At 36.5% G+C, this 231,451-nt stretch overlaps 9 protein-coding genes and 1 pseudogene across 13 annotated transcripts; 5 read left to right on the forward strand and 5 right to left on the reverse strand.

The window, feature by feature from the left end:
• The first annotated feature begins 29,342 nt into the window (after positions 1-29,342).
• On the forward strand, positions 29,343-59,387 carry LOC117329201 (Bardet-Biedl syndrome 7 protein homolog). The gene is given in 20 exon segments (XM_033887015.1): positions 29,343-29,413; positions 30,313-30,375; positions 31,062-31,124; positions 31,540-31,715; positions 32,058-32,244; positions 32,767-32,839; positions 33,735-33,801; positions 34,294-34,343; positions 35,092-35,222; positions 35,705-35,789; positions 46,063-46,162; positions 47,502-47,694; positions 49,403-49,477; positions 49,709-49,741; positions 49,743-49,912; positions 50,707-50,871; positions 51,165-51,274; positions 57,402-57,505; positions 58,221-58,344; positions 58,966-59,387. Coding segments are annotated over 20 exon segments (2,142 nt in total). The 5' UTR covers positions 29,343-29,374; the 3' UTR covers positions 59,100-59,387.
• A 4,026-nt stretch (positions 59,388-63,413) lies between these two features.
• On the reverse strand, positions 63,414-75,554 carry LOC117329202 (heat shock 70 kDa protein 12A-like). The gene is made up of 6 exons (XM_033887016.1): positions 75,168-75,554; positions 74,747-74,782; positions 70,972-71,390; positions 68,429-68,650; positions 67,264-67,423; positions 63,414-66,891 (listed from the first exon to the last, which is right to left on the reverse strand). The coding sequence occupies exons 3-6, from the start codon at positions 71,359-71,361 to the stop codon at positions 65,831-65,833; spliced, it is 1,833 nt and encodes a 610-aa protein (XP_033742907.1). The 5' UTR covers positions 71,362-71,390; positions 74,747-74,782; positions 75,168-75,554; the 3' UTR covers positions 63,414-65,830.
• Positions 75,555-76,336: 782 nt separating this feature from the next.
• Positions 76,337-81,765, forward strand: LOC117329203 (endo-1,6-beta-D-glucanase neg1-like). Its single transcript, XM_033887017.1, has 3 exons — positions 76,337-76,413; positions 79,373-79,666; positions 80,119-81,765. The coding sequence occupies exons 1-3, from the start codon at positions 76,395-76,397 to the stop codon at positions 81,213-81,215; spliced, it is 1,410 nt and encodes a 469-aa protein (XP_033742908.1). The 5' UTR covers positions 76,337-76,394; the 3' UTR covers positions 81,216-81,765.
• A 1,005-nt stretch (positions 81,766-82,770) lies between these two features.
• Positions 82,771-86,634, reverse strand: LOC117330093 (uncharacterized protein DKFZp434B061-like). The gene is made up of 3 exons (XM_033888312.1): positions 86,478-86,634; positions 83,620-84,081; positions 82,771-83,579 (listed from the first exon to the last, which is right to left on the reverse strand). The coding sequence occupies exons 1-3, from the start codon at positions 86,632-86,634 to the stop codon at positions 82,771-82,773; spliced, it is 1,428 nt and encodes a 475-aa protein (XP_033744203.1).
• Positions 86,635-90,137: 3,503 nt separating this feature from the next.
• LOC117329206 lies at positions 90,138-91,818 on the forward strand (annotated as a pseudogene).
• Positions 91,819-104,607: 12,789 nt separating this feature from the next.
• Positions 104,608-112,644, reverse strand: LOC117329205. 3 transcript variants are annotated; one of them, XM_033887022.1, is made up of 5 exons: positions 112,523-112,644; positions 108,790-109,493; positions 106,112-106,220; positions 105,532-105,683; positions 104,608-105,171 (listed from the first exon to the last, which is right to left on the reverse strand). In XM_033887022.1, the coding sequence occupies exons 2-5, from the start codon at positions 109,255-109,257 to the stop codon at positions 105,013-105,015; spliced, it is 888 nt and encodes a 295-aa protein (XP_033742913.1). In that variant the 5' UTR covers positions 109,258-109,493; positions 112,523-112,644; the 3' UTR covers positions 104,608-105,012. The 3 variants fall into 3 exon arrangements, with proteins under 3 accessions (XP_033742913.1, XP_033742911.1, XP_033742912.1); XM_033887020.1 differs by having other exon boundaries at positions 106,094-106,220; XM_033887021.1 differs by lacking the exon at positions 112,523-112,644 and adding an exon at positions 112,408-112,489 and having other exon boundaries at positions 106,094-106,220.
• On the forward strand, positions 112,010-121,566 carry LOC117329204 (endo-1,6-beta-D-glucanase neg1-like). Its single transcript, XM_033887019.1, has 3 exons — positions 112,010-112,190; positions 119,237-119,527; positions 120,028-121,566. Exons 2-3 carry the CDS (start codon positions 119,257-119,259, stop codon positions 121,122-121,124), a joined length of 1,368 nt encoding a protein of 455 aa, XP_033742910.1. The 5' UTR covers positions 112,010-112,190; positions 119,237-119,256; the 3' UTR covers positions 121,125-121,566.
• A 3,092-nt stretch (positions 121,567-124,658) lies between these two features.
• LOC117329207 (kinesin-like protein KIF3A) lies at positions 124,659-140,489 on the reverse strand. Its single transcript, XM_033887023.1, has 17 exons — positions 140,396-140,489; positions 139,155-139,256; positions 135,499-135,667; positions 134,928-135,072; positions 134,465-134,549; positions 134,027-134,132; positions 133,743-133,882; positions 133,232-133,429; positions 132,830-133,004; positions 132,285-132,386; positions 131,839-132,019; positions 131,088-131,268; positions 130,847-130,957; positions 130,415-130,540; positions 130,123-130,245; positions 129,569-129,711; positions 124,659-127,704 (listed from the first exon to the last, which is right to left on the reverse strand). The coding sequence occupies exons 1-17, from the start codon at positions 140,399-140,401 to the stop codon at positions 127,665-127,667; spliced, it is 2,133 nt and encodes a 710-aa protein (XP_033742914.1). The 5' UTR covers positions 140,402-140,489; the 3' UTR covers positions 124,659-127,664.
• A 67-nt stretch (positions 140,490-140,556) lies between these two features.
• On the forward strand, positions 140,557-145,449 carry LOC117329208 (cytochrome c oxidase assembly factor 5-like). 3 transcript variants are annotated; one of them, XM_033887025.1, is made up of 4 exons: positions 140,557-140,660; positions 141,552-141,712; positions 142,048-142,152; positions 145,001-145,449. In XM_033887025.1, the coding sequence occupies exons 2-4, from the start codon at positions 141,605-141,607 to the stop codon at positions 145,079-145,081; spliced, it is 294 nt and encodes a 97-aa protein (XP_033742916.1). In that variant the 5' UTR covers positions 140,557-140,660; positions 141,552-141,604; the 3' UTR covers positions 145,082-145,449. The 3 variants fall into 3 exon arrangements, with proteins under 3 accessions (XP_033742916.1, XP_033742915.1, XP_033742918.1); XM_033887024.1 differs by having other exon boundaries at positions 140,573-140,660; positions 141,549-141,712; XM_033887027.1 differs by having other exon boundaries at positions 140,582-140,660; positions 141,546-141,712.
• Positions 145,450-146,878: 1,429 nt separating this feature from the next.
• Positions 146,879-231,083, reverse strand: LOC117330094 (transmembrane protein KIAA1109 homolog). The gene is made up of 65 exons (XM_033888313.1): positions 230,625-231,083; positions 227,695-227,838; positions 226,791-226,962; positions 225,815-225,890; positions 225,370-225,560; positions 224,202-224,281; positions 223,334-223,475; positions 222,513-222,669; positions 221,860-222,030; positions 221,426-221,543; positions 220,700-220,855; positions 218,614-218,711; positions 218,054-218,226; positions 217,033-217,342; positions 215,622-215,825; positions 214,528-214,665; positions 212,743-212,919; positions 212,162-212,407; positions 210,190-211,879; positions 209,447-209,564; positions 209,082-209,331; positions 208,156-208,763; positions 207,091-207,621; positions 206,570-206,750; positions 205,040-205,893; positions 202,537-203,921; positions 202,090-202,239; positions 201,530-201,623; positions 201,149-201,361; positions 197,991-198,192; positions 197,603-197,692; positions 195,179-195,439; positions 187,042-187,167; positions 185,325-185,448; positions 184,789-184,862; positions 183,678-183,761; positions 182,210-182,306; positions 181,847-181,920; positions 181,606-181,746; positions 180,884-181,007; positions 180,047-180,193; positions 179,099-179,447; positions 178,528-178,654; positions 177,841-177,935; positions 177,546-177,686; positions 177,058-177,264; positions 176,462-176,659; positions 176,086-176,263; positions 175,381-175,710; positions 174,677-174,776; positions 173,963-174,199; positions 173,539-173,772; positions 172,812-172,988; positions 171,990-172,136; positions 166,256-166,468; positions 164,238-164,487; positions 162,534-162,691; positions 162,057-162,255; positions 160,974-161,197; positions 159,633-159,884; positions 159,167-159,340; positions 158,729-158,914; positions 158,165-158,293; positions 157,361-157,496; positions 146,879-156,895 (listed from the first exon to the last, which is right to left on the reverse strand). Exons 1-65 carry the CDS (start codon positions 230,839-230,841, stop codon positions 156,688-156,690), a joined length of 15,237 nt encoding a protein of 5,078 aa, XP_033744204.1. The 5' UTR covers positions 230,842-231,083; the 3' UTR covers positions 146,879-156,687.
• Between the last annotated feature and the right edge of the window lie 368 nt (positions 231,084-231,451).

The following is a 231,451-nucleotide window of genomic DNA, read 5'->3' on the forward strand; positions in this document are numbered from 1 at the left end:
CTGATAAAGTAAGATTACCACTAAACTAGGATTACCGCTAAGAAACGATTACTGATAAAGTAAGATTACCGCTAAACTAGGATTACCGCTAAGATAGGATTACCGCTAAGATAGGATTACTGATAACGTAAGAAAGCCTCTAAAATAAGATTATCGCTAAAGTAAGATTACCGCTAAGATAGAATTAGTGATAAAGTAAGCTAACCGCTAGGATAGGATTACTGATAAAGTAAGATTACCGCTAAGATAGGATTACTGATAAAGTAAGATTACCGCTAAACTAGGATTACCGCTAACGTAAGAAAGCCTCTAAAATAAGATTATCGCTAAAGTAAGATTACTGCTAAGATAGAATTACTGATAAACTAAGATTACCGCTAAACTAGGATTACCGCTAAGATAGGATTACTGTTAAAGTAAGATTACCGCTAAATTAGGATTACCGCTAACGTAAGAAAGCCTCTAAAATAAGATTATCGCTAAAGTAAGATTACCGCTAAGATAGGATTACTGATAAAGTAAGATTACCGCTAAGATAGGATTACTGATAAAGTAAGATTATATTTAAGATAGGATTACTGATAAAGTAAGATTACCGCTAAGATAGGATTACTGATAAAGTAAGATTACCGCTAGGATAGGATTACCGCTAAGATAGAATAACTGATAAAGTAAGATTACCGCTAAATTAGGATTACCGCTAACGTAAGAAAGCCTCTAAAATAAGATTATCGCTAAAGTAAGATTACCGCTAAGATAGGATTACTGATAAGGTAAGATTACAGCTAGGATAAGATTACTGATAAAGTAAGATTATCGCTAGGATAGGATTACTGATAAAGTAAGATTACCGCTAGGATAGGATTACCGCTAAGATAGAATTACTGATAAAGTAAGATTACCGCTAAATTAGGATTACCGCTAACGTAAGAAAGCCTCTAAAATAAGATTATCGTTAAAGTAAGATTACCGCTAAGATAGGATTACTGATAAGGTAAGATTACAGCTAGGACAGGATTACTGATAAAGTAAGATTATCGCTAGGATAGGATTACTGATAAAGTAAGATTACCGCTAAGATAGGATTACCGCTAAGATAGAATTACTGATAAAGTAAGATTACCGCTAACGTAAGAAAGCCTCTAAAATAAGATTATCACTAAAGTAAAATTACCGTTTAAATATGATTACCGCTAAAATAGCTCTTTATGGTGCCAAGACCTGGCGATCAAACTTTTGTCGGAGTTGGTGAAACGAGAGAAGATTTAATGTTTCCGGGTTAGAAGAAGAAGAAAATTGCATCAGACCTACTATATTCACATTACAAGTATACTGCATGATCACCATGACTAAATGCCTGGTATAATGAAAAGTAACACACGTGTCGGAGTAGAATATGTAACATAAGATGGACAGATCAACTCGGGCATACCGAAATACGCCTAGGTCGCCCAGTATGAGTCAAAGCATTAGAGATATGTAATCAGCATCAGGCCCATTGGATCCTACGAAGGCCGATCCCAGCCGGTCACTTTAAACAATTTTTATAGTAAACGTGCGGTACACATTTAACTACAAAGGAACATAGATATGTTCCATAGTCCAAACCTGGCGGTTCACATTTAACTACAAAGGAACATAGATATGTTCCATAGTCCAAACATGGCGGTTCACATTTTACTACAAAGAAACATAGATATGTTCCATAGTCCAAACCTGGCGGTTCACATTTAACTACAAAGAAACATAGATATGTACCATAGTCCAAACCTGACGGTTCACATTTAACTACAAAGAAGCATAAATATGTACCATAGTCCAAACCTGTCGGTTCACATTTAACTACAAAGAAACATATATATGTACAAATGTCCAAACCTGGCGGTTCACATTCAACTACAAAGAAACATATATGTGTATCATAGCCCAAACCTGGCGGTTCACATTTAACTACAAAGAAACATATATGTGTACCATAGTCCAAACCTGACGGTTCACATTTAACTACAAAGAAACATATATATGTACCATAGTCCAAACCTGGCGGTTCACATTTAACTACAAAGAAACATAAATATTACCATAGTCCAAACCTGGCGGTTCACATTTAACTACAAAGAAACATAAATATGTACCATAGTCCAAACCTGGCGGTTCACATTTAACTACAAAGAAACATAAATATGTACCATAGTCCGAACCTGGCGGTTCACATTTAACTACAAAGAAACATATATGTGTACCATAGCTCAAACCTGTCGGTTCACATTTAACTACAAAGAAACATAAATATGTACCATAGTCCAAATCTGACGGTTCACATTTAACTACAAAGAAACATATATGTGTACCATAGTCCAAACCTGGCGGTTCACATTTAACTACAAAGAAACATATATGTGTACCATAGTCCAAACCTGGCGGTTCACATTTAACTACAAAGAAACATATATATGTACCATAGTCCAAACCTGGCGGTTCACATTTAACTACAAAGAAACATAAATATTACCATAGTCCAAACCTGGCGGTTCACATTTAACTACAAAGGAACATAAATATGTACCATAGTCCGAACCTGGCGGTTCACATTTAATTACAATGGAACATAAATATGTACCATAGTCCAAACCTGGCGGTTCACATTTAACTACAAAGGAACATAGATATGTACCATAAGTCCAAACCTGGCGGTTCACATTTAACTACAAAGGAACATAGATATGTACCATAAAGTCCAAAGCTGGCGGTTCACATTTAACTACAATGGAACATAAATATGTACTACAAAGGAACTTAAATGTTTACCATAGCCCAAACCGACTGGTACAGTTTTACGTATAAAATTAGTTAAAGTGAGAGGACAGTATCTCTCTTTTCATATAATCCCCGTATTGTTACACGTTTACAAAAGCAGTATCAAGTTCACAAGACATCTTAACTTAATCATCTCGTAGGGAACTCTATTGATTGATCATGGCTCAAGACCCTTAACCACTTTATTCAAAATTACGCGCTGCATGTATCGATGTCTCATTTATATTTCATGTTTTGATTTCAAACATGATTAAAAATGCCTTTTTCTAAAAATAACGTTCGATAGAAAACTGAAGAATAGCTGAGAACCCGTTTAACGAAATGTCGCAAAACACAACACGCACATTCGGTGTCAATCCACATTTCTATTTGTTTCGTGGGTGTATTGCCTGCATAATATTACAATGACTGCTTTCGTAAACATTAGGCTATAAAAACAGTGGTGAAGATGTATATGGAGTATCTATCATAATTAAAAAAAAAACAGTGGTGAAGATGTATATGGAGTATCTATCATAATTAAAAACAATCGTGGAAAATGCTATGTTGCATGCAATGTGATAAAGATTGATTTTTTTTTTTTCGGAGGCCATTTTCGTATTTTTCGCTTAGGGAAGAATCCATGACGCATAGCACAATACCAACCCATTCTAGTAAACCTATTTGCCAATATATCCTAACAATAAGTTCAAAACACTTCAGGAATTATTCATTGTATTCATAAATAATACGGAATTGCATTATGCATAATTTCATTTCAATAAACTTGATTACAGAAAGACTGCATTTTTATTTACTACAAAAGAATGACGTATACACTTGCTTAAACTCCGTCGTGAATTTTGATGAATTAATTTGACATTCAAGTAACAAGGAACGTACAAATGTAGATCACGCGCATGTTATACGCCAAGACTTGTGTCGTGATTTCAATTAAAAGAGTTGCTCATATTTAACGAGGACTAAACTGCTTTAAAGGTATATGCTTTCAAAACACCTAGCTCTTTTAATACTAACTAAAGTTTCAGAAAGAGCAGAGAGGATTATTTTAAAATAAATTCAGGGATTCCACATAGGAATAGTAAATATATGCACGGACCTTCATGTGGTGGTTAGGATAAAAAGCATTTAAAGATACCAGGAAATCGGTGTGGATGTAAATGTATGAAGAGTAACCTGGAGATTTTCGCTTTTTATGGCGATATAGGGACCAACGTGAATATTAATGGATTTATGAATGAAATTATTAAAATTCTATAGAAATATGATCAATAAAAATTAGTACGAGAATGTTTTATCAAATGAAGTATTTCCAGTGAAAATTATATGGAAAACGAAAGTAAAGCATATGATACACTTATGCAAAGAAAATGTATGGAACGAGGGAATGAGTGGTGACCGTGGTTTCTTCATATTGTTATTGGTTAATGATAATTTGGATCCTCGCCTATTGCAGAAATTTTAAATAAAAATGTCCTCCAAAAAGGAGAAGTCATATCTCTAGGACATTCAGAGAATAATTAATTGTGCCATAACTGAGGACGAATCAAAATGTATGTATAGCCATACTCGAATGTCAACCATGAGGACCTAACTGTGGTGTGGTTAGATCTTGCGAACATATATAAAACAGTCCCACACAGATTGATAGGGCAGACACTGGACCAGGACCATACCCTAGAGAAGGTGAAAGGCATCATTCGAAGCTATTTTGAAGGAATACAGCTGCGATTCGCTGTAAAAGATTATATGACCTCATGGCAGAAGCTGGAGAAGGGGATTGTGACAGGATGCATAATTTCTGTAGTGCTTTTCGTGATGGTAATGGACATAAGCATTGAAGCAGGGAAGAGGGAGACGAGGGGTCCGCTATCAAGAACAAATATCAGGCAGCCACCGAGTAGAGGATCCATGGATGATCTAATGACCACAGCAACAACTTATGTCCAAGCTAGGTGTATACTGATAGCACGGGAAGGATATTGTATCCTGGGCTAGAATGCAGTTTAAACCCGCTAAATCTAGATGTCTCATCCTGAGAAAATGTGCCGTGTGACGGGACAATTCGGGAAGAAGAGAGTCTATCTAATGTGGGCAACATAATAAAGTGCCTGAGAAAATGGCTTCATAGCAGCTTGAAGGACACCAACAACAGTAAAAAGCTAGAGCAGCAGGTTTGCAAAGGATTGAGGAACATCGACAAGACTGGTCTGCCGGGGAAATTCAAGGCATGGATATTCCAACGTTGTTTATTGCCGCGTCTATCATGGCCGCTGACATTGTACATGATTACTCTGACGACTGTAGAGGGAATCGAAAAAAATACTGGAGGCAAGGGCTAGAGGTTCCTTAGTGCTTTACATCAACCGGACTGTACAGTCGGATATCGAAACTGCAACTCTGAGTATCATCATTGTTCGAAGAATTCAAAACAGGAAAAAGTACGACTAATCATGACATTGATGGTTTCCAGGAATGAGACAGTTGGGCAGGCAGGAGTGGAAGTGAAGACTGGAAAGAAGTGGTCAGCCATTTGGGCAGTCGTGGAGACAGAGAGAAAACTCACATGAGGACATTGTGGGGACAGTGTGTATCGGCGAGGATTAGGCAGAGGACAGTCGCCGAGAGGAGAAAGCAAAAGATAGGAGAGATCAGGCAACAGGAAGAGCAGGAAAGGAAGGTGAAATTAGTGGAAATGGGGGCGTTAAAGGCGCATAGACTACATGGGACACGAACAGAGATGAAGAAGGCATTGGTAGAGATCTGGAGATACACGTCATGTCAGCTTCATTTCATTCTCGGGGCTGTTTCTTCCCAGATGTAGATTGATGGAAGATCATACATGTCACAAATGTAGAAGAATAGAACATATCCTCTCCTCCTGCGAGGTGGCATTGCTACAAGGCCGATACACGTGGAGACATGACCAGTAGTTACAGTGACTTGCTCACATACTTGAGAGGGAAAGGAAGAAAGGATGCGAAACACTGAAGGGGCCAACATTCATCCCTTTCCACCGAGAGGAACACACACCATCGGGAACAGCAAGAAAGACCAACCTAGGGATTCGTGGAGGTTCGGGAGATTGGGAGCTGCGTGTGCTATTGGCAGTAGGAAATTGGTTTTCTCGGACATCTGGAGACAACACTGCGACCAGACATAGTGTTGTTATCACCCAGCAAGAATAAACTGGAGCTGACTGCGCCATTGGAGACGGGGTGTAAATCAGCACATGAAAGGAGAAGCACACGTATGCAGAGCCGACAGAGGAATGTGGCAGAAAAAGCTGGCAGGCGTGGAACTTTCCTGTGGAAGTAGGCTGCAGAGGATCCCTGGCTCAAACATGCTGGAGGATGATCGGTACCCTCAGCATTACTGGAGGAGTAAGGGAAGCTGCAGTTAGAGAGTTGGCAGGAAGCGGTGCTGACATCACGATGTCCGTGGATACGGCGTGGAGATTGTATCTGAAGCCAACGGTCTAAGAGTAGGGACTGGTCATCCCTGACTCACCATCCGGAGAGAGCTCCAGGATAGGGGTTGGAACCCTCGACGATGAATTGACCTGGCAGGTGACGACGATGGTTGAACAGCAATAACAACAGCTGTATTAAGTTACAAGTAGTTTTACAGTGTTACTGTACAGAAGAATTGTAATATCAGTGTCATTAATACATGTGAATTTATGTTTTAATTCATATTTTACACTCTCATTCAGACTTCAAATTAATCTACTGCTGATTGGCGGGACAAAACAGCGTAGGAACTGAATACATCAGAGTTAACCAAACTTCGTTTGTCATCGGTCAATCGTATTTCAAAAATACCTAAGCATACTTTGAAAGATTATTCAGTTTATGTATAGTTTGATTAGAACCACGGCCATGTCCAAAAGAAATGAGGGGCCACGGTGGCCGAGTGGTTAAGGTGTCCCGACACTTTAACCACAGCCTCCACCTCTGGGTTGCGAGTTCGAAACCTACGTAGGCCGGTGGTTTTTCTCCGGGTACTCCGGCTTTCCTCCACCTCCAAACCTGGCACGTCCTTAAATGACCCTGGCTGTTAATAGGACGTTAAACAAAAACAAACCAAACCAAACCAAAAGAAATATTACTGCATTGTACTTTCATTTTTCATAGTATTATGTTATTTAAATATGCATTGTTTGTTTAACTGTACTCGATGTTTTTGACTTATTCACATGTGATAACTAATTTGCCATATCGCCTATTTGATTTTTTTTTATTGATAATCTTATCTATTATTGTAACTCTACTTTATATTGAAAATCGCATTAAAGGAAGAAATAAAGAGAGTAATATAATCGTAATTCCAGTCCTTAAATGCTAGTAACATGTATGCTCACTTCAGATATGCCCTTGGCTACTCATTCTGTGATCAGAATATAGCATCGTGTAACCAACGAACGAGAGATTGGTAGAGACGAGTTAAAACTATGGAGCCTACTGTATGTGATCTTCCCGATTTATTACTACTTTTATATATATTTCACACGCATTATTCCTCCGAATACTGGTACTACAGACCTGAAAACATCCCCATGTTGCTGTATAATAATGCAGGTAGTCAGAGATAGATTATACAAACTTTGTCCTAAGTTGCCTATTCCCTTTTCTCGTCGTTTAGAAGCCCCTATGTTTTATTCGTATATTGTGAAATCCCCGATGAAAGATTGTGACTCAGTCAAAAGATTTGTATCTTAATCTCTTCAGTTGCTTTTGATTCTCCTATACAATAGACTTCCGTTAGTCCGTACACAATGTTTTAATTTGTGTACAATAGACCTTTGTTAATCCGTACACAGTGCTTTGTGTGCATTACAATTGACCTTCGTTAGTCCGTGCACACTGTTTTGTGTGGTGTGCATTACAATTGACCTTCGTTAATCCGTACGCACTGTTTTGTGTACAGTAAGCCTTCGATAGTCCGTAAACACTGTTTTGTGTGCATTACAATGGACATTCGTTAGTCCGTACGCACTGTTTTGTGTGCATTACAATTGACCTTCGTTAATCCGTACGCACTGTTTTGTGTACGGTAGACCTTCGTTAATCCGTAAACACTTTTGTGTACGGTAGACCTTCGTTAATCCGTAAACACTTTTGTGTACGGTAGACCATCGTTAGTCCGTAAACACTGTTTTGTGTACGGTAGACCTTCGTTAATCCGTAAACACTTTTGTGTACGGTAGACCATCGTTAATCCGTAAACACTTTTGTGTACGGTAGACCTTCGTTAGTCCGTAAACACTGTTTTGTACAGTTGGCCTTCTCTGTTGATTTCCGTTCGTCCTTAAATCATTATATTATACAAGGACTGTGGCCCCGTACAATGCACAGATAATTTATTCTGATACCTTATTTTCTAATTCCTTTGTTTATATTCAACGGTAGTTTTCGCCATGGTGTATATCCCAAGATTTGCCGCTACGTTGCTAATCATGTAACGGGAAATCCGAAAGTTGGAAACATTGAAGTCCGTGCTGTGGGGTTTTGTGGTTGTCACAAATCTAGGAAACCATACATGTTGTATATTAATCAAAAACTTTTCTCTGTGTGAGATCCGGAGATGGAAGGATTTAGTTTTACGAAGATGTTTTATCTCAGAAATCTTGCTACACCATTGTTGCCTCCATGATAGATGATCGGGGAACTAGAATTCCTATTCCAATTTGACCTTGGCGTCCAGGAAACGAAATAAGATCATTAATCATTTGTCGATCAATTGTTTTGCTAACCGATATGTCTGATTAAGGATTAAAGTGTTTCGCTTTACATTCAGAATATTGATATTATACTACACTTTCAGTGAAATGATAATAGAAAAAGAAAATTACCATCAAATTCTATCTTTAACATTTTATATAAACTTTATTTCATTCATAATTAAACATTAGCTTTATAGCAATACATAGTACAGTACGAAAGAATACAGCCCGAGTTTCCTCTGGCCCTGACACCATGTGGTGTCAGGCCAGCGGAAACTCGGGCTCGAAAGAATATGAATATTTTTAACATTGAATCTTTGTTTGATTCTGTAATCCTACGGATTTCGTACTCAACAAAACCTGTGTAGAAGTTCCAAACACGACTTCTACTTTATACAAGTCATAATAAAAGAAAATGTTTATTCCGGCTATCGCTAGCTATTCCTAGTTATGCTTATCATCAATTCACCGAAAACTGTTAATTGCCCTCTATAGCAATTAAGGATTCAAGTATAGGGTTGTGTTCCTTTCTCCAAACAAATACAAAATTCAAGGCCTGAGATAAAGAAAGTATACGATTTGGGTTTATTTTGTTTAACTTCCTATTAACAGCCAGGGTCATTTAAGGACGTGCCAGGTTTTTGGTTTCGAAATCGTGACCCTGAGATTGAGAGTCTAGTGATAAAGTGTTGAGATACCTTAACCACTCGGCCAACGCTAACATCTGAAAAAAAGTATACGAATTGAACAAGAAACACCGTTCCAAAAGATGGCACATTTGCTAATAAATAGGGTAAGAGATATAAATTATAATAGCTAGCCAGCATTGATCATCGATGTTATAGTAAATATTTAGTAAAACTATGTACATCAGTATAGCAATGTTATCCTTAAAACTAGATGTGGGCAATGTAAGGTCAGCTGAGGTTCGGGCCAACTTAAACTGTTGTCGAAGTCTTGTGCGTCTGAAATCTTCCATCTGACATCAGTTTTACTCTCGCCTCTGACGCATACCACCTGACGTCATGACGACTGCTGAAAATTACTCGTGTGATTTGGTCTTAAGACATATTTAATGAAGCTCTAAACAGTTCGTGCTTGATTAATTTTAATCTGTGTTAATAACCTCATGTGATCTACAAAAGCCAGATTCAGTTCGAGTCGTGACTCTATTTGGCTATAGGGCACATGACTTTAACACAGAAACAGGCAAAGCCGAGATCCTAAAGGTAAACGTCACCAGATTGACAAAGGATACTGAGACAAGGTATATAACAATAGATAATAGACCAGTAACAAAAAACGACACCGAAATAGAAATGTTTTAAGTAAACACACTTGTTCTACATGAATTTCCACGTTAGTCGCCTCATACAATCCTGTATACATTAGGATATAAAAGGCAAAACGACGGTAGTAGTGTATGAAAATATAATAAATCCTTTTGAAAACTAAACGATTGTCAGAGCATTTTACACGCCATGCTGACAGTTTGGGTAACACTATCATGATTAAATGCGTTTCAACTGGACATGATCTTGATTAACATATTATTCATAGGTCCAATATATTTACATGTATATTATTTTGATTAACAGGTTCGATTCAAATACTATTTCTCAGTTTTCAACACTTAACCCTGCAATCATTATTCTGTTTATCGAATATTTCCACTGTATATGGTTCGGATTAAAAGGATGAAAAATAGAGTAATGGCCTGCCTTTGTATATCACCGGCTCTATAAAAGTCTGTTTAAAATCGCCAGGGAACTCGCGACTTGTAAATGACAGCACAAACCAACCAGAATGAGAGTATTATTGATTTGTGATGAAAGAATCCCTGTAGATATGATTTATTTTTGAAAATTGCCTCGATTTAAGATTATATCACAGACCTTTATGGCCGTCTTGTTGTTACCTATTCGTGTCAGATAATTCTGTATCGGTTTAATAGTTATGGTTTTAAATCGAAAGTCGTGTTCCGATGCTTTGTTCTGATGCTTTTTCCCCCGATTTTGAAATCTGTATTAAGGACGATCTAGGGCGGTCATTGATAAATCGGATGTATCAATGTGTGTAATCCCTACAAATTCCAGGCACGTGCATATTTTGTTTATCTTGTGCAAGTGACACTTTTCGCGCACGTGTATTTGGTGTTACAACACAAGTAAATGTAAGGTGAACATTTTGCACGTGTTTCTTGCTATAAACACTATGGCACGTCCATTTGGTGTCGGAACACTAGACATGTGTATTACATAAGATGGACATCTGGCGTATAATATACATCTGTTACGATAAACATCATGCGCGTAATTCGAGCATTGTGATGAAAAAATATATAGAGAGTGAATTTGAAAAAAAAGTATCATAATACGATACATATGGTTTGCAATAGAGGACTTTTACTTTCATTTTACATTGTTCTATTTCCCCCCACTTAATATTGTGAGAGGGACACTGTGCATGTGGTTTCTAGGTAGCTTATATAAACCTGTATTTAACAAACGTAAGGTAAATAGAGGTTACACAACGAGTGGTTGTTGGATATGGAATTTATTTCACACGAGTAAGTTATTTTTTTAAAGTTACAAAAGACACGAGCTTTAGCGAGTGTTTTTTGCAACTTTTAAAAAATAACTTACGAGTGTGAAATAAATTCCATATCCAACAATTTCGAGTCGTGTGACCTGTTTCTACCACAATAATATCGGTTTGAATCAAAGGGAAACGTGGCCAAGTATAATTTCGCGTATGCAAATAAATTGTACCGGTGACGTCCGGGACCCGGTGATGTGACGTCATTAGATTATTGATGACGTCAATAACAATTGCAGCTTGGGTCAAAGTTCGCCGTGTTAGCCAATCAAAATGCGTACAGAGTTTATACCACGTGTGGTATAAACAGATTGTTAATCAACAGCTGTAATGATTAACTGATGGTCTGAGGGTTGAATAACACGGGGTATTGTGGTAGAAATAGAGGTTACACAACGAGTGGTTGTTGGATATGGAATTTATTTCACACGAGTAAGTTATTTTTTAAAAGTTACAAAAGACACGAGCTTTAGCGAGTGTTTTTTGCAACTTTTAAAAAATAACTTACGAGTGTGAAATAAATTCCATATCCAACAATTTCGAGTCGTGTGACCTGTTTCTACCACAATAATATCGGCTTGAATCAAAGGAAACGTGGCCAAGTATTATTTCGCGTATGCAAATAAAGTGTACCGGTGACGTCCGGAACCCGGTGATGTGACGTCATTAGATTATTGATGACGTCAATAACAATTGCAGCTTGGGTCAAAGTTCACCGTGTTAGCCAATCGAAATGCGTACAGAGTTTATACCACGTGTGGTATAAACAGATTGTTAATCAACGGCTGTAATGATTAACTGATGGTCTGAGAGTTGAATAACACGGGGTATTGTGGTAGAAGTATATTTACACGACACTGCCCTGAGGAAACGTATCTTTTTACGTCATAATTGGTGATAAATCGCACCACCACCTTATGAATGATTTGCATACCAGACTGAGAAAAAAATTAGTTTTTGTTTGTGGGTAGAAACGAGCCGCTCCGTGTTGTCGTGGTTGTCCTTGGACAATGTATCCTAATTTCTCTGGATGGACATCCTGTATATCATTTAGTGAGGTATTCACCAGCTACTACAAGGGGACCCCGCCTCGAAATGGACCTAGCTGTTTACGGGGCGATAAACCCAACAAATATACAAAACAGACAAAACTATCAAAACGCAGCCGAAACATATCTTGTCATATATATTGTCTTGTGGTGCTTACGTCTGCTCTCTCTGATACATTCCAAAGCGGACGTATACTTTGGAATGTTCTCTTTGAAAGGATCAAATTACTGTTGTGATATTTTAGCACATGGCCATTTTTACTTATAGTTAGGAATGACGAAAACACTTTCTTGTAATTCTTGTAGCAAGCTAAGGTATCTTTTGTGGTGAAATCTTAAACTGAGTGGCGTGACACTTCAATTGTCATTTCATTTTATGATTCGAAAAACTTATGTGTATGACATCCCATGAATCAAATATTTGTTATCGGTGCCAGCGATATCCCTCGTCGGTTAAGACGTCCTCACAACAGTCAGGGTCATATGAGGAGGAGTTTTATAAGGGATACCTATAGGGGAAAACAAAGCACAAAAAGACAGCATTGACAAAAGAAACAAAAAAAATCCTGATATAGAATTTTGTCACCTAAATGTTTGCATCACACAAGTACGGTAATATGTAAAAAGCGTGAAAATGATATTGATTTGTTTTATTTCGGCTAGATCAGGCTAGATAGAGACAGGGGCTGAGGTGGCCGAGTGGTTTAAGTGTCCCGACACTTTATCACTAGCCCTCCACCACTGGGTTACGAGATTGAAACCCACGTGGGGCAGTTGCCATGTACTGACTGTAGCTATAGGCCAGTGGGTTTTCTCCGGGTACCCCGGCTTTCCTCCAGCTCCAAAACCTGGCACGTCCCTTGCTGTAAATAGGACGTTAAAGAAAATAAACCAAAACAAAGATTGACAGAAATGTAAATATACAATAATCTGTATATGGTTAGATTTAGATCTGGAGTACATTCTATTCAAATGGATGAAATTCAATTGGAAATTGAACCCAAAATGAAATACATGGAGTAAGTAGTGCTGAAGCAGCACAGCGTGCGAATGTTACGTTCCAGGCTGTTGACTGATTCCATGGTCTCTTACATGTAGTTTCCCTTTAGATGCTCTAAATTAATTCAATCAAGGCGATTAAAAGATGAATGGGTTATATTAAAAAATATGCCAATTGCGTAAAGCGTTCTAGAAATTCTGTCGTCGTTAGCATGCTTTTCTGTTGAAGTAGTGGTATGGAATTTCAACAACGCTATCCCAAAAGGAAATAACTTAGTTACAGCCTCCGCATATCATTGATTTACAACTTGTTTGTAATTCGTGGTATAAGAACTACAGTAACATTACTACATCTGCTGAAGATACTTTAGTGTAGAGAAAACGTCATTCAATTGCGACATCATATTTGAAAGACTTCCATTCTACCAACAAGAAATGATCAATTTCGCATAATTTCACTTAAGAAGTTATTTCCTCTTGTGTAGCCCAGATCGACATTTTTTAATTTAGCACTAGTGTGCACGCTCACGCCATCATGTTATGGCTCTATTCACCAATAGCTAGTCCTGACAGAGGGTTAGGCGGTTGGTCACCAACATGTGTTGAAATCTAAAACCAATTAATGAATCTTCATATATATCTACCTTTTTAAAAGGTTAATCAAAATTTGTTAAGTTTATTTAGTCGTTTCGCTCTCCTAACATCATATAAACTGAGGGATCCAGTATTGCCTTGTTGTCACAAGGAGATTGGCAACATTGCAATAAGAGACTTGTGGCCAAATGTGGAGAGAATATAAGTATAATAATAATCATGGAACTGTAATGCCGGTCTTTAAGAAACGAACAAGGCTAGTGTGTGCCACTTCCTCCCCCTCTTAAAATTGCCCATATTAACATGACATGTAAACCATCACTTGGTATATTGCTCAAGTATTATTAAAAGGCTCTGCCAAAATAGGTCTTCTGCTTGATGACCGGTACGTCAAATTCGATATAGTAACGCGGCCATCTTACCAGAAACGGGTTATATCCCCACCCTTACAAACTGTACTACTATAATCATCCCAGTATAAATTATACACAAATAAGCAAAAACATCATGGTTCCCATCCATTTCATTGCTGCATTTAGTAACAAATTATATATTGTTTACAATTCACAGATACAAACAGCTGAAAGTGACATGGAATCCTGTTTATTTCAGACGAACTTCCTCTTCACTAGAGAGTTCGACGCCCTGGAGTGAGATCACGCTGTGTATTACAATCAATTACGATAACATAAGTCGCCAAGTATATCCTGTCACTTATGATGTGTATTATCGTACAGACGCTTGTATTTGTAAGGGGACACCTAATTGGTGCTCCACTACTGGGCTAATCCAATCAGACACTTTATCTCAAATTGCCTTTCGAGGTGACATGGGAGACAAGCTGTAAGGAATGAAAGGGTGGAGTGAAGAACTTAAGAAAGAGTAGTAGGAACGCGATTCTACAACAACAATCGTCACAGGGACCTGAGATTCAGAATAAAGCCACTTGGACTTAAGGAACAAGTCATAAAACTAAGATTTATGTTCCACCATATTTCTTATCCCTGCCACCAGACCTAAGCTGAGTATTGTAGTTCTGTATGTAGTGGGCGGGATACGTGTCAAGTTTTAATTGTACGGGATTTAACATCCTCGCCATAGTCAGGGTCATACAATTATTGGGACACCAATAAATGAAAACAAATCACAGAAAGAAAGAACAGATTGGAAGGACAAGAGATAGATCCCAAGTCTTATAATAGAGACAGTTAGGTCTCTTCAATGTCTCCTTCAGGAGAAGAAGGTCAAGCGATAGATCCCAAGTCTTATAATAGAGACAGTTAGGTCTCTTAAATGTCTCCTTCAGGAGAAGAAGGACAAGAGATAGATCCCAAGTCTTATAATAGAGACAGTTAGGTCTCTTCAATGTCTCCTTCAGGAGAAGAAGGACAAGAGATAGATCCCAAGTCTTATAATAGAGACAATTAGGTCTCTTAAATGTCTCCTTCAGGAGAAGAAGGACAAGAGATAGATCCCAAGTCTTATAATAGAGACAGTTAGGTCTCTTCAATGTCTCCTTCAGGAGAAGAAGGACAAGAGATAGAGAAGACACGGGAACAGTTCCCTATTATGCAGGGGGTGGGGCACTTTTAATCACCTAATACTGAAGAGAGTAAAACAAAACAAGGGTAAAAAAACAGCAGTCAGAAGAAAAGGATAAACAAGAAAAAAGAACGATTGAGATAAAGTTTACAAGTGCTAAGTGTTACAAAGACAAATTCATATTCGTTATTTGGTTATTCAATGTAGGAAAGAAAATTCCCCCACGCATCTGTAGTCTACTACTGCCATCATACAGAGATATACAAAAGGATATGATTCGCAATATCTCCCATATCTCACAAGCTACAAACAGTGACAAAAAAACACCCTACAAGGGCCCCGCCGCAATGAGTCGCCACTTACGACATTTTTCTCGCTCGTGCAGCTGCATGGTTTGTATGCTGTGGGATACAGTTGGCCTAATAAGTGGCCCTTCCAAGCCCCCTAAACAGAAGATATTGGAAAAACAGTTCCTTATCCTATAAGATTGAGGGTTACAATATGTCGCCAAGCATAACATGTAGTGATGCATATTTTCTACGCAAATCCCGTCGCCCCATCATTTGCTTGTTTTGGAGACAGAGTTCCACGCAAATATGTCCAGTAAAATAGACAAATGGTATTGACCCCGTAAATGAGGTCGCAAATATGTCCAGCAAAATAGACCAATGGTATTAAGTTGCTGTGACAGTTAAAATAATGGAAGCGTCAGTAAATCATAGCCTCGCTAAGACTCCTAAACATACAGCACCATTCCATTACTGAGCATGTCCAGAACTGAAATCAAATGTCGAATTGTATTCATTTTCATCTGACTATATATACGACTATTTAATTGTGTGTGTAAAAAAATATATCCTAGAGGTACTACCAAGGTATCTGTGTGATATAATTATCATAGAGGTACTACCAAGGTATCTGTGTGATATAATTATCATAGAGATACTACCAAGGTATCTGTGTGATATAATTATCCTAGAGGTACTACCAAGGTATCTGTGTGATATAATTATCATAGAGGTACTACCAAGGTATCTGTGTTATATAATTATCCTAGAAGTACTACCAAGGTATCTGTGTTATATAATTATCATAGAGGTACTGCTAAGGTCTCTGTGTTATATAATTATCATACAGGCACTACCAAGGTATCTGTGTGATATAATTATCCTAGAGGTACTACCAAGGTCTCTGTGTGATATAATTATCATAGAGGTACTACCAAGGTCTCTGTGTTGTATAATTATCCTAGAGGTACTACCAAGGTCTCTGTGTGATATAATTATCCTAGAAGTACTACCAAGGTCTCTGTGTTATATAATTATCCTAGAAGTACTACTAAGGTATCTGTGTGATATAATTATCCTAGAAGTACTACCAAGGTCTCTGTGTGATATAATTATCCTAGAAGTACTACCAAGGTATCTGTGTTATATAATTATCATAGAGGTACTACCAAGGTATCTGTGTTATATAATTATCCTAGAAGTACTAACCAGGTCTCTGTGTTATATAATCAGCATAGAGGTACTACCAAGGTATCTGTGTTATATAATTATCATAGAGGTACTACCAAGGTCTCTTAATTATCATAGAAGTACTACCAAGGTATCTGTGTGATATAATCAGCATAGAGGTACTACCAAGGTCTCTTAATTATCATAGAGGTACTACCAAGGTATCTGTGATATATAATTATCCTAGAGGTGCTACCAAGGTATCTGTGTGACATAATTATCCTAGAGGTACTACCTAGGTATCTGTGTTATATAATTATCATAGAGGTATTATCAAGGTATCTGTGTGATATAATTATCCTAGAGGTACTACCAAGGTATCTGTGTTATATAATTATCCTAGAGGTGCTACCAAGGTATCTGTGTGACATAATTATCCTAGAGGTACTACCTAGGTATCTGTGTTATATAATTATCCTAGAGGTACTACCAAGGTATCTGTGTGATATAATTATCCTAGAAGTACTACCAAGGTCTCTGTGTTATATAATTATCCTAGAGGTACTACCAAGGTCTCTGTGTTATATAATTATCCTAGAGGTACTACCAAGGTATCTGTGTGATATAATTATCCTAGAAGTACTACCAAGGTATCTGTGTTATATAATTATCATAGAGGTACTACCAAGGTATCTGTGTGATATAATTATCATAGAGGTACTACCAAGGTATCTGTGTTGTATAATTATCATAGAGGTACTACCAAGGTATCTGTGTGATATAATTATCATAGAGGTACTACCAAGGTCTCTGTGTTATATAATTATCCTAGAGGTACTACCAAGGTATCTGTGTTATATAATTATCATAGAGGTACTACCAAGGTCTCTGTGTTATATAATTATCATAGAGGTACTACCAAGGTCTCTGTGTTATATAATTAGCATAGAGGTACTACCGATGTCTCTGTGTTATATACATTGTAGTTATCCTAGAGGCATTCCTAAAGTCTTTATAATACATATGATTATCCTAGAGGTACTGCCAAGCTTGGTTTAAGATCTATGTGATTTTGTCCAAATTATGAACACAATGAGACAATCCTTTATTTCAAAATTGATACTAGACGAGGTTTTAGTACACAATAAATGTATTTCAGGAAATATTAAATACCAAATATCAGCTCAGCATTCAGTATTTTTATTAGTTCGTCATGTACAAACTTTACGTTTGAAAGTGGAATGTTATTGTCAGAGAGAAAACGATTACTGAGAAAACTCTGCGCTGACATTTCGGATTGCTTGAGGATGCATGCAACACAATCGTCGCCGCTCCACGTAGAAATTATCAACTCATTTTCTCTCGCTACAACGTAATTGTCAGAGAATGCAATTAAAATCGCCTGATTACAGTTCGTAAGGGAAATCCGGCTTGTTCCTGTTTCGATAATTATACTTCCGTTTCTTCCAGAATACCACTACTAAAAGAAGATTTTCCCCTAAATTTGCGAACTCTTCTTAGACAACAAGAATAGTGTATTTGAGCGACTGTAAATCACGTCATTATTCTACCTTCAGACACCTGATATCTATCACGTCATTATTGACGTGAAGTTCTGTTATCATTAACTCATGCGCATGTTCTTACACTTTAAAAGAGACGCTGACTTTTGAAAATGACATTAACTGCAAATTTCTGGGGTTTTTTTGTTTTTTTTGTTTTTTGTTTGCTATGAAATTAGCAAAATATACGACACTCTGATTGATAAAAGAACGTTATTATGCTCGCGCGAGGTTCAGATGATAACAAAGACATTTGCAGATAGGTATTAAGTTTTTAAATTGGACATATGTCATTAAAGAACGTTCTCAAAGTATAAATGTCGATATTATAAGACCTAAGATTCGTAATATTTCTTTTCTTCGTCAGTATAAATGACAGTTTAATGTTGACCTTCGTAAGCCATGCGAGGAAACATTCTTTGTTTATATATTTCAGTTAAAAACAGCCACAAGGACCACATACAGGACGATGCTGATGGAGGATGTCAGGACTTTCTCAGAATCAAGTTTCTTCTGTTTTATGAAAGGAATAACTCCAACCTTTCTCAGACCTTTCCCTGAAACCAAACAATATACACATGTTAATACTGTTCCCAAAACGTCTATTGAAATGTTGCTATATCAACCGTTATATACCTTACAATCAAGTGTCCATGACGTTATATTAATGACACGTTTTGGCTCAGAACCTTCACTGTCACTGCTTGTACTGAGCGGTTCACTTAACGCCACCACACGATAACCGCCGTAAATTGCGCAACACAATGCTGTACCTTTTATTACACCCAGGTCAAATGTTAAACGGCTATTTGTCTTCAAATTATTATTGCATGTATTTTCACTGTAACATTTAATTGCTTTTGCTCCGGTATGTATTTACTAGTTAGTGAGTGTCTAATTATTTGCAAGAACAAATAACAATAAAGGCATTGAAATGTCAAAGTTTAATTACAAAATACAATTTACAATGTATTAAATTCTGAAAATGAATATCAAAATCTTATTAAAATGGTTTCTGTATCAATGTTCGTTATATTAAAACAATGCAACTTTACAAATTCATTAGAAGACGCCAATCTTGACGATAAATCATCAAATACCAAGAGAAAGTCTAACCAATCGCGTGTCTCGTTAATGATAACAATTAGCAAATAGAATTACAAAATTCGTGTCGTGTTAATTCATCATCAATCGTAGATTAACCACGAGCATGATACCCAAGATAATAATGTAGATCTCGTGAAACATATGCCATATAAATTACTGTACGTCCTATAGTTAAATTAGATTAGTTAAAAAACTTGTTTGATTTGTTTTACAAATATACACAGCACTTGCAAATGCATGACCAGAAGAACAAGAAACGTATTAACAATTCCGATATAAATGTGTTGTATCACCAGTAAATAGCGTGGGAGTCTTTAGTAAAAATGTACAATGGTATCCAATAACATGATTAAACGACATCTAGTGGATGTATATACGACGGATACCAAAATTTGCACTTTTTCTACACGAAACACTTAGGTGTATAGTATGTACAACATATGTATATGAATAGACACACAACATGGTAATTCAGAAAAAAAACATCCTCTTGATTTATAATGGTAGCACATGACTTAATGCAATTTTCTTCGTAATGTAAAATTTATGGTAAAAAGTCTTGGCAGAAAATCCATACAAACATGTCCAAACTCAATACGATATGATGCTCTGCATATTATAGCAGTGGTGTACCGGTAAAACTAACGAACTTTCCATTGGAATTACATTTTCCTTCATGAGGGGATTCTGATGGAGTGCAAATTGAATAGAGTACCCAGAAATAATGCATGCCTTATATTTTGTACTGCAGTGTACTGCAATTACTCATCTGAGAAAATACTTAAATGTATCTATTATCTTCCGTATTCGATTAAGTATCCCACCTCTGTGTAGGATTCAGCTGAACAACCTTTAAGCGGTGTCAAGTGCTTGATACAGAGCAATGCCCACTCTCGTCCAAATATTCGACAGAGGCATATTAAACCTGACACTCTGAATGTCGAGTTTAACATTCAGCTCAAAATTTCCTTTCGTTATTTTGCGTATCATACTAAAATGGCATAACGGTTAAAGTTTATTATCTCAAATGTTATCACGAAATATGGTTATTTAAAGTATATATTTAAGGTAACAAAATCTTAAGATATTTGAAATTTCTCTTGAAATGGATAGACACAGTGCTCGAGATGTGTATCTTGGCTGTGATCAAATATGTCATAAAATTTTAGGAACTTGACTCTGATTCCTTACCTGTGGTAGATTCCCGGCACACCGAGTGGGGATATACCAGACTACAATCAAGTCATAAAGGAACCTCAGTGCCACAAGCATTGTTATTGTCTTTTGTTAGTTTATTGCATTGTCAATGAAGAGACAATACAAAAGACTGTCAATGAGTCTGTGTTTATACTACAGTAATAGACACAGCTAGAACACCATCGGGCCTGTGGTCGCTACTGTCAATGTGTCTGTTTATACTACAGTAATAGACACAGCTAGAACACCATCAGGCCTGTGGTCGCTACTGTCAATGTGTCTGTTTATAACTCAGTAATAGACACAGCTAGAACACCATCAGGCCTGTGGTCGCTACTGTCAATGTGTCTGTTTATAACTCAGTAATAGACACAGCTAGAACACCATCAGGCCTGTGGTCGCTACTGTCAATGTGTCTGTTTATAACTCAGTAACAGACACAGCTAGAACACCATCAGGTCTGTGGTCGCTACTGTCAATGTGTCTGTTTATAACTCAGTAATAGACACAGCTAGAACACCATCAGGCCTGTGGTCGCTACTGTCAATGTGTCTGTTTATAACTCAGTAATAGACACAGCTAGAACACCATCAGGCCTGTGATCGCTACTGACAATGTGTCTGTGTTTATACTACAGTAATAGACACAGCTAGAACACCATCAGGCCTGTGGTCGCTACTGTCAATGTGTCTGTGTTTATAACTCAGTAATAGACACAGATAGAACACCATCAGGTCTGTGGTCGCTACTGTCAATGTGTCTGTTTATACTACAGTAATAGACACAGCTAGAACACCATCAGGTCTGTGGTCGCTACTGTCAATGTGTCTGTGTTATACTTCAGTAAGACACACGTACAGCTAGAACACCATCAGGCCTGTGGTCGCTACTGCCAATGTGTCTGTTTATACTTCAGTAATAGACACAGCTAGAACACCATCAGGTCTGTGGTCGCTACTGTCAATGTGTCTGTTTATACTACAGTAATAGACACAGCTAGAACACCATCAGGTCTGTGGTCGCTACTGTCAATGTGTCTGTGTTTATACTTTAGTAATAGACACAGCTAGAACACCATCAGGTCTGTGGTCGCTACTGCCAATGTGTCTGTTTATACTACAGTAATAGACACAGCTAGAACACCATCAGGTCTGTGGTCGCTACTGTCAATGTGTCTGTTTATACTACAGTAATAGACACAGCTAGAACACCATCAGGTCTGTGGTCGCTACTGCCAATGTGTCTGTTTATACTACAGTAATAGACACAGCTAGAACACCATCAGGTCTGTGGTCGCTACTGTCAATGTGTCTGTTTATACTTCAGTAATAGACACAGCTAGAACACCATCAGGTCTGTGATCGCTACTGTCAATGTGTCTGTTATAACTCAGTAATAGACACAGCTAGAACACCATCAGGTCTGTGGTCGCTACTGTCAATGTGTCTGTTTATAACTCAGTAATAGACACAGCTAGAACACCATCAGGCCTGTTGTCGCTACTGTCAATGTGTCTGTGTTTATACTTCAGTAATAGACACAGCTAGAACACCATCAGGTCTGTGGTCGCTACTGTCAATGTGTCTGTGTTTATACTACAGTAATAGACACAGCTAGAACACCATTAGGTCTGTGGTCGCTACTGTCAATGTGTCTGTTTATAACTCAGTAATAGACACAGCTAGAACACCATTAGGCCTGTGGTCGCTACTGTCAATGTGTCTGTTTATACTACAGTAATAGACACAGCTAGAACACCATCAGGTCTGTGGTCGCTACTGTCAATGTGTCTGTTTATACTACAGTAATAGACACAGCTAGAACACCATCAGGTCTGTGGTCGCTACTGTCAATGTGTCTGTGTTTATACTACAGTAATAGACACAGCTAGAACACCATTAGGTCTGTGGTCGCTACTGTCAATGTGTCTGTTTATACTACAGTAATAGACACAGCTAGAACACCATCAGGTCTGTGGTCGCTACTGTCAATGTGTCTGTTTATACTACAGTAATAGACACAGCTAGAACACCATCAGGTCTGTGGTCGCTACTGTCAATGTGTCTGTGTTATACTTCAGTAAGACACACGTACAGCTATAAAACCATCAGGCCTGTGGTCGCTACTATCAATGTGTCTGTTTATACTACAGTAATAGACACAGCTAGAACACCATCAGGTCTGTGGTCGCTACTGTCAATGTGTCTGTTTATAACTCAGTAATAGACACAGCTAGAACACCATCAGGTCTGTGGTCGCTACTGTCAATGTGTCTGTGTTTATACTTCAGTAATAGACACAGCTAGAACACCATCAGGTCTGTGGTCGCTACTGTCAATGTGTCGGTTTATACTACAGTAATAGACACAGCTAGAACACCATCAGGTCTGTGGTCGCTACTGTCAATGTGTCGGTTTATACTACAGTAATAGACACAGCTAGAACACCATCAGGTCTGTGGTCGCTACTGTCAATGTGTCTGTGTTTATACTTCAGTAATAGACACAGCTAGAACACCATCAGGTCTGTGGTCGCTACTGTCAATGTGTCGGTTTATACTACAGTAATAGACACAGCTAGAACACCATCAGGTCTGTGGTCGCTACTGTCAATGTGTCTGTTTATACTTCAGTAATAGACACAGCTAGAACACCATCAGGTCTGTGGTCGCTACTGTCAATGTGTCTGTGTTTATACTACAGAAATAGACACAGCTAAAACACCATCAGGTCTGTGGTCGCTACTGTCAATGTGTCTGTTTATAACTCAGTAATAGACACATCTAGAACACCATCAGGTCTGTGGTCGCTACTGTCAACGTGTCTGTGTTTATACTACAGTAATAGACACATCTAGAACACCATCAGGTCTGTTGTCGCTACACTCAATGTGTCTGTGTTTATACTTCAGTAATAGACACAGCTAGAACACCATTAGGCCTGTGGTCGCTACTGTCAATGTGTCTGTGTTTATACTTTAGTAATAGACACAGCTAGAACACCATCAGGTCTGTTGTCGCTACACTCAATGTGTCTGTGTTTATACTTCAGTAATAGACACAGCTAGAACACCATCAGGTCTGTGGTCGCTACTGTCAATGTGTCGGTTTATACTACAGTAATAGACACAGCTAGAACACCATCAGGTCTGTGGTCGCTACTGTCAATGTGTCTGTTTATACTTCAGTAATAGACACAGCTAGAACACCATCAGGTCTGTGGTCGCTACTGTCAATGTGTCTGTGTTTATACTACAGAAATAGACACAGCTAAAACACCATCAGGTCTGTGGTCGCTACTGTCAATGTGTCTGTTTATAACTCAGTAATAGACACATCTAGAACACCATCAGGTCTGTGGTCGCTACTGTCAACGTGTCTGTGTTTATACTACAGTAATAGACACATCTAGAACACCATCAGGTCTGTTGTCGCTACACTCAATGTGTCTGTGTTTATACTTCAGTAATAGACACAGCTAGAACACCATTAGGCCTGTGGTCGCTACTGTCAATGTGTCTGTGTTTATACTTTAGTAATAGACACATCTAGAACACCATCAGGTCTGTTGTCGCTACACTCAATGTGTCTGTGTTTATACTACAGTAATAGACACAGCTAGAACACCATCAGGTCTGTGGTCGCTACTGTCAATGTGTCTGTGTTATACTTCAGTAAGACACACGTACAGCTAGAACACCATCAGGCCTGTGGTCGCTACTGCCAATGTGTCTGTTTATACTTCAGTAATAGACACAGCTAGAACACCATCAGGTCTGTGGTCGCTACTGTCAATGTGTCTGTTTATACTACAGTAATAGACACAGCTAGAACACCATCAGGTCTGTGGTCGCTACTGTCAATGTGTCTGTGTTTATACTTTAGTAATAGACACAGCTAGAACACCATCAGGTCTGTGGTCGCTACTGCCAATGTGTCTGTTTATACTACAGTAATAGACACAGCTAGAACACCATCAGGTCTGTGGTCGCTACTGTCAATGTGTCTGTTTATACTACAGTAATAGACACAGCTAGAACACCATCAGGTCTGTGGTCGCTACTGCCAATGTGTCTGTTTATACTACAGTAATAGACACAGCTAGAACACCATCAGGTCTGTGGTCGCTACTGTCAATGTGTCTGTTTATACTTCAGTAATAGACACAGCTAGAACACCATCAGGTCTGTGATCGCTACTGTCAATGTGTCTGTTATAACTCAGTAATAGACACAGCTAGAACACCATCAGGTCTGTGGTCGCTACTGTCAATGTGTCTGTTTATAACTCAGTAATAGACACAGCTAGAACACCATCAGGCCTGTTGTCGCTACTGTCAATGTGTCTGTGTTTATACTTCAGTAATAGACACAGCTAGAACACCATCAGGTCTGTGGTCGCTACTGTCAATGTGTCTGTGTTTATACTACAGTAATAGACACAGCTAGAACACCATTAGGTCTGTGGTCGCTACTGTCAATGTGTCTGTTTATAACTCAGTAATAGACACAGCTAGAACACCATTAGGCCTGTGGTCGCTACTGTCAATGTGTCTGTTTATACTACAGTAATAGACACAGCTAGAACACCATCAGGTCTGTGGTCGCTACTGTCAATGTGTCTGTTTATACTACAGTAATAGACACAGCTAGAACACCATCAGGTCTGTGGTCGCTACTGTCAATGTGTCTGTGTTTATACTACAGTAATAGACACAGCTAGAACACCATTAGGTCTGTGGTCGCTACTGTCAATGTGTCTGTTTATACTACAGTAATAGACACAGCTAGAACACCATCAGGTCTGTGGTCGCTACTGTCAATGTGTCTGTTTATACTACAGTAATAGACACAGCTAGAACACCATCAGGTCTGTGGTCGCTACTGTCAATGTGTCTGTGTTATACTTCAGTAAGACACACGTACAGCTATAAAACCATCAGGCCTGTGGTCGCTACTATCAATGTGTCTGTTTATACTACAGTAATAGACACAGCTAGAACACCATCAGGTCTGTGGTCGCTACTGTCAATGTGTCTGTTTATAACTCAGTAATAGACACAGCTAGAACACCATCAGGTCTGTGGTCGCTACTGTCAATGTGTCTGTGTTTATACTTCAGTAATAGACACAGCTAGAACACCATCAGGTCTGTGGTCGCTACTGTCAATGTGTCGGTTTATACTACAGTAATAGACACAGCTAGAACACCATCAGGTCTGTGGTCGCTACTGTCAATGTGTCGGTTTATACTACAGTAATAGACACAGCTAGAACACCATCAGGTCTGTGGTCGCTACTGTCAATGTGTCTGTGTTTATACTTCAGTAATAGACACAGCTAGAACACCATCAGGTCTGTGGTCGCTACTGTCAATGTGTCGGTTTATACTACAGTAATAGACACAGCTAGAACACCATCAGGTCTGTGGTCGCTACTGTCAATGTGTCTGTTTATACTTCAGTAATAGACACAGCTAGAACACCATCAGGTCTGTGGTCGCTACTGTCAATGTGTCTGTGTTTATACTACAGAAATAGACACAGCTAAAACACCATCAGGTCTGTGGTCGCTACTGTCAATGTGTCTGTTTATAACTCAGTAATAGACACATCTAGAACACCATCAGGTCTGTGGTCGCTACTGTCAACGTGTCTGTGTTTATACTACAGTAATAGACACATCTAGAACACCATCAGGTCTGTTGTCGCTACACTCAATGTGTCTGTGTTTATACTTCAGTAATAGACACAGCTAGAACACCATTAGGCCTGTGGTCGCTACTGTCAATGTGTCTGTGTTTATACTTTAGTAATAGACACAGCTAGAACACCATCAGGTCTGTGGTCGCCACTGCCAATGTGTCTGTGTTTATAACTCAGTAATAGACACAGCTAGAACACCATCAGGCCTGTGGTCGCTACTATCAATGTGTCTGTTTATACTACAGTAATAGACACAGCTAGAACACCATCAGGTCTGTGGTCGCTACTGACAATGTGTCTGTGTTTATACTTTAGTAAGACACGTGTACAGCTATTAAACCATCAGGCCTGTGGTCGCTATAAAGAACTGTCAATGCGTCTTCATTTACCCCAAAAAAACCTAGAACACAACCAAGGTTTTCTCTTCTCTGAAGCCATAAAAACTAGTAACTGGTCGCAATGAGGAATAGGTCTTTCGGAGAATATACTATATATGTCTTATTTCACGTATTGAAGACGACGTTGCCAAACAACCAGGGCTTTTGCCGATACAGAGGATGAAAAATGCATCTTTGTGATACTGTAACTGACTACTAGACAATTTCATGCACATGAATAACGGCTGTGTGTGAGATGCTTAATACATGTCAGTGTATATACCAGGTATATGTACGCGCGGGACCATTATACTTGACTGTGTAACACAACGGATTGTGTAAAAATAAATCGAGAGCTAGAAACTGTAGGGCCAAAATGAACTAAACTGCATTACAGCTATAAATCTTTCAAGACTACACTCTTTTTTTCAGAGTGCACTTTGTTAAAAGACCGTAATAGACTAGTCAATTATTTAGATCGATCCTTACACAGGAAAATTCTCAAGAAAAAACCCTATTGTAACGAGAACAAACGGTCTTGTAGATTATCGATGTCACCAGTGTGCATTCCAACTTCTCTCAGTGTGTGGCCCTAAGAAACTGTCACAAGAGTTACGTAAGTTCAAGAAGCGTATTCTATCCTGTCATCCGGGGAGTTCTCTCACACTGTAAAGCCGTGAAAGGTGTATTGTTGAGGAGGAAATTGTATGAACTGTAATGGAAAATAGCATCAGTTTCTGTCACGTGTCAGCTTTCCCTCGGGGATTTGTATCCATTTATATGGAATTCTTAAAACGACTACAATATATATCTATTGCAAGTCTTTTTCATCTGGAGAAAACATCTTGTAAACGAACTTTGTATTTATATGAAATACGCATAATATTCTTGCAAAAACGTAGAATTACGTAGAGCTGTGGTTAAGTACAGGTATTTACTATCTTCGTCTATAACTATGGTGTGTCGTTTGATTTCAAATGCATAAAAGGATTAAGAAAGTCATGAGGACATCTGGTTAAACTTCGTTCATGAATGATACATCACACGATTATGCAACTCGTATATTGAATATGTCAGGCATTATAAGAACTTCTGAAGGGGTAAATTAAGGAACAAGGTGATAGTTGTGAACACCTACACCGTTTTGTTTTGATACGTGCTGTGTAATTGTAAGGGGTCACCGAAGTAAAGTAGGGTAGAAATTTTAATGTATCATAATTTGGCATTGATGACAGAACAAATATATACTCGTAATGACCAAAATAGATATGCTGTATCAATTTTATAGCTTATCTCATTGAAGTTGTGATATTTTAAGACCTTACCGAATGATGACGAATGCTCTTTTGCTCTCAAAATACAATACAAACCTTGACACTGCCCTTTCATTACTACACTTATCTACAGATTCTATGTCAAACATGGAATTGTTTATGTCCATTAATTAGTCGTCGTGTTACTAATTAGAATTAAAGGGTTAGTGTCTGTTTTGGACTCAGGGAAATGAAATTGCAAATGAAGGGCACTGTAAGCAGTGATATCACCTATTCGAATAAGTGATATCACTTTGCAACATGTTACACATGATGGAATTGGGGGGCATACAGTTTTCCAAATTTTATAAGTGATAACACATATTCGAATAGGAATGGGAAGAAATAGTAATAATCGCTAACTTTTTAACGAAGACCTGACCAAAGGGAGACAACCTCCAATTATGACAGTGTCAACAGCCAGGGTCATTTCAAGACGTGCCTGGATTTTATATTGAGGCAAGCCGGAGTACCCGAGATGGAGTGTTGCAAAGTTTGTTAAGATATTGACTGATCTATGTTCACGGCCACAGGAGTCAAATATTAAAATATTTAAATGACTTTCATTTAACTAAGAAGTCCAGGATCATGATATATATTCAGCCAGTAGTCCAAATTAATGGACTGTCTATTTTACAAAAAAAAAGAGAGTTATTCAGCATCTAGATCAACTTCGTTCATGTAGTGCCATTTGGGTCGCTTGTTTGAATGAAAGCTGACACGAAACATATATTTGACAGACAAAAGAAATGAATGCTCAAAAAAGTTGATCTTTCCGTTGAAAACTTACAATTCATCTGCCATCGTTTCTATCCCTATTGAGCAAGGTAATATTGATGTCACTTATGTTGCGTGTCTGAATAACACCGGATTGAGATTCGGGAGGAATATCTGAAGAGCTCTTTTTAACTAAAATAATAAGTAAATCATTTTAATGCTATCTGTGCATATCTTCAGTGGTTTTAGTGCAACACGTGTTTGACAAGATATGTCACAGTGTCACCTCTAAACAGGGAAATTATTCGGGCTTGCATTATTACTTTTGACCATCATGTCGCCAATTTTTGTAATCTCCCGCCAAATTCAGTACACCACTTCCGGTGTACCGAAGCAAAAGAAACATGCAAATATTAGTTTAAATCACCAATTAAAAAAACATTTACATCGAATTAAATTAAAAGAAGCTACACATATTTTAAAAATGACAGTTATGATTTACATCAGTATCATTATGAAATATTTATCTGCCTTCCCCAGTGATTTACTCCGACTGAGGTATACATTCCGATTGAACTTCCGGTGTCGTTCGTTTCGTTTTCCATCAAAGCAGTCAAAATGATGGAATTAAATTTATCACGGGTTGACTACATACAGGTTTGACATTTCAAAGAATTATACGTATATATATTGATGTTACCAAAATGAAAAATGCAATGGAACTCTGACATCGGATGAAATAATACGAAATCCCTGTCTATCCCTTCATCATTAAAATTTTGTGCAAAAGACAAATAAAAAACGATAACGAGTTATCTTGCATGCAAAGCAAGAGAAACATAATTGTGCCGTCCAATCATCAGTATATTAGAAAATCTATGAATATCAACATATATATATGTATAATTGTTATATATAATTCTATATCGGCGTCTGTCGTGTTTAAGTAAATATCAACTTAGCCTGAGTGTCTTCTGGCCCTGACTAATATCAACTGTACTACAGGAGTTTGACGTTCCATAATAAAGAATTACTATCAAATAATCCATATAAAAATACCCAGGGCAATTTGATATTGATTATTTTACAAATATATATTCTTATTCAGGGATAACTCTGGCTCTTAAAACCTATGGAAGATTTTATGAGATTAGCGAAATTCCTATGAGATTTGTCTGTATAAAGAGGTACAATTTTGAATTCTTAATGAGATTTTTTTGAAAAACATGGGTAAAAATCCCCAAATCTCTGCCCAAAGTGATCCCTGCTTATTGATATAACTTCCAAAGCATGACTAACAGAGCTCTATTATTACAAGGATTATTACAGTAACTGGTTATAGGGCCGGGACGATACACCGGTGGATCACAATCACTTTCACTACGATACCAATATCGATCCAAATGCAATTTTACGATACCTATATCGATCGTTGTTTATTTGTTTAATACATAAATGCATTTACTTCGGAAAGATTTGAATTCAAATTAAATGACATCCTGAACGAGTTACCAAAATCTTAAGTTTTATTCAGCTTTGATCTCATTTCTTTCCAGGCTGGAGCCACCTCACAAAAATGCATGTGTCTACTTCCCTCAGTCATGGGCAAAACACAGAAGGTATGTAATAGCTATATTGAGACTGATCACTTTGATATTGAAAAATTTATATTATTAGAACCATATGTATATAGAATAATAGATGCATATATTGAAAAAATATATCATCCTACTAAATTCCTAAAATAAAGTAGCATTCTTAGGTTCAAACAGTTGATGCTATTTTACATGCCTTGTAATGGTTTTGCATAACATAATTATAAGATGATCAGAAGTGTCACTAAGAATGAAAAAAACCCACTTACTCGAACCCACATTATTCAAATTCCCCCTTTGCGTGTTGTTTGCTTGGGTCCGACCAAATCCTTATATTATATAATTTGTAAATGAATCATTGATATCTCAAGCTGCTCTTTGCTGAATGCCTCACATTCCTCAAACTATGGCTCTTGCTTTCATTTTTATAGTATTAAACCATTTATCCAACTCAATGGGGGCCACATACAGGTGTTGCCTCAAGACATCAGATAATTACCTGGGCACATCTAGTCACTATAGTATCTGCTAGGTTATAAAATATAATTATTGTTTGAAGCAAAATTTTTGATAAGTCTTTGTTGTTGGCTGTTTGTTGACATGAATATCAGTCGATGCACAAACAAAAAGGTTTTATTGTATTTTGGCAAAACAGGTTTTAACATACTTAATGATGATGTATTTAATGTGTTTTGTTGTTGCTGTTGTAGGTGGTGATGGGAGACCAGGAAGGCTTATTTCAATGTATAGGAATCAAGAAGGGAGAACCACAGGTACATGTGCATGCTGTAATAAAAAATAACTCTGAGTTGTAGCATTGAAAAATGTAGAAATTTCTAAGTGACTGACTAATGAACGTGTTTCATGAATCTGAGTATAATTGTTTTTGTAAATTTTTATGTTTAGTTACATTTTAAATTTGAGTCCACATGATAAGTAATTTTCTAGTTGAGGGCCCTGGTTTTGACATGCCCAGTATAATCTGTTTTTATGTATTGTTCCTTTTATGAGGAAGTAAATATTTATAAGTATGTGTATCACACTTAACTGCTAATGTGTTATTCCAGATCTGTTGTATATTGTTATGCTGAATTCCAAACATAAACAACATGTACTGTTTGAGATTTATTGTCACACCCAGAAAGAATAGGAATTTTTTTTTCTTAAAGCTTTTATTGTTTCTCGCAGCATGTATTCAAGACGAATGTTTCAAAGAAAATAAATCGGGTAGAATTGGGAGGACCCATTGGTGGCACACGGGAGCGAATTTTTCTTGCCGTTGGTTCTGAGGTCAAAGGATTCACCAAGAAAGGGAAGAATTTTTTAAAGTTTGACACTAACCTGTCAGAACCTATCCAATCCATGTAAGTATAAATTTGCTAAGCAGTTTTAGATTTGTTTTGCCAGTTTTGTCAAAAAGCAGAACCAAAATCAATAATATTTGATTACACATATGTATTTTAACTTTTATCATTGAATACATGTACAATGTTTAATATAACTATATGCCAATGAATGAATATTTTTAGTTTCATTACAATGTTTATACCCTGTATCTATACAGGTTAAAGACCAAAACCTTCCTACTGGAAATTGTAATGTTGTTTAATTTTTTGTGTTTTAAGTACTGTGTACATATATATGATGTTGACATATGTGAACATGCCGTTTTGTCTAATATATTTGTATTCTTTTTTACAATACAGATATGTTGAAGGATCTGAATTGATGACATGTGGAAATTTTGTGTATAACCAATATCATGATTGTAAAGACACAAACTACTTCCTGTCTGGTGATAAGATTTCCGATATTGTATGTCTGCCAATGGACCGTAACCCTGAAATCACCCCTATTCTTGCTTGTCAGGATCGTGTGCTTCGAGTTCTCCAGGTACGTACAGTTGATTTTCCCTACATTTGACATTTGATGTACATTAATCATCTAATCAAATAAGTAGTGTGACCTTGAGGACAAGTAGTGTGACCTTGAGGACAAAGCCACATTGCTTGACACTTGTACCATCGATCTGATGCAATGCAAATACAATAAAATGCCTACCAACTGATCTGCAATTTTTTTTAAGAAGATTAAATTAATACACATGTTTTGTTTTAGCCTTATCATGCTGGGGTAAACATGTTTGTGAAACCTCCCCAAAAACTCTCAGAAAATACCCTGGTAAATTGTATAGTAGACATTTTTCAAGAATTGGTATATTATGATAAAAGTACAAATAAACGAGACAAAGGATAAGAGGGGACATGTATTGGGGACATGATATTTGTTTGTTTAATCAAATACTGAACAGTGTCTACACAGTTACATTCAATGTTCATTATTTATCCTACAAAAGTACAAATTTATATAGATTATAACATCAGTGTTACTATAAAACCTGTATTACATTATCAGGAATCTGAGCTGCTATATGAAGTAGAAGTACCCGGCCCTCCAACAGTGTTACAGCTATATGGTAATTCAGCAGGTAAGTTAACAGTTTGTAGACCTGGAATAAGGGCAGATACCACCAAAGTAATTTCTCTTACAGCGACTGGATCTAGACTATCAAGTTTGTCTCTCTTACAACAACTGGAGCTAGACCATCAAGTAGTTTTTGTTTTACATTTCTCTGTTAGTTACTGCTATCACAGTATATAAAACTGAAAAGTACCCATTCTAAACAGGTACAAGTACATATTGGGAAGTACAATGTAATTAACTTGCAGGCTACTCTTTATGATATACAAAATGTAGCTCTAAATTTCCATTTAGCTAAAATAAAACTCTTATATCCAAACTAAATCTGGGCTACATTTATGTATTGTAATTATTCTCCAAACATGTTGGATCACAAGAGGAAAAATCAAAATAGAAAGGAAATGTCCATAATTTCTATAAAAACAAAATTCCACCAAAACATATGTAACAGAGCGCAGGATTAATTAAATTTAAATCACTGCCTCCGCTAGGGATCGAACCCGGGACCCCTGACTTACTAGTCTTACGCTCAACCGATCGAGCTAAAGAGAAGATCTCTCTAGCCGAACGGTATATTGCGGCTAGTATTTACCAGGGTTACATACTCCCCCTCCAGGAAAGAACTCGTCCTCGAGTTTCCAGGGGTAACAGCGATGCTTTCGCAAGCAGCGATGAGTATCATTCCCGAGTCCCTACATGGGCGCCAATGTAACAGAGCGCAGGATTAATTAAATTTAAATCACTGCCTCCGCTAGGGATCGAACCTGGGACCCCTGGCTTACTAGTCTTACGCTCAACTGATCGAGCTAGATCTCTCTAGCCGAGCGGTATATTGCGGCTAGTATTTACCAGGGTTACACATAGATTGATCTTCATTATTCATATATGTTTTTGTTCCACAGGAGAGGATGGGAATGAGATATTGTATGGAACATCTGATGGCAGAGTAGGACTAGTGCAGATCAGCAAGTCAGTAATGCAAACTTCTCTTTATGAATCCTGGGTATTTCATAGAGAGACACAGAGAAAAATAGAGAGAAATTTAAATATGATTTTGATTTTGGGTTATTTTTTGTTTCCATATGTGATTTAATCATGATTTAAACTTGTGATTTTATAATGTCTGAAAATTGTTTTGATAGATCTTCAGCCCCTTCATTTTTAAACTTTCATGTAAATATATATGACTATTTATTGTTAAACCAATAAACTTATCGTACATGACTTGTAAAATCTAGCAAAATTCATCAGACAGAAAATAAGGTATTCAGAAAATAAGGTATTTGATTGATGTTTATTGCCAGTACATAACTTTACACATAAATCTCAATGACAATTTATAGCAAGTTTAAACCAATGCATAATATGTATAAATATATTGGGAAAAAGTGTTTAATATTTACTCGTTCGTTTGTGTATTCTCTGTAAAAATTTCAACTTATTTTACCTTTTGTTTTCAAGATTGTGTCCATCACACAAGTGGGAATTGCCTAATGAAAAACATAACGGAGGTAGGTTGCAAATAGAATTATATGAACAAGCAATCACAGATCTTAGCATTAGAGTTATCTCCCTTACAAATTATGATTGAGACTTGTATTAAGAGTCCTTTACAATGACATTACATTACAATGATTGTGTTATACCCTTTTGGTTACACACCCTTTCTTTCTGTAATTTGTGATTGAACTATTAGATTGTGTTTATTTTTTGCTGCTAGTACTTATACAATACGGTGGCACAGTGCATTAGCGTGGCACCAATATAAAAATCTTGGACAAATTGCCTGATAAAAAGGCTTTCCACTAATCTCCAAACTATTTTCTGCCTGAAAGCAAAGATCTGTACCCTGTAATACTATATAGGTCTTGGTCTATAGTTTCAGTGTCACTTAACCTTTAATCTATGTCAAAAACACAATTGTGTCATTCCATCTGACCAGCTCAAATATGATAAAAAGAAATAACCTGTATTATTATACAAGTAAACTATTTCTGCCATTCTACTATTTATGTACTACTTTGCCTTCTTTTCAAACTGAGGAGCATGTGCTGTAAATGGGTGTGTGCATAAACCCGACACAATGGCTCTGTCTCATGACAACTTACAAGACTTCCTCACAAGTCTTCTAATTGCTGTTGTATTTTTTGTTATTGTTGAATTGAAAAATATCATTAATAATTAAAAACTTTCTGTGTTAATATACATTACTGTTGATGTCATACTGGATGTTTGGAGTGTATAATTCTCCTGTTGTAGGCGTGATGTGTATGGACAACTTTGACATCACAGCAGATGGTGTCCTCGATCTGTTGTTAGGACGAGATGATGGTCAGGTAGAGGTGTACAGTTACGACGAGTCTGAGGAGCCAGTTCACAGATATAGCCACGTAATTATCACAACTGTATATCAATCTGTGTAAAGTCATTTTAGTCAGTATACATGTCCAGCTGCCACGATGTCAGAGGCAGATAACGGTTTGATTTGTCTTTCCATCATTCCAAATTTACTGCAGTTAGAAGTTTTGCAGAGATTGTCATTAAAAATGATGGGATGCTGATGTTTGCAAGAAAGGATCAAACAGTATTGCTATGTAAATATTGGCTAGATTGCAAAAATTAAATGGGTTTTCTTCCAGCTTTTGACATATTTCATTATCTGGATGTTCATCTATCTAGTTTTCACTCACTTTCTTTATTTTTACCTTATACTGGTTGCCAGATTTCACACCCTCTTTCCAGTCATCTAAACTGAAGGAATTGAGACATAATTAACTTCCATGTATTTTAAGTACTTTTCAATTTTTGCAGTTTTGCAATTTTTCACAATTTAAACAAACTTGTTCCAAGCGATTTATTTCACATTTTACAGACCTGCAGTGAGAGTGTGACGGCCATACAAGCGGGCATCGTAGCTTCAGCAGGGTACGACGAGATTGTCTGTTCTACATATCCGGGTAAGTCATTCTATTTTTGTCCTTTGTTACATGGATTTGTTATCTTAAAGACTGAATTTATTTATATCGATGTGTTTGTGTTTTGTCTGAAATTTTTGACAGAAATTTAAATTTATATACATGTTTCCATTGCTTTGTAAGTTATTTAGCTTGAGTTTACAATGAAAGAAAAAGTTGATTTTTCTATTCAATTACAATGGAAGGCTAGGGATATGTTTGCTTATTCTGTTGATCTAGCGATATGACTTTGTTAGATTTTGTATTTAGTTCTGTAAATGTACTCTAATATGAAATGTATATATCATTTCAACAGTGAACTCATTTTACGATGAGAGATAAGATCTATTGGCTGTTGGATGTATTGACTGGATCTGATTACCATTTTTCTTGACTATTTCTTGACCTTTTAAAGTTATAGAGACATACATCAATATTTGCATGTATTGTAATTGATCAGTGTATCCAGTGGTCAGAATTCCAGGTTATTTGTGCACCTAATTTTTCCATCAAGCATCTTGTGTACAAAGTAATACAAAGCCAAATACATGCATTGTGAAGTGTTTCACCACATGTATTGCACATTGTGATAAAGAACTGTCAGAAGTCGGATTTAAAGGTCACATCTTCACATTTTCACCATTTCAAACCCACATATATCAGGGATTTCTAAACAATATTTTGTAAACTATTTATTGTATTGAAACCAAGTATATAGGTGACATCATGAAATCCTTCTTGAAAGAAAAGTATATTTCCACATGAAGCCTCAGTATTGCCATTGTTTACTAAACAAATTTTTTCATACTTAACGGATCATGAATCAGTTATCAGTTATATATCAGTCATATAAAATCAGAGTTGGGACTATCACTAAATAGAAAATATTGCTTAATTGAAAAAATAAACAAAATGTGTTTGAACTAACATTTTGAACTGAATGGAAGTTTCTTATGCATTTCAAATTTTGACAGATGTTCCTGAATTAATTGATATTTCTCATTGATTTAGAAATCTGTATTTTAATATACAGTAGTATATATATGAAACTCAATAATTATATATATAAATTGTATTGTTTTTGCTTTGACATGTTTTGTATGACACTGTTTTATGTTTGATGTTTGAATCAATTTATTTCGATGGCATATACATAAATTATGTATTATATATATTCCATATGTGATGGTAGACTATGTTGATAGACAGTACTACTGCTGTTGATTTCAGGATGGCTTTTTAGCCTTACCTCCGAACCTCATATCAAGACCGTAGGCCCACAAACTTCCCAGATCCTCACTTCTGAGGGCAGGGATAAGATTATAGGGCTTAGGTAACACAATGTGCACTCTTCCATATACCCTTTTTTACTGATTTTCTTTACAAAAACTGATCAAAACAAAATATTCCAATAAATTATACTTTAAGGGAAAATGGAAATATTGAAAATTATTTTATTTGATTTCAATATGTATGTGAAATTGAGGTATATTTGATCTTAGATGATACATAAAAGTAGGATTCTTTGATTTGTCAATAATATATCTGTTAAATTTAAAAATTCTCAAAAAATGTAATATTTTTAATCATTTATGGTTTTAAAATTTGTTCAAAATTAAATTACTTCTATGTCTGAATTTTTTCCCCCCAAAGAATCCAATCTTCAAAGCGTGGTCTTCATTGGATGATTTTCTTTTGATCTGTGGGTTTTTGACTTTCGTAATTTCTTTTATTTTGTTTTATTTCAATTCTCAACCATGTTTCCACTGTGTTTGGTCACATCTGAGTGTGTTCCTGATTTGAAGCCATATCCACACATCACAACTTTTTTACACATACTAGAGATTTACAATTCTAACAGTTTATGCATGTATTATATATATTTTATTCATAAGATTATGTTTTTCTCTGTTTAATCAGCAAACTTTGCTGGTACAAAATATATCGGGTACTTTGGTTTTTAAATACACAACAAATTTTCTTCAAGAATGATTTGAATATGAAGTACTTTCTTTTGTAAATTATCAGAATATATTGCACATTAATTCCAATGGTGAAAAATTAAAACAATTTGATTATCTTTTAAATCATAAACAGCAAGAATATGTTATCTAAATTCCTAAAAGACAAGTGGATATGGTAATTAACCATTCATAGTTTTTTCTTTAAACTTTTGTTGTCTGTATTTCATGAAGTTGTCATTTGGGGGAATGTCACCATATAATAGATAAAGGCTTATAGTCTACAGGGTAAAGATTGTCACCTGATAATGGATAAAAGTTTGTAGTTTACAGGGAAAAGATTGTCACCTGATAATGATTAAGGTTTATAGTTTACAGGTAAAGATTGTCACCTGATAATGGATAAAGGTTTATAGTTTACAGGGTAAAGATTGTCACCTGATAATGGATAAAAGTTTATAGTTTAAAGGGTAAAGGTTGTCACCTGATAATGGATAAAGATTTATAGTTTACATGTTAAAGAATGTCACCTGATAATGGATAAAGATTTATAGTTTACAGGGTAAAGATTGTCACCTGATAATGGATAAAGGTTTATAGTTTACAGGTAAAGATTGTCACCTGATAATGGATAAAGGTCTATAGTTTACAGGGTAAAGATTGTCACCTGATAATGGATAAAGGTCTATAGTTTACAGGGTAAAGATTGTCACCTGATAATGGATAAAGGTTTATAGTTTACAGGGTAAAGATTGTCACCTGATAATGGATAAAGATTTATAGTTTACAGGGTAAAGATTGTCACCTGATAATGGATAAAGGTTTATAGTTTACAGGGTAAAGATTGTCACCTGATAATAGATAAATGTTTATAGTTTACAGGGTAAAGGTTGTCACCTGATAATGGATAAAGGTTTATAGTTTACAGGGTAAAGATTGTCACCTGATAATGGATAAAGATTTATAGTTTACAGGGTAAAGATTGTCACCTGATAATGGATAAAGGTTTATAGTTTACAGGGTAAAGGTTGTCACCTGATAATGGATAAAGGTTTATAGTTAACAGGGTAAAGATTGTCACCTGATAATGGATAAAGATTTATAGTTTACAGGGTAAAGATTGTCACCTGATAATGGATAAAGATTTATAATTTACATGTTAAAGAATGTCACCTGATAATGGATAAAGGTTTATAGTTTACAGGGTAAAGGTTGTCACCTGATAATGGATAAAGATTTATAATTTACATGTTAAAGAATGTCACCTGATAATGGATAAAGATTTATAGTTTACAGGGTAAAGATTGTCACCTGATAATGGATAAAGATTTATAATTTACATGTTAAAGAATGTCACCTGATAATGGATAAAGGTTTATAGTTTACAGGGTAAAGATTGTCACCTGATAATGATTAAGGTTTATAGTTTACAGGTAAAGATTGTCACCTGATAATGGATAAAGGTTTATAGTTTACAGGTAAAGATCGTCACCTAATAATGGATAAAAGTTAATAGTTTACAGGGTAAAGATTGTCACCTGATAATGGATAAAGGTTTATAGTTTACAGGGTAAAGATTGTCACCATATAATGGATAAATGTTTATAGTTTACAGGTAAAGATTGTCACCTAATAATGGATAAAGTTAATAGTTTACAGGGTAAAGATTGTCACCTGATAATGGATAAAGGTTTATAGTTTACAGGGTAAAGATTGTCACCATATAATGGATAAATGTTTATAGTTTACAGGGTAAAGATTGTCACCTGATAATGGATAAAGGTTTATAGTTTACAGGTAAAGATTGTCACCTGATAATGGATATAGGTTTATAGTTTACAAGGTAAAGATTGCCACCTGATAATGGATATAGGTTTATAGTTTACAGGGTAAAGATTGTCACCTGATAATGGATAAATGTTTATAGTTTACGGGGTAAAGATTGTCACCTGATAATGGATAAAGGTTTATAGTTTACAGGTAAAGATTGTCACCTGATAATAGATAAATGTTTATAGTTTACAGGGTAAAGATTGTCACCTGATAATGGATAAAGGTTTATAGTTTACAGGGTAAAGATTGTCACCTGATAATGGATAAAGGTTTATAGTTTACAGGTAAAGGTTGTCACCTGATAATGGATAAAGGTTTATAGTTTACAGGGTAAAGATTGCCACCTGTTAATGGATAAAGGTCTGTAGTTTACAGGGTAAAGATTGTCACCTGATAATGGATAAATGTTTATAGTTTACAGGGTAAAGATTGTCACCTGATAATGGATAAAGGTTTATAGTTTACAGGGTAAAGATTGTCACCTGTTAATGGATAAATGTTTATAGTTTACAGGGTAAAGATTGTCACCTGATAATGGATAAAGGTTTATAGTTTACAAGGTAATGATTGTCACCTGATAATGGATAAAGGTTTATAGTTTACAGGGTAAAGATTGTCACCTGATAATGGATAAAGGTTTATAGTTTACAGGGTAAAGATTGTCACCTGATAATGGATAAAGGTCTATAGTTTACAGGGTAAAGATTGTCACCTGGTAATGGATAAATGTTTATAGTTTATGGGGTAAAGATTGTCACCTGATAATGGATAAAGGTTTATAGTTTACAGGGTAAAGATTGTCACCTGATAATGGATAAAGATTTATAATTTACATGTTAAAGAATGTCACCTGATAATGGATAAAGACTTTTTTGTACTCACTACTCCCAACCAAGAAAAGAGATACAACTATTGTTGTACAGTACATGTCTTCAAATGACATAAATGTGAATCAAAGAAGTTTGTAATAAAACCCCACTTTAGGTATATTAAATTCGTTATCATTTATAATGGCCATGAACAGGGATATTTTGGCTGTCGTTGTTTTATTCTTTCTCTTACTTTGGTGGTTGAATTTGGAATGTTATATATAGATGTTATACAATTTATATTCAATTTGTTGTTTCTAATTACAATGTTTGATTATTTCTGGGTCTCTTTCAAGGGACATCAGGTTGACATTATATGTTGTGTTATCATACTGTCTTTGTCCTGTTTCAGTGAAACTATTTAAAACACACAATGTCATATCCATTATTTTTGTATATTTGATAATTTAAAAAAAAAATAAAAGACATGAACATGGTATTTACTAACTTATGTTTATACCAAAATATTTCTTAAATATGTACACTGTCAAAATTCTTTTTGACTTAATCATTGTGTTAGATGCGAAATGTTTAATGACAAAAATACTAATTCAGAATTGAAGTTCCCTTTATTTTATATTTGAAAATTTAATGTTATTTAATCAATCATATAACCATTCAAAATTCTTCATGTGTAAAGAGTTTAAAATTGCACACATTTACAGTTTACTGTTAAGTATTACCTGTTGTTTGTCTTAACTAAAATTTTACAACTTCGAAAATATCCCAACAGTGTATGAAATTATATATGAAAATTCCTTAGACAATATGTCTACAGAAAATTGAAATCCCATAGCCCAAGTCATTTTTCCATAAACAAATTTTTTAAAACATTGTTGAAAGTAGCATAACTGTCACGCAAATGCTTGCATCATCCAGTAATAACATGCTGTTATGGGTAAAATAAACTCTATTGTAAGCTCTGATTTCATATGATTATTTGTCAGAAAATAATGGAATGTTGTTTTCATGAATTGTAATGTATGTCAGGGCTCAAACTTTTCATAGCCAATGGGGCCAACACTTTGAAATTTTACATAGACCGACCAGGTTTTCTATAGCCTCGGACCATCGGACCACCTTTACTTTCGAACACTGTCCCAAATAGGTATATGTGAATGTTTAAATCATTAAGACATTCCAAAACTTTTATGATTCTTTTCGTGTTTAATAGCTAGTCCAATGACACATTTCCCCAGTTTGGTATATGTCTGTAGATCTAGTAGATATAGATAAATATAGAGGCCCTTTTATTTTTTTATAACACTAGTACTGTACACATTAACAATTTGCATTTTTTTTTATATTTGTACACATAGAAATAGAAATTATCATGCTCTGCAGCTCACCATGTTGCCAGGCATGAATGGTATAAATACGTAGCTACAGTCACTTACAGTTAATAGATCATGTATAGAATGATTTTGTTAAGGTCATATATGTGCTTCTCCTCTACAGCAAAAAATTTTGAAAATTTGAAAAGAACTTACATGTATTATACCAAATAGAATATGACTGAGAGTTTGGTAGGGAGTGTGGGAGAAAGAGGAGGGAGGGGGGTGAATAGTTGAATTCCAATTAATTGGTGTTTATTTTTTTCCCAATAGATATGTTGAAAGATAATGCTTATCTTGTCCAAAATTCTCAGCAACCTGCACAATTTTCTCTTTCACGATTGACCAAACTGTAACCTGGTCTGGCATGTCTTGCTCTTTAATCATCACCTGGATACATTACTGTACTAGGGGAAATGGTTACTAACTTCTAGGTATTTGGATGAAAAGGGACATCAGCGTCACCATCCTTGAATGTGCTCTCATTTCTTAAATTTATTGACTGGATTAAGGGGTCACAATAACTCAGTCAGTTAGAGCACTTGCCACATAGCCTCAGGTAAAGATCAGAGGTGTGTGGTTCAACACTCCCTACCCCTGTTGGTTGTGTTTCTGGGGGAGCTCAGAAATAGGCTGGTCTGTGATGTCTTGGGGATTGTGTTCTTGTGCAAGACACATTACCGTAATTGTTCAGGACGGCATACAATGTGCCTCCCGTTTGTTGTTCAGTGAGTTAGTCACTAACTACTACAAGGACTAGAAGGAGACCCCGCCTCCAAATGACTGGCTGTTCATAACCTCAGCAAACAAACAAACAGACAGGGATTATAATTGTCTGGCATTTCCTGGATTACACAGACATTTTTGGACCTAGCATAATACTTCATTTAAACTAGAGAAATGAACTAAAGAATCAATCAACAAAATCTGTGTATATTGATTTAATCTTTGAGACAATAATTAACTTAAGCCGTTTCTGCCCATTTTAATTATTTAACAGCATTTTAAAGTATCTATTTCAGTGCTCAGTGATAGGGTAAAACTTTTCTGTGTACATTGCAAAAATGTGCTAAATTATATGATAAATAATAGTGAGTTAGGTTTGATGTTACATAATTCCTTAAAGTGGTGAGAAAGTTGTTGTTGATAGTTTTACACAAAATGTACGAAGTAAATGATATATAGGATCAAATAGAACTTAATGATTTGAATGAGGAACATGATATTTAAGAAGTTGATATTTACCTTTTGCTATCTGATTGTGTCATTTTAATTAACAATTGATTTTGTTGAGGTATACGTAGACAGGTATATACCAAAAAAACAAAACTCCTGAAGGAAGATACTGTATCGTGATTCCTCTCCCGGAGGTAAAATAAGATACTGTTTATTGATTCCGAGACCTCCTGGAGGAAGATACTGTATCTTGATTCCTCTCCTGGAGGTATAATAAGATACTGTTTATTGATTCCGAGACCTCCTGGAGGAAGATACTGTATCTTGATCCCCCTCCAGGAGGAAAATTCTACTTCTTGATTTCTCTCCTGGAGGAAGATACTTATCTAGATTCCCTTCTGGGAGGAAGATACTATATTTTGATCCTCCTGCTGGAGGAAGATACTGTATCTTTATCTCCCACACGGAAGATACTTTTTCTTGATCTATCTCCTGTATTTTGATTCTTTCCTGAAGAAGGATACTGTATCTTATGTCTTAAAGGGAGCATTATGAAAAACAAATATCTTCCCCATACAAATCATGCTAATCCAAATTGACAAGGTTATAACTAATTAGTAAACAGACTTCTGACACCAAACATCATCTGTTTACAGCATCCTACTGAATGTTGTGGTGTGACTTTAGCTCAATGTCTGCAAATGGGTCTTTGTGTCAGTATAACATCTGCCTCTGTGACAACACATCTGTCTGTTTGTCTTTGTCACAATATGTCTGTGACAATATGTCTGTCTTTGTGACTAAATGTTTGCCTTTGTCACATTATATCTGTCTTTGTGACTAAATGTTTACCTTTGTGACAATATGTCTGTCATTGTGACAATATGTCTGTCTTCGTGACTGAATGTCTGTCTTTGTCACAATATGTCTGTCTTTGTGATGAAATGTATGTCGCCGTGACAATATGTCTGTCTTTGTCACAATATGTCTGCTGTCTTTGTGATGAAATGTATGTCACCGTGACAATATGTCTATCTTTGTGACGAAATGTCTGTCGTAGTGACAATATATGTCTTTGTGACTGAATATCTGTCTTTGTCACAATATGTCTGTAGCTATATGTCTGTCTTGGTGAAAAAATATCTGTATTTTTTACACGTGTCCATCTATATACCAGCGCATTTGTGACAATATACCAGCACTGTGTGACAGTATACCAGTACACATGTGAAAGTATACCGGTATATGTGTGACAAAATACCTGTACGCATGTGACAATATACCAGTATACGTGTGTGACAATATACCAGTATACGTGTTACAATGTACCAGTACATGTGTGACAATATACCAGTTTACGTGTGACAATATACCAGTACACGTGTGACAATATACCAGTACACGTGTGACAATATACCAGTACACGTGTGACAATATACCAGTACATGTGTGACAATATACCAGTACACGTGTGACAATATACCAGTATACGTGTTACAATATACCAGTACATGTGTTACAATATACCAGTACATGTGTGACAATATACAAGTATACGTGTTACAATATACCAGTACATGTGTGACAATATACCAGTACATGTGTGACAATATACCAGTACATATGTTACAATATACCAGTACATGTGTGACAATATACCAGTACATATGTTACAATATACCAGTACATGTGTGACAATATACCAGTACACGTGTGACAATATACCAGTACATGTGTGACAATATACCAGTACACGTGTGACAATATACCAGTACATGTGTGACAATACACCAGTACATGTGTGACAATACACCAGTACACGTGTGACAATACACCAGTACATGTGTGACAATATACCAGTACATGAGTGACAATATACCAGTACACGTGTGACAATATACCAGTACACATGTGACAATATACCAGTACATGTGTGACAATATACCAGTACACATGTGACAATATACCAGTACATGTGTGACAATACACCAGTACATGTGTGACAATATACCAGTATACGTGTGACAATATACCAGTACACGTGTGACAATATACCAGTACATGTGTGACAATATACCAGTACATGTGTGACAATATACCAGTACATATGTTACAATATACCAGTACATGTGTTACAATATACCAGCACATGTGTTACAATATACAAGTACACGCGTACGTGTGACAATATACCAGTATATGTGTGACAATATACCAGTACATATGTTACAATATACCAGTACATGTGTGACAATATACCAGTACATGTGTGACAATATACCAGTACATGTGTGACAATATACCAGTACATGTGTGACAATATACCAGTACATATGTTACAATATACCAGTACATGTGTGACAATATACCAGTACATGTGTTACAATATACAAGTACACGTGTGACAATATACCAGTACATGTGTTACAATATACCAGTACATGTGTGACAATATACAAGTACACGTGTGACAATATACCAGTATATGTGTGACAATATACCAGTACATGTGTGACAATATACCAGTACATGTGTGACAATATACCAGTACATGTATAACAGTATACCAGTACATATGTTACAATATACCAGTACATGTGTGACAATATACCAGTACATGTGTGACAATATACCAGTACACATGTGACCATATACCAGTACACGTGTGACAATATACCAGTACATGTGTGACAATATACCAGTACATGAGTGACAATATACCAGTACACATGTTACAATATACCAGTACACATGTGACAATATACCAGTACACATGTGACAATAATTTATACCAGTACATGTGTGACAATATACCAGTACAAATGTTACAATATACCAGTACATGTGTTACAATATACCAGTACATGTGTGACAATATACCAGTACACGTGTGACAATAATTTATACCAGTACATGTGTGACAATATACCAGTACACGTGTGACAATATACCAGTACACGTGTGACAATACACCAGTACATGTGTGACAATATACCAGTACATGTGTGACAATATACCAGTACACATGTGACAATATACCAGTACACGTGTGACAATAATTTATACCAGTACATGTATGCTACTGCTGTATCTCCTGTGACAGGTTGGTTGATAGGTCTGACATCAGAGCATCTGACAAAAGGCATGGGCCCAACTGAAGTTGTTGTCACGGCAGCAGCGACCAACAAAATCTCCAACCTCAAGTAGGTCGTCTCTATGGTAACCAGCGATCACTATGACGATAACAAAAGGATGTACTAATTACTTATAGCATAGTACTTCCTTGACCCATAAACTGAAGATATGTTTATACCATATCATACTTAAAACATAATGTTTTACTATTTCTCTAATTATCACAAAAATTATGAGATCAAAGAAAATAACACATTTTAGTAATTTATTTCAGCAATCACATTATATTTGATGTTATTAATCATACATTTATAAATGACTAAAAATTCACGTAGTGGTTAGAATGCTAACACAATTGTGTACACACTCTAACAAATTTTGTTGATTTTATAATATCTATTTTAATTCTTGTCCATTCATTTTGTATTTTATTTTTAGTTGTGTCAATGACTTCTTTTTTTTCAATTTGAGTAATTAAAAAAAATTCAGCAGTTTTGATTCTTCATATAGAGTAGATTTTGAGATAAGATATGCCTTTTTTGGGCTGACACAACTTTTTCAATTTGTTATGAATTTTTATTTTCAAATATCTACATTCATCTTTTAAGCTCAAAGTTCATTGAGCATATTTGTATCTTTTATCTGAGTGTGATCATGCAGTTTGAATCCTGGGACAGATACATTCTATTTTCTGTTTTAATGATTTTAAAAACATGGAGGATTTAAATATTACAAAAATGAAAAGTTCTGACATGTTGATTTTTTGTGCCTAATGATATTAGTATTATTATATGATATATATATTGAAATCTGATATTCAGGATACAGGATGTTGTTTGTTATCTTTCTCGTCTAGAAAATTAGGTACATATGTATTAGGGTCCTAATATGTCTCTGATTCAATTGACTAATTAAAAAAAGTCAAACATTTAAGATAGAAGAATCTTTAACACCAGCAGGTATATTTAAAGATAAATAATCTATATATATATATGTGTCATCTTTCTCTGTCCAGATATACTTACATTTGTCTCTGAATGGTCAAATATACATGACAATTGTACACTGTACTCTGTTTGTGAAAAATAAGATTGCGGTTTGTGTTCAAAGGAATCCTTGTTAGCATGCCATGAAATTATCTCAAGGTTCATTCTACAGTAACAGACTTTGTTACTTAGATGTCGAAAACATAATTTGTAAATTAAGTTTACCTGTTCTGTGCTGAAACTAAGACTTTGTAACATTTCCTTATGTCAATATTCCATTATTAAATACATTGATTTATTATTTTTATCTTCCTTATAATCTATTTTATGAAATTCATAAATCCTTTATGTGTATATTTATGTTGAAATTGTATCTATATTTATTTAGGACATGTGTAAATATTGTGTTAAATATATTCAGATCCGAGCTGGATACTCTTCAGCAAAAAGTCATGGACGAGCGGGAAAAGTATCAGCAGACAGCCAACAGTCAGACGGCCATATCAGCCATACCTAACTTCAACATCAACGACAAGTTTGTTCTCAATCGGGAGGACGCTAGCTACACTCTTAGTCTGGAGTTACAGATGCCTATTGATAATGTACTCCTTCAGGTACTCATTCTACTTATTGTATAATAAATATCAAATTTAGTGGTAGTTGAAGGGAAATAGAAGGTATTACCGAGGAAATGTTGGCTAAAATATGTTTTTAATTACAAGAAATTATTGACAAACTGACCATATGAATTGGAGTGACAGTCACAACTAGAACTGGAATCCTCTTATATCCTTAACATGCCTTTTTCGGTGAAATTTTTAATGTGATATCATACGTACACTGGTAAATGCTACCTCCTGAGAAAAAGATTTCCAATCAAACATCAGACCTATATTTGAGAACAGTATACAAGAAGTATTCCCCTGTGAGCACTGATACACATGCTAATGTAGTCAGGAGTCGGGTAGGTCTGTGACACCAGGAAAGTGACAGAACAACACAATGAAATAAAAAGGGAGATAACTCCTCTTTTTGTGATAAAGAGAAAATTGAAAATAATGTGTTGTATATTACTGGTATTTTTATTTGCATGGTAAGGTAATGTTTCTATAATCTTCCATATTCTTATATCTATCATAATCTATCGCTGCACGAAAGGTTTTATGATTTCATTCATGACAAAATAGTGTTATTGATAAAAATGTTCAAATTTCCATATTTTGGTGAAATAAAAATGCCCCATAAAAATAAAATTCAGTTCTGACTTGACTAAAATAGGATTATTATCCCTTTAAACTCTAAACATTTGGGCCATTTTTTCATCCTTATTTTGAAATAATTCTCTCTTTTTTCTTTCCTTTTTTTTTTTTTAAATTGCATGTTTTCTCCAAAAAGTCTAGACATTGAGAAAATTAGCATTGAAAGACATAGTAATTTTTTGCAACTAAGGAAATGGTGGTGCAAAGATCATTCATGTCAATTTTCAAGACAATCATTTCATTATCTCCTGACCGTGTAATATCCCCGTAAAGATTATTGTAAAAGACCTCAAAGAAAATCATCAAAAACAAACATTTGATCTTACAAATTCTACAGGGCTTATCACTATACACATCCACTGATCACGAGTTCCATAAGAATATCTGTAGAGCACTCAGTTCTAGCCATTTGAGCTACCTGGCCACCAGGGCTCAGTCCAGTTCCACTAAATATATTCCACCCTCCTTCAGTAAAGTCTTCGACCTCGACGACACACATAAGACCCTATACCACCTCATTGGGTATTTGGTTTGGTGCCAAATGTACCATGGCCAGGAGAGGAAACATGCAACGACCAGACAGGACCTCCGAAATTTAGACAGACACTCTAACCATTTTACCTACCTGGCCACCAGGGCTCAGTCCAGTTCCACTTCATTCCTCCTCCTTCAATAAAGTCTTAGACCTCGACGACACACATAAGACCCTATACCACCTCATTGGGTATTTGGTTTGGTGCCAAATGTAACAGGAGAGGAAACATGCAACGACCAGACAGGACCTACGAACTTTAGACAGACACTCTAACCATTTTACCTACATGGCCAACAGCGCTCAGTCCAGTCCAGTTCTGCTACAATAATGTATTAAAGTCACTTAACTGTCGAGTCAATTGATTCTTCGTCTTCTTTATTTTTCATCATATTCATTATATCTCTTGATGGCAGCAAGGCCTTGCGGTAAATGTCTTTTTTATACTAAATAATTTTATGTAATTATACAGATAAACAAGATTTTAGATTAGTTTTACCTGTATTACTTACTCTTTTGTTTGCGATACAGAGTGATGTGCCCATAGATTTACTTGATGTGGAGAAGAACTCAGCAGTAGTCAGCTACAGTTCCTGTAACCCAGAGGTCAGTAACTGACAGATCCTAATCCAAGTCCTACCATGATATTTAACATTGTCATAGCATATAATTGTTTATACAATGTTACACAGTATTATTATTATATTGGAACCTTGAAGCCTTGAAGGTTCCGCAGTAAAATTATCAACAAAGTTCCAGCAGGCATATTATGATAAAATTTAGAAAAATGGAGAATATTATACAGAAAATCATATTTTTAAACTTCCAAAACTTTAGGATGGTAATTTTCTGCTGGCAACATACCGTTGTCCAAGCGAACACAACACGACTGGAGTTGAAGATACGTTCCATTGAGGGCCAGTATGGAACCCTGCAGGCCTATGTCACACCCCGTGTCCAGCCAAAAACCTGCCAGGTCTGCCAGTATCAGATTAAACCTCTGTCACTGCACCAGCGGACACATGTGTTTGATGACACCAGGTAAAGGAGACTTTTTAAGTTTGATTGGTAGTAAACTAACCTTCAGTTGTGAAGACTGCATTCTATTGGTAAAGAAAGGATGTTGTACTATGTGGGAGTTTGTGTCTCTGGAATTCATCCCTGATATCAGACATTGTAGGGTTATTCAAACACCTTTGTCAGACCTTCAGTAAATATTGAATTCCCAGTATTTAAATGACTTTAATCTGTCTCATAACACACCATCTAAAAATCTGTTTAATCAGCTGTTCTTCTACATATTAATAGTAAAATACTGTCTCATTGAATTGGTGTGGAAAAGTGAACTTAATTGATACAAGATAAAATATAAGCTGATTTATAACATGGTAGTCGATCTGTGATAAGTTGAGGGTTTTTACTGATAATCGGTTCCCATCAGTATTTCAGATAGTCCTGTAATAATATAAAGTCTATGATTGCTCATGACTGACAGTTTGTATGACATACCTAAGTCTATAAGTACTATGCTGTTAACAATACTGCACCATGCACATATCCATATTGTCTTATTAATTAACCTGGAGAATTGATGGGGTCTTCAAGTGTTTCACGAACTTTTACTCATAATTGACAAGAATGTATTGTTAGTTTGATGTTCAAATTAATATCATGAACATGTCATCAAAAGTACAGAGACAATTTAAGACATTTATACCACAAGAACCCTGTTTATCCTGTATGTGGCATTGTATATCCTAATACTTAGTTATTTTCTGGAAAATAAACATTTACATCTGGTTTCTCATCTGTTATTTATCATGTGCGATTTCCAGGCCTCTGAATACCGTCAAGTTGACAGGACAGTTTAGTCTGGCAGAGATGCATTCCTGGGTGTCCTTCTGTCTACCAGAACTCCCCGAGAGAACCCCGCCTGGTGATGTGCTGACCTTCCACTTTGTATCAACATTCCTCGACACCTTACTCGAATGTGAATACAAGTAAGCAATACATATAGTTCTCTACATACCCTAATGAAGAACAGGTTAAAATGGAAAAGAAGAGCTAGTCTAAATAATTTAAGAAAAGCTATAAATTAAGATACTCAGTAGTGAGTTGGTGAAGTGGATATTATACCGACAATTTTTCATCAAGGTGACTGGGATTTGATTCTCTGATCAGACATGAGGGTTTTGCCTGTGTCACATTGTTGCCCCTAGTTTACAGCTGTCCTGTTGACCTGGTTTACACTACTAGAACGCCTGTTTTTACTGATATTTTCTTTTGTTTACAGGAAAGGCCAGGCGGTATTTAAGTCTGACAATATTTCAACAGTTTCAATCCTTAAAGATGTCCTTACCAAGGAGGCAACAAAGAAGAAGATCCGACTGGATATCACATATGGTAATCAGTACAGCTGGGTAGTTAACATGACTGCTCAGTTCAGCTCTATTAGATTTACCGGGGTATATTAATTCTTAAAATTGTCTATTCAAGCACTGAAGAGGGGAAATCCATTGTCCAAGTATGCAACATGCATCATTGGATACTAAGTACATTGATATGCTTCTGTAGATGACAGAATCTTATCAAGACAACTTTAATCCAAACTTTTTTGAAACTTTGTGAGTGTAGTCATCCATGACTGAAGTTGTGAACCTGAACTACTTTTTGGAACCCCCCTATTGTTGTGCCCCTTTCTGATAATTGACAGAATCTTGTCTGGATAACTTCTGCTCCAACAGTTTTCATTCAAACTATCCGATGCTTTATGGGTGAAGTCATCTCTTTACTAAGTTGTATTATGGGTGACGTCATCTCTTTACTAAGTTGTATTACAGGTGACGTCATCTCTTTACTAAGTTGTATTATGGGTGACGTCATCTCTATACTAAGTTGTATTATGGGTGAAGTCATCTCTTTTCTAAGTTGTATTATGGGTGACGTCATCTCTATACTAAGTTGTATTACAGGTGACGTCATCTCTTTACTAAGTTGTATTATGGGTGAAGTCATCTCTTTTCTAAGTTGTATTATGGGTGACGTCATCTCTATACTAAGTTGTATTATGGGTGACGTCATCTCTTTACTAAGTTGTATTACGGGTGACGTCATCTCTGTACTAAGTTGTATTATGGGTGACGTCATCTCTATACTAAGTTGAATTATGGGTGACGTCATCTCTTTACTAAGTTGTATTATGGGTGAAGTCATCTCTTTTCTAAGTTGTATTATGGGTGACGTCATCTCTATACTAAGTTGTATTATGGGTGAAGTCATCTCTTTTCTAAGTTGTATTATGGGTGACGTCATCTCCTTACTAAGTTGTATTATGGGTGACGTCATCTCTAACCTAAGTTGTATTATGGGTGACGTCATCTCTTTACTAAGTTGTATTATGGGTGACGTCATCTCTTTACTAAGTTGTATTATGGGTGACGTCATCTCTATACTAAGTTGTATTATGGGTGACGTCATCTCTATACTAAGTTGTATTATAGGTGACGTCATCTCCTTACTAAGTTGTATTATGGGTGACGTCATCTCTTTACTAAGTTGTATTATGGTTGACGTCATCTCTTTACTAAGTTGTATTATGGTTGACGTCATCTCTTTACTAAGTTGTATAATGGGTGACGTCATCTCTTTACTAAGTTGTATTATGGGTGACGTCATCTCTATACTAAGTTGTATTATGGGTGACGTCATCTCTATACTAAGTTGTATTATGGGTGACGTCATCTCTTTACTAAGTTGTATTACGGGTGACGTCATCTCTATGCTAAGTTGTATTACGGGTGACGTCATCTCTATACTAAGTTGTATTATGGGTGACGTCATCTCTTTACTAAGTTGTATTATGGGTGACGTCATCTCTTTACTAAGTTGTATTATGGGTGACGTCATCTCCTTACTAAGTTGTATTATCGGTGATGTCATCTCTTTACTAAGTTGTATTATGGGTGACGTCATCCCTTTACTAAGTTGTATTATGAGTGACTTCATCTCTTTACTAAGTTGTATTATGGGTGAAATCATCCCTTTACTAAGTTGTATTATGGGTGAAGTCATCCCTTTACTAAGTTGTATTATGGGTGACGTCATCTCGATGTCATCTCCTTACTAAGTTGTATTATGGGTGACGTCATCTCCTTACTAAGTTGTATTATAGGTGACGTCATCTCTATACTAAGTTGTATTATAGGTGACGTCATCTCTTTACTAAGTTGTATTATGGGTGACGTCATCTCTGTACTAAGTTGTATTATGGGTGACGTCATCTCTTTACTAAGTTGTATTATGGGTGAAGTCATCTCTATACTAAGTTGTATTATGGGTGACGTCATCTCTATACTAAATTGTATTATGGGTGATGCATCCCTTTACTAAGTTGTATTATGGGTAACGTCATCTCTTTACTAAGTTGTATTATGGGTGAAGTCAACTCTTTACTAAGTTGTATTATGGGTGACGTCATCTCCTTACTAAGTTGTATTATGGGTGACGTCATCTCTAACCTAAGTTGTATTATGGGTGACGTCATCTCTTTACTAAGTTGTATTATGGGTGACGTCATCTCTATACTAAGTTGTATTATGGGTGACGTCATCTCTATACTAAGTTGTATTATAGGTGACGTCATCTCCTTACTAAGTTGTATTATGGGTGACGTCATCTCTTTACTAAGTTGTATTATGGTTGACGTCATCTCTTTACTAAGTTGTATTATGGTTGACGTCATCTCTTTACTAAGTTGTATAATGGGTGACGTCATCTCTTTACTAAGTTGTATTATGGGTGACGTCATCTCTATACTAAGTTGTATTATGGGTGACGTCATCTCTATACTAAGTTGTATTATGGGTGACGTCATCTCTTTACTAAGTTGTATTACGGGTGACGTCATCTCTATGCTAAGTTGTATTACGGGTGACGTCATCTCTATACTAAGTTGTATTATGGGTGACGTCATCTCTTTACTAAGTTGTATTATGGGTGACGTCATCTCTTTACTAAGTTGTATTATGGGTGACGTCATCTCCTTACTAAGATGTATTATCGGTGATGTCATCTCTTTACTAAGTTGTATTATGGGTGACGTCATCCCTTTACTAAGTTGTATTATGAGTGACTTCATCTCTTTACTAAGTTGTATTATGGGTGAAATCATCCCTTTACTAAGTTGTATTATGGGTGAAGTCATCCCTTTACTAAGTTGTATTATGGGTGACGTCATCTCGATGTCATCTCCTTACTAAGTTGTATTATGGGTGACGTCATCTCCTTACTAAGTTGTATTATAGGTGACGTCATCTCTATACTAAGTTGTATTATAGGTGACGTCATCTCTTTACTAAGTTGTATTATGGGTGACGTCATCTCTGTACTAAGTTGTATTATGGGTGACGTCATCTCTTTACTAAGTTGTATTATGGGTGAAGTCATCTCTATACTAAGTTGTATTATGGGTGACGTCATCTCTATACTAAATTGTATTATGGGTGATGCATCCCTTTACTAAGTTGTATTATGGGTAACGTCATCTCTTTACTAAGTTGTATTATGGGTGAAGTCAACTCTTTACTAAGTTGTATTATGGGTGACGTCATCTCCTTACTAAGTTGTATTATGGGTGACGTCATCTCTAACCTAAGTTGTATTATGGGTGACGTCATCTCTTTACTAAGTTGTATTATGGGTGACGTCATCTCTTTACTAAGTTGTATTATGGGTGACGTCATCTCCTTACTAAGTTGTATTATGGGTGACGTCATCTCTATACTAAGTTGTATTACAGGTGACGTCATCTCCTTACTAAGTTGTATTATGGGTGACGTCATCTCTTTACTAAGTTGTATTATGGGTGACGTCATCTCTTTACTAAGTTGTATTATGGGTGACGTCATCTCTATACTAAGTTGTATTATAGGTGACGTCATCTCTATCCTAAGTTGTATTATGGGTGACGTCATCTCTATACTAAGTTGTATTATAGGTGACGTCATCTCTTTACTAAGTTGTATAATGGGTGACGTCATCTCTTTACTAAGTTGTATTATGGGTGACGTCATCTCTTTACTAAGTTGTATTATGGGTGACGTCATCTCTTTACTAAGTTGTATTATGGGTGAAGTCATCTCTATACTAAGTTGTATTATGGGTGACGTCATCTCTTTACTAAGTTGTATTATGGGTGACGTCATCTCTATTCTAAGTTGTATTATGGGTGACGTCATCCCTTTACTAAGTTGTATTATGAGTGACTTCATCTCTTTACTAAGTTGTATTATGGGTGAAATCATCCCTTTACTAAGTTGTATTATGGGTGAAGTCATCCCTTTACTAAGTTGTATTATGGGTGACGTCATCTCTATACTAAATTGTATTATGGGTGATGCATCCCTTTACTAAGTTGTATTATGGGTGACGTCATCTCTTTACTAAGTTGTATTATGGGTGAAGTCAACTCTTTACTAAGTTGTATTATGGGTGACGTCATCTCTATCCTAAGTTGTATTATGGGTGACGTCATCTCTATACTAAGTTGTATTATAGGTGACGTCATCTCTTTACTAAGTTGTATAATGGGTGACGTCATCTCTTTACTAAGTTGTATTATGGGTGACGTCATCTCTTTACTAAGTTGTATTATGGGTGACGTCATCTCTTTACTAAGTTGTATTATGGGTGAAGTCATCTCTATACTAAGTTGTATTATAGGTGACGTCATCTCTATACTAAGTTGTATTATAGGTGAGGTCATCTCTTTACTAAGTTGTATTATGGGTGACGTCATCTCTGTACTAAGTTGTATTATGGGTGACGTCATCTCTGTACTAAGTTGTATTATGGGTGACGTCGTCTCTTTACTAAGTTGTATTATGGGTTAAGTCATCTCTATACTAAGTTGTATTATGGGTGACGTCATCTCTATACTAAATTGTATTATGGGTGATGCATCCCTTTACTAAGTTGTATTATGGGTGACGTCATCTCTTTACTAAGTTGTATTATGGGTGAAGTCAACTCTTTACTAAGTTGTATTATGGGTGACGTCATCTCTTTACTAAGTTGTATTATGGGTGACGTCATCTCTTTACTAAGTTGTATTATGGGTGACGTCATCTCTTTACTAAGTTGTATTATGGGTGACGTCATCTCTATACTAAGTTGTATTACAGGTGACGTCATCTCCTTACTAAGTTGTATTATGGGTGACGTCATCTCTTTACTAAGTTGTATTATGGGTGATGTCATCTCTTTACTAAGTTGTATTATGGGTGACGTCATCTCTATACTAAGTTGTATTATAGGTGACGTCATCTCTATCCTAAGTTGTATTATGGGTGACGTCATCTCTATACTAAGTTGTATTATAGGTGACGTCATCTCTTTACTAAGTTGTATAATGGGTGACGTCATCTCTTTACTAAGTTGTATTATGGGTGACGTCATCTCTTTACTAAGTTGTATTATGGGTGACGTCATCTCTATACTAAATTGTATTATGGGTGACGTCATCTCTTTACTAAGTTGTATTATGGGTGACGTCATCTCTATACTAAGTTGTATTATGGGTGACGTCTTCTCTATACTAAGTTGTATTATGGGTGACGTCATCTCTTTACTAAGTTGTATTATGGGTGACGTCATCTCTTTACTAAGTTGTATTACGGGTGACGTCATCTCTTTACTAAGTTGTATTATGGGTGACGTCATCTCTATACTAAGTTGTATTATAGGTGACGTCAACTCTTTACTAAGTTGTATTATGGGTGACTTCATCTCTATACTAAGTTGTATTATGGGTGATGTCATCTCTTTACTAAGTTGTATTATGGGTGACGTCATCTCTTTACTAAGTTGTATTATGGGTGACGTCATCTCTATACTAAGTTGTATTATGGGTGACGTCATCTCTTTACTAAGTTGTATTATGGTTGACGTCATCTCTTTACTAAGTTGTATTATGGGTGACGTCATCTCTTTACTAAGTTGTATTATGGTTGACGTCATCTCTTTACAGAGTTGTATTATAGGTGACGTCATCTCTATACTAAGTTGTATTATGGGTGACGTCATCTCTTTACTAAGTTGTATTATGTGTGACGTCATCTCTATACTAAGTTGTATTATGGGTGACGTCATCTCTATACTAAGTTGTATTATGGGTGACGTCATCTCTGTACTAAGTTGTATTATGGGTGAAGTTTATCCCTTTACTAAGTTGTATACCTTGGCATACTTTTCATATCCTATTTTCATGCCCGTTTGTAGACAGAATCTTTCTTGTACAACTCTTCCAAGAGTTTTCATCCAAACTCGCCGAAAATCATATATACTCAGCACACTTGTACACTGAGGTTGTGCAACTTTGTTTACTGTTTTTATTGTCTATTTTCCCCCTTATTGTATGTTTAAAAAAGTGTTGTGGACAGAGTGGGAATTGGGTTGATTGGGAGTGGTGTTTTTCTGTAATTATTATTTATCATTTTGTATTACAATTGGTATTTTGTTTATGTTACAATAGACATTGTGGAGGATTCAGTGCCCTATACACTGAATTTGATTCATCCCAAACTTGAATACCAACTATTACTGGCCAAGAAAGTACAACTCATCGATGCCCTTAAGGTAATAACACAGTAACTTCCTGTTTAGTGAAGAATTCCTTTTTATCTTTTGTTAATTTTCAATTACAAACAACTATTATAATTTTTCCTGCTATGACAATAAAAATAAAAGTTCTATTAATAGGAACCCAAGAAGAACTAAAAACTTAACTGTATCAGACAGATGTAGCTTTAGTGTTAGTTTGAATCTTCGTTAATGGGCTCATTTTGAATTAAGAATTAATTAGAACATGTTGTTTTTGCACTACAATGATTAGTGCATCACTAACCCAGGTATTAGATGGTAATTGTTTCTGATCTTTAATACTGTAGACATTCCTCAGTGAATATACCAGAATAAAATACCCATTAAAGGATTCCACTATATACAGTATAGAATATCTTCAGTTGGACCAATTTTTGCGGGGCCGCAGTGGTCAAGAAGTTTAGGTTTCCTAACACTTCATCACTAGCCCTCCACCTCTGGGATGCGATTTTGAAACCCATGTGGGCAGTTACCTGGTACTGACTATAGGCCGGTGTTTTTTTTTTTTTTGTTACTTCGACTTTCCTCCACCTCCAAAACCTTAAATGACCCTGGCTGTTGATAGGACATTAAACAAAATAAACTAAAACCACTTTCTGCTGATAACACTGATACTAGTAACAAATGCATATTATATTCAATAGAAAGATAATTTATTTCTTTATATATAATTATGTTTATTTGACCACAGGAGCTGCAGGTACATGAAAATGACATGAGTTTCATGTCACCAGAATATCGTCAGATCTTGGAAGATGCTGATGCACTCCAGGCCGAGTACAAGCGACAGCCCTGCCATCTGGAAAGACTGTATGGTATCCTTTTACATTGAGTATAGGGACCTTTTATTGATGAATTTTCATAATAATGTCACAAGATTCTTCAAACTGTGTAATTAGTTTTACCTTATGAATAACTGATGCTGACATTTTGAAGCGTTTTTGTAAGCTTAGTGGCTGTTTGCAAGTCATTTTAACATAGAAGCTGCAAATTCCTAAGGTTTAAGTTCAATCCTGAGCAAAATGTCTCATATTTTGACTGACTGATTATCATTGTACAGGTAATTATAGCTCTGTGTTCTGGTGTAGCTGTATCTGTGACTGTCCTCCCTTAGAGAGCGAACATTTATACAACTAGGTACTACTACTTTAAAATGTGGCAGTAAAGTTATGATTATAATTTTACAAAATATACTGGACACATGGAGCTTTTTAGATCTAATGTGTTGATGTTACTAAAAGAAAGGTACAGTTTTAGACTGAAGTAATGATGATATCAAATCAGGACTCTTGTTAGATCTAATTAAAACATTAATTTTACACTTTATTAACATTTGTTTAATTTTGTACTTTTTAGTTAATCAGGATTATTTGTAGAGTTACCAATATAATACATCATAAACTTGACAGAAAAAATATTTCCTTAACTCTGATTAGGAATGATAACTGATCTTTATATAGACAAGTTCAAGTTCAAAGGTCACAACGTAAAGGGCAAGGTGCCCGCTCTCCTTGAAGTCCTGGACAACTATGACCTTCAGTCCCTGGTGCAGTTTTTTGAGTCGGCATAATGACAAGGATATGTTACAGAGATGTGACTATCATAGATATGTTACAGAGATGTGACTATCATAGATATGTTACAGAGATGTGACTATCATGGATATGTTACAGAGATGTGATTGTCATAGATATGGTACAGAGATGTGACTATCATAGATATGTTACAGAGATGTGACTATCATAGATATGTTACAGAGATGTGACTATCATAGATATGTTACAGAGATGTGACTATCATAGATATGTTACAGAGATGTGACTATCATAGATATGTTACAGAGATGTGACTATCATAGATATGTTACAGAGATGTGACTATCATAGATATGTTACAGAGATGTGACTATCATGGATATGTTACAGAGATGTGACTATCATGGATATGTTACAGAGATGTGATTGTCATAGATATGTTACAGAGATGTGACTATCATGGATATGTTACAGAGATGTGACTATCATAGATATGTTACAGAGATGTGATTATCATGGATATGTTACAGAGATGTGACTATCATGGATATGTTACAGAGATGTGACTATCATGGATATGTTACAGATATGTGATTATCGTAGATATGTTACAGAGATGTGACTATCATGGATATGTTACAAAGATGTGACTATCATGGATATGTTACAGAGATGTGATTATCATAGATATGTTACAGAGATGTGACTATCATAGATATGTTACAGAGATGTGACTATCATAGATATGTTACAGAGATGTGATTATCATGGATATGTTACAGAGATGCTACTATCATGGATATGTTACAGAGATGTGATTATCATAGATATGTTACAGAGATGTGACTATCCTAGATATGTTACAGAGATGTGACTATCATAGATATGTTACAGAGATGTGACTATCGTAGATATGTTACAGAGATGTGACTATCATATATATGTTACAGAGATGTGATTATGAAGGACTTAAAACATTTCACCATTCATATACAGTAGACATGATAAGAAAAATGTGAAATGCTGATCTCTTTGCTGGAGTCACTTTTACCTAAAATCCCATGACATTTCATTTGTGAACACTGTAAATAGTATGATTAAGATTTCATGTAGAGAAAGTGCAATTTTACAAACAATGCCATAATAACTTGGCAATTGTTATGCTAAAATCAAACTTTAGTGTTGAGATCCTTTCAAATCATTATACAGATTTTAGCATACCGGTATATTATGTGGAATGTCTTGAAGAAAAACTCTTATTTATCTATCTAGCAATAAGTGCTGGGGACAAAGCATAATCTTCGATTGAAAGAAGGGTTGGGCTTAGTGTAGAGCAATGAAATAACTTGTATTAGCATTGCAAAATATTTGAGAGTAATTCTACAAGTGGAATTTTAGGTCAAAGAAAATGATCTACTGTAAGAAGATCTGTGATATTTGTTGTGCAGCACCAAGTTTTAATTGTACAACAAATGATAGGATCTGTTTGATTTTTTCAGTCCGTCCAAAACAAAGTTTTTTTTTTAGAGATTTATAATTGTATATGTATGTCTATTTATTGTTTATTTATTATGTGTAAATATATATCTCTAATGGTTGCTATTGCAACAAATTTTAAAGACTACCATCCTTGTGCAACAGAGCTGACCAAAATCAATAGACCTACTTTTTTGATAAACTCGTGATAAAGATTTTCTTGATTCTTGTCAGGATATACTTGATATACAATGATCGACTTTCACTTTAAATCATAACATTGAAAAGTATGTCAGCTTATTACTCAGTATAAATGATGAGAGGTTGTTATGTGATATTGTGGAGTATATATATATATATATGTAAACACCCAGTGTTCCAGTTATATATAGGAAGTTCTCTTATTGTTCTAGAAAGAAGAATTAATTGTTTTACTGTGACTTGTTTGTGGCTATAGGTTATCACCAGTACATATTTGGCTGTACAGTATTTGTACTGCACACAACATTTAGGTATACTTATGCCTCAGCTTTGTAACTAGGTTAGTTTTGTGTCATGTTGAAACACAAGTCTAATATGAATTAATTCTAAGTAGTTTGCATGAATGGATATCTATTACTGATACAGTGTTAAGTTTGTGGATTGATATTCTGAACGGATGAATAAAAGTGGATTAATTGTACCTATTTATTGTGTTGAATGTTTTGTTTCAGTCATATATTTTTGTAAAGAAGTATAACCACTCAAGTTCAAATTGCAAGTTAAGTGTCAACATTGAATTAGATTATTTGATAATTAGTTGCCCAAACATCCAACTTTTGGGAGACTTTGTCAAACACAACAAACACAGGATATTTGATTTCAAGGTCTTGTTAGTTCAGACAATGAACTCTTAATAGAAAAGAAATTGTTACTAAAAACAGTTTGATTTCTGTATAAAGTTTTTTTTGTGTCAACAGGTGTGACTAGATAGATGTAACTAGATACAGACAGGTATGACTAGATATAGAGAGGTGTGACTAGATATAGAGAGGTGCGACTAGATATAGACAGGTGTGACTAGATGTAGAGAAGTGTGACTAGATACAGACTGCTGTGACTAAGATACAGACATATGTGAATAGATATAGACAGGTATGACTAGATATAGACAGGTGTGACTAGATATAGACAGGTGTGACTAAGATACAGACTGCTGTGACTAGATGTAGACAGGTATGACTAGATATAGACAGGTGTGACTAGATACAGACAGGTGTGACTAGATATAGAGAGGTGTGACTAGATATAGAGAGGTGTGACTAGATACAGACAGGTGTGACTAAGATACAGACAGATGTGAATAGATATAGACAGGTATGACTAGATATAGACAGGTGTGACTAAGATACAGACTGCTGTGACTAGATGTAGACAGGTATGACTAGATACAGACAGGTGTGACTAGATACAGACAGGTGTGAATAGATATAGAGAGGTGTGACTAGATACAGACAGGTGTGACTAGATACAGGCAGGTGTGACTAGATACAGGCAGTTGTGACTAGATATAGACAGGTGTGACTAGATATAGACAGGTGTGAATAGATATAGAGAGGTGCGACTAGATATAGACAGGTGTGACTAGATGTAGAGAGGTGTGAATAGATATAGAGAGGTGCGACTAGATATAGACAGGTGCGACTAGATATAGACAGGTGTGACTAGATGTAGACAGGTGTGACTAGATGTAGACAGGTGTGAATAGATATAGAGAGGTGCGACTAGATATAGACAGGTGCGACTAGATATAGACAGGTGTGACTAGATGTAGACAGGTGTGACTAGATACAGACAGGTGTGACTAGATACAGACAGGTGTGAATAGATATAGAGAGGTGTGACTAGATACAGACAGGTGTGACTAGATACAGACAGGTGTGACTAGATACAGGCAGGTGTGACTAGATATAGACAGGTGTGACTAGATGTAGACAGGTGTGAATAGATATAGACAGGTGCGACTAGATATAGACAGGTGCGACTAGATATAGACAGGTGTGACTAGATGTAGACAGGTGTGACTAGATACAGACAGGTGTGACTAGATACAAACAGGTGTGACTAGATACAGACAGGTGTGAATAGATATAGAGAGGTGTGAATAGATACAGACAGGTGTGACTAGATACAGACAGGTGTGACTAGATACAGGCAGGTGTGACTAGATATAGACAGGTGTGACTAGATATAGACAGGTGTGAATAGATATAGAGAGGTGCGACTAGATATAGACAGGTGTGACTAGATGTAGAGAGGTGTGAATAGATATAGAGAGGTGCGACTAGATATAGACAGGTGTGACTAGATGTAGAGAGGTGCGACTAGATATAGACAGGTGTGACTAGATGTAGACAGGTGTGAATAGATACAGGCATGTGTGACTAGATATAGACAGGTGTGACTAGATATAGACAGGTGTGACTAGATGTAGAGAGGTATGACTAGATACAGGCTGGTGTGACTAGATATAGACAGGTGTGAATAGATATAGAGGTGTGAATAGATATAGACAGGTGTGACTAGATACAGACAGGTGTGACTAGATATAGAGAGGTGCGACTAGATAGACAGGTGTGACTAGATACAGACAGGTATGACTATAATCAAAGACTGATGGTAGGCTGCAGACAGATGGTGACTGGATACAGACAGGTGTGACTAGATACACACAGGTGTGACTGGATACAGACAGGTGTGACTAGATACAGACACATGTGCCTAGATACAGACAGGTGTGACTAGATACAGACAGGTGTGCCTAGATACAGGCAGGTGGTACTTCAGGCTATATATTCTTCAATAAAAACAGAAGACAAATAGAAAACAAGTCATTTGTCTGATGATTTAATAGTTTTATTAACAAATAAAATATTGAGATACATTTATTATCAATCACTTAACATCAAGTTTATTCATTTATAAAACCACCATATCAAACCAGTTTTTTGTTCCCATTTTTTTGTTGTCTATTTGGCGAGAGAGGAAAGTGAGAAATCATTAAACATCATTGTCATTATAAATATTGTACAATATTTTGTTAAATGTGCTTCATCCGAAATATATATAATGTACATGTATATGTATGTGAATATAATATATTGTGTTGCTTTCATAAAGTCATCTTCTTCAGAAAAAATCTCTAAAATAGAACTCTTTTTCATGATTAAGTCTGGCACCATGGTATATCTCCTACCCAATTGCCCACCCTGCACACGCAATATGGCATTGGCTTTAGATTTGGTGATCCTTCTGCCAAAATGGATAGAAGATAGAATATTAGTTTTTAACTTGTGTTCGATCCAATTTGTATACCTGTGTTTGAAAATAAAATGAGGATTGCGAGTGATACAAATCCTCTTATGAGCCAAGTACACACTCTGAGATATCCTACAATTAATAAGCAATGAGGCCGATTCATTTAAGGTATTCTCACATTTGATCAGTATATGAAGTGTGATCAAAATTTGTTTAAAAATGAGGTCAACAGAGCAGTAAAAAGAGTTTCTTTAAATAGTAATGATAACTTGTCCTTGACCTTATTGCTCTGGCACCCTGAAGCATGAACTCGTTTGAGATATTCTCAAACTTAATGCTCAATATATGAAGCTTGATTAAAATACATTAATAATGAAGTCACTAGTCTAGAGAGCTGACAAATTTTTCTATAAAAAGTGACAATGACCTTAGCACCCTGAATCACTTTAATTAGAGTCTAACTGACTCAAGGTATTCTCATACTTTACCAACATATAAAGTTTTATCAAAATAATTTAAAGATGAAGTCACTTATAATAAGAGTGCTGACAAAAGGTGAAAAGATTGTATGTACACAAAAACGTACAATGTATGTATAAATGGAACACTATATTTCCTCTTCAACTTCGTTGAACAAAAGGAATGTCATGACCTCCTCCCTGTCTTCATCAACAGGTGATACATGGTTTTATTAACCTGGAAAAAAATTATCGATCAAGGACAAAGTCTGAGGTTGATATTTTTTCAGGTTGATAAAATCATGTTGTGACCGAAATCAAAATGCTATACGGGTAATTGTTTTATTATAAAAGGACTTTTGTTTTTAAATAATTATACAACGAAAGCAAGTAACACCTGTAAAATGAATGGAGCCTGATTGGATTTGTGAAGCATCTGTAAATATTTGATTATGCCTTTAAAATACTTAACAATCAGAAGTAAGCTAGTGCATTAAAATGCATTCCTTACACTTATAATTCTGATGATACTTTAATATATATACTAAATAACAAAGTTATTGCTTGTCATGTTTCAAAAGTGTGCAAAATATTTTACATTGTTGGGACAATACCAAGGGGATGTAATTCATAATTAATATATTTTTAGAAACACTCAGTCAACCAGCATTTTTTAACCAGCTGCCAGTCAATACGACATTTTATTGGGAACCATGTGACACTAATATGATTTTATAATGATATGTTTAAATCAACGAATTTTTGTAATCTTGAAGTTTGGTTTCTGTTGGTTTAAATCTCTAATCAATGTAATGCCAGTCACTATTTGATAATCAATGGTGAAAAATAGATACAATAAAATATCACAGACTAAATAAAACAAGGATCATAATAAAATTACATCCAGATTCAGTATAAATGGTACAACCATCATACACAACAACAAAAACAACTATTCAAATGCCAGAAACTCAACAACTATGAACTGATTCAGTAAAAAGATAAACAGGTTACTTTTAAGTTAGAATAACTACACTTGTATATATGTACACACAATTTTAACGAGTTCTTTTGAAAGAAGACTCCACAATTGTATATCTGACAAATTTCTACATTATAACATGTTTAGATTTTAATTGTGATTTCCTGTGTAGTATAAGTGGGCTACACATTGGTCCAAATTCAGCAGCAGCAGTATTTTCTTTAAGCAATGCAGCTGCAGCATTTTTTGGACACATGATGAACAAATCACATATCCATCATTTAATAAATCAAGTTGTTTGCTCAAAGGATCGAGTCCCGTAAATGTATGGTTAATTGATTGACATTGACAAGGGCCAAGTCTTTGGAAGAACTTTTGCACATGATATATTGGAAAATAATATACTCAGCACATGAAGTTTATTGTCTGTTAAATTGAATGTACTAACCATGCACTTTGTCAGTAATTGGTCATTTTACACTTCTGATTCCAGTCTTAACTTGAACGAGAAACATGCAACAAAGGAGAACTGGAATCTGATATGCAAAACAGTTCATTTCCGTATTGCCTCATTTTCAAGAGTGTCTAGCTTGACTGAAACAGTCTTTTTGCTTGTCTCGTCTCTCCCCTCAAAGACTAACTCTGTTTTGCCGAAGTGCAGACTGACCACCACCTTCCTATCCATGCCACCAGTGGTGTCTGGCATTTCAACAAGCATTTTACCCAAGTAATGACAGCCTGTGGTGTATTTGGGATCTTTCTCATCGGAATAATACATGCAAATGGTCATTCCAGTCATATCGGGCGTCAGAGGATAGACTTCGGTCTCGACAGTCTGACCAACATATACCAGTGTGTCCTTCTCTACAAGCTTGTTGAAGACTTCCTTACAATAATCTGGATGTCTTTTGTCACGCATTTTCTCATCATCAAAGTTTTTTAAGAAGTATCTGCGTACCTCTGTGCCATAGGTGAACCTGCTAATGCGTGCGGAAACAATCCCTGGGTTATGTCCATACAAGACTGCCCCCTTTAGCACTGCTAGTCCACAATCCTGGGGAATGACCACCCGCTTCCCTGTCAGTATTGTTTTCACCGCCTCTTGTATTATTTTACTCTCAGAAAACCCTCCCACCAATATCACATTGTGGACTCCCTGGGTCTCCTCCTTCTTAAATAATTTTACAAAATGTTCCTGTATATTTTTCACAGAAGGCTCAAAAAAATCTTTAACTTTTGACACTGGTATTTTGACCCTACCATTTTTGATAGCCAGTTTTCCTTTTTTTATAGTGTTTTGTAATTTCTTAGCAGATCCGTCTTCAACATATTCATTCAAACCTCCCAGACTTAGTCGAATTCCAATGTCGCTCCCATCTCCATCACCCTTAAGATCACGTTTTTGTTGTTCGATTGCTCTTTCAAGATCTAACTGCTCTGCTTTGCACTCGGCAAAGGCTTCCTTCATCTGGTCTTCACCTACAAGTTGCTCAATGAACTTCCAGAATTCCATATTGACAGTCATTCCTCCCCATGCTTCACCAGAGGCACACAACACCTCCTGGAGAGATCCGTCCGACATCACTTCTCTCACAGTGAAATCTGCAGTCCCACCTGAAATGTACAGCCTAATACTATGACATGTATCACACCATTAATTCTTATTCAACAGATACATTTCCCAATAATTATGTTTTTAGTTAAACATACCACTGTAACACCTGAAGTAAACATTAAAGACCTTTTTAAGAAATGTTTGCATTCAAGGGATTTTCAATATTGTAAGTGTCATGGTCATCATGATCTGGATGACACCTTATGACCTTTTTCTACCATCCCAAGATCAGTCAATATATATACTTTATACCAGACCAGAATTCAATAAAGTCTGAAACAAATTTAAATGTTCAAGACTTTTCTATAAATATATATTCCATGGTCTTTATGTGCCTTGTGACTGACTTTGTGAATGTGTCTTTCACTTACCGCCAAGGTCAGCCACCATATACTTTGTGCCAGGATCATATGAGGTGAGAAAGGCATCGCCTTCATCTCCTGTTTTGCGCTGAACATGGATTTCCTTGCAGTAAACTGAGGCAGCCTCTGGTTCGAGTGCAAACTTCAAGTGTTCATCCTTTATGCCAGCCTTAACCAAAGATATAAAAAATACACATCAGGTAACGAGTCATCAACAGGTCATCAAGAAAAAGAATTATCTTCACCAAGGTCTTCAGAACTTACCATAGATCAATAATTAGTGGTAGGAATCAATTCATAAATAATTAGTTTTTGCTACAGTTCTAAGCAAAAACATGTTCTACACTTGTACATTGTAAATATGATAAGAGCCATATCACAGATGTCACCCAAAGAAATTTGTAATATTACCAGGTAAATGTTTTTAATGGATGTTGCGATGCAGTTCACTGTGCCATATATGTAATAGTAATACAACTACAAAATGAAAATTTAACATTGTACTATCTAGTTTTACAGTGACAGACAGCGTTAACAAAATCAGAAACCTAAAAGGCAATTAGTCTCTCAGATGAGCACTAAGTAGGGTATGTGGTGTACGTTTCATCTCGCTCTGCCGAGGGGGTGGAGCTACAGATTGAGATGTTTCCATTTATACTTCAAGCTCCATGACCCCGAGTGCAGCATCTTTTCAATAATCTTGTGCCCATATATGTTTTGGTAGTAGATCGGGACATTGACTGATCAAGATAACAATGATGGAACATCCAAATAAATATCTAATATACCTATTTTTGTTGATCTTCCTAACCTCTCCAACAAAAACAATGGTTAGTATTTAATGATAAAGAAGGGGTAGGGGCTACCTGTAATATTTTTCCTATAAATACAAACCAAATGCAGCCTGTGCATTAATAAATATTTTCTATATCGATATTGTTGACACCAGAAGGAATCCACATGTAGTTCGTACACCCAACAATATACTGTAAGCACTAATTATATGCTATACTAGTGACTATAAGTTTCAAGCTTTAATGTGACAGCGACTAAGTTTCAAGCTTATATGTGACAGTGATTATAAGTTTCAAGCTTTAATGTGACAGTGATTATAAGTTTCAAGCTTTAATGTGACAGTGACTATAAGTTTCAAGCTTTATTGATATGACAGTACCAGGACAGCAGCCTCTCTCATAAACTGTTTAGCAGTGTTGTCCCAGATAGCAGGCACAGTCAGTACCCAGGTGATGGTGTCATCTGTCGGCTTAATGGCTGCATTCTTCAGTGAATCATGGAGCTTTTTCTTGAAATATTTAATAGACTCTGAAAACACTGTGAGGGCGAGGACTTCCTGATCCTGATCATCTTTTATCTTTGTCTCCCGTGAAAGTTTCACCTAAAAAACATTTTCTGATGTTAAATCTTACTCCTGCAATATTCCTCACATGATTTTCTAACCCTTACAATTGCTGAATTTGGAACACATAATAGAGTATATTGTCCACCAGTTAATCCTTTGACAAAACAATGGCATTGACTTGATTATAGTAAACCTTTTTTTTAAATTTATAACATCTTTTTTCCAAGTTAATTTATGTGTTGCATGATGATTGTTATATTTTATCTTTATCTTTTAGATATCATGAATTTACAGATATGTTTAATTTAAACCTTTCCTTTTCATATCTTTTGAAATGAAAATTCAATGACCAGCCCAGGTATCAAATGACGGAAGGAGCTCTGATGGACATGTACAGATGCTCTAACCAAACGACTACCTGATCACCAATGATAAGACCATGTCCACTTCACCATTTCGAAGCCAGATTCAAACCTATTCTCAAGCCTGATCCCTCAAACCTGGTCCCTCAAACCTACTCCCAAACCTGGTCCCTCAAACCTACTCTCAAATCTGGTCCCTCAAACCTACTCCCAAACCTGGTCCCTCAAACCTACTCTCAAACCTGGTCCCTCAAACCTACTCTCAAATCTGGTCCCTCAAACCTACTCCCAAACCTGGTCCCTCAAACCTACTCTCAAACCTGGTCCCTCAAACCTACTCTCAAATCTGGTCCCTCAAACCTACTCTCAAACCTGGTCCCTCAAACCTACTCTCAAATCTGGTCCCTCATAGTTTTATAGGGATGCTCAAATAAATCAGAAATCAATCACAAATAAATCAAATTATATGTGATCACCTCCATCTAACCCAGTCTAGTGTTGCTTTACTTTTACATTTGTAATGGAATATATCACCACCACGTGGTGCAGCTCCAATGCTTCTGGCATCAGTCACAATTAAGGCAACATCCAGTTCCACTTCCTTTATTTATCCTTTGTTTACATCGACATTGTGGAAGCTTTATTCCTTCTATTCTCTTCTCCTTCTCTAAACCTTCTCTGGCTCTCTCTCATTGACTCCCTTCCTCTCATCTCATCTACCCATCTATAATATATAGATAGTCTAAGGACACTAATTCTACAAAACTAAATCCTCTATTTCTATTAGTTAACTCGATCCTTAGGAGGCGGGGCTAACCTATCCTGAGTGGAATCCTTGATGACCATTTTCCAAGGCCCCAGAATATCTATCAATGAACTAAACTAAATGGAGCCTACATCCACCCCATTGTCCACCACCGTGTGTGGCCTGGTCATCTCATTTGTTAATTGCTTAATCTCTTTTTTTAAACCTTTTTAGTTTCCTTCTTCTTACTTTTCTGATCTAACTGACACACTGTCCCTTTCCCACCTGTCATATATGCCTCAACCAAACTAGAGCCAATCACAAAGTCAAGGATGCTCAATTTGCAGTGATATTTACCCTTTATGAGAATGGGGGTGAGGCTCTTGAAATCGGGAAATTTTGCCTAGTTAAAGGAAAATTTGGAAATATTAACTTAATTCAACTTTTAACACTAATGTATAACATGAAGTAGTTTATCTACTGACCTAGTCTTGATGCACTTTATAGAAGCTGACAGAGCCAGAGGCCCAATATGAGCCTTTACGATCATATGAGTTCAAAATTATTCGGTCTATTTGACCTTTTTGACCCCACCCATCAGCTCCTTGGGATCATTCAGGCCAACAGGGGCAAACCATCAAACTACTATCATCCAAACCTGCTGATTATAACCAAGTTAAATAGGATTCAAGTTATCGTGTGCACATTATTTCTGATGGCAGTAAAATTACAAAGGACCATAACTCTGTACGTTACCGTTGTATTGGACCGATCATCAAACTTATCTGAGATCTTATTGATATATATTAGGCTGCATACACCAAGTTTCATGAAAATCCATTCATATTTACTCAAGTTATCATATGTATAAGGAAAAGTTGATGCATGACAGCCAATGCAATCGGTCAAAATGAGCATACGAATCAGGTGACCTAACAATATGGTCAGTTTTGATGCTTATTACATTGCCATATTTACATGTTTTCCTCATTTTTTAATTGGGAATTTAGGATGAAAAATTACAAAAGCTTAGAAAAGATAATATTACCATTTTGCCATGGTAATCAGGGTAAAAGAAACTACTTATTTGATTGATCGTCCTCTGTCTGGAGACGGGATTGATCGTCCTCTGTCTGGAGACGGGAAGCTGGTTTTGAGCCCTGGTCTTGTCATTGCATTTTCCCTCTCCTACATGCGTACACATTAATAAACATTTTTTGGAAAAACTTAAATTTTACAATAAGAATTACCGGTGGTTTGTGAAGATTCATCTTGAAATGCTTGAAGTAGTGCCAATTAAAGTGGGCATTGCTATCAACCAAATGAGAGTATGCTTCCTCCGCTTCAAACCCAAATGCTTCAAATTTTTCATCCGGTGTCAACAGCAGAATTGTTGGTACTTTCAAGGAAGTAAGTGCAGCTGCATTCTTTGAAATTGATTTGTGACAATGAATGATCATCTTATCTCTTTTATATTCGTGTTTAAAGGAATATGCCACACCAGAGTAGGTTGTTCCAAAATCAATAGCAGCCACCATGTAAGCTAGTGTTGCTTCAGAATTATTCTCTGAGCTGGGTCCAGCATCTTCCATAGTATTGCTATCTTCATCATCAGATGAAACAACTGTATTACTGGCCATTGTTAAGGTACAGCTATGAGAACACCCACCTAAGGAAAATAAACATCCACTTATCATTGGGTTATATATATATTGCCACAATATAAATCATTGTAAATACAGTATTTACTGCTTAAAATGACATATTTGTTTTTGAAATATTTGTGGTTTTCGTTGGTGAACCCTAAATATAATCAATAATGAAAATAAAATTTAACAATTTGTATAATGAATTTGTACCACTATAGATCTTATATTACATATACCGGTAGATTAAAGGGAAAGCTTCATATTATTATTAATATATATTCTACTGTTTTACTGTTTTGCACTCTTGAATGATGGTTGCACTTAAATGACTGATGTTTGTATTTTTGAATGCTTTGGTATATGGTGTTACCTAGAGTTTGTAAGGAAATTAGTCACTGCAATAAATAAGCACTTACTGTCATAAGCATTAACATATACCTATAGGCAAACAAGTACATAGTATACATCCAAAACTTGAGAACATTAGAACTGCAACTACTGTACTTACTAGTCATATATGATATATGCCGGTATACACCTGTATATATATATATACCGTACACATAATGTTGTTTTTCTAAGACTTGGAACATATAAGATTTTTATCCTGTCTGGCAACAAAACTTGTCAAAATATTCATCTAATACCATATTCTAAATAATGGCTAGTTGAACGAGATGGTGTTGAAACAAGAGGCCCAGAGGGCCTGTATCGCTCACCTGGATTTCATGAGATATGAAACAATGATGATTACATTGTAAGTATTTGTCACCGGTACTGCTATGTCAGTATATCATAGGCATTTTATATGGGAACGTGAGATTTTTATGCCAAAAAATACATTAATCCATGAAATGAAATTTACTTTTGGCGCAACCCCATAGGGATGCTACCACACAAATGTGAGTGATATCTATTGCTAAGTTTTAGAAAAGAAGTCGTTTAAACCAATTGACCCCTTTTGGACCCGCCTTCTGCTCCCCAGGGGTCAGTTCCTTTATAAAATTTTGAATCCCTAACCAAAAGGATGCTACCAGTCAAATATGAGCTGTTTCAGAGAAGTTGCTCACATCAATTTAGCCAAATTGACCCCTTTTGTCCAAACCCCTCAGGGCCCTTTGGGGGGGGATGGGGGGGGGGGGGGCAACCCCCAAATTTGTACAATTTTGAATCCCCACCCCATGACAATGCTACCATACAAATGTGAGTGATATCCATTGCTTAGTTTCAGAGGAAAAGTTGTTTATTGCTTAGTTTCAGAGGAAAAGTTGTTTATTGCTTAGTTTCAGAGAAGAAGTTGTTTATATCAATTTAACCAAATTGACCCCTTTTTGCCCCACCCCTAAGTCCCCAAGGGGTCAGCCCCATCATTTGTACAATTTTGAATCCCCATCCAACAGTGATGCTATCAGGCAAATATGAGCAATATCCATTGCTCGGTTTCAGAGAAGAAGTTGTTTACTTCAATATAGCCCAATAGACCACATTCGACCCCGCCCTTCAGGCCCCTGGGGGGTCAGCCCCATCATTAATACACTTTTGAATCCCCACCTAATAGTGATGGTACCAGGCAAATATGAGCAATATCCATTGCTCAGTTTCAGAGAAGAAGTTGTTTACATCAATATAGCCCAATAGACCACATTTGGCCCCGCCCCTCAGGCCCCTGGGGGGTCAGCCCCATCATTTGTACATTTTGAATCCTCACCCCATAGTCATGCTACCAGGCAAATAGGAGCGATATCCATAGCTCGGTTTCAGAGGAGAAGTCGTTTATATCAATATAGCCCAATTGACCACATTTGGCCCCGCCCCTCAGGCCCCTGGGGGTTCAGCCCTATCATTTGTACAATTTTGAATCCCCACCCCATAGTGATGCTACCAGGCAAATATGAGCAATATCCATTGCTCGGTTTCAGAGAAGAAGTCGTTTATATCAATATAGCCCAATTGACCCCTTTTGGCCCCGCCCCTCAGGCCCCTGGGGGCCAGCCCCATCATTTGCACAATTTTGAATCCTCACCCCATAGTGATGCTACCAGGCAAATATGAACGATATCCATTGCTCGGTTTCAGAGAAGAAGTCGTTTATATCAATATAGCCCAATTGACCCCTTTTGGCCCCGCCCCTCAGGCCCCTGGGGGGGGGGGGGGGGGGGGGGGGGGGGGGGGGGGCAGCCCCATCATTTGTACAATTTTGAGTCCTCTACCCATAGGGATGCTTCTGACCAAATTTGATCAAATTCTGATCAGCGGTTATGAAGAAGAAGTCAATTGTTGACGGACGGACTGACGACGGACGGACGACAGACAGACGACGGATGCCACGGTATGGCATAAGCTCACCTTGGTCCTTCGGACCAGGTGAGCTAATAAATACATGTACACATTGGATATACACAAAGCATATACTTACCTAATTATTGATTAAGAATAAACCCTTTTATTTATTAAGTACATTTTTTTATTTCCTCCTTTTTTCTTCATTCATTCAATTTTTCTCCTTTTTTTTTGTAATGAAATACAATTTACAGTTGAGATAAGTGCAACAAATTCCTTATGCAGCACTGTCTATAATGATGTCAACAAGAGACCCAAGGAGCCTGCAATGCTCACCTGGATAAGCCATTCAAAGAAATTACCTCTATTTGCCCTATTAGACCCCTTCCTGCCCGAGGTAGACTAAAGTCAGAGTTTATGCTACATTGTAAATTTGTTCTCAGATCCCTAGAGATGTTTCTAACCAATTTTGTTTTCAAAATCCAATCATTCCTTTATGATAAGTGATTTTTAAGGCTTACCCCTTATCCCTCTATTAGGCCCCTATGCTCTGGACCCAGAGGTCATGCAGAATCACCATTTATGCAGAATGTGTTTCCATTCTCTCAAGGATGTTTCTGACCAAATTTGGTAAAAATCCATTCAGTTGTTCATGACTATAGCGATTAAAGAATTTAACTTACATCTACCCACGAATTTCCCCTATTGAGCCATGGCATAATTTAGCTCACTGGATCTTCAGGAAATTATCAAGATGTAGTTGTACAAGAGATACAAAATGTATATAACAGCATGCAATTTTAGAGTGGGTAGAAAATTCAAACTGAAGAGATACAAGAATGTATACATGTACAAAATGTATAAATCTGACTATATACTATATTGCCAACAATGTTTGAGGTTGAAACGGAGAGAAGTTAATGATAAGGGTATGGTTGGCGCAATAAAAGGGGTGTGGTTGGCACAATAAAAGGGGTGTGGTTGGCACAATAACTGCTCAGCGTCCTGTTATGGAAAGATATTTTTGTAAGTCTTTTGATTTTATTTATTTTTATTTCAATTCTTATATATGTATATATAAATATATATAATATACCTTTTTTATGGATCGCGCACTAATTGTCCTTCAAATCTGAAAGTAACCAAACACGCAGTATTGAAATCCTATGTTATGTACAATGTACACCTGAAACGAAAGTACACTCTACACGGCATTGGGGTATTTCACAATAAAATGTCTACTGCGTCGAAGGCAAATACAATGGCAATCGACAAATAAAAGTTCAAATTCTTATCAGAAGAACATTAATGAATATAATATATTACATTATAAATGCACACCTACAGTACCTATCTGATTAGTTTTCATTATGATTTTGTGGTTTTCTTAAAAGTGTTATGTTACTTAACCAGTCCGTGTAATAATTATTTTATAGACAATGGCTAAACGTCAAGTGATCATTAATCTGATTATGATAGAAAATATACACAGCATGGGCCTAAATAGCCAACGTTACCTGTGAAAACGAGAGTCGTGCAGCTTAGCCTACAGCCTACAGTACGTCCATGGCGGCTGTCTGTAGCATTGCAAAACGTAATCCGGAAAAGGGTCAATCCGGATTTAAAATAAACAAGATTTTAAATCTTTTGATACTTTTCATATTTGCCAATCGCTATAAACTTCATGTATATGAATAAAATAGCAAAAGGTAGACTGAATATGATTTTATTCAAAGAGAGCAGAATGACGATATTAAGAACAGGTAAAGAGTGGCTCTTTAATTCTTTATTTTTTATTCGAGAATTGAATAATAATGAGCAGATATATGCGAAAGCATTTGGTTAGGTCTTCTGGCGTGTATTACAAATCGTATTTGATAATAAATAAAGTTTCAACTTTGTGATGGTACCTCAGTGTTATTTGGAATTTGTATTTTTTTATATATATATATATAAAAGAGCGGTATTCATTGTGATCAAATTATGCCATTTCTCATTTTATATGATGTATTGCAGAGGGGTCCTTAGTAAAATTGTAAAAACTGGCGCCCAATCGTTTATGCATTTGAAGCAAATAAATTATGTTTAAAGAAAAAGTATCATCAAAGAAAACAATCTTCACAAGCATAATTTAACTGAATAAGTATTTAGTCAGAGTAAGATTTTGTGTCATATTTCTTTATAAAACTGATATATTATACAGTACCATGCAAGAAAAGGAAAATTGGAAAGTTCTACAAATAAGAATGTTAGTTTTCAGGGGTTTATTTTGTCTTTAGAGACACTGTTCTAATGCTTCTCTTGACACGTATTGATTTACAATGTCTGTGTCATCGTAGAGGTTTTACAGTGAAAATAATGTTAATATTGTTCTACCACATTTTTTGTTATCTTCACACAAAACTTATATTGTATTACCGTTAATTAATCAATTAATAAATTACTTTTTGATTAAACAATTATATTTAATCTAATTCAAATGGAAGTACGAATGTATGTATTCCTCCTTTGCACGGAAAAAATACTAATACTCCAATAAAAGAAATTCATTTTTGGTTATCAAACCTCATTTTCACCATTTTCTATTCCCTATAGACTTCTGTCTTAGACCTTGACTAGCGGCGATAGTTAGGACTGATAAGAGAACCAGGGAGTCCAATACTCACCCACACACATATACGCCCTCACCTAATTACACATACGATAAAGTTTCGTGAAATTTCCATCGCCCAGTGACAGTGACTATGGCGCAGACCAAGTCAGGTAACACTTGTATATATTAATGAAAACACAAATTATGAGTATAGTTTTTTTGGGTTTTTTTCCCTTCTTTTTGCATTTGGTTGACAGCTTAAATGGTAGGTAGGTTGAAGTAGGTAAGCGCATTATACATGCATGATGCAATATTTCTATCAGAGGGTTTGAACCTCTATTGTTCACTTTTTTCTTCTCTGCTTCTCCGTATGTCTGTTTTCCATGCATTCTGTCTGATATTGAACCAATTCCTCGGGATTCCGTCCCGACATTTCCCTATACTCTTTGTTTGCCTATAAATGTATTCCCCTTTTAATAGCATTTAATATCATATATGATGGACACAGGCTGGAAGCCTATATATACATATCATGTATAATAATACAAAACATTAATCATAAATATAAATACTTCGGCTTTAAAAAGGCTTTAAAAAGGCACACGGCCTTTGTGCCATCTGTTTTTCTCTATATATTGGTCGCCTGTATCTGTAATTGTCCTGCCTTTGGACCCATTCCCTTTTATTCCGACCCCAATTCTACCTGTCTCAGTCATCCCCCGTATTTTCCAAAGCCTCTCTTTTTATCCTTTCACCTCCGACGCTGTGTTAGGTATTGACACCCCAATAGCCCTCAACAAGCTTTTCCTGTTCAACACTTCACAAACCGTTCTCTGTACTATGGTAAAGAGGACAGTGATGGGGAATAATCATTCTACATTATTGACCGAGTTAGACGTGGAATGTTTTGATGTGATTTCCCGGCAGAATAGTTCGTTGGTCGTTCCTAATTCCTAGCATTTGTATTTCCCCAATGTTGTGTCCCCCTTTTTTGTTGTCTATACGTTATGGTCGGGATAGCATATATACTATTGATAAGCATTACAAGAATGAAACAACTTATGGCCCCTTTTCATATTAATTCGGTATTTATGGTGCATGTACACTAGTTCTGCCATAAAATCATATACCTTAAATTAGGATATTTTTGGCACAGGTACTTGTGGACATGATTATGATTTTTTTTTTAATTAAAACGTTACGTTATAAACGAGTAAATTATTGTATTACAATCGCATGCTTAATTCGAAAAGAAAAATATCATACCTTGGCCTTATAAATAAGGTAATAATTTTTTTAATTAAGCATGCGATTGTAATACAATAATTTACTCGTCTATAACATAAAATTTAATTTAAAAACGTCATAATCATGTCCACAAATACCTGTGATTTTTGGCTATGGTTATATTTTGGTTTAGACCAGAGTTGTTCGTTTATGAGATGAGGACGGACCTGGTGATTTTTTGTTTTTGTTTTTTTTGTTTTTTGGACGAACGTTGACAAAGGCTTTCAAGGCCTGTATTAACACCGATAGGTCCGTCAAGATATATGCCTGAAAAATTACATTTAAATACAGACGAATCGGTTTGTCAGCATAAACAAACAGGCCCCAAATTATAACGTCGTCAGTATTAAAATGCCGAATATTCCGGACGCATTGTTTTCCTGCTTGGTAATTTCTAATAAAAAAAAGTAGATAAATAAAAATAGTGATAACATGTGGCGGCCACTGTGTAGAAAGACTTTGTACCCGGTAGTGTAGTAATGTGGCTTGATTTCCGTGACAACAACAGAAGATTTGTATCGGTATGTTCAGTAAGGTAGAGTAAGTTACTCGTGTCTTGATAAAGAGGCAGATTGCCTGGAAAATTCGACAATCTACTTGTCTGTACTGTCGTTATTACTACTTGACAAATTATATGTTTATACATATATATATACATCCCATCCTACTACTGTATAAAGTAGAGTGGGATTTATGTATCTATATATATATATATATACAGTATATATATGGATTATTTGAAACTGGGTACTCGTGGAGTAGTCTTGTACAACCAGTTGCGGACTTTCCTCTTCACTTTGTAGGTCGGTACCATCTCAGGTACAGCATACCCTCTTCACTTTGTAGATCGGTACCATCTCAAGTACAGCAAACTCTATTCACTTTGTAGATCGGTGCTAACTCCTTTGCATAACACTAGTTTCGTATTGTGGTGCAATGCGTTCACGATTTATCCCACCTTTTTCCGGACCGGTTCCCTAGGCCTATATCTCGCATGGTAACTGGTATTGCCTTCAGATGTTGTTCTGCTTCAATTCGCAATCCCCTTCCCTGTACGGATTTGCAACTAATATAACTCCTTTCTTTCCTTTACGGCGTCGTGCCTTATGCTCATATGTTCATTGACCTTTTCTGCTTTCTCTTTGATAACCAACCTCAATTATTGTTCCCTCATTATATGTACTCCGAGCCCTGTTCCGAGCTCCCCGTGTTCATTTATTGCAATTCTTTTTTGTGCAGTGCCGGTCAGCATGTTAAACCAAGCCTTCCCCGTAATCTGTCAGTAAATGCTATTCATCGCTTGTCACTTCACCTCCTGGTGAGGACTACATTGACAGATCACTACATAGGTCATTTTCTGGTTTCGATTGCCGTTTGGTTATCTACAGATGTGGATTTTGTCTATCTCTCCGCTTTCATATACTCAATCATTCGGTACATAAAGTAAAATTGAATCATTCGGACTTTAGTATTATGAAATTTTCTCAGCTGTATCCGTTGAATTCATACTGTGCTTCCTCTGCTTCTATTTTACAATTGCCTGATATATTCGCAGCCCATTTGCTTGGCGTTCACTCATCTTGTCATCTTCTCTGCTAAGTCTCCCATCTGCCATACTGTAACTTGTTTGTCGTATTGAGTTGCCAATCGATTTCCTCATCACTATCCTTAACATAATGAAACGCAATGAGTGGCTTAACTTGTCGCACACGTATCTGGAATATGTTGAAGGGCATGGTGTAATGACTTACTTGTTACTTGACATCGAGCTCTTCGATTCGGCTTTGGAGCCTCTCGGAGCCATTTGGTCGTTCTACCTAATTTGTTTTTCATATTCCACAGCAAGCCTAATCCTCCTGTTGATGTTGTGTATTGGGAAGACAGCATGTCTGTCTGGATCCATGCGCGGATGGCTGACGACAGGGGACCAGAGAAACCTCTTACGTCAGCTCTCCACAATACACGCTAGCACAGGAGGAGGAAGGGGCGTTCATATCAACATTGACAGGACAAGGCGGTACCAGACCATGGAGGGATTTGGTGCGGCACTCACGAGCTCAGCCGCTTATGTCATTCACAACAGCCCCGAATACGATGAAATCGTCAATGAACTATTTAGTCCATATGCTGGAATTGGTATGCATGCGTACTTCTAAGCAATTTACATTTCCTCTGTAAATCAACATAAATGTTTTCATAAAGCTACAACAAATATATATCATCTGTATCTGAAAATATAACAACAGGCAAGCATTGGTTTTGTACTCTACGCTAATTAGTCATCGACTTGGTTCAGATTGTAACAGAAACTCTTGAATGGACTTGAATGAAATTGGCTAACATGATAGTGTACGTTGTATAGTGACACCATTCGTTGCATGATAATGATTGGAATCTTATTTATGACGGTATGATAAAATTTCACCTGAATGATTGAAGCACAGTGCAACTTCACTATCGAGACGAAAAACCTTGACTTTCAGAGAAAGGCATACTGTTCTCTTATAATTAAACACCATTCGTCATCGTTATAAATAACAATTCTTATTCCAGCATTGTTTTAAAGTTATGATCGCATCTAATTGTAGGTATCAGCTACATTCGGTTGCCGATGGGAGCATCCGACATCCAGGCAGAAGCACCTTACACATACGCCGATACTGCCTGGGACTTCAATCTCGACCACTTCAGCATAGACAAGGATCGTCATTTCATTATTCCTGTTATTAAGAAAGCACTCCGGGTTAACCCAAGTTTGAAGATTATGGGAACTCCCTGGACTGCCCCGGCGTGGATGAAAACTAGCAACAGACTTCAGGGTGGTCAACTGAAGAGGGATGCTAACATCAATGACGCTTACGCAAAGTACTTCCTTAAATTCATTCAGGAATATCAGAGGGAGGGCATTAACATAACCGCGGTTACAGTCCAGAACGAACCGCTCAATGGTAACGACCAGTACCCTACCATGGAAATGTCATGGCAACAGGAGAGCGAGTTCGTGAAGCATCACCTCGGTCCCGTATTCCGATCCAACAACATTAAAACAAAGATCCTTCTTTACGACCACAACTGGGACAACACGGATTATGCAAATAATATTCTAGATGATCATGATACAAGTCAGTACGTATCGGGAGTAGCATGGCATTGTTATGGTGGCGACAAGAATGCACCTCTTCAGGTGCATAACAGACACCCAAATGTCGACATGTACTTCTCCGAATGTTCTGGCGGTACTTGGGCTTCTGATTTCAGCGGCAACTTGATGTGGAACGCCGAAACATTATTTATCGCACAGCCTCGCGCGTGGACAAAGACCGTCTTGCTATGGAATCTTGCACTAGACGAGAACCATGGTCCGCACGTGCAGACAAATGGTGGTTGCAAGACATGTAGGGGTGCGCTCACAGTGCAGTCACGCGGGGGTTACACCAAAGAAGTAGAATTCTACCTTATTGGCCATCTCAGCAAGTTCGTCAAACCTGGCGCCGTCCGGATTGACTCCAACACTGGTCAGAACATCAACACTGTTGCTTTCCAGAATTCTGATGGTTCAGTGGCCGTGCTTGTGCAGAATTCTGATTCCAATTCCAAGGATGTAACGGTACAAGTGGACAATGACAACAGTCGATCGTACATTTATAACATGCCTGGTCACGCGATCGCCACATTCCTCCTCTAACCACGTAAATAACTGCCGGTACAAGTACACATATTATATTTGATGTTGCACGTTTTATGAGTAATTCTATAAATTATTATATATGTCATAATTACCATTTGACTATGCAGTTAGATATCGAAGTTACAATTCAACGAGCTATCATAATCACTAATACCCTCAAAGATTTTGAAAATCGAAAATAATAACTTATCTGATCATTGTTTGTAGTGTTGAATCTTCCGATAGCAGCACGAATTATACTGGAGTCGCCGCTGTATGGTAATAAACCCATTGATTATTACATCACAGAGCAGCTATAATGAATATAATTCTAAAATAAACTCATGATACGTCAGCATATTAAGTAGTTAGTTGTTTGAAAACGGATACAAGAAATGACAGAAACAAAACATCAGCGAATGTCTTCTTTTTTTCTTCATCAATCAAATAAAACGATCATCGATGAAAGTGTTGGTACATCATTGCCTTTAATAGTAATGTTACAGCGTCACGGAAGAACTTGAGATGGATATGATTAAATCGCTTCACCCTGTGATCACTTACATTTGATATGAAGTCAGTTTTACTTTTTATTGCATTTTCTCAGATTTCATTACTACTGATGGCACTCCACCAACATTTGTCCATACACGTACCATCAGAGTACTTGACCTTTGGCATCATTTTGGCCTTTACAGCAGCTGTGTATAACTTGGATGCGCAATCGACTAGCTAGATGCAAAATGTAGTGGAATGAAATAAAATGCCTGGTTTCACTGCAATTTTGAAAGTGGTAGACGAATTCTCTTGGAATGTTTAACTACGACCTTTGTTGTTTGAATGACCAGAGTTTCTGCAATTTCATTTTTTATTCCCTCATCATCATTTCAGAAATGTTGGAATCATTGAGTCCTTCTCCCTAACAACGCTGCCTCGCGTATTGCAATCTCGCTTCCATCTTGATGGCATAAGGGAAGATTTTCTCGAAGATTTACCATCTCCGGAGATGTTTCCCAACATTTAATAGAGTCAGAAATTTCTTTCTTTTCTCAACATTTTATAGGCTCAGACATTTCTTTTGGAACGACTTCCGAGTGTTACTATTGTACATTTGATAGAATTATGGCGAATTTCTCTTCAAGTGGTCCTCAATATTTGATGAACCGGAGACTTTTGTCGACTTTCTGCTAGGTATTTCCATACACTCTCCTCGTGAATTGGCTGAGATGTTACATCCAGCTAGAGTGGCTCGGAGATCACATCCAGCTAGAGTGGCTCGGAGATCACACCCTACTGGAGTGGCTCGGAGATCACATCCTTCATGAGTTGCTCGGAGATCACATCCTACTGGAGTGGCTCAGAGATCAAATCCTACTGGTGTGGCTCAGAGATCACATCCTACTGGAGTGGCTCGGAGATCACACCCTACTGGAGTGGCTCAGAGATCAAATCATACTGGTGTGGCTCGGAGATCACACCCTACTGGAGTGGCTCAGAGATCAAATCCTACTGGTGTAGCTCGGAGATCACATCCAGCTAGAGTGGCTCGGAGATCACACCCTACTGGAGTGGCTCAGAGATCAAATCCTACTGGTGTAGCTCGGAGATCACATCCTACTGGTGTGGCTCGGAGATCACACCCTACTGGAGTTGCTCGGAGATCACATCCTGTTGGAGTGGCTCGGAGATCACATCCTACCTGAGTTGCTCGGAGATCACATCCTACTGGTGTGACTCGGAGATCACATCCTACTGGTGTGGCTCGGAGATCACATCCTAGTGGAGTGGCTCGGATATCACATGCTAGTGGAGTGGCTCGGAGATCACATCCTACTAGAGTGGCTCGGAGATCACATCCTACTGAGGTGGCTCGGAGTTCACATCCTACTGAGGTGGCTCGGAGATCACATCCTACTGGAGTGGCTCGGAGATCACATCCTACTGGTGTGGCTCGGAGATCACATCCTACTGGTGTGGCTCGGAGATCACATCCTACTGGTGTGGCTCGGAGATCACATCCTACTGGAGTGGCTCGGATATCACATCCTACTGGTGTGGCTAGGAGATCACAACCTACTGGTGTGGCTCGGAGATCACATCCTACTGGAGTGGCTCGGAGATCACATCCTACTGGAGTGGCTCGGAGATCACATCCTACTGGTGTGACTCGGAGATCACATCCTACTGGTGTGACTCGGAGATCACATCCTGTTGGAGTGGCTCGGAGATCACATCCTACTGGAGTGTCACGGAGATCACATCCTGATGGAGTGGCTCGGAGATCACATCCTACTGGAGTGCCTCGGAGATCACATCCTACTGGAGTGCCTCGGAGATCACATCCTACTGGAGTGGCTCGGATATCACATCCTAGTGGAGTGGCTTGGAGATCACATCCTACTGGGAGTGGCTCAAAGATCACATCCTACTGGTGTGGCTCGGAGATCACATCCTACTGGAGTGGCTCGGAGATCACATCCTACTGGAGTGGCTCGGAGATCACATCCTGATGGATTGGCTCGGATATCACATCCTGCTGGAGTGGTTTGGAGATCACATCCTACTGGTGTGGCTCGGAGATCACATCCTACTGGAGTGGCTCGGAGACCACATCCTGTTGGAGTGGCTCGGAGATGACATCCTACTGGAGTGGCTCGGAGATCACATCCTACTGGAGTGCCTCGGAGATCACATCCTACTGGAGTGCCTCGGATATCACATCCTGATGGAGTGGCTCGGAGATCACATCCTACTGGAGTGGCTAGGATATCACATCCTACTGAAGTGGCTCGGATATCACATGCTAGTGGTGTGGCTCGGAGATCACATCCTAGTGGAGTGGCTCGGATATCACATCCTACTGGAGTGGCTTGGAAATCACATCCTACTGGAGTGGCTCGGAAATAGTGGCTCTTAGATCACATCCTACTGGAGTGGCTTGGAGATCACATCCTACTGAAGTGGCTCGGAGATCACATCCTAGTGGAGTGGCTCGGAGATCACATCCTACTGGTGTGGCTCTTAGATCACATCCTAGTAGAGAGGCTCTTAGATCACATCCTGCTAGGATGCTTCTCTACATTTGACTTATTCTGAGATGGCAGGACTCCCTGACATGCTTCCTCACATTTGAATGATTTTTTTCTAGGATCACTCTGCATTTTACAGCCTGAGTGATGACATCCCTCTTAAGTTTTTGGAATTTCTTAAAATCAGATGCCCTTGAATAAGACTTCCTCTGAGGGATTACTCCATATTTTTAATGAACTATTGAAAATATTTAGAGTTTTTTCCAAATGCCGGAACGCCCCGACTTCTGGTGAGTGGTTACTCCACTCTTGATTGACCTGTAGCAGACATCCTGCCGTGATGTGTCCCAATGTCTGATGGGATTAGAGATGACATCTGTTTCGTGTTTCTTTACATTTGATGGACCGGGAAATATCCCTTTTTATGATGATTTTCCTTCATATTTTCCAAAGCAGAATATCTGAATCATGGAGACTGGCTGTACTGTTGGGTTTCTGCTGAGCACCTTTTGTCTACTGCTCACTAGACATTGCATCATACATCTGAATAGGAGTGCTAGATTTATTCCTTTATTGCAGTCTTCTTTTCATCTTTTATCTTTCTTGAATCCTCTCATGCCAGCGTGTTACAGGTAAACATGTTGTCACCTTGCCTAATACACCAACTTGTTTTCATTCCAATCGATGTTCTTCCAGAATAAACCTCTTTGGACAAGAGATATTGTTTAAGGTAGAGACAAAGATCTATCTAAAAACATTACAAACATGTGAAACAAAAACAAATGTTTGATCATATTTATTAGAAATGAAAGAGCACATTTCAATCTCACATGATGATAACAAATACCAATTTCAATGCTTGAAAAATATGACAAGCAATATATTCAGTAACAATACAATCAATGATGAAGATATCTCTACAGAAGAAATAAAGTGGAAAAAAAATAAAACTATGTAAAATTTTTAGAATGGATGGAATCATTGAATTTGGCAACGAAATAAATAAGAACGTAAAATGCTACAAACTCCTCTCATAAACCAGTGTAGGACAGAGATTACAGTAACTGAGATAGAAATTCACTCCCAGTCTTGTAATTAGCCCTTCATCAATCACTTAGTGTTGATTTCACCTTTTGCTTCTATGCATTGTGATACCAAGACATTATGTATTAATATGCACTGTCATGAGCAAGTTTAACACAAGTGAAACTATCAAAGGTGCTGTTGCAGGAATGCTCTAAAACCGCCCACGAAGGAAATCGATCCTTTACCTAATGCCCGGATAGACATATCCATGGGGCATCTGATAGTACATATGAAAACCTTGTTCCGTTCCGGACATGCCAGAACGAGGCCATTTTGTACCAAAGTCGTAAATACTCACAAGCACACTTTATCAAGTATTTATAAGGTCAAAATGTTATTTGTTTGTAAGGAAAATTGTACTAAAATTACATTTATATATCGGGCAACGTAATCGGATATCGATTGTATGAATCTTTTCGTTAGTTTCTGTGAAATTTGACATCAAACATAAAAAAATGATATATATCTCATAAAGTTGAATGCACGTTTAAACGGCATTTTGTCTAATTCAAACCCCGAGTACTATCGAATTTTGTCGATAGAAAATATCTCCATTCATTTGTGTAATCCATGAAAAAAAATTGCGCTTCAGAATTACTGGATATGTCTCGTTTTTGCAACTTCTATTAGTCAACCCCCCATAAATCTTCATATAGATCAAAGTGCTGAAAGCACTGCATGCTAGTGAAGACATCTCGTCCGGACAAGAAATACGTTGAAATATTATAGGAAACACGATTGGACGAATTCGCCTTCAAGGAAACTATTTGTTTCAAGATTTTTGTCAGGATAATGTTAGTCCCTTTACCAATTTTCCTATCTCCATGACTTTGTTGTACAACTAATGTGCTTTGTTCTTGCTCATTCAGCTCATTATGTATTATTTGTGTATTTAGAACTTAATATCATATATATATGAGTATTATATTCCTTCACAGTTACATTCTAGACACTGTCGATCATTTTTGAAGAGTGGCAATGACCATACGTTGTGTATATCAGAAACATTCAATGTAATATATTCCCTACATTCTGGATTATATGTATTAGCGGGCTATTCACTTCATCAGTGGCATAAACTTGGTTGGTCGAAGTGGTTTTCGAGACTGACTATGGACAAAGACCCCAAGGTAGAAGAGAACACCGGCGATATGATCACACATACCAACAGTCCTCTGACCGGTTGGACACGTACAGTAGTAATTCTGTATTGGTGATTGTTCGGTAACTGAGTACTGGATCCATATGTTGTATTTCGTTTGCGATTTATGACGAGATCGGATTTGACATCGAATCAGGTCAGAAGAGTGCTGGTATGCCATGACTTCATAATCTCCATCTGCTGTCAAATGTTCCGATATGTATCCGGGGGCCAACTTCACCTGGTACGTCCCACATGCCAGAGTTTCTAGATATTCTTGGTCAAAACTCGAGCTGGGCTGCCTCTAGCTTCTGCCATTGGGATTTGGCTCTCCGTGATAGGTCTGGCTCTTTCTCAACACGCTCTGCTAGGATGTTGGACTTGTTTAGAAGTGACTTCATCTCCAGAGCAACTTTTTCATCTTCGGCTGCTTTTGTTGATGAAGGCTGATATATGGGTCCACGTAGCCAATTCAGACATGCCGTGACACTTTTCAGAAGACTTTCGAGATTTTTGATGAAGTAGTTTGATGTGAGTTCAGTTTAAAAAAATCTGAATTGCTTGAAACGAGAGTGATAACTTTCGACCACCCATCTTGTTTTAGTGATACACCTGTCTGTGTTTGCCTCTATACCATCATGTTGACTCTGTCCAGGTTTGAGAAATGTCGGCATGCGAGTCTCGTATCCCTCGTCTGACAGTTTACCAAGAAATGGGCCGACAATGTCTAGAACGTAACCGTTAGGGAACACAATACTCATAAACTTCACATAGTTGCGGTTTTTTTTGACCGCAGTAACTTTTCCGCTGAAACTCATGTTCTTCACTTTTGCCGATATATATATATGTACCATCCAATATTACAGTGACTTTGTTGCCGAAGAATGTTTTTGTGAAAACTGTATTGTGCTCCAACGCTTGCGCCCTAGACACGTGATCCGGACCAAGATGTGTTGGAACTACGGCTTGATTTAGAGCATCTGTAACGATCTGGAAAATTCTGCTGACGCTCGATTTGTGAAGTCGGAAAAGAGAAGCCTACTGAGTGAAAGATATGTCTGTTTTGAGTTTAACCCAAAACAGCAGAAGGGCATTCTTAGATGACAATGCTTTTGTACCAGTAATATGTTCGGAACATGCACCGTGTATTTGATTGAATTGATTACAATCCCAGCCTGTCCAAGCTTGGCAATCTTCATCATCCATGTTGTCGAAGTTTAATACAAGCGGTGACAAGTTATTGGACATGTTCTGTATGATTTTGAGTAAATCGTTGATAACAGCTAGTGACTTGGTGGCTAAGTGATTAACAAGTTTATCCCTCCTCGTCAAAACCGGCTCAATGTCAGGACTGATATCCTTACCAAGAAGATGACTTGAACACACCCTGGAATTCTCAGGCATGTACAGTTTATGTTTGACAAGCAGCTGGTGTCTTGCTTTCTCACTAATGCAGCTAGAACTCGTCATGTTGTAAGTTCGACAAATGCTCCATTTTCTGTTCGAAGAAGGGGCATAGTATAAATCATCTACATAAAGATACCCGTCCAGAGTGTCAGATTCGTCAACAGAATTATCATTGTCTACGGAAGCTTTTTTTCTGTTCCGGTTCATTGGCATTCTCGGATGCAGGACGTTTCTTGAGGTATCTGAGAAAGCATTTTGGACACATCTTTGCTTCTGTTGATTCAGAAAGTATGACACCTTCAGAAAGGAGAACATCTTTCATACAGTCCTGAATTTTTCGCGGATTTCTACTATCGCCAACCTGGTTGCATTTGAACTTAACTTTACATCCCAACCCAACGCAGAAGTTCTCCATTTTCCTATTTGAGACAAAGACAACTTTATTACAGAATAACTTAACTAAATATAATTGTAAAACGTAACAGCAATTATAACAACACGCCGAGCACCATTCGCGGTGAGTAGTCAAAAGACCAAGTGGCAAAGGGAACTTTTGTGCGGCACACCCCAACGGAGGAGAAGCTTTGAAGAAGTACTGAAGACGAAGATGGGCAAGTGAGAAAAATGATGAATCATACGTAATACGGAACTACTATAAGTATGTTAAACATAGTAGAACATAATACATTGCCATGGACATTGTATCAAATCATTTTCAGAATAAATCAATACGTTGTATTATTGTGTACGACAAGGACCACTTGTATCGCCCGTGCATTTTTTCCTCATACATTTTTCAACATTGAATTACTGCCCTTATCCAGTGATTCGGCACGACTTTCTTTTGCTGGTATACAGAGGGATAGTCAAATATGTTTTTAAAACACTAACATCGATAGTACTCGCATATTATCGTGCCGAATTTGCCGCTTGATTTTAAAAATGGTATTTTGAATTTGATGAAAATTTTCGAATTTTGGTTTTCTACGTCATCTTGTACTAAACTCGTTTGTTTTTTCATGGTCAACTGTTTATCATTTTAAACTACAATGTATGTACAATACCTAGTCGTGAGAAAACCTCTCAGTGACAAACATAAATACCACTTATGGGTCTGTGGAAAACACAGGTATGCTTGTAAACGAAAAAGTGAAGTAGATGGCGCTATGGGCGCGCTTATGGGTCAAGTGGAAAATAACATCTTGTTCCATATGTATTTTTCATAGCTTTACTGGAAAATATAGTCGATTTCCAGAAATCGCTGTGGGCGGTTCTGCAACAGCACCTTTCCCAGTATGCCAAAAACACTTTTTTTCTGACAGCATTTAAATTCCTATACCGAGGTATATTTCAGCTGACAAGGAAACTGTCTCACAGCACTACACAGTGCACACCAAATCTAGGTCAAGGGGTTACAGCTTATCTTCTGATAACTACTTCACCTGTTCCAAACAAAAGTTTTATATCTGCATGAGGTCAGTTTTCAGGACTCTACAGACAACTATTCGGGATTTAATACCCAGTAATTTTATGTGAACATTAATGAGTAGAACATGTTTTTTCTAACAATTTGATCACAACCACTTTATGTGTGCATATTGTGACACGATTCAAATGTACATATACCGTTAATTACGCTTTCAAGAGATGTAATTGTTGTAATTATACATGTTTAAATTTCACACCTTACATTAATAATTTCACTTTTCAGTAGCGGAAATCAAACTAAAATCTGAAAGTTTCCATCCAACAAATTATATAAAAACCATATGACTTGAAGTAGACTGGAGATTCAACTATGTATTTTTTATATAATACAAAACATAAAAAAAAATTCACAAATAAATCAAGGAAAATCAAATACATGTACTAAAAAATTAACTATTCCTACACAAAACGTTGATATCTCTCACCCGTATTGTACACCACTTTTCACAGTAAAAACCTGTTTAAATCCAGTAATGTACTAAAGTTTGAGTGTGCCAGTATAAGTCTTTACAGTATTCCATTAACGAGTACTCCTATCTCATAATGATGCATTGCGTCTGATGATTTTTCTATGATAGCAAGAACTTAAAAAAATTTCAAGCTAAGTAATTACTTTCCTGACTAATAGTTTGGACACAGATGATGGAATAAAGATGTATTCTAATGGTAAACATGAAGTGATACACATACGATTGGATGTTTATGGAATTTTAAATTACTCCACAATGCAAAGAATATTAAAGGGAACAACACGAGCTCACATCATAAATACACATACTAATTCCTTCATCAGTTTTCTCTGTGTATTCCGGATCGATTTCTTGACCCTTGTGAAAAACATAAGAGTTATTAAGTAAAGGATTCAAACATGAAATACAAGTACTCTGAGCGCAATGTATATTGTGGGAAAAATAACTAAACCAAGAAAATTTATACACATATCACTAAGTAACACACTTGTTTAGGCTGTACAAATCTGAACGTGAATGAAACAAGAGGTAACACATCTGCTTCTAGTATTAGAAGCAATAAAGTAAACTGACAATTTTGACTCGAAGATAATAAATAATAACAAGACAATGTCACATTAATTAAAACTCCAAAATTCATACACAACCATGGATAACATACCTATGTCAAATATCTGGGGCTGAACATGTTGATATACAACATGTTATCAGTGTAAAATACTCATCTTAACTGCACACATGTAATCAGTATTTTAATGTAAATGTTTTACATATCACTTAAATTGTTAGTTTACGACTCATTTAATTGAAAACAAACGATGGATTTTAAAATTTTGCTTTTTACATATGCTCTTTGTATAATTATTATGCATGAATATGTTGAAGACGGATCTGCTAAGAAATCACAAAACACTATAGAAAAAAAAGGAAAACTGGCTATCAAAAATGGTAGGGTCAAAATACCAGTGTCAAAAGTTAAAGATTTTTTTTTAGCCTTCTGTGAAAAATATACAGGAACATTTTGTAAAATTATTTAAGAAGGAGGAGACCCATGGAGTCCACAATGTGATATTGGTGGGAGGGTTTTCTGAGAGTAAAATAATACAAGAGGCGGTGAAAACAATACTGACAGGGAAGCGGGTGGTCATTCCCCAGGATTGTGGACTAGCAGTGCTAAAGGGGGCAGTCTTGTATGGACATAACCCAGGGATTGTTTCTGCACGCATTAGCAGGTTCACCTATGGCCCAGAAGGTACGCAGATACTTCTTAAAAAACTTTAATGATGAGAAAATGCGTGACAAAAGACATCCAGATTATTGTAAGGAAGTCTTCAACAAGCTTGTAGAGAAGGACACACTGGTATATGTTGGTCAGACTGTCGAGACCGGAAGTCTATCCTATGACGCCCGATATGACTGGAATGACCATTTGCATGTATTATTCCGATGAGAAAGATCCCAAATACACCACAGGCTGTCATTACTTGGGTAAAATGCTTGTTGAAATGCCAGACACCACTGGTGGCATGGATAGGAAGGCGGTGGTCAGTCTGCACTTCGGCAAAACAGAGTTAGTCTTTGAGGGGAGAGACGAGACAAGCAAAAAGACTGTTTCAGTCAAGCTAGACACTCTTGAAAATGAGGCAATACGGAAATGAACTGTTTTGCATATCAGATTCCAGTTCTCCGTTGTTGCATGTTTCTCGTTCAAGTTAAGGACTGGAATCAGAAGTGTAAAATGACCAATTACTGACAAAGTGCATGGTTAGTACATTCAATTTAACAGACAATAAACTACATGTGCTGAGTATATTATTTTCCAACATATCATGTGCAAAAGTTCTTCCAAAGACTTGGCCCTTGTAAATGTCAATAAATGAACCATACATTTACGGGACTTCCTTTGAGCAAACAACTTGATTTATTAAATGATGGATAGGTGATTTGTTCATCATGTGTCCAAAAAATGCTGCAGCTGATGCTTAAAGAAAATACTGCTGTTGCAGGAAATCACAATCAAAATCTAAACATGTTATAATGTAGAAATTTGTCAGATATACAATTGTGAAGAGTTCTTTCAAAAGAACTCGTTAAAATTGTGTGCACATATATAGTTTATTCTAACTTAAAAGTAACCTGTTTATCTTTTTACTGAATCAGTTCATTGTTGTTGAGTTTCTGGCATTAGAATATTTGTTTTTGTTGTTGTGTATGATGGTTGTACCATTTATACTGAATCTGGATGTAATTTTATTAGGATCTTTGTTTTATTTAGTCTGTGATATTTTATTGTTACTATTTTTCACCATTGATTATCAAATAGTGACCGGCATTACATTGATTAGAGATTTAAACCAACAGAAACCAAATTTCAAGATTACAAAAATTCGTTGATTTAAACATATCATTATAAAATCATATAGGTGTCACATGGTTCCCAATAAAATGTCGTATTGACTGGCAGCTGGTTAAAAAATGCTGGTTGACTGGGTGTTTCTAAAATATATTAATTATGAATTACATCCCCTTGGTATTGTCCAACAATATGAAATATTTTGCACACTTTTGAAACATGACAAGCAATAACTTTGATATTTAGTATATTAAAGTATCATCAGAATTATAAGTGTAAGGAATGCATTTTAATGCACTAGCTTACTTCTGATTGTGAAGTGTTTTAAAGGCATAATCAAATATTTACAGATGCTTCACAAATCCAATCAGGCTCCATTCATTTTACATGTGTTACTTGCATTCGTTGTATGATTATTTAAAAACAAAAGTCCTTTTATAATAAAACAATTACCCGTATAGCCTTTTGATTTCGGTCAAAACATGATTTTATCAACCTGAAAAAATATCAACCTCAGACTTTGTCCTTGATCGATAATTTTTTTCCAGGTTAATAAAACCATGTATCACCTATTGATGAAGACAGGGAGGAGGTCATGACATTCCTTTTGTTCAACGAAGTTGAAGAGGAAATATAGTGTTCCATTTGTATATACATACAACGTTTTTGTGTACATACGATCTTTTCACCTTTTGTCAGCACTCTTATTATAAGTGACTTTATCTTTAAATTATTTTGATAAAACTTTATATGTTGGTAAAGTATGAGAATACCTTGAGTCAGTTAGACTCTAATTAAAGTGATTCATGGTGCTAAGGTCATTGTTACCTTTTATAGAAAAAATTGTCAGCTCTCTAGTGACTTCATTATTAATACATTTTAATCAAGCTTCATATATTGATCAAGTTTGAGAAATACCTCAAACGAATTCATGCTTCAGGGTGCTAGAGCAATAAGGTCAAGGACAAGTTATCATTACTATTTAAAGAAACTCTTTTTACTGCTCTGTTGACCTCATTTAAAAAAAAAATTTGATCACACTTCATATACTGATCAAATGTGAGAATACCTTAAATGAATTGGCCTCATTGCTTATTAATTGTAGGATATCTCAGAGGGTGTACTTGGCTCATAAGAGGATTTGTATCACTCGCAATCCTCGTTTTATTTTCAAACACAGGTATACAAATTGGATCGAACACAAGTTAAAAACTAATACTCTATCTTCTATGCATTTTGGCAGAAGGATCACCAAATCTAAAGCCAATGCCATATTGCGTGTGCAGGGTGGGCAATTGGGTAGAGATATAACATGGTGCCAGACTTAATCATGAAAAAGAGTACTATTTTAGAGAATTTTTCTGAAGAAGATGACTTTTATAAAAGCAACACAATATATTATATTCACATACATATACATATACATGTATATATATTTGGGATGAAGCACATTTAACAAAATATTGTACAATATTTATAATGCCAATGATGTTTAATGATTTCTCACTTTCCTCTCTTGCCAAATAAACAACAAAAAAACGGGAACAAAAAACTGGTTTGATATGGTGGTTTTATAAATGAATAAACTTGATGTTAAGTGATTGATAATAAATGTATCTCAATATTTTATTTGTTAATAAAACGTGATTAAATCATCAGACAAATGACTTGTTTTCTATTTGTCTTCTGTTTTTATTTAAGAATATATAGCCTGAAGTACCACCTGTCTGTATCTAGTCACACCTGCCTGTATCTAGGCACACCTGTCTGTATCTAGGCACACCTGTCTGTATCTAGGCACACCTGTCTGTATCTAGTCACACCTGTCTGTATCTAGTCACATCTGTCTGTATCTAGTCACACCTGTCTGTATCTAGTCACACCTGTCTGTATCTAGTCACACCTGTCTGTATCTAGGCACACCTGTCTGTATCCAGTCACCATCTGTCTGCAGCCTACCATCAGTCTTTGATGATAGTCATACCTGTCTATATCTACTCACACCTGTCTGTATCCAGTCACACGTGTCTGTATCTAGTCACACCTATCTGTATCTAGTCATACCTGTCTGGATCCAGTCACCATCTGTCTGAAGCCTACCATCAGTCCATGCTTATAGTCACACCTGTCCATATCTAGTTACACCTGTCTGTATCTAGTCACCCCTGTCTATATCTAGTCACACCTGTCTATATCTAGTCACACCTCTCTGTATCTAGTCACACCTGTCTATATCTAGTCACACCTCTCTGTATCTAGTCACACCTGTCTATATCTAGTCACACCTCTCTGTATCTAGTCACCTGTCTATATCTAGTCACACATGTCTGTATCTAGTCACACATGTCTATCTAGTCACACCTGTCTGTATCTAGTCACACCTCTCTATATATTGTCACACCTCTATATCTAGTTACACCTGTCTGTATCTAGTCACACCTGTCTGTATCTGGTCACACCTGTCTATATCTTGTCACACCTCTCTATATCTATTCACACCTCTATATCTAGTCACACCTGTCTGTATCTAGTCACACTTCTCTATATCTAGTCACACCTGTCTATATCTAGTCACACCTCTATATCTAGTCACACCTGTCTGTATCTAGTTACATTTGTCTTTATCTAGTCACACCTGTTGACACAAAAAAAACTTTATACAGAAATCTTCAGTGTAGAGAAATCAAACTGATTTTAGTAACAAGTTCTTCTGTATTAAGAGTGCATTGTCTGAACTAACAAGACCTTGAAATCAAATATCCTGTGTTTGTTGTGTTTGACAAAGTCTCCCAAAAGTTGGATGTTTGGGCAACTAATTATCAAATGATCTAATTCAATGTTGACACTTAACTTGCAATTTGAACTTGAGTGGTTATACTTCTTTACAAAAATATATGACTGAAACAAAACATTCAACGCAATAAATAGGTACAATTAATCCACTTTTATTCATCCGTTCAGAATATCAATCCACAAACTTAACACTGTATCAGTAATAGATATCCATTCATGCAAACTACTTAGAATTAATTCATATTAGACTTGTGCATTTCAACATGACACAAAACTAATCTAGTTACAAAGCTGAGGCATAAGTATACCTAAATGTTGTGTTGTAAATATGTACTGGTAATAACCTATAGCCACAAACAAGTCACAGTAAAACAATTAATTCTTCTTTCTAGAACAATAAGAGAACTTCCTATATATAACTGGAACACTGGGTGTTTACATATATATACAATGTATATATATACTCCACAATATCACATAACAACCTCTCATCATTTATACTGAGTAATAAGCTGTCATACTTTTCAATGTTATGATTTAAAGTGAAAGTCCTTATGGTGGCCGGTAAGTATGTACTGACAAGAATCAAGAAAATCTTCATCACAAGTTTATCAAAAAAGTAGGTCTATTGATTTTGGTCAGCTCTGTTGCACAAGGATGGTAGTCTTTAAAATTTGTTGCAATAGCAACTATTAGAGATATATATCTACACATAATAAATAAACAATAAATAGACATACATATACAATTATAAATCTCGCAAAAAAACTTTGTTTTGGACGGACTGAAAAAATCAAACAGATCCTATCATTTGTTGTACAATTAAAACTTGGTGCTGCACAACAAATATCACAGATCTTCTTACATTGATCATTTTCTGTGACCTAAAATTCCACTTGTAGAATTTACAAGTTATTTCATTGCTCTACACTAAGCCCAACCCTTCTTTTAATCGAAGATTATGCTTTGTCCCCAGCACTTATTGCTAGATACATAAATAAGGAGTTTATCTTCAAGACATTCCACATAATATACCGATATGCTAAAATCTGTATAATGATTCGAAGGATCTCAACACTAAAGTTTGATTTTAGCATAACAATTGCCAAGTTATTATGGCATTGTTTGTAAAATTGCACTTTCTCTACATGAAATCTTAATCATACTATTTACAGTGTTCACAAATGAAATGTCATGGGATTTTAGGTAAAAGTGACTCCAGCAAAGAGATCAGCATTTCATATTTTTCTTATCATGTCTACTGTATCTGAATGGTGAAGTGTCCATGATAGTCACATCTCTGTAACAACATCTCTGTAACATATATATGATAGTCACATCTCTGAAACATATCCATGATAGTCACATCTCTGTAACAGATCTATGATAGTCACATCTCTGTAACAACATCTCTGTAACATATATATGATAGTCACATCTCTGAAACATATCCATGATAGTCACGTCTCTGTAACAAATCCTTGATAGCCACATCTCTGTAACATATCCATGATAATCACATCTCTGTAACAGATCTATGATAGTCATATCTCTGTAACAGATCTATGATAGTCACATCTCTGTAACATATCTATGATAATCACATCTCTGTAACAGATCTATGATAGTCACATCTCTGTAACATATCCATGATAGTCACATCTCTGTAACATATCCTTGATAATCACATCTCTGTAACATATCCATGACAGTCACATCTCTGTAACATATCCATGATAGTCACATCTCTGTAACATATCTATGATAGTCACATCTCTGTAACATATCCATGATAGTCACATCTCTGTAACATATCTATGATAGTCACATCTCTGTAACATATCCATGATAGTCGCATCTCTGTAACATATCTATGATAGTCACATCTCTGTAACATATCTATGATAGTCACATCTCTGTAACATATCCATGATAGTCGCATCTCTGTAACATATCCATGATAGTCACATCTCTGTAACATATCCATGATAGTCGCATCTCTGTAACATATCTATGATAGTCACATCTCTGTAACATATCTATGATAGTCACATCTCTGTAACATATCCTTGATAGTCACATCTCTGTAACATATCTATGATAGTCACATCTCTGTAACACATCCTTGTCATTATGCCGACTCAAAAAACTGCACCAGGGACTGAAGGTCATAGTTGTCCAGGACTTCAAGGAGAGCGGGCACCTTGCCCTTTACGTTGTGACCTTTGAACTTAAACTTGTCTATGTAAAGATCAGTTATCATTCCTGATAAAAATTAAGGAAATTATTTTTCTATCAAGTTTATGATGCATTATATTGGTAACTCTACAAATAATCCCGATTAACTAAAAAATATGAAATTAAACAAATGTTAATACAGTGTAAATGTTTTACTGAAATTTAACAAGACTCCTGTTTTTATATCATAATTACTTCACTATAAAACTGTACCTTTCACAATTTCTACTTAAATGATTTTTTTTCTTTTACCATCAACACATTAGATTTAAAAAGCTCCGTGTGGCCAGTATATTTTGTAAAATTATAATCTATGATAGTCACATCTCTGTAACATATCTGTGATAGTAACATCTCTGTAACATATCCATAATAGTCACATCTCTGTAACATATCTATGATAGTCACATCTCTGTAACATATCCATGATAGTCACATCTTTGTAACAACATCTCTGTAACATATCCATGATAGTCACATCTCTGTAACATATATATAATAGTCACATCTCTGTAACATATCTATGACAATCACATCTCTGTAACATATCTATGATAGTCACATCTCTGTAACATATCCATGATAGTCACAACTCTGAAACATATCCATGATAGTCACATCTCTGTAACAGATCTATGATAGTCATATCTCTGTAACATATCTATGATAGTCACAACTCTGAAACATATCCATGATAGTCACATCTCTGTAACAACATCTCTGTAACATATCCATGAAAGTCACATCTCTGTAACATATCCATGAAAGTCACATCTCTGTAACATATCCATGACAGTCACATCTCTGTAACATATCAATGATAGTCACATCTCTGTAACATATCCATGATAGTAACATCTCTGTAACATAACCATAATAGTCACATCTCTGTAACATATCTATGATAGTCACATCTCTGTAACATATCCATAATAGTCAAATCTCTGTAACATATCCATGATAGTCAAATCTCTGTAACATATCTATGATAGTCACATCTCTGTAACATATCCATAATAGTCACATCTCTGTAACATATCCATGATAGTCACATCTCTGTAACATATCTATAATAGTCACATCTCTGTAACATATCCATGATAGTCACATCTCTGTAACAACATCTCTGTAACATATCTATGATAGTCACATCTCTGAAACATATCCATGATAGTCACATCTCTGTAACATATCTATGATAGTCACATCTCTGTAACATATCTATGACAATCACATCTCTGTAACATATCCATGATAGTCACATCTCTGTAACATATCCTTGATAGTCACATCACTGTAACATATCTATGATAGTCACATCTCTGTAACATATCCATGATAGTCACATCTCTGTAACATATCCATGATAGTCACATCTCTGTAACATATCCTTGATAGTCACATCACTGTAACATATCTATAATAGTCACATCTCTGTAACATATCTATGATAGTCACATCTCTGTAACATATCTATGATAGTCACATCTCTGTAACATATCTATAATAGTCACATCTCTGTAACATATCCATGATAGTCACATCTCTGTAACATATCTATGATAGTCACATCTCTGTAACATATCCATGATAGTCGCATCTCTGTAACATATCCATGACAGTCACATCTCTGTAACATATCCATGATAGTCACATCTCTGTAACATATCCATGATAGTCACATCTCTGTAACATATCCATGATAGTCGCATCTCTGTAACATATCCATGATAGTCACATCTCTGTAACATATCTATGATAGTCACATCTCTGTAACATATCCATGATAGTCACATCTCTGTAACATATCGTTGATAGTCACATCTCTGTAACATATCCATGACAGTCACATCTCTGTAACATATCTATGATAGTCACATCTCTGTTACATATCCATGATAGTCACATCTCTGTAACATATCCATGATAGTCACATCTCTGTAACATATCCATGATAGTCGCATCTCTGTAACATATCCATGACAGTCACATCTCTGTAACATATCCATGATAGTCACATCTCTGTAACATATCCATGATAGTCACATCTCTGTAACATATCCATGATAGTCGCATCTCTGTAACATATCCATGATAGTCACATCTCTGTAACATATCTATGATAGTCACATCTCTGTAACATATCCATGATAGTCACATCTCTGTAACATATCCATGACAGTCATATCCATGATAGTCATATCTCTGTAACGTATCCATGATAGTCACATCTCTGTAACATATCTATGATAGTCACATCTCTGTAACATATCCATAATAATCACATCTCTGTAACATATCCATGATAGTCACATCTCTGTAACATATCCATGATAGTCACAACTCTGTAACATATCCATGATAGTCACATCTCTGTAACGTATCCATGATAGTCACATCTCTGTAACATATCCTTGATAATCACATCTCTGTAACATATCCATGACAGTCACATCTCTGTAACATATCCATGATAGTCACATCTCTGTAACATATCCATAATAATCACATCTCTGTAACATATCCATGATAGTCACATCTCTGTAACATATCCATGACAGTCACATCTCTGTAACATATCCATGATAGTCACATCTCTGTAACATATCCATGATAGTCACATCTCTGTAACATATCCATAATAATCACATCTCTGTAACATATCCATGATAGTCACATCTCTGTAACATATCCATGATAGTCACATCTCTGTAACATATCTATGACAATCACATCTCTGTAACATATCTATGACAATCACATCTCTGTAACATATCTATGATAGTCAAATCTCTGTAACATATCCTTGATAATCTTAACTCTACAACACATCCTTGTCATCATGCTGACTCAAAAAACTGCACCAGGGACTGAAGGTCATAGTTATCCAGGACTTCAAGGAGAGCGGGCACCTTGCCCTTTACGTTGTGACCTTTGAACTTAAACTTGTCTATGTAAAGATCAGTTATCATTCCTGATAAAAATTAAGGAAATTATTTTTCTGTCAAGTTTATGATGCATTATATTGGTAACTCTCCAAATAATCCTGATTAACTAAAAAATATGAAATTAAACAAATGTTAATACAGTGTAAATGTTTTACTGAAATTTAACAAGACTCCTGTTTTTATATCATAATTACTTCACTATAAAACTGTACCTTTCACAATTTCTACTTAAATGATTTTTTTTTCTTTTACCATCAACACATTAGATTTAAAAAGCTCCGTGTGGCCAGTATATTTTGTAAAATTATAATCATAATTTACTGCCGCATTTTAAAGTAGTAGTACCTAGTTGTATAAATGTTCCCTCTCTAAGGGATGACAGTCACAGATACAGCTACACCAGAACACAGAACTATATTTACCTGTACAATGATAATCAGTCAGTCAAAATATGAGGCATTTTGCTCAGGATTGAACTTAAAACTTAGGAATTTGCAGCTTCTATGTTGAAATGACTTGCAAACAGCCACTAAGCTTACTTTGGTTTGGTTTGTTTTTGTTTAACGTCCTATTAACAGCCGGGGTCATTTAAGGACGTGCCAGGTTTGGAGGTGGAGGAAAGCCGGAGTACCCGGAGAAAAACCACCGGCTTACGGTCAATACCTGGCAACTGCCCCACGTAGGTTTCGAACTCGCAACCCAGAGGTGGAGAGCTAGTGATAAAGTGTCAGGACACAAGTACTATCCCCTAAGTAATACTTCTGTACATTGGACCGTTGGATCTCGTACAAAGTCCGTGTGATTTCTCATCGAGGTGAGCGCATACAGGAACGGAAAATCTTTTAGAAATAACCCCTTGTCTCGGTGTCCGTCTCCATGCTCCCTGTTAGATCTACCTAAAACTTGCAAGTGGTTCGTTTCCTGAAGAATACTATATGGATCCAAGATGGTGGAACTGTGATTCTTGATTTGACATTCAAAGAAAAAAAAAAAAAAAACAGTGAATCTTTATTTGCGAACAAAGTGTATAAATATATTATGGAACTATTCAAGCATTGATACTACATCAGTTATGCTAGTTAAAAAAAAAAAAAGTTGATTTTTATGTTTGAATCTCATGCTTTGTAAAGACGGCTGCCAACTTGGGACCTCACCGTACCTTTTTGATACAACAACTGGTACGAAACAAATAACAGGAATACTCGGTAAGTGTAATGCCAAAAGTTCCCAATGCCGTCAATGATATCAGGATAGGTGAAAATGCAAAGCCAGTATGCAGATGAAGCTATGTTGTGTCTTCACAGAACAATACTAAAAATAAACGTGAAGATGAAGTGTTTTGGTCGCAATCATTTTGGTTTCAATCCTCTATAGAAATCGCAAGGATGTGAACAGGTATGGATAGTTGGCCGATTTGGAGTTGAGCTATTAGATTATTGAATTTAAAGAATTCTTCAATGTTTCCTTAATCAAAGAATTCAGTATTAATTTCAAGCAAGAGGCATGGAAGCGACTATGGCATATCAATAAAAGTAACAATATTTAAAATAACGTACTAGCGTCTTGACTAAAATAGCTTTCTGTATTTCTGGCTTAAATTCAGAAGTGATGACGAAACGGTTTCAAGAAAATCAAAGTTATGAACTGGAAATGAAATTTAGCCGGTATCATCATACTGATTTACTGACATTGTATAAATCCTTCAGCAGTAAAAATCATCAAATATGAGTATATCCTGTAAAATTGTCCTACATAAAATTTGAACAAAGGGCCATAGCCATGTAATTTGTTTGGAGTATTCACATATATACCGTCCTATGTGGCATTTTATTGCCATAAAGATTTATTCATACTGAACGCATTATGTAAAACATGAACTCATTATTAAATGCAAACTCGGAAAAGTTTTTTTTTATGTTGATAAGGAGTTTAATATATACATCTGCATATGCTATGTACACATTCAATGAAATGATAATATATTTGCAACGCATATAGGCTACAATTAATAACACGTATCATTTGGCAAATTTTCGTGATTCAGTAAGTTTCTGAGAATACATTTATTCGATAACTATGCAAATTTAACATTAACACTTAACATATTTAAGCTGACTTGTATTTATTAAAAAAAACGAGGTTGATTCGACGTTTGGAAGGCCACCCCATAAACAAACATTTGATCAATCTTCATACTTCACATAAACAAAACAAACATCATGGCATTCGTTATGGAGTTATCTAGTTAACCTGTATGCATGTTAGTCTCTTAGAATTCTGACCTCTTACTGAAATATCTAAGGGATGTTTTTACTTTGGTTCGGCAACGATCAAAGATGGAGGCATGTTCACACAGAGTGAATTTTAACCGCTGTTATACCAACATTAACTCTCGGTATCTTCTTGAATTTTTGTCAAATAATGTTAGACTATATCAAAATGGTCTCCTATTTTCTCGATTTTTAGTGACGGTTGTGTATATTTAGGCTTCGACATATGATCATCTACAGTAAATTAGTTTTTTTTTCTTTCTTTTTTTTTAAGATAAAGTTAAATCCCAAAAGAGATGAATGTACAATGAAAGTTAAAATTATATAAAAAAAATAATTTGTGAATCAATAACCGAATAAAATATTAATTGCATACATTGTAAAAACAAACGAATTTGAAAATGACAGGTGATTCTGTTGAAACAGATGGGTGTTTTATATACACAAGTATTTATAGAATTTTACACATAGGTAAACAACATATAAAGCAGAAATACAGCAGGTGCCGAAAGCGACATGCTGGGTAACGGCAACACTCGGAAACATCAAGATCACCTGTAAGATTCTAAGATGTTCATATGATGTATACAGTACGTAGTAATTTCATATATATGTTGGATACAATTTGTTTTCTCTAAAACTGCTTCAATTACGACTCGCCAATGATAAAACGTGCAAAAAGTATGGTTTGTCAAAATGATTCTCGAAATGGGCCTAAAAAGGTTGAAAAATATCAAATGAATTATTTAAAAAATCTACATCGCCAACGGCGTGTACAATGCTTCTCACACAATTTCATAAATGGCATACACGTTACAGAACATATGATATAATTCATACCAACCAACAACATCATAAAACGATTCCTTGTAAGACCGAATGTTACCCACAAAATGTGGGGGCGGAGCCTGATGTAATATCTTAAGGAGGTAATTAGATATGCATTCACGCATTTACTTGAATTTTTAAAAACAAATATTTTTAGAAGCTCACACTTTTGAAGGGTCATAGCTTAAAGTATATCTGGTATTGTATGAAATATACAATTATCTTTTCTTGTTCTCAATGGATCATAATTGCTCTTTTATGAAGATATAGTAATATTTAATAAAAGTGTGGTTTGTGGATGTAATATAATTCCTAAAGAATATACATTTTTTTCTGTTTATATACCTCAATACCCTAAACAATAAAACTTTCACATAACCCTGTACTTTCTTACGAGCAGAAGTTACTTATGTGTGTCCATTGTCAGTTCTATTTGATTGTATTCTATTGCATGAAATTATGTCTCTGATACCTTAACAACGATCTGTATATAGACAATCAATAGTTAGCAATCAGCAGACGATATCCATTAATCATACTTCATCATATAACACAAAATAAGCTAGCATGGATCTTTTACTATACACAGAAAAAAATTGATCTGAAAAATTATTAACCTGAATTTTACTTGAAACTGACCTGAAAATTGTCTAAACATCAGGTCAATTTCGCATGAAAAATTCATGTCAAATTCTGGTCAATTTAAACTGAAAATAAAAATGTGAATTATGGCAAAAAGGCTGGTTTGGTTTTTACCTATGTTATCCAGTATCTGTTTGGGAAACGAACTGATATCAGAGTGATATTATGGTACAGATTTATCAGCTTATAGGCTTTTATATTTCTATCATCATTATATAAACCTCTTTGATCATTGTTAATTGTAATAGTATCCAATAATTATTTGTAACAAATTTAAACTGTTACACACAACTTCTGTACGCAACAACTTATATGTATACAGATATATATGTTCACACTGTTAGCTTTATAGGAATCTGTATAAATTGTAAATGTACACGATTAGTGATATGCAGTAAATGATCAATACGTTTTGGATGGCAATAAATGGGGGCATTTAAATAACACCAAATTATTAATTATTAACTAAACTCTTCAGTATACCTGTATACTAGACATAGGTAAAAAAAATACGAAACTCTGATCTAATGTTCTCGCAATTCGCGCATTGTAAAGTAACGGCATAATAAATACAAAATCACAGTTCTACTTTGAATCTAAAAAAGCACTGTGTGCGTGTTATTTACATGTCATTTAAAATGCAACTATATCAAAAACTATAAATGTTAAATTTATCAAAGATTGTATATTATGTGTAATACACCACATGAAAAGTGATTCATACATTCCATTTCAAAATATTTTATTCAATCAAGCATTTGAATTAATTTACATACAATATTTCATAATAGAGATAGATTTTAGATATAAAGTGGATTGGCAACAGGCTAAGCCTATACAGGTCCTTTCCGTACTTCCGTTATAAATATTATAAATAATTTAAGTGGTATAGTTGTATTTCTAATTATTTAACGATATAGTAAAATGGAATGCTTATTATCAATTAATGGAGGAAAAGAAAGATCATAGTTGAGAGGAAAGTTTTGCTTATAATAGAGAAAATAATTTATTGAAGAGAAAGTATAACAGAGAAGAGAAAAGGTCAATAATAACTATATACACAAATAAATAAATAAATAAATAAGTAAAAAATTAATAATAGATTTAATAGTAAATAATATGTCAGTTATTAGTACGTTGATACTGTTGGATAAAGAGGTCCAAATGGCCTGTAGTTAGACGCAGAGTGCAGTCAATCTCGAGTGTCTCAATAACTTGGTCGCCATGTCTCAATATCATATTGTTCAGGTGATCCTCCGGGATATTCCATTTATCAAATACCTTTAAAAGAATACTTATACATTAAAATTCGTATCACAAAACAATTTCTTATTTTTACTGCTCTTCGTTACAGTTGAGATACTGTGTTAAACTGTCAAACTTTTATGATTCTTTACAAAAACTTATATGTTTGACGCCTTCTAAAGATGACGTTAATACAGCAAATTGTACTACTATTATAACTACGTTATTCGGTTTTCGATATATAAATATATAGTCAGTATGCATTAGTCTCAGAGCTTATAGTAACACAATGTACACTTAAGTTAAGACATGCCTGGCTGTAAGAACACATTTTCAGTGTTATAATGATTGTATTGTTATGTTTGGTGATTTATTTTAATATCTATCATGTCTTACCTTTCTTCCAAATTCTCTAGAACGGATAAACTCCGAGACAGGTGTGCCCTTTCTCACTAGGATATGGAGGTTTGATCCACGATAGCATACTTCGACTAATATCATCCCTCTCCTCTGTCTTCCTAACCGATCAATACCACCAAATAGATTCGCTGATATTCAGAAATAAAATAAGATGATAGGTATATGGCACATGGATGGCTTTGTTTAATAATATGAGTATTCGATTTTATAAGTGTTTTGCATGTATGACTTACATTATGATAAACATATTTCTGTCACATTTATTATATATATTTTTATTATATATGTATATGCAATATTTCAATGCATTGCCTGCATGTAAAACGTTCAGGTTATTTTATACATATATCTGAGGTGTGAATTCTGAATTACGTACTTTATATGAATTAATGCGGATAAAGGACATTTCAGAACGAAGTATAAAAGACATTTCAGAACGAATTGATTTGGGGCACTGTATTCAGCATGATTTCAGTACGTTTACTTTTAATTTCACATCAATTATTTCCTAGGGCCTTTCCTTATAAGTTTGTCCTACCCGAACATGCTTCCTCGCCGTTCAAATCTTCCGTAGCATCCCTGTAATCCGTATTCCTCCTCTCACTAACAGCCTCCCTGTTATCCGCACCATTTAAGTTTACCGCACCATCCCTGTTGTCATCTCTCTTAAACGATTACACAAAAGACAGGTCTGATGACGTATTTAGTTACACAACACATGGCGCATAATGATTAAAGAAAAGCATCACACAGCTGTTTCAACCTTCTAGAACTTCTAGAGATGCAGGGACCAAGTATGTGCAATTCCAAAAGAGAAATCATAAACAATTGAAATATGTTGATGCAACTCAATGTCTCCGCACCCCGCTATATTTCCACCCCCACAAAAGCAATATAAACCGTATTAAGCTATGTGGCGGTAATTGAAGCTTGTGAATAAATATCTACATAATTATGGTCGTGCATTTTGCTTAGTAAAAAAAAATACTTGGTATTGGCAAAGAAATGCCTCCCCAACCAGCCCCCGCTAATAATAGTAACAGTGACCTTGTCAAGTGACCTCAAATCCCTTAAATTTGCACTTAATCATTCATATTTTTAAGGTTACAAACCAACTTCAACGTAAATACATGGAGCATCACTGAAAAACGTGCAGGAAATTTTGTGTGGACGGACTGGTAGACAAATAGACAGACGTACGTGGAGGAAACGTATAGTATCCCGGTTGGATTATACATTGTGAAAACATCATGGCCACCCAACCGAGTACAGTTTTCACCTTTATAAACATATTTCGAAGTACAGAACATATATTTTAAACTCGAAGAAAATGCAACACCTTCTTACACTGAACATTAAGCTCAACAGTTTACCGAATACCAATAGGCAGTGTGAGCAAGTCAAACGGTTGGGAAAGTGGTCCTAGTTCATTGCAAAAGGTTAAGAGCAGTTTTACCACTTTTCGACCCCCACAAAAGCCCTTAAAACTTGTTTAATTTTATTTTTTATTCAGTTTTCCAGCAATACAATATACTTATATATATATATGTAAACATAAATGACACAACCGGTTGAATATCGGTAACGTTTTCAAGCCGTGTATCGGCTATCTTCAGGCGATTACTTTTTAACGCTTAGTAACAACATTATGACGCAATACAATCAATAACATAATGGTGAGGTAATAATTACGTTACTGTATTTTAATGTGTAACGACACCCAATTTCTAACCATTGAGTGCCGGTTTGAAAAGTTTAACAAATATTTCTTCCTTGCATATTCGCTTTGTAGCATTATACTCGGGCATCTTGTGAAATGGATATACACGGAATGTTCACTTAGCGGAATTTTACGTGTTTCGGGCGTAAGCATTTGTTGTCTGTGAACGCGGATTCTTTCCGACAGAGCATTTCCCGTTTGTCCGATATAATATTCGCGGCAAGTAGCACAGACAATACAGTAAATTAAATTCTTGCTTTTACAAGTTAAGTCACTGTTTGGTTTTATGGTTTTTCCGTTCTTTATATGCACATGTTCCACATCGTGAATCCCCGCATGCAGACACCATAAATTCCCGTTGTTCTGAAGTATCAAACTTCGCCTTTGTTATATATATATATAGTTCAACTTGATGATGACATTGTGAATCGCTTAAATATGTAAACATAAATGACACATCAAGGCAATCACGTTAGCGATATTTAACCGGAATGGCCTTGTGTCATTTATGTTTACATATATATATATATATATATATATATATGATATGACTGGCTCAAATTTACTGTTTCTAGTGGATAGACATTCTCAAAGACACCATACATCATCTATATAGTTAACGTTATTAATTACTTTATGACCAATTGTGTACAGAATCTTTTCAATATGTTATTATCGACACACACATCCTTACTCGTATATGTTCGCACACAAACAAACACACACTTTCACTCACAATAGAAAAACCTTTAAAGCCTTTAAAACCTTGCTAAAACTATTTAACTATATGATTAAAGTCCAATTATTATCATTGTTGTTGATAATAACATTCTTCAAAAACTTGTCACGGGGACAGAAAAATCCGTGTTCTGTAGTATAACTTAATACTATGCACATGTACTCAATAACAGTCAATGATTGTTATAAGTTGTCCAATCATTGTCTCGTCAAGTATTGATAATATTACCAACTCTAAAAAGTTCCTAAGAAATTTTAATACTTTCTCTCCTATTACTACACTTAATACTCCTATTACACAGGCAGTACTCCTGGACGTGAAATCCACGTGGAATTTTTTTCACATACAATTCACGTGAAGGAATATTGCCTGTGTAGCCTATTACTAATAACAGTATACGAAAACAAAACCAGAAAAATCAGCATGGGATAAACTAGCCTTGGAAATCAGCCATTTTGATAAAACTAGGTTGTACATTAATCGTACTAGAAATGGAAACTCATATAAGATTGATAACATAAATAAAAATATGAATAACTTTCTTTGATGACGCTACAATGCATACGACGACAATAAGCTATGACGTCATAGTTAACTAAATGGAAAATATAGCTATTTTTATTGATAGTGCAAGCATTACTTAGGTCATCTGGTACCAGGGAAATTATTGGGTAACATATATAGAAATAAACAATGGAATGGTATACAAACACACAGTACAGTTGTCTGTGATAAACTCTATTATCTAGGTAATGTTTAGTATAACATTTCTTACCGTTCCTACTTCTGTGGTGTTCCCGACGGGATTACGAACTCGAACACGAATGGCCGTGAAAGGATTGTTTTGGTATTGTAAATCGGCAGGAACGTCGATTTTAAGCCCTTCTCCTGTCTGATAGGCCCATATGAGACGAGGAAACACAGTTTCTCCATCATGTCGTTGAATTTGATTGTTAACATGGAGTCGCGGAGGAAGTTGCACGATATATACATGTACTAGTCTTATATAAGGCACAATACCTCTATCAAGAAATTGTGACAATTTTCTATATTGTTTAATATATTTACTACATGAATGTCCCAGGTAATAACGTAAATATTGGATATTATATTTATTTGATTGAGACATAGTCTTCCTTCGGCTTTTCTTTCTTCTGTTTATTTCCATCAATAACCAAATACATACAATTAACTTCAGCACATGATATGTAGTTATCATTATATATGTTTCTTTACGTTTCATATTATTATTTTTATAGTACAGGTAGGCTAACCTGTTGAATGGCCGTTTCCTTTGAACAGATGCGTTACTATTGCAATCAATTTTCACCTGAACTTGTTTGGTCACTTCATGATTAAGTATATTTACAGCAACATATGTTTTCCTCCAAGAATTCGATATCCAGATATCCTAGAATGTTCGAAGTACTGATTCATCGATCTGATCTGAGCCAGATGAAACAAACACTTTCTGTCTTCCTGAAGGAGAAAAGAAATGGTAGAATTAAAACAGTATTGCAGTATATGTACACGGGTATATTACTGTGAAAATAAACTCGGCCAGTCTGTAAATGGTTAATACTTCCAATACCGCCTATTTACACTATATAGATCAGATTCCATGAACATTTTATCTGAACGGGTTTCAGCCAACGTTGATTTCTACAGGTCTGCCCATGACCAACCATTTACAAACGTGAAATTATGCCATTTCACTCCTGCAATTTATCTCAATATTGTACCTATATTACAATAATGAACTTTCTTTGTTACAACAAATGCGAAACAAGATGAAAACGGGCGAGATGTCTTACTGCGGGAGGAACCGGAGTACCAGGGGGAAACCCACATGGTTGACGTGTTGAAAAGAATAATCGTGATTGAACAATATGGAATCAAAATATTTACGGAACATCAGCAAGGCTTCAGAAAAGGACATCCATGTTTAACGCAATAAATAGAAGTCTTAGACAAGTGGACAGGAAAGCTTAACAAGGAAAACAATTGGGGCACTCTTTATCAAGGTTTCAAAAAAGCATTTGATACGGTCCTTCAATAAAGACTACTGGTTAAACTAGATATTTACGGAATAAGAAGCGACATGAAACACTTTAATACAGGAAACTTCGAATGGACATGGTTGAAATATACCGCACAAGTTATTGACAAGTGTACATGTTGAATAGAAAAGGTCACTCGAAAATAATGGAGAAGAATCCCACAGTAGAATATGATATTTTCCAACGCATAGATAATGCACGGAATACATTGCCTGAAAGGTGATCTCATCCTGGACAGTTACTGAATTTAAACGGAACTTACGTGAGCCAGCAATTAATGGTCATCTAAATAACAATATACACATGTACTTTTGTCTGTTAATAACTGAGTGGCATGTAGTTCATATGATATGGTCGTAATAAACAAATAATTGCTGTAATTGTATGTGTATTATGTGTGTGTGACGTGTGAATGTAAATGAAATTAAGATATACGAATGAGTGGTATCTCTTTGACTGTTGTATTTTATCATTTTCATTTCAAAATTTAAAATCTGTCATTTACGACTCGTCAGTCTATTTCTTTAGCCATCATCGGATTGAATTTATATAGGCTTTGCCTGTTATTCGATCTTATTGACTTTAATCATCTTTGTCGATAAAATTGAAATCAAATAAAACAATATCGTATCACACACTATTTCGAACACTGGAAGAAAGTTTCAACGGTTGAATTTGAGGTAAAAGATGCATGTTTTCAAACTCCACAATTTACTATTTGCTATTTGTCTTAAAAACAACCTTCTAACCATGATCAGAATACCTAATAATATGCCTTCTCGTATGCAGTTCGTGAACTAGGCCTGTCCCGTGTACAGTTTGTGAACTAGACTTGTCTCGTATACAATTTGTGAATACTAGGCCTATCTCGTATACAGTTTGTGAGCACTAGGCCTATCTTGTGTACAGTTTGTGAGCACTAGGCCTTTCTCGTGTACAGGTTGTAAGCACTAGGCCTAACTCGTGTACAGTTTTTGAGCACTAGGACTGTATCATATACAGTTTGTGAGTACTAGGCCTATCTTGTGTACAGTTTGGGAACTAGGCTTATCTCGTGTAGTTTGTCAGCACTAGGCTTGTCTCGTGTACAGTTTGTGAGTACTAGGCCTATCTCGTTTACAGTTTGTGAGTACTAAGCCTATCTTGTGTAAAGGTTGTGAGTACTAGGCCTATCTTGTGTACAGTTTGTGAGCACTAAGCCTATCTTGTGTACAGGTTGTGAGTACTAGGCCTATCTTGTGTACAGTTTGTGAGTACTAGGCCTATCTCGTGTACAGTTTGTGAACTAGGCTTGTCTCGTGTACAGTTTGTGAGCACTAGGCCTATCTCGTTTACAGTTTGTGAGTACTAGGCCTATCACGTGTACAGGTTGTGAGCACTAGGCCTTTCTCGTGTACAGTTTGTGAACTAGGCATGTCTCGTGTACAGTTTGTAAACTAGGCCTATCTGGTGTACAGTTTGAAAAATAGGCCTATCTCGTGTACAATTTGTGAGCACTAAGCCTTTCTTGTATACAGGTTGTGAGCACTATGCCTATCTCGTATACAGTTTGTGAGTACTAGGCATGTCTCGTGTACAGTTTGTGAGTACTAGGCATGTCTCGTGTACAGTTTGTGAGCACTAGGCCTATCTCGTGTACAGTTTGTGAGTACTATGCCTATCTGGTATATCACACTGCTGTTTCACCATTGTTTGTTTTCTAATCCTTATTACATAATATTGTACTAAGATACACGTGTGTATTTGCTCATTCGGGTTTAAGTTAAAGTACAAATGTAAAAAAAAACTTGTACATCAGACCACATACATGTAGACCCATGCAAACTAATCATGTACACTCGGCCATATCTATATGAAAAGAGGTTTAACTTTATTTATATGCACTGACTCCAAAGGATTGATATAACAATGTAATCTTACTGCGCATTTAATTCATATCTTGTGTCCTTACGTCTGCTTACGTATTACTGTTCAATATACACTGATAAATACCTTAGTAGTCATACTCAGACATTGGCTGATTTTTGTGGTACTCATTTTTCATTGGAGTATCTAGCATTTCATGAAGTCAAATGGATTTATAAAGATGACAAATCTACTGGAACCCTTTCTCAAGGTAATGTACTGTCATGTTGTATCCTATACGCCTCTCTGTAAAACATATCTGAATATACAGTACCCCGGTTTGAGTCATACTTCCGTGCCCCCTTTCGTGGTAACTCTACAATACCGACTGTTATACAGGGTTTTGATATAAACAGAACACTCATTTTTCAAGTATATGAAGTTCAATCTAGTACCAACACATAATGATATTGGAGTGAAACTCTTACCACACCATTTTTGGCAATACTCTTCTCTTCCGCAATGGCCACCCTGGTAAAAATAGGTCAAACATGAAATCACAACAAACATACTACAATATATATGATTGTTAGAGTAACTCACCTTAGCAAAGACTAACTGCTACAACATACGGTACTACAGTAATCCAGGATAAAGTCAGGTATATTGTATCTGCGAGTATGAATGCACACCTTGTACATCCCTAGCATGAAATTCATACCCTCATAAAGAATGACCTAGTATAATTACACTTCCGCATTGTTTTTCCAACTTAAAAATATAGTTCCACTTATTCATGTCCAAAACGATTTTTTTTTCACAATATCTCAAATATGCGTTATTAAATAATCATTGTTCCGTATGAAGTGATTGAGTGTTTGATTTCTTTTATTATTTTCCAAAGAGAAACAAAGAAATCCATAAATAAGTTCTGTCATTTTCTTGGAAATTGTTTATCAGTTCTATTTATATTTTATCATATTTATATATATATGTGTGTGTGTGTGTGTGTGTGTGTGTGTGTGTGTGTGCAGTATAGGCATGTCTGCTCTAAATAAAAGATTGTAATACATACGAAGTTAGTTCCTTTTTCGAGTAATATGTAGTTAAAAATATCATTTGACATAAGGTAGTGGAAAGAGGATATTTAGTTGTTTGCCGTTTATTATCAAATATATTTCATAAGTATGACAGGTTTTTACGCGCTCTGGGAAATATTAATAAAAACTGCAATCCGAAGCGGGAACTTTATTTTCATTGCTAATCACTGCAGTGACAATACAAGTTTTATCAGTTTACTAATTTTCTATATTTCACAGGCAAAAATGTTATAAAAGAACATATCTACATTAGACCCATTTGAAGTACATGTACATGTAAATACGATTAACGCCATCCGCTAGTTGACATGCAAAAAGAGATTACCTACAAACAATGGAACAGCCCCAAGCCCTAACAGCCATACCAATAAATAGAGGTTATCTACATACATGATTATCTCCTACACAACAAAGATATTTATCTCCCATTTATAGCCAAACAACAAACAGATTTAACTCTAATCTCTTCTGACACAACATACTGGACCATCACCCATTTCTAAAAACACAACTTATTTATACTCCATTATATTCCATTTCTACCCACTTAACAAATTGATCTATTTTCTCTTCCACACAACAAACAGACTTATCTCTCGTCTCTTCCCACACAACATTCAGGATATCTCCTATTTCTACTCACACAGCATACAAAGTACTAATTATCTCCCATTTCATCCTACACATCATGTAGGATTATCTGTGTCAACTGTCCCATAAATATTAAAACCAATACCCATAATTATTTCAAATTAAAAAAAAATGAAAGCAGAATTGCAAGATAAACCAACTAGAGCTGTCGCCAGGATAGCTGACTAATACCCCCGCAATCTGCACGAGTCAATGGTGAATTGGAACTGTAAATTAGAGGCTAACTAAGATAACCCAGTAATATAGTGATCCGTTGCCATAACAACCATAATTTTGAGAAAAAGAAAGTGGCATGCACATCTACCCATGGTCCTCTATATTTGTGTGAAGTGTCATTGAAATCGGCCCTTCGGATTAGGAGGAGTTGTCCGGACAAACTTAAAGTTAAAGTTCTTATCAGAAAACCTGTTTATAGTGACCAGTTGCCATAGCAACCATAATTTTGAAAACAAAGAAAGTGGCATGCACATCTTCATATGGTCCTCTATATTTGTGTGAAGTTTCATTGAAATCGGCCCTTCGGTTTAGGAGGAGTTGTCCGGACAAACTTAAAGTTATGGTCCTTATCAGAAACCCTGTTTATAGTGACCAGTTGCCATAGCAACCATAATTTTGAAAACAAAGAAAGTGGCATGCACATCTTCATATGGTCCTCTATATTTGTGTGAAGTTTCATTGAAATCGGCCCTTCGGTTTAGGAGGAGTTGTCCGGACAAACTTAAAGTTATGGTCCTTATCAGAAACCCTGTTTATAGTGACCAGTGGAATTGGCCATTTAGTTTAGGAGGAGTTGTCAGGACAAACTTAAAGTCATGGTTCTTATTGGAAAACCTGTTTGTAGTGACCAGCTGCCATAGCAACCAAAATTTTGAGAAACAAAGTGGCATGCACATCTACAGATGATCATTAATATTTGTGTGAAGTTTCATCGGAATTGGCCCATCGGTTTAGGAGGAGTTGTCCGGACAATATGCGTCTACAGACAGACAGACGGACGGACGGACGGACGGACCACCTGATTCCAGTATACCCCCCTAACTTCGTTGCGGAGGTATAACTATACCGTGTAGAAGTAACCATAGTCATAGTGAAATAGGTCTTTCTGAATCAATGAAGTGTTATTTTGTGTATGAAACCAAAACGAGTATAAAATTAAAATAATTCCAAAACTGAGACATTTTTTCCACAAACAGTTATACAATCTGTGTTTTCCTGTACAAACAGTTATATAATCTGTGTATTCCTGTACAAACAGTTATACAATCTGTGTATTCCTGTACAGTTATACAATCTGTGTATTCCTGTACAGTTATACAATCTGTGTATTCCTGTACAAACAGTTATACAATCTGTGTATTCCTGCACAAACAGTTATACAATCTGTGTATTCCTGTACAAACAGTTATACAATCTGTGTATTCCTGTACAAACAGTTATACAATCTGTGTATTCCTGTACAAACAGTTATACAATCTGTGTATTCCTGTGAGTAACATATTCAAAATTCATGTCTGACAGGTTCTATGTAATGCATCAACCTATAACTTTGAACTATTGGAAAGTTAAAGTTAATTAGTATCTTCTTTTCATTACACAAGAAATAAATTATCAAATTCACATTAAGAACTCATAAGAGACTAGTGACAACTAAAACTCAATGATACTATTGTATCCATCCTTGTACAACAGCACTCACTCTTACCAATTCAATTACAGTGTGAAGGCAAGTTATATCCAATACTTAAACCCTTTTCACTTACAACATAGATCCATGAGAGAAGTTCAACAATGTAGTGTGATATTTCACCAACAAATAAACAAGCAATATTTATTTGCCAATCATAACTAAGCAAAATATGCATTGGCCAATCAAATTAAAATACTGCTTAAAATCTTGACAAATTACTAACTAACATGCAATGCATAGGCCATATCTAGTCATCAAAAGGAATTTCTTACGACTGTAAGTTTAGAATGTCAAATTTAATTCCTATAATAATTTTCAACATGGTTATTCTAGTATCCCTTTCATGCGATTTTTGAAAGGGAATCTTGACCTTGCATCCAGATCAAACCTGTCATTTATTTTGCAATTATAGTTACAATCATACAGTCAGCATGCAATCTATACTATAACACACATATCATTAACATAATAAATAGCACAATGTGTATGTTGTTACTGTTGGAATATATACATGGCACAAACATTTCACTACCACCTCATGTACAGCAAACTCTCTTCACTTTGTAGATCGGTGACATCTAATGTACAACAAACTCTCTTCACTTTGTAGGTCGGTGCCACCTCATATACAACAAACTCTCTTCACTTTGTAGATCGGTGACATCTAATGTACAGCAAACTCTCTTCACTTTGTAGATCGGTGACATCTAATGTACAGCAAACTCTCTTCACTTTGTAGATCGGTGCCACCTCATATACAGCAAACTCTCTTCACTTTGTGGATCGACGACATCTGGTGTACAGCAAACTCTTCACTTTGTAGATCGGTGCAACCTCATGTACAGCAAACTCTCTTCACTTTGTAGGTCGGTGCCACCTCATATACAGCAAACTCTTCACTTTGTAGATCGGTGCAACCTCATGTACAGCAAACTCTCTTCACTTTGTAGGTCGGTGCCACCTCATATACAGCAAACTCATTTCACTTTGTAGATCGGTGCCACCTCATATACAGCAAACTCTCTTCACTTTGTAGATCGGTGACATCTGATGTACAGCAAACTCTTCACTTTGTAGATCGGTGCCACCTCATATACAGCAAACTCTCTTCACTTTGTAGGTCGGTGCCACCTCATATACAGCAAACTCATTTCACTTTGTAGATCGGTGCCACCTCCTATACAGCAAACTCTCTTCACTTTGTAGATCGGTGCCACCTCATATACAGCAAACTCTCTTCACTTTGTAGATCGGTGACATCTAATGTACAGCAAACTCTTTTCACTTTGTAGATCGGTGCAACCTCATGTACAGCAAACTCTCTTCACTTTGTAGGTCGGTGCCACCTCATATACAGCAAACTCTCTTCACTTTGTAGGTCGGTGCCACCTCATATACAGCAAACTCTTCACTTTGTAGATCGGTGCAACCTCATGTACAGCAAACTCTCTTCACTTTGTAGATCGGTGACATCTGATGTACAGCAAACTCTCTTCACTTTGTAGATCGGTGCCACCTCATATACAGCAAACTCTCTTCACTTTGTAGATCGGTGACATCTGATGTACAGCAAACTCTCTTCACTTTGTAGATCGGTGCCACCTCATATACAGCAAACTCTCTTCACTTTGTAGATCGGTGACATCTAATGTACAGCAAACTCTTTTCACTTTGTAGATCGGTGACATCTAATGTACAGCAAACTCTCTTGACTTTGTAGGTCGGTGCCACCTCATATACAGCAAACTCCCCACACTTTGTAGATCGGTGACATCTAATGTACAGCAAACTGTCTTCACTTTGTAGATCGGTGCCACCTCATGTACAGCAAACTCTTCACTTTGTAGATCGGTGCCACCTCATATACAGCAAACTCTCTTCACTTTGTAGATCGGTGACATCTAATGTACAGCAAACTCACTTCACTTTGTAGATCGGTGACATCTAATGTACAGCAAACTCTCTTCGCTTTGTAGATCGGTGACATCTAATGTACAGCAAACTCTCTTCGCTTTGTAGATCGGTGACATCTAATGTACAGCAAACTCTCTTCACTTTGTAGATCGGTGCCACCTCATATACAGCAAACTCTCTTCACTTTGTGGATCGACATCTCATGTACATCAAACTCTCTTCACTTTGTGGATCGACATCTCATGTACAGCAAACTCCCCACACTTTGTAGATCGGTGCCACCTCATGTACAGCAAACTCTCTTCACTTTGTAGATCGGTGCCACCTCATATACAGCAAATTCTTCACTTTGTAGATCGACGACATCTAATGTACAGCAAACTCTCTTCACTTTGTAGATCGGTGCCACCTCCTATACAGCAAACTCACTTCACTTTGTAGGTCGGTGCCACCTCATATACAGCAAACTCTCTTCACTTTGTAGATCGGTGACATCTAATGTACAGCAAACTCTCTTCACTTTGTAGATCGGTGACATCTAATGTACAGCAAACTCTCTTCACTTTGTAGATCGGTGACATCTAATGTACAGCAAACTCTCTTCGCTTTGTAGATCGGTGACATCTAATGTACAACAAACTCTCTTCACTTTGTAGATCGGTGCCACCTCATATACAGCAAACTCTCTTCACTTTGTAGATCGGTGACATCTAATGTACAGCAAACTCTCTTCGCTTTGTAGATCGGTGACATCTAATGTACAGCAAACTCTCTTCACTTTGCAGATCGGTGCCACCTCATATACAACAAACTCTCTTCACTTTGCAGATCGGTGCCACCTCATATACAGCAAACTCTCTTCACTTTGTAGATCGGTGACATCTAATGTACAACAAACTCTCTTCACTTTGCAGATCGGTGCCACCTCATGTACAGCAAACTCTCTTCACTTTGTAGATCGTACAACAAACTTTCTTCACTTTGTAGATCTGTGCCATCTCCTTTGCATAACACTAGTTTGGTAATGTGGTTCCATGCGTTTACGATTTCTTGCACCTTTTGTCCAGACCGGTTCCCTATATCTTGCATGGTGAAACTAGTATTGCCTTCAGATGTTGTTCCGCTTCAATTCGCAATCTGCTTCCCTGTACGTATTTGCAACTAATATAACTCTTTTCTTTTCTTTACGGCTTCGTGCCTTATCCTCATATGTTCATTGACCTTTTCTGCTTTCTCTTTGATAACCAACCTCAATTATTGTTCCCTCATTATAATTATGTACGCCGAGCCCTGTTCCGAACTCCCCAGGTTCATTTATTGCAATTTTCTTCTGTTTGGTATGAATCTGATCTGAAAAACTGTTGCGCTGTGCCGGTAAGCATGTTCTAAGTAAAACCAAGCCTTCCCCGTAAACTTTCAGTTAATGCTATTTATGGCTTGTCACTTCACCTCTTGCTGAGGAGTGCATTGATAGATCACAACATCATTTTCTAGTTTCGATTCCTCTTTGGTTATCCATAGATGTGGATTCTGTCTATCTCTCCGCTTTCATATAATCTATCATTCGGTACAAAAAGTAAAATTGAATCATTCGGACTTGGGTAGTAGTATGCCATGTTCTCAGCTGTATCCGTTGTTTTCATACTGTGCTTCCTCTGCTTCTATTTTACAATTGCCCGATATATTCGCAGCCCATTTGCTAGGCGTTCACTCATATTGTTGTCTGCTCTGCTAAGTCTCCCATCCTGTAACTTGATTGTCGTATTGAGTTGCCAGGTGATTTCCTCATCACTATCCTTTACATAACGCAATGAGTGGCTTAACTTGTCGCACACGTATCTGGAATCTGTTGAAGGGCATGGTGTATTGACTAACTTTTTACTTGTCATCGAGCTCTTCTATTCGGTTTTGGAGCCCTTCGGATCCATTTGGTATTCTACCTAACTTTGTTTTCATATTCCACAGCAAGCCTAATTCTCCTGTTGATGTGTATTGGGAAGACAGCATGTCTGTCTGGATCCATGCGCGGATGGTTGACGACAGGGGACCAGAGAAACCTCTTACGTCAGCTCCCCAGAATATACGCTAGCACGGGAGGAGGAAGGGGCGTTCATATCAACATTGACAGGACAAGGCGGTACCAGACCATGGAGGGATTTGGTGCGGCACTCACGAGCTCAGCCGCTTATGTCATTCACAACAGCCCCGAATACGATGAAATCGTCAATGAACTCTTTAGTCCATATGCTGGAATTGGTATGCATGCGTACTTTAAAGCAATCTACATTTCTCTTGTAAATCAACATAAATGTTTTCATAAAGCTACAACAAATATATCCTATTTGTATCTGAAAACATAACAACAGGCCAGCATTGGTTTTGCACTCTACGATAATTAGTCATCGACTTGGTTCAAATTGTAACAGAAATTCTTAAATGGACTTTGACGAATGTCGCTTGACGAAATTGGCTAACATGATAGTGTACGTTGTATAGTGACACCATTCGTTGCATGATAATGATTGGAATCTTATTTATGACGGTATGATAAAATGTCACCTGAATGATTGAAGCACAGTGCAACTTCACTATCGAGAACAAAAACCTTGGCCTTCAGAGAAGGGCATATATACTGTTCTCTTATAAAACACCATTCGTCATCGTTATATCCAGACATTGCTAATGCACGAAAACATTTATTGTGAAAAATTAACAACGTACATTGTTTTTAAAATCATGATCGCATCTAATTGTAGGTATCAGCTACATTCGGTTGCCGATGGGAGCATCCGACATCCAGGCAGAAGCACCTTACACATACGCCGATACTGCCTGGGACTTCAATCTCGACCACTTCAGCATAGACAAGGATCGTCATTTTATTATTCCTGTTATCAAGAAAGCACTCCGGGTTAACCCAAGTTTGAAGATTATGGGAACTCCCTGGACTGCCCCGGCGTGGATGAAAACTAGCAACAGACTTCAGGGCGGTCAACTGAAGAGGGATGCTAACATCAATGACGCTTACGCAAAGTACTTCCTTAAATTCATTCCGGAATATCAGAGGGAGGGCATTAACATAGCCGCGGTTACAGTCCAGAACGAACCGCTCAATGGTAACGACCAGTACCCTACCATGGAAATGTCATGGCAACAGGAGAGCGAGTTCGTGAAGCATCACCTCGGTCCCGTATTCCGATCAAACAACAACAAAACAAAGATCCTTCTTTACGACCACAACTGGGACAACACGGATTATGCAAATAATATTCTAGATGATCATGATACAAGTCAGTACGTATCGGGAGTAGCATGGCATTGTTATGGTGGCGACAAGAACACACCTCTTCAGGTGCATAACAGACACCCAACTGTCGACATGTACTTCTCCGAATGTTCTGGCGGTACTTGGGCTTCTGATTTCAGCGGCAACTTGATGTGGAACGCCGAAACATTATTTATAGCACAGCCTCGCGGGTGGACAAAGACCGTCTTGCTATGGAATCTTGCACTAGACGAGAACCATGGCCCGCATGTGCAGACAAATGGTGGTTGCAAGACATGTAGGGGTGCGCTCACAGTGCAGTCACGCGGGGGATACACCAAGGAAGTAGAATTCTACCTTATTGGCCATCTCAGCAAGTTCGTCAAACCTGGCGCCGTCCGGATTGACTCCAACACTGGTCAGAACATCAACACTGTTGCCTTTCAGAATTCTGATGGTTCAGTGGCCGTGCTTATGCAGAATTCTGACTCCAATTCCAAGGATGTAACGGTACAAGTGGACAATGACAACAGTCGATCGTACATTTATAACATGCCTGGTCACGCGATCGCCACATTCCTTCTCTAACCACGTACATAACTGCCGGTACAAGTACACATATAATATTTGATGTTGCACGTTTTATGAGTAATTCTATAAATTATTATATGCCATAATCACCATTTGACTATGCAGTTAGATATCGAAGTTACAATTCAACGAGCTATCATAATCACTAATACCCTCAAAGATTTTGGAAATCGAAATTAACTTATCTGATCATTGTTTTTAGTGTTGAATCTTCCGATAGCAGCACGAATTATACTGGAGTCGCCGCAGTATGGTAATAAACCCATTGATTATTACATTACAGAGCAGCTATAATGAATATAATTCTAAAATACACATGATACGTCAGCATATTAAGTAGTTAGTTGTTTGAAAACGGATACAAGAGATGACAGAAACAAAAAATCAGCGGATGTCTTCTTTTTTTCTCATCAATCAAATAAAACGATCCTCGATGAAAGTGTTGGTACATCATTGCCTTTAATAATAATGTTACAGCGTCACGGAAGAACTTGAGATGGATATGATTAAATCGCTTCACCCTGTGATCACTTACATTTGATATGAAGTCAGTTTTACTTTTTATTGCATTTTCTCAGATTTCATTACTACTGATGGCACTCCACCAACATTTGTCCATACACGTACCATCAGAGTACTTGACCTTTGGCATCATTTTGGCCTTTACAGCAGCTGTGTATAACTTGGATGCGCAATCGACTAGCTAGATGCAAAATGTAGTGGAATGAAATAAAATGCCTAGTTTCACTGCAATTTTGAAAGTGGTAGACGAATTCTCTTGGAATGTTTAACTACGACCTTTGTTGTTTGAATGACCAGAGTTTCTGCAATTTCATTTTTTATTCCCTCATCATCATTTCAGAAATGTTTGAATCATTGAGTCCTTCTCCCTAACAACGCTGCCTCGCGTATTACAATCTCGCTTCCATCTTGATGGCGTAAGGGAAGATTTTTCCCAACATTTAATAGGGTCAGAATTTTTTTTTCTTTTCTCAACATTTTATAGGCTCAGACATTTCTTTTGGAACGACTTCCGAGTGTTACTATTGTACAGTTGATAGAATTATGGCGAATTTCACTTCAAGTGGTCCACAATATTTGATGAACCGGAGACTTTTTGTCGACTTTCTGCTAGGTATTTCCATACACTGTCCTCGTGAATTGGCTCGGATGTCACATCCAGCTAGAGTGGCTCGGAGATCACATCACGCTGGAGTGGCTCGGAGATCAAATCCTACTGGTGTGGCTCGGAGATCACATCCTACTGGAGTGGCTCGGAGATCACATCACGCTGAAGTGGCTCGGAGATCAAATCCTACTGGAGTGGCTCGGAGATCACATCCTACCTGAGCTGCTCGGAGATCACATCCTACTGGAGTGGCTCGGATATCACATCCTACTGGAGTGGCTCGGATATCACATCCTACCTGAGCTGCTCGGAGATCACATCCTACTGGTGTGGGTCGGAGATCACATCCTACTGGTGTGACTCGGAGATCACATCCTACTGGTGTGGCTCGGAGATCACATCCTACTGGAGTGGCTCGGAGATCACATCCTACCTGAGTTGCTCGGATATCACATCCTAGTGGAGTGGCTCGGAGATCACATCCTACTGGAGTGGCTCGGAGATAATATCCTGCTGAAGTGGCTCGGGGATCACATCCTGATGGAGTGGCTCGGATATCACATCCTACCTGAGCTGCTCGGAGATCACATCCTACTGGTGTGGGTCGGAGATCACATCCTACTGGTGTGACTCGGAGATCACATCCTACTGGTGTGGCTCGGAGATCACATCCTACTGGAGTGACTCGGAGATCACATCCTACCTGAGTTGCTCGGAGATCACAAACCGCTGGAGTGGCTCAAAGATCACATCCTACTGGTGTGGCTCGGAGATCACATCCTACTGGAGTGGCTCGGAGATCATATCCTACTGGAGTGGCTCGGAGATCACATCCTAGTGGAGTGGCTCAGAGATCACATCCCGCTGAAGAGGCTCGGAGATCACATCCTGATGGAGTGGCTCGGAGATCACACCCTACTGGAGTGGCTCGGAGATCACACCCTACTGGAGTGGCTCGGAGATCACATCCTAGTGGAGTGGCTCAGAGATCACATCCCGCTGAAGAGGCTCGGAGATCACATCCTGATGGAGTGGCTCGGAGATCACACCCTACTGGAGTGGCTCGGAGATCACACCCTACTGATGTGGGTCGGAAATCACACCCTACTGGAGTGGCTCGGAGATCACATCCTACTGGAGTGGCTCAGATATCACATCCTACTGGTGTGGCTCGGAGATCACATCCTACCTGAGCTGCTCGGAGATCACATCCTGCTGGAGTGGCTCGGAGATCACATCCTACTTGAGTGGCTAGGAGATCACATCCTACTGGAGTGGCTCAGATATCACATCCTGCTGGAGTGACTCGGATATCACATCCTACTGGAGTGGCTCGGATATCACATCCTAGTGGAGTGGCTCGGAGATCACATCCTACCTGAGCTGCTCGGAGATCACATCCTGCAGGAAGGGCTCGAAGATCACATCCTGCTGGAGTGGCTCAGAGATCACATCCTACTGGAGTGGCTCGGATATCACATCCTGATGGAGTGGCTCGGAGATCACATCCTACTGGAGTGCCTCGGATATCACATCCTGATGGAGTGGCTCGGAGATCACATCCTACTTGAGTGGCTTGGAGATCACATCCTACTGGAGTGGCTCGGAGATCACATCCTAGTAGAGTGGCTCTGAGATCACATCCTGCTAGGATGCTTCTCTACATTTGACTTATTCTGAGATGGCAGGACTCCCTGACATGCTTCCTCACATTTGAATGATTTTTTTCTATGGTCACTCTGCATTTTATAGCCTGAGTGATGATATCCCTCTTAAGTTTTGGGAATTTCTTAAAATCCGATGCCCTTGAATAAGACTTCCTCTGAGGGATTACTCCATATTTTTAATGAACTATTGAAAATATTTAGAGTTTTTTCCAAATGCCGGAACGCCCCGACTTCTGGTGAGTGGTTACTCCACTCTTGATTGACCTGTAGCAGACATCCTGCCGTGATGTGTCCCAATGTCTGATGGTACTAGAGATGACTTCTGTTTGGTATTTCTTTATATTTGATGGACCGGGAAATATCCCTTTTTTATGATGATTTTCCTTCATATTTTCCAAAGCAGAATATCTGAATCATGGAGACTGGCTGTACTGTTGGGTTTCTGCTGAGCACCTTTTGTTTACTGCTCAATAGACATCGTATCATACATCTGAATAGGAGTGCTATATTTATTCCTTTATTGCAGTCTTCTTTTCATCTTTTATCTTTCTTGCATCCTCTCATGCCAGCGTGTTACAGGTAAACATGTTATCACCTTGCCTGATACACTAACTTGTACTCATTCCAATCGATGTTCTTCCAAAATAAACCTCTTTGGACAAGAGATATTGTTTAAGGAAGAGACATAGATCTATCTAAAAACATTAGACATTACAAACATGTGAAACAAAAACAAATGTTTGATCATATTTATTAGAAATGAAACAGCACATTTCAATCTCACATGATGATAACAAATACCAATTTCAATGCTTGAAAAATATGACAAGCAATACATTCAGTAACAATACATTCAATGACGAAGATATCTCTATAGAAGAAATAAAGTGGAAAAAAATAAAACTATGTAAAATTTGTAGAATGGATGGAATCATTGAATTTGGCAACAAAATAAATAAGAACGTAAAATGCTACAAACTCCTCTCATAAACCAGTGTAGGACAGAGATTACAGTAACGGAGATAGAAATTCACTCCCAGTCTTGTAATTAGCCCTTCATCAATCACTTAGTGTTGATTTCACCTTTTGCTTCTATGCATTGTGATACCAAGACATTATGTATTAATATGCACTGTCATGAGCAAGTTTAACACAAGTGAAACTATCAAATTTCCCAGTATGCCAAAAACACTTTTTTTTCTGACAGCATTTAAATTCCTATACCGAGGTATATTTCAACTGACAAGGAAACTGTCTTACAGCACTCCACAGTGCACACCAAATGTAGGTCAAGGGCTCACAGCTTATCTTCTGATAACTACTTAGGTCACCTGTTCCAAGTTTTATATGTGCATGAGGTCAGTTTTCAGGACTCTACAGACAACTATTCGGATTTAATACCCAGTAATTTTATATGAACATTAATGAGTAGAACATGTTTTTTTGAACAATTTGATCACAACCATTTTATGTGTGCATATTGTGACACGATTCAAATGTACATATAACGTTAATTACGCTTTCAAGAGATGTAATTGCTGTAATTATACATGTTTAAATTTCACACCTTAAATTAATAATTTCACTTTTTAGTAGCAGAAATTAAAATAAAATCTGAAAGTTTCCATCCAACAAAATATATAAAAACCATATGACTTGAAGTAGACAGGAGATTCAACTATGTATTTCTGTATATTACAAAACATAAAAAAATTTCACAAATAAATCAAGGAAAATCAAATACATGTACCAAAAAATTAACTATTTGTACACAAAACGTTGAGATCTCTCACCCGTATTGTACACCACTTTTCATAGTAAAATTTTGTTTAAATCCAGTAATGTACTAAAGTTGAAGTGTGCCAGTATAAGTCTTTACAGTATTCTATTAACGAGTACTCCTATCTCATAATGATGCGTTGCGTTTGGTGGTTTTTCTATGTTAGCAGAAACTTAAAAATTGTTCAAGCTAAGTAATTACTTTCCTGACTACTAGTTTGGACACAGATGATGGAATAAAGATGTATTCTAATGGTAAACACGAAGTGATACACATACGATTGGATGTTTATGGAATTTTAAATTACTCCATAATGCTAAGAATATTACAGGGAATAACACGAGCTCACATCACAAGTACACATACTAATTCCTTCATCAGTTTTCTCTGTGTATTCCGGATCGATTTCTTGACCTTTGTGAAAAACATAAGAGTTATTAAGTAAAGGATTCAAACATGAAATACAAGTACTCTGAGCGCAATGTATATTGTGGGGAAAATAACTAAACCAAGAAAATTTATACACATTTATATCACTAAGTAACACACTTGTTTAGGCTGTACAAATCTGAACGTGATTGAAACAAGAGGTAACACATCTGCTTCTTGTATCAGAAGCAATAAAGTAAACTGACAATTTTGACTCGAAGATAATAAATAATAACAAGACAATCTCACATTAATTTAAACTCAAAAATTTATACACAACCATGGATTACATACCTATGTCAAATATCTGGGGCTGAACATGTTGATATACAACATGTTATCAGTATAAAATACTAATCTTAACTGCACACATGTAATCAGTATTTTAATGTAAATGTTTTACATATCACTTAAATTGTTAGTTTACCACTCATTTAATTGAAAACAAACGATGGATTTTAAAATTTTGCTTTTTACATGTGCTCTTTGTATAATCATGTTTTATGTCATAGAAGTGGGTAATATTAAATAACACTGCTATTTACCAATTAATACCCATTGTAAGGATTTATATGTCAGAATTGTTAATACAATGAGTCAGGACTTTTCTTCACCCACTAAACAGGGAAATACAAACTGGATACAATCTCTCTCATGACTCATCCATTCATAAAATCAGTGACAGTGTAATATAAAAGTACAGAAATTGATTGACATTAAGCTACAAGACAATACAAGACATTGTATAATCATTGACAATAAGGTTCAAAATTGACAATGGAACAGTATCCTGTACATTTCCTTTGTTTCTTAAAGTATGCTTTATACAGCTAGAAATCACCATTTAAACATTTTTCTATCGATATGAAATTTTGTAACAAAGTTAGTCAGTTTAGAGATTCAAAGTGATTACAAGTCAAAACAGACATTAAAAGTATTTATATATTTTTTCCAGTAGTAAATATCTTGAACATTTTGAAAATTTAATTTAACAATAAAGTATCATAATGATTGACAATACAGCTGTTGTACATATATTATTATACAAAGCTTATAAGAACTTAAACGATTTTACTTTAATGAGAACAAATTTGGAATAACCCTCTCATAGTCAGTACAAATCTTTGAATGGATCATGCTTTGAGACGATTTGAGAATAATGCTTTTCTGAGTGAAATTAACACTTAAGAGTACACATACTTTTATCTCCAATTGGGGAATCAATAGAAAAAAAATAAAATTGCCTGAAAATTGCTGCGGTATGCTACATTTAAATTTGATTAACTTTTAATAAAATTAAATCTTGCAACATAAAATTCATATCATACTAGTTGATAAATATCCATGAAAAAATGACAACTTCCTGTTAATCACAACGCAAGTTTTGATGATATGACAATAGTGTCTCTCCTCAGTATCTTCTCTGTGTAGACATAAATGCTTCAGCTCACCACCCACTTGAGAACAGTAGAGAAGTGTTGTACAAACATGAATAGTTTTAGTATAAACAACACGACGGCTGCTGTATATAGTCACTGTAATACAGAATCTATACTTGGGTCAGGCTTCTTTCTGAAATACATAATAATAAATACATTTTTAAATATTTAGCTTTATTTAACAGGAAAAATAAATCTTTAATACCAATTCAACGATATTAGCTTTGGTATGAATTCTTTAATAACAAGCATGCAATACAATGTAAATGTCTCCTACCAGCCCCCGCTAAAAATAGTTAGTGACCTTGACCCAAAAACCAAAAAACCTGAAACTGGAATTTAACCTGTAGGTACTCATGCAAAAGTTGCATACCAACTTGAAGCATGGCTGAGAAAAGTGTGGAAAACTGAGTGGACAGACAAACAGATGGACAGACTGACAGATGGACAGACCGATGGGCGGAAAGGAAACTTATAGTCCCCCCGGTTTCACTGTTAGGGAACAAAGGGCATACTGGGTATTGCTTAAGCAAAACATGTTCCCTACCGGCCCCCACTAAAAAATAGTAAGTGACCTTGACCTATAACTACTCATACTGAAACTACATACCAGTAGGGGACTAATTAATGATACACACAACTCAAAGTATTTGTAGGATGATTATACTTGTATTATGTTTGTTGCTGACCTTATTGTTTATCATCCACAAATTACCTGTTAAATGTTACTTTTTTAATCAACAGCGTTTCGTTTTACAAAGCTTCGTAACATACGAACGTTCGTAAATATTTACAAAAAAGTTACACAAAACTTACGAACGTTCGTAAGTGCGCTTCACAAAGGTGTTCGTAACTTTTTTCGTATCATACGTCAAAATTGTACATTCTCCCTGTAAAAATATACCACTCTCTAACTTGGAGGTAAAAAAGGACGACACTTTTGAGGTGAAAATTGTACGCCGGTCCTATTCCCGGGTCACGTACACAGACTAGGAACTTTATTTTATTCTATCAAAACAACTGTATTATTGATAGAAGATCATTTTTTTTTTATAAAATTCCAATTCAATATTGTTTATCATGCGGTAAAACAAACAGTAACAACACAATTTTCAAAGATTTTGCTCAATGTCCATCGATACACCTAATGTTCTTTAAATAGATTTACTATTGGCACAGTCTACGAATATGAGTACAAATAGTTTCATGACAATGTGTATTTTTGCCGGCATCCCTCCTCGACATCCAAAACCCGGTTTCACCTCGAAACAATTGCTCACAAGGCATAATCGTTCTCTTATGCTAATTTGTGATTGAGTACGACAACATTTTCTTTTCAAAAGGGCATGCATGCGCACAATTTTAAATTGTTTTCGTAAGTTACGACAGGGTGGATATCGCGTAAAGTTCCACAAGGTTTTTGTGTAACTTACGAACTTTCGTAAGTTACAAAGTTTTTGTGAAACGCTTAGTAATTCATAAATGTGACTTACCAAAATTTGTAAGTTACGAAGCTTTGTGAAACGATACCCTGGTCTATTTTTAATAGGGGTGGGGTGGGAGACTTTGTGGTATTAAACATGCTTTTAGCTTTTATTGCATTCAGTTTCTCAAGAGTACTCTCCTAATTCTCTGTATTATGACTCCATGAGAACTAGATGAATTGAAGTTAATCCATATTCAAATACCAAAACAGGACAATGCCATATTATATAAACAAATAGATGTATCATAAGAATTGTTGAAATATATTATATATAACATATTCACAAGTGTTTCAATTTTCTTAATTTGTTAAATTAGGGAGATTTCTTAAGGGAATAAAATCTGTCTCTTTTCTTAAGGGAATAAAATCTGTCACTTTTTTGAATGGAATCAAATCTGTCAGTCTTCAAATAGTTTGTAGGATAGTCTGAGTAGTGAGTACTGATAGTCAGTCTACAGACATGTCAACATTAGGATAATAATAGTATGTAATGAGCAACAATAATGCTTACTTCTTTGAGCTCTTGGGTCGGTTGCCAGTCTTTGGTCGCCCAGACTTGGGACGTGATGCCTTTGATGATTTCGGTCTCAAGGCCTGCTCTGCTCCCTCAGCAGTATAAGCAAGGTAAACATTGGATAAGTCTGGCTCCTGGAACTGTAACAACATATTGTGAATACAACAGCTGCTTTTATGAGTTTCTTGTAAAATTGTCTTAGTTCAACAAAATGATACTTACATGTGCCTGACTCTCTGTCCTTCCAAAAAAAAGTAGCAAGACTGTTGAGATCCATGCAATCACAATATCAAGGTTTTTTTTATAAGAAAGTTTCCCTCTTCCCACTTACAATGTTGTGAAAATGAACAGTGAGGTTAAGTTATTTCCATATAGGTTATGCCACTTTAATACTGCACAATTTCACCCTTCCCAGAAGAAATACAATGTTGAATAGTGTTGAATAGTTATACTCTGAATGTTATTTCCATGATGAACTTGTTTCCATGAACAGGATATTCAATTTAAAACTATACATAGTATTCCACAGTACACGATAAACTAATACCTACCCGATCCTTCTCCTTGTCAGGCTGAGGTGTCTGTTTCCTCATGTTGTTACCCGTGTATGCCACACATTTTAACTGCCACTCCCCGATATCATCATTCCAGTGAACATGATCCTCTATCATTTCCTGTAACACAAAAGGACCAAGAAATTGAATAGCTCAACAGAGGTGGGAACAACTAAAATTGCTATAATGTCAAGTCTAAAAGTATGCAGAATAATGGATAGGGAATTGTTTCCAGTTGGAAACTCTCTCCAATGGGATTTATCCCGATAGAAACTAAGAGGACATTTACCTGGTATTCTGCAGGTATAAAGCTGTCAATCAAGGTCATCTGTAACTTGAGTTCTCGGCTCAGTTGACGGACATTTTCTAGTAGGCCCTCCATCTCACGCTGGTGTTCCTGTTGTAAATCTGCAATCTAAAACAGAAATAAAACATTAAAGAAAATTGAAATTTTCAATATCACCAATCTATATGTAAAAAAAATCCTTTTTTTCTGTCACATTGCAGAACAAGATCGAGGAGACAAGTAGGGGTTCTGCTGTATTTGTATTGTTCAGTGTAATATCTTATTAAGCTAATCACTCTGTTCATAACAATGAATCCTAGAATTTGTATCAACCTAACACAAACAAGATAATGGGACAATCACTTAGTTATAAAGTTTATAACTGAAATACATCAAATTCACAATTACGTGTCAACAACATTTATTCAACTTTACCTCAGATTTTGCTTGCATAAGCATCGTCCAAACTTTCTTCAGCTTCTTGGTTTTGCCTATTATTTCTTCTTGCAAGCTGGAATATTTCTCTTCAATATCAAGTCTTTCTTGCTGAAAACAATATGCATATCAATGCATAAGGAAATTGCATGGATGAAGGAGAATGTCATGATAATAAATTGACCACAAAATGTGTTACAATAAACTGATGATTTACAACAATAAACTTTCCGATGCCTACCTCTTTCTCCAGTAGTGCTCTCCTAAGCTCCTCCTCTTTGACCTTGCGCTCCTCCAGTTCCATGGCGCTCTCCTCTAACATCCTCTCCTGTTCCTCTGCCTTCTCTAGCAGATTTTCCCCACCAACAATAATTTTCTTCTCAATGGCCGCCAATTTCTGAGTCAGCTGGTCTTGTTCATCTCTGTTTTACAACAAAACAAATCATATAAATTTAAAAGGAAAGTAATGCAGGAACACAACAGCAAGTTCCTCCATAATTTGTGCTCTTTAGGGGGTCAGTCCCACCATTTGTACAATTTTTAATTCCTACCCTATAACAATGCTACCAGGCAAATATGAGCGATATCCATTGCTTAGTTCAAGAGAATGAGTCGTTTATATTGATTAAGCCAAATTGAACCCTTTTGGCCCCGACCCTCAGCCCCATCATTTTACAATTTTTAATCCCCACCCCATAATGATGCTACCAGTCAAATTTTGTTCAATTGTGATCAGCGGTTATGAGGAAAAAGTCAATTGTTGACGGACGGACGGACAGATGGATGCCTGATGCCACGGTATGGAATAAATGAACTTTAATCTGTTTATTGATAATGAAAATGAAGCAGATAAATTAAAACTGATTTTTTTTTGGCACAGTTTACTGGTATAAAACTCAACCAGTTACAGTGAAAGAAATTCAGAACAACTCAAAATTTACAGATTTTACGATGTAAGGCTGTGACACATACAACCAGACAAAACTACTAACTGGAACTTTTTGAGCTCCGCCTCTTTCACTTCAAGATCCTCCTTTACTTTGTTCCTGTCTTCCTCTGCCATATCTTTCTTCTCCTCCAACATCCGTCGATCTTCCTCAATCTTTGCTTGGATCTCTGCCATCTTTTCCTTGGAAATTTTCTTTTGGCCACCTCCTGCTCCACCACCACCACCTAAAATGAATGTCACAGCAGATTGTAAATGCCAAATCACTGTAAGTTCAATTTTACCTTAAAAGTTCTGATTGCAATAGATGCTTTTCTTTTAAATCTCGATCAGTCATCCACCCAAACATATTCAACGAATGTAAAGTATCATCATATGTAATAATACCTTTAAATGATTAAAACCTAAGTTTCTAAACCATATTTTTTTCAAAATAACATGTTTTTTTCATGTATAATTTTGAAGTAAATCTGAGTACAGAGAGAATAATACCTTTCTTTTTCTTCCCCCTCTTCTTCCTTGTTCCACCTTCTCCGGGCTCACCTTCCTCGCCCGAGGATTCTTCCTCGCTTCCACTACCCTCATAATCTGAACCTGAGTTAATATGTAAAATATGTGATCCACATGTTAACTGCTGTAAATATGCACTTATAAATGCACTTTTTTTCCGGAAATTGACAAGTGAGAAAATCCACTGTGCACTATACGCAGGAATAAACAATCCTTTGCCAGTCAGATGTTTGGAATGTGATTTGAGATTGTTGTTTCCTTCGACAGCAGGATTATGATTTAATACTTGAATATGTAAAGCATCTTGTAAGTAAATATTGAACAAATAATCAAGGAAGTAATTATTTTGATGTTTAATTACTTGAAATTGTAGAGTTTATCTATATTTCGGCATGGATTTATCTTTTTCGAGTCACACATGTTCTGCACACATATGATCTCACATCTTGAGTTTGAAGATTTTTGACATGCATACTACCTATGGTGTCCCTAATTCTAGATTACTTCCACTAAAAGTAAAAGCCTACCTTCTGCCAGTTGTTTGCGGAGCTCTTCAATCTCCTTCTGGAACTGTCTTAGCAAGGCGTCCTTGGGGTCCTCATTGATCTTAGCACTGTTCTTGATGTTCTTGGCACGGTTAGCATAACGCAAAGTGCTTATCGACTCATCATAGTTGTAATCAGCAGGTCCTATATTAGCAACCTGGAATCAAGTAAAAACAGGATTTTTATCACAAATGAAAGTGTCTAAAATAAGGAATTAGCAGGTAATTTGATTACTTGAAGACTTCTACACCAAATTAGCATGTCCATACCAAAAACTAAGATCAATGATTTACTTGTAAAATCTATTTTTACAACTGAGTTGACAACTGATTGAACACTACAATGCAAGAACAGATGACTAAAACCAATAAGAGACATATATACCATAGCTGTTTTGGAGTTGCCACCCAGCGAATCCTGCAGTAGACGTGTAAGTTTGGAGTTTCTGTACGGAATGTGAGTACTTTTTCCGTCCACCAGGGATGAGATGACGTTGCCGAGAGTTGACAGAGACAAATTGATCTTGGTAGCTTCTTTCAGTCGCTGTCCTGTTGCTCCAGTCTTTGCCTGTCGTTCTGATCCCTGTATATAAATCAAGAATACTAATTGCATTAACATATGCTTTGGGGGAGAGGGTCCATACATTTTTCAGACATAAGTTTGCAGCTTCCTATATTAGTAAGAAAATGTAACCAATTTAGAGTTTTGCTTGCAAAATATTTATTTTTGATTTCAATCTCCAATCTAAATCATATGTTACAAGGCAATAATTTAATATCTTGGTATTTTTGCCTACTTCTGCTTTGGACTATTGACTATCTTTTGGCAGTTTAAAATAAATAATATAAGAAAAATTAAGTATCCTTGAACCATTGTAAAAAATGTAATGACTTACAGCCAAATCCACAAGATGAAGTTTACCAGCACGGACGTGCTGCTTGCCATCCAAACCTTTCTCACTGCATTCAATGGTCACAGTAAAGATGGCATGAGACCGGGAGCTGTGTAAATTCATGTTGGTGGCCCCAACTACCCCTAGAAATGTACAATAAAAGACAAGTGTCAAAATTTAATATTTTTGAAAAAATAATTTCCAGCACATAACCAGTTTGATAAATACTTCCAATGGCAGTAGTAAGGAAAACTCTAGTAATTATTAGCCCACTGCTGAACACTTACTGTTCTTGTTGCCAATGGTCATAATTCTGTCCATGTCATCTGCGTTGTTAACCACAAAGTTAGATAGGTCCTTGACATACACTCCAACATCTGGTCTTTCCTTCACCTACACAGGAAGTACAATTTAGCAAGAGAATGTAGTATTCTAATTATTATCATTTTGATATACGACACGTTAAATGCAATTCAAGATAAGTAATTGCACTATCAATAATATACAATATTTCATTAAATTAACCATTGTGAATGAAACAATTAAATAAGTTCTGTTTTAATATGATAATTCTTTAACATGATTTTTTCATCATTTTTGTATATGACTTGTGTCCTAGATTAGCAGGTGTTTTCTCAGATCCAAGAAACTTGTTTATGACCTAGGCAAAAGTCAAAATTTGAGGTCATTAACACAGTAAAAATCCTCTGATAACATATCCCTACCTCTAGTTTTTGATGCTGGTCCTTGCCAAGCAAATCTCGAACTTCTTCATTGTATATTTCCAGGTAAGATACTCTTACCAAGAATCTGTTAAAAAATGACAAAAGTGAGTATGATGATACAACATTACAATTATATATATGTAGTGTAACATTTAAAACGCCTAGACTAGTGCTTAGAGTGAGTGTAAGATAATATCTTACGGAATGTAATAAGATTATAAACCAAAACAAATCACAACATAAAGTAAGAATGCTCTCATGTTGTTATTGGATGTATGAGGGTTGTACCATTACCACCCATTAATAACCCTCAGTCTGATGTTGAACAGTCTACTATATATGTATCACGGTAACCTAACTTGAATGGTAAATATTTGGAAATGTTCCTCCGGCCTCAAATAAAAGCTATCAGCTTCAAGTATAAGACTAACAGAACTGTACACATATAATTATACTAATTTACCTTGTGTCACCTTCTGCTTTAGCTATGTGTCCAAAAATATGTGCGAAGGAATTAGGTATAATTCCTCGCATCTCTGGTACTGTCCGCACGCCTTCCATGGTAAAGGTTTTCCCAGTTCCTGTTTGTCCATACGCAAATATGGTGCCTGAAAGAAAAATGTTGGTTTTACACAATACTGCTACTCCAAGCTTATCATTCACATATACTACAAAGATAATGTCTTCTGTTGGAAGACATCTAAATGTCAGTATAATGAAACCGTGTATTTGTCCAGCATACACTAGAGTTGATGTGTGTGTGGTGGAATTTAAGCTGTAGTTGCATCAAATATTTCAGAAATGGAGTTATTGATTAAGTGATCAGTGCCTTGATCACTAGGACTCATGCTTTTCCTGTATATCTTGTAGTAATTGGACTCACAATATTGTTGGAAATAGTGTTCTGGACTTGCTTGAATAAGTTATCTGAGGATTTAATATTTAATTTTTAAAGGAATTATATACAATGACCAGTTAATTCAAAATGTTTAGCCACTAGAAAAATTTAACAGAGAAGTAAACATGCAATGTACCATTGTAGCCTTCCAGTACACAGTCCACGATCGGCCTAGCTGTCTTATTGTACACGTCCACCTGTTTACAGTTGGGGGCAAACACAGTGTCAAAGGTGAAGGTCTTAGGGGGCTCCCCTTGTGAGGCAGATGGGTTTTTCACAGTCACACATCCCCTGACCTCATCAACCTAAAAAAAAAAGAAAACAAGAAAATTGAGGCATGGAAAATAATGCCAACCCTAACTATCATCTGTATAACAGGTACATTGTGTATATAATATATGTGCATATGAAGTCTAGAATTCACCTTAGAAACTACACACTATTCATTATGAATCTATCTGTACATTTCTACATTGACTTGGTAAATGTTTATTTTTTATGTTAATTTTGAAAGCCACTGATCATGAAAACTGAAACACAAACTTCCATTTTCATACTTGCGAACTGACTCTAGCATGGTTTTGTAGGGATGAAACATTTCATACAAGGGCCCAATGCATGGGCCCGAATCACTCACCTGTAATGCAGTGATCTTTTCATATATGGATCCTGCAGTTATTTGAAAGCATGCTAGAGGGCCAACATAATGTCTCTCTGGACTTTGGCTATTCAGAAGTCATTTAAAGATTTAAGCATACTTGTCCGACGTGACCTTGAATTTGAGTCAGGGTCATTCATTTGAACAAACTTGGTAGCCCTAGGCCTTCACCCCAGCAAGCTACAGACCCAATATCAACTCCCTGGGACTCTTGGTTATTGAGAAGAAGTTGTTTAAAGATTTTAGCCTTTTTGACTCCTGTGACCTTGAATGAAGGTCAAGGTCATTCTTTTGAACAAACTTGGTAGCACTTCACCCCAGCATGCTACAGACCCAATATCAACTGCCTGGGACTCTTGGTTATAGAGAAGAAATTCGTTTAAATATTTCAGCCTTTTTGACCCCTTTGACCTTGAATGAATTCGAAGGTCAAGGTCATTCATTGGAACAAAGTTGGTAGTCCTTCATCCCAGCATGCTACAGACCCAATATCAACTCCCTGGGATTCTTAGTTATTGAGAAGACGTCGTTTAAAGATTTCAGCCTATTCAATCCCTACGACCTTGAATGAAGGTCAAGGTCATTCATTTGAACAAAGTTGGTAGCACTTCACCCCAGCATGCTACAGACCAAATATCAACTCCCTAGGACTCTTGGTTATTAAGCAGAAGTCGTTTAAAGATTTCAGCCTATTTGATCCCCGTGACCTTGAATGAAGGTCAAGGTCATTCATTTGAACAGACTTTGTAGCCCTTCACCCCAGCATGCTACGGACCCAATATCAAGTCCCTGGGTCTTTTGGTTATTGAGAAGAAGTTGTTTATTTTCTTTTAGCATATTTGACCATTGTGACCTTGGTCACACACCCTTGGCCTGTCACTGGTATTGCTATGTCAATATATCATAAGCATTTCATATGGGTACATGTACATTGGTTTTATTGTAATTCTTAAAATGTCGATTAAGCCAAATTGACCAATTTTGACCCCACCCCTCAGGCCCCGAGGGGTTAACCCCAACATTTGTACAATTTTGATTACCCACCCCATAACCATGATACCATACAAATCCATGTAAAGAAAGTGACTTTGAGCGCAACCCCATAGGAATTGCTACCACACAAATGTGAGTGATATCTATTGCTTAAGTTCAGAGAAAACAATTGACCCCCTTTTGACCCTGCCCTCTGCCCCCCGGGGGGTTAGCTCCTTCCTTTATACAATTTTGAATCCCTACCCCAAAAGGATACTAACAGTCAAATATGAGCTATATCCATTAATTAGTTTCAGAGAAGAAGTTGTTTAAACAAATTTACCACTTTTGGCATTGCCCCTCCAGGACCCCGGGGGTACGCCCCACCATTTGAACAAGTTTGAATCCCTACCCCAAAGGGATGTTCACAGCCAAATATGAGGACATCCATTGCTTAGTTTCAGAGAAGAAGTTGTTTATATCAATTTAGCCAAATTGACCCCTTTTGACCCCGCCCCTCAGATCCCCAGTGGTCAGACCCACCATCTGTACAATTTTGAATCCCGACCCCAAGGGGATGCTACCAGTCAAATATGAGCAATATCTATTAATTTCTTTCAGAGAAGAGGTTGTTTTTATCAATTTAGCCAAATTGACCCCTTTTGTCCCCGCCCCTCAGACCCCCAGGGGTCAGGCCCATCATTTGTACAATTTTGAATCCGACCCCAAAGGGATGCTCACTGTCAAATATGAGGGTAATCCATTGCTTAGTTTAAGAAAAGAAGTTGTTTATATCAATTCAGTCAAATTGACTCCGTTTCACCCCGTCCCTCAGCTCCCCGGGGGGTCAGCTCTACCATTTGTACAATTTTGAATCCTGACCCCAATGGGATGCTCACATGCAGTCAAATATGGGCAACATCCATTGCATGGTTTCAGAGGAGAAGTTGTTTATATAATCTAGCCAAATTGACCCCGCCCCTTAGCTGCCAGGGGAGTCAGTCCTGTCGTTTGTACAATTTTGAATCCCTACCCAAAGGGGATGCTACCAGGTGAATATGAGCGATATCCATTGCTTAGTTTCATAGAAGAAGTCATTTATATCAATTTATCCAAATTGACCCCTTTTGGCCCCACCCCTAAGATCCCCGGTGGGTCCGCTCCACCATTTGTACAATTTTGAGTCCATGGCACACCCCATAGGGATGCTTTTGACCAAATTTGGTCAAATTCCGATTGGTGGTTATGAAGAAGAAGTCAATTGTTGACAGACGACGGACGGACGACAGGCGCCACGGTATGGCATAAGCTCACCTTCGGACCAGGTGAGCTAATAACTACATGCATCAAATCTCTGTAATACAAGAGGCCCATAGGGCCTGTATCACTCACCTGGTTGGATTTGACCACACATCAAAATAATGTTCATGTTCATTTCGTTTATACGTAGCTTTATTTGTCAATCTCGAACAATGATATAAATGATTATAGTGTGAGGATCCCAACTGCTTTAAAGAAATAACGAAGTCCAGACTCTCTAAGGGTGTGAAAAGAACTCGGGGATTGTTTTTACAACATGATTGTGTTTAAAGAAACCTTAGGGTGGGGAAAAACCCTTGGGCCTATTTTTACATCAGAATTAATTTTGTTTATCCTTTAACATCCAGCGATGCTATAATGGTTATTGGATGGAGGGTCACAGCAACAATTCATGCAAAATCTGTTCTCCTTTCCCCAAGAATGCTTCTGACCAAATAGGGTTTGAATCCATTCATAATTTTATGACAAGTAGTGATTTAAAGGAATTACCTCTATTTCCACTATTGGGCCCTGCCCCTTCATCAGCCCCTTGGCCTTGGGGATCAGAGTCACCATTTACACAAAATCTTATTCCCTTCTGCCAAGGATGTTTCTGACCAAATTTGGTCAAAATCCAATAAGAACTTTTTGACAAGTAGCAATTTGAAGCATATGTTGATGGATGCCGCGCCATGACATAAGCAACCAAAAACAAGATTTGGTCGCTAGGCCTTTCTGCACTCTCATGATCAGGCTTCAGGTGCCTGAAGAAGCCTGAGGGGACAGAAAGGCCAAACAGCAAAGACTTGTTTTTGTTTTTTGATACATTAACCTTCGCAAGAACAGATAATATATATACTTACATTGACACACATTACACATCCTTGTTTTTCTTCTGTTGCATTCAGGGGCCTACAGCGGACACACACCTGTACATTGTCTGTTTCAGCAGCACTTTTCTTCTCCTACCACAGAAAACAAAGCTATTAAATAACTTTCTACTTACTCCTCTCCAGAAAACTAGGATAAATTCTTGAAAAATAAATCATAGTCTGAGATCAGCTTGCTCATTGTAATTTAAAAACTTGATTGTTTATATTAACAAGTAAACATTTGTTCATTATCATAATAATGTATCACAAGTTAACATATCTAAAATTGTCATTTATTTGTGAATTACAAATATTGACACATATTCGCAGTAATAACCATTACGTTCATTATTCCACTCTCTACAGTAATAATCATTAGGTGCAATATTTTACTCTACACTAATAACCATTGATTAGGTTCATTATTTTACTCTAAACTAATAACCATTAGTTCATTATCTTACTCTACAGTAATAACCATTAAGTTCATTATTTTTTCTACAGTGATATAACCATTAGGTTCCTTATTTTAATCCTCAGTAATAATAAATATATACATTAGGTTAGTTTAGAAAAATTTATGAAGTTTTAGTCAATTTGACTTGTCTGTAAAATTTTGACAATTTGAATGAAATTGACCAATTTTTGCAGGACGGAGGAGTTCCAGACCTCTATGTCAAGGTATATTAGTCTATAATTGGTCTTGGACTTATAAATGTGCTAATTATATAAGCACATATATATATATGGTTATATTAACACAAATTTCTACATTTCATGAATTTTCATTCTCGAAATCATCTACAACATGAACCCCTGTGGCCTGAGGTCTTTCTTGGGTAATACTGGTTTTAAGGGCCACCGACAGATATTGTCAAAATTAATAATTCATAGAAACAGTTTCTAATTTGTAGTGCCATCAATGGCATCATTACCCTGATAACAATTTTTCTTTTACAAATGATGTTTAAGATTACTATCAGTTATTTTAATCTATGCTATTCTCAAACATCTTTTGTTAATGTCTTACTTTTATGGTAAATAAAACTGAAGTGAATTCATTTCAGTTGCACTGCATAACTTGAACACTCAAAAGTCAAACTGGTCCTAAATTTATGCTATCCCTAGTCATTTCCATTCGTTAATTTCATCTATAATTCGATAGGAATTAATTGTATAAAGGTTCTGATGGAAATAACGTTGGTAGCAAACCAGCATTCGTATAAACGTACAGGCATTTTGCAGATTTCTTTATAAAACACTACCGATCTTCCTCTCTGATGTCTTGTTTCATGCTGTCATTCCAAAATATTTGGAATAATACGGGCTTCCTAAAATACGATTATTTGATTGGTCCAAATTATTTTCAATATTCGGTTATTCTCGGACTTCTATATTAATCTTGTTATTGGTTTCTAAACTTCCGAAAAAAGAAAATGGCAGCGCCCAGGGTTCTAGCACGGTAACGACAACACTGATCTCAATCTATTGAATTACGTAAGTCTTAATTTAAACCACTGATGGACAACTGATCATGACGATGTCCTCATGACCTTCTGGTTGTTCGTGCGTCAAAACCAGGGCACCACTCCTTGTTTACTGTTTATATTGACAAATCAAAAGGTAGATTTCCCCGATTTCTACCATGGTACAATCCGACTTAAGCCGTCATAAGTGCTAGTTTAGCTGAATTTACTAGACAAATACCATACCCAGCGTTCATAGTGAATAGCCAGTTTCTAATTAACCATAAGACAGTAGGCCCTTAAACGGTAGACGTTAGAACAACATGTCACTGGTATACCAAGGTCATCGGATTCATCTAAACATACTAGACTAACGTTAATTAACTCGGGAGTTATCAAAACATGATTTGAAAAGTAAGAAAACATTTTTCAAGTGCCTTCACATAAATGATTGGATACACAAATAACTAAATTTTAGCATGCTCATGATCAAGGTCATGCTGTGCTGTCAAAATGTGCACCTATGCAGGGTTTTAATTTTCCTGTAATTTTGTTGTGCAAGGATGCACAGATTTGAAAATAGTGAGTCCTATTTAGAAATTCAGGAGTCCCATAGCATTTTGAAATTGACTAAACCATGGAAAAGCATGACAATTTAAATCAACAGTTATTTCTTCATCGCATGACAGACTTTGGAATATTAATTCATCCCAAGGATGTACAGACTTTTAGTTTGAGAGTCCTTAATTTTTTTTCTGCATCTAAGATGCAGGGAAAAGCCTGCCCATGAATGATTACTTATCTTAAGGCATGTTACTTAAACGTACATGCATGGGTCATCATGTAAAGTGTACAAAAAATAAATACACACATATAATTATTTCATCTTTTATTTACATTATATATGCAATATCTTCAGCAGCAGCAGTCTCAAGCAATCCGCACCCTGATCCGTTGAAAAGGTATTAATGAACTATGTGGCCATTTGGGGAAAGTGATCCAGATTCAAAACCAAAGAAATCATGTGAAAAACAGCGACAACTTTTACAAGACTGCCTACTGATGAGTAAATGTGTAAATCTGGTGAGGCTTATTACATTATAATACTTTCCTGGTCCAAAGATAAATGATACTTTCTATTACCTATAATGTACATATGTAGATGATATTCAACGGTTTCTAGTAGACATAATAGATGTCAGGACTTCAAAATATGATCAGAGAGGATATACAATTGCAAGGTATTGATGAGAACATTAAAGCTCATGGAAATCCAGTGCCAAGTCTCGCATTAACAATGTTTGTGGCTATTAACTTCAGTTATCTACAAGTACAAGTCCCTACTACTCTGAAAAGAAACAAATTGTGATCGACTATTCGATACCTGTATATACAATCACAACTTTATTTATTTACAGGATGGCAATACACCAAAGCAGTGTCTGAAAATGAAGGGTCACCCCAGTGTTCCAGAAAAGTGCTTTCATTATCAACACGACTTATTCCTCTGCAAACGATCAATGGTAAAGCATCATTTACTTCTGTTAGTCAAGGCTGAGACACTACATTTAACTCAATCAACAAATCATTCAGGGACATGTAAAACAGAGCGGTCAACCCACAAGGAGTGGATATGAGCTATCCTAGAAGTTGGTGTTGATTTCGCCAATTAACATGTTATTTACTTCTCCACATCAACAGTTACTCAAGCAGGCCAAACAAAACAAAAGTAGACAATAGTGAGGTCACCTCATCACCATCTTGTATTTCCCTCAGAACTGTATGAACAATGAAGTGACCAAACGGAATGTATATGTATGAAGTTCAAAACACAAATTATTGATTCCTGACTCATTACAGGTTATATCCAAGCAGGAATACTTGCTAAAGAATTTAAATTATATAAACTGTTTCTCAGTGTAAAGTAATATTTATGTAACCCTGGTAAATACAAAATGTACTAGCCACAATATACCGCTAAGCTCGGGAGATCTTCTCTTTAGCTTGATTGGTTGTGCTTAAGATTAGTAAGCCAGAGGTCCTGGGTTCGATCCCTAGCGATGGCAATCTTTAAATATAATTAACCATGTGCTCTGTTATATTTACATACAAGCTTAACAGGTACTATAAATATGTAGGTGTCCACAATTTTTTGTTTGTATGGCGTTGTCTGGCCAGCGTAATTTCATTTGTCTGGCAATCTCCTCCTTCATTTCTTTATTGATCTCTTTTGAACTTGGTGTATATTACGATAAGGATATGAAATAGTCTCCCTAAGAAGAATTTTGATTTGACTTTTTTTTTTCAAAAGTGATTCCCCTTTGTTTATTTCAGTATTCAATTGAGAGATTGCCACCTACATTTATTGACCCTCCCTCCGTCCGTAAACAATTCTTGTTATCGCTAATCCTCAGAAACTACTGAATGGGTCTTTCTCAAATTTCATATGTAGGCTCCACTTGGTACCTAGTTATGCATATTGCATTTTGAGACCAATCGGAAAACAACATGGCCGACAGGCAGCCATCTTGGATTTTGACAATTGAAGATTGTTATCGCTATTTCTGAGAAAGTACTGAAGGGATCTTTCTCAAATTTCATATGTAGGCTCCACTTGGTGCCTAGTTATGCATATTGCATTTTGAGACCAATCGAAAAACAACATGGCCGACAGGCAGCCATCTTGGATTTTGATAATTGAAGTTTGTTATTGCTATTTCTGAGAAAGTACTGAAGGGATCTTTCTCAAATTTCATATGTAGGCTCCCTTTGGTGCCTAGTTATGCATATTACATTTTGAGACCAATCGGAAAACAACATGGCCGACAGGCAGCCATCTTGGATTTTGATAATTGAAGTTTGTTATCGCTATTTCTGAGAAAGTACTAAAGGGATCTTTCTCAAATTTCATATGTAGGCTCCCCTTGTTGCCTAGTTATGCATATTGCATTTTGAGACCAATCGGAAAACAACATGGCCGATAGGCAGCCATCTTGGATTTTGATAATTGAAGTTTGTTATCGCTCTTTCTGAGAAAGAACTGAAGGGATCTTTCTCAAATTTCATATGTAGGTTCCCCTTGGTGCCTAGTTATGCATATTACATTTTGAGACCAATCGGAAAACAACATGGCCGACAGGCAGCCATCTTGGATTTTGACAATTGAAGTTTGTTATCGCTATTTCTGAGAAAGTACTGAAGGGATCTTTCTCAAATTTCATATGTAGATTCCCCTTGGTGCCTAGTTATGCATATTGCATTTTGAGACCTATCAGAAAACAACATGGCCGACAGGCAGCCATCTTGGATTTTGACAATTGAAGTTTGTTATCGCTCTTTATCAGAAATTGCTGAAGGGATCTTTCTGAAATTTCATTTGGAGGTTGCCCTCTGTGCCTAGTTATGCATATTGGATTTTGAGACCAGTCAGAAAACAACCTCCCCAACAGGCAGCCATCTTGTATTTTGACAATTGAAGTTTGTTATCACTATTTTACAGAAGGTACTGAAGGGATCTTTCTCAAATTTCATATGTAGGTTCCCCTTGGTCCCTGGTGTTGCATTTTGGGACCAATCCGAAAACAACAGACAGCCATTATCGCTAAATCTTAAATTTTATATATAGGTTCCCCTTGTTTGAAAAGTACTAGAGAGCTGTTTCTGAATTTACACAGATTAGTAAGACTTAGAGGAAGGGAAAAGTAGAGAAAAGATCAATCTGACATGGAACCTATAAAGATCATTCAATGGTGGGCGCCAAGATCCCTCTGGGATCTCTTGTTAATCATGCCATGTTGTTTTTTCCCCTAAAAAATTATGATTCAAATTTTTGCAAAAGTTATTGCCCTTTGTTTATTTCAGTATTTGTTTCTTGCCTGGAGATTTCCTCATGTATTTCTTTGAACAGGAGAATGAATTAAGAGTCAAGATATCAAGTTATTTTATATGACAATTGCCTCCTACATTTTTCGACCAATCTCAAACTTGTTATATATATTATAATCAGGATATGAAGTTGTGTCTCCCTGAAAAGAATTCCGATTCAACTATTTTTAGCCGAAACATGTCAACACTCCAATAAATCGGACCATTTAATTTATGCACAAATATTTTTTCCAAAAGTTATTGCCGTTTACCTCCCTGTTTCAGAGAGCTTTATTAATCCCAACCCTATGTTATAACAAGACAATTAATTTTATTATTCTATAAATAACTTCATGGGTGCGGACAAAAGTACGAGTAACGTTTTAGATGTTTATTTTTCTATATTAACTCATTTCTGTGACCTTGCCAAAGTGTCATAAATATAGTCTGTATATAAGGATGTGCACAAATTTGTTTGGTTTTATTTTTAGACACTATCTTTTTCAGATTGATATGAGGGCAAGATTTCGAGGAAGGCGTGGTGTAGATTATGACGAAATACATCATGGGCCCAGGAAAGAAGAATGATGGAAAAAGTTGTGTTAATGATTGCTTCAGTCATATAATTGGTGTAACAGGCCTTTGGTATTAATTGTGGAATGATAGTGCCCATATACAGGAATGCAATTTTATGTGGCTCACACAGATGTGTCAAATATTTTGTGACTGAATTGTGAAAAGTAAACGTGTAGAATTTATGAAGTGATGTTGTCAGAGTAAGGTCTTGTCAGATACATTTATTATTTGTGGAGAAACCATTATAGATTATCTTGTCATCACAAATTGTTTTTCGTTTGAAAGCCTGTGTTTTGGTCAAAATAAACCTGAGATGAAAGCTGTTTTTAAATTCATGTGAATAATTATGTCTGTATTTAATTAAAAATATTTTGTAACAATTTAAATGTACTGATTTTATTTTTAGCCCACCATCATCAGATGGTGGGCTATTCAAATCTTCCATCTGTCCGTCCCTCCGTAAACAATTCTCGTTATCGCTATTTCTCAGAAAGGACTATAGGGATCTTTTTTCAAATTTCCCTAGTTGTGCATATTGCATTTTGGTACCGATCGCAGAACAACATGGCCAACAGGCGGCCATCTTGGATTTTGACAATTGAAGATTGTTATAGCTATTTCTCACAAAGCACTGAAGGGATCTTTTTCAAATTTCATATGTAAGTTCCCCTAGGTCCCTAGTTGTGCATATTGCATTTTGGGATCGACAGGAAAACAACATGGCCGAGAGGCGGCCATCTTAGATTTTGACAATTGAAGATTGTTATCGCTATATCTCAGAAAGTACTGAAGGGATCTTTTCCAAGTTTTATATGGAAGTTTCCCTAGGTCCCTAGTTATGCATATTGCATTTTAGGACTGATTTTGACAATTTCAGGTTTCTTCTGCTGCATCGTGTTATATAAAGTTATTAAATGTTTTGAAAGAAGGTAAAGGAAGAGAAAAGATCAGTCTTTCATTTGACTGGATGCCAAGATTTCTCTGGGATCTCGTTTGTATATGACCTTATATTATGGCTCATACTGTATAACATGTAATGTTAATGTGTACTCCCTTTCATGGTTTGGAGCCTTCAAATTATTTTGTGGGTACACCTTTCTTGGTTTAACCCATGCAACAATTTATATTCATGGTTCCATAGCAACAACAAAAGTTTTAAAAAGCTTATTCATAACAAATGTTAATACACACAAGTTTCATTTTGTAACAGTATATTGTGTAGTGGCCATAAAGTGATCTGTCCATCTGTGAACAATACTTAATTGTTTTCACACTATATTATGGATCAATGATGACCTGAGGTAACTACAGGTTTACTTCAGCTAGCCATGAAACAAACTATTGTCAAAATATCCAGAATGTGATGAAATTGTGGTGTGACCTTGAACTGTCAAAATATCCACAATGTGATGTAATTGTGGTGTGACCTTGGGCTGTCAAAGTATCAACACTGCTGTAATTGTGGTATGCAACCTTGGGCTGTCAAAGTATCTACACTGTGATGTAATTGTGGTGTGACCTTGGGCTGTCAAAGTACCCACACTGATGTAATTGTGGTGTTACTTTGGACTGTCAAAGTATCTACACTGTGATGTAATTGTGGTGTGACCTTGGACAGTCAAAATATCAACACTGATGTAATTGTGGTGTGACCTTGGACTGTCAAAGTATCTACACTGTGATGTAACAGTGGTGTGACCTTGGACTGTCAAAGTATCCACACTGTGATGTAACAGTGGTTTGACCTTGGGCTCCAGAATAGCTTACAATTCTATTTGGACTAAATGATGCAAAAACAACACAACACAGTTTGTATGTATGCTCCAGTGTATAAGGATACACTTTCACCTTTAGTGAAAAAATTATGCTGTTTTACATTCGTTCTACGCTCTCTCGATCTTACCACTGAACGCCTAACACCTTAACAAACGATAACAATAGATCCCCCTGATCTGTATGGTGTTCTACACAACAAAAATAGCTTTATCATTCATCAAATGTCATCTTGTCATAAAATTGTAATACAATTTTGAAGAATTTATGATAAATGACATTTTCTTCTGAACACAAGTTTAAACTGATACATGACACCTTATATCATTTACAATTTTAAAGAAGAGTTCAACTTCAAAGTCGTTTTTCTACTTTTGAGTATTTGCCTATATTTATATATACCAGTATGTAAAGTAACAAAGTTTTTGGCTTAGAGTTACTTCCCCTGACAAGTTAAGCATCAGTTTAATATTGTGATATAGCAGTAAACTTACTGTTCATGAAATATAATGCAACTATACATGTACTTTGTTTAGGATAGATTAGTATAGACATTTCCCACGTACTTAAAAGAGACCTTCAATATCTACTTATATAATGTATAAACATCAGTGCTTGGTAACCTTTAGAAATCTGTGAATCCTGAATGGAGTACAGTAAGTTGTACTTCCAAAACAATCATATTAAAACCAACACAGCATAGAAATAAGAAATCAATTCATGAAATCAAAGATGTAGCACATGCATTTTTGAGCAGCAGGTAACAATAATCTCCCAAGCAGTGAAAATATTAAAAAATGTCTCTTTCCATGATGATTACTAAACAATAAGGCTTCTTTCCATCACCATTTTGCATACTGGAACAATTTCAATGATGCATATCTTTACCTGTTAGCATATGAAACCATTTCCCAATTTTGCAGGTGAGGTATTATACCTGCTACTTATTGTAGTATGTATTGTGTTTGGTCTCCTTACTTCCAATGACAGACTATAAGATTTGAAATAAAACTATGATTAAATTGATGCGCAGTCCCTTTACCCAGATTCAAGAAGTGAATATACAAAAAATGTAGGATAACATCTCTCTCAACAACAAAAATAGGCAGTAAATTTATTGTGAAGGGCAATAAAACAATAGTAAAATTATATAAACACAGCCTGACAACATTCAATTACCATTCACCATCTCTTAAAAACTTATCATTACACAATAACAATAGATTAGTAGACTATTTTTGACAGAAAACCTTGGCAACTTTTGTTAACAAAGTTAATTCTTTCTACTGGTAGTATAATTATAAACTTGTTAATTTGAAATGCTATTTGTCTGCCATTGAATTTCTATAAAATGCTTACCATAAATCATGAGAAACATTTCCTCCAAATACTTTCATAATTAATACTGGTACATGTATCAATAACAAATATACCAGCAAAAGTTTTCAGACAAAGTTCCTCAGTATATTTAACGGAAGAATGTTATCTGAGTCGTCTTTACTATAATCAACATTTGTTTAATACGAGAAAGATTTTAGAATTTACCCTGGTAATTAGAGTTCACATAGTTTGATACAACACTGGCTCTAGGTCCAAAATCATATCTTTACTACACATCATACCAATAGAAGTACCATCCATTTCACAATCTTTTATTCTGGGGACTATGAAGCTTAAGTAGAGACAATTACCTATTGTTCATTTTGTCTGTGAGTTAGCATATTTGTATCTCCTTTGTCTCTCTGTGATGACAAATGTATTTTCTATCTATAATCATTTTTTTCTTATCAATTTGATAATCTGTTATTTAATGAAATTTTCATACTTAATCATACTTTACTAAAATCAATAAATAATTTCATTTTCCTGAATTTTGATCTTGGCTAATTTGTCTTATTGCAGACAAAGTAAATCATAACTACAAACTTTTTACCTGTACCAGCTAATTTCGACAGTGTAATTGATTTATCGACTTACCCTGTAAAAAAAAATCATGAAAGTCAATTGGGGAAATGATTTCCCATTCACAACCTTTGGCCACTTGCTTATAAGTGTATAGAACTTGTGAGCAATATTTGGGTACAACCTGAATGTACTCATTTTATAAATTTGGGGAAAAAAAACCTCATTTTGCACTCCTTCAATAAATGTCATGGTTCAACAACATTAACATCATTATCATTACATACTGATTAGAAAACTGTAACATTGAAATGATGAAGTGCAGTCTGTGTAGTCATTAAAAGTTGCAAACACAATAAATAAATTCAAAATAATGTCATATGAAACACAAATTTCATAATTCTACACTGTTACCATGAAACAATACAAATGCGGCAGATTATGTATTGTTTAAATAATGTATTCTCAATTGTTATAATGCCATTTTGCTTTCATCGTTGGTAAAAATTTAAATACAAATGTTGATAATATGTAACTATGATCCTTGGAGATATTAAATTCTTATACATATATATTGACAATCCATATGAACAAACCAGGTTAGGTTTTGCTAATATTCACTATACAGATGTTAAGAACATGTATAAAGTTTTTAGTATCATTCTATAGATGTACCATATTCAACCTAATAAGTGAGCACATCGTCATATTTTTCAGGAAAACATATAAAAAGTTCCTTACCACATTGAATATCATTATAATCTCCAGTCTTTTAACTCGCGATGACAGGTATGTAAAGGTATGTAAATGAAGAAAATAACTTATTTTTTCCACAAGAATTTCACACACAAATTTTCCTCTATGCAGGGTTTTATTATAATTTTTTTTTTTATTATTTTGTGTTAATTTGTAAGCGCACAGTGCACTCATTAGGTTGAACAGAGTTTTGAATAACAACCAAGGATTAAAAGGGATACAAGGCAGAGTAAGTAGACATATCACAGGCAAGTTAAACCCTAGGGAAGTACACCTGCCACATCATTAATGGAGCCCTAATTAATTAATGGGTAATTACCGGTACAGTCACCAAAACATATTATAGCAATCTTCAGGTACACCTTCCATCATCAAAAAGAAATTGCGTGGACCTTGAGCAGGTTGCAATATCTTAAGAATGACTGGACTTTAAAACATCAAAAATTCATTGATAATACAGCGTAAATCTGTTTACTACAGAAATTAGCTATTTTCATTTCATGACAAGAAAAGTATGACGACATTGCTTCAGAACACTTAAAATCAATAAAACCTAGCTTTATTAGACTTCTAGACATTTGGTTTATAAATATACATTGGATCATACAAGATGTTCTACATATAATGAAGTCATTTCAACATCCATGGTAGATAAATCAAATACAATTTGACTCTAACGCCCACCTCATTTACACTGGCTGCTGCTTCAAAACACACTGCTTTAACCCAAACTGCTTCAAAACACATACTGAGAATCATACATGCAACAGTAATTCCAACATTCACATTAATACCCACGCAATACTTTAAACAATATCTCTAATGTTACAATGAGTCTTTCCAATATATATTAACCAGTACATATATTTGTTAGTATAACTCATTCTGCGAAGTTTGGAGTGAACAAAAATGTTGTGATGTGAACAAGTGAACAAAATGATCTATAGGAATAAATATCTAACATACATGTAACATGATCTGTCTCATTAATGGTGTATAGATCTGAAATGAGGAATATTCTCATAAATATGTATTATGAAGAATTATATCATGAATATGTAGTAATATATATTAAGGATTATCGCCAATGTGTACATTTAAGGATTTTCACAAATATGCACTAGGGATTCAAGATATCACATGTAAAGCATGACAAATATTTAATTCATTTAATTACATGGAAATGCTAGAACATCATACAAATTCAATGTCATATGATTAAACATGATAACAAAAATCAATACAATTGAGATGGACATTATGCAATTAAAACCATGAACCAATAAGTATGATATACAATTTAAGTGTGTTTCTCGCACACATACTTGTCAAGCAGATTTCAGACACTTCAAACACATTTAATTTTACAAAATGACAAATTTTACTAATCATGCTCATTTATGTTTCAAACATTGTGTCATAAATAACAGTTCATATCATCCTTCACTTTGTAAATGATGTAAAATATGAATTGACATGAAAACAAATATTTAAGACTTAATATGTTATCTACATTATGAGCCCTGATATAAATATCAGGTACATTATATCCCTGATGTCTACAAGCACACAGTTATTACACATAGTGACATGGAAGGTTGAGGGAAGGAATACATACACATCACCGACAATGTAAGGAATGACAGTGGATTAACAAGAAAATAAATAAATATTCAGATAAAAAATAGAGTTTAACTAATTCCAAGGGGAAGGTTAAAAGTGAGATCATTACATGGGTTGTATATACATGTATACAAATAACTTTGTGATAAGTATTTCAAAATGTGCTGCAATCTAAATTTTGCAGTCACTTGTCCATAGAGTTGGTAAGTACAGTGTAATCACATGTGCAACAATTATAATGTAACAGTCAACAGTTCCCTATCATGACTGTCACATGATTATCACCTGACTGTCACACGATTATCACCCGACTGTCACATGATTATCACCTGACTGTCACAGGATTATCACCTGACGGTCACACGATTATCACATGACTGTCACACGATTATCACATGACTGTCACATGATTATCACCTGACTGTCATACAATTAACCTGACTGTCATACAATTATCACCCGACTGTCACCTGATTATCACCTGACTGTCACACGATTATCACCCGACTGTCACACGATTATCACCCGACTGTCACATGATTATCACCCGACTGTCACATGATTATCACCTGACTGTCACACAATTATCACCCGACTGTCACAGGATTATCACTTGACTGTCACATGATTATCACATGACTGTCACATGATTATCACCTGACTGTCACATGATTATCACCCGACTGTCACACGATTATCACCCTAACTGTCACACGATTATCACCAGACTGTCACACAATTATCACCTGACTGTCACACAATTATCACCTGACTGTCACATGATTATCACATGACTGTCACACGATTATCACCCGACTGTCACACGATTATCACCTGACTGTCGCACGATTATCACCAGACTGTCACAGGATTATCACATGACTGTCACATGATTATCACATGACTGTCACACGATTATCACCCGACTGTCACACGATTATCACCCGACTGTCACACGATTATCACCAGACTGTCACAGGATTATCACCAGACTGTCACACGATTATCACCCGACTGTCACACGATTATCACCCGACTGTCACATGATTATCACTTGACTGTCACATGATCACACAATTATCACCTGACTGTCGCATGATTATCACCCGACTGTCACATGATTATCACCTGACTGTCACACAATCATCACCCGACTGTCACATGATTATCACATGACTGTCACACGATTATCACCCGACTGTCACACAATTATCACTTGACTGTCACAGAACACAGTCTATAACTGGTGACTGTCACATGATTATCACCCAACTGTCAAAGAACCATCTATAACTGATGACTGTCATATGATTATCACCTGACTGTCACATGATTATCACCTGACTGTCACATGATTATCACCTGACTGTCAAAGAACACAGTCTATAAATGCTATATCTCATTGTATCATAAAAAGGTACATCTTAATATATACACATATCTAATATATACATATTGATAATTAATCAAATTAGACAATACATTTGTATGTACAAATTCTTACCATACCTTATACAGGACTACATTCCAATTTATCATATTATACATTCTATATACAAAATGTATGTAATACTGTACAAGTATACATGTCAATATATATATATTATTGACTGTAGAGATACCCAAGCCTCAGTAACCTAAAACCTTTCTTGCCAGCCAGCCTATGTATCTAGACTGAGAGAAAAGAAAAATACTATAATAAGTAATGTGAGTCAACACTATCAACTGTTAATGTTATCTTAGTGCTAGTGTAGAGGGAACGCACTTCGTCCAGGTGGCTATGGTTCGATCCCCGATCAGACATGTAATGGTATGGGTCACCAGTCCAACCTTTGGGAATTCTCCAGCTTTTCCAATTTACAAGAGTGATAAGTATGATTTGAAATAACTTGTTACATAATTGTATAATAGATAAATTGAATACATTACAATGTTCCACTATAAAGCCCTTTACCAATACCTATATACAGTAAGACTATCTGATTGTCTCTATGACAGGCTAGGAGTGTAACAAGACTTTATCTAAGATACTGGATTCTTGTCAATGTATTAGTGCTCCAGTTTATATTTTACACAGGTATATATCCTACTTCTATAGCTAAAGGTACACCATTAACAGACTCGGGTTGATTCCTTCAGAGATGTTAAGAATTAATTATAGTAATGTTAGTTACAACAAGCCTGTTCTAATGGAATTTTGCAACAACAAAAAGACAAAAAACAAAATAAAAAATTAATTCCACATAATGGTAAAATGAATATTGGTTATTGCACTGTTAGCATAATGTTATATCTAACTTTTCCATTCCGACACAAAATTCATAAAATCAATGTGTACACATGTACAGCTTAAATGGGTCACTAATGCATTTAAATACTTTGATTTAACAAGTATACTGAGTATTGCTAAAGCAATATAGGTCCCATACCAGCCCCGGCTAGCTATTATGGTCCTTTACAAGTGTCTGAAGTTTTATAAAAATTCCTCAAGGAATAGTTGCTAGAAAGCTGACAATGATTTTCTAATGACAGTAACGGTGACCTTGACCTTGACCAAACAACAATAAAACTCGAACATGTCTGAGATATTATGTTCTCTTACCCTGGACAGGGATACCCACAATTTTACCCATGTGAGATTTTCTTTTCTCTTACCCTGAACAGGGATATCCACAGTTTTACTGGGGGGAGATTTTCTTATCTCTCCCTAGGGAAAAGACAAGCTACATGTGCTCTTTGAACATGCTCTTTGAAAGTGCTCTTGTCCTCGATAGGGTGACTTCACTATGACCTGACCCGGAATGTTTGAATGTTAACTATCAGTATTATTAACAAAAGAAATGGAAATAAGTATTAATTTTCATAGTTAACGGAGTGTTTGGTGTTCTTTTTGACAAGCTTATCGGAACTGTATTTTGTATGAAATCAACATCGTAAGATGTAAAGCGTCTGCTGCAGCATTATCACTAGAGTCATGCGCCGTCCACGTGTTGTTGTTTACATACGTTTGGATTTGGTTCACACTACGATTGGAAAACATGGTAAGAGAAAAATAATCATTCACCCCTTTTTAGGATGAGATCGGGGCATCTCCACCCTCGGGGGAGAATGTTAAATTTAACAATCTCCCTCCTCGGGCTGAGATCCCCCTATCTCACCCAAAAAGGGGTGAAAGATTCTATTAATCTCACCCAAGGGTTGAGACAAGCTACACATGCTCTTTGCACATTCTCAACAATTGCATGTTCTCGCGTCAACAATACCATGATGTCACGGCGACAATATAATGATGTAACCTCAATCACCTCATGTCAGCATTTTCTTGCATTGATGTGATATCCATTATAGATACATATCAAGCGGGTTACCAGGGTAAGAGAAAATAATCGTTCACCTCCACGAAAGTGAGACACAGGAATTTCAACCCTCGGGTTAAGATACTTAAGCTGCCAAACACTCAACAAGCATCGTGTTTGACAACTTAAGATTCTTCCCCCTCGGTTTGTGATTCCTGGCTCACCCGCATGGGGGTGAACGATTCTATCAGCCCTTTATAATTGTGTAAAGTTTGATCAAAATCCCTCAGGGAAGGAAGCTGCCAGAGCACTGGTAACTTAATTGTTACATCTATACGTACAAAGAGGAAAACTATAGTTCCCTCCCCTTTTCATAATTGATACTTTTTATTTATCTCCACTATCTGAATATCAGGAAAGTGTAATTTTCTGAGGTAATGAGGAGCTCAGCTCAGCTCCCTTTTCACTTAAAATTCCTGTTTCTCAAAGAATTATATATCAGTACTCTGTAAACAACAATTTAAACCTCTTCACATAACACTTTTGTCATGTTGGAGAGTTTTGCCTTTGAATAAATTACAGCATTTATTAATATTTCCCATAAGGGGAATTGGGACTCTGGAATAAGTTCAATGTGACTATATACACAACAAAATAATCTATAGCACAGTAAAATCTGTTAACTGAACACATACTGTAATTACTAAAATCTATTTCTGAGTAAAACTTTATCTCCAGGCAAAACTGATTTTCCTTCTAATCAACAGATTTCTTTTCATATTTGACACTTTTTATTTATTCCCACTATCTAAATATCGAGGAAGTCTAACTTTTTGAAGTAATGAGGAATTCTCAGCTCCCTTTTCACTTAAAATTCTTGTTTCTAAAAGAATTTCATATCACTATTCTGTAAATCAGTATCAGTAATGACATAATTTGCTTTGACCAAAAAATGTTTTTGGGTGGTACCAAATTAGGAGGATTCCAATGTAAACAATGTATCTATAATGCTGGCTACTAAGACTTTTTTGGTTGAATTATATATTGAAGTAATTTCCTGTGATATAATGAATTTCCTTTCCAAAGAGAGTTAAACATTGAGAGTCACTAGGTAAATAATTTTGATACATGGTAAATTTAGTTTGGTTGATCAATTCACCACATATAATTCAAGAGTTCCCAAGAATGCAAGGTCACTACAGAAGTTGAATTATACATTTCTATAATTATGGTCATATAGTTTCTTGTTTTATAAAACCTCCCTTTAAGGTTAAACATAAAGGGAATAAAAATACTGTCAAGAATAAAGATAAATTCATAAACAATATAACGATATAAAGTCTAATGTTAATTAAAAACCAATTAAAGGTGACTCTAACACAGTGAATGTACTTCCACGTCTGAAAATATCTGAGCCCTGACTATAACCATGTCACACCTTTAACTATTGTAAACTACATTGCTAACTTAATGAGCTATAATATATACAGGTAAAATCTATCATCATAAAAGTCTTGTCTAACGCCAACAACTGAATTCTCAATAGCGTCCATCTTATATAGAACAGCTCAGCTCATTAGGGGGATGAGTATTAAAAATTAAAATAAAGTCATGGAGTTTTAGAGTCAGTCAACCATGAGTGATTTAAGTATGAGTTAGATGTGTGGATTTTGACACAGTAACATGGAGTATATATACAATGTGACACACTGCTCTGTGTAGATCACAAGTCTGACAATAAAGATGATGTGTTTTAATAATCATATGGACAACACCAGATAGCATTGATCACTTCTGAATAACCTCTGTTTGTTCATTCTTATTGAATGGAGTATTGAGGATAGGAAATAATTATCTCCTTACTTATACTACTAACTATGGAGGGATAAACATTTGAAGGTGACCTTCACTTTAAATGACCTTCACTTTAAATGACCTTCATTTTAAATGACCTTCATTTTAAATGACCTTCACCTTTTTCACCTTTAAAAAAACCTGCCTTGCCCTATCACATGAGTTAGATGTGTGAACTGTGACACAGAAACACAGTGTATATATACAATTTAACACACTGTTGTGTGTAGATCACTGATAATGTCCATCAAAATATTAGTCTACAGTGTGATGGTGATAACAAATATGCTGACCTAAGAGTTAATGGTCTTCACTTATTGAAGTGTCGAGAAAGGTAACCAGATAATCACTGTATCTGGATATTCCTGGGTCAGTACCCAGTCTTTGTTCCATTCTCTCTGTCTTTCAGAATTGTTAGTCCTCCTCCTCATCCTCCTTTGGTTTTTCCTTAAGGACAAGGATGAGGTTTTGGACAAGGAATGATGTGAGCTTGTCCATGGGGTCAAGGAGTCCACGCTGCATCCATTTAGGGATGGTAACTCTGGCATGAGTGAAGCCCAGCTTCTGTAGAACATAGTCGACTCCCACAGGATCAATCTGCTTACTGGCCCAGTGTAGTAGTCTGTGGGAAAAGTTCAAGTTCAGAGCAAGGTCAAGGTCATAAGACCATCTGGTATCTTCATGGTAACAAATCAATGTTCTATTGCAGCAGATGTTCAGTTTTCTATTGTACACAATGTATTCTGACTTTAATAAATTAAATCTTTTACAATGTCACTCAACAAATAGGCTCTACTCACGGGGAGCTTTCGACCACTATCTGATAGTCCTAACTGTGGTCAGTCAGGGGCTACAGACTAATCTCTGACTTGTTTTACATAGAGGGAATTCGAGATTGGGTTCAATACATAGATATGGCTTTCACTAGAAGGATGTTTTTTTTAATTTGACAACACAACACAGTAAAACATGAAAATTATTCCGTTTATAATTAGACTTGTTGGGCCTGTATAGAATCTCTGACAGAGAGGAGAAATATTCCATTGTATTTTTGTCCTCCTCAACATTCTTTTCTACATACACATACCTGACTGTGGGTTCGACATGCCAGGTATTACATTCAAATTCACGCCAGTCCTGTTTCAGGGCTGTTGTGGGATGGGTTATCCTTTTCTTCTCAGACTCTGGAGATTTGGCAGACTTTGGACCCGAACCATATGTACCTTACGTTTGAAAAAAAAAGCAAATCAGAGATCTATCAGGAACATTTGGATACATGCACTACAATTTCCTTGATACAAGACAGCAAGACAACAACCAGTGACATTTGGAGATGGGAGTCTCCTTGTAGTATCTGATTGCTAGCTTATTGAACATCATCTATGAGGCCAGTTGTAAGCTATACAGAACTTGCTTTAATTATAATCTCAATTTAAATAATAGGTTGTTTTTCAATCCAAATTTTGAAGTATAAACTAGAAATTAGTTTTTATGACATGTGTATCATTTTCCCTTACATAATATAGAAAAAATCATCAAAATATCTTCAACAGTTTAAAAATTATGGCCAGACAAGACATAATTGTAAAATTCACTTATTTGACCTGTGACCTTGAGGTGAAGTTTACAGTGACCTAAAGGCAGTGCACTGCACATCGGCTTTTAATTAGGTGGTGCAACTATCCTCCACGTTTCACCAACATATCTTAACAGTTCAGAAGTCATGGCCCAGACACGAAATTATTTGTAGAAGAATAAGAATCAGAAGGACAAGTACTAATACAATATATTTCCCTTCAGTCAAAGGGGGAACATAATAAACCACAGCCTAACAAACAATAGATAAATGTACTAACTTTATCTGAAGTAGCAACTAATCCATTGTACTCACCTTTGTCCTTCTCTTTGATGTACATGGATACAAGGTCGTGCAGAAAGAGGATGACCTCTGCATCCATGGCAACAAAGATGTGGTCCTCAAACTCTGTGACAAAACTGCAATCCACTTGAGGTTTGGGATCTAAAATAGCATAAATAATTATATACAAATTACCTTTTATTAACCCATAATGCTATTTTCTATCCATTAAAATATTAACCTTCCATTATTTTGATCACACAACCCATATAACCTTCAAAGACTCATTAAACCTTTGAATCTGATGACCTTGACCTTTGACCTTTACTTTTTACCTGAGCGAGTATTTTTGTGAACTGAACACCTTGACTAAGCCAGGAGTTAAAATTTGTTGACAGACAGACAAAATCATTATTAAAAAAATCTGTTTTCATCACTAAAATCAACATCTGTTGGTTGTAATTAGTCTGACCTTTAAACCTTCAATTCCCTTCATAACAAATTATGATTGAAATCAGTAAATGATAACAATGTTTTGTGTGTTCTGATAATGCTTAAATGCTTGAGGTCAGGAAGGATTGACACCAATATGGCTACCTTCTGGTAGTGGCTCAGTTTCCGCCTGTTCGTGGATTGTTTTTAGGTGCATCTGGAGGGACGGGAAAGCGAAGATGATCTCGGTGTCGTGGTTATACTCCTGAGCTTTCCTGCTCCGTGCAGACTTGTAAGGATCTGACTGAGGATCACCACTCTCCCTGGACATCTCAGGAAACGTGTCCAGCCCTATTTGTAATGATTATACAAAATTTCTTTATTTCTCCAATTGTCATCCATGGACAACAAAAATGAAACAAACAAAATGAGAAGCCATCATATAATGCAGGAAATACAGGAAGAATGAATGCTTAAGGACTGATCAGAAATTCCCTGTGAAATTAAACCTTATTCAGGTCTGGCCATTTTCAGTGCTAGCATATGATCACATATATCAGAATATACTGTGGTTGAACTTTGAACTGAAGTGTATTGACTAACCTTTGACCTCAGATGTGGCAAATGCATAGTGGAACCACTGCTGGACACTGGTAAATGTCGGTGGCATGGAGTGGCCACGGCTCAGCTTACAGATGGTGGCCATGTTCCTACTGCGTGTGTGGGCAGTCAGCTCATGACCAATGTAAAATGTTAAGTCTTCCACAACATGAACAGCTGAAATTTTTTTTTTTTTAATCATCAAATCTATTATTATAACCACTTCATGCATAAATCTAAGAAACTAGATTAAACTTAAGCCCTTTCTGAGAATGAATCAAGAATGATTAAACATACATGCATGTGCTCTCACATAGATGGAGATGTAGATAAATAAACATTTGGCCACGATAGTGTTACACTGAAGATGTGTCAAACATCTAAAAGAATTGATTTTTCACAATCTTAACTGAACAATATCAACATTAGACCTTAAAAAAATGTGCATTATTTTTGTCGCAATACTGACCTTGTTCCGGTGTTTTCTGAGCCTCTGTTGCAAAGAAGATATATGGCTCATCCACTGTGAATATAGCCCAGGACTTGGACTTGAAATTGATTCCATGAAAGCAGGCGAGTGACAGGTTGTTTCCACGGAGGGTCATGTTTCCTCCGAGGATGGTGCCTTCCTTTGGTATGACTGTAGGAAGCATACTGAAGCGACAGCCTGATACAAGTTCTAGTGCCTTCTGCCAGTGACGGTGATGTCGGATGTCCCAACCTGATATCACAAAAATCTTCTGTATCTCACATCCCATAATTTATTCAGACACATTTAAACAACAGGTGTACACATTATTCATTCTTTCCCACATTTAAATCATATCTTTTTTTATATAAAAATAAATGGCTCACAGAAAATAACTGCTTAACGAAACAAGAGGCCCATGAGCCTTAACGGTCACCTGAGATTTGAAATATTTCAGTTAATCTAATTGACCTTTTTTGGCCCCGCCCATCAGCCCTTAGGGGTCAGTCAGGGCCAACATGTGTATACCATTAAGCTGTCATCCCATGCTGATAATATTAATAAAGTTAGAATGAATTCCAATAGAAATCAAACAAATCATGGTCAAAAATGTGATCTCCCTATATAAACTATAGTAAAATTTACCCCCTCCCCAGGGGCAAACTTGTGACCCAGGGTCATGAAATTCATAAATTTAGTAAAGCACCATAAGACCTTTCCATCTATGAAGAGTATTTGGTTCTACCTTATTTGGGTATTGAGAAGAAGATTTTTGAAATTTCAGTCAATTTGACCCTTTTTGGCCTTGCCCATCAGCCCCTGGGGGTCAGTCAGGGTCAACATGTGTATACCATCAAACTGTCATCCCATGCCTATAATGTTAACCAAATTAGAATGAATTCCATTACAAATCCAAGAAACAAAAGTCAAAAATGTGATTTCCCTATATAAACTATAGTAAAGTTTACCCTCTCCCCAGGGCAAGGGTGAGACCCCTGGGTCCTGAAATTCACAATTTTGGTAAAGCACCTTAAGACCCTTCCAGCTATGAAGAGTGTTTGATTCCACCATATCTGAGAGTAGAGAAGAAGATTTTTGAAGTTTTAGTCAATTTGACCCTTTTTAGCCCTGCCTCTCAGGCCCCTGGGGGGTGGGGACCATATAATTCACACTTTTGGTTGACCTTTAGCCATAAAAGCTTCCTTCCAAATTTCATTGAATTTGGTTCAGGGGTTTTGAAGAAGGAGTCGAAAATGTAAATTGTTTACAAATGGACGACGCACGTACAACGCACAGCGACGGACAAAAGGCGATTAGAATAGGTCACTTTAGATGACATACTCTCAGCTTCGTCCATTAACTTTCTCCTTTCACTGATTCTGGTCTTGTTGCTTCCCGGGATTGGTCCAAAGGCAGACAACACTCTTTTACTACTGGTGAATTGCATGGTGATGAACTCTTCAATCTTGGCGATCATTTTGATGATGTCTGGTGTGGTGGAACGGGACAGCATTAAATGGAACTGGTCCCAACGCAATTCACCATGGGCAAACAGGAATGCTGGCCTATAGGAAGCAAACATTGAAAGATGTGAACTAAAATTAGGAATGGGTTTTACCCATACAAAGAGTACACACACTTTAGTTGTCATAGAGATATGAAAATGTGGCCACAGACTTCAATGGTCATAGAGATATGATAATGTGGCCACAGACTTCAATGGTCATAGAGATATGATAATGTGGCCACAAACTTCAATGGTCAGAGAGATATGACAATGTGGCCACAAACTTCAATGGTCAGAGAGATATGACAATGTGGCCACAAACTTCAATGGTCAGAGAGATATGATAATGTGGCCACAGACTTCAATGGTCATAGAGATATGATAATGTGGCCACAAACTTCAATGGTCAGAGAGATATGACAATGTGGCCACAAACTTCAATGGTCAGAGAGATATGACAATGTGGCCACAAACTTCAATGGTCAGAGAGATATGACAATGTGGCCACAAACTTCAATGGTCAGAGAGATATGAAAATGTGGCCACAAACTTCAATGGTCAGAGAGATATGACAATGTGGCCACAGACTTCAATGGTCAGAGAGATATGACAATGTGGCCACAGACTTCAATGGTCATAGAGATATGATATGTGGCCATAAACTTCAATGGTCAGAGAGATATGACAATGTGGCCACAGACTTCAATGGTCAGAGAGATATGACAATGTGGCCACAAACTTCAATGGTTAGAGAGATATGACAATGTGGCCACAGACTTCAATGGTCAGAGAGATATGAAACTGTGGCCACAAACTTTAATGGTCAGAGTGATATGAAAATGTGGCCACAAACTTCCATGTTCAGATTGAATGACAATGTGGATTTAGGAGAGGGGGTGATGAGAAAATGATCTCACCGTTTGGTGGCTAGTGGTGTGTCTAGCTCTGTAGTGGTGTCCACATGCCACTCATCACGAAGGGTGGTGTCGAGGGAACTAAGTCGTGCCATCAGTACACTGGTACCCATGTAATCCAGCCTAAGTTCAGTGGCCTCCAGCCCCAGTCCTGCCTTGTGGTTCGGCTCCTTCCCTAGTTCTGGATCCTCATTTACCTCAACTAAACACAACAACAGTGATACAGTGTTTAACATGTGTCAATGTTCAAATATAATGTACTCAAACTAGCCTGTCATGTGACACCCCTGAATGCAATAAAATCTGGATATAACTTAGAGCACAGCTCAATCGATACCCTAACTTCTACTGTATGTCATTTCATTATATTTTTGCTATAATTAGCACTCCTACCCCTGTTCCAGTAAGCATAGACAGACCTAATGTTTCTTTGTTTCCTTCTATTTGGGTATAAAAGTTTGCTGACCATTTCTTACTCACAGAATGCATTGAGGTTGTTGAGGTCAACTGTACCACCAACCACACCTCCTCGGGAGTCAAAGTGAGAACTGTCCATTCCCGCACAGATCTTTAGGTCACGATGGCCACTACTGTCAATAGACAGACGTCCATCTGTCTTGATCTTTTGGGTGGTCCAGCTGTCAAACAATGAACATTATTTAAGTGCTACTGCTGTCAAGGAATTGTAAATTCATTGTGTTTTACTGAAATATGAATACATATAAAGAGAAGTAATTCAAAACAGGAAAACAAACTACTAATAAGTTGATCTATATTTTGAATGCAATAGAGATTGCTCTGAGATATTTCTCATATTTATTCACAGCGACTGTAATTAATGTACTGTAAATCACTTAGATTTTGTGAATATCTTATTTCGCAAACTCACCTCTTCAGACATATTCGCAAATACATGCTTTTGTAAACACTGATCTAGAAATGACTTTTAATTCCCAAATGATGAGCAATTAGAGCCATAGACTTTACAAGATTCCTATATTGGTAACTGATAACTTGGTCATCATCCCAAGGTATTATTTTCGTACAAATAATCGCATAGGATTTTAATTCGCAATTGGCTCTCCTTGCGTATTAATGCGAAAATAAATCCCATGCAAAATATAAGTGATTTACAATAGTGAAAGCCTATAACGTATCATTGATTCAATGATTCTTACATCACCCACGTATCACCCAAGTATCGCCCATGTATCGCCCAAATATCGCCCACGTATCGCCCAAGTATCGCCCAAGTATCACCTAAGTATCACCCACGCATCACCCACGTGTCACCCATGTATCGCCCATGTATCGCCCAAGTATCACCCATGTATCGCCCAAGTATCACCCACGTATCGCCTACGTATCGCCTACGTATCACCCACGTATCACCCACGTATCACCCACGTATCACCCAAGTATCACCCACGTATCACCCACGTATCACCCACGTATCACCCAAGTATCACCCACGTATCACCCACATATCACCCAAGTATCACCCACACAACACCCAAGTATCACCCACGTATCACCACGTATCACCTACGTATCACCTACGTATCACCCAAGTTTCACCCAAGTATCCCCCACGTATCACCCACGTACACGTATCAGCCACGTATCACCCATGTATCACCCACGTATCACCCAAGTATCACTCATGTATCACCTACGTATCACCCAAGTATCACCCACGTATCACCCAAGTATCCCCCACGTATCACCCAAGTATCACCCACGTATCACCCAAGTATCACCCACGTATCACCCATGTATCATCCATGTATCACCCAAGTATCACCCACTTATCACCCGCGTATCACCCACGTATCACCCAAGTATCACCCACGTATCACCCAAGTATCACCCACGTATTACCCAAGTATCATCCATGTATCACCCATGTATCATCCAAGTGTCACCCATGTATCGCCCACACATCACCCATGTATCACCCAAGTATCACCAAAGTATCACCCATGTATCGCCCAAGTATCACCCAATAGTGAAACATGAAACATTGTTGCATGTAAAATGGACGATTTCATTCCCATCACTTAATGGGCAAGAAACGGTTCCAAGAACATCAAAATATTTTTTCCACAAATGTTTCTAAAAGTAATCTAATCATTCAGTTCCATACAGGATCCTGAACATGTGGTGTAGAGTACATGTACTTACATGGTGTTGCCCATTACGTTACTCATGTTGACATTTAAGTCAAGTCTGGACAGGTTGACGGCGAACAGGACAAGGGTTTCCCAGGAACTGAGTGGTTTGGAAGCAACTTGACCTGAAGCATGACGTCGAGACCGAGGCGTCTCTGAGGAGATACTTGACCTTGACTTGACTGCTGTGCGAGAGATTGGTGTGGGAGGTATCTCCAGACCAGTCATCATGTCAGAAGGAGATTGTGGAGCAGACACAGATGCTTTAATCAAACAGGAGAGGAATACAGTGTATAGAAATACATAACTATCTCATAAACAATAAAAAATATCTTTCTGCGAAAAAGGAAATTTCTATGAATACAAATTTTCCAGACTTAATCTACAGCAATACTGCAACAAACATTCCAAAGAATTTTATGATTTTTAATATTTTTTAGTGACAGATTTTACAATTTTTAATTTTGAAAAATGTATTGATGGAGAATAGGCACTTATGATTATAATGTAAATCTTATATCTATAGAAAAGAACAGCAATTTGAATTTAATCATAAACACCAGGTAAATCAATTTATAATTACAGACACCATATATTATATACATTTTAAAAAATGTATTTGATATGATCCTTGATTAAATCATATAAATCTAATAAGGCCTAAAAAAATATTTGTTTCCACAAACATGCCAAAAAAAGGGGGGGCCAAGTCATTTTGGTTATCATAAAGAGAAAGAAGGTTGGTCCAACAAAAACAACCTCCAAGAAGGTAGGCACAAAAACAAGACCAATCAGGTTGGCAGAAACCAAGGTATATTTAGGCTTTAATGCACACATAAAATAGATATGCTCAGTAATGATTTGGTTGTTTGCTGTTAATCAAATATTTTTAGAAAATTAATTTAAAACAAATTTTCAAAATACTTAAAAAATTATGTATCAGGCAGCAAGTTATTTTTCACACAAAAGATTAACACTCATTTTATTGTCACAAAACACAATAGGCAACTGAACAATGCAACACTTTTCTGTTAAATGAATAAGTTTAAAAAGAGGCCACAAATGGACCTTTTGCTTTACTTCTTATTATGATTGGTACCCAAATAAATTAGTCAATTTAGAAACAAATACTCAGGAAATTGATATCTAGTCAACCTCTGGTCACGATTGCCATGTTGGATTTGATAGATGTCAAATAAAAAATAGTTTTTGTAAACAACCAAAATCCTTCTAATTGTCATCATCTGCTTATGTGCACTATTTGTTAAAAATTGTATAAAAAAACTACAGAAAATGTAGCACCACAGTCACAAAAAAGTTAATAATGCATGCATAATTTTTTTATAAAACAATAAAATTCCACAGACTATGCAGAGGAATTAAAATTAGGGTGACTTAATAAAAGGTATAGGTTTCTATCAACCACGAAAAAATGAATCATTAGAAACATATGTTTACTGAATCAGGCAGCATCAAAATCTATAGAGCAAAGTGTTATGCTCTTGATGGAATCTGAAGGCTAAATGAGATTCAGAACAAGATATTTATATTTTATTCAATATGATAAATCATAGTGGGAAGACGAATATTTGCCTGGTGGGGTTTAAGATTTTCCCCTCACATGGTTGTAAGATGAGTTGTATATATTTGCCAACTCTACGTATTTAAGAGACAGACTCCTGAATTTTTCCCCAATTTTAGATACAGTCTATCAATAAAACTTCATGTTAGCCATATTACCATATTTCAATTTATTGTGTTTAAATGCATTTTTTTTGCAGGCTAGAAATTTTGTAATTAATGATATAAATACGCTTGTCACATTTCCAGCAGGGTGGCAAGTACATGTATATGTAAATAGATCATTAACGATACCTTGAATCCGGTGGCATGTCTATGTAACTAGACAATTTACCATACCTTAAGTTTGTTTCCCAAGATACTTTTTATCAAATCATATATTAATACAGTTAATCTGTATTTTAGTAAATGATGTTAGTGTCATGCCCGTCACCTAGCCACTTAGCACACCTCTACGTCCTGACTTGCGGGCAATCTCGTTCTTGAGCTCGGTGCTTATCTGTATTTTGAGCTTGTCCCCTGAGGAGCCTCGCCGATGGTGGGTAAGGACCCGTGGCTCGGACCCCCCCAGGTGTAGCGCGGGTGAGGAGGTGAACAGCTTCGACACAGGACTGCGGGGCAACGAGTCCCCTAGGGAGCTAGCATTGGAAGAGCTATCCCAGTCTGAAATAGCAACACAACGCAAACCAAAAATAAACAGAAAGCAACTGTAGCACAAAAACACAACTGCAGGGGGTGTCCAGTGATAGCATATATATTATAGTATATCAATACTTAGTGATAAAGTATATTATTACTGGTATAACCACACAAGGAACCCATCTTCTGTACATGTTAGAAATAGGAAGTGAAAACTTGTGGATATTGAAAATACAAATACAGAACCATTACTTATCAATGGTATTGCAATTAAGGTGCAGAGAAATTCACTGTTAACATTCAGCTATTCTTAAGTGGACACTTACACTGTAATAGTTAGAAAGTGTTTCGGTATGTTACATGTATTTGTATGCGTATTAGGCGAGTGATATGTGTGTACATCATTCTCTTCATAATGTGTTCATCTAGTTTAGTTTAGTTTGGTTGATTTTGTTTAGCGTCTTATTAACAGCCAGGGTCATTTAAGGGCGCGCCAGGTTATTGAGGTGGAGTTGGGCCGGAGTAAGGCAACTGCCCCACATGGGTTTCGAACTTGTAACCCAAAGATGGAGGACTCATGATAAAATGTTCATATTGTACATTGGGTATTAATTGTGTAATAAGACAAAATGTGCAAGAAAAAAAGAATTGATGAACATTTCTAACAAAACAGAGAGAAAATGCAAATCCATATAATTTTCAAAATGAAACTATGTAATACTATAAAAAGGCTTTCACTGAACATCCCTTGGGAGGGTAACAATCGCACAAATAAATGGGATCAAAATGATCAAATCACAGTCAACTTAAAATAATAAATATGATATGGATGACACCATCAATTAAACTTAAGTCAAGTTGACAATGCTTTGAATGAACTACTATCATATGACCTTTACCACAGATAAATGAGAAACTGTTGAGGAAATAAGCTGGGAAGCAAGCTATTTCAGCTTAAACGCAGACATACCACATGTATTTATATCAATAATTAACAAGAGGCCCATGGGCCTTAACGGTCATCTGACAAACACTTACACTTACAGCAGGGACACACCCCTCAATCCAGCATTATTACCATAAATCATTTATCGCAGCCAGTTATGTTTTAGATCAAATTTGGTTTTTATCCATTTAGCTTGTCCAGGAAGAGCAGCATCATAAAGCAAAATTTTAGCCAAGTTCCCATTTTTGGGGCATGCCCCTCTGTGTCCCAATGGGTCAGACAAGACTCATTTATATCAATTAGGATTGCCTTTCCCCAATGATGTTTCATGCTAAATATAGTTGTAATCAATTAAGGCATTAAGGAGGAATTGCATTTTAAAGAAATGTTTAACCTAAGCGCTCCTTTTGCCCCATCTTTTTTTCCCCAGGGGTCAAACCTGTCTCATTAAAAAATATGATTGCCGTCACCTTATATTTCACATCAAATTAGGTTGTAATCCACCAAAAGGTTAGGGAGGATTAGGATTTAACAGAAAATATTCACCAAAGTTCCCCTTTTGGGGCCCTGCCCCTAAGGCCCCAGGGGTCTCACTAGCCTCGTTTATATAAAATATGACCACCATTCCCAAAGGATGTTTCACACCATATTTCGTATTAATCCACCCAAGGGTTAGAGAGAAGTAGGATTTATAGCAAAAATTCACCAAAGTTCCCCTTTTGGGGCCCCGCCCCTCTGGCCCTAGGGGTCAAACCAGCCTCATTTATATAAAATATGATTGTCCTCCTCCAATGATGTTTCACACCAAATTTGGTAATAATTCACTATGGGGGTTAGGAGGAGTAGTATTGTAAAGCAAAATTTCATCAAAGTTCCCCTTTTGGGGCCCTGCCCTTCTGGCCCCAGGGGCCACACCAGCCTAATTTATATAAAATATGACCACCCTCCCCCAATGATGTTTCACACAATATCTGGTTGAAATCCACCAAAGGGTTAAGGAGGAGTAGGATTTTATAGCAAAATTTCATAAAAGTTCCCCTTTTGGGGCCCTGCCCCTCAGGCCCCAGGGGCCACACCAGCCTCATTTATATAAAATATGACCACCCTCCCCCAATGATGTTTCACACAATATCTGGTTGAAATCCACCAAAGGGTTAAGGAGGAGTAGGATTTTATAGCAAAATTTCATCAAAGTTCCCCATTTGGGGCCCCGCCCCTCAGGCCCCAGGGGTCACACTAGCCTCATTTATATAAAATATGACCGCCCTCCCCAAATGATGTTTCACACAATATCTGGTTGAAATCCACCAAAGGGTTAAGGAGGAGTAGGATTTTATAGCAAAATTTCATAAAAGTTCCCCTTTTGGGGCCCTGCCCCTCAGGCCCCAGGGGCCACACCAGCCTCATTTATATAAAATATGACCACCCTCCCCCAATGATGTTTCACACAATATCTGGTTGAAATCCACCAAAGGGTTAAGGAGGAGTAGGATTTTATAGCAAAATTTCATCAAAGTTCCCCATTTGGGGCCCCGCCCCTCAGGCCCCAGGGGTCACACTAGCCTCATTTATATAAAATATGACCGCCCTCCCCAAATGATGTTCACAACATATCTGGTTGAAATCCACTAAAGGGTTAAGGAGGAGTAGGATTTTATAGCAAAATTTCATCAAAGTTCCCCATTTGGGGCCCCGCCCCTCAGGCCCTAGGGGTCACACCAGCCTCATTTATATAAAATATGATCACCCTCCCCAAATGATGTTTCACACAATATCTGGTTGAAATCCACCAAAGGGTTAAGGAGGAGTAGGATTTTATAGCAAAATTTCATCAAAGTTCCCCTTTTGGGGCCCCGCCCCTCAGGCCCCAGGGGTCACACCAACTTCATTTATATAAAATATGACCGCCCTCCCCCAATGATGTTTCCAACCAAATTTAGTTGTAATCCACCCAAGGGTAAAGGAGGAGTAGGATTTTATAGCAATATTCACCTAAGTTCCCTTTTCGGCGCCCCGCCCTTCTGGCCCCAGGGGTCAGACCAGCCTCATTTATATAAAATATGATTGTCCTCCCCCAATGATGCTTCAAACCAAATTTGGAAGTAATCCACCCAAGCGTTAAGGAGGAGTAGCGTTTTGAAAGAAAAAGTTTACGGACGGCGCACGGCGCACGGCGCACGGCGCACGGCGGACGGCGCACGGCGCACGGCGGACGACGACGGACGAAGCACGATGACTATAGGTCATCCTGACCCTTTGGGTCAGATGACCTAAAAACACAAGAGATCCCAGAGGGATCTTGGCGCCCACCATTGAATGATCTTTATAGGTTCCATGTCAGATTGATCTTTTCTCTACTTTTCCCTTCTTCTAAGTCTTACTAATCTGTGTAAATTCAGAAACAGCCCTCTAGATCTAGTACTTTTCAAACAAGGGGAACCTATATATAAAATTTAAGATTTAGCGATAATGGCTGTCTGCCGGCCATGTTGTTTTCCGATTGGTCCCAAAATGCAATACCAGGGACCAAGGGGAACCTACATATGAAATTTGAGAAAGATCCCTTCAGTACCTTCTGTACAATAGCGATAACAAATTTCAATTTTCAAAATACAAGATGGCTGCCTGTCAGCCAGGTTGTTTTCTGACTGGTCTCAAAATCCAATATGTATAACTAGACACAGAGGGCAACCTACAAATGAAATTCAGAAAGATCCTTTCAGCAATTTCTGATAAATAGCGATAACAATCTTCAATTGTCAAAATCCAAGATGGCTGCCTGTCGGCCATGTTGTTTTTCGATTGGTCTCAAAATGCAATATGCATAACTACGCACTGAGGGAAACCTACATATGAAATTTGAGAAAGATCCCTTCAGTACTTTCTCAGAAATAGCGATAACAATCTTCAATTGTCAAAATCCAAGATGACTGCCTGTCGGCCATGTTGTTTTCTGAATAGTCTCAAAATGCAATATGCATAACTAGGCACAGAGGGGAACCTACATATGAAATTTCAGAAAGATCCCTTCAGTACTTTCTGAGAAATAGCGATAACAAACTTCAATTGTCAAAATCCAAGATGTCTGCCTGTCGGCCATGTTGTTTTCAGATTAGTCTCAAAATGCAATATGCATAACTAGGCACCGAGGGAAACCTACATATGAAATTTCAGAAAGATCCCTTCATAAGTATCTGAGAAATAGCGATAACAAACTTCAATTGTCAAAATCCAAGATGGCTGCCTGTCGGCCATGTTGTTTTCCAATTGGTCTCAAAACGCAATATGCATAACTAGGCACCAAGAGGAACCTTTATATGAAATTTCAGAAAGATCCCTTCATAAGTTTCTGAGAAATAGCGATAACAAACTTCAATTGTCAAAATCAAAAGATGGCTGCCTGTCGGCCATGTTGTTTTCCGATTGGTCTCAAAATGCAATATGCATAACTAGGCACCAAGGGGAATCTACATATGAAATTTGAGAAAGATCCCTTCAGTACTTTCTCAGAAATAGCGATAACAAACTTCAATTGTCAAAATCCAAGATGGCTGCCTGTCGGCAATGTTGTTTTCCGATTGGTCTCAAAATGCAATATGCATAACTAGGCACCAAGGGGAACCCACATATGAAATTTGGGAAAGATCCCTTCAGTACTCTCTGAGGATTAGCGATAACAAGAATTGTTTACGGACGGACGGACGGACGGACGGACGGAGGGACGGACGGACCACGGACCACGGACGCAGGGCGATTTGAATAGCCCACCATCTGATGATGGTGGGCTAAAAATAGAATATTTTGTTGAGATGTGATCTCTACAACTCATTAAAGTGTTTCTGTTGAAAGTTGAAAATATAAGATGTTCTGTAAATGGCATCCATAAAACATTAATGTTGGAAATGGTTTGGGATAGAAAACAGGCATTAATTGTAAATCTTTTATTATATATTAGGTACATGTACAAATTAAAATATTACTGGTGTGGGATGACAAAACATACAGCAGCATTTCACAGCTGACAAGCCCAGGAAACCTAATCCTCATACAGGTAGGAAATTAACACTGGTATTACTTCTCATACTCTAAAGGTAAACAATTGTTTTTCTAAATATTATGAAAATGACAATATAAACTAATTTTAAAGAATGGGTGGGGATTTCCAGACAGCTAATGAGGGAATTGTATGTAAATGTAGTTTTATTTATCAATTCATTTTACTTTGAATGCAACTCAAATTAAGCAAGTCACTCCCAGAGGACACGGAGAGCAAATATAACACAAATGATCATACAACAACTAACTTCACAATAACACATGCATATAAACTGTGGAAGGCGAGTCATCCAAACCACAAACCTGTTAAAACGTGAGCAGAGGACACTGTAAAAGGAACCACCAATAGTTACTTATTTTAATCAAATTCAAAGATTTAATTACAAAACTTTTATTTCACAAATCAAGTATATGTGAAATTAAAGAAACACTAAGACAATCTTCTAATTTCAAAGTCAGCCAAAACCGTCAAATGATAAATGTCTGCCAATCACAAGAAATTGAATTAGTTCAGTAATATTTCAATTTTTTTGTCACACATACCCTCTTCTGCGGCCTGGACGTAGCTGTCATCACCTAAAAACAGTCGTCGAGCCAGGTTTCGGCGATACCATGCTTTGGGGAAACTTAGGATTTCTGAAAGTCGCCTCATGTCATATTTAAAAGCTGCAGTGCCTATATCTATGATACCTGTAAAGATGAAAGGTTAATCCACAACTTTATAATTTGACATTGTATACTCGATAAATAAGTCCACCAGATTATAGATAATGAGTTTATACATGTTCAGTTCATATACTTTGAACAAGCAAAGTAAGAGATGAGTTACTTACAACAGAACACAGCATTTTTACTGAGCTGTAACAGACATGGGTGTTCTTATAACCAGGTATAGGTTATTGCTGGATCATTACATGATTGAGTTTGGAAATATCACTGACTGAGAGATGCTTTGTACCTAACTTCTGGAACCATACCATGGTATCATGTTTTAGAAACCATTACAGACACAGAACTCTGTTACTATGGTAACCGGGTTCAGAGTCAATTAAGGCCTTGAGATTAACCTCTGTTACCATGGCAACCTGGGTCATAAACCATTACAGGCAGAGGACTTAGGACTTAACTTTGTTATATGATAACTTAGCTCAGAAACTATTACAATTATATGATAACTTAGCTCAGAAACTATTACAAACTGAAACAGACTGCTGTTACCATGGTAATCTGGGTCAGAAAACATAACAAAGGAATAAGGACTGATATCTGTTATAAGGTATCATGGCATGTACAACACAAGTCAGAAACTATCACAGAGGAATTAGGACTGACCTCTGTTACCGTGGTAACTGATATTATACCTACCAGAAAACCTAACAACATTGGACTTCGATTGAGGAGGATCCTTGAGATCTTTATCAGGGAGGCGAACCTCCATTTTCCTGTTACGGGAGATGTTGATCTTAATGAACTCCACATCAAGATTGAGCATGTCCCTACGGGCCATCTCTGACAGCAGTGTCCCATGTTCCTGGATACTTCCTGTAATTCAACATACAAAGACAAAATCTATATCTTAATACTGTAATTCAACAAACAAAGACAAAATCTATATCTTAACACTGTAATTCAACATACAAAGACAAAATCTATATCTTAACACTGTAATTCAACATACAAAGACAAAATCTATATCTTAACACTTTTAAGCGAGTTATTTCCAAAGAAAATTTATTAAAGGTTAATTTTAAAAAGTGCAAAAATGTCAGAAAAGTTAATCTGAGATTCAGTTATGAATACAAGCCAGGTAATCATTATTATATCTTAACACTGTAATTCAACATACACAGACAACATTTATATCTTAACACTTTTAAGCGAGTTATTTCCAAAGAAAATATATCTGACCAATAAAATCTGACATGTACCTGTAATCCTGGTAAATACTAACCCCAATATACCGCTTGACTAGAGAAATCTTCTCTTTAGCTCCATTGGAGCAAGACTAGTAATTATAAGCCAGGGATCCCGGGTTTGATTCCTAGTGGAGGCAGTGATTTAAATTTAATTAATCATGTGCTCTGTTACATACCTAGTTGGGAGTGACGAGAACTGGTACTGTACACAGGTGAGGCCATCTTCCTCTGCATACCACCGTATGGATGGAATATATACAAAGAGAAATCTGAAAGGCCCACACTGATGTTGAGTCCACCTGTCATGGTGGACGGGTCAGCACTAGAAGCAGTACTAGCTGTCCTGGGTCGAGTTTCTGGCCCTCCCTTACCTCCACTCAGGTTTCGCTCTCGATTCATTTTCTTAGGCACTACAAGAAAAAATTATCAAAGTATATTTATCTAGTTGTGATATCTAAATACATTATGAAAGAAAGAATCATTTATCCAGTAGTCTATGGAAAGTTTGAGAGGGATGGGGCGGAAGATTAAAGATTGTTAACTGGTGTGTCAGATTCAAAGTTTGAGAGTGAGTTATTAGTGCCAGTATTGAAGACTTACCTTCAGGGTGTAAGACTTCTGTATCAGAACCCTTGCTGGAGAAGACAAGCTCCAGAGACGGTACCTGCAGCAGACATTCCACTCGTGATACTGGTAGACAGTTGAATCTGATGATGGAAGGATCCACACGGATGAAGACAACAACATCCACAGGGAAGGAATAGTGACTAGCCGTGGCATACAGGGAGTTGTACGAGCCGTCCAGATCAATGTTTAACATGTTCTCTATGATCTCCGCTATAACAAAACATGGTCAGATATATTACCAAAAAGTTCCACAAGGAAGAAAACAGAAATATTCCACAGAAATGAATTTTTTACATATGTGGACAAGAGTAGATCCAAAGAGACATTAAGAAATACCTACACATTGGTAGTCACAACATCAAATTTCAGATCTGGTATCAAATGAAAAGTGAGTGATTAATTAATTCATATTAAAATATTCCGAGGAAGTTCCATAACAACTGGAGCATCCTGTTAATAAGAAATCACATAAGCATTTAAGGTAAAAAATAATCAAGTTATCACATGAAAACCAATACTCTATTTATAGTAACAATGACTGAATTTTTACAATTAGACCTGAAATGCAACCCTAACTAAGCAAAATTTAGTTAGAAGTAACAGTATGAAATTTGAGGAGCCAAGTGGAACTTAAGTTATCGCACTGAAACCAATTTTCATTTTATAGAAACAGTAACCTTGACCTACTTTTCTTGCTAGGTTGTGATGGAGTGGTGCTGTTTCCGATAGGTAAAGGTTCCAGGGCTTGTTCCATGAAGTCCAGCAGGCATGGACTGATAACCATTTCCTATAGACAGGATAAAACACAGTTAAATACACCATGCCATTTTCATCCAGATAAGATATCTATTTATTACTTCTTCCATTTGTGCATGACTACAAAAGTTCTGTTAATACTAATTATACTCAATAAACTTTTAAATAACACTTCATCATATTCATTATTTCGCATTCAACTTTAACAGTTGAAAGATCAGATATTTAATTCAAAAGCTTTAAATATATACTGTTGGTCAAAAACAAAGCCAACCAAGGAAAGAGTAGTAAACAATAGAAAATGAAATACAGGGATTATATACCACTCTGTAAACTAAGAAAATAGCATTCAAGTTCAATACCATCCAAAAGTAGACAAAAATATCAACAAAATATAAACAAAGTATATTTTTCTTTCTTTGTGGATAAGTGAATATCTGAACCATGGTTATCATATTGATTTGCATTAAATCATCACATGTATCAAGTTTCTGAGGGAAGTGTACTGACATATAAAAATATTTAAATGATCAGGGTTGTCCTCACAGAACAAACTCTCTAGAACTCATAATAATGTGTATGGTACTCTCTAATAATGCACTGGGCATTCATATTGCCTATAAAAACTAGCTTACCTCTGGTAACGATGACAAAGAAATCCAAGCGTACAAGTTTGCCCGTTTAAAGTTGGCCCTCTTCCCGCTGTATCCAGATGTATAACTCTCTTTACTCTCGACACTGTCAGTACTAACAAGCTTAGGGTACGGGCCATGGGGACCTTTTCTCATCATTACCACATGGAGATCCTCTCCTGGAGAATCCTCCATTGGAGTGGCTTGAGGATGTAGCCCCTGTGACCCCTGTGACCCCTGCTGACTCTGTGACCCTGGCATTCCTTGTGTGCTTCGAGTAGAGTCATTCATACTGTCTGACACACCACCACTGGTTTTGGAGTTGTAATGTACCTGTAATTGTCAGTAATACCTAGTTTATCTGTTGTGTTATAAGGGTCTATACAAACATGTTTTCCACACAGGTGTAAGTATCTTAAACAATTTCTATCATCCATACATGTGTAAGTATCTTAAATAATTTCTATCAGAAATGAGTCCTTTAATAAAACAATAATCAAGTGTGAAAAATCTCATGACTTCATTTTTCCAACATAATTTTCAATCTGTGATGTGATTTGGTGACCAAATCTGAGGCACTTACACTAGAACTGTTCGGAAAATTGAAAAGAGAAGCTAGAAGTATTACCCTGGGTACAAGAGATACTTTCAGCCATTGAAAAAAAGTATGACCATACAAAACCTTGTAAATATAAAGAAGAAACCAACCTTGACATCTACACTGGGAACAAAGAAAACAGTGTTCTCTATCTGATTCTGCTTCAGGTCCTTCTCAGACTTCTTCCCAAGGGTGGGAGGGGGCGGGGTCTCCTGACGTTTGCCACGCCTCTTACTGGATGGGGAGGAAGGTGTGTCTGGTGTTGGAGTCTTCTCTCTCTTCAGATGTCTGTACAGGAATGAAAGAGTGATATATGATAATGAGACTGGTCTTTGTTTGTTAAATTGTCCCTGAAGATGTAAACATTTTACCATGGGTCAAATATTATTTAAACGAAAAATCAATGCCTTAAAATATCAACAAAGAACCAGCGAAGAAAAAAGTAATCAACAGAAACACTACCAATGAAATTGTTTATGACATTACTTTTTCAGTTCATCCTCCTTTGAGTACTTTGGATAAAGAACACACTTTCCACTGTCAATGAAAACTTTGATATCCAGCTCAAAGTCAATGCTTGGTTCTGCGGAAGTGGAAGGCTTAGAACCAGAACTTCCCATACTTGGATTTGATGTGTCTGATTTGAAGGTTACAGTATCATCTGCCAGAGATGTCCCTGGTTGTCTGAAATATACATGCAATTAACATTGCCTTCTGAATGTATATCAAAATAGCATGTGAATGGTCTTCACTAAATCAATTCCTAACTTTTGGATATCTGATCTGCATGGTGTCGAATTTGTAAAAGGATAAATTTTTACTTTTAACATGGAAATTTGATATACACTTGTTTGTTTCAAAGAAAATTTTGCTCAAATTTGAAATTCATGAAAGTTATAAACAACAATTCTATTATCTGTGACTTACAAACATAGACAGATTTTCAAGTTATCAATATTTTTACTGAAACAGTCATAATCAGTTGTCATCCTAAAAAATAGGCATATAAAGCAAAAAATTTTCAACAACATATCATACTCCAAGAAACTGTTCTAAAATAAATGTTTTCAATTCATACATACTCTGAGTCAGCAAAAACCGTTCCAGAGTCTCTATTTGGTGTGGCTTTTCCAGAGTAGTCAGTGGGGTCAGATAGGGAGTCACTCGAGTCAGAACCTGAGGAGCTGCCCCGAGACATCCACATCTTCTTACTGGAGTGTGTAGGGCTGCTCTTTAGGTATCCCCTATACAGGGGAGACGACTCCACCGAAGAGAGGGACTCTGGAGTCCTATAAAGGACCAGCACATTACAATCGAAGACTTAATCAAACTTCTGTCTAACAATGATACAACTTTGGCACACAGTGTAAATGCAGGAATTCTGCAGAATTACATGTCTTGCTGGTCCCTGATTAATGTTTTGAATAAAATAAGTTTTATAAAATATTGTTGAAGTTCATTTCAGTTCCTTCTTCCTGATGGGAAGACATAATTTTCTTACTTCTTACATAAATCAATAAATATATCATGTAAAAATGCAATCTAGCTGCCTCTCCAACTCTGTACTTACTCAGGGAGGGAATATGTACAGGTTGCCGTGCCCCCAAACTGTACTTTGGTAGTAGGGAGGGTTCGGCTCCAGTCCACAGATGCTCCACGATTATGTGCCAAATCCTGGTTGTAGGAAGCAAGCTTATCCAGGTCTAAGTGTCTGTTAGCAAAACAAAGATTATCATATAATACAATCAAAATATGATTCATTTTTTTCTAAAATACATATACAGTTTCAAGACGATTCTTGAGGAAAGATAAATATAAGCACAGATAGGCCCCAATGTGACCTTTATTTTGACCTGATGACCTACCCTTTCCTGTCACGCCCCACTGGACCTCCATAAGATTTGGACCTATAGTGAGATGATCTGTTTCCTATTCCCAGCTGGTCTTTCAAGGCAGATGTCTAGAAATAAAAGTTTTAGAAAGATTTTGAAAAAATAAAATACATTTTATGCTTCACATTCATGTGAGGCCACACCCTTTATGTGTATATGACACAGGTCATTTAATAGGATTTAATAGGATTAATTAGTGGACGCAGGCATTGCTGCTGCTGTATCCTACCAATTTACAATATAAGTTGAAATACAATGTGGTAAACATGAAATATGCCTATATATAAGATGCTGTATGATCGTACTTCAACTCAAGTCATCAATTAAAGAAATTTTGATCTTGAGCATACAAGTTTTGCATCTTGTTTTACAATCATGTAATTCTGAACAATTTTTTTCAAACAAGTATATATAATTCAAATGATAGTTGCACATTCTAACTCTAACCCAAGAACAATCTATTAAACACGACATCTGAGAGATGTTACATGATAGACAGTTTACACGACATCTGAGAGATGTTACATGATAGACAGTTTACACGACATCTAAGAGATGTTACATGATAGACAGTTTACACGACATCTGAGAGATGTTACATGATAGACAGTTTCTCCTAGATTTCCTCCAGTTAAGAACAATCTACCAAACATGACATACCCGACTCTCACTCTGTTTCTTGAGTTTGTTCAGAACTTCACGTCTGAAGTCCTGGAACACGATACCCTTGAGTTCCTCTAGTTTCTTGGACTCTATCTCCACTGTAGCCAAGCTGGCACCAAGTTGTCTGTAAAACAGGCAGGTAACTTTCCAGTTTCAACAAAGTGACAAGCAAATTGCAACCCAGATGTATGATAACTAAACAGCTGTTATATCAACATTATAGACCTTGTGTAGAAGCAAAGGGACCCAGTGTATATGTCTGCATTGCTTACCTGTTATTCGGTGTTATTTAATTGCATTTGACAGCTTTGACCTTCAGATAGGGTCAGGGTCAAATAAATCTATTTAAATTGACTTAATAGCTAGATAGGTAACATTCTAGACTAATTATCATTTATCTTCAATTTTCAGATTTACCTAAGACTTTGAAAGTTTGTCAGTCATATTATCAATTTTACAAAAAAACTTAAATGCAATCCAAAAGAGCTAAATGAAAAAAAAACTTGATCACAGTGACCTTAATAAAAGTACATTCTAGATAGTCTGGAATACATGCTAGCTAACTTACTTGAGATCCTGTACTATTTTGGCTTGTTCGTTCATCTCTTTCTCAATGAGCCTGAAGCGGAGTTTTGGATCAAGTGATGTGTCATACACAAACTCTGGCAGGGTGTCCATCAGGATGCTAGGTCTACGTGTAACCTCAATCTCCAGATCATTGGACGGCGAGAAAATAGAGTCCATTCCTCCATCTGGGAAACCTTCCTCAGATAATTCCTCATCTGGGTCACCAGCCAAGGCAGTCAGTGTGTTACCAAGGGCAGATAATCGCTTACCAATGTTGGTGTCAAGGTGTACATCTATTCCCTGCATCTCCCATCGTACATTAAGGATCCACTTGGCATTACTGCTTGGCTCTGTCATCAAAGATTGTGTTAAAAAAAGAATATATAGATCTATAAACCCTAAAAATGGCAGTGAAAGATACTGAAAATGCATGCATGAAGAACCTTTAATATATATGTATATTGTGATTAAAAAAATACTAAGCTTGCCAATAATCAATCCGATTCCACTTAGTTTATAATTAAGTTGCAAAATTCATAGAAGCAGCTTGATATGGAGTGATCCCTACATACCAATATTACAGTAAGGCAGACAGGGCAAGAGATTCCCTAAAAAAATTAACGAAATGAATTGTAGAATACATGTTGTATAGCAAATTGTAATTTAAAGACATCTTTTTAATTCCAATATGTATCAAATTATATTATATATCATCCTTTTCCTTCAATAATATGTACCCCTATGATAAAAGCAGGGTGAATCACATTCCTGCCAAGCACCTGAAAAAGAATCAAACTCAGGTCTTTGCTGTAATATATTGATAGTTCATATCTCTACTACCTTAGCCAAAGGTGCTTGCTCTTTAAGCTGATTGACAGAGACTGTATTTAAAGAACTCTATGTACGACCCCCCCTCAACCAACTCCTTTCACATACCAATAGTACTGACCTGACAACAGTTTATTGATGGTACGAGAACAGACCTCGTAAGTTCCCTCGGGAACAACACAAGCATTCATTACAGAATCATCAGGATTGTTTGGTTTCCAATCGTCCCACGATGTTTCGAAGTCTGTGGCAAACCTCAGGCAAAAATCTGTTAAATCAGAATAATCAACATTAACATGCACCTCTGCAAAAGGTTTATGGTAAAACCTCTATACTGTCACAATATGTAAAGTGCTTATAAGTCTAACATAATGAACTGTTTGGAAAAATCAAATGAAAAAAATCTACATTTGGTCAAGTGATGTGGTAGAAAAGAGTCAATGGCTTTACAGTAGTCATACAGAGACAACAATAAATTGTGGGTTTTATTTTATAAAATAACAAATGATAAAGATATGTAAACAACAACACAAACACCATGACCAGCAGCCCATTGTAGAAGATCCCTCTCGCCTCAAAAGGCCAACAATTTAAAATGTAAATTCCATTCATTTTAAAATAATTCTGAAACAAGTTATACCAACTGATATTAATAACTCTTGTTGGCCTTGATTGAGGCAAAGATGATCTCTTTCACAAAAGGAAAGTATGACAAACATATCTCTTTTTGTGTATAACCCTTAGCAGTAAATGTTCATGCTGCTGCAAGTCAGAAATACATTGGAATTGTATGTTGGATATTGCTGGAACTATACCAAACTTAACCTACACTTGAATGTTTATCAGGTATAATTCTACTGTCACTAGCTGTTTGGAGATTGCTGGAACTATACCAAACTTAACATACACTTGAATGTTTATCAGGTATAATTCTACTGTCACTAGCTGTTTGACTTACCCTGGAACTTGCCCTTGCTGACGAGTGAGCCTGAGGAGCAGGCCGAAATCTGTGTACTCTTGATGGTGAGGACTAGGGCTGCACCAGGCTCACAGTCCAAGAAGCGATTGGGGTGTGGATTAGGCTACAACAGAATTCGTATTTAAGGTATGTACAGTCTATATCCTTAACATAATGAAACATGAGAAATTTTTTTGATGGTTTCTTCATTTGCAAACTAATTCATGAACAGGAAGTACACATCTCCATATCGCATCTATAACTAGCCATACTTAGCAAGGCTCCACATGGCCTCCTTCCTTTCACCAAGGTTACTGCTGTACATTAGCATTCAGTATGGTAGGAAATAGTCAAAAGATTGAATTACAAAAATATCGATCACTAAAATTGTCAATTTCTAGCATTTTCATCACTGTTATCGTCATGAGATATGATGGAGCTGGAATGAGTTGGTATTTGATTATTATAATGTGTAATCTCTCAGGAGTCAGGGCATGAAATGATTGATACATGACAGGTAAAAAACAAGATGACCAAGATTTTATATAGAGTTCAGTTCTTTAAAGTTCACCTATAACTAGAACACAGAAAATGAACATCAATCATCTCCTACGATAACTTATAGAAGGAAAATACAGGTCTATAAAATGAGAGACCTTAGCTGCTCTAACTGCCAATCTTACTATAGGTAAAAATATAATTGGAAGAATGGGATCGCTTACCTGATTTGCTGTAGGTGCCACAGGTACACAAATACCGATGTCAGTCACGGTTAACTGTAGGAAGAGCGTACTGAAAGCGGCTGGACTGGCTGAGGAAAACTGTGGCAGTCTATCCATTACCTGTCGTGTAGCTCTTTGTACCTAAGCATCAAAATGGCAAAATTTCAATATCAAAATACTTCTGTATTTCTAAGGACATAAAAAAACTTGTGAAAAACTATTTTTAAGATATTAACAGTACCTCCGTGTTGAGCGCCATCCTTTGCTCAGTCCAGTACTCATATGCATTCTTGTAATTGAGCCAAACAAGTACAGCTGTGAACCAAAAAACACAAATGTATAATTTTTTTTCTCAAATTTTAGGTGATTAAGTCCTATTTAGACCCCAACAAGAATGTTTACACAAAGAATGAACAATGTTGTACTATTATTTTTACTGAACAAATAGGCCTTTAAAAGAAACTTGCCAAAAACTAATCGTTGAGAGACAGAAGAACCCCGTAAGTATTCATAATACAAAATCTTATTGGCGTAAAAAGCTAAAATCTATTGTCACTGTGGAAATAAATGATCTATTGCTAGAGTGGATATTATCATGACCTACCTTTGTCGAAGGCCAGTGGATGTGCCAGGACAATAGGTCTGGTGACCGTGATAAGTAGAGCCTCTTGGTCAGTGGAAACACCAGTTATCATCTCATCCTTGAAAACACAGACAAAGCATTTCAGTAATGTGCAACTCAATAGTCCATGTTAGAATTATTTATGGGTAAAATTTTAGACTCAATATTTCCCATGGTACATAGTAGTATTCAGTACTTTATAAACTCTGACCTCAGTTCAAGCTCTTTTCTTGAACCGTAGCAACCTTAATGGGATGTGTCTTTGTGTACTTGCCCTTAAAACTTAATACTTTCATTACTGCTTGCCCTTAAAAATTTATAAAGTAAAACCTTCTGTTCTCCGCGATTTTGGCGATATAACGAGTTTGGCGGTATATCGGGTTTGCCGCTGAAACCCAAGTTTGCTGGCCAAACACTATGAATAGTGCTTCCATACCAACTGTAGACTTTGAAAATCAAAAAAAAAATATTTATATCAAAATATTGCATCAAATTTTACATATATATGCTTTAAAAAGAAATAGATATTAAATTTCATTATTTTCCCGAGAATTTCATCGTGATTTGCATCACATGATCTAGTAATCGTAAAATGATTGTCACTGTTACTTCGTTTAACTGTGTGCATGTTCTACCCGGCGCCGAAAAACGTATCAATTGTCGTCTGTTTTGCCTTCAACCGGCAAACTGACAAAACAAACTGTTGAAGAGATAAACATTTTGAATGTCTGATTCAGCTGTAGAATGCTTGTGTTCCAGAAATTTGACAATGTTTCATCATCGACTCGCGCAAGTAATGTTTTTAGATCTGTATCCAGGGTTTCCAGTTATTGTTAACATTGCGTCATCACGTGGTACGATACCTCTGTGTATCCAACATCCAACATCAACTGTTGTCTCTGGAGTAACAGAGTCCCATAAAGCGTGAAGCGGTATCACAAAAGTGAGTTTTATTAATCATAACTTACTTATAGAAAGACCACAAAGCACTAGCCATGGTTCATTGATTTCATGCCTGTACAAGCGCTCACGGTGTGTACAGTTAATTATCTGTCAGTCGGCAGTCAGTCATGTTACAATAACATATAAACACACGTCCTTCTGGACTCAATTTGGCGATATGAACGAGGTCAAGAAGATATTATTTTTACCATTTGTTCTGAAAATATGATGGCGGATGGCGGTATGTGAGTTTGGCGGTAAAACGGGTGCATTAGAGTGGGAGGAAATCCGTTCTGAATAAGTTCATGGCGATAAGCGAGTTTTGCGGTAAAACGGGTGGCAATATAATGGAGTTTTACTGTACTTACATTACTTTAATGTCATTTATATCAAAACAATAACAAATCGAGAATCAGAGATATCAAAAGTAACATCCCTTTTTTCTAGCTTTTATACCCAGTCAAAAGATACATAGCAGACTGCTGCTGTACTTTGGTAAAATACTTACTTGAAGAGCATTACGTATACCAATCTTTGTCTTGAAGAAGGCCATTGTTTGGAACTCAGCTTCAGCCTCCTCAAATAGTGGATTCTGTCAATGTTAATTGATCATTACACTTTCTTCATTTAGTGATAATTTTTATCGTTATTGCTAAGCTTAGGCAATTGTAAGTGTGGCTCCTAAAACACTACAAGATACACACAAAAGTTAGACTACCATAAATTAGCCCTATATGCTGAACCTATGCATGGTATATTTTGTTTTATTTAAACTAGCAGCTATTGCATACAAAAAATCGTTATTTTGTAATACTAAATTGAAAAGATAAGTCTACTTTTAAATGATAAGTAATAGTCATAGTCATCTCCAGAATATATCCCAAAAGTACAAAACATGTCTACTAGGTTATTTTCCTTGTCATAGAATATATCTTAACGTTACAAAACACATCTACAAGGTTATTTCCCATTAACATAGAATATATCCCCAGTTACAAAACACATCTACAAGGTTATCTCCCCTTGTCATAAAATGTATCCCAAAGTTACAAAACACATCTACAAGGTTATTTTCCATTGTCATAAAATATATCCTCAGTTACAAAACACATCTAGTTGGTTATCTCCCCTTGCCATAGAATATATCTTAAAGTTACAAAACACATCTCCCCTTGTCATAAAATATATCCTCAGTTACAAAACACATCTAGTTGGTTATCTCCCCTTGCCATTGAATATATCTTAAAGTTACAGAACACATCTACTTAGCCATTTCCCTTGCCATAGAATATATTTTAAAGTTACAGATCACATCTACTTAGCCATTTCCCTTGCCATAGAATATATCTTAAAGTTACAAACCATATCTACTTGGTTATCTCCCCTTGTCATAGAATATATCAAAATAACAGATCTATAAGGCTGTCTCCCCTAGCCTCCCCTAGAATATATATGCCAAGATAAAATATCTACTGATTATCGCCAACTTTCAACATATGTCTACTGGTTATACCCCACTTAAAGCATCATCATTTCATTTACAGCATATATCACCAAATAGCTGTATTTGTTTGCTTGATACAACTTAAGATATGCTAAGAGACTGACTTTCTACTGACCTTTAGCAGCTGTCCTAAGGCTAAATTCAGATCTATCTGGGCACGCAGGAAGACTTTCTGAATATCAGGATGGCCTACAAATTAGAATAAAGGAAAAGCTGAGAAAAAACAGTAGAGTTATTATATTATTTACCTAGTACGCTACATATAACCAGTTGTCCATCTATCAGTATGTCAACCTGCAGACATTACATCATAACTTATTGGAATAAGTAGAAACTAGAAAATGTCTGTAGGACATAAATGCCCCCGTTGCCACTTGACACCCACAGTTTGGTGGACACCCTGAAACACAGTTTGGTGAGGATTGCATCAGCAGTTCCTGAGATTAGCTAGTTACTTTACCTCACGGCAGCGGGACAGGAACACTATATGCCCCCCCCCCCCCCCCCCCACCTCCATTTCATGGTGGAGACATAACAACAGAAATACTTCATTACACTGGTATTCAAAATGACAAGACTTAACACTTCTGAGTTGGTTTTATAACAAATGCAATCTACCAATATACTCCCTGATAAAGTGTATGTTTGTACCTGTTTGGTCAGTTTTTGTGTCACATGACACCCTTTGGACACGGTTGGATATTTCCAAGTCAACAGCCCCTGTCTCCAGCTGTACTGCACTTGAGGTTGGTGTGGTGGCTGTGATCTGAATACCCTGGAGACATAACAACAGACTTACCAACATGTGTATAATATAATTTAAACTGCTGAAAACCAAGCAAACCACCTGTATACATAACATAAATGAGACATAAGATTTTCTATCCTCTTTCCTTCTTCCTCTCCATTTCTTTGTTACTGTGTGTATGTGTGAGTGAGAGAGCGTGTGATATAATTACAATGTATGTTTTGTACATAATGTATAGTTCATGTGTTGAGGAGAGCATCTTGTAGCCCTACGGCTGTTTGTGAGCCTCATAACATAAATAAAGAATTATAACAACAGTCAAGAAGGAAGTTATTATCTGAACTAAGATACAAATGAGAAGGGGTGACTATCTGCACAAGGGACAACTGAAAAGAAGTTATTGTCTTACCTTAAAACTAAACAGTAGAGAGTAGAGGAGTGATGGTCTTACCTTGAACCTAGAGAGTAGAAAAGTGACTGTCTTACCTTAAAACTAAACAGTAGAGAGTAGAGGAGTGATGGTCTTGCCTTAAAACTAAACAGTAGAGAGTAGAGGAGTGACTATCTTACCTTGAACCTGAACAGTAGAGAGTAGAGGAGTGACTATCTTACCTTGAACCTGAACAGTAGAGACTAGAGGAGTGATTATCTTACCTTGAACCTGAACAGTAGAGAGTAGAGGAGTGATTATCTTACCTTGAACCTGAACAGTAGAGAGGAGGGGAATGACTGTCTTACCTTGAACCTGAACAGTAGAGAGTAGAAGAATGGTTATCTTATCTTAATCCTGAACAGTAGAGAGGAGGGGAATGACTGTCTTACCTTGAACCTGAACAGTAGAGAGTAGAGGAATGACTGTCTTACCTTGAACCTGAACAGTAGAGAGTAGAGGAGTGATTATCTTACCTTGAACCTGAACAGTAGAGAGTAGAGAAATGACTGTCTTACCTTGAACCTGAACAGTAGAGAGTAGAGGAGTGATTATCTTACCTTGAACCTGAACAGTAGAGAGTAGAGGAGGGACTGTCTTACCTTGAACCTGAACAGTAGAGAGTAGAGGAGTGATTGTCTTACATTGAAACTAAACAGTAGATAGTAGAGGAGTGATTGTCTTACCTTGAACCTGAACAGTAGAGAGTAGAGGAATGACTGTCATACCTTGAACCTGAACAGTAGAGAGTAGAGGAGGGACTGTCTTACCTTGAACCTGAACAGTAGAGAGTAGAGGAGTGATTGTCTTACATTGAAACTAAACAGTAGAGTGTAGAGGAGTGATTGTCTTACCTTGAACCTGAACAGTAGAGAGTAGAGGAATGACTGTCATACATTGAACCTGAACAGTAGAGAGTAGAGGAGTGATTATCTTACCTTGAACCTGAACAGTAGAGAGTAGAGGAGTGACTTTCTTACCTTGAACCTAAACAGTAGAGAGTAGAGGAGTGATTGTCTTACCTTGAACCTGAACAGTAGAGAGTAGAGGAGTGACTGTCTTACCTTGAACCTGAACAGTAGAGAGTAGAGGAAGGACTATCTTACCTTGAACCTGAACAGTAGAGAGTAGGGGAATGACTGTCTTACCTTGAACCTGAACAGTAGAGAGTAGAGGAGTGACTGTCTTACCTTGAACCTGAACAGTAGAGAGTAGAGGAGTGACTGCTCTGGTTCCTTGGGAGTCGTTTCCTCTCCAACCCAGAGAGGTACTGGCTGATCTGATCCAGACACCTTCTGGACCAACTCATTTACCTCCTGTAAATAAATAGAAAACCAGTTATCACCAGACAAATATTTTATTGTTAATCACATCAGGCTGCAATAGATCAATCATAACAAGGTAATTCAATAAATTACAACAACCCCCCATGTGAAGTTATATGCCGAGAATGTACAAATGATAAATAAATCATATTTAGTGATAAGTGGAGTCCTTTTACCATGAAACTGGATCTCACTACCAAACTAGTCACCATTAACTGGCAATGAAAACCCCATGAACACAAACCATCAATAAGCCATGACTGCTAATTAACCATTAATTTGGCAGGTTTTAATGGGAAAATGATCGGGTTTTGAGGAAATTTTAAGGGTATGGTGATTTGGTAGTGTCTGGTAACACCTATTCATTATTTGATTTGCAGTTGGTGGTATGAATTTTAGTAAAAATAATTTTATATCAGGATTCAGCCACCTAACTTTGAAATATTTCAGTTAATTCAAAATTCACATTTTTGGATAAGCACCTGAAGACCCTTCCATTTATGAAGAGTATTTGATTCTATTTTATTTGGGGCTTGAGAATATGTCTTTTGAAATTTCAGTTAATTTGAATCTTTTTTTGCCCCGGGGGCTGATTTAGGCCCAATATGTACATACCATCAAAGTGTCATCCAATGCTGATGATATTAATTAAGTTAGAATGAATTCCAATTGAAATCAAACAAATGATAATCAAAAATGTATAAAGCACATAAGAACTATGAAGAGTATTTTATTCTACCTTATTTGGATCTTTAGAAGAAGGATTTTTTTTTTAAATTTCAGTCAATTTGACCTCTTTTTACCCTCCTCCCCTGGGGAGAGGGGACCATATAATTAACAACTTTGGTTGACCTTCGGCCATGGAAGAACGTTTATGCAAAATTTCATTGAAATTGGTTTAGGGGTTTCTGAGTGGCAAATGTAAATTATTTACGAACGAACATTGATGGACAAAAGGAGATTAAAATAGGTCAGGTCAGGTGACCAAAAAATTCAAAGAGGCAAGGCCGGTGGCTAATTTCATTAATGATATCTCCCATTCTAGGGTGTAAAATCATCTGTGAACTGAACTGATAATATAACTTATCTAAATTTGGTATTTGGCGACACATAACCTCATTTAGGTGAAAACATGTCCCAAGTATGAAGTGCCAGTGCAAGAAGTGTTAGAAAAGACAATGTGCAGAAGGAAAAGGACAAACGGATGGACACAACACAAAACTATATCTATAAATGATCATTGCTATAACTATCCTACCAAGTACGAAGCTGGAACAGTTACATCATTATATTGTACAGATAAGTGAAAGCAAGTTTTCATTTGTTAATGCTACTTATATATTACTATACATTAAGTCTGAATTGAATTTTGCAAACAAAATTATGATGCCAGATATTGGGATATCTATATTTATATGTTTTGAAACTGAAATGAACAAACCGGTAATTAAAATAAATTTTATTGGATATAAGCAGAGTGGAGAATGCAAGGCTTCATTAGAGAAAATAAGTTGATGTAGTGTTCGGGATCAAACACATTTGTAAAGAGGATGAGGTGTGAATAGTTCCCACTTCAGGGCAGTTCCCTTCAACTATGGATAGAACTGCGGATATACAACCTGGGGGTTGGAACATTTAATCCTGAAATTGACGCTACTTGCCTTCCTGTACATGTGGTAGGCCTATATATAACCGGGCGGAAGTAATATGAAACCCTATACATGTATAATGGTATAATCTATCTATATTTTACATCTCCTCCTACTCTTATAATCTCCCGACAGCATTTGATTTTAGTTGTCATGACAACATGCAATCCTATCATCACCGATGATGAACCTGGATTAATTTTCAGCAGATGGACCTGTTAATTACCCTGGTAACTTTGTCTACCACTAAACTATGTGATAATAACGTACATGTACTTACAATTACATGCCTAATGACATCAATTATACAGTAATATTTAACAATGAACTTTTATCAACCTTTTCTTTATTCAACCTTGTTTACGATCTGAATTGTACCTTTCTTTAATATCTATGATAATATAAAAATGTATGTATTATATATAAGATGTACATTATTTTTCTCCCTCCCCTTGTCTGTAAGTTCATTATTCAAGTTTTGGAAGAGCTTATTTGGGAACTTTTAGCTAAGGGTTTATTTGTGGATATGAATATGTTATTTCATTCAAAAGTATTTTTGCGATATCTCAGTTATATTTGATTTTTTGGCCAACTCTTAACCTCAGACATTAATCAGTTATCAACATACGTCTGGATAAGCTGCCATTCTACAGTGATCAGTTTTGCAATTCTGCAGTTAAATGACATTTAATTTTACAGTGGACATATATGGTTCTCTTTTAGACCTCTGAAAATGTGTGAATGCATTGGACAGCCCTTACACATATAGGACTTTATAACGAGGGGCATAAAAAACAATAACAAGAGATCCCAGAGGGATCTTGGTGCTCACCATGGAGTGATCTTTATTGGTTCTATGTCAAACTGATCTTCTCTCTAACTTTTCCCTTCTTTCATTTTTTCCTCTCAGTAATCTGATAACATGAACAAGTGGGACCTTCACATGAAGTTTGAAAAACATCCCTCCAGTTCTTTCAAGAAATAGGGAACCAACATCAATTCTCAAGATCCAGGATGGCTGTCTGTTGGCCATTTTGTTTTTCTAATTAAAAATCTAATAAATTCAATTGGCACAACTGGGGACCAAGGGGAACCTACACATGAAGTTTGAAAAACATCCCTCTAGTTCTTTCAAGAAATAGGGAAACAAACATCAATCCTCAAAATCCAAGATGATCACCTGTTGGCCATTTTTTGTTTTTTCTGATCAAAAATCTAAATTCAATTGGCAAAACTAAAGACCAAGAAGAACCTACACATGAAGTTTTAGGAATATCCCTTCAGTACTTTTCAAGAAATAGCGATAACAAATTTCAATTATCAAAATCCAAGGTGGCCGACTGTCAGCCATCTTGTTTTTCTGATCAAAAATCTAAATTCAATTGAGTGTAAGGTTCGAGTATAACCTACACATAAGTATGTAATACTGGTAATTCATTTGTATACATGTAGAAACATTTTAGAGTTAAAATCTTTAAAAAAATAATAATAATAAAAAAAATTGATCATGAGTAACTGTTTACAACAATTTCACTGGTTTGATTGCCCTAGCAATCACACACCTAAAATGAGGATCTAATTTCTGGCCATCAGCTTCCATTACACTGGTATCACTGGAGATTATGTGATAAAGACCACAGATATATATATATATATATATTAGCTGTCAGGCATTATCAGGTATACATTCTATGCTGCCGATTGGCATGTGGCATTAGGACCAGCACATACATCTATTTGTGTGGTATTAGGACCAGCAAGCACAACCAATTTGTGCACCATTAGGACCAGTACCTACAATCTATTTGTGTGGCATAAGGACCTGTACATACAATCTATTTGAGTGGCATAAGGACCTGTACATACAATCTATTTGAGTGGCATAAGGACCTGTACATACAACCTATTTGAGTGGCATAAGGACCTGTACATACAATCTATTTGAGTGGCATAAGGACCAGAACATACAACCTATTTGAGTGGCATAAGGACCTGTACATACAACCTATTTGAGTGGCATAAGGACCTGTACATACAATCTATTTGAGTGGCATAAGGACCTGTACATACAATCTATTTCTGTGGTATTAGGACCAGCAAGCACAACCAATTTGTGCACCATTAGGACCAGTACCTACAATCTATTTGTGTGGCATAAGGACCTGTACATACAACCTATTTGAGTGGCATAAGGACCTGTACATACAACCTATTTGAGTGGCATAAGGACCTGTACATACAATCGATCTGTGTGGCATTAGGACAAGCACATACATCTATTTGAGTGACATAATTAAGGACCAGAACATACAACCTATTTGTGTGGCATTAAGACCAGCACATACAAAGATTTGTGCATCATTATAACATGTACCTTCAACTGAACTGTGCAGATTAGTGCAGTATTAGGACAAGTACATACAAATAACAATCAAGAGTGTTATTTAGTATTGAAGCTTGATGTTATACAGTGAACATTGATTCAGAAGTGTTTGACAGACTACATGTATGACCAACTCCATTACCTAACATGATGACAATGGTTTAAACACTGAAGTCACCTCTACCAGGATCTCAGGTGATCTCATCCATAGTAATTAACAAATCGTGTTCAAGTCCTGATTATTGACAACATATGTTGTGTTCCAGTCCTGATTATTGACAATATGTTGTGTTCCAGTCCTGATTATTGACAATACATTGTGTTCCAGTCCTGAGTTTTGAAAATACATGGTGTTCTCATCCTAATAATTGACAACATATGTTGCGTTCCAGTCCTGATTATTGACAATACATTGTGTTCCAGTCCTGATTTTTGACAATACGTTGTGTTCCATTCCTGATTATTGACAATACGTTGTGTTCCAGTCCTGATTATTGACAATACATTGTGTTCCAGTCCTGATTATTGACAATACGTTGTGTTCCAGTCCTGATTATTGACAATACATTGTGTTCCAGTCCTGATTATTGACAATACATTGTGTTCCAGTCCTGATTTTTGACAATAGGTTGTGTTCCAGTCCTGATTTCTGACAATCAATTTCAAACTTAACCTATTTTACAACAATTGTGAAACAAGGTCCACCAATTGTTGGCCAGGATGGTAGCATACCAGTAACAGTAATTGAAGTCTGTGTATCTTACTTGTCAGTTCTCCTCAGATCTCCTCAGCAATGAACTATCAGTATGTATGAAACAGCATCTTGATTAACCTTGCTATCATTACAGACACTGCATCTTGATCTAATCTTCAATATTCAACAAAAAAAATCAGTACCGAAACACAAACTGAATTTGATAGCCTCGTCGGTCATTGTTTTATGTGTATGATATTTGTGAAAAATTACTACTACAATTTGTGTTGGGAATAGCTTTTTTAAGGTTAATTCATTTCTAAATTTCTCCATTTAAACATTTTCAAGTCTGCTGTAAATCTCAGTGACTTAAACATTTTCATGCTTATAATCATTAACTGTCAGTGTTGTTGGAATTAAGGGAAGTAATGAGGAGGGGAAAGCTAAATTTAGAATACTGAAATTACAACTTAAAATACTGTCTTTATCACAATAAAAACCTCTACTAATATGACTCCTGAAGGCAGCAATATAATCTAGCCAGTCCTTCATATCTACAGCCATGATAAACACACTAGTGATCTCCATCTTGTTCATGTTGGTGGTGATTTGTAACTTAACATCTATTTCCATCTTTCTGCGGTGCCGGCTGATGATGGGTCAAATGCGTGTGATTCTCCTGGCTCATTCACAACAGGCAGTTCTGTACAGCATACTTGCTGTACTGGCTTGTATCATGATGATGGTCCATGTAAACCCAGACCACTTCTCCTGTGCACTGTTCGAAACTGTGCTATCTGTAGGGGTCATGACTCCGGTAGTTCTCTCTACCTTTATGTCTTTGGACAAGTACCTGTCTTTGATATGGCCATTCTGGCATGCCCGTGTTATTACACCAAAACTAACCATTATCATCCTTGCCAGCTTGGTGTTCAGCATATTTACTCTGGGTTGTATTTTTCTAGTGTATATACATTTGACATCCAACAGTTCGGAGAAAAAAGAATGTTACACAACAGAGCACATAAAGATAGACATGGTATTTGAGGTAGTCATACTATCCGTATGTATCATACTGGGGACTCGGTCTTGGATAGGAATTATCTGCCACACCAAGAAATATACGAATCAAGTCATACCAAGGGCCAATTCTCGAGAAAATATCTCTCGATATGTGGGAACATTTCAGAAATTAATTTTCATCTTCGTTGTCAACTTTGTACAACATATGATAATAATACCTATATATATTGTTGATATTATGAAAATTGTTCACATGGAAAACAGCCATCTTAAAATTATTGACAGAAAATTACGGATGGGATTTTTTATAACGATCCTGATAAATCCAATTATTTATATATTTAAATTCCGAGAGTGTCATTACCATGTTCTTAAAGTGTTTTGTTTCTGTGTCAAGAGACTGCAAGAAAAAGCTGAGCGCTTAGAGAGTGCCTTTCGTCTTGAACATGCAAGGATACCAACCCCAGTCATACCCCTCTCCCTTACGTCTGTCCAGCATTCAGACAAAGGTTGGCAACTGCCCAAAACACCACAGAAGAACTTATTCACACTACAAATCCCTGATATGGAGCAGCACAAGTGGACACAGAAAAATTACAATGCTATTCAACTGTTTGTCGTTCCAAAGAGCAGACAAGATATCCCTTCAACAGTGCAATGTCTGTGATAAGAAACAATTATGTTAACTTCTATCGACATTATCAGGAGTTTTTATTTTGAAACAGTACAATTACTTTTGTTTTCTCAGAGCTAAACCAATACATGTCCCCTACCGGCGCCCTCAAGTTAAAACTGAAGCCAAATTTGAGTAAAAAATTTAGCCAAAACTGAAACATCATCATTTTATGAAAATAAGTTCATTCCAAACAATGTGTAAATTCAACTCTATTGAGAATAAAATCTTAAGATCATAATATGCCAAAATTTTCAAAAAATGAAAACATTTTTTTTCAGTTTTAACCATACAAAAGTAATGCCACACACCCAAAGAACCTCTATACAAAGATCAGCATCCTAATACAATTATTAAGTGAATGGTGTGCCGTAAAAAACTTTAACCGGACGGACGGACGGACGCAGGCAAAACCTATAGTCCCCCGGTTTCACCAGTAGTGGACTAATAACTAAAATTAACTTTTACTCAGAGAGACAAAACAACACTGATAGCTAACGGATGGTTATATACATAAAGTCTAACTTGAACACGAGTCTCTTGAGTAGCAAAGATATCTGGGTAATAAGAATATACCAGGATCTTCATCACTTCGTTGTCAGTATATATATCTGTTTTTTTCTCTTGCTTATAGTGCTTTGTGCTGCAATTTTTGTTAATTGTATCAATTTCTGTACTTGTGCTTGTGATTATGTTTACATGCTACAACTTTATCTTTTGTTTGTAGAAATAAAGTTCAAAACAGTTCATTAATACATTCAATGTTTTTTATATCATATATGTTGTATTTTATTTTCACCTGCATTTTAAACAAATCACCTGGATTCAACTCAGACAGTGATTTGAACAAGAGGCCAAATGAGCCTGTGTTGCTCACCCGTTCTGCAGCTTAAGGAGTTTGCTTTTTTTAAAATATTCAATTCATGTGAATAACACTATCATTTTGGTACTGAGGAACAAATAGTTTGAAGATTCCATTTGCACATTGCACATTTGACCCCTACGACCTTGAATGTAAGGCAAAGGCTTGAGATGTTTAAAGATTAAACACATATGACCATGCATTGTGACCTTGAAGATAATTCCAGCAGGCTACTGGCCTGTCATAATTTCAGGTTTCTTTGTCACCTAATGAAGGTTGATAACTAACAGACATCAGGCAAATTAATGACCCACACCACAGCTCTTCAGGCATGCAAGCTTAAGATAAAGACATTATGTAAATCGAGTGCATTATGCAATTAACAATAGAATTAAATCAAAATGAGGTATTTGATATTTATTGTATTTGAAGAGAACATCTTTTTCAATCACTAAAGAATCTCAATGTAATGGGACCTACAACATTTATACCTATACAGATCTATATGAGCCTGGGCTAGCAACAAATTAATTGGCAGGGCTAGATTTCAAAATATGCTTCATATACCTAAACATCAAACAACCCAGAAAAAAATTTATCATGAAACTCTTTAATATCACTATTAGGACTAGGCCCCATTGTTTTTGGAATGAGCAAAAATTGTACAAAAATACATCCAATCTGGAATTACCATCAAATCATTGTGACTCACACTTACCTTCATAAACACTTTCTGCACAAAGACAAGATGGTTGAGGAGGTCTGTTGTAAGGCTGTGTTCAAACATGCCGACTTCTGCGACAGCATTGAGGTAACTTCCCTCCTTCAGCATCAACCCTTGGCCTGTCAGACTTTCAGCAGCCATTGGGCCCTCGTTGGTGCTCATGGACGAGGAGGAATGACGATAGTCAGCAAACATATGTATGGGAGGTAAGTCTATACTGGCCTGGGAGGGGATGGATGTCTCTGTGGTAACCACCTAGAAAGAAACACAAGCACTTGATGGGTAATGTACCTTATACATGTTACTTATAGGACTACTACATGTCACTTATTGAATGACTACTTGTAACTTATTGGACGACTACATGTCACTTATTGAACAACTACTTGTAACTTATTGAATGACTACTTGTAACTTATTGAACAACTACTTGTAACTTATTGAACAACTACTTGTAACTTATTGAACATCTACATGTAACTTATTGAACGACTACTTGTAACTTATTGGACGACTACATGTAACTTATTGGACGACTACATGTAACTTATTGGACGACTACATGTAACTTATTGGACGACTACATGTAACTTATTGGACGACTACATGTAACTTATTGAATGACTACTTGTAACTTATTGGACGACTACATGTAACTTATTGAATGACTACATGTCACTTATTGAATGACTACTTGTAACTTATTGAATGACTACTTGTAACTTATTGAATGACTACTTGTAACTTATTGAACATCTACTTGTAACTTATTGAACATCTACATGTAACTTATTGGACGACTACATGTAACTTATGGAACAACTACTTGTAACTTATTGAACATCTACATGTAACTTATTGAATGACTACTTGTAACTTATTGAACTACTACATGTAGCTTTTTGAACTACATGTAACTTATTGGACGACTACATGTAACTTTTTGAACATCTACATGTAACTTTCTGGACATCTACATGTAACTTATTGAATGACTACATGAAATTATTGGACATCTTCATGTAACTTATTGAATGACTACATGTAACTTATTGGACGACTACATGTAACTTATTGGACGACTACATGTAACTTATTGGACGACTACATGTAACTTTTTGGACATCTTCATGTAACTTATTGGACATCTTCATGTAATTATTGGACATCTACATGTAACTTATTGGACATCTACATGTAACTTATTGGACATCTTCATGTAATTATTGGACATCTACATGTAACTTATTGGACGACTACATGTAATTATTGGACATCTACATGTAACTTATTGGACGACTACATGTAATTATTGGACTACTACATTTAACTTATTGGACGACTACATGTAATTATTGGACTACTACATGTAATTATTGGACATCTACATGTAACTTATTGGACATCTTCATGTAACTTATTGGACATCTTCATGTAATTATTGGACATCTACATGTAACTTATTGGACGACTACATGTAATTATTGGACATCTACATGTAACTTATTGGACATCTACATGTAACTTATTGGACGACTACATGTAGCTTATTGGACATCTACATGTAACTTATTGGACATCTACATGTAACTAATTGGACATCTACATGTAATTATTGGACTACTACATGTAACTAATTGGACTACTACATGTAATTATTGGACTACTACATGCAACTAATTGGATGACTACATGTAATTATTGGACTACTACATGTAATTATTGGACTACTACATGTAATTATTGGACTACTACATGTAATTATTGGACTACTCCATGTAATTATTGGACTACTACATGCAACTAATTGGACGACTACATGTAACTTATTGGACTACTACATGCAACGTATTGGACGACTACATGTAATTATTGGACGACTACATGTAACTTACTGGACATCTACATGTAACTTATTGGACTACTACATGTAACTTATTGGACTACTACATGTAACTTATTGGACATCTACATGTAATTATTGGACTACTACATGTAATTATTGGACTACTACATGTAATTATTGGACTACTACATGTAACTTATTGGACGACTACATGTAATTATTGGACGACTACATGTAACTTATTGGACATCTACATGTAACTTATTGGACGACTACATGTAATTATTGGACTACTACATGTAATTATTGGACATCTACATGTAACTTATTGGACTACTACATTTAACTTATTGGACGACTATGTATCTAATACATTAGGAAAGATGATCTTGAAATCCAATATCTTACAATTCTGTTCAAGATATATTCAAGTTAAGAACACAAAGAAGTTGTTGCTTCAACAGACTCAAATTATAACGAACATATCACTATATGTGGAAAGTGATCCAAAGTAATGCTCCTTCATTTTTCCGATAACTACATTGGAGACTGAACACAACACTGATATTTACCTTTGACTTGAAGCTGAGCGAGTGTTTCTGTAGGTCTACAGTAAATCTAGCTTTCTTTCCTGTCATACCAGTCAAGGTAATGGCTCCCGTCTGAAAAAGTTCCGAGCATATATAGAATGAAGCATTTCATTACACAGTACACATAAACAGTTACAATTTATTTGATGATGTAGATTAAAATTTCAAAAAGAAGAACAATCTGATAAAACTAGAGATGTCAGACTGTGGATAATATAACTCATGCTGAATTTCTTGGATACAGAGCAACAGGTGTGAAAGAGCTTAAAGAGCCTTTTCAGAGAGTATTATTCGGCACAAAGCTTCAAGAATATACTCTAAAATTTGATACAGGAGAATTCTAGAACACATGGGGATTTATAAAACATACCTTGTGCTGAGCTTTAAGGGAGGGCAGAAGGGAGGCTCCAGTGATAAGCCCTTGTAATACAGCCTTGAAGTGGAGGTGTAAGAAACTTGGCTTCCTCTGTGTCTTCTCTTTTGTCTTTACCGTTTTTGGAGCTTGCTGTGGAGTTGTCTCCCCTTTTCCAGTTTCTGCGCTATCCAACTCTGGGTGGGTTTCCAAGGTCCGACTATTTCATATACCAATATAATTATAGAATAAGTACATCAATAAAAAAGACAACTGTTTTATCAGAAGTTTTCTTTAAATTTGACTGATGCTTTATCTGAATTAATTATTAATTTTACTGAAAAATTAAGTGATTAACCAAACAAGAGGCCTATAGGCCTAAACGCTCACCTGCTGTGATTATAGCCCAGATTCATTTTTTTTACATCCCCCTATGAACCAACTAGAGGCTGATAGCCGCATGGCTGGTGGGCAGTATATTACCAAGGGTCTATCTCAAAGAATGTAAGGTTAAAATTTCTGGAGAATGTAATTCTGGAGATGGCAAAAAATGGTGGATATCTTGAAGATGTAGTTATTTCAAACACAATGGAAATCCATCTGTGTCCGATGCTGATCATCCTCAGGAAGCTCCAACAAAATTCATCAAGTTTTTGTTTTCATCATTTTCATCATCATCAAAATGTCGAATGGCATGTTTGCAATATTTCGATATACATATACATATTAAGTTGAAGAAGTAATGACATTACAGTATATTGTCAACTTATTGAGGCAATCTAGACAAAATAATTGCCTAATATAATTATTGAAAAAGTAGGTCACAGTGACCTAATTTTGCAATATCAGTTATCGGCATGCATTTATCCTATATGTCCATTTCTGTTGCCCTAATATAATTATTGAAAAAGGTCACAGTGACCTAATTTTGCCATATTAGCTATCGGCATGTCTTCTCATCCTAGATGTCCATTTCTGTTGCCCTAATATAATTATTGAAAAAGTAGGTCTCGGTGACCTAATTTTGCAATATTTGCTATTGGCATGCCTTCTCATCCTAGATGTCCATTTCTATTGCCCTACTATAATAATTGAAAAAAAGTAGGTCACAGTGACCTAATTTTGCAATATTTGTTATCGACATGCCTCTCATCTTAAGTGTCCATTTCTATTGCCCTAATATAATAACTGAAAAACTAGGTCACAGTGACCTTATTTTGCAATATTTGCTATCGGCATGCCTTTCTCATCTTAGATGTCCATTTCTATTGCCCTATCATAATTACTGAAAAAGTAGGTCACAGTGACCTAATTTTGCAATATTTGCTATCGGCATGCCTTTCTCATCCTAGATGTCCATTTCTTTTGCCCTAATGTAATTATTGAAAAAGTAGGTCACAGTCACCTAATTTTACAATATTCGCTACCGGCATGCCTTTCTCATCCTAAATGTCCATTTCTGTTGCCCTAATGTAATTATTGAAAAAGTAGGTCACAGTGACCTAATTTTGCAAAATTTGTTATCGGCAGGCCTTTCTCATTCTAGATGTCCATTTCTATTGCCCTAGCATAATTACTGAAAAAGTAGGTCACAGTGACCTAATTTTGCAATATTTGCTAATTGGCCTTTCTCATCCTAGGTGTCCATTTCTATTGCCCTATCATAATTACTGAAAAAGTAGGTCACAGTGACCTAATTTTGCAATATTTGTTATTGGCATGCCTTCCTCATCCTTGATGTCTAATTTTGTTGCCCTAATGTAATCATAGAAAAAGTAGGTCACAGTGACCTAATTTTGCAATATTTGTTATCAGCATGCAATTATCATCCTAGGTGTCAGTTGATGTTGTCCTATCATTCCTACTTTTCATTTGCACAAGTCACAACATAGAGCAATGTAAAGACATAAATAGTATCAATGTGACATGCTTTCCACTTGCACAGTATCACTACATAATATATATATTTAGACTCTCTCCAAATTTGATTAAATTATCAGAAGTTTTCTGATATTACCATATTTACACATTAAAGCTAGACACTGGGTAACTGGGCAGCTCTGGAGATAGGGCTCCATTCCCAGACATCTGCTGCCCTTTATCTAATTAATTTTGTTGTTTTCCTGCGGACCCTAAACCAGCAATACTATGGTTTCATGCAGAGATTAAGCTAACAGGTTTTTTCATCAAAACTAACTGGTATCAGAGAGTAGAAAATCTAAAAGCCTAGTTATCTTAAACAAAGAAATGTTCTACAGAACCCCCCAATTGGGACCCCTAGCAGCAATGTTCGCACTGAAGATATATACAGTGGGTGCTGTTAGCAGCCAAGCTAGTCAGCTGCCAGTTCCCCCATTTGGGACCCCTAGCGGCAATGTTCACACTGAAGATATATACAGTGTATACAGACAGGTACAAACCATACAATTAAATTAATTAAAAATCAACCACTCATTATACGTACTCCAAATAAAACTCGTCTCTTTATCATTACTATCTGAACCTTGTTATTGAAAAATTAAAGTACTTTTCCATAGCTCATCAGATGATAATTGCTGTGGTGGCCATCTTGTAAATTCAATGAATTTTTGAAACAACACCTCTTATTCAGAAATGTCACTAGAACATTCCTAGAAAGTCTTCTTACTACGAAGCAAATAATATTGGAGTTATAAGTAAAAACATAATTTCAAAGATGGCGATCATGGCAGCCATCTTGAATTTTATTTTCACTTAATGAATACAAATATCTAGTCAGGACCTTCTAACTAATCATTCAATGCGAATTTCAACACTCTCGGTTAAAAAAAGTGAACGGACGGCGGACGATGCACGGCGCACGACGGACGACGCACGACAGACGCCGGATGATACCCAATAGCAAAAGCTCACATGAGCCTTCGGCTTAGGTGAGCTAAAAATATTAATTCATTTTTTAATACATTTTGTAAAATGGAGCCACAATACTTTATACTTTATACTGATGAAGGGCTTAAACATTTTGAATTAATTATACTGTTGTAGAGCCGAACATACTACTAATTTATTTGTTGTGGGGCCTTAACTTGAAAGAGGAAGTACAATATACTACAAATTGTATGATAGGAGGACCAGAATAGTTTGTATTGTGCTGTTGAAGGGACTTATGTATTTAGCCTGATGTTGCAGCATCGTACCTTGTCCTGTTGAAGGGCCTCCTAAATTCCTGTAGGGTAGAGGTGATCTGACGTGAGCTCCGCGTCATCATGTCATGGAGTACGATTGGATGCTGAGGAATATTAACATCAATCACACCAATAGACACCATGGCAGAGTTATGGTCCTTGCCGCGCCTCATGATGGTGGTATATAGTGCCTGGGACTTATCAATCTTCACCGTCACAACCGTCCTGTAACAACACCATTACACAAATCACACTGTATGGAAATATATAATGCTGATTTTACACATTTCATGCCGGTTTGATCTGCCCTTTGTTTTGTTTACTCTAATATCATAATTCATTCAACAAAATCTTAATGATTCACCTCAATTTATATTTGTATACATGTCTTACTTGATTTCAGGTGGTAAACCTTCCACAAGTTTCATCATGGTATGACCAATATGTGCTGTTACAGATGACTCTGACGATTTCCTGTGTAAGAATCCTGGAAATGCAAAACCTTGGTGTCAACATTTACAAAGCAAATAAATTATTTTTTAATCTATCAATTCACATTTAAAAAATTACATATTGTGTAAAAAAAAATTACCTTGTGAAGTGAATACAGAAAACTTTCTATATCCAATTATAAAATCTACTTGATGTGATGATATACACTTGTATATATATCGATCACCTGTACACTCTAAACACACCAATGTTATCAAAACACATCATACATGAAATTATACATTTCTAAATAAGATTGATTTGAAATTAAAATATTCCAACCATTTCTAATTTACATAAGACAAATTATTCATAAATTGAAATCAAACTTATCAAATTATTTTCGTTAAATATCCCTGTAATAAAATTCAAATATTTTTTTTAATATATTTAATAGTAGGATTTCTAAACGATGTAGGCTTTAATATGCATTTTTGGATTTTGATAGGTAAGAGTCTGACCTTTGACTTTTTCCCTGTAAGATCCGCTGGCATGCACATTCTTGAGTTCAGACTCGAGTTTCAGTCCACTAAGTACTGCCATGATCTTGACCTTTTCCACCTTGGCAATACCAAACACTACTAAAGGGATACTCTCGCCAACGTAGATACCTGTCATACACATACATTTTATTATCAAATATTTCTTTTCTGGCAAAATTTAAACATTTCAATAAGAAATAACTAAAGGTAAAAAAATATTTCCAGTTTTATCATTATAGAAATACAGAACCAAATGAGAATGTAAATCATACATACATTGTATATTCAATGTCCCCTTTTTTAATTAAATACAATGTCCCCTTTTTTAATTAAAAGAGAATTTAAAGAAATTATTATCACAAGGAATTCCAGCTGATATCTGAATGTGAAAACAATAATTTTACAGGTACACTGATCATCACTTACTCTGTCTGAAGCTGGTACTCTTGAACGAGGAATAAGCAAGGTTCTTCTTCCCCAGGTTTCCTTCCTCTGCGTCCACCACTTTCTGACCAGAGATCCTTGACGATTTTTTGGCCGGGCGCTGCGACCCAGGAGTGGCAGACTGATCATTTTGTCCTTCCCCTGGTTCTTCTTCAATCACAGGAAGTTTAAATGATGGCTTGCGTCCAACAGTTTTTGTTTCAGGCATTGTAGAGTAAAGCTCAAGAAGGTGGTACAATGTCCTCCAACATTTTGGTGTGCTTGCCTTGATTTCATCCACAATTGTTTTCTCAGCTAGAGTGGGTGATGATGTGTCCTCAAGCTCTATGGTGACAGAATCAGACAGGTTGAGGGACTGAGGAGGTGTGGTGATCTCTGCAGACTTCGGCCCACTCCTCGGTATTGTTCCTAGTCCCTTCGTTAACAGTGGGGGACGTTTCATTGGCAATTTATCGGGTCGTTTGTTGTCGAAAGGCAGTTTGAACGACTTGGACAACAGTGAACCTGTTTTCTGGTGAGAATACTGTGATGTGATACCATGGTGATGGTGGTGGTGATGATGTGTTGCATCATGTTCAGGTCCACTCTTCCAGCTCGGGGTGCGTGGCATCTCCCCAGAGGGGGGAGACAAACCACCACTCTGATGGGAGGCATCCGACTGCTGTGTGTCAGCACTGGATGTGGAGTCCTTCGAGTCCTGTTTACGATGAGTTTTGATCCATTCTAGGTCGGAATGACTCTGCTTCAGCTCCTGTCGTGTGTCATTCACGTTCTCAGCCATTGTTACAAACTGATGGATGAGTCGTAACAGAGGCATGTCAACATACTGAGTCACTGCCTGAATGTTCATCATAAAGTTCACCTGCAGAGTCGTAGGCTTGGCCTCAAGCTTGTGCATAGCAAAATTACGTGGCATTCCGCAAGCACCTTTGGCCCGGTCAGTATTTTCACCAGATTCTTTCAACTCAAAGTCAACAACATCATTCATTGATATGTTAGCAGAGAAATCCTCACAAAGAAAAGCCGGCGTGTCTGAACTGATATTCCACTTGGGATGTTTACGGCTTTTTCCTTTCCCCTTTGTGCTTTTCCTGTCTGACTCAGCTATTTGTATTTTCAGAAAGTCAAGTTTACCTTGCAGAGACAGACTACCTCCGAACTTCTTCATCATGGCGGACGGTCTCACTCCCTCAACATGCAGACCAATACTCTGTAAGAATGGTTTGAACAGACTCTGTGCATCAGCAAGCTGCATGATGGAGGTGGCCATGGTAAGTTGTTCATCATTTAAATCCATGCGGCTATCATCCTGACTCCATCCACTTCCAAACGCCCCTAGCAAGGAATCCTGTCTCTTGTAGGAACTCCTGTATGATGAAACAATGTTGTTATTTCCAATATAAAGACATCTCTACTATTTCTAACTGTATAAATATGTTACATTATTTTATGAATAATTTGAAGTTTGCTATTTTTCCGGTTAGAATATAATCACTAAGAAGAGGTCCAATGGGCCTGTTTCACTTGTTTGATGATTCTCTGCCTTTCATTTAATCAAAAGAACCTGATTCTAGCCTCTCAGTTAATTAAAATAAGTCCTTCATTTGTTTCACTATATTTGACCTCTGACCTGGAATATGGTTCAAGGTCTTTATGTAAATTTTGTTGGCTCTATTTCAGGAACCTACCCACTATATCATGATTCCAGGCCCTTTGGTTTTGGAAAGCCATTTGAATGTTTTAACAAATTAGACCCTGTGATGTTGAATATTGGTCAAAGTTATTGCTTTCTGCAAACTTTGAGGGGTTATAAATTACAACCTACCAAACAAATATCATGGATCCCGACCTTTTGTTTTTTGAGAAGATGTTATTTGAATAATTTAACAAATGTTTGCCCCTTTGACCTTGAACTTGGGTCAAGGTCATTTCTTTTCACAAAATTTGTAGGGATTCATCCTAAGAATCTTTAAACAAAAAACATCATGACTCTTGACCTCTTTGTTGATGAGAAGAATGAACAATTTGCCATCAGATGGATAACAGACAATTGACAATGGATGCTGCACCATAAACTCACTTGGCCCTTCAAGCCAGGTGAGCTAAATTACCTTAATTAGAAAGAGAATTGCAAGAGGAAAGTATGTTCATTTCATAATTTCTTTAGAAAATATATTTACTTCAAACTTATGGTAAACCATCAAAAGAAAAAACACCTTGCAGTAAGATTTCCTTGACATTGTGTTGTATGATAATTTTGATAGACATCACATTATTTGATAGATATTTCTCTGATATTAATATCTTTTAATCACTTCACACCTTTTACATCTTTTTTAAAACTTCAGGTCTCTCATTGTTTGACTCCAGACTGCCAGTAACAAACATTGAACTAATTATAAGAAAAAGAAATAGCTGTACAAATGAGAACTTCTCTTCTCTAACAATTCTCCGTTCTCAACTTTAGCTGTCTCTATGTCCTTACCGCTCATCATCCAATGGCTGACCATGAAATTGTTCTTGTTGCCGTGCCATCCACAGATACAGATCTCCAAACTTGTCCACCTTATGTTTTAAAATTGACTGTTTCATGAACTCTGTCTTCATTGGAGTTGGAGGCGGCGTCATCTCTTGCTGGTCCAGACTGTTCAGACTGGTCGCAGCTGAATGGAAGCTGTAATTACTGTCATTCCTTGGGATTGGAGGTGGGGCTAAAGGTCCTGGTTTTTGATTGGGCGTTGGCACACGTTTCTCCGGAGATTCCACTTGGTCCCCTTCCGATTTTCCTGGAGTGACAAGACGTTTATATTTGGACGATGTTCCAGACATGTTACTCGCTGTGTCTGGATTATTTTTGTCAGAAAGTCCCAGACCGATTCCTCCACCCCCAACTCCATATTTAAACAAATGTCCACTACGCCCACTCAAGCTTGGTACGGACATGGAATGATGAACTGAGCCTCCTTCAGCCTGTAACAATGATGTACGCTCATCCACAACATCAAAACTTTCTACATGACTAAATTCTTCCTCTTCAGTTAAATTTTCCATACTTTCCATTGGCACAGCAAATGTAACTCTGTATGGGTTAACACTTTTACGAGACTTGAAGTCTAGTTCTGATAGCTGTGGCATGTACAACACATTCTTCCACTGTCGTGTGAGAGCCAGGATCCCTTTCTGGATAGTGATGAGTTGGGGCAGGGTGTCGGCAGTAATGGCTGCCTCCACCAGAGCAGTGCCCTTTTTGTGTAGATATTTCCTTAGAGATGTCAGTAATTGACAGGACGGATCCTCCTGGAAGGTCTTTGATAGAGATGTGATCTTTCCATACTTACTCTGTAAGTGAAATATTCTCTTTTTATTGGTCTTTCACAAACTACAAAATGTCTACAAACCAGATTACACTGCTCCAATACAAAATAGTATCATAGTTAGACAGAATTATAAATCTAATACTGAGCATGACCTCTGAACCCTGAAACAGGAACTCATCAGAGGTATTCTGATACTGGGTCTTTACACAAAATTATACAATGTACACCAAAGGTCTCCATTTTGAGATGTGTTTCTCTTGAAGGAAATGATTTTAGATTTAAGATTTTCACCTGAATGTGAGATATATGATTTTGAAGTCCTAGTATTGGAGATTTATCTATGGGAAAAACTCTTATTTCTACATTTGAATTTAATTCTTATGGAACTACTGGAGTTGTAGTAGATATCCACAATGCAAAATGTAGCTAAGTCTACAACTTGATCGTCCTAGTATCCAAAAACATTTAATGAGTTATGTTAACTTGATAGGCTTGGGTGCTTTTAATACTTTGTACCTGAACATACAAATTTGTTCTGAGGGACAAAAAACAAATAATTAAAAAAAAAAAACTTCTTTTATAAAATTCTCAATTTGAAAATGTGAACCTTAAATAAAAACCTCTGTAAGATTAATTCGAGCCAAACTAAATTGCTGTGCAGTATTACAGAACAATGTACACATTTGTGTGGTATCTACCTTGTGTGGGAGTTGTATTCCTGGCACCTCTAAAGCATCTGTCATTATACATGCTATAACAGAGCTCTGCCTGTGGGTGAGAGCTAAGATGAGACATCTCACAGAGACCATCAACTGGTCCAGTGGGTTCAGCCAGGCATTGATAGCTGGAGTAGCACTACTCAGAAGGTTCCAGTCCATCCTAAAGTGTAATTAAACCAGGTCAAAGGTTAAACCTATCCCCTCCATCACATAATATGTACATAATGTAAAGTTTATATAATAATCATGTAGATTTTTACTACGTTAAGTTCAAATAATGATTTTACTAAAAGTCAGAAATAACTTTTAAAAGGATGAATCCTTCATGGAATTATCAAACTGACCTAATTTTCACTAGACTTCTTTTTTTCCTTAGAATCCTTTAAAAAATCTTAGTATTATAGATGTTAATACTGCAATATACATATTGTACAACAAAGAACTATACATCACAATGTTAACAGATTAAACAAAGCAAAAAAAATTTATCAGATATTGACCTTGTAAAGTCCACTTTGCGCTTGATGGAGATGGGAGGAGGGGCGGCAAAGTTGAACCAGATTGTGCTGAGGTGAAGGACACCCCCTGACGAGTCCCCAACAAGAGGTTCCGCCTTTGTGTCAAGAGAAATGGAAGAGGCGCTGGAGGGAATGGAAACTAGAGAGTCCCACGAATGTATTGATGGTTCTTTAGTTTCATCAATCTTGATTCTTATCTTCTCCTCTTTCAATGGTTGCTGTGAACGTCCAATCTCAGATTCAAGATGCATCCGTGTTGTGTTTTGAATTTCTTCAAGATTTTTTGAGACCTTATCCATCTTCTGAAAAAACTCTGAGTCAGCTACATCCTTAAAACCGAGTCTACGAACCGCCGTGGCATTGATTTCCTCTAATCCACACTCAAACATGATCAGGCCAATACCATGAGATTTGGATGAACTATGTCCATCCCTGCTCGACTGTCTTCTCGAGAGTTTGGGTGGGAATGTGGTGTCCTGAGCAGTCTCATCAACACTTGCCTGTCTAAACAACCTGTAACAACAAATAGACATTTGCCTTTCCGATACTTAACACAACAAATGACAAATATTGAAAACAACTTAAATGTAGCATATTAGTAATATTGTGCAGACAAATGTTTCACATACAGAGCATATGCAATGTTTCGGGGAACATGTTTGTCCTCCTATAACAGAGACATTTTATTTTTGATGACGCTTAGAATCAATTTTATTACATACCTGATAATCATGTACATGTAAAAATCATTTCAAAATAATCAAATTCATTCTAAGTAAATATTTTATTTGACTTCTGGAAAAACACTCCAGAGGAATGCCCATGCTGAACACATAAATAACTGTTACATCAAATATTTCTCAAATATCAGAAGCTCATTTCTGTTTTTCTTTCATCAGATAATGACTTCATATTCTTGTAAAAATATCATGTGGAGGATAGCCTAATTAAAAAAGAAATCTATGTCATGTGCCATATATGAAACAAATAAAATAACTTTAATGAGATTAAATATAGTGCGATCAAATCATGTCACAACTAATTTACCTGGGCAGTGTTGAGCCCCGGCTGTCACTTTCTTTACTTGACTGTCGACTAATTCCCTTTCCACCAACATCACGACTCATCTGGCGACTCATTGGGGGCCGGGGAGAATGTCCTGAGGAGGAGTCTCTTCGTCGCCGTGGAGACGATGTGAATGAAAACGCACCTCCAGTTGATGGGAAGTCCTTGTCGAAGGTGAAGTGAACTTTGGACTTGTACTCCGGGATGACAGTCAGGAGGATGTCATTTGAGAAGTTGCTGTCCTTTAAGAGCCGTTGTAGTTGGAGATGTACACGGGAGATGTGAAGTGTTGCCACATCCTCCTCACGACAAACCTCAGACACTTGATTTTCAGGATCACCTTGCTCACTATGGGCGAGGTTAGGGTTCTTGGATTTCTTCTTCGGTGAAGTACTGGCCACAGGTGTAGCCGAGAGAGGACTTGGATCTTGAGGGTTACGGTACGAGTGGCTATTGGATAAGAGCTGGCAGCGAATGTCACCCACACTCACAGCAAGAAGTGACACACATGTTAATTCATTGATATTCTCCAAGGCAGAGAATGCTATCAGTTCCTCTACAATCCCAGCCTGTAGAAGGCAGATGTTGATCTGTATCAAGAGAGCACAAATGGTTACTGAAGACGTATGGATCCATCACAAACAGCTGAATATGAAGAGTGAATTTTTAAATCTAATCTAATACGACATAAATTCATTTCCTATGTATTCCAACACCCTGTCAGACAGGATGCATCCAAAATATTGTTCCACTTTACAAATTTCAACATTATTTTAAAATGACAACATTCTTATTTTCCATTATTTCTTTTGCTTTTCAGTATTTTCAGTCCCAAACAATACCTGCACAAATCATATGACAGGTGTGCAAATGAAGTAAAATGCAAAATAAAGAATGTAGATTTTTACCTTACTGAGAGTGAATAGGGCTTGTATACTTGAAGTTTTCATCTCCCCAGTCCGCAGACGTGATTCTGTGCTGAACTGTCGTTCCGTGCCAGCAGTGTTGTCAGCTCCCTCTGACACCATCTCTCTCATAGTCATACCCTTTTTCAGTCGATTCTGGCGCTTGAGACGATCAAGACACTGAGTGTGCAATCCATCAATGATGGAAGATGGATGAAGCATCATCAGGGTGGGGATCACTGCCTCTACATACCTACATTATCAATTCAAAAGTTCAATTGTTAATATTTAACCCTCCCATTCAGACAATTTCACATGAGATGACACATACAGGCCCCATGTGCCTCTTCATACATATTAATAGATACCTTTGGAATGACTCAAGGAATAGTGGAGTGACCAGAACGTCCATAGACCCTTTTATCTTGACCACAGCTGTTGTGATGGATGCACTCTCCATTCTCAGTTCTGTGATGTCCTCAAAGTCTGTAGATACAAAATATCACAATGGTCTCAACAGTCGAAAAAGCCAAGGACTTCAAGTTTAGGATTGTACAACTGAGGTATGTAATGTATATACAATATTGTCTATAATAGGTGAAAACAAGAAAACTAGAGAGGTCAGGAAGAGCCTCCACTATAAGTCTGACCATATACACTTGACAGTATATATATGGTCAGACATTGTTTAGAAGCAATGATCTTGACCTTGATTTTAAGATGATTACACTTACTGCACACTTACATCTGAAGTGCTATCTGCTGTACACTTAAATTTGAAGTGCTATCTACTGCACACTTACATCTGAAGTGCTACCTACTGCACACTTATTCTTAAGTGCAGTCCCTAACAATAATATTTCAATATATATACATGCTCATCTCTTCATCAGCCAATTCAACTCTCTCTTCACCAATTTTTTTCTGGGTCCCATTTTTCTTCTTTACTTTTAAAAGATTGCATCAATTTAAATATCTCCTTCGATGTAAGGCAGAATGTTTTACAGAGCAAAATAAATTCTTTTTATTGTTTAAAATAACAGACTTTATTGATCGGATTAACCCCTATATATCCTGAAATATTTTATTCTTATGAGTTGCATTGTCCTACCTTCTATGGTGTCCTTGCCCCTCCCTGACCTGCCCTCCTCTGTGGCACGCCCATCCCTAGGTGTAGTCGAGGTAGTACCCTTAGTCACATCCTCCTGCTCCAAGGTCCTCATCTGGGAGATACTGAAGCCCTGTCGCACCTTGATGAAGTGAGGAACACAGGCAGGACTATGAACATACTGGGCAGACTGTCCCGCAGAGGACAGGGAGTACAGAGAGGGGTCAGTCTGAGCCGAATGACCCCTACCCTTGTCAGATTGAGGCTGGTACCAATCATGACACTGTAGCTGAGTTAGATGGCGTGAGTAACATGCTAACAACACTGGCGATTTAGTTATAGGTTTATTGACCTGGCTGTGAAGGTCGACCAAGGACACATTGTCTGGGATATCTGGTCCTGATATTGTGTCCGTGTCACTCTGATCTGTAGGGGCGGATTCATACGATATTGTGGATGCATTACTAGAACGTCTATTTATCACAGTTGTAGCTACACTTATCACAGTTTGGTCCTCTACTTTATCATCCGGCGTTAAAGTCTTGTTCATTTCAGTTTCTGGTAACAGCTGAGAAGAATCATCAAACGAGAAAAACTGTCCACTATTGGGTCTTAGTGTAGAGATATCCTCCTCGGCAGAGAAATAGTGTTCACTCTCCAGAGAAGCCACAGAATAAGCCTTTGGGCCACTGCTATGTCTGAGTAACTGGGGACTGGGAACAGAACTCAATGTTGTCTTCCTCATGACCCCAGGACTATGTGACTCTATACTTTGGCCATCAGGAGGAGTCATGAACCTCGCACTTCGTATAGAGGTGTCATCCAAGCTTCCTTTTCGCGACCTATAGCTGAACGAGTCGTATGACTGTAGCGTCTCTCTGTCCCCTGAACTAGGTTGGATTGAGTCTGACTGAGTGGTCAGTTTGTGTTCACTAATACTACTTGCTGTTGTCTGGTTTGACATGTTACTTTTTAAGGTACTGGTAACTGACTGACCAGTACTGCTTGTTGTCCACTGTTTATCAGTCCCTACTGACCCTGACTGACTTGTACCACCAACAATATCCTCTGTAATATTGAAGTGCATGGCTGGTGATTCCGGACTTGTCATGTCACTCATATAACCTCGAGTAAATGCGAACCCCCAACCTTTGTGAGGTGACAAACCTCCATTAGATGGAGACACTTCAAACACTAACTTATCCCTGAATAGTAAACTCTGTCCAAATCCTGGGTCATGACCTTCAGGAGAAACCTGTAGGACTGCAGCAAATGGCATATCTTTAGTCCGACGAGGATTAAAGAATCCAATTCCATTTTTGTTATTACCAAAAAATGTACAACCTCCATGACAGCCACACTTGCCTACAACAGCAGAACTAATCTTCATTGTCTCCACCGGCCAAAGAAACCATAGCCGCTTGGTTTTCTTATCATGCAGCTTGAGAAACATGTTTTGGATTTCATGATAGTCAGGGTTAGGGAGTGCCATGGCCGCTTCAGCATCAATTGGACCCATAGTGAGACCCCCTGACTCCAGCCAGGTGTTGGAGTGATCCTGTTTACAGTCTTTGTGGTGAAGGGCCGCGGCTGAGATGTACTGGGTAAAGGACAGGTGCTCTATCTTACCAGTGATCCCAGCTCGTGTGTTTGTCCCGTGGAGATTACATGTCGAGATCTTTACTGGGAAGAGCTGGTAACAAAAATTTATAAGTATTATATGTATTTTAAGATACTAAGGGGGTTAGGGATATTATATCTTGATCTGTAGCATTATTGTAAACTTAACTTTTTTTTTTGAATTTCAATTTTTGATTTAATTCTTTCATTATATAGATAATCAATAGTTATTAAAATATTCCTTGAAAATTTATTTGCTCTATACATTAAATGAATACAATTAAACAATAACAACAATAAACAACTCCGCCATGATGTGTTGTGATATTAAACCCTACAGTCATATAACTCTTACCTGTATGTTGAAGGCAGTGCCCGACTCCACTAGAAAGAAACTGATGGAGTCCAAGGAGACCCTTGTCATCCTGTACTTTATGTCCTCAGACGACGGACAGTAGAAACGATACTTGGGCAACATGCGACACTGAGGCTGGGGCAGCATATGCTGACAAAACTGGTAGGAGCGTGGGTGCTGAAGGCTGTTTTCTGGATCCTCGACCAGTGTAATAAATGTCTGCAGAAACTCCACGATGTTCTGTAACTGCTCAGAAACAATAAACGGAGAAATGAATGACAGATTACAAACATTTATGTCATTATCTTGCTGAGTAATTGTACTTCATAAATTCCTCTGGTCATTATCCAGCAAATCATATATTGAGGATCTTGTAATGTATGTGTGTCATGTGATGGGGATTTTATAGAATGAGTTGAATAATTTGATAGTAATCATGCCTTTTTAGGCAAACAACTTTTAACACAGAAACTGAAAATCAAATGGGGCAAAATGTTTGAAGTCTCATGTATCATAATGAAGACAGTTCAGTTTTCCATACAGGAGCACCTAGCTGATCTAATTGATTATAAATGTCCTACCTGAGAGCATGTGAGTTTGCCTGTTAGATCTCCAATGATGGCCTCCACCAGCCACCCATATTCTAGTGTCTCTGAATCCAAGGGCAGTCCCTCCAGGGAGAACATGGCATGACCTCTGACCTGTAACCCTGATAAGCCCAGGTGACCTACATTAAGGTGACCTTCACCTTCATCTCGCTGTAAAAATGTAAATATAATATATTGGTTGATATATTGGCTAATTAACAAAATTATTCTCTGAAAAACCAAGCAAAAAGTATACTCAAAGTTTGATGAAATGACCTTGGCCTTGACTTTGGAATCCTGAAACACAATATGTCAGAAGTATACTCATACTTAACTTTTGTTAAAGTATGATGAAAATCTGTCAAAACATGAAGTTGCTAGTCATTACAATTGAATCGCAATGTGACGGGACAGAGAAACGAGCAACAATTTATGCCAACCCCATTAAATGGTGGGGGCATAAATTGGTATTTTACAATTATTGATACCTCTCTGAAAAATACAAATATACACATTTAATACCTTCATAATGTCACTTTCAGGAAACTGTCAAATATACACATCTTTGGTGATGAAACATTTTACACACAAAAGTTCAACTGTAATGTAGTTACAACATCATGTAACAAATGACAAAGAACTTAACATAGGAGTCAATGATATCAGGTCATACTTTAGAGTTCAACAATAATATAATATTTTGATACAATATTTTTCTGCCATTTGGCAGGTAATGCTATGAAATCTAAGGTTGTTACTGCCATCGAACCCTATCTGTGGACGACAGAAGTACTTCACCACCTGAACGAGTGTATTAAATGTATTGACACAACCAGTAATCCTCATCCCACTCATGTTACGATGGCAATGATTGGTTGTACTTGAAGTAGGCCGAGTTCGAATTAAAATGTTGACAACACCGAAAAATAAATATGGCACATGGTTTTGTATTCATGCATGTCCTCATTGATTAAAATAACGTCATAAATGTGGATTTGGAATATCCAGAGGAACAATAATATGGAAAACATATCTGTTTGTCGTTCAGCCAATCAGATTCAGATTGTAGACAGAACTGTCACTAACCCGGACATGTTCGAGCCCACCGTCCATGATCAGGCCCACCATTAGTACAAGTAATGTTGCAACTAAATCTACGATCTTTATTGGCATTGGTGTCGTTATTTAACTGAAGACGTGGTTTACCTTGCGGCCAGGGCTGTTATATGTTTATATGTAATTTTGATTAATAATCACATGCGTACGAACTTGGCACGAATCCCTATGATCACATCTAGCAGGGGCCGCTAGGCCTATGTGTTGTTTACAAAAAGATTGTCACCCATGCATACTCGAATTATTCAAGCCGAAGCAAGGTTGTAGTCAGGAATATTCGTCATCTTGGTCTAACTTGTTAAGAATGAGAAACAATATGCTTTTTTCTAACCTGAAAGAAGCTTCCTAGTAACTAATCAACCATCGGTATACACAATTGTTATATTTTGCATTCAATCACACAGATATCAAGCAATTCTCCCTAAATGGGAACCCCTAGGGCCTGTACACAGCCTGACACATGTGCATAACAAGTCGGTGTCCTTGAAGCCCCGCCTACTTTAAACGAACTGTGCAATGAGGAAATGTTTTACTCTCTGAAGCTGCGGTTTATTTGTATTGGATAATGTACCATTGATAATGTTGGCAACAATGTTATACTTTCCTAGTCCCCAGATAGGGTTCAACAGCAGTAATAATATTGAATATAAACACTGAACATACCTCTAACGTATCCTTGGCAACCAAAATAACTGGTGATAACAGAAGCTGTAGTTTGGTCTCCTTGAAGTTTTTGTCAAGTTCAAAGCACAGCCTCTCTAAATTAATACTGGGACAGGGCAGATCATCTATACTGCAGTTCTGTAATATAATAGTGGTCAATACATAATACAGTTAACTCCATTCAAATTAATAACGACCAGTCTGGTTGTCCTACCACAGGTTTTTGGTAATGCTTCTACCTTTTATCTTTATCGATGATATTCTTCCAATCCACTAGTCCCACTAATTAGCAGGTAGCAAATTATAAGGACAAATAAGGCTTATAACCATTTAACAAGAATTACATGTAATTATGTGTGTCGCCTGGCCTGTTTTGTCAATATATTAAGCATTTTACATGGGTACTCAAGGATATATTTAAAGAGACTAATAAAATTCACTGATTTTCTTCTAAGTTCAGAAATTTGAGGTTTTTACCAAAAAATTCAGAAATCGTAGAAATGTTAGTAAAAAGTGTACTGCATTCAGCTATACATCCCATGATACACCTATAACCCAAGTTTGGTTGCTCTAGCTTCTATAGTTCGTCAGAAACAGCTAAATATGCAAGAGCTAAATGTAAAACCATAATGATGATTTTTTCTAAAGTCCAGTTTGAGATTTTTACCCAAAAAATGCAATAACCCATGAAATATTTTTATTGTAGTAGGCTCTACTACCCATGCTACATTAATGATGGAGGTTTAATTGGTTGGTCTAGCTTTGTCAGAAACAGAGCTAAATGCAAACCCTTAACATTGTTGACACCGTCAATGTCACCACTGTCAGAAAAGCAATGCATATATGCCGTCTTTTCCACATCCATCGAAAGGTGACACAAAAGTCACAAGACAACCAAATGTCTTTAAGTCACTCTAGATCACATGGTATAACAAACATCAAGACAGTACCAATGTGCCTCAGGGACCAAAAACAACCATCTCAATCCCTTATATACTAGATCACTTACACATGGATATGATTATTGAACTTAAACTCCATATATGAAATTTCAGAGCCAAAACATTGAGACCTTTAACATACCAAATCCTTACCTTAACAAGATGTGCATGTATATCATGGACAGTTACAGAAACTGTGACAGAAAACGGTCTATACTTTCTGGCATCAAACGGTTCTGTATCCTCCCCGCCCTCTGACGCTGACAAAGGACCCATGGCTGCATTATCTCCAGAGCTTCTGGCTGTACCCAAGTCATGGAAGTCTGTAAACACCTGATCCTCACCCAGGTAATTCTCCTTTATATACAAGGACAAATCTTTATAGTACAAACTTTTATTTCAATAGTTCAATGGAACCTCTATAAACCGAACATGCACAGGACATGGATATTTGTTCAGTTTACAGAGGGTTCGGTTTGGAGAAGTTGCTCGAAAAATGACTGGTGGAATTCCGGATATAATTGGTCGGGATGATGTTTTGTTAGAATGTACCCGATTACAAACTGGCACGAACGTACGTGTAGACAATTTGGTTTGTCAGAATAATATGAATATCAATATGAAAGTTAATCCATGTATATATTGCAGATTATATAAGAAAGACAACTAACTATAACTGTTAAACAGTATTTTTACATGTACAACTGCACTTTACGATCGACCTACATTTTGTTACATCCGCTAAAGCTTCGTCATGTGGATGGGGCCGATACGGAATATTTTACACATCGAATAATATGAAAGGGTGTGAAGATGTTTTGTTTCAATATTAATTATAATTGATCAGTTGATACTGGTCATATTTCTGACATCGGTATTGTCCAAAAAACACAACAGGCTTCATTTACGACCATGCAAAAACAACCCCCTTTGGGCCTCATTTAAATTATATTAGATGCGAAACTAGCGATCGCCGCTCTTCAATGAAGTGCGGCATTGTTTCATAATTGTTGTGTTGATTATACACTAGGCCTACCGTCATAATGCCCCCTTGGATACCTGTACAAATCACCTACATGTATACGTAGGTCACGAGACAATTAGGCTTCACACAATACCCATCACAGGTGTTGTTTCACGGTTGACTGGCCTGACCCCATGTCATAATCGCTCAGGTAAAGCCAGTTTTCAGAAGTTATTTTTGGTATATTTTAACAGGAACCGGACACAAAATCGGTCCGGTGTTCGGAATTCAGAGGGATCGGTATTTGGAATTCCGTACAATGACAATTCGTTCGGTATACAGAGGTGTTCGGTTTTTAGAAGGTTCGGTTTTCATAAAGTTGCACTGTATTCATTTTAAAATTTTTATATATATTGTTCAAAAGCTATATCATAATACTGATTGTGTTGAATAGACAGTAACTCAATAAACATTCTTTAATTATGAAAATACTGTCATCTAGGAATAAATACCATTAGCACAGTGAAATCAATTAATTTCAGAATGGAGGAACTACCTATATCATACAGAATATAATCATACAACTCTAGAAAATCTCACCTTTACATGTATAAAATTTCTCAATAGTGGACCATACAGACAGAGAAGGGACGGGGCAACCTCTAGTTCTACAGCGATCAAATCTGCAGCCATTTCTCCAGGGTCAAAGTTGGGTGGAGGCTGGCTTCGTTTCTGCTCACTCCTCAGTGGTCTGAGGGGTATAAGCAAGGCCTCCTCTAACTCTGGGGTAGAGATGGTTCCTTCGGGAGCCGGCGTGGATGAAGTCTTGGACAGACTTGGCATTGGATGGTATGTATAGCCAATACTTAAGGCTACGTTGGAGGTATGCCAACAATCTATCCAGTCTTGTCTGAAACACCGGGTGTATGAAGCCATAGTTATAGTTTAAAATCTATAATTGTTTACAGCATTGAAAGTTCTGTTGTACAGTCACAAAGTGTTGAAATTTAGGTTTAAATTTGAAGATTGCATAAATAGTTCATGGTATGCCTCATACCAGACAATTCTCAAATTTGTTCCATCTTTACCAAATAATACAATTGCAAAACAGCATACTGTGATTTCATACATGTCTATCAATTAAGTATTCATACTTTTTTAATTTCTTGGAATTTCCATGGGAGAGATTGTATATGTTCAGATTCCAATCCTCAGAAACAGAAAAGACAATTCATAGACCTCCTCTTAACAAAAAATACCTTAAGCTAACATATTTAAACTGCTCAGTCTTGTGGACCAATTGGATTTTTAAAATTATGAACAAATGAGAAGTTTTCCTGATGATAATGTCTAAAGCATGGGTCCAAATGTGGGAGTTTCCCCCCGAAATAGGGATTATTTATCAAGTACAATTAATTTATTTGACACTTTTTATATACAGTAGAATGCCTTATTCCTGAACTTTTAATTATTTGAACTACTACTGTGTCCAGCAAAAGTTTGCCTGTTATAAAATAAATCATAAAGTCATTATGAAAACATTCATATATCAAAACATCTATATATTAAAACATCTATTATGATATATTAACTGAATGAGTTTTAATTTAGAAAGTATTACCCTTCCGAAGTGGCAGTGAATCTTCTCCATTGTTTCTTCCCTGGCTGTTGAAATGGATTTTCCATGATGTTGCCATCTCGATCCATCAACTTCATACTCTCAGCAATGGCCATCACAACATGCCTACTTGTGTTGTTTTCTGGTAAGAACAGCCGACAGAAAGCATTCTCACCCTACAAGAAGATAAAAAACATGTATAATATTATTATTTCATCAGAAATGCATTTTACATTTCAAAGGGTGGTCTATCAGGCTTTTTAGAGTTTTGTATAAAACATAAGAAATATAATGAAAATTATTTTTTTCTAATTATTGAATAATTATTTGTGTGCAAATTTTAATTTTAATTAAAAATTAATTCTAAGCTTATAAAAAAGTCTTATTCACAAATCTTATTGATCAAGATAATTTTCCAACCATCTGTATTTTATACAGCTACAGACCATCTTTGACTGAATATAAACTTAAACAATAATGGAAAGATGTAATATTTAGAGAACCTAACATAGTTCACTTTTGTCATGCATATGACATGTCCATCAGATAGATGGAGCACATACTTTGATGAGGAATTCAACGTGGACTGTGGGTGGTAGGTAATCATGGTAGGGCAGAACAAGAGAGAGATCTAATGTCTCCCCGCAGAAAGCAATGTGGGCTGTAAATAAAAAATTATTTTATTTTATTTATGGGTTTTACGTCCGCTATTACGGCCTTACGGCCTTTCAGCTGACGAGATAAAAAATAACTGTTACACATGGTTAATATCTACTCAATGTCACTAATTTAAGAATAAATATCATTTTGTAATTGGAATACATGTTTTTCCATTGGCACTACTTAAAGTCATATAACCAAACTGTGAGACTCATTATGTGACAAGTTTTACTAGTCTGCATTCTGCATACTAGTATTACCGTGAGTATATTTCTAATAAAAGATAAATCCTAAACTAAGTATTCTCAAATAGATATAATTAATTTTCCATTGTTTGTACGCAGAATGCGGCTTTCTGATTGGTTGAGATTTTTTTTTCATCCCACTATGAAAAAAATTCCGAGAATGGCGCGAAAAATGTGACGTCACAATACGACAATTGACGTTGCATATTGATTTGAGAAAAAGAATCCCATATAAAACCAGTAAAATGTACATAAAACATGTTTCAAATTAGAAAGTTAGTTTCAAAAATTAATTATAAGCGTTGATATCAATTATTTTTTAGTTTCATAGGGGTATGAAAAAAATTTTGTATGCAAACTTCTGTAAGAATTCCTGAAGGGGAAAAAAACCTGCAATGAGATTCTAAAACGTCTAGTTAATGACTGGACATTGAATACTAGTACAGTAGAACCTCTATAAACCGAACATGCATGGGACATGACTATTTGTTCGGTTTACAGAGGGTTCGGTTTTGAGAAGTTGATCGAAAAATGACCGGTCGAATTCCGGATATAATTGGTCAAACGATGTTTTATTAGAATGCACCCGATTACAAACCGGCACGTACACACGTAGACAATATTTGGTTTGTCTGAATAATATGCATATTATGAAAGTTAATCAATGTATATATTGCAGAATATATAAGAAAGGCAAATGACTATAACTATAGTTTTAAACAGTATTTTCACATGTACAACTACACTTTACGATCGACCTACATTTTGTTACATCCGGTGAAGCTTCCGTCATGTGGATGGGGCCGATAGTCCAATACGGAATATTTTACATATCGACTAATATTAAAGGGTGTGAAGATGTTTTTTTCAATATCAATTACAATTGATCAGATGATACTGGTCGTATTTCCCACATCGCTGTTGTCTAAAAAAACATCACGGCTTCTTTACGAAAACAACCCCTTTTGGGCCTCATTTAAATTAAATGCGAAACTCAGGCTTCTAGCTCTACTTGCATTGAGAAGATAAACGAACCGACGCGCTTCAATGAAGTGTGGCATTGTTTCATAATTGTCGTGTTGATTATACACTAGGCCTTCCGTCATAATGCCCCCTTGGGATATATATTGGATACCTGTACAAATCACCTACGTAGGTCCCGAGACAATAAGGCTTCACACAATACCCGTCACAGTTGTTGTTTCACGGTTGACTGGCCTGACCTCGTGTCATAATCGCTCAGGTAAGGCCGGTTTTCAGAAGTAATTTTTTGTATATTTTAACAGGAACCGGACACAAAATCAGTCCGGTGTTCGGAATTCAGAGGGATCGGTATTTGGAAGTTTTTTAATACTATAATAAAGAAGGACCAATTCCGTACAATGACAATTCGTTCGGTATTCAGAGGTGTTCGGTTTTTAGAAGGTTCGGTTTTCGGAAGTTGCACTGTACTGTATTATTATCATCAAATTTTCAGTCTTTGTCCCAGAGTTGAATTTTTCAACACACTGACTGTTTAAATGGAATTACTTCAGCAAAAACAAATGTTAAATGCTTTCTACACTTCATTCCCTGATGTGCAATGGTTTTTTTTCATCAAGTCAGCAATGGTATGACAAAATTCAAATGGAAGATGAGAGTAAAAAAAGACTGACCAATGTAGGAATAATAATGTGTCCTTATAATTTCTTTAAAAATTTTAACCTGATGTGTTGATTCAAGGTTGTTAAATATAAGCTGTTACCGTTCTCAGGGTTCTGTGATGAGGTATCGATCCAATTGTACTCATTAGCCAGAGTGATGAGCTCAAAGTCCTTTATAAGTAGGTTGATGGTCCAAGTATACGGTACAAAAGGGTAGATGTCAGGAACAGTCTTCGTGGACCAGTCCTCAATCAAATCTACAAGATTTACAAGCATTGTCATTTTCTAGTACAGAGTATGTACATCAATGTGATATATATATTTTCTTACTTTGATACACTTAATCAATAAAAATTAGATATTTACTTGGTACCTTTGTGCATGAAAACTTAAAATGTATTTATTCTTTTTCACAGAAAGCGTCCATTACTAGTAACAAGAATTAGAATTAGAACAACAAGTTTTCATTAGGTGTGGATCAACTATCCTTTTGTTTATCTTTACAAAACCTCATTCTCACTTTGAAAAAAAAAAAAAAAAAATTCATGAACTTTTGAATATTTTCCTAGCATGTCTCTTTTTCATGTTACTGACCCACTAACCACTTACACCAGAATGCTGCAAATCTGAACCATTTAGGGAACACATGATTTGTTTGGTTATACAGACACTTGTATGGTATGTGATTAAACAACATGCCATCTAATTATATGGGGAACAATGCAGGAATTTTTTTATCTAAAATCTATATACAATGTATAAAAAAAAAACAAAAAAAAGAAAAAAAAAAAGTCATATAATTTGGTTTAACTGTACTGGGTACTTGCCTACAAAGAAAAACTTATGTTGGAATATAAGCCAGACAGTGGCTTTACATGCGATGAAGTCACACTGCCAGTCCTGATGGTCATTCCATACTAAAGGGTAGGACGCTGTCACATCAAACTACAATTCAACAATGTTCAAATGAGATTTATCTGTTTGGAATAACTGTCATGATTTTGAAAGATGTTTATCTTAAAAACAGTTTCAAATCTCCGTACAAAAATATACAATTTATCTGTTATCCTTATATAACTGATGATTTAAAAAACATATATCATAAATCTGATATCATTCAAAAGAAAATTATAGTTAGTTTTTAATTGGTCAACTATGATTTCAAACAACAACATTAAGATGCAAGTAATTTTCTCAAATAACTTTAACAACCTATAAAATCTTACAAGGCAGGAGTAATGCCAGAGAAGCAATAGCCTACCTCGAAGGTCTCACATTCTACCAGGGAGCGATACTGGAGACTTGTCGTGGCATCCATCAGGAGTAGCTGGCCTTTAGTCTTCGTTGTATACCCGTCCTCGTCTATCACCCATGGCACATTGGTCTCTACATAGGACCCTGGGCTGGTGTTCATGTGTATGGCTTGTGTTTCCTATCAAACACAATACAATGTTCAAAAAGCCAGAGATTGCAGACTTTTACTTACTAATTTCGATAGGATGAGGCCAATTGGTGGGATTCAAACTTGGTTGGATTTGATACTGAACGGTTCACTTAGTCAGATTTGGTTGCATCAACACTCCCATCCATGTGAAACTAAGATCAAAGTTCAAACTAAAACAAGCATACTTGGTATTGCTAAAGCAGTACATGTCCCCTACTGTTCTAAAAATAGTAACTATGACCTTTACCCAAAATCCCTGAAACTCAAACTTGTTAAACATATTATGGTCCTTTATCATTGTGTGAACTTTGATCAAAATCTCTCAGGAATGAAGCCACTAGGGCGCTGAAAATCTTTGGATTTACGTACATATGTACATACAAGACAGAGGAGAGGAAACCTATAGTCCCCTCGATTTCACTGGAAGGGGACTGATAACACAAATACAAATGATATTAAGTGTAGCTCACCGACTGTTTTGTAAATAAGATATCGATAGTGGCCTTTTCCAGCATACTCATACGGAACTCAAAGCTCTTAAACTGGCGACGCTCCCCAGGCTTGGCTTCCTGTGTCGGCACCATGGACTGGTAGTCCGCCGGGTAGAAAAACTTGTACAGATGTTCTCTACAGCATAAATAATCATCTAACAATCAAAATGTGTGTATGTCTATTAATACATAAATATACAGTGAAGTGTTAACAAATATGTAAAAGGCTGGTAACTTAATCTTTTTAACAACCTGACCATAAAGTCTCAATATAATAAAATGACAAATTCATTGGTAACTTTAAGCCTACATCTACATGTACATGTGCACAAAAGTCAATCTTGTTCACAAATTTTATCTCTTTATAATTCATTAACATCTGATAAATGCAGCAGCAGGTGCTCACATTCTGGCTGGAACAGTTGTGATGCCCTCAAAATCATCGATATTGGAAAATGTAGGTAGATGTTATATACATTGTATATCTAAGTACTTAGATATTGCAGAAAGGTCACTAAATCATAATCTGTGCTGTCCTTGTTGGCAGGACCTTCAGTGTATTATTATGGAGTACAGGGAAAGATTTATTTGAATCAGATTGTCTCTCACATGTTGACTACCATCCTGCAACTCTATCATCTTAGAACAGCTTAGAATTTGAAACTCAAGGATGTATGTAACTGACCATGCAACTTAAATTGCAAGTTAAATTGTCAGAAACAAAAAATGTTTAAGGATGGGAAGATTTCATTTAAAGTGATCATTTTTCTTCAACAATTTTTTGTAACATGGCCTTGTACCTCTGTCTGTCAGCCCAGGGTCCATAACTAAGGTCTGTATTACGTCCACATTTGATATCCATACCAAAGCAGGGATATGTCCGTCGTACAACAGTCTCACCATCAGCCAGCTCGACTATCTCTGGCTCATAGGGCACAATACCTAAAACACAAAACTTTGGTTATCTTCATCTTCTATCTGCATGTAATCAGTGCTCATAAGGGGAAAAAATACAAGGACATTTCTTTCCAAAAAATCTAATAAGTATTTGAGTGGTAAAAATATCACATGTCCTCCAGACTGCCTTCAATATTAGGATCACCATGTTATTAGGATGAAAATCTGGCTTTACATTTTTGCACTCTTTGTTTGACAAAGGAAACAGGAATTTTTGAAAGCTCCAGTTCAAATAAGGATATCTTCATTTGAATAAGAGATCTTTATCTATTGAAAAAAATAGATATCTGTTCCTAAAATGGAGTAATCTGTATTTGAAATAGAGATATCTGTTCTTCAAATACAGAATCTGTACCTGGTTCATAGAAGTTGTATTACCTGGCTCATACTAGTTATATTACCTGGTTCATACTAGTTATATTACCTGCTTCATACTTGATATAATACCTTGTTTATTCCAGTTATATTACCTGGTTTATACTAGTTATATTACCTGGTTCATACTAGATACATTACCTGGTTCAAACAAGATATATTACCTGGTTCATACTAGATATATTACCTGGTTCATACAAGATATATTACCTGGTTCATACTAGTTATATTACCTGGTTCATACCCGGTTCATACTAAATATATTACCTGGTTTACACTAGCTATATTATCTTGTTCATACTAGTTATATTACCTGGTTCAAACTAGTTATATTACCTGGTTCATCATGGTAATAATGTATGTTGATTTCTCTTGTCTGTAACACAATGAAACCTTCTCCCATAAACCGAGGTGGTCTGAAATATATTAAGTAAATTTAAAGGACATAACAACAATCAGCCATTCAGGGAAAACACATGATATAATGTACCAGTACAATTCTATTGATGCAACGGCTGGTAGACTTTATGTCTATAATTCCAGTAGTCAGATGTAAGGTCTGGTAGACTTTATGTCTATAATTCCACTAGTCAGATATAAGGTCTGGTAGACTTTATGTCTATAATTCCACTAGTCAGATGTAAGAGCTGGTACACTTTATGTCTATAATTCCACTAGTCAGATGTAAGGACTGGTAGACTTTATGTCTATAATTCCACTAGTCGGATGTAAGGTCTGGTAGACTTTATGTCTATAATTCCACTAGTCAGATGTAAGAGCTGGTAGACTTTATGTCTATAATTCCAGTAGTCAGATGTAAGGTCTGGTAGACTTTATGTCTATAATTCCACTAGTTAGATGTAAGGTCTGGTAGACTTTATGTCTATAATTCCACTAGTCAGATGTAAGAGCTGGTAGACTTTATGTCTATAATTCCACTAGTCAGATGTAAGGGCTGGTAGACTTTATGTCTATAATTCCACTAGTCAGATGTAAGAGCTGGTAGACTTTATGTCTATAATTCCACTAGTGGGATGTAAGAGCTGGTAGACTTTATTTCTATAATTCCACTAGTCAGATGTAAGGTCTGGTAGACTTTATGTCTATAATTCCACTAGTCAGATGTAAGAGCTGGTAGACTTTATGTCTGTAATTCAACTAGTCATAACTAAGGAGTGGTAGACTTTCAGCTGCCATCTTGGATTAAAATATGGAAGAGGATAGCCCAATCTACATCAACATAATCTACATAGTTTATTTCATTTGGATATCTTGTCAACGAATTGCAGATGACCGGTAAAATCGTAAGTTACAAGGTTAGGAAAATGTGCTGTGTTCAATCATTGAGTTTGAGAAAACAAATAGAAATCTATTAACTGTTTTCTTATTGTTTTGTTTTCACACAAGCAGATATAGGTACTATATATAATTTACTGGAATAGCCCTAACCTACTTTTTCTGTCTGTGAACTACTGCCCTAAATGACATCAAAAACACAACTTACTCATCTACAGGGCCAGCATACTTGGGACTAGGCACAAACATAACTTTGAAGTTTTCTGCCTTCCCAATCAGATAATGCATGAACTGGTCTGACTGTGTGGAGGCAGGTTTGGTAGTGTATACAAGTTGACCGTCCTCAAAGTGGACGATTAGAGTATTAGGGACTAGCTGGTTACCAAACACACAACGGCCCTGTAACACATACACAAAGATTATACACTTAACTTTATCATTATTAAACAATTATTTCATGAAAATATCAATTTTAATAAAAATAACTGTTTCTTTATATTTCTTTATATTGTATCATGAAAATTTTGACCTGTCATATATAGGAATAGTCTATTGTCCCCTGTGTGAGTTAACGATGACAACAAGGCCTTTTCATTATCAAAGACAAGAAATGTAAACAAATAACAACTTATGTATGATGTAGCAATACTTACACAAGAGATTTCTATCTTGGTTACAGGGATCAGGTCTCGCCACAGATGGTGTGTTGTGGATACTGTTGCTGCAGCCCTTCTCAAAATATATGCCAAGAATGTACAGATGATAAACTAATATGATTGATATTTACTGTTAAATTGTGTCCGTTTACAATGAAACTGGATCTAGTGACATCTATTCATTATTAGATTCCATTGTGTTGTATGAATTTTAGTATAAATAATTTTATATCAGGATTCAGATGTGAAAACTAAAAAGAGGCAATGCGACTTATTTCATTTATGATGTCACCATTCTAGTTGTAAATTAACTGTGCTTATTTGAACTATATTTCTTATTATCTCTGGGACATATAAAATACGGAATGCCGATCGGTTGGAGAATGCATGATTGAATGACAAATAATCGATTTACTTGGATATTTATGTATAAGTTTGAAACATGACACTTTGAATATGAGTGAAGACATTGCTAATTGTTTGTGTTTAAAATTGATTCGCTTGTTTTACTGTTCCATAAAATTTACTCACCGACCGCTGATTTCAATGGCGGCGGAGATTATCAGATCGGGAGTGACAACACACGCTATCGTTATCCCTATTGTCAGTCAGGGCATTTGGGGGAGAGGTGTGAAATCTTGCCGCAGGGGTCACGACAAACACCTGTCCAGTGGTCAGTACAGGAAATTTTTTTGTTCGAATCATGAGATGTCAATTACCTATAATATCATAGCTAACGGGTCATGGAAAAAGTTTGATACATCAAAAACTTTGATTTATAAAAATTTGAATCATACATAGGTTCGTTAGTAGTGTTATATAATAAGAAAATTCGGGACCAAGCAAAAATTTCCAGTTAAGCCTTCAATTCTTCCCACTCCCGAAGCCACAGGCCCTTCAATAGTTTTAAACCTCCACCTTAAAAAAAGTCAAACAAAGTGCTCAATTACCCTGGAAATACATTGTATCTTACTTTTTCTTATCAAAATTCACTTCTGTTTCCTCACTTTCAGTACCAGGGGAGCTATCAAAGGTTCCTGTCCGAAACAGTTTCTCCATTTTAGCATAATTTCCAGACCTGTTGTAGATATGGAATTCAAATCCATCCAGAAAGACTGACACCCTTGTCTCCAAATGTGACAGATCTGTGAAAAATAACCAGAAAAATGTATGTGCTACATACAATGAATATCAATTGCATTGTATTTATAATTTAGTGAGCTAAGAAAAAAATTGTTTATGTTTCAATTTCTTACAAATCCTATATATCTTTCCAGGTAAAGATATTTTTATTTCTTACAAATCCTATATATCTTTCCAGGTAAAGATATGAAATTGATAAAAATGAAAATAAACAATTATCATCAAAATATAATGATATTTATATGAGAGTCAAACACTGACAGTAAAACTAGATCATTTCTCCTTTAATTTGTATATTATTATATCCACATAACATTAAATGAAGTTGAACACATTCAGATGAAAAAAAATTATGCAAAACAACTGGCCTTTTTTGTTATTTCTTAAACAAATCTTTGCCGAGTTGAATTACATATGCATGTATATTGATTTGAATGTATACATGTCATGATCACTGCCAATTGGAATTCAGATTCTGTTTTTTGCATTTTTATTGATTATATTTATCAAATCATATTAATTGTTGCATGCTGTACATTGTAGTAGTATACTATTAAAGTATTTTTAATATTAAAATAACAATGTAAGAACACAAAATATAGTTGCTTTTATATCAATATCAATAAATAACTAGCTATAGACCTAAAGACAAATCATGAAGCTAAAGATCAGAGAGTCTTCATGCTTTCTTAGGCAACATTTAAATACATTGTAGATTCATGATAAATTGAAACCTTCATTGATCTGTTTTGGTGTGTATGTTCTCCACCACTTGAACAGGATAAAGCCATATTGGACCCGAATCGAGTAATCTTCTGTGATGAGATGAAAGTCTCGGATCATCAACTTCCCAGACAGAACAGAAAAAGAAAATGAACCTGCAATTATAAGAAAAAAGGGTTGTTTTTTTTATATGTATATGTCAAATTTCATTTACTAATACATATGAAAAACATTTCAAATTTCATTTACTTATACATATGAAAAACATAAGGATTACATTTACTTAGATGACAAACTAAAATTTCCATGCATACTGACTCCAAAAAAAAAAGTAAGAAAAAATTAATTTATCTAAGAAGTTTCACATAAGCCAATCAATTTTAAATAACCATGATCTTTTATAAATCTTTGATTCATCAGCATCCTGTTGATATTCATTCATTGTTTAATTTCTCTTGCATATGATGATAGATACAAGGTAAACATTTTAACATTCATGTCACTCAAAAAAGAAAGTGAAAATTTTCAATTTATCGCATTCTCCGTGTAGGGTGGCACTGTACACTTTCCTTAAATCACTTCTCGTTGTCTGCTGTGAGAAAAGCATTTTAGATCACCTACTTCATTGTACCATTTTAATTCACACTATATTAGTGTATATTCTGTCAATTTTTACCTTTTGCTATATTAGCATTGTATGTATATTCGACTCCTTGTGCTTTAATAATGTCCTTCAGCAACACTTGTGTGATATACAAGCGTTCATTTATAAATCATATTTAAGCTGTGATGATAATTATATATTTATTACATTGTTATATTATATCGTTATTTTAAATTATGCCATGCTTGTGTAAATATATTTGATGCAGGGCCATGTTGTAAACTAGACATTGTCTAAATATGTTACCCTGGTTAAATAAAAGATATTATTATTATTATTATTATTATGTGATGTGCCAGCTCTTAGGAAGCAACTGGCCATTATCTCGAAGATTAATGCTGTCCATGTTTTTTGTGATTTAATGGTCCAGATAAAGTTTTTGCCCAAATATATTATTTGGACAAAAACTTTGGACAATTGTCCAGCGCTAGAAATGTTTCAATTCCACATAAAACTGTAATTTTGTTTATATAGAGCAACAAAATGAATACTAGCAATCTACTGCAAACACCACAATTAAGCTGTTAGATAATTATATATTATAATGCAGAGAGGAAGTGCATGATGAATCATGATACAATACAAAATCATCAATAACACTGATTTTGTGGAGAATTTTTTACTTTTCCAACCAATATTATTCAAGCACCACACAAAAAACAAATCACACAAATCTTTAAAAGGCCTAGAGTCATGATCCAAATATGGAACTATTCAATTAGTTTAATTCTGCTTTCGGCATCTATATATATCATATATATATATGATAAAGACTGAAGATCGACTAGAGAATAAGCACAATTGCTGAACCAATCTCCCAAGAACATACAACCTATATCTTTCTAGTCAGCTGAAGGAACCAAACCCCCTTTTTATTGCCATAGAAGAGAAGTGAGGGGGAGAAATTGTATCCACTTCTTACTTTAATCTGTGCTGAAGGACAAGTACTTTATGAAGGTAATTATAAACAATGACACATGCATATTACTGAACATTTACGAACCAATAAGGAAAGATATAGCAAAGCATAGGTTACCGGGAAGTCTAATTAGATTGAAAGTCATGAAGCATTTAATTTCCACACAACCCTGAATTCATGTTCACTTCCAATGTGAAAAGATATGTATACCATTGCATATGTAAAAGTTCAAGAAGTAATAGTGTGTAGCCACCCGGGATCGAACCCGCGACCCTCGGCTTACTGGTCCGCCGCTCTACCGACTGAGCTAAAGGGAAATTCCCCTAGCCGGAAGCTAGAAGGCGACCATACAACTATGTACAGTATTTACAATTAAAATCCGGCCTGCTACACTACTCCCTCCTTCAAACGTGTTCGCCCCCGAATACACCAACCCAGGTTCTATCTCCATGGAAGCCTCGTGCTTCCACTTGGAGTGGTCTGTGGCACCAATGTAAAAGTTCAAGGAATAGAAGTGTACATGCAGTCAGCCGGGATCGAACCCGCGACCCTCAACTCACTGGTCCGTCGCTATACCGACTGAGCTAAAGGAAAATTCCCCCTAGCCTGAAGCTAGAAGGCGACCATACAACTATGTACAGTATTTACATTTTAAACCCAGCCTGGTACACATATATAATTCATCATTTCCAACCCTCCACTGATCACAGGCCCTAGCCTTGTCTGTCAATATACCAAAATTTTATACAAGCAACCAAGGCAAGTGACTCTTATTCTTTTATCAGCTCAGTAAAATAATCATGTTCCAGGAAACAAGTACATGCCTTTTTTAAATACAATTTGATTCTTCATGACAACTCACAGAGAATGGTATCGATACAAAGATACTCGCAGGCTCACCTTCAAGTTTTCGCATTCTCGCATTTTCACTCCCTCGTCAATGCATTTTCGACCTATTGTCAAAAGAGCGAGAATGCGAGATTTGATAATTGGCTCTTAAGAGCAACCATAAGTAGGGGTGGAGATTTCTAAGTTTTAAAAAGAGAAGAAAGATTGGATATAAATGTATCAAGTTTTAAGGGTGTTGCAAATCTGCAAGGAGTTATCAAGACAGTTATAGTTCTAGGAAAGAAAGAGTATATTTTCAGGAGTCAGTTTTACAGCATGATAATTGGTAAGATATTGATAGGGGTCCCACACAGAACTATAACATACTAATTAAGGTCGAGCTTCTGTTCGTGATAAACATTGGCCATATAATAGTATGTAGTAGTATATGGTATATATATGCCCACTGTGAATCCACGGCTGTATACATTTTTATCAAAATATGCCTACACGGATACGTGTATACTTACCAAACTTGATGTGGCCATAATTAACAAATTTATTGGCTATTGCAGTGACGATGAGTCCCAGAACACGCGAGTTGTAGAATGTGAGGTATATCACCCATAACTGTGCTAATGCGATCGATGTAAAAAACCAAAACAGTGTCGACTTAGGCAGTTCATTGATCAATCTCTGTTCTATATCATTGATGCCACCATCAGTATTGTTGGTTAAGTCAGACATTTTGGCGACGTTCTTTATATAACCCCTCTGTCTCAGCTTAGATCATCGCATTCACCAGACATTTCCCAGCTGGTCATTGATCCGTCTGTTGCCGACATCTTTAAAAACTTCATCCATATAGATAAATTGTAGAAATATGGATGTACTTTCAAAAGCTGAACGCTGGCATTATCTTGAGTTTGCAGTATGCCAATCCTACCGTGCAATAACGAAGGATTTTGCATGGAATTAAACATTCTTTACTCTGCAGTGCCGAAGAAGTTTACGGAAGCAGACATCTTTACTAATCGGAAATGAAGGGCGATAACTCTAATCGAATCAGCTGGCATCGTGATGGCCAGACTCTAATAGGACCTATTTTCGTTTTTGCGGTCCAAACGTTTAAATTGTTTTCAGACGAGCCTTGACAAAGACTCCCAACGCCTGTATTAACATTTTCAGGTCCATCAAGAAATATTACATTTAAAAACTGACAAACTGATCAGTCGTGTGTAATAAATTGTAGGACTTTTATCCCTTGTGTCGTCTGTTCTGGTTCTTTCCCCTTAAATGACTTATATATGCTTATATTCCACTCATTTAAACTATTTGTAAATGATAAAACTTAACA

This window comes from Pecten maximus, chromosome 6 (genome assembly GCF_902652985.1).
Source record: "Pecten maximus chromosome 6, xPecMax1.1, whole genome shotgun sequence".
NCBI lineage: Eukaryota > Metazoa > Mollusca > Bivalvia > Pectinida > Pectinidae > Pecten > Pecten maximus.

What these genes read in the sequence shown, in the direction of transcription:
- LOC117329202 (XM_033887016.1), bottom strand. Translation starts at nt 71,361, where the DNA reads ATGGCCAGTAATACAGTTGTTTCATCTGATGATGAAGATAGCAATACT. An exon ending in TGAATCTTCACAAACCACCG is followed by an intron (nt 68,651 to 70,971) that starts GTAATTCTTATT and finishes AATGTTTTTTAG; the next exon opens with GTGAAACTTTCACGGGAGAC. An exon ending in TATGGTGGCTGACCTTGGCG is followed by an intron (nt 66,892 to 67,263) that starts GTAAGTGAAAGA and finishes TGTACATTTCAG; the next exon opens with GTGGGACTGCAGATTTCACT.
- LOC117329203 (XM_033887017.1), top strand. An exon ending in TAGTCCATATGCTGGAATTG is followed by an intron (nt 79,667 to 80,118) that starts GTATGCATGCGT and finishes ATCTAATTGTAG; the next exon opens with GTATCAGCTACATTCGGTTG.
- LOC117330093 (XM_033888312.1), bottom strand. Translation starts at nt 86,634, where the DNA reads ATGGCATACCAGCACTCTTCTGACCTGATTCGATGTCAAATCCGATCT. An exon ending in AACCGGTCAGAGGACTGTTG is followed by an intron (nt 84,082 to 86,477) that starts GTATGTGTGATC and finishes CCACTCCAGTAG; the next exon opens with GATGTGATTTCCAAGCCACT. An exon ending in CCGAGCCACACCAGTAGGAT is followed by an intron (nt 83,580 to 83,619) that starts GTGATCTTTGAG and finishes GTGATCTCCAAG; the next exon opens with CCACTCCACTAGGATGTGAT.
- LOC117329205 (XM_033887020.1), bottom strand. Translation starts at nt 109,257, where the DNA reads ATGAAACGTAAAGAAACATATATAATGATAACTACATATCATGTGCTG. An exon ending in ACACCACAGAAGTAGGAACG is followed by an intron (nt 106,221 to 108,789) that starts GTAAGAAATGTT and finishes TAATCGTTTAAG; the next exon opens with AGAGATGACAACAGGGATGG. An exon ending in CTAGAGAATTTGGAAGAAAG is followed by an intron (nt 105,172 to 105,531) that starts GTAAGACATGAT and finishes ATTCTTTTAAAG; the next exon opens with GTATTTGATAAATGGAATAT.
- LOC117329204 (XM_033887019.1), top strand. Translation starts at nt 119,257, where the DNA reads ATGTGTATTGGGAAGACAGCATGTCTGTCTGGATCCATGCGCGGATGG. An exon ending in TAGTCCATATGCTGGAATTG is followed by an intron (nt 119,528 to 120,027) that starts GTATGCATGCGT and finishes ATCTAATTGTAG; the next exon opens with GTATCAGCTACATTCGGTTG.
- LOC117329207 (XM_033887023.1), bottom strand. An exon ending in CCGCAAACAACTGGCAGAAG is followed by an intron (nt 132,387 to 132,829) that starts GTAGGCTTTTAC and finishes ATATTAACTCAG; the next exon opens with GTTCAGATTATGAGGGTAGT. An exon ending in CGACCCAAGAGCTCAAAGAA is followed by an intron (nt 127,705 to 129,568) that starts GTAAGCATTATT and finishes TATGTATTTCAG; the next exon opens with AAAGAAGCCTGACCCAAGTA.
- LOC117329208 (XM_033887025.1), top strand. Translation starts at nt 141,605, where the DNA reads ATGTGGCCATTTGGGGAAAGTGATCCAGATTCAAAACCAAAGAAATCA. An exon ending in TGAGTAAATGTGTAAATCTG is followed by an intron (nt 141,713 to 142,047) that starts GTGAGGCTTATT and finishes ATTTATTTACAG; the next exon opens with GATGGCAATACACCAAAGCA. An exon ending in TCCTCTGCAAACGATCAATG is followed by an intron (nt 142,153 to 145,000) that starts GTAAAGCATCAT and finishes TATCTTTTTCAG; the next exon opens with ATTGATATGAGGGCAAGATT.
- LOC117330094 (XM_033888313.1), bottom strand. Translation starts at nt 230,841, where the DNA reads ATGTCTGACTTAACCAACAATACTGATGGTGGCATCAATGATATAGAA. An exon ending in CTTTGTCATCGTTACCAGAG is followed by an intron (nt 174,777 to 175,380) that starts GTAAGCTAGTTT and finishes TCCTGTCTATAG; the next exon opens with GAAATGGTTATCAGTCCATG. An exon ending in CATGTCGAACCCACAGTCAG is followed by an intron (nt 156,896 to 157,360) that starts GTATGTGTATGT and finishes CTTTTCCCACAG; the next exon opens with ACTACTACACTGGGCCAGTA.